The following is a 267,594-nucleotide window of genomic DNA, read 5'->3' as shown; positions in this document are numbered from 1 at the left end:
GAGCCTGCTTCTTCCTCTCCCATTCCCCCTGCTTGTGTTCCCTCTCTTGCTGGCTGTCTCTATCTCTGTCGAATAAATAAATAAAATCTTTAAAAAAAAACAAAAACAAAAAAATAAAAACAAAACAAAGCACTGTCTTCTCATGACTCTTATGGAATTGCCTTACCTTTTTTTGTCTATCTACCCAGCAGGGTCTATTCAGTTGCCCCTGGCAGCTCCTCGTCTACTCAGTTCCAAGGTTTGCAGGGTGCTCTTCTAGATACTGCTTCTACTTACCCCTCGCATTCTCACATGGTAACCTTACCCACTCCTGCTCCCACGGCAAAACACTGTCAGGGGCAACCCAAGCCATCTTAGGAAGGGAAATTATCAGCTCACATGCCTGGGGATTTCAAAGGATGAAAACTTAGCTCTGTCCAGGAGGGTGACTAGTGAAGTAAGAAGCTGTCCTGTTTTCACTGTTCTTTAGCAGTACTTTCCACAATGATGTCTTCATTCTCAGTCAGTCTTTCTCGCTTAACATCCAAGAGAGTCACTGGCAGCTCCAGACTTACATGGCCCAGGATTCCAGAAGGGAAGAGACCAACATTCTTCTTGTATCTATTCCCACTCTTCCCAAGAGAGTTCCAATAAACTCACCTCGGTACACGCTCACACTGAACCAAGCACTGTGGCCAGAGGGATGGGGTACTTAGTCAGTCAGTCTAGATCCCACCCCTGTGGTAGGAGTAGGGCAGAGTGAGTCCGAGCCACGACCTGAGTGTCCTCACAGGTGTCCTCGGAGGAAGGGAAAGAGATAGTAGTCAAGAAAAAAAAATATACATCCATGGCCTTGTTTATCAATTTTTGTCAGTTATTTTCCTGCCTCTATTTCTAGCTTAATTATGGGTCTTGAATTCGAGAACTTCATATTCAACAACTTCCCAGCCCTACCTTTTTCCTTTTTTTTGAAACTATATAGGCAAATGAAACAGTTCAAGGAAAAAACTCATTCTTTTCTTCCCTAAAATTTGCTTCTGCCCCTTGATCCTCTCATTCAGCAAATGGTACCTCCAGCCACCCAGTTGTTCATCCAGATCCCTAGTAGTCATCCTGGATGCTTCCTACTCCCCAGCTAGATATCCACATTTAACTGATTTTCAGGTGCTGTGACTTTGAAATAGTTATCTGTCAAAATTATATTAAAACTTTTCTGACTACGATGGTATAAAATTTAGAAATCAATTGATAACTCACCTGCCCATTTAAAAAAAAAGATTTATTTATTTGAGAGAGCATGCGCATGCGAGAGAGAGCACAAGCAGGGGAGAGGCAGAGGGAGAGGAAGAAGCAGGCTCTGGCTGAGCAGGGAGCCTGACAAGGGACCTGATCCCAGGACTCTAGGATCATGACCTGAACTGAAGATAGATGCTTAACCAACTAAACCATCCAGGCACCCCTCATCTGTCCATTTCTGAAATGTCCTCTAGCATGATCTTAATTTAAACCTACATCACTTTTGCACAGACTTTTAAAAGCATTTTCTTACTAATATGTAACTTTTGGCCCCTATTTATTCTCTTTTCCCATCTATTTTTAATTTTAAAAAATGTTGAAGTGATACATGTACAGAAAGTGACAAAAGGTTTCACAAAGTTTGTTAAAAGGCCAAGACCCATCCCCTATTCACCCTTCCGTCATTTCCCTAAAGGCAGCTACCACCACCAATTTTAACTGATTATTTAGGTATTTATCTCCTAAATAATATGGTGTATTGCTACTCTTTGATATTTTTCAGCTTTAGGCATTTCCTATTGACTTCCCACTGGAAGAGATGAGGACTTAATTTTCTTTCCTTTCCCCACTCCCTACTTATATATATACACCTGTGCTATCCCCTTCTGCCCCAAGACAGTTGTATCATAATTTGGGCTTGATATTTTTGGATTGATATTCAGTGTTGTACGTTATTAAAATTACATAAAAGTTATTTACCGCTGAAGATATTAATGATAGGGTTTTTTCTTCCTATTTAATGTATGTGTCTCTTAGGTGACTTCTGTTTTTCTTTTTTCTTTTCTTTTTTCTTTTGTCCATATCTTTCATATCAGATTTGTTAACATTTGCTTGTCTGTGTGTGTTGGTGAGAGAGGGATGATTAGAAGCTCTGGGTCCATGTGTGGGGCTTATGAATGATGAGCTTCACTGTCATGTGATCTGACTGGGACATTTAATGATGGACCCTACAGTGATGGTATTTTTAGGACTTTTCCTGGAACCAGGAAGTTTTTCTGAAGGAGGCCATTGCACCTCCTGCATTATGAACAAAGGCCTGGCTTTCAGCACTCTAGGAGTGGAGAATAAAATAACCAGGTCTCGGTATCCAGTGTGCTTATATCTTCTAATTGGCCTGGTTTTAGGGCCAATTCAGTAAACAGGAGGACCAGTTTACAAATACTACTTGTGATTAGCAGGGGGGAGGGCTAAGGGAGTGGGAGAGAGACAAGCAGACTCTCTGCTGAGTGCGGAGCCAGACGTGGGGCTCCATCACCCCTTCTTCTTAGCTGTGCCTGGGTGTCTCCAGTCCAGAAACCTTATCTCCAGGGACCAAGCCTCCAATCTTTCTCCAGGATAGGTGAGAGACAGCTGCCTAGCCACATGGAATGGAGGAGAAGATCTGACTTTTCTTAAACAGATGGTGGACTGGTCCTCCAGTTTACTGAATGAACAAACACTACTTGTGATTTGGAAAAATACAGCAAAGGGCTAGCCTGAACTGGGAGGGGTAACTGAGGGGAGCCTACAAATAAGTCAAGACATAATTATGAAACCAACATGTAAAGGTGTGCCAAGATTTTGAGTCCGAAGAGATGAAACTGACTGAGAAACACAGGGACAAAGCTACAGAACGAACAGCAATTTAGTTATATGGAAGCAGAGACTGTAATAAGACTCAAGATGCAGAATGGATTAAGTATTTGCATTCTGCTGCAAGGAAGGTCATTTATCTACTTTGTAGGGATGCTGTGATAGTTATAGATTGTATATGTAGCCTGTTTTACATTTTAGGTTCTTAATAAATGGTAGTATTATATCATTTTTAGTTAAGATGCTACGCCCTTCACATTTTTTTTTTTTTGAAATGGGCATATTTTAGATTACGACCAAGAGGAACCATCTGGAAAGTATTTATGAAGGGAGATATATGCTTCTGTAAACAGATACCAATAAAACATCTTAGCAGGAACTCATGGTCATCTGTATCTGAGGTAACTCATTGTGCTTTCTTTCCTACCTGTTGTATCTCCATCACAGATTCAAATACCAACCGCGGAGAATGTAGTTAACTTGGATCTTGGTACCCAACTTAAAAGGGTAGTTCCTCAAATGATAATAAAAATAAAATGTGATAATAATAGACAACTCAGTGTTTCATACATAGATTCACACCTAAAGAAGGTAACAACCATAAAATGTACCCAAAATTTTACAACTGTGTTTTTTTTTTCTTAAAAAATTTCAAGTAATTCTTTTAATTACTAGAAAATGTGAGTCATCTCAAGTCAGTATTTTAATGCTTTGTTTACATGTCACATTCTAGGTCATAGTTCTCAAGGGACTGAAGAGAATGTGCCCCAAATGCCTTTGTGAAATTCACTCTCCTTTCCTGACATTACACATGACGTGACATAGAATCAGGACACCCTAAATTGTTTTGTAAGTAACCCATCACCCCCATCTCTAGAAGTTTCTGTCACAGTGCAGGAAAATTCTTGACTGAGGACCTTAGGTCACTCCAAATTTGGGGCAATGTATCTTTGGAATCATAGCAATAAAGCATAGGTTTTATTTTTTTTTTTTGTACGTTACTCTATTTCTCATGACCATCCAATGCCTCGTTATATTTCAGTATATAACACTTTATTGAAATAATTATCTCATTTCACTTACAGGAGTTAAAAAAAAAACTGTTAATGAATAATTAGAGAAATTTGCTAATTTTGTAAGTGTCCAAAAATCAGTTATAATATTTATGTTATCATTTCAGGCAAACAAAAAAGATGGAAAAGAAATCAGATTACATACTTAAGAAAAAAAAATGAATTAATAGCAGCTCATGGTGATGTTGAGGGCTAGTATATTACCTCCTTTCTTGATTTAGCTATTGCTATTATCTATATTGAAGTTCTACCAATTTAAAAATTACATCAATTTTATTAATAAAAATAATTGTGTTCTACTGAATTCTATGAGTGCTTAATGTATTTATTACACATTTCTGGTTTTCACACAAACACCATTGGACATTTTATATCATGCTGGTCTGCCAGTTTTTTCCAGAACATTCCATCTTATCAAAAAAAATACAGGGGTGCCTGGGTGGCACAGCGGTTGGGCGTCTGCCTTCGGCTCAGGGCGTGATCCCGGCGTTGTGGGATCGAGCCCCACATCAGGCTCCTCTGCTGTGAGTCTGCTTCTTCCACTCCCACTTCCCCTGCTTGTGTTCCCTCTCTCGCTGGCTGTCTATATCCTGTCGAATAAATAAATAAAATATTTTAAAAAAAAATAGAGGGGCGCCTGGGTGGCTCAGTCATTAAGCGTCTGCTTTCGGCCCAGGCCGTGATCCCAGGGTCCTGGGATCGAGCCCCACATCGGGCTCCCTGCTCCGCTGTGGGCCTGCTTCTTCCTCTCCCACTCCCCCTGCTTGTGTTCCCTCTCTTGCTGGCTGTCTCTCTCTCTGTCAAATAAATAAATAAAATCCTTTTAAAAAATAATAAAATAAAATAAAATAAAAAGAACAACATGGTTTAAAATGAAAAATTTCTTCATGTATATAAATGACAAGAAACAAACAAAAATAAATGATAAAATTTTGTTCTTTGTAGAATGCGATAATATAAGTGATAGTAAAATACTATACCAGAAATTTCAGAGGAAGAAATTGATGCTTTTATTCTGTTTTGTTTGTTTTTAGTTTGTTAATGTGGTGATGTTGAGTTTTGAATGATAAACCAAACTTGCATTTCAGGGATGAACCCAACTTGGGTCATGGTGGCCTTTTTAAATATTGCTGGATTCTTTTTGCAAGTATTCTGTAATGTTCCTGAGTCTATGTTCATGAGGGATATTAAAATGTGGTCTTCTTTTTTGTAATGTCTTTGTCTAATTTTAGTATCAGGATAATGATGGTATCATAAAATGAGTTAGGAAGCATTCCCCCCTTTTTTAATTTCTGGAAGTGTTTGAATATAATCGAGATTATTTATATCTTAAATGCCTGATGAAATTTAAAAAAGAAACTTCTGAACCTGGAGTTTTCTTTATGGGGACATCGTCAACTATGAATTTTATTCCTTCAACAACTATATGGCTTTTCGTGTAATCTATGTTTTCTTGAGTAAGTTTTGTTTGCATGTGTCTTTCAAGGAACAAATTTCTTCATCTTAGTTATCAAACTTATTGGCATTATATTTTCCATAATATTTCTTTACTGCCTTTTTAATATCTGTAGCACATGTAATGGTATCTCTCATTCTGAATATTGGCAATTTATGTTGTCTCTCCTTTATTTTCCTAAATAATGCATCTAGAAGTTTATCAATTCTATTGATCTTTTTAAAAATAATGGTTTCATTGATTTTCTGCATTGTCTTCATTTTTGTTTTATTGATTTCTGCTTTTATCTGTATTATTTCTTTACTTCTTATTTTAGGTTTAATTTGCTCTTCTCTTTCTAGTTTCTTAAGGTGGAGTTTAAATCATTTATTTGAGATCTTTCTTTTCTTCCGCTGTAAACATATAATATTCTGACTTTTCTTCTAAGCACTACTTCTGCTACATTCATAAATTTTGGTATTGATTTTAATTTTTACCCTGTTCAAGAAATTTTCTCATTATCCTTGTGATTTCTTTTTGTTTCGTGGGTTATTAGAATTTTAGAAATGTGTTTTAAATTCTACTGATGTCTTTTAGTTATTGATTTCCAGTTTAATATCTTTGATTTTAGACACCATAATTTATGCAACTTCAATCTTTTAAAATTTATTGAAACTTGTGGGGTACCTGGGTGTCTCAGGAGGTTAAGCATCTACCTTTAGCTCAGGTCATGATCTCAGAGTCCTGGGATCGAGCCCCACATCCGGCTCCCTGCTCAGTGGGGAGTCTGCTTCTCCTTTGCCCCTCCCCTCCACTCATGCTCTCTCTCTCTGTCTCCCTCCCTCCCTCCCTCCCTCCCTCTCAAATAAATAAATCTTAAAAAAAGAGAAACTTGTTATATGGCCCAGAATGTGATCTATATTGGTGACTGTCCCACTTGCCCTTGAAAAGAATGTGTATTCTATTTGTTGGGTGTAGTTGGCTGATAGCATTGTCAAGTATTTTATATCCTTATGACCATCTGTCTATGTACCCTCAATTATGGAGAAAGAAGTATAGTTGTGGTTTTGTCTATTTTTTCTTTGAGGTTATTCAATTTTCTTTTTGTGTATTTTGAAATTCTGTGTTTAAATGAATATATCAAAAATTTTTATGTGTAAAGGTATTCAAATTGAAAAGAAGAAGTCGAACTCTCTCTCTTTGCAGATGACATATACTTTATGTGGAAAACCCAAAAGACTCCACCCCCAAATTACTAGAACTCATATAGCAATTCAGTAATGTGGCAGGATACAAAATCAATGCACAGAAATCAGTTGTTTTCCTATACACTAACAGTGTAACTGTAGAAAGAGAAATTAGGGAATCAATTCTATTTACAATAGCACCAAAAACCATAGATACCTTGGAATAAACCTAACCAAAGAGGTAAAGTATCTATACTCTAGAAACTACAGAACACTTATGAAAGAAATTGAGGAAGGCACAAAAAGATGGAAAAACATTCCATGCTCATGGATTGGAAGAATAAACATTGTTAAAATGTCTATGCTGCCTAGAGCAATCTATACTTTCAACGCCATCCCAATCAAAATACCAATGACATTTTTCAAAGTGCTGGAAGAAACAATCCTAAAATTTGTATGGAACCAGAAAAGACCCTGAATCACCAAGAAAATGTTGAAAAAGAAAAACAAAGCTTGGAGCATCACGTTGCCTGATTTCAAGCTATATACTACAAAGCTGTGATCACCAAGACAGCATGGTTTTGGCACAAAAACAGACACATAGAGCAATGGAACAGAATAGAGACTCCAGAAATGGACCTTCAACTCTATGGTCAACTAATCTTTGACAAAGCAGGAAAAAGTATCCAATGGAAAAAAGACAGTCTCTTCAATAAATGGTGCTGGGAAAATTGGACAGCTATATACAGAAGAATGAAACTCGACCTTTCTCTTACACCATGCACAAAGATAAACTCTAAGTGGATGAAAGACCTCAATGTGAGACAGGAATCCATCAAAATCATAGAGGAGAGCATAGGCAGTAACCTCTTTGACATCAGCCTCAACAACTTCTTTCAAGACACGTCTCCAAAGGCAAGGGAAACAAAAGTGAAAATGAACTTATGGGACTTCATCAAGATGAAAACCTTATGCACAACAAAGGAAACTGTCAATAAAACAAAGAGGCAACCCATGGAATGAGAGAAGATATTTGCAAATGACACTACAGATAAAAGACTGGTATCCAAGATCTACAAAGAACTTCTCAAACTCAACACCAAAAACCCCAAATAATTAAGTAAAAAAATGGGCCGAAGACATGAACAGATACTTTTCCAAAGAAGACATTCAAATGGCTAACAGACACATGAAAAAATGTTCAACATCATTAGCCATCAGGGAAATTCAAATCAAAACTACATTGAGATACCACCTTACACCAGTTAGAATGGCAAAAATTGACAAGGCAGGAAACAACAAATGTTGGAGAGGTTGTGGAGAAAAGGGAACACTCTTACACAGTTGGTGGGAATGCAAGTTGGTACAGCCACTTTGGAAAACAGTGTGGAGGTTTCTCAAGGAGTTAAAAATAGAGACCCTATGACCTAGCAATTGCACTACTGGGTATTTACCCCAAAGATACAGATGTAGTGAACAGAAGGGCCACATGTATCCCAAAGTTCATAGCAGCAATTCCACAATATCCAAACTGTGGAAGGAGCCAAGATGCCCTTCAACAGACTGATAGATAAAGAAGATGTGGTCCATATATACAATGGAATATTACTCAGCTGTCAGAAAGGATGATTACCCAACATCTGCATCAACATGGATGGAACTGGAGGAGATTATGCTAAGTGAAATAAGTCAAGCAGAGAAAGACAATTATATGGTTTCACTTATTTGTGGAACATAAGGAATAGCATGGAGGACATTAGGAGAAGGAAAGGAAAAACGAAGGGGCAAAATCAGAGGGGGAGAAGAACCATGAGAGACTACGGACTCTGGGAAACAAACTGAGGGTTTTTAGAGGGAAGGGAGGTGGGGGGATGGGTTAGCTCAGTGACGGGTATTAAGGAGGGCACATATTGCATGGAGCACTGGGTGTTGTATGCAAACAATGAATCATGGAACACTACATCAAAAACTAATGATGTACTGTATGGTGACTAACATAACATAATAAAATTTTTTTTTAATTTTTATACGTTCTTCATGAGCATATAAATGTTTATCTTTATCATTAAGAAATGTCCATCTTTATCCTTGGTAATATTGCATGCTCTGAAATCTACCTAATAGAAAAATACCTCTTCTTTCCTGTATAATGTTAGCATGATATATTTCTCTTCATCATTTCACTTTCACCTGGTAGAATTGTCATTTGTGAGGCATCTGGGTGGCTCAGTCAGTTAAGTGGCTGCCTTCAGGTCAGGTCATGATCTCAGAGTCCTCGGATCGAGCCCTGTATCAGGCTTCCTCCTCAGCAGAGAATCTGCTTCTCCCTGTGCCCTCCCCCCAACTTGCGTGCTTGTGTGTGTTCTCTCTCTCTCAAATAAATAAAATCTTTAAAAAGAAAAAAAGAAGTGTCATTTGTCTTTATGTTAAAGCAAGTTTTTCTTGTATCCAGCAATGTAATTGTCCCCTGTTTTTTATTCAATCAAATAATCTCTGCTTTTTTAATGGAGTGTGAGGCCAGTTACATTTATAGAAATTATCAATACATTGGTTTAAATCCACCATTTGTCACTTGTTTTCTATTCATTTTATCTGATCTTTATTTCTTTTTACCTCTTTTCCTTATTGGATTAATTTAATAATTTTCAAGATTCCATTGATCTGTTAGCACTAACGTATTTTTAAGTATTTATTCTAGAGTTTACAATTTATTAAATTAGTCCCAGTATACCTTCAACTAACAATTTATTATAGTATACTTCCATCTTGCCTTTTTAGTCCTTGTTGGAAACTACAGTTACATACACTTCACTTCTACATGTATTATTAATATAAATAATGCTATTTTTTAAATTTAGACCATCAATTATTTTTTACATGGTGAAGTAATGGGGGAATGGGGAAATCTTTTATATTTACCCACACTTTTACAATTTCTGGTGCTCTTCATTCCTTTGTATAGATCCAAATTTCTATCCGGTATTATTCCCCTTCTACCTGAAGAACTTCCTTTAACATTTTTTTTGTGATGAAGTTCTGCAGGCAATAAATTCTCTTAGCTTTTGCTCATCTAAAAAAGACTTTACCTTTCCTTTATTTTTTAAAAAGACTTTATTTATTGAGAGAGAGAGAGATCAAGAGAGAGAGGGAGAATCAGGCTCCCCTCCGAACAGGGAGCCCAATGTGGGGCTCAATCCTGGGACCCTGGGAACATGACCTGAGAAGAAGGCAGATGCTTAATCAGCAGCCACCCAGGCGCTCCACCTTGCCTTTCTTTATTTTTTAAAGCTATTTTCACTGAGTAAAGAATTCTAAGATGACAGTATCATTTTCTTCTCCTGCTCTTTTAGGATGTCTCTCCATCATCTTCTGGTTTATATTGTTTTTAGGCAAGAAGTCTGCAAAAATTCTAATCATCATTCTTTTGTATGTAACATGCCTTTTTTCCTCTGGCTGCTTTTAAGATTTTCTTACTATCACTGGTTCTTAGCAGTTTGGTTATAATAGCACATGGTGTAATTTTCTTTGTTTTTTCTATTTGGAGTTTGTTGGATTTCTTAGATTTGTGGGTTTATAGTTTTCATCAAGTTTGGAAATTTTTGTTGACTGTTTTTGCTTCTCCTGCACTTTCTGAGACTCAAATTGCATATATTTTAAACTAATAGTTTTCTTCATGTCACTGTGCTCTGTTTATTATTTTCTGTCATTTATCTTTCTGTACTTCATTCTCCATGCCCTCCTCCCCACCCCAGAACTTCATTTTGGATAGATTCTATCACTAGGTCCTCCATTTCATTAATCTTTAATTTTTTCAAAATTAAATATGCTGTTCATTCCCTTCTTTGTATTTTCAATTCACAGATTGTGTTTTTCATCTCTAGGAATTTCATTGTTTTTTTACACTTTCGATTTCTTTCTTCATCATGATCCTACTTTTACACATTTGAGCATTTGTATCATATTTGCAATAATGCTTCAATATCATTGTCTGCAAATTCTGTCATCTCTGACATTTCTTTTCTATTTCTAGTGACTGACTTTCCCATGGTTATGGGTTACATTTTCCTTCTTCACATCTAAGTGAATTTTGAGAGAATGCTGAGTGTTATGAATTTTATATCATTGACTGCTGGATTTCTTGTACTTTCAAATAATATTTGATTAGTTTCTGGAAAGCAGTCAAATTTCCATTAGATGAGTTTATTCCTTGTGGGATTTTGTTTTTAAGCTCTTTAAGTTGGGTCTCCTTTATTCTAGGAACAATTTTGCTCTACTTATAAGGTGTGGTCCTTCTAGTCTCACGTTTTTAATGAGATCTATCCACTCAGTACGTCAACAATTTCTGACTCTATGTGGGCTCTGAGGACTGTTTGTCTTTCAGATTCTCAGTAATTGCTCTTTCCTTGAAAGCTATTTTTGTCTGTCCTTATGGAGCATTCCCCCTACATATGAGCACTTTGGTATTCAGATGAAGACTCAAGGGTTCTCTATTGTGGATTTCTAGAGATTTTTCTCTGTGAACCTTCTTTCTTTAGGGTAATCTGTCCCATGAATTCTATTTGATTCATCCTCTTAGACCAACAGCCTTGGTCTACCCAACTCAGAATGATTGTCAGATCTTATTAAGTTTCCCCTACCTATGCTATAGAGAATTACCTCTGGGCAGAAAGTACAGGTGTTGGTAGATTTTACATCAGTTTTTTTCACTTCGGAATTTACAGTCCTGTGTTGGCAGTTTTCCAACGTTTAAAAATAGTTTTCCCCTATAATTTTCAACTATTTAGATATTAATGGCTGGAAGTTAATTTGACTATATTACTCCCTCATGGAAGAAACAGAATTCCACATATTCATTATTCATGTTATTATTGTATTCCTTTGTATTGATAGAGGAGCTTATACAGAAAAAAATTTGCTGTTATAAATTACCAAGCTTTTAATATCTTTGTACACAATGCTTCCCCTTAGGGGCAGGGTATGAGTATAAGGTAGGAGATGAAGTCTGTTAGATAATTAGGCCTGTGATTTCCCAAGAGAAAGAATCACGTCTAGATTATCTTTCTATTCACAGAAAAATCATAATACTTTGCACATAATTGGCTCCCTAAACACTATTGGCCAACGAAGAAAGGAAGAAAGGAATGAATGGATGAAAATGGAAGAAAGCTATATAATCAGAGGTAGCATTCTTTTGTCAAATAATATAAATATATTTTTAAGATCTTGTTACATATTGCCCTTTTGCTCTTTGAAAAAATGGTACCCATTTATACTACCATCAGTCATAAAAGCATTTAGTCATTTCCTTGAAGCCCTGCCAACAATTTAACTAAATCATTTTTATGTCTCTAAGAATTGATGCATAGCAAACATCCAGAACCATTAATTTAGCACACTGGACTTTCAAACTTCTATGCCAATTTTCTTCCTAGAATTAGAATCTCTTAATGAAAAATTTTGCCTGAGAAGAATTCAAGTTATTTATACAATCATCCTTTCCTAATCATTTCTGTATTCACAGTTTTCTTTAGAAGAAATCAGTTGCAAAAATTCTAGAATACCATTTTGTTTATTAACCCAATGTCAGCATTTTAGTCTTTTAACATTAACTACTTATTGGTCATGTTGTATAATTTCATCCTGAACCAAAACCAAAAATATCTTCAGAATTAATATCAAAATATTTTGAGGAGTTTGAAAGATGTGAGCAAATTAATATATTTTAACATCATGTAAAAAAAAATAAGCTTCCTGAAAATTAGGGTAGTAAACATAAACTGACAATCTTTCCTATAAAATATAATAGAAGTGATAAAAGACAGCAAACATTTTGATACCCACAACTACATTCACAAGAAAGAGGAAAATCTCCAGAGGATAAAAATATGAAGGAAACTGACCGCAAAAAGAGTAAGTGTGAGTTGATACTTCAGCTTTTTTAGAGGGGTATCCACATACTCTTTATACTCTTGGTAAACTAGAGGCTTGGAAATTAATTGAGAATAAATCCATGCTGAAATAGCATGTAGGGAATTGGTACTACAGAAAGATAAGGAGTTAGAACTTATATACACATATGGGGAAGGACAGACTAAAAATTACTCATCCTTATCATAGGTAGGTGACAAGAAAAACTCAACTAAGACTCTAGTTGAAAAAAATGAACAATCCCTTGCAAATTTATACTCATGAACTTGATTATACAAGTTTGAGATGTGAATTACCACCATCTCTGTAGTCTGGTAACTACATACCAATAAATCAACATACATTTTAGTTCTAGACTAGTTATAATCCCAAGATACCTCAAATCAGGTCCCAAAGGATTACTATACATAACATCCTAGGAAGATAAGCTCACAATCTAAAATCATAAAACACACATGGAAACAATTTACCATGAAAGACATCAGCAGAGAAAAAGATATGATTGGACCCTACCCCAAGAATAGGATTATCAGGCATGTAGTATAAAATAGGTATGTTTAAATGATTAAGATATTATAAACTAAACAAACAGGGGCACCTGGGTGGCACAGCGGTTAAGCGTCTGCCTTCGGTTCAGGGCGTGATCCCAGCGTTATGGGATCGAGCCCCGCATCAGGCTCCTCTGCTATGAGCCTGCTTCTTCCTCTCCCACTCCCCCTGCTTGTGTTCCCTCTCTCGCTGGCTGTCTCTATCTCTGTCAAAATAAATAAATAAAATCTTTAAAAAAAATAAAATAAAATAAATAAACTAAACAAACAAGAACATGAGAAAACTATGTAAGTCACTATGAAAATTACCAAGCAAATTTTATAAAGAAAAAATGAGTTTGTAGAAAAGAAATAGTCACTGGAATTTAACAATGACTAAATGGGTTAAACATAAGATTTATGAATATAGAAAGAAATTTGGCAAACTGGTAGATTCTGCTGAGAAAACTATCCCAAAAGCAACACAGTTAAAAAAGAGATGATGTAAAAGAGCAGTGGATAGACAGACATAGAGGAGAGAATGAGAAAGTTTAACATATGTAGAGCTGGTATTCCATGAGAAGACACTATAGAGAATACAAGAGAGGCAAGTTTTAAAATAATATATATTAGGAAGTTTTCCAAATTTAATGTAGATAGGAATCCATGCTTTGTAAGTCATACAAGCAATCAGTAGGATAACAATACTACATACCTAGATAAACTACTCAAATGTCAGAAGATGTTAAGCACTGAGACACCAAAACCAGACTTATAAACAGCATCATTAGAAGCAAAAAGACAGTGGAAAAATATATTCAAAATGTTCAGAGAAAAATAACCGAGAAGCTGGATTTAATCTATTATTCAAATGTGAGGTCAAAATGAAGGGCTATTAAGATAAATAAAACTTGAGGGAATTTACTGTTAACAAAAGTTGCTGAATGAATTATTAAGGAACGTACTTCAGAAAGAACGGTAATTGCAAAAGGCAATGAGATGTGAGAAGGAAAAAAATCACTTTTTTACATTTTGGTAAATCTTAAAAGGGGATTGAGTATATAAAATGATAAATATGACAAATTTGTAACTGTAAAAACAAGGTGATATGAACATTCTGGAGAATAATAGCATGTAAGATAGGTGGTAGATCATTACAGTTAAATTACTCTTCAGGAAGAGAAAACAGAGAGTAATTTTTAAAAATATTTTTAATATTTATTTTTTATATACAAAATGTGAATTCACTCAATTTGCTGTATAGTTCTGAGCTTCGACAAATAGATGGGGTCATGGAGTCACACCACCATCAAGACACAGAACAGTTCCATTTCTCAAAATGTGCCCCTCCTTTGTAGAGGATCCCTCTCCCTACTCTTGAGGACTGACAGCCACTGATCTGGTCACCATCCCTGTAGTTTTGCATTTCCAGGCTGCCATATAAATGGGATCCTGCAGATCCTGCTCTGTTGAGTCTGGCTTATTTCACTTAACAAATGCAATTGAGATTCCTCTCATTGTTGCATACTTCACTATTGTCTCTTTTATTCCTGAGTAGTAGTCTTTGTCCTTTAATTCCAATATCTCATTGTGTCAGGGTTTGCATCTGATGATTATCTTTTACGTATCTTTTCCTTTATGTATCCTTTACATATGATCCTTTATGTATCTTTTCCTGGTACCTTCTATAAATTTGTATTGGATCATGAGTATTTTGAATATTATGCTGTGAGACTCTGGGTCCTCTTAAAATCCCCTGGGCAGCGTTGGCTGGACTTGGTCAATGTCAGATGGAAAGCTCTATTGCAATCTGTGGGCTGTGGCTCCACTGTCAGTTCAGTTTTCAAACATAAGTGAGGCTATGTGGTCTGCTCTGTGCACACACCACTCAGGGGCCAGCCTGGAAACTGGGCACTGTTTTGTATCGTAGTTCAGTTCTCCAAGTCCTTCTGGGCTTCTTCTTATCTGTTTTGTACATAGATCAGTAGGGAGCTTGGTTTGTGTCAAATTAGACACATAATTAGGGAGTCCCATTTCCCAGCTCTGTCATTTCAGGGATTCCCCTATATTCTCAGGCGCCTAAGGCCCCTTTTTCTCAGTTCTTCTGGCCAGAAAAAAATGGTCGTACTAAGTTTTTACTAAGATCATAGTGTTTGTTTTTCTTTTTATCCTTTGACCTACTAATGGGAGTAAACATCTTTTCTATTATTGATCTGTTTTTGCATTCATTCAATGAACTCCACTTGGTTATAATATTTTACACCATTAATGTTCTGTTAAATTCTATATATTAGTATTTTGTGTAGGATTTTTGCATTAACATTTGCTCTTTCTCCTCTCTCACCCCCCTCCATACACATTGCTATGGACTGAATTGTGTGCCCTCCCCCCAAGCCCCCAATATGATGGTATTTGGAGATGGAACTTTTGGGAAGTAATTGGGTTTAAATGAGGTCATGAGGGTGGGGTCCTCATGATAAGATTAGCGGCCTTACAGGAAGGGGCACCAAAGAGCTTACTCTCTCCATCATCACTCTCCATTGTATAAAAGCATAGCAAGAAGGTAGCTAACTGCGTCAGGAAGAGGGCTCTTACCAGAACCTGTCTATGCTGGTGCTCTGATCTCTGTTTTCCAGGCTCCAGTTGGTTAAATCAGCCAGTCTGTGGTGTCTACTTATGGCAGATTGAGCTAATACACACATCTTGTTGGTTCTATATTTCTGGAGAAACTTGAATAATGCTGAGGACTTCCTTCTTTCTCTGTGCCTGAGACAATTTAAACAACATTGAAATTCTTTGCATGCTGAAAGTTTGAAACATATTATCCACGAGACCATTTTTTGTCTGGAGTTTATCTGATAACTTTCTGAGCTTCTAATGTGGTTGTTCATCTGTTAGGTCTTCTATCTTTTCTGGGGTCAATGATTATTATTTTTTAATTTTTCTAGGAAATCATCTATTTCAAGTTTTCATATTTGTTTGCTTAGTTCTATAAACTATTATCCTATAATATTTTATGCTTCTTTTTCAACTGTGGTTATTCCTGTGATAACTTCTTCCTTCAAACTAAATGTATCAGAATGAGACTTCAAAACAATTTCAATTTGCATCTTTGTGCCTATTAGTTGTTAATATCTTTGGTTTGCTCTGGGTGACATTTTTCAAACATTAATGAATTATGTCACAGTCCATTTCTCCATATTGATGTACTTTTTGCTGTTGTTAGATAATTTTTGTCTTTCAAGTTAAATTTTGTACCTCTGCTCCTAGACTGTTATATTTCTTTAGACAGTCCTGATTTTTTTTAATTTATTTTTTTAATGTGCTTATTTCTTGGCACATTACAAAATTTATTTTGTAAAGGTGAATGGTTTATATTTTTTTAGTGGCCTACATATTAATTTAATGAAACATGGTAATAGAAACTATAAAGCTGACCTCAATTCTCTAATCATTTAACATATTTAACATATTCAGAATAGTTAACATTATTTTTTAGTTAATCAGCTAATATTATAGAATTTAAGTATGCAACATGTTTCTAAAATGAGAAGTATTTAAAACCAAGCAACAATTTTAATAATATCAGAATAAAGATCTTTGTGTAGTAGAGACTGCTAACGTTCTTTCTCTCTTCCGCCTTCCCTTTTAAGACAAACCCCAATCCAGTTAGAGGCTACATTTCCCATCCTACCTTGCAGAGAGTTAGGACCATGTGACCACATTCTAGTCAAGGGAATTGAGTGACAGTGCAACATCAACCTTATTTCTCTCCAAGGGAATTACTTATCCTTTACTTTCTTTCTTTTCTCTTTTATGTGAGCTAGAACCAATAAGAACACAGTGTATCTTTGTTCAAATTTTTTAAAAGTGACCATTCTGGGAAAATAAAGATGTCCTTGTTTTGCCATCGAACTGAATAAAAACACTCACCTTGCAGAGATGATTTACAAAAAGGTGCCCTTTTGGGTGGACTAATGAAAACCAGCTGCTGTTCAAACCTCCCACTTATCCCTAAGCCAGTGTGATAGCAAAGCATGGTCTTACTTTTGCTACTGAACCACCTTCTACATGGGGACAAGACCATGCCCTAAGGAATGGTCAAACAACAAGAAAGAAGGAACCTGAGTCCCGGAAGACTTCATGGAGCAGAGTCCACCCAATGTCTATAACACCAGAAAGAAATTGATTTATAGCTCTTTGGAGTCATTGTATTTTTGGGTTCCATTACTGTAGTTGCTAAGTCTATACCTTAGTTATACTTTGGTCCCTATTCTATAGGAGGCACTGATTTAATACTTGACATTGACTAAGTAAATTCATCTCTCAATTCAACTCCCAGACTCACTGAGCGCAGATAACCTTCTTCAACATAAGGTTAGTCTTTTAATTAGAACGTCACCAAAAATGGATCTTATTGCTGCATAACTAAGCACAATGAACTTCTCTTATATATTTGAATCATTTTATTTTTATTTTTCCATTTTACTAGAGTCTATGTATGGTGGATATCATGCAGCTTACAAGTATAATTACTTTTCTCATTTTCACAGTAAATTTCTGCATAGAATAATCTGCCTCTAAAAAGAAGAGGTTTTTTTTTTTTTTCTCTCTAGTGATTCATAGGGGAGGATTTCCAGTCATTCAACCCCAAACAAAATTCCTAGGGACTACAGAAATCCCGTTTTTGGAAAATGGTGACTTTACAGATGAGTAATGTGTCAATTATCGCTATTGCAAGTTTCCAAACAATGAAAGTAATGGTCTCCCTTCATGCCAACTAAATTTGATCAGACCTCATACCTGTCAGACCAAGTGAGGCTTTTAGTGCAGGATGTGATATTTATATATGCAGAACCACATTTTGACAAATGTTCGTTAAACACATAATATGTGCCATGCACTATGCTACACATAAAATGTAAAAATTATCCTTACCTTTGAGACACTTACCCATCAGCTGCCTGTGGAAGAGATAAATGAATAAAGAGATAATCTCAATATAAAGTAGTGATTTTGACAAAAGCACAGTGCCAGTCAGTTATTAATTTATTGCCTCTCAGCTCCCAATCCATCCTTCATTGCCTGCTTGTGACACTGAAACATTTGTCTCTTGGTATCTGGTAAGCTTTGTCAGTAGAGGGTGCTGGAGGGACACTGCAGGAGGTAGGGAGGTCCCTTCCTGGTGGTGGATTTCTGGAAGCGTGCCTTCCAGGGCTCTTGCTCTCATGTCGTTGGGCTGACATGCAGGACACTTAAGTAGAGCTCACATCTGGTGAGTTTCAGCAGCGTCTCCAATAAAAATCTTTGCAGTAAGTTCCCAATGTGCCTCAATAGGCTTTCCAGCCGTAAGTACAGCAGCACATAACCTCCCAGGCAGTTAGCAGGTGAATTCTGCAGTCGTTTGAGCAGGCTTGGGTGTGTGTGGGGGGGGCAGTTCAGGGGCATCTCCCCATCTCCAGGCAGCAGCTGCTGGATGAGTTCTGTAGTCACTCCAGCTAGCCTGAGATCAGTAAGTTCAGTGGCATACCCTCGCCCACGGATTCAGGTGGGTCGTGTGGGTGTCAGAGAGTTCTACCATACCTCTTCCAGGTGACTTTTCTGGTAAGTCCAGCTGGTATCTGTCTAGCTTTGCTCAACGGCAAAGTCTCATCAGGATCCCAGCGGGCAATGCTGGATTGCTAAACTAGCCTTAGCCCATTCGCACTGCTGCAGGAAGCTTCCAGCTTGGGAGTACCAGCCCCTACAGCTCATGCCTGCCAGCCGCAGCTTGCTGATTGTGGACAAGCTCTGGCCTGGGAAACCCCGCAAACTTCTCTACCATCCAGTGGGCAATAACTATCCCAAAGAGGGCTGGGTCCCAGGTTTGGGGAGGGCCTCCTTCCTTGCGCACTCCCTCAGCCTAGGAGTTGTTAGGGTGGAAAATGTTCCTCTGCCTACGGTCCTTCTAGCTGGACTTAGAATCAAATTGACATGAGACAGATTAACAGGAGAAAATCACATTTAATAGGTGTATGTATGGGGAATCCACACAGACACGAAATTCCAAAGACAGACAACAGGAAGCTTATATGAGCTAAAAGGGTGGGGGGGGCAGGTTTGAGGACACAAAGAGGAGAAAGCTCATTAGCAGGAAGGTGAAAGGAGGTATTTAGAAAAATAAGGTGTCCTATTAGGCAGATAAGTTTCTTAGGTAAAGGGGAGTTTCTGTCAATAGCTCTATTCCTGCTGGGACTCTCCTTTCCTATGTAAATGTAGGCAGTTATGGTGGAGGTGAGAGCTTTTCCTGCATCTGAAGGGTTTTGATTACTTTTTTTTTTTAAAGATTTTATTTATTTAGTTGAGAGAAAGAGAGAGAGAGCATGGGGGGGAAGGGTCAGAGGGAGAAGCAGACTCCCTGCTAAGCAGGGAGCCAATGTGAGACTCAAACCTGGAACTCCAGGATCATGACCTGAGCCGAACGCAGTCGCTTAACCAATTGAGCCACCCAGGTGCCCTGTTTTGTTTACTTTTAACTCCAAATAATCTTTATTCCAAAATGGCCCATCTTGGGGCAGCCTGCCCTGGGCTCCTACAGGGTATTCTTTAGAGTTCTCTTCACTCCCTTTTAGTTTTTTTTTTTTAATCAATAATAATTCTTTATATTAAGCTCTCTCTTTTCAAATTATTGAAGTTTCTGTCTCCTTACTAGACCTTGACATATACGATTATTATTATTATCGACATAAATAAAAACCAATAATATATTATTATATTATTATCTTAACCATTTAGCCTTTAATTAACAATGATACATAGAAAAGTATTTATAATGGAATGCAATAATATGCCAAGATACCTATATTTACATGTTTTTCCTCTTTGCTTAATAATAATACTTAATGACCTTAAGTAATCACAGATTTTTCTAATCTCTTTTCCCCTCTTAGGAAATCATTTTTAACTTATTTTTATGTGGAAAAGTACCTGAAAGATCCATTCTCATACGACCTAAAAATGAATGCTGAGGAAATAGTACAAAGTGTAGCATGCCAGAGAAATTTATTTTCCCAGTCAAGATCCCAACTGCATTATAAATTTAACCCAAAAGTTCAGGAATCCATTGGCCTTGGGGATTGAGTTTGTACAAAATGGGGCATTCATCAGCCAGTACTCAACTTCACCGCCTCATGGACCCTGAAGTTTCAGAGTAGGACTTCTGTGTGGAGACTCCTTGACCTGCAGGGTTTAGTAGCCAGGGGACTGAGACTATTCGTTCTTTTTAAAAATATTAATCATGGAATAGTATTTGATATCTTCTGGAAGCAAGTTCTTATGGACTTTAGGGGGGCATTCTCCCTATTACTTTTTAGGGTTTTTTTTTTTTATTTGAGAGAGAGAGCACTAGCGGGGGGCAGAGGCAGAAGGAGAAGGAGAAGCAGACTCTCTACTGAGCAGGGAGCTAGATGCGGGGCTCAATCCCAGGACCCCAAGATCATAACCTGAGCTAAAGGCAGATGCTTAACCAACTGAACCACGCAGGTGCCCCACTCCCTATTACTTTTGTAAGGAGTTATTAATACAGAAATTTGAGGCCATATATTCTAGAATTCAGCTCAAGTAACAGAGTAACAATCTGCTGGGATCCTACTATTTGAAACATACAATGGGACAAAGATGGACCCAATTCTTACCCTTAAGGAGTCTGTAATCTAGTAAAGAAGAGCCTCATCTATATGACAAATAGAATGTAGGACAAGATTGAATAGGGGATAAATGAGAAGCATGGCCGCATGGGAAAGTACCTGCTACCCTTCCATCTGCAGGGAGCATAGCTGACTACGGCCACAGCTCCTATGGCCCTGACAGTCACACAGCTGTTTTGCTGAAGCCACCTATCACACAGGCTTCTCCTAGGCAACCACTGATGGCAGCAGTGGTACTAAAGCTGCTCATTTCCGGGAGAAGCTGGAAGCTTCCAATGGAAGACTTTGGCTTGAGGATTCAACAACCTCACTGAATTTCCATCAAACGACACTGCATCCAGCTTCCTTCCTTCCTTCTCTCTCCTTCACTCAGACTCGATTCTAGTCTGATGGCTCCCAGCCTTGCCCAGCTCTCTCCCCATTTTGTTTTTTCAGACATTTTCCTTAATAAAGTTTTTGCACATTTAATCCCATTTTGGCTCGGCTTCTTGGGGAACCCAAACTTACACACAGAGGTACAAGCAACATGTACGGAAATATAGAAGGTTGAAATATTAATTCTGAAAACCCACTTCAGAGAAAGTATGTTTTAATCTGGACCTTAAATGAAGAGTTGGATTTGGGTAGAAGAAAATGCAGGACGAAGACAGGCCGCGCTATGGGATAGCAAATGACATGATTATAGCAAGTAGCCCGGCGCGGCTAAGATGTAAAACGCTAACAGAAAATAATGGGAAACAAATGTACAAACGCAAAGGAGCCAGGAGAACATTCTCAAATGCTGTGCTAAGAAACTTAGTTATTTCATAATCATTCTAGCATTTTGAATAAGAAATTGAAAAAAAAAAAAAAGAAAGCTCATCTCAGGCAGGAGGCTTTTGAATGTTTAAAGTGCCTTTAAACAGATTTCACGGGCTCACATTCCAAGAGGGGAGGTAGGAAGGCATTTAGGTAGGTGGATCAATTCAGTGATAGTCACCATGGACCTGGGTTTTCCATCTCTGCTTTTCGCTTATGTACAATGTTAGTTCTTTACAAGTATGATCTTTTCCAGGTGGAAAGATGGTTCCAGTAGCATTAGGGGCTGCATGTGTACCTGCTTAAAAATGAGACATATTGGTTTTCCATAATTCTCACTTATAAGAAAAGGAGAACCTTCCTGGTGCCTGTTGCAAACTTTCTTAGCCTCTTTATGAGTTAAAATTGGGTCACATACCAGCCCCTTAACCAATGAATGGTGAAGGTGTGGGAAACTAGACTAGTTAGACCAGTCAAGGTATTATTGGGCAAATGGACTATTTGATGGATGAATAAATAATCGTAATTGGGGATCTACTAGGAGAAACTTGGGAGGACTCACCAAGACACCCAACAAAGCTCACTGTAACGATGAAGGAATTTTAGGAAGAGAATCTAGGGGAAGTATGGAAAAAGAATTGGAGAGTAAGAGCTTAAAACAGAGTGACTGGTTGGAAAGCTTTTGAGAAGGAGATTCACTGCAAAATGATGAATAACAAAGAGAAAAAATGTAGGATGTTAATGAGGGAGATGGTATAAGGAGTCTTTGCTATGAAATGAAATGTGTGTGTCCATAGGACCCATGGTAAGGGCAGATGTGCCTCCACCTCTATTTCTATTTGGGATAGAGAAGCAGATGTTAAAGACCAATCTAGCCTAGTTATCTGTATTTATCAGGTCTGCACAAATAGGCCTATATCTTCCTTTCCAGCTATGAAATCTTTGACTTGATTAAAAAAATTATTTTTCCTTCTGGAATCACTTCTAGGAAATGTCCCTAAATTAACACCACCAATTTTGTAATTGATCAGTACAATTAGAAGGACTCCCTATGGTGCCTCAACTAATCTGAAAGCATGTGAAAACCAGTAATTGTGCAAATGTACACAATTGTATAGACGCAAACAGCCAGCATTGTCTCAGTCCTCAAAGAATTCACAGCTGGTGGTCGGTGAGGCATGATTTAGCTGAGGACAATGCAGGAAGTGTGGTTATAAAAGTATGCACTGGAGAGGCACAGGGGAGGGGAGCTAGGAAAAGTTCTGGACTCCAGAAGCACTCAGGAGACACCAAACTGGAGATTAGAAGGTGGTCAAAGGACGGAGGAAGGGGGAGTAGAGAGAGAGAATTTTCCTGCCTAAGGGATTGGATCAATGGGCCAAGGCAACACCTGGTAAGGATTTGAGAAACACCTGACTCTCAGCTCACGCATGTGTTCTGTATGGATTCTCACAGGCCCAGCTTTCTGCCCTGAGCGCCTCTTGGATTCACCCTCCACGGACTTGGCAGCAATGACTGGCTTGAAGTTTCTCAAAATGAAATAATTCTGTTATCTGCAAACCATGGAGAGTCAATGTCCCTGGTTTCAACAGTAGCAGAGAGAACATCCTCTGGGTTTGGCTCAGCTTGCCAAAGAGTTATCTTAGTGGACTGCAAAGAGACGAAAAAGGGACACACACAAAACAACAACATGAAAAGGAAAATCATATTTAAAAACTTATTTGCTTATATATTGGACACTTACACGACAAATGTTAAGTGTATTCCTATTTTCAAATACTTGGCCAGCCCAAAACACAAAGCTGAGAAGGTCAAGAGTTCATACCAAATTCAAGAACTTCAGCTTTCCTGTGCCATTTACAGATCAACCCACAACTCATTCTCTTGCAAGCATTTACGGAGTACTTGTCATTTACCAAGCCCTCATAAAGGATCTGGGTTTACAGTCCTGAATAAGCAACATTCCCTGGTATCTAAAGCTTGCCATCTGAAAGATTTAAACTTCAAAACGTAAGTTATTATGATAGAAATTAACATTTAAATCTCAAAAATTGCACACCTTATAAAATGTTTTTCTTAAGGTCATTGTCTTTAGGTGGATTTCATTGTGTAGCTATCAACTGACTCATGACACATTGCTTACTCAGACTTTCAAATATAGGCAATTTCATACCGAATCTTTGGCTGATAGTGATTTTCTAGGATGAAAATCCTTTCACTGCCTACACTACATACTTGACCCCAGAGACAACTTAATTGTGCTGAGAGAAAGACTAAACAGCACTGATAGCTTCCAAACACCTCTATCAACCCTATCAATCAATATTTGCTAATTGTAATGCAATGTCTTTTCTCCTTTTTTTTTTTTTTTTTTCCGGTTGGGATTGGGGGCTGGGAGAAGGTCATCTCCACGTTGAAGAAATCACCTCCCCTAAATCTCACCCTCCGCACACTTCTCCATTCTCCCTTTCTCAAATCAGGAAGCGAAGTGACCGGTTGAAAGGCCCTCGCCGCGCCGGGAGAGCCGAGCATGCTCAGTAGCCGGCCGCTTCCTGAGCTCCCCGCGAGCTCGGGCTTGCCCTGGGCTCCGGGAAGCGCCGGGGCTGTGCCGCAGCTGGTCCTCGTTCCTGGAAAGCTGCTCTCTGCCCAGTAACGTGCGCCTTTAGGATCGTCAGCTGCGGCCGCGCAGCCTCGGGCTTCCCGGGCTCCCCGGGCGGCGCTCCGCCTGGTCGGCGCGGGGCTCGTGCTCAGCACCCCGGGTGTGCACGCTTCAGCCGGGTGCTTCTCGCAGCTGCTGGATGATGGAGCAGATAGGACAGGCTTGTGGGTAAGCGTGAAGGGCGAGTGTGAGCCGCTGGTGTTCTGAGCCAGAGACAGGAGGTGTGTCACGAGAGAAAGGAGCCTGGGAAGATTCTTGCAGCAGCTCCAACCTCGGCTTCCTTCTTCACTTCTTGTCACTCCGGCGTTCCCGGCTCTTCGACTTGGGAAAGATGGTTACAGTAGTAACGAAGCTGGTGTACTGCTTTCACTTCAGGTAAGGAGGGCTCCTTTGCATGATCTCTTTCTCAGGGCTTTTGCTAGCTCTGAAACCCACAGCTAGGCAAGATTTTGTAACTGTTAGCCTTGTTTTCACATTGCAAGTTTGCTTTTAACGAAGACTGAGAAACAGGACTTCTCGTGTGATTTAAAAACCCTTGCAGGATGAAGTTGAAATAAGCATTCGTGTTCTTACCTGTTATTCTTAGCCCTGTCCCCGACCTGCTTGGTAAAATTTGGTCTCTCTTTACAAGACGAGGTTAAAAGCACTAGAAAATTCCTGGTGTATTCTAAGGAAACATACTTTATGCCCTATAGGCAAATGGATATCATAATTGGCAGCCTTTTCAAAATGATTTTAATTTTACTTCCAGCCAAGAGAGAATAATATTAAAATTCAACACCAACCTTGCTCAACATGGAACTTCAGCTGACTAGAAAGAAAACGTTCGTACTACAGGTATCTAGTTATTTGTAAAAACAAAACAAATGTTCAGGGTTTACTCCTGAGAGATCAATAGGAGTCCACAAATTTAAAGAAAAATAAAAAAAAAAACTAGCACCCCTCACATCCTTTGGGTCTTGAGCAGGATAGCTTCTCTACAGAAGCATCAGCTAAAAAGTAAAAAACCTGTAACTCGGCTTCGTGGTTGCAAATTAATATTTCTGATGAAAGCTGGCGTCAACGTCTTCAGATGGATCTTCACGTAAACAAGAGGCTTTCAGAACACAGAGCGTTCAGATAAATGCGAACTCTGCACTACTAAAGAAACTGTCCCAAATGTCATGTAGTAGTGGCTCCAGGTTCCATTACTGTTAATTCAGAGGGAGGTTTTGAGAGAAAGGATCACTTCTGCAAGTAAACCCCAACCTATTAAGAGGAGGTCTACACGTATGCCCTAACATTCAGCGCTTGTAATCAAATGGCGCAGAAAAATGTTGTCTTTCGAATTCGCTATTAATTTCCTCAATTTAAAGATAAACTTATTAATAACAACTCCTTTGAAAACAGTGTTATTTCTCTAAGACAGCAAAAGACCCAAACTGAAAAAGATACTGATCTTGTAGGGATAGAGGAAGAAAAACGATAAGGAAGTGCTTCGTGGAAATACTTAAGTGGAAAAAAGTTAGAATTTCTGGACAGATTATTACTTTTTAAGGCCTATTTGTTTGGGGAGGGTTGATGTTTAGTCACTAAGTTTTTACGTTCAAATAGGATTGACACACAGGGCTGTATTAGTTTCAGGTGTACAATATAGTGATTCAACAATTCTACACAGGACTCCGTGCTCATCACGATAAGTGTCTTAATCTCCTTCACCTATTTCACCCATTCCATTCCTCCCCTAAAGCCTTTTTTTTTAGCATAACAGGTGTTTGTGATGCCCTCCCTACGAATAAGTAAACAACCTCTAGAAAGAAAGGGTGAGGGATCAAGTTGGCCCAGACCTAAAAGTTCCTATTTCTAGTTTATTTTGTAGGGACTGGAACCAACTGCCTTGAGTTCAGCAGGCTTTGTTCTACAGAAGGGACAAAATTCTTTAAAGTCGCTTTGCTAGCCTGGGAACTGGGAGAAATCCATTCCTTCCTCCCTTTTCTGGTGTAAATATCCTGGCTCTATACATTCCGACACCCCAGAGTTCTGAACTCTCAGCTAACCTGTGGCAGGACAAAAGCTGCCCAGGGACGCTGAGGTTAATAGTCCGGCCTCTGGCTTTTACAGGTTCATACCAGCTGAGCACCAATCCAGGTGTCCCTCAGTGGAATTAACAGAAGAAGCACCCTTTTCAGAAGCTCCAAAAGACTCGGGATTTTACTGAGAAAAACTGTCATCAGAGGCCTGCCTTTGCTCATTCTTGGTCTCTTTCTGTGGAATGTTTTCTGAGAGGTGCTTTTTTTCCTCTCCTAATTAGCAGTGATCATTCTGGTTCTACTTAGACACAAAGTTTGTTCTAATACTGAGAACTATCAGCCATCACCTAGAAGGGTGTCTTAATGATCAGTTGGAAGGAGAAGAAAACAGGAAAAAAAAAAGTTATTCTACATTTGGATATTAGGTAGGCCGTTCGGTTCCTTCTCCTCTCTCCCCTGTCATCCAATCATGACACATGATGAGGATTCCAGGGCAACTCTTTGTTTCCCTTTAGAAGAGTTGGAAAGGTGATGGGGCCATCCCATCCTTTGTCTGTTACTAGCCTGTCTCAGTCTCACTACCTGCTGCTCATGTCTCTTCCATGTCAGAACACAGGTGGGATTTCACAAACTCCCTCAGTCTGTGAAGGGAACACTTGAAATAAAATGAAGTTCATTTTTCCTCTAAACAATCAAATAGTACTAGAACTTCTAATAGGTATGTTTTCCAGTCTTTTCCGTCATTAAGTATGAACTTCTGTCTGCTGCTCTGTTTCTGCTGCTGTTTTGGAGACAGGCCCACGTAGTGCTTCAGATTCGAACCCAGTTCAGCTGCAATGTGTTGATTCTCAAAACCTAGATCAGGATAAATCCCACATATTTTCAATAGAGGAGCCATGGGATCAGAAATGTGTGTTTTAATAATTCTATAGAACTTTCTCAGCTATCCCTTCCATCATATTTTTTTGTGGCGCTCTAAAAAGAGCTAATCAAGTATCTTTGTAGGGCATGAAAGGTGCCAGTCACTGACTGCTTTTGATTTAATAAATGAGTTTTCCATTATTTAGGACAACTCTTAGCTTTGGTTCTAGCAATTTAAAGAAAAGAACTGTACCTGCACAGAACTAGAAATTCTCAAGTACTAACTGGAGTCTAGGCAAGGAGCCAGACATCGAACTACTTCTAGATTTGATATATTTATGTCCAAAAATCCCAGGGATTCTGGGTCTTTTTCAAGGGCATAGTTCACTTTTAGCCTAGCCAGCAACTTTCAAATTGTCACTGATAGGAACTTAATTTGGGACTACAAAGGCATCCTAAGGTTTGAGGGTAAGCCTGGTTTTGGTTCTCTGTGACCTTGTTTTCTGCTGAATAGCTCAGCAATGGGAAGATAAGAGTACAAACCCAGTTAGAATCTGAATATCTGCATTTTTTTGAACATATGGGTATCTACATTCCACTCCCTCCTTTATTGTGAAGTTTCTTGCATTATCATGTTTGAATGTCTTGGTTATATCACATGTTTAAAAAAAAAAAAAGTAAGCCACTGCAGAATTAACCTGGTGAATCTCTTAGTGCAGTTCCAAGTAGCCCCCAGTAAAAGCATATGAAAGAACAAACATAACTAAATCCTCGTTTTCTGCTTCTACCTCAGTACATCACACAATCTAGCAATGGTGACGTCATGGTGTGCTGAGAAAGAAAACGTGCACTCTTAATCACTTTCTCAAACACCACAGAAAATAAACTTGAAGGCAATGTGCAGAAAAAATCTTGCCAGCTGGTAACCCCCACCCCTTACCAAAAGGTCATTGTGCAGCTATGTGACGAGCTCTGTGGTGATATTCAGGGCAGATGTTTGAACAAGATGAATAAGGTTCCTGTTCTCAAGAGACTTACAGTATGGTGGGAGAGGATGGTGGTTCAAATGGGGAGGCAGACCGTAAATAAAATGATATCAGGTCCTTGTAAGAGCTGTGAAGAGCAGACCAAGAAATAGTATGGAATGAGGGAAGCCCTCTCTGAAGAGACAATATTTGATTTGGGACCAGTATGGAGGTGAAGCCCACAGACCTGTTCCAGGTTGCTTGGTTTGTTCTAGAGACAGATGTAAAGCAGTGTGGCTGGGCGGAGAAAGGCATGGGGGCAGGGAGAGGGTTAGGGAAAGGTGTGGTGGTGGAGGGGGGTGGGGGTGGGTAGGAATTAGGCACAGGTGTGGGGGGAGGGGTCAATTAGGAGATAAGATCAGAGGGCTAGGCCAGGGCCAGGTGCATGGGTCTTGTAGAGAATGAATTCTTTAAGTGCCACGAAGGAGGACTCTACATTTTAGAGGAGAACTATGGCTCCTAACTGGAGAAGGCACGGTAGGGCCAGAGAGAAAGCTGGAAGATGTGTTGCAGACTGGAGATGTCAGTAACTTGAACTAAGGCGGTGTAGAGGTGGAAGCCGGCATGAATAGATTTTCTTTCCTCTGCAAAATTAGTTTATTTCTGACTACAGAAGTAATGTATTTCTGTTATAAAAAACCTAAAAAATACACAAGAATGTCCCCAAAGATATTAAATCATAATCCTACCACCCAAGCTTAATCCCGGTAATATTTTCGGTAGCTGTCCTATAGAAAACTTAGAAAATACAGGGACCTGTTCCCAAAAGAAATGAAATACTCCACAATTTTACCACTCAATTTTACATGTAATATTTTTGGTATCTATCGTGTGAATCTTTTTGGAAGCCAATATATTATTTTTAGAAAACTGGTTTATTCTGGATATTCTGATAAAATATCTTTAGGTTTAAATAAACTAGAAAATGTCTGCCCTAAGTCTGAATGAAACAGTTTATGTGCCACAGAGTCAGTCCCTTCTTTTTTCATTAAATATTTCACTGTACTCCAGATGCTGGTGCCCTATGATCTGTGGTGAATGCTGTCTTAATAAACCATCCCCTTCCAGGGTGCCTGGGTGGCTCAGTTGGTTAAGCATCTGATTCTTGGTTTCTGCTCAAATAGTGATCTCAGGGTTATGAGATTGAGCCCAGCGTTGGGCTCTGCACTCAGTGGAGAGTCTGCTGGAGAATCTCTTTCCCTCCCTTCCTCCCTCCCTCCCCCCCTTTCTACCCTTCCCCCATGTTCACCCTCTCTCAAATAAATAACTGTAAAAAACAAACCATCCCCTCCCATGTCCCAAATCAATACCAAGGCATACCTTGGGGTTTGGAAGGCTGAATTTGACCCTTTGACCTTAGATGTAAGTTGTGCTATTCATGTCCCTGCTTTTGAGAAGACGTGGATACTAGAACCCTTTGGCTGTTTCTGGAATCTTTTCACTAATGGTAGCCCAGTGAGTGGTAAGCCTGGCCTGCTATGACCTGGACCAAGGGTAATCTTGTGGCTAAGGGGACCAAACATTTATTTTTCTAAGTTTTTGTTGATAGGCCTTCGCTTTCCAGAGGACTTCCTGGTAAGGGGGCAGTCTGGCAGTAGTCTTCTATGGCTTCTTAAAAATGTGACCATTTCACCTCTTACTCTGGTTTCAACATGCTTTACATTTTACAGACCCATCATATATTGGTTACTGTTAAAAGTGTTAGTAGTTTGCACTTTGTTTTCAAGCTTTCAGAGTGGTTTCATATAAGTTACACTATTAAAAACTTGAGGCTACACTTTATCTTTCCCCAAATATCTGAAGTTCAGCATATCTGCAACAGAATAACGTCTATCTTTGTATTCTAAGCTTGCTTGCTTCTCCGGCTCTGTTTCCTGACTCCGGTAAGAGTCTCACCTATTCTAAAGTCTCCCAAATGGAAAAGGGGAGAAATCTTCCTTAGCTTTTTCTTCCCCATCTAATAGGAAAGAATATCTATGCAAATTCAGAAAAGCCTCTCAATATTTTTTTCCCCATCCATCCTACTGGTCACTGTTTTGGTAGTCAACTATTTCATTGGGTCCATTAAGCATGCTCCTGCCAGACTCCTCTATTTGGGCCTCTGTGCTACAGTGAGAGTGATTTATTGGGGTTTTTACTTTTACGTGTTTGATCATGACAGTTTCCAGATTATATGGTACAATGCCATATGTTTGGATAATCTCCGAACTTCTCAGACATAAGGCACATCTCAATTTGCGTTCATTTTCTTTTTTAAAAAAAATCTCATTCTTTTTCTCATCATTTTACCCGATGGTGCAGCTGTGTTGATTTTGTCTTTGTTTCCTGAATGTTTAATCTCAAGCTTTTTGCCTCTGCACCTGTCGTTTCCTCTACCTGGAATATGTTTCTCCTTGTTCTCCAAGTGGCGTAATGCCATTCATTCCTGGAGGTCCAGACCTAGTGCTGTTTCCTAGCTTCTTCGGGCTTGCCAGTCATCACTTCTATATTCCCAGAGCAATTTGATCAATTTTAAAGCATTTTTTTTTTAGTGGCCACTCAATAAGTGGCAATTTATTCATTTCATGTTATTATACAATTTTTATTGTGTGCTTTCCATGTGTTGGATACTGCGTTAGTTCTTGAAGATACAAGGAGGAATAGAATATGGACTTGCCCTCTATGAATGTACAGCCTAATGGCAAGACACCTACAAAGAGAGAGGCCATGATGGGAGAAAAGGGGGATGCTGTTTGGAGTCATTATTACTGTTATGACAGAATTTGGCCTGTCTTTGGACAAGGCTTCTTTCTTTAGCCCCGTGGGCTCATTATGCAATTAGTTCCCTTAATCCTGAAACCATGAGCGGGAGGTCCGTGAATTAATGGTCAGGTAGTGTGACTTAATGGAATAAAACTGTCATGATTGGCACAACAGTATAGAATCAGATGTCTCACTGGCATTATTTTTACATTCTATTATCCTTCTATTAATAGTCCTATCAGATCTCTTTTTCACTCTATGTATTGGGAATATTGTTTTTTTAATGGATTTTTTTTTTTTTTGGACACTTCTAAATTCGAAACAAAATTGAGAAGATCATTGTGGACATTTCTCATGTACTTCCTGCCCCCACCCAGGCATAGTCTCTCCCATTATCAACATCCCTCACCAGAGTAGGACATTTGTTACAATTGCTGAACCTACATTGACACATTGTCACCACCCAGGGTCCATAGTTTACTTTAGGGTTTACTCTTGGTTTCCTACATTCTATGGATTTGGACAAATCCTATAATGCATGTGTCTCCCAGTATAGTGTCTCACACAGTAGTTTCACTGACCTAAAAGTCCTCTATGCTCTGTGGATTCATCTACCCTTTCCCCTAATCCCTGGCAACACTGATCTGTTTACTGTCTCCATCATTTTGCCCTTTCCACAATGCCCTATAGTTAGAATCCCACAGTATGTAGTCTTTCCAGATTGGCTTCATTCATTTAGTAATATGCATTTGTTTTCCCATTGCCTTTTCATGACATAATAGCTCATTCTTTGGAGCACTGAATAATATTTCATTGTCTGGCTGTATCACATGGCATTGTTTCTAATTTTTATTTTTTCTTCTGTTGGACTTGGGTTTATGGGGATAGGGCTTTGATGTTTGTTTCCAGGCACATAGAATGCACCTAATTAGTATTTCTATGTGAATAAGTTATAAGTGAATAAATGAGACACACCACTTTTTCTTTCTCTCCTTTTCTTTGTAGTCTGTTCTCCTTCACCTGGAAGCAGCTTCCAGATTGGATAAGTTTGTGCTCATGGGAGAATGTGCACTCATGGGTAAGGGATGGTAACTTTCATTCCTCTCCACACCTCCCCTCCCCCAACTAGTCTGCCAATTTTTCTTAAACTCAGGGGTCAGCCAACTGTAACCTTTGGGCCAAATCTGGCCTGACAGCTGTTTTTGTAAATAAAGTTTTATTGGAACACAGCCACACCCATCTTTTATGCATTGTGAATGGCAGAGTTGAGTGGCTGTGACAGAGACCATATGGCCTGATGGGCTGAAAACATTTACTATCTGGGTCTTTATAGCAAAAGTTTGCTGACCTCTGTCGTAACCCAGGGAAGGAGCTGGAGGCTGAGCTCAAGGTGGCCAGAGTGATTGCTTATAGAAACGTGTCCAAGGTAGCAGCTGTTACGTCCTTTTAGGGAGAAATAAATTTCTGAGATTTATTTTGATTTGCGTGTTGAATAAGGAAACCATAAAAATCTGCTTGAAAGGTCTGTTTGCTTTGTTTTAGTAATTATAAGACAAATGAATTTGGCCTCAGTTTTGAATTAAACAGCTATTTTCAAACTCGAGCATGAATCAGAATCACCTGGAAGGCTTGTTAAACTGCAGCATGTGCCCCTCGTCCAATGAGGTTCTAATTCAGTAGGTTTGGGTGGTGATCCAGAAAGGGCCTTACAAACAAGTTCCCAAATGTTGCTGATGCTTCTGGTCCGGAGGCCACACTTTGAGAACCATTAGTTTAGAACAATGGTTCTGAGACTTAGCTCTTTGCGTCTCTGAATCACCTAGCGAATTTAAAAACATTTTATTTAAAAGAGCAAAACAAAACATGCATGGGTCTTGCCCTAGACTTACCAAGTCAGAATCCCCAGCATTGGTCTGTATCTTAAAAAGAATGATTCTGAAGAAAACTTAGTTGACATACTTTTGAAACTCTCATACGGCTTTGCTGAGTAAGGTGAGTAGAAGATGTTCTGACTAATAAGTTTAAAATAACCGTGAGATACAGACTTCATTATATTCCCCGTTTTAAGAAAAACTAAACTGGAATCTGGTTTCATGTACGTACATTACATTTATCAGTGGACTTCAAAAAAAAAAAGTCCAAAAAGTACACTGTGTTCAATTTGGCAGATAAGTTTTTCTTTTCCTTAGCAAACTTGATATGTTCCTTCGTAAATTTTCTTTCACTGAGTAAAACTAATTTTAAATCGGTACTTGATGATTCCCTTTTCCTCTTTGCTTGAATGTGAGGTTTTATTTTGAATAGGGGCCTGACCAGCTCCTATTCCATCACCTCTGGGTTCCCGACGGCAAGTGGAAATGTACAAGTGCCTGCTAGAGATGGCGCGAGAGGTCGTCTTTCCTGACTCTTCTCCCCTGTGTGCAGGGAGGAGACATTCTTTCACATCTGGGTAGGTGTTTTTGAAACAATACAGAGCCCTGTTGCTCTACAGGCGCCTTTTGCTCAGAGAACTTGTTTCCCCTCGACCACAATTTCAGCATGCTATAAAGCTGTGTTCCTTTTAATTTTGTTGATTGCTATTTGTAATGTTCTGAAGCCGAGTGTTATGTCAGAATGCAAATAAGGCAAAGCAACCGCGACATAGTAAATGTAGAAAAACCAAGTCTTTGGTACTTAGGCAGCTAACCTAGTAACCTCGACCATCATGAGCCATACAAAGAACCCTTAAGTGCTGTGTTTATAAAGAGACAAGCATTTTGGTCATGCTTTTGGTCTGTACTCTCTTCTCCCCTCTCTTTGGCCTTAAAAGGATAGGAATAAATACCAAGATTTGAGTTTTTAGATCCCCAAATCCATACAACATAACAGACGTCAACATCTTAAACTACATAATTCTGTACCATGAAATCATGATGGTTACTCACATGAAATGTCAGAATATGAGTTTGACAAATGGCTTAACAAGAATAATGTTCTAAAGTATGGAAGAGCTCATTTATTTAGTGCATTTGGATTAATTCAAGTTTCAAGCTGTCTTGAATGAAAATTTCTCACCTTTTTTTTTTTTTTTTTTTGCATTTCCTTAGAAGATTAGAAAGGATATTAGGAAGGTATTGTGAGCTAAGTAGAATTGAAGACTTGTTATTTTTTTCCTTTTCATGGATATCACTTGCTTATGCCTCTGTCCGCTCTACAAAGAGGGGCTTTTATTCCTATGTGTTAATTTTTATAGCTTCTAGAAAGTGGTAGCACCCAGGAAAACCCCAAAGTAATGGAGAATGGTAATTCATTATTCTGTGGTTATTTTAAGCTCCCTCATTGGAAGTGTTAGGACTAGTTATTCAACTAGAAGAATTGATTGAAATGGAGACTCTTTCGTAATGATAAGTGTCTTTTGGTTATCTCATCAATTTTGCCTGTTTGAATGTCATTTCTCAGGTGGGAATGTTCTAGATTCCTCCCTTACAGGCAAGGCCCGTGTCATAAGCATAGCTGAGAGCTCTGGTTTTGAGAGCCAAATGAAGTACTTCCTGTTGTTTTCTGCATTGCTGTTTGGAATGCCCCATAGGTCCATGGGTTCCCAGTATGAATATGCTTTGCCCACATTCAGATGGGACCTATGCCTGGTTTAATGCTCTGCTGTCACTGTCCTGAAATGCCTAATACTTTTTGAACAAGGGGCTCTGCATTGTTATTTTGTCCTGGACCCCACAGTAGTGCAGTTGGCCCTGCCCACGGGAACTGTATCTTATTCACCTTGATTTCCCCGAACACGCTTAGCACGGTGCCTGATGCACAAATGAGTGAGTGAATGAATGCGAGCTCCCCTTGTTCTGAGAGCAAAATGACTTGGTTATTGTTGCTTTTTGAGTTGCTCATAGGAGTGCGGTTTAGGTCCATCAGTGGGTTCCCAAGATGAATATTCTTCAGATACAGTGAGGGGATGCTTGAGTGGTTAGGTGGAAGTGGGGGTAGAGAATAAACTTTGAAAGAGTACAGATTCTCCGGCTCCACTTCTGTTTTCCTGAATCAACATTTTCTGTGAAGATTGATGAGGAATCTGTGATTGAAAAAGCTTCTTAGGTCCTCTAGTGTCTGTGCACAGGGTATGTATGGTCTTCTCCCATAGAGCTCTGGAAGGTCTGTAGGTCTGCTCTGCCGTGGACATGGGCTTCTGGCTTATCTAGGTTGCCAAAATAAAAAAGGGCTTGATTCAAGTGACGTTAAATGCAATTTAGGAGATAACAGGACATGGCCAGGCTAAGAGAGTATAACACACCCAGGTCCCCGATGATACGTCTGTGATAACCAACAAGGCTACCATTTGTCTGATTGTTTATGCCTCCATTGGAAGGGATCTGATGCTTTGTGCAGCTTATGCTTCCTAACTCCCAAAGCATGAGTGAAGGTTGGCCTTACAAACCATGCTAGAGCATAAAGCACCTGCAGCCCGCTGCAGTCACTGCCCTCTCCTTAGGCTTGGCAACATGGGATCTACTTCCAGGTGGAAGTAACTAGAGGGTAATGGAGCCTGGAAAGGCCCAGTGGTCAGCCTGGTGCCTTCATGTGCGGCTTGGGTGTGGGCCTTGCCAGAACCACTACAGATTTGAGGGGGCCGGGGGCGGAGCAGAGTGTCTACAGGTAGCTGTGGGTTGGATGTAGGCTTGTCTATGGGATGTAGGCCTGTCAGAAAGCAATGACCCAGTGCAGGAGGACACCTTATCCAAGTCACGGGTCAGAATGGTGGCGATGATGTGCGTCCCTTAATGAAAGATGAAGCTTCTAAGATGCATGTCTCCTCACACGTACAGAACCTTGTCACTCTAGACACGCTGGAGATGCAAAGTTCTCGCTGCTGAATGAGAGCATCTAGTCTGTGAGCAACGCCTGAGAACGAAGTCTCACGAGGAGAGGGGGAAGCATCCTGAAGTGTCTCTCACCAGAAGGCAAGTTGTGTCCTTCGAGCGTAGGCATCCCCAGAGCTCAGGAGCAGGCTGTTGCCGACAGCTCAGCACTAAACAATGCCTGGCTGTCCTTGGCTACGAAGGGTGTTCAGACGAAGGTCTAGTTGTTAACCAAGGCAAGAGGAAATTGCTTAGAATGGGTGGAACCATAGAAAGGACAACAACTAATAGCAAGGGATAAAAAAAAATTAGAAACAGAAGGTCATTGTTTAACCACTTGCTTGCTTTCATTCATTACTCAGTAACTGTGTTTTGAGCATCTTTAATGGGCCGGGCACTATGGAGGCACTAGGACACAGGAGTGAGAAGACAGGATGATTCCTGATGTCAGGGAACCTGAATTTTGGTGGGAAAGAGACACCATGAATCAACATGTCAGAGTTATGAGTGCTGTGAAGAGCATGCAAATAGTATTATGGGAAAGACCGTGGAGCTCACAGTGGTGGTCAGGGACGGGGGGTTGGGGGGGAGCCCTCTTCCTTCCTTCTACACCAAATATAGTTACTACAGTAACCTGTTACTTTGTCATGGGCTCAGTTCCCTTTTCTTTTGACCCATTATCTATTTCACATGCTTGGCCAGGTCATTGAATACTCTTGGCTGTATGGGATAATTTATGGGGGGCTTAGACTGAGTTTAGTGACGTCTATTATGTCAGTATTATACTAGCAAGTAGCCCCATTCTAATTATTGAGTATGTATTAATTGAGTGTTAAAGAATGTAATGTTTCAGGGCGCAGGGCTGGCTCAGTTAGTAGAACACGTGACTCTTGATCTTGGGGCTGTGAGTTGAAGCTGCACATTGGGCGTAGAGCTTACTTAAAAAAAGTGTTACAAATAAATGAAGAATGTAAGGTTTCACGAATACATATTTTCTTTCTTTTTATCATAAATGTTTGGCTGACTTGAAAATAAAAACAAAATGCCAACAGGTAATGTTTTCTTCTAATATTCAGGTTGACTTGTGGCAGATTTCCCCATTGTTTTGTGTTTACCCAAATAAATTGAGACTGGCCAATGATTAAAGAGGTGACATTTTTACCATTAAACATTTACTATAAAACAAGAGTATAAGTGAAATAAGTCAAGCAGAGAAAGACCATTATATGGTTTCACTCATTTATGGAACATAAGAAATAGCAGGACGATCGGGAGGAGAAGGAAAGGAAGAATGAAGGGAGGGGTAAAGAGAAGGGGGAATGAACCACGAGAGACTATAGACCCTGGGAAACAAACTGAGGGCTTCAGAGGGAAGGGGGGTGGGGGATTGGGATAGGCCGGTGATGGGTAGTAAGGAGGGCACATATTGCATGGTGCACTGGGTGTTATACGCAAATAATGAATCATGGAACACTACATCAAAAACTAAGGATATGCTGTATGGTGACTAACCTAACATAACATAAAAAATTATTAAAAAATTAAAACAAGAGTATATGTGAAATCAACAATTTTTATCATATTTTATATCTTTCATGTAGATTTAATTCATTGTAATTTTAACAAGTCAGACCATGTGGGATAATTGGTGTTTTTAAATTCTGGGCTTATAGAAATTTTGGGTGTTATTAAAATGACTAAATATAGAGTTAATATGCTATATGCATAAGAACAGATATGCTTTCTGAATTCTGAATTAGATAAAATCAAATTTAAACTTTTGCTGAACCGATATCAATAACTGATAACTTTTAGAACACCAATTAGAGAATGCAACAGAAAAATCATAAGTAGATGTATTTTCAAATTTTAAATAAATTTCTAGATTCACCAGCCAGATGTATGAAGTAAAAATATGTTCTTTAAATTTTGGTGTTTCCAGTATTTTGGACCACCTGATCTAATCCCTGTCATCTTGTATGTGAGGAAAATGGAGACTTAGAGAAGCGAAACAATTTGTTTTAGGATCTGGGGATTATTTCACTTTGAAGTATTTACAGAAACCAGTTTCAACCATTTCTAAGTAGAAAGGCTGTTTTACATAGTAGTTATAAATATTCCCCATTCTGGATTGGGATTCTGGTTGGGTTTTTTTGTTTTGTTTGTTTTCCATACACACCAGCTCTATAAACTTGGGTAAGTTACGAAATTTCTCTAGAGGCTTTAGTTCCTCATCAGTATAGTCTGGAAAATGGTCATGTCCTTCCTCCTGGAAGCATTGTACTGGGGATTGAGGGACACAATTACCACAAGCATTTGGTGTAATATATTGCATAGAGAAAGAAATTGGGGATAATAATTATTATTTAAAACAAAGCCTTCAAAAACAGCCAAAAAAAAAAAAAAACCCAACCCAGAAATCCTTCTATCAAATAGATCTTTCAAGAAGATGACCCTTTTAAACAACATATGTTGGGAGCACCTAAAATATAGAAGTGTTCCTGGTTATTTCAGATGAAGGAAATCAGCCTCTGTATTAATCTTTTTCTTGAAAATTAAGTTTAGTTAAATATCCGTTCTATAACAGTGTTATTAGCACCCTACCAAGTAAATGACTTATTTTATTTTGCTTTAAAGTATAGCTCATACTTAACAGAAATAATATAGCACTTGCTGTATGCCAGGGGCATATAGCAATACATTCAGTCCTCACAAACCAATGCGACAGGAGTCATCATCATCCCTATATGACAGATGTTGAAACGTTAGCACAAAGAGGTCAGGTGGAAAGCCTGAAGTCACTTGGCTGATAGGTGAAGGTGGGGTCTCTACCTGCCTGAGCACTAGACCCACTACTCTCGCATATTACACTGTATCGGGTGTACTGCGGGAGGAGGCGTGCTAGGAGAAAGGACCCTCTCGTTACTGTGTAGATCCAGATTTGATTTGCCAGGATGGGTGCTGATTCAACCCAATATTGGCTTCTGAGAACCCCATTTTATAGGGATACTTCTACAATATTAAAAATGGCTGCCAGTTGGGGGCACCTGGGTGGCTCAATTAATTGTCTGACTCTTGATTTCAGCTCAGGTCATGATCTCAGGGTGGGTGGGATGGAGCCCTCACCAGGCTCTCTGCTTAGCACAGTCTGCTTGTCCCTCTCCCTCTGCTCCTCTTTCTCTCTCTCTCTCAAATAAATACAGTCTTTAAAAAATGGCTGCCACTAATTGACTATTTCCACGAATCATAAACTCTACTAGGGACTTCAACTATTTTTCTTTGTCCATAATAACCCCCTGAGATATGATGACGATGATGATAGATAGATACAATGATGTACATTTTACAGATGATGGAACTGAGTCTGAGTGAAGTGTATAACCTTCCCCAAATCAGAGTTTTTTTTGTCTCCAAAGCCAATGTAATACTTAAGTTTCTATTCTGAATATTGTGTATTTCTCAGGTCTGTGCCACTAAAACTGTTAATATGATTATGAACAGTAAAGTCAGTCAACAGGGTATTATGGAGAATGTCCCCCACTCTTCTAGAATAAAATTGAATTTATATATATAAATATAGAATGTTTATATATATATATAAATATAGAATGTTTATATATATATAAATATAGAATGTTTATATATATATATAAATATAGAATGTATATATATATATATATATAAAACCTGGCATTTATATAGATATAAATATAAATATAATCAGAAATTATGTGTTTCATCTCCATAAAGTAGTGAATGCCTCATACAGAAAATGAGAGCTGGGCTTTGGACTAGATGGTCTCTTTCTACGCTAGGGCTTTCATCTTCTCAGCAAGGATGAAAATTAAGCTGAATCTTCCCTTACAGAACACTAGATGGCGCACAAGAACAAAAGAGATAGAAGACATTTACAGGACACATTCTAATTGCGGTAGTATTTATTTTCTGAAGTGAATCATTGCGGATTTCAGACTACCGATAACTAACAGAAGGAACACCTGACCCGATATCTTGACAGCATAAAACTCTGCCTTATCTCCAATTTGGAGTAGAATTTTGATAATCTAATAGAAAGCCAGGTCTTTATTTTTAGCAGAACATTAACCAAACCGATCTGGCATTATTTCGATTAAGTAACTCTAGCTCTACTGTGGCAAAATTAAATTAAACTGAATATCTGAAAAAGTCGGTATGTCGAGGACTACTCCTGTGAGCTCTATAAAATGAGTTTCTATGCTATTTTGGACATTACAATATGTTACCAGGAACACAGGCTTGTGACATTATGCAGAGCACAAAGAAAATGAACAGGAAGGGTACACATTTATATCTAGATGTCTTTTGTGGGGTCATGAAACTTCTAGACTTTGGCCTCTATTAATTCAATTTATATTTTTAACTATTAATTATTAGCCTGAATATTAATATCACCAATTTTTTTGTTTGTTTCTCTTGATCATCTGTGCTTTCTTTGAGGAGTTGCAGAGCCTGGTGAGGCAGAAGGAAGCACAAGGTAGGAAACAAAGGAGAGAAATTACAAGGGTAAAGACAAAGAATGAACTATTCAGGTTAGATGCTCTAATGTGACCCAGGTCGATATCATTTCACCACATTTTCTGAATGTCTCCGAAGAAATGAAAAATAATCGTGGACAGAAGGATGAGTTTCAGGCTTGTACCTTCAAATAAAACATTGGGAAGGGATACACTAGCCTATGTTAATTTTAAAAACAGCTTCCCTGGAGGGGCGCCCAGGTGGCTCGGTCGGTTAAGCAACCGACTCTTTCTTTTGGCTCGGCTCATGATCTCAGGGTCATGGGATTAAGCCCCGTGTTGGGCTCTGTGCTCAGTGCAGTCTGCTTGTCCTTCCCAACCCCCATCCCCACCCTGCTTGCTTGTTCCCTCTCTCTCTTAAATCTGGCATTAAAATTTTTTTTTTTCCAGTTAATCCACAACATGACATAAGTCTGGCACTCAAATGGCACACTTATCTCAAGACCATACTGATATTCAAAGTTGGACATTAAGAATCAGACCTCGTTCCTCCAATTCAGTAGCCATGTGACCCTGGGCTTGATACTCTACCCCCAAGCCTCAGTTTTCTTATCTGTAAAGTGGGGATAATAACTAAATCCCCCTCACAGAACTGTGTGGAGAATTAAATGAGCTAATACAAATAGTAGCAAATGTTAGGCACATAATAAGTGCTCCATAAGTAACTCTCAAACATGCTTCAAAATAGCTGGACCATCCTTACCCCAAGTGCTCAGCCCTTAATGGTTTACGCAGTTGTGAAGAGCAAAGACACTCATGAGGCACACCTTTAATGCTACTATTTTTCTTCTCTCCAGGAAAGTGGAATTTTTTTTTTAAGATTTTATTTATTTATATGAGAGAGAAAGAGAGTGGGGATGGGGGCAAACAGAGGGAGAGGAAGACGGAAGGGATCCCAAGCAGACTCTGCCCTGAGCGGAGCCGGATGTGGGGCTCAAGCTCAGACCCTGAGATTATGACCTGAGCTGAAACCAAGGGTCGGTTGCTTGACTGACTGAGCCACCCAGGTGCCCCATTAATTGGAATATTCTTTCAGTGTTGCCCTGTTTCTTTTTCAGTTATGCTCCAGTGTCCTTACCTCCCACCCTAGGGTCCCACTCCTTCTCAGAGAACCTTGGACACTATAGGTCGCTTTAAGAAAACAAAACCAAAACCAAAGGTACTTTCCCAGTTATTGTGACCCCTAACAGGTAACCTAATGCTTGAACCCAGTTGTTCTGTTACTAGCCAGATAAAGAGACTTTTTGATGTTTGGAAGCTGCTTTCTTGGACTTAAACACAACTTACCTCCAACTCCAGAACTGGATACAACTCATCACATGGGGATGCTTGACCTCATGTTAATTACCCTCATTTTGAGAAGATTAGACAAATACCAAATATTTCAGGAAGGAAAATAGGTTTTGTTTAGGCTCCCAGACCATTCCCACCTACATGCTGGCCTTGTCTCTAAGGAAGTTAATTTTTTTAGTAACTTAGGTGAATGGGTAAAAGATTATTAAGAAGCATGTTATTTTGGCACAAGCTCGAGTGAGGCCTTGGAGAACAGGATGTGGTTTATTGTATGCTAAGTCTGCTTCATGGCTAGCAAGGTGGAATCCGGCACGTCCCTTAACTCTTGTCGTCTTAGAACCTCATCTATAAATGTGAAGCGGGGCCTGGTGGGTGTTAACATGGGTCCAAGCTCTAACCTTCTAAGATTTTTTTTTTTTTTTGTAAGCTTCACACCTGAAGAGAGTAACCAAATGTAGGGCACGTAATTTTTAATCACAGCCCCAAATTATTTCAGGACAGTGTTGTCATAATTAATATTCAAAAGTTCTTAGAGATACTTAGATGAAAGCTCAAAAGGAAAGCTGATCATAGCTTAGAAGATTCAACGAGTAATTAATTGCAAATGACTAAGGCTCTTCCTCCTGCTTCAGGAGCACAGGAATAGGAAAAGTAATAAAAGCGACTCACATTCTTCCTGGCATGCCTCAGAGCCCAAGGAAATTTCTGATGTGATTTAGCATGCTGCGTTTTCTACCCTCGTTAATTATTGCGAAATAGAATCTGTTTAATATCAAATAGTACTGCTAACCTCATTTGTGATTCTGAATAGTCTAATAACATCCTGTGTCAACAGTATCAACTAACCACAGATTCCACGGCACACAGAAGCATCTCTCCTCCTTCGTCAGTTCTATATTTCTTCGTTGCACCTGTATGATCTCCCTTACGTGCGAATCCTAAAAAAAAAAAAAAAAAAAAGGACTTCAGAAAGACAGAATGGATAGGTGATTGCTGGGGGTGGAGGAAATGGGTGGAGGTGGTCAAATGTACAAACATCCAGGTATAAGTTAGTTTTGCGATGTCACGTACAGCACGGTGACTACAGTTCACAGTACTGTGTGGTCTACTAGGAAGTTGCTAAGAGTACATCTTAAAAGTTCTCATCACACCAAAAAATGCACTGTGAGGTGATGTTAACTAAATTTGTGGTAATGATTTCACAATATATACATCTATCAGATCATTATATGGTGCACCTTAGACTAATATAATACTGTATATCGATTACATCAGTAAAACTGGGGGGAGAAAGGGACGCCTGGGTGGCACAGCGGTTAAGCGTCTGCCTTCGGCTCAGGCCGTGATCCCGGTGATCCAGGATCGAGCCCCACATCAGGCTCTTCCGCTATGAGCCTGCTTCTTCCTCTCCCACTCCCCCTGCTTGTGTTCCCTCTCTCACTGGCTGTCTCTATCTCTGTCGAATAAATAAATAAAATCTTAAAAAAAAAAAAAAAACTGGGGGGAGAAAAAGTAGAGCCAATGTCTGGGCATGCCTGTAACAGAGTGGTTTTTTTTTTTTTTTCTTCTAGTGAGGATGCTGGACAATGATAACAGAAATTCATACTTAGTCGAAATAAAAGTGTCAAGTGGGAAAAGGAAACTTTAAAGTGGGCAAGTATTGTTATAGGTTGGATCAGTGGGCTTCAAAGCAGAAACTAGAATTGGAGGGGATTAGACTGGAAGAGGTTTTAGAAGTTCTTTGTTCATCTTTCCCTTTTTACATGTAAGGAAAGTAAGGAGAGAAACTGAGGCACGTGCCCATGGTCATATGACAGGTTAATATTAGAGCCGGGACTAGAATCCAGGACTCCTGGCACCCAAGTTCAGAACTCCTCCTCCCCATCACATCGCCTGTCTTTGCAGTCATTTGATATGGGGAGGAAAAATGGAAAGCACAGAATCTGCAAACTGTGTAATCCTGCTGAATTCGTTGATTTTTGTGTTTGACTTCTACTTTTGACACCGAGACAGAAAGTTCTGGTTTCATGCATTACAAAGTGCACGGCATCTGAATAATCTCATTACTTCTGGGAGAAAAGTATGTGGAATTAACCGTATTTTCTTCCCAGGGAGAAATAATTATTTTTTGACGGGCTTAGAGTACATACTCTTAACATTAATATTCAATATAGCAGTAACTTCTAATAATACATTTGCGTGGTATGTGTTTGTGTGTAAGTGAAAGTAAAACCAAATGAATTATTAAGACAGGATGAGGCGAGCCATGCCTGATCAGTGTCTGTCAAGACTCTTGCATAAGCCAAGACAGCCGCGCTGAGACGCGCTCCAATTTCTTAATGCAAGAGCTTCCGTTATAGCCTGGTATGAACGAAAACACCCTATCAGGAAGGTTTCTTCTCAGTCGTGATCCTTTTAACTCCGAGTGCGTGGATGTGTTTTTGCTGTGGACTTGGAAAATTGGTGTCAGTCTGGCATAGCTCAAGAATACTCCATTTTTATTTCTCAAATCCTCTTGGGGAAATTTAGAGACAAACAGCTCTAGATCACAGCCAAGGTGCCGGAACGCCTGCAAAGCAAACCTGATCTTACAGAATCTGCTAAGATTTTGATAGACTGAGCTATTAGTGAAAATAGAGGATTGGAGGATTCATCTCCCTATCTTGGACCCACTGTACCTGCTCTCATCTAGAATCCAGGGGACTCCAGATATGTCCAAATTCTGGTTTGCCCACTTATATCTGTATAGAAACACAAGTTTGATAGTTTCCCGAGAGCCTGAATTCCCCCTATATATGAGTTAACCTTAGGTATAGAACTGGAAGCATACCATATATGTAAATGATAACTGCTCGTTTACCTGCCTAATCAATAGAGAAGAGAAAATACTGTGAGGAAGGTGGCTTTTTTTTTTTTTCTTTAAGCAGCACTGAAGTCTAAGAATGGAGATTTATTGGAAAAGGGAAAATGTTAGAAAAAAGTATTCAAGAATACATGAATTGGGGCGCCTGGGTGGCTCAGTCGTTAAGCGTCTGCCTTCGGCTCAGGGCGTGATCTCAGAGTCCTGGGATCAAGCCCCACACTGGGCTCCTCCGCTGGGAGCCTGCTTCTTCCTCTCCCACTCCCCCTGCCTGTGTTCCCTCTCTCGCTGGCTGTCTCTCTCTCTGTCAAATAAATAAATAAAATCTTAAAAAAATAATAATAATACATGAATGGTCACTTCCCAAGAACTCCAAAGAATTGCTGGAACATAACACAGTAAGAAGAGCTGGATTCTTCTCTCTGGTCCCAGAGTTTTCTTGTCAAATTATTAGTTTGCATTATAATGTGGTTTTAATTTTTTAAATTCATGTAATTAGCATGTTGTATTAGCTTCAAGTGTACAATATAGTGATTCAACAATTCTATACATTTCTCCGTGCTCATCAAGATAAGTGCACCCTTAGTCCCCTTTATCTGTTTCCTCCTTAGCTCTCCCACTTCCCCTCTGGCAACCACCACTTCTCTGTATTTAAAGAAACTGGGTTTTTGTCTTTTTTTTTTTTCTCCTATGTTCGTCTGTTTTGTTTCTTAAATTTCACATGAGTGAAATCATATGGTATTTGTCTTTCTCTACAAAGTTATAATTTTTCTTTCAGAATTTGTTCCCTACTACATTTTTTAAGTGAATTTAAAAAAAAATTAAGATTTGCCAAGGTTGGGCGCCTGGGTGGCTTAGTTGGTTAAGCTACTGCCTTCTGCTCGGGTCATGATCCTGGGGTCCTGGGATCGAGCCCTGCCTTGGGCTCCTTGCTCAATGGGGAGCCTGCTTCACCCTCTTCCTCCACCTTCCCCACCCCTCCATGCTGTCTCTCATGCATTCTCTCAAATAAATAAAATCTTAAAAAAATTTAAAAAAACTTTTTTCTCTTATATACATGGGAATTCATCATTGGAATTTAATGTCCCTTAACCCTCGCATTTAACACCTTCCTATCTGCTATCTATTGGGATGCCAGAGGCAAATGCATTGCTCTTACAAATAGTCTTATGGTCTCTTCTCTTTTTGTGATAATAGTAAAAAAAAAAAAAAAAATCCAAAATGAAAAACAGCCTCATTTTTCTTGTGATTATGTAAAGTGCTCATAAAATATTTAAACATAAAGAAATGTTTGAAAGCTAAAATTGTTCCAAGATAACTACTATTAATAGTTTAAGGACCATCCTTTCGTGATTCTTTTTATACATGATGTTATTTATTGTGTAATTTTTTTCTCATAGTCTTTTTTCTCTCCCCTCGCTGCCATGACTGCTTTCAAAACACTACAAAAACAGGAAATCCCTATTTACAACCTGGTGTGTAATCATATAGAAACATACGGGCGTAATGTATTTTGAGGTGTGTTTTATAAAAATAAGAATCTTATACTGCTAGAGCTTAAAACCTCTTCTGAATATAGAATTCTAGATTTCTATCCATTTCCCTCTCATTTTTTTTTCAATACCTGTCTCACTCTCACCTAATCCAACAGCATTTGTCTTGGCATCCTGCCTTTGTAGAGGATTTCCAAGGCATTCAGCTTGGTTTTCATAGAAACCATTCTTTCTGAACTTCTAATTCATCAATTTGAATAATATATCATTAAATTCCTTAATTAAAAAAACAGGTGAAGCTGGTCTGAATAGCTTACAAACTCTTGGTCACCCTATGTAACTCAAATGATAAGAGGAGAGCGTCACCAACCTAGACAGAAGCCTGCAGATTTCCAGCATTCTGCTTCTGCCAGCGGGCTGCACATGGGGTTGGGAGAAGTGTTGTATATGCGTTTGGCATCTATTAAACTGGTGGAGACTATATATGCCATGTTGTGACATCTCCACCATCACCCCAGAGATTCTTTTAAATTTGTAATTATAGGAAGAAAACAAAACACTTTGTTGACAATGACCAAATTTGCACCCTATTTACTAATTTTGTATCCTTTAAATAATACAGTGTTCTGAGACCAATTCCCAGTTTGTCTTTACTGATATTTTGATGATCAACCTTATTCAGTATGTCAAATATTAGAGTCCTATCGAATCTCCTGCATGTTTCACATTTTGCTAAAAGGGTGTAGTCTTCCCCTTGGTATTTGTCACTTCCGGAATCGGAGTCCTTATTAGGAAGCCTGCATCTTTGCTTTCTTCTTCTCCTACCTGCCAAAGTAGCTTGGAGCATTACTGCAAAATAACAGCAGGCTCATTATTTTGTGGGTTATCTAGTCTAGAAGTTACAATGAGAGTGGCAGGCTGGACATGCCAGAGTCTGGAATTGGGTCCGCTAGAAGGTAGGCTGGTTCGTATTAGGAGTCTGGCATGTCAGGAGTCAAAGTTTGAGGGAAGCTGACCAAGCTGGGAGGGATGGGCCAGGACCACAGTCCAGGCAGGCAAACTGTCAACTCCAAGAAATTAACAAAGAGATGAGTCAAAAACTCAAGTTTAGAATCCTACGGAGAGAAGGTCATGGCACCAGGCAGAGAAATGTGCAGGGAGGAGGGTGGAGGATGTATTTAAGGACTCCATGTGTCAGCATCTAAACACTGGGCCTTAGGAGCAGATCACGTAGCAGCAATATAAGGGCACTTGATACGGGAGTCATTTGAGGAAAGTTATGTCTCAATAATGAGGGAAAGAGCACAGAAGGTCATGCAGAATTGATAAATACTCCTCTCATTATTTATTTAGGTACCTGCAAAGTTCACCTCTTCGGTATAGCTTTTAAAGGGGTCAGAAGCAAGAAGCAGAAATGGGAGGTGGTGAGGATGACGTTCAGTTCGTGTTTGTGCAGCTCAACTGTTTGTTAATTGCTCGGTGCCGCAAAGAGGAAGAAGCTGGTGGCCACTTGGCTATACTTACTCATTCTAGATGAACTGGTTTCTTCTACTTTATGAACCTGGGTTATCAGTCTACAAAAAGGAAGGGAAAGGGAAATCCATTAACTCAGTGTAGCCTATAGCAGATCATGGGGGTAATGACCAACAGTACGTAAATTCTTTACCTTAGTTTCAATAAAAATAAGGTGACAGAATATACTGAACTTATTGTCTCTTGTGAAATCATGAAAGTAAATGGATCACACCTTTTTCTTGGACTTTTCCCATTTAAGAAAAAGGATAGCTACAAAATATGAACAGAGAATTTTAGAATTGTTTGTGTTTTGTAAAGTTGTTATTAATGCTATTTGCCTGCTATGCTTTAACTGTTTGTAGGAAAGTGTCTAGTGGTGTTGGCCCATTTTATGTGATTAATTGTATTTCTGCATTGATGACTTTTCATCATTGTTACATGTTACCTTACTTATAAGGGAAACCTGGAAAATCTTAGTTAAGCCAATTTAAAAAGTGCTTTATTTTTAGGGATAGCAAAAGTAAAAAGTACCAGAGGGTGTCTGATCTGTGTATTTATAAGCCATGTGAATAATGGATTAAAGTTTAAATATAGTTGATTTTTCTGCATAAATACTGGAGCTTTAGATTAAGGTTCTAGAATAAAGAAGCAGCTTGCCTATAAAGTTACTACAGATTATTCTAAAACAAACCAGAAGTGTTGTCCCCTTTGAAGGAAATTTATGAGAAAATGCCTTGGGGACCTGTTATTACAAGCGTGTCATGGATCAAAGTACTCCCGCAACCCCTCTCCTGGAATATCTTTTGGAATAGGCTTAAGAGCCACATAAAAGTCTCTCGCATAGACAGTTCTTTTGCGGTATTAGAATGTGTTTTATTGTAAAGCCAGTTGACTTACTTTATAGTCACTTGTGAGCTGTAGGCTGTCCCTGGCAATTTAAGGGGAACTAATGGGGTTGTGTGTGTAGAAGTGCTGCTTTGCTTTCTCTAGTTAGCGGGATCTTTGTGTTTTAATTACATAATAAAAACTTGTATCTTCCCTGGTATAACTTTTTCACTTCTGGTTTTGTTTGTAGTTACCCTCAGTTTTTGTTTTCAATTTCAGCTCAGCGCATCTTCAAATTGCTGGTCTATCCAAAGAAAATGGTTGGGTTTTTTTGTTTTTGTTTTGTTTTTAAATGTAGTTATGGTGTTCCTCTCCCAACACTCAGGGAAAAAAAAAAAACCTTATAAATACATCATGTTTCTATTTGCTTTTTAAAAATTGTGGCACGTTATATAGAATATAAAGTTGATTGCTTTTTTTAAACCATTTTTAAGCATACAATTTAGTGGCATTGAGAGCATTTGCGTTCCCACTGGATAACAGATGGAGGTATCTGGAGCCATTCAGAAGTCTACTTTTGGTAGGAATTCTGCCTCCACAAATCCATTGATGAAAGAAGAATACGGGTACCTTCATCTAACCATTATTTCATTTTGATTCCCCTTTGTGAAAAGAGCTGGTGTCAATTTACTATTCAATTATCATTCGTTTAACTAATACATGTGAAGAACCGCTTATATGCCAGTCTCCCTTAATAAAAGACAAAAAGGTGAGGGTCCCACCATCGAGGGATCTCACTGAGACTTACAGGGAGTCACAAGGAGACAGCCAGTTATAATCTCCTGTGGAAAGGTCTGTGATGATGCAAATGGCACTGAAGATGGAAGTCTCCAGGAAGGTTTGGCCCTGCCCTCCTAGGCAGGCAGAGAGCTGAGCAGCGTGAAGGATGAATAGAAATTTACCAGCTAGGGAGGCTGAAGGAGAGTAGTGTGGAAACGATGCGTACGGAGGCGGGGCTTTTGCGGAACACCAGGGTGTGCAGGGAGTGGCAGTGGCCTTACCGTGGTGATAGGCTGGTGTATCTGGAAGAACATAGAGGTGAGGGTGGAAGGCCGACGGGCATCATCATGATGAGCAGATAATGCTGGTGTTTCCAAGGCGTGGCCTTACTCTGAGGGGTTCTTAGTTGTTACTTGTGTTGAGAAGTGGGGAAAAGTGGCGTAGGTAGCCAAAGAAGTTTGGGAAATATTTAGTAAAAAGGAAGGTTTTGTTTCCCGTTGTAGGACTTCTGAGAGGTTCACTCTACTGTGCACATTTTCCTAGGGTAAGAAATGTCATAGTCTGTTTCCTATTTTTTACTTATTTTTTAAAAATTTAGTTTTTGGGGAGGAGAAAGGCAGAAGGAGAGAGAGAATCAGAAGCAGGCTCCACACCCAGCACAGAGCCTGAGGTAGGGCTCGATCTCACAACCCCGAGATCATGACCTGAGCCAAAATCAAGAGTTGGACCCTTAACTGACTGAGCCAGCCAGGTGGCTGTAGCCTGTTTGCTAAATACACTGACTGCAGAATGCCTGACCTCTGTTCCACCTCTGATGGGGAAATGCTGCTGCTGCAGGCTGTGGGAACCCGTGGAAACACTTGATTCCTCAGACCAACTCTGTGTTCACCCCCATTTTCTCTATAAAGTTGGGTATGAACCCTTTACATATTGAAAATTTCCAAAACCAGTGGCTAAAATCAAGGATCTTCAAAGCCAAAAAAGTTGAATCCAACTTAGTGTATTTTTTAATGTGATTGAAATTTATTTTGTAAATGTGCACAGATCCTTATTCCCTTTATTTATTATGAAAAGCTACACATAAAGCCTGTCCCAGTTAAGTTTTTTTTGTTGTTTGTTTCTTTAATGAGAGAAGAATTGATTAGAGTGGAATATTTTCAATGTTAAAGGGATCCTGGAATTTATGGTTAGAAACTCCTTGTTATCTTGCACGTAGCCCATAGTAGAACAAATAATTTAGCCATTATAAAAAGAAACTAATCTCTGCGGTGGGATTATGGATAATTAATTTTCTTTATGCTTATTTGTAATTTTTCTATTTTCTGCAATGAGCATTTACTACTTGCATATTAAAATGTACTAATATAAAGACATTAAGCTGTAATAAAAATAGGAAATCAACAAGGACTGCTTCTTAAAGGTTGTCATTCAAGTTAGAGTATTAGCTGTATGTTTTACTCTGGTCAAAGAAATTTAAAATCACAATATACCATTCATTTTTGTCTTTATCACACAGTTTTGTTTACTGGCCTGTCTTTAGTGCATAGACTAGTGCCTATTAGATTTTCTTATAAATGCTGCAGATATTTTTTCCTTTAACTTTTGAGGTGTGATTTACCAATGGCAAAATGGAAGTGTATTAAGTATGCAGCTTGATGAGATCGTACAGATGTGTGCACCTGTGTAACCATCAGTCCAGATCAGGATAAAGTTAAACCCATCATCCCAAAATGTGCCCTGTGCTCTTTTTAGTCAAAAACTGCCCCGACTCTCCCACTATTCTGATTTCGATCACAATGGATTATTTTTGTCTATGAATGAACTTTGTTTAAAATGAAATACATATATGCTTTTGTGTCTGGCTATTTTTGGGGGGTATCTGGCTTTTTTCTAAATATAATGCTTTTGAAATTCACCTGTATTGTTTCACGTATCAAAAAAATAATTTAAAAAATGTTGATGGTATGAAAATAGCACAGTTTGTCCATTTTTCTGTAAATGGGCATTTGGATGGTTTCTGGGTTTTGGATACTATAAATAAAATCAGGATCTCCTCTAGATTTAAGAAATTCAAGAAAGAAATAGGGCCATAAAAAAGGAACTATCAGAGGCAGGGTTTTTTTGTTTTTCCCATTTACTCAATTGGTGTCTAAAGATGAAAAAAGTTTTAGAAGGTAAGGCTTTTTGGATACAAAGTATACAAACATTTATTGAACACCTATTCATACTGCATTAAATACAAAATAAGCAAAGCTTTATAGAAATTTATCATTTATGAATGTAGATAAGACTAGTACACCAACATCCATAGGGCCAAACATAATATGATAAATGCAATAATAGAAATGTGTTGCTATAAGGATTGAGGAAGGAAAACCATCCTATTTCTTTAAAAAGATTATATAATTTACTAAAATAGTGAAGTTATGGGAAAAGATGCTTGAGGGATGGGAGAGGATTATGCATTTGTTTTTATTATAAACTGAAGAATGAGAAATAGCAAGAGCGAGGGAGAGGGGGAGAAAATATAAGAATGAGAATTGCATAAACAGGAGTTAGTGACCTAGAGGTGAGAACACCATTAAGGCACCTTCTGAAAGGTCCACCTTTGATCTGACAGCTTGAAGCAGAGGTTCTTATTATATGATCCAGACACATGAACCTCTGAATAGACAGAATTCAGTGTACCTGTGAATTTGGAGAAAAAAATTACAAATTTATTTTCACTAATGTCTTACTGAACTTGAACATTTCCTTTCAATAAGAATGTAGGCGGTAGACCACTGTAGTATTAACAGAACCTTACTTTGTCACTGATATCACAGATACTTCACATCACGTAACAGTTGTTGCAGATATCTTGAAGAGCTATTTGTGCTTATCATTAGTTTGAGATTTTGGAGGTGGTAAAAACCACCATGAGATCTTGTTATTGAAAGCACCAGTAAAGAAATAATTGTGTTACAATATCACAATTATTTTTTTAACATTTAAAAATTATTGTTGGAGTGTAATTGACATAGAATGTATTAGTTTCAGTTGTACAAGATAGTAATTGGACAATTCTGTGTATTGTGTGATGTTCACCACCATAGGCTTAGTTACCATGCCACATTATTACAATATTACTGACTTTTTCCCCTATACTGTACTTTTCATCTCTGTGACTTATTTTATAACTGAAAGTTTATACCTCTTAATCTCTTTCATTTATTTTGCCCATTCCCACCCCCAATTCCCAGCAGCCACCAGCTTGTTCTCTGAATTTATGAATCCATTTCTGTTTTGTGTTTTCGATTTCACATATAAGTGAAATCATACCGTATTTGTCTTTCTCTGTCTTCTTTCACTTAGCACAACAGCCCCTAGGTCCATCCATGCTGTTGCAAAGGGCAAGATCTCATTCTCTTTTTTTTTTTTCTTTTTTTTTTACAGCTGAGTAATATTCCTCTGTGTGTGTGTGTGTGTGTGTGTTTGTGTGTGTGTGTATGTACGTACACACCATTTATCTCCCAAGGGACACTTAGGTTCTTCTATATTCTGGATATTTTAAATAATGCTGTGATAAACATAGGGATGCAAATGTCTATTTGAATTAGTTTTTTGCTTTCTTTGGGTAAATATCCAGTAATGGAATTGCTGGTTGGTATGATATTTCTATTTTTAACTTTTTGGGGACACTCCAAACTGTTTTCCACAGTGGTTGCACCAGTTTGCATTCCCACCAACAGTGCACACGGCTTCACTTTTCTCCATATTCTCACCAACACTTGTTATTTCCTGTCTTTTTGACACTCGCCATTCTGACTAGTATGAGGTAATATTGTGGTTTTGATTTGCATTTCTCTGATGATGAGTGATGTTGAGCATCTTTTCATGTGTCTGCCATCAGTATGTCTTCTTTGGAAAAATGTTCAGGCCCTCTGGTCATTTTTCAATTAGATTATTTGTTTTGAGTTTTGTTTTTCGGTGGTGCGTTGTGTAAGTTCTTTATATTAACCCCTGATTGGATATACCATTTGCAAATGTCTTCTCCTATTCAGTAGGTTGTCTTTTCATTTTGTTGATTGTTTTCTTTGCTGTGCGAAAGTCTTTTATTTTGGTATAGTCCCAATAGTTTATTTTTGCTTTTGTTTCCTTTGCCTCAGAGGACAGATCCATAAAAATGTTGCTAAGACCAATGTCTAAGAGATTACTGCCTATGTTTTCACCTTGGAGTTTTATGGTTTCAGGTGTCACATTTAGATCTTTAATCCATTTTGAGGTAATTTTTGCGTATTGTGTAAGAAAGTGATCCAGCTTCATTTTTTGCATGTAGCTGTCCAGGTTTCCCAACACCATTTCTTGAGGAGACTTTTTCCCATTATATATTCCGCCTCTTTTGTCAGACACTAATTGACCATATAAGCATGGGTTTATTTCTGGTCTACCTACTCTGTTTCATTGATCAATCTATTTTTGTACTAGTTATACAGTATTTTGGTTACTATAGCTTTGTAGGATATCATAAAAGCTGAGATTGTGATACCTCCAGTTTTGTTCTTCTTTCTCAAGAGTGCTTTGGCTATTTGGAGTCTTCTGTGGTTCTATACACATTTTAGGATTATTTCTTCTAGTTCTGTGAATAATACTATTGGTATTTAATAGGAATTGTGTTGAATCTGTAGATTGTTTTAGGTAGTATGGATATTTTAACAATGTTAATTCTTCCAATTCATGACCATGGAATATCTTTCCATTTGTTTGTGTTGTCTTCAATTTACTTCATCAGTGTTTTATAGTTTTCAGAGCATAGATCTTTCACCTTTTTGGTTAAGTTTATTTCTAGGTATATTCTTTTGGGTGTAATTGTAAATCGGATTGTTTCTTAATTCTCTTTCTGGTACTTTGCTATTAGTGTATAGAAACACAACAGATTTCTTTCTTTAAAATTTTTTTTTTTTGCTATGTATTCATTTATTTTTAAATTCCCAGTATAATTGGCATACAGTGTTATATTAGTTTCAGGTGTACAATATAGTGATTCAGCAGTTCTTTTTTTTTTTTTTTTTTAAGATTTTATTTATTTATTTGACAGAGAGGCAGCCAGCGAGAGAGGGAACACAAGCCGGGGGAGTGGGAGAGGAGGAAGCAGGCTCCCAGCGGAGAAGCCTGATGTGGGACTCGATCCCAGGACTCTGGGATCACGCCCTGGGCCGAAGGCTGACGCTTAACGACCAAGCCACCCGGGCGCCCCAATGATTCAGCAGTTCTATACAGTACTCTGTGCTCACCACAATAAGTGTGCTCTTAATCCCCTTCACCTATCTCACCCCTTCTCCCATTCACCTACCCTCTCGTAATCACCTGTTTGTTTTCTATGTTTAAGAGTCTGGGGTTTTTTGGACTCTTTTTTTTTCTTTGTTTTGTTTCTTAAATTCCAAATATGAGTGAAATCATGGTATTTGTCTTTCTCTGACTTATTTAACTAAATATTATATCCTCTAGATCCATCCATGTTGTTGCAAATGACAAGTTTTCATTCTTTTTTGTGGCTAAATAATATTCCATTGTGCACACACCACATCTTCTTTATCCAATCATCTATCAGTGGATGCTTGGGTTGTTTCCATACTTTGGCTATCGTAAATAAGGCTGCAATAAACATAGGGGTGCATAGATCTTTTTGAATTAGTGCTTTCATATTCTTTAGGCAAATACCCATTAGTAGAATTACTGGATCATAGGGTAGTTCTATTTTTAATTTTTTGAGGTACTTCGATACTGTTTTCCATAGTGACTGCACCAGTTTGCATTCCTACCAACAGTGCATGAGGGTTCCTTTTTCTCCACATCCTTGCCAACATTGGTTGTTTCTTGTGTTTTTGATTTTAACCATTCTGACAGGTGTGAGGTGATAATCTCATTGTGGTTTTGATTTGCATTTCCCTGATGATTAATGCTGTTGAGCGTGTTTTCATGTGTCTGCTGGCCATCTGTACATCTTTGGATAAATGTCTGTTCATGTCTTCTGCTCACTTTTAGTTGGGTTATTTGTTTTGGTGTTGAGTTTTAGAAGTTCTTTATATATTTTGGACACTAAACCTTTATCAAATATATCTCTTAAATATCTTCTCCCATTCAGTAGGTTGTCTTTTTAAAATTGTTTCCTTTGCTGTGCAGAAGCTTATAATTTTGTTGTAGTTCCAACAGTTTATTTTTGCTTTTGTTTCCCTTGCCTCAGGAGAACTATGTACAACAATGTTGCTACAGCCAATGTCAGAGAAATTACTTCCTATGCTCTTTCCTAGGATTTTTATGGTTTCAGATCTCACAGGTCCTTAATCCATTTTGAGCTTATTTTTGTGTATGGTGTAAGAAAGTCGTCCAATTTCATTCTTTTGCATGTAGCTGTCTAGTTTTCCCAGCACCATTTGTTGAAGAGACTTTTTCCCATTGCACATTCTTGTCTCCTTTGTTGAAGATTAATTGGCCATATAAGCATGGGTTTATTTCCAGACTTCTGTTCCATTGATCAATGTATATATTACTTTGCCAGTTCCATGCTGTTTTGATTACTATAGCTTTGTAATATAACTTGAAGTCCAGAATTGTGATACCTCCAGTTCTGTGGGTTGTTTTTTTTTTTTTTTTTTTTTAATTTTGTTTTGGCTATTTGGGGTCTCCTATGGTTTCATACAAATTTTAGGATAATATGTTCTAGTTCTGTGAAAAATGCAGTTGGCATTTTGATAGGGATTGCTTTAATATGTAGATTGCTTTGGGTAGTATAGACATTTTAACAATATTTGTTCTCTCAATCTATGAGCATGCATTATCTTTCCATTAGTTCGTATCATCTTCAGCTTCTTTCTTCAGTGTTTTATGATTTTCAGAGTACAGGTCATTCACCTCCTTGGTTAAATTTATTCCTAAGTATTTAATTATTTTTGGTGCAATTGTAAATGAAATTTTTTCCTTAATTTCTCTGTTATTTCATTATTAGTGTATAGGAATGCAACTGATTTCTGTATATTCATTTTGGATCCTGTGACCTTACTGAATTCCTTTATCAGTTCTAGTAGTTTTTTTTGGTGGAGTCTTTAGTTTTTCCTATATGTTGTACCATGTCATCTATAAATGGTGAAAGTTTAGTTCCTTTCTTACCAATTTGAATGCCTTTTTTTTCTTTTTCTTGTCTGATTGCTGTGACTACGATATCCAATACTGTGTTAAATAAAAATGAGAGTGGACATCCTTGTCTTGTTTCTGATCTTAGTGGAAAAGCTCTCACTTCTTCACCATTGGGTATGACGTTAGTTGTGGATGTTTCATAGACAGCCTTTATTACGTTGAGGTATGTTTCCTCTAAACCATTTTGGTTGAGGGTTATTATTATGAATAGTTGTACTTTGTCAAATGTTTTTGTTCTTGTTTTTTTGCATCTATTGAAATGATCATATGATGTGTATCCTTTCTCTTATTGATGTGATATATCACATTGATTGGTAAATATTGAACCAAACTTGCATCCCAAGAATAAATTCCACTTGATTGTTACATTTTTTTAAATGTATCATTGGATTTGGTTTGCTATTATTTTGAGGATTTTTGCATCTATGTTCATCAGAGATATTGACCTGTAGTTTTCTATTTTGTAGTATCTTTATCTGGTTTTGGTATCCTGGTAAAGCTGGCCTCATAGAATGAATTTGGAAGCTCTCCTTCCTCTTCTGTTTTTTGAAATAGTTTGAGAATAATAAGTATTAACCCTTTAAATGTTTGGCAGAATTCACCTATGGAGCCATCTGGTCTTGGACTTTTGTTTGTTGGGAGTTTTTTGATTATTTATTCAATTTCATTGCTGCTAATTAGTCTGTGCAAATTTTATTTCTTCCTGTTTCAGTTTTGGGAGATTATATGTTTCTGGGGATTTAACCATTTTTTTTAGGTTGTCCAATTTTTTGCTGTATAATTTTTCATAATATTCTCTTTCAATTCTTTGTATTTCTGTGGTGTCAGTTGTTATTTCCCCTCTTTCATTTCTGGTATTTGAGTTCTCTCTCTCTCTCTCTCATTAATGATTCTGACTGAAGGATTATCAATTTTGTTAATCTCTTCAAATAACCAGCTCCTGGTTTCACTGATCTATTTTACTGTTTTTTGTTTCTATTTCCAGTATTTCTGTTCTAATCTTTATTATTTCCTTCCATTTACTGGCTTTAGGTTTTCTTTATTCTTCTTTTTCTAGCCTCCTTTATGTACAAGTTTAGGTTTATTTGAGGTTTTTTTTTTTTTTTTTTTTTTTGCTTCTTGTAGACCTATTTTGCTATAAGCTTCCCTCTTAGAACTGCTTTTGTTGCATCTCAAATATTTTGGACCATTGGGTTTTCATTTTCACTTGTATCCATGTATTTTTTGACTTCCTGTTTGATTTCTTGATTAACCCGTTCACTGTTTAGTAACATGTTAATTAACCTTTATGTATTTGTGGTCTTTTTAGATTTTTACGTATTGATAAGTTCATGGCATTATGGCTGGAAAAGATGCATGGAATGATTTCAATCTTGAATTTGTTGAGACTTGTTTTGTGGCCTAACTTGATGTATTCTAGAGAAAGTTCCATGTGTTCTTGAAAAGAATATATATTCCATGCATACTTGAAAAAAGATGGGATGTTTTGAATATATGTGTTAGATCCATCTGGTCCACCATGTTATTCAAAGGCACTGTTTCCTCATTGATTTTCTGTGTGTATGATCTATTCATTGATGTAAGTGGAGTGTTAAAATTCCCTACTATCATTGTATTACAATTGAATGCTTCTTTTATGTTTGTTATTAGCTGCTTTATGTATTTGGGTGCTCCCATGTTGGGTGCATAAATATTTACAGTTGTTATATCTTCTCATCGTATTGTTTTCTTTATAAATATGTGTGTTCTCTTTTGTCCCTTGCTACAGTCTTTATTTTAAAGTCTTTTTAATCTGATGTAGGTATTGCTACCTATTGCTACCATTATCAGTCATATGATAAATGCTTTTCCATGTCTTTACTTTTCAATCATCTGCTTGTGTCTTTAGGTCTGAAATGAGTCCTTTGTAGGCAGCATATAGGTAGGACTTGCTTTTTTAAAAAAATATTGTTTAAGTAATCTCTACACCCAGCCTGGGGCTCCAGCTATGACCCCAAGAATAAGAGTCACATGCTCTACCGACTGAGCCAGCTAAGCACCCCAGGTCTTGCTTTTTTTTTTTTTAAATCCATTTCATCACCCTATATATATATATATTTTTAAAGATTTTATTTATTTATTCAACAGAGAGACAGCCAGTGAGAGAGGGAACACAAGCAGGGGGAGTGGGAGAGGAAGAAGCAGGCTCATAGCAGAGGAGCCCAATGTGGGGCTCGATCCCACAATGCCAGGATCACGCCCTGAGCCGAAGGCAGACGCTTAACCACTGTGCCACCCAGGCACCCCCACCCTATATTTTTTGATTGAAGTGTTTAGTCCATATACATTCAAAGTGATTATTGGTAGGTATGTGCTTACTGCCATTTTGTTTTATGGTTGTTTATGTAGTTCTCTGTCCTTTTCTTCCCCCCTCTCTCAGTTTGCTGGTTTTCTTGAGTGATACTTGTGGATTCCTTCTTCCTTATTTTTTGCATATCTATTACTGGTTTTTGAATTGTGGTTACCATTAGGTTTATATGTAACATCTTATGCATATAGCAGTCTATATTAAGTTGATGGTCACCTAAGTTTGAACTCGGTCTTTTTTTTTTTTTTTTAAAGATTTTATTTATTTATCTGACAGAGATAGAGACAGCCAGCAAGAGAGGGAACACAAGCAGGGGGAGTGGGAGAGGAAGAAGCAGGCTCATAGCAGAGGAGCCTGATGTGGGGCTCGATCCCATAACGCCGGGATCATGCCCTGAGCCAAAGGCAGATGCTTAACGACTGTGCCACCCAGGCACCCCTGAACTCATTCTAAAGAATTAAATTTTTACTCCTCTCACCTCTCCCCCACAGCTTTGGGGTGTGTGTGTGTGTGTGTGTGTGTGTGTATGTATGTATGTATGTACGTGTATCCCTTGATTGATTTTTATAGATATACTTAATTTTACTGCTTTTGTGCTTCCTATTTTTCTGCTGCTTGTGGTCTTTCCTTTCCACTGAAAGAGTCCCCTTTAACGCTTCTTATAAGATTCATTTAGTGGTGATGAATTCCTTTAACTTTTGTTTGCCTGGGAAACTCTCTCTCTCCTATTCTGAATGATAACCTTGCTGTATAGAGTATTCTTAGTTGCAGGTTTTTTCTTTCAGCACTTTGAATATATCCTGCCACTCACTCCTGGCCTGCAAAGTTTCTGGTGAAAAATCTGCTGATAGCCTTATGGGATTTCTCTTGTATGTAACTGTTTTCTCATTCTGCTTTTAAAATTCTTTATCAGTACTTTTTGCCATTTTAATTACTATGTATCTTGGTGTGGACCTCTTTGTGTTGACTGTGTTGGGAGTTCTCTGTGCATCCTATATCTGAATTGCTGTTTCCTTACCCAGATTTGGGATGTTTTCAGCTATTATTTCTTTAAATATATTTTGTGCCCCCTTTTCTCTCTTCTCCTGAGATCTCTATAATGTGAATGTTATTACGCTTGATGTTGTTTCTGAGTTCTGTTAATCTGTTTTCATTTTGTATTTTTTTTTCTTTTTCCTGTTTAGCCTGATTGCTTTCCATTATTTTCTCTTCCATGTCTCTCCTCCATTCTTCTGCTTCCTCTAGTCTGCATTTATTCTAACTTATGTACTTTTAATTTCAGTTATTGAGTTCTTCATCTCTGATTGGTTGTTTTTTGTTTTTTGTCTCTGCTGAGGATCTCACTGATGTCCTCCACTCTTTTCTCAAGTCCATTGAGTATCTTTGTGAACATTACTTTAAATTCTCTATCAGGCATATTACTTATCTTCATGTCATTTAGCTTTCTTGCTGTGATTTTTGTCCTGTTCTATCATTGGGACATATTCCTCTGTCTCCTCATTTTGTCTCTCTGTGTCTGTTTCCATATGTTAGGAAAGTCAGCTACATCTCCTACTCTTGAAAGTAGTGGCCTGAGGAAGGAGAGGTCCTATATTGTCCTGCAGTGCAATGTCCCCTCTTCACCAGAACCTGGAGCTTCATGCATATCTCCTGCATGTGTGGTGTGCGCCCTACTGTTGAAGCGTTGCCATATTTGCCTTCACTCTAGTTGTCTGTGATGGCTTTCATTACCTGTTGTGGGCAGGGTTTGGTGTCTGTGTTGTGAGTGGGCCAGTCTGAGGCCACCTTGGGCTTGAGTTGGGTCAGACCAGGTGTTTGCCAGAGATGTAGTAACACTCAACTGCAGGGCACTCTCCCTGTGTTGGCACCTGAGAAGTTATTATTGGTGGGCAGGCCTTGTAGTCAGAGCAGATGTCTGCCCCAGCCCACTGCTGGGACTGCAGTCTAACAGGTGTATGTGGTTATCTTTCTCTGTTCCTGAGGCAAGAGTCATTTTGGGGTGGTGCTGACCCCTGTCAGGGCTACTTCCACCCTGCCATGCTTGTGGTACCACCTTGGATGGACTCTTGCCAAGTCCACAGGAAAATGTGGGTGTGGGGTGTGCAGTGTTAGCAAGATTTGTGCCTGTCTTCTGTGGGAGGAGGCCGATTGGGAGGAAGTTGTTCACAGGAGAGTGTGGGATGGGGCACATGGTGTTAACAAGTTTTGCACAGGTCTGCTATGGGAGGGGACTTGGAGGTAAAGCTGGTTTGGAGGGGGCAGATCTGCTGAATTACTTGGGGGTTAGCAAGGGTTAGCATGCTGTTAGCAAGGTACATGAGAGTGTTCACACTGTGCTGGTTCCCACAGGTGTCTGTATATCTATGCTGGGACATGGGAGGGAAATGGCACCCACTAGTTCCTTTGTTCTTGAAGTCTTCCAAAGGTCCTGCCCCTCCAGCACAGGCACTGGAATTAGCAGACAAATCTTCCTCTTGTACACCCTAGGCATCTTTCAAACTGCTGATTCTGTACTCTATCCCAGTGGTGCTGTTTGTTGTGCTATCTCTTCAAGGGTGGGAAGTCAGTTTCCCATTGCCCTCTGAATCCCCCATAGCCAAGCTCATTGATTTTTAAAATTCCAGATGTTGGGGCACCTGGGTTGGCTCAGTTAGTTAAGCATCTGCCTTTGGCTCAAGTCATGATCTCTATGTCCTGGGATCAAGCCCCAGGTCAGGCTTCCTGCTCAGTGGGGAGTCTGCTTCTCTCTCTTTCCCTCTGCCACTCCCCACCACTTGTTTTCTCTCTCTCAAATAAATAAATAAATCTTTAAGCCCCATGAATTGTAGGAACTTGAGAAATTAAGCCCCTCTGATTTTCATAGCCAAATGTTATGAGGATTCATCTTCCCAATGTGGGTCCCCCATGCCTGGGGGGCCTAGTGATCTGTTCCTCTCCCCTCTTGGTGTTACGGCATCCCTCCCTCCTGTGGACAGTCCTGCAGTAAATTTGGTTCCCAATTGCATGTCTGCCCTTCCTACCCACTTTAATGTGGCCTCTTCTTTACATTTAGCTGTGGAGAATCTGTTCTGCCAGTCTTTGGGCCATTTTCTGTGTTATTTACATTGGTGTGGGTATCATTTAGGTGTATCAGTGGAATGAGGTAAGCCCAGGATCCTCCTCTTCCACCATCTTCCCTGGAAGTCCAGATTTCTGAATACTAATTATGTATCCCAAAAATTTATTGAATTCATTTATTCAAAATTTTTTCAGAGAGTCTTGAGGGTTTTCCATACATATTCAGTATGTCATCTGAAAGCAGTGACAATTTTACTTCTTCCTTACCAATATTTTTTTTTAAAGATTTTACTTAGAGAACGAGAGAGAGTGAAGGGAGGAACAGCGAGCAGACTCTGAACTGAGAGTGAGCCTGATGCAGGGCTTGATCCCACAACCCTGAGATCATGACCTGAGCTGAAATCAGGACTTGGATGCTTAACCAACTGAGCCACACAGGCACTCTTCCTCCTTACCATTTTGAATGCCTCTTATGTCTTGTCTGATTGTTATGGGTGGGAATTCCAGTACTGTGTTGAATAAAAGTGGTGAGACATCCTTGTCTTGTTCCAGATCTTAGAGGAAAAGTTCTGTTTTTCACCATTGAGTATGATGTTTGATTTGGGTTTTTCATAGGTGGCCTTTTATTATGTTGAAGTATGTTCCCTTTAAATCTACTTTGTTGCGCTTTTTTATTGTGAATGGATGTAGAATTTTGTCATGTGTTTTCTGCATCTATTGAGATGATCATATGGTTCTCATCATTTATTTTGTTAATGTGATGTATCATGTTTATTGATTTGTGTGTATTGGTTTGATGATCCTTGCATTCCTGAAATAAATTCCACTTGATCATGGCGAATGATCCTTTCAATGTATTTTTGAATTCCATTTGTTAATTTTTTTGTTGAGAATTTTTACTTCTCTTTCATTAGGAATATTGGCCTGGTGTGTGTGTGTGTGTTTGGTAGTGTCTTTATTTGATTTTAGTATCGTGGTAACGATGGCCTTGTAGAATGAATTTGGAAGTTTTCCTTCCTTTTCTATGTTTTGGAATGATTTGAGAAGAATAGGTACTACCTCTTTAAATGTTTGGTAAAATTTACCTGTGATGCTACCTGGTCCTGTACTACTATTTGTTGGTAGTTTTTTGATTACTGATTCAGTTTTATTGCTGGTTATCAGTCTGCTTAAATTTTCTATTTCTTCCTGTTTTCGTTTTGGTAGATGATATGTTTCTACAAATTTATCCACTTCCTCTAAGTTGTCCATTTTATTGGCATATAATTTTTTGTTGTAGTATCTTAGAGTTCTTTATTTTTCTGTGGTGTTGGTAATTCTTCTCTTTCATTTCTGGTTTTATTTATTTATTTATTTATTTATTTTAAAGATTTATTTATTTATTTATTTGACAGAGATAGAGACAGCCAGTGAAAGAGGGAACACAAGCAGGGGGAGTGAGACAGGAAGAAGCAGGCTCACAGCAGAGGAGCCTGATGTGGGGCTCGATCCCAGAACGCCGGGATCACGCCCTGAGCCGAAGGCAGACGCTTAACCGCTGTGCCACCCAGGCGCCCCAGCATTTCTGGTTTTATTTATTTGAGTGCTCGCTCTTTTTTTTGTTGATGAGTCAGTCTAGAAAGTTTATGAATTTTATCTTCATAGAACCAGTTATTGGTTTCATTGGTCTTTTTTATTGTTTTTCTTTTCTTTTTCTCTTTCTTTTTTCTTTTTTTTTTTTTGCCTCTCTTTCTTCTCTGATCTTTATTATTTCCTTCCTCTACTAACTTTGTCCCCACCCACCAACCACCCCTTTTTTTTCCTAGTTCCTTTAGTTGTAAGGTTATATTTTTGGTAACTTCTTCTTAAGATAGATCTATACTGTTGTAAACTTTCCTCTTAGAATTGCTTTGCTACATCCTCCAAATTTATTTTTTAACATTTAGCCAACTACATTTTAAAGTAGTTCATTTGTTATCCTATTTATTTAATGCATTGAAAAACATTATTCTGAGACAATGCCTACACATTTCACTAGACTGACAATGGGACCCAGGGCACAATATTTGAGAACCCCTGACTCTTGTGGGTTCTTGGGCCATTTAAGAGCCTGATTAACTCTATCCGAATAGCACTCATGGAAGGATGAAGTAAAGATCAGAATGCCAGTTCATTAATTTGCAATAAGAAATAACTGCCACATAAAATTTACAGAACTACAATAAGAAATGTACAAATCCACAACCACATAGGGGATTTTAACATCTCTCTCTGTATAAGTAGTAGAATAAGCAGGAAGATTAAAACACACACACAACAGTAAATATGTAGAAAATGTGAACAGTATGATTAGCAAACCTGACTTATAAGAATATATGGATCCCAACAACTGTGGCATAGACTGTCTTTCCAGTATATGCAAAACATTAAAATTGACTGTATGCTGAATAAAGGACGATTCCCTAAAATTTCAGCGGATTAAAATGTTAGTATGTTCTCTGATCACAATATAAACAAGCTGGAAATCAATAACAACAACAAATACTAGAAAAATCTCTTATGTTTGGAAATACACTAATTCTTGGACCTAATCTAAAATTAGATAGTATTATATTTTTTATTATTGTTCATTGTAAAATATTATGTATTGTTTATTTGTGAGATACAGGTGAACCTAAGTCCTATTTAGAAGGAAATGTATAGCTTGATATGTATATGCTAGAATGGAAGAAATTCTGAAAATCAGTGAGCTAGGCATCTAATGTTAGAAACTAGAAAAAGACTAGCAAATTTAGCCTAAAAACATAGAAGAAAGAAATGTGATAAATTAATGACACAAAAAATAAAGTACAATAAAGAACAATTACATATCCTAAAGTAAATTCTTTGAAAGGACAAATGAAATGTAGTAATTTCTTTGCAATACTAAGATTAAGAAAAGAGCACAAAAACCAGTATCAAGAAAAAAACATGACATAACCGTAAATTGTAAGGACATTAAATAAAAGGATATCATAAACAACTTCACATAAATGTATTTGAAAACTTAGTTGAAATAAATTTCTGGGTAATATAACCTAAGAAAACTAGCCTAAGAAGAAATAGAACATTGGAGTCTCCATATAACTTCTAGGTAGGTTGAATTTGTGATTAAAAGCTTTAGACAAGGAGTGCCTGTGAACAGTACATGGAACATGTGACTCTTGATCTTGGGGTTGTGAGTTTGAGCCCTGTGTTGGGTGTAAAGCTTACTTAAACAAAACAAACAAAACCTTCACACAGAGATAGCCCAGATAGCTTCAGCGATGAATTTTACAGAACACTTAGGAAAAAAAGAGTATTTTTCAAACTCTTTAGATAGGAAAAGAGGGAATGTTCAACATTTTGTTTGAGATCACAAGAACCTTGATATCAAACATTGAGAAGGTTATTACAAGAAACTAGTATGATAACATGATTATTTGCTTTTCTTTGTGGAATTCCACCTAAGCTCATGTAATAGTTTTCTATTGCAGCTGTAACAAATTACAATAAACTTAGTGGCTTAAAACAAACGAACTTATAGTCTTTAGATTAGAAATCTAATACTGTGCTCACTGGGCTAAAATTGTATTAGTAAGACTGCATTTCTTTTTAGAAGTTCTGGGGAACATCTCTCATTTTCTAGCTTCTAGAGGTCTGCCAGCATTCTTTGGCTCGTAACCCCCTCCCCCATCTTTAGAGCCAAAAATAGCAGTTGAATTCTTATCATATTGCATCATTCCGACCTCCTGTTACATCTCCTTCCACTTTTAAGGACCTTTATAATTCCAGTGGGCCCACCGAGATAATTGAGGATATACTCCTTATTTTAAGGTCACTGATTAGCAACCTTAATTCCACTTGTAGCCTTAATTTTCCTTTGCTGTGTAATGTGACATATTCACAAATTCCAAGGACTAGACTTTGGACATCTTTGGGAGGAGGGCATTATTCTGTCTGCCACAGTGTATATTCCTAGTTTATTTGTGACACTAAATGCAGAAGTCCTTAACAAAATGCTAGCATGCCACAATTGGCAATATATGAAAAGGATAATATGTAAAAATAAAGTTGGGCCTACTCACGAATGGTAACGTTGGTTTAACATTAAAAAACTCAATCATTATAACTTACCACGTTAACAGAAAAAAGGAGAAAACTGTTTGGTAAAATTCAACTCTTTTTTATGATTACAAAAGCTTTACCACCCAACAAATTGACTAAAGTGCAAAAGGCAACACCAAGAGTTGACAATGGTGTGAACAGTAGAAACTCTCCTGTACTGCTGAGCCGATGTATGCGTGTGCACCCTTTGGAGAACTGTTTGGTATGACCTGCTGAAGTTAAAGATAATGCATACCTATCACTTAGCAGTTCTACTCTTAGGTAAATACTTCAATAGTAATGTGTTCACCTATGTACCAAGAGACATACAAGTATTTTCATAGTGTGTTATTTGTATGGATAAAAACTTGAAGCAGCCTTCTATTCACAGTAGAGCAGATGAAGTTTGATCTATCCATGCAATGGAGTACTATGCAGAAATGAAAAAGCTACAGTTATTTGAACAATGTGAATGAATCCGATGAGCATTTATTATTTTTTTTAATTATTTGAGAGAGAGAATGAGCTGGGGGAAAGGGGCAGAGGGAGAGGGAGAAGCAGACTTCCTGCTNTTTATCTCAGGACCCTGAGATCATGACCCATGCTGAAGGCAGATGCTTAACTGACTGAGCCACCCAGGTGCCCCTGATGAGCATAAATTATGAACAGAAAAAGCCAGGCAGTAAAGAATAGATATTGTATCTTTAAATTCATATGAAGTTCAAAAAGAAAACTGAATCATGGTTTTAGGATATATGCTTAGGTGGCAATTGAACAAAAAAAAAAGGGGGGGGGGAGAAGGGGCATGGAAGGAAGGAGCACAAGGTTTCTGGGAGCTGTCAGTGTCCTATTTCTTAACTGGGGTAGTGGTTACTTGAGTGTTTGCATTGTGACATATCAATGCAACAAGTTGCAAAGATACATATTTGTTTATTTTTCTTCATGTATATTATATTTGCCTCACAAGGATGATGTATTTAAACATGGCCAATTCATACTCTGTAAGTCAGGTCAGTTAGAAACCATGTTACTGACATGTTATTAGGGATTAGTAGTGACACAGAAATGGGAAATTCTTAAGAATTTGATTAGCACAGTACCTTCTAGGCAGACCACGTGAAGCCATGCCATTAAAAAAAAAAAAAAAAGATTTTGTCACTAAAAACAAGAGGTGTTCGATGCATTAGACTTGAGAGGTTTCTCTCAACAAGGTCTAGCTAGCTTCAACATCCAGTCGGTAAGGCTCTTGGCCTCCCGGATGCCATTTGGATAGGTACCGCCATTTCCTGCAGTTTACTGCCATTTCCTGCAGTTTACTTCCATTTCCTGCAGTTTACCGCCATTTCCATACATCTGTCTGCTCTACCTGCTTGGCCCAAATCTCTCCTCCCCCACCCCTTTGTTCACTCAGTAAGATTATAAATTGGCACGATCCTGCTTTCCTGAAAGTCGATTGGTCTTTCACATTACTTTGGATCAGTAGACCCAGGACTGTTTGTTGCAGTCATTTTTTTTTTCTTAAAGATTTATTTATTAGAGAGCATGAGTAGGAAGGACAGACAGAGGGGGAGACAGAATCTCAAGCAGACTCTGTGCTGTGTGGAGCCCTACACGGGGCTCGATCTCAACAACCTGAGATCATGACCTGAGCCAAAATCAAGAGTCTGACACTAACTGTGCCACCTAGGTGCCCCTCATTGCAGCCATTTTTAAAGTTCTTTGGGGGAGGAGCACCTGGCTGGCTCAGTCTGTAGAGCTTGAGACTCTCAATCTCAGGGTCGTGCATTCAGGCCCCGCCTTGGGCATGGAGCCAATTCTTTGGAAGCTTTTGTCTACTCTCCATAGACCAACAACATGGGCATATAGAGTTCAGATATTGAAGGGATGCCCAATAAGAGATATCTAGCAGGTAGCAGAATGCAAGACTGGCATATTAAAATGGAGAGACTGAGAATAGAAATCAAGACTGCGAGTCATCTATGTAGAAATCATTTTTAGAGAAGAATGGCTGTATAATATGGATTTTCTATCAGTCTCAATTGTTTATCATAACCTTAGTTTGACAGGAAAATAAATTTGTCACCTAAAAACTTTTGAGAACGGATTGTTCTGATAAACAACATGAAGGTTTTTTGTTGATTATGGATGTTTTAAAACGTTTTTCATTAGCACTACCAAGTTATATATCTAAACTATTTGAAATTATGGAAATATTTTAGTATTTAGGGGATTCAGAATTTGGGTTTTTTGAAAGACACTGCCTTGGGGGGGTGCCTGGGTGACTCAGTGAGTTGAATATCCAACTCTTGGCTCAAATTATGATCTCGGGGTTGTCAGATCAAGTCTGTGTAGGGCTCCATGCTCAGCAGGAAGTCAGCTCAAGATTCTCCCTCTCCCTCCCTCTCTGCTCCTCCTTCCCCTCTCTCTTTCCCTCTCTCACTCTCTCTCTCTCTCTCTAAAACTAAATAAATCTTAAAGAAAAGAAAGACACTGCCTTGGGACACCTGGCTGGCTCAGTCTGTGGAGTATGCAACTGTTAATGTTGGGGTTGAGAGTTCAAGCCCCATGTTGGGTGTGAAGATTACTTATAAAGTTTAAAAAAAAAAAAAGACACTTCCTTGGTTTGAATAGAGTGGGGGAAAAAATAACACTTAAAAGATACACAGAATATAATTTTAGAATTTTATAATAGTTGAATTCCAGGTCTGTTTTCGGTTCTACTTTACCATTGTTAGGGAATAAATCAAAATATTGTATTCCTAAGGTATGGATATATTCAACATTGAATAAGTTTAAAATCTGTATTTACATTTACATATTCTCTTATTCTGAGATTCTCTTTTTTATTCCTGAATAGTACCAGAAACACTCATATATTCTAGACAGTTAGTCATCCCATTCATTCTGGTTCTGCCATTCAGACAAACACAAAATTCATTCTCTGTTCAATACATTTTCCAATATTTGGAGTTTCAGAATTTGAGCTATAGGAGTTTTTAGCAATCATCCCAACTCTCGTAGATGAGAGAACAGTCATGTATTGAGGTGATAATTTACCTGAAGTCGTCTTTCCCAGCTGATGGCAGCAATGGTACCAGCACCACATCCTCTACAAGAGAGGCTGGGGCATTGTCTCTTAAATTGTAGTCATTATAGCAGATTAAACTAGACATTAGGTTTTCATGTAAGGCAGACCTACAGAGAGGTTTTACCTTCCCTATCCATAACCTTGTAACCTTGGGTGAATATTTCTAATCCTCAGTTTCTTTGTAAAATAATATCTAGTATGGTAGCTGTAAGAAATAAATGAGATAATGCATGTAAACTATTTAGCATGATGCCTGGTCTATAATACACATTCAGTAAAAAAAAAGGTTTGCTATTATTATTTCTGAATATTTTTTTTCCTTTTGAGGACTAGCATCCCCACTTCCTTTTTTCTCATACATTTTGGGATTTTGATACCATCCCAATCATCATCTCTAGGTACACATTTTTCTTGAAATGTGGCATTAGTGCTTAATACAAATACAGTTTATTTAGCTCAGGGACAGAGCATGATGTATTTACCTTCAAGCTATTGGCAATGATTACAAAGATTTTTAGAACAATGAAAATTATAACTCACTTGTAAAATTCTCTATGGAATCACCTACACTTACCAGAGTACATTGTTCTTTTCTCCACTTGCATTTTTCATTTCCCCCCTCCCATAGCCCTCATAAAGGAAAACAACCACATCATTCTATGGCAGTGCGGGGGGGGGGGGGGGGGGGGAGGGGGTGGAAGAAAACATGGAGCCATAGAAGCAATAATGCCCTGAGAAACTGAATAAAAAGAATCAAAGAAGAGGGGTGCCTGGCTGACTTAGTAGAGCATGTGACTCTTGATCTCGGGGTCATGAGTTCAAGCCCCATGTTGGGCATGGAGCCTACTTAAGGAAAAAAAAAAGATACATTTATCAAATTCCTTTAGGTCTGTGTGTCCGTGATCATCAGCCATGACTTTGTCTTCTAATTTGGTACAGATTACTTTCCAGATTTGTCTGTGTATCTCATTATACACACCCTGCTTTCAGTGTCAGTATTTTGGTTGGTGGTAAATACTAGTTATAACTGTATTTTCCAATTAGAGCAGTATTAGATGAATGTGAGAAACGGTTATTAAATAATGTTATTCCTTCCAAAACTTCTAAGTAAAATTTCATCCGAGAATGACTTTGTGTAGGCGTTACTTCTGGAGTGATGTTTGGAGTAGATTGTAATTCTCCTATTTTTCAATTGACTCCAGAATGTAAATTTGCCCCCAAAGCTGGTGATCATTCTAATGTGATAAACCATGTAAGTGGGAGTTCACGTGCTTCCTCAAAGCATAGGGTCTATCTGAGATGTCTAGTTAATCATTTCTCCCCACAGAATTTACTTTGGGTCAGGCCCTTTTGGGCTTCCAAGATAGAGGAGGAATTAGTTCACAGCCTAGTGGGAAGTCACTCATGGCCTCCAAGCAGCCTCACTTGGACTAGGCCCACTCCATAGTCTTCACTGCTACCAGTTCTGTTCCCAAAACCTGACCTCGAACTACCCTAGGCGATGTGGATGAATCTTCTCCATGCTCGTTGTGTCCTTACTCCTGTTTCCAGGAGAACGTGATGGTAGTAGTTGAGAACTGGACCGATGGTTGGAGAGCAGGATCTGCTTCTGACTTCTTTACGACATCTGATAAGTCACCTGAATTTTATGTTCCTGTTCTTGAAACCAGGACCATCCTACTTCTCTTAGAGGTTGCATAGCCTCATCTTTATAAACCACGGAGCAAAGTGCCTGAGTTTGAACACTGTTCTGTTATTTAAGAGATCTGTGTGATTTTAGACCAATTGACCCCTTGCCTCAGTAAAAAAGAGGTTAGAGATACCAGTTATATACCAGTTAAAGATACCAGCATACTGTTATATGAAGATGAAGTTGGCTAATATATGTCAAGTTAGAGCAGTGCCTAGAACCAGCACTCAAACACTAGCCATTGTTATTTTCAAAGATAATGCCTAGTGCCTCTCGGAGAGGAATGAGACTGTAGATGAAAAAGGGGGTCGAGAAGGGGGCTCAGAGTACAGAAGCTCTCTTTCTATTGGTGTTTGGTCAACTGGATCATGAGCTCCTTGAGGCCAGGAGCTAGGCTGCCTATGTGTCCCATGGGCACCCAGTACAGGTGGTCCTGAGGAGACGGATGTGCAGGTGGCTGCTTCCTAAATGGATGAATGAAAATAACCTAACCCTCCTTTTTTCAATTTTTTTCTCTGAAGGATTGAATCTTTGAAATTATTTCCAATTCATTATTTTGTGGGCGCCTAGCTGGCTCAGTTGGTAGAGCATATGACTCTTGATCTCTGGGTTGTGAGTTCAAGCCCCACATTGGGGGTAGAGATTACATGAAAATAAAATCTTAAAAAAAAATAAAATTCTTTTTTTTTTTCTGGTTCCCCGAAATTGCTTTTATCGATGGCTCTCACAGTACAGTCATTCCCCCTTACTTTGACTAATCATTTTTGGGTCTCCCTTGCCAAATTTACAAAATGTTTATCTGGCTTGTCTCTTCTCAACTTGTGAAATAGCATGAAGGTTTTGTGACTCTAGGCAGTGAGTTGTAGCTCTGTTTCTAAGCCACAACTCATCAGAATTTTCTTTATAGTATGGGATTACTTGGATGTACCTCCGTAAAGGAGAATCACAGCATAATGGAAAGATCATGGGTTGATGAAGAAAAGCTGATGTCCAGCGAGACCTGGTTTTGAATTCATGACCATTCTTTGGTTGTGCAATCTGAAGTCCGTTGTTTTCTTTAAAAGAGTGGCATTGATACTTAGATCAGCCACATCTTTGGGGGCTGATTAAATGTAATAATATATCTCTAGCGTCTCACGCACAGTGGAAGCCCTAAATATTAGTATCCCTTTAGAAAACAACCTCATGTCACCCAGACTTGCGTTGCTGATGATAGAGAATTTGTTTGCTTACATTTGTTCTCAGTTACCAAGCTGGTTTTGCTGTAGGAAGATTTTGTCTTTTAGCCAGCAGGTGGCAACCAAATTAAAGCTAAAAGTTCACCTCATTATGATAACTGGTAAAAATATTGGCTTTTCATATTAATGCATGATGGAAATGACAGGTGAATGAAAAACATTTCGCTCTGAAGCGGAGTCACTCCTGGCTAAGGTATTGTTAACACTAAGCCCCAGATTCAGATTAGTTTCCTTAAGGCTGCTTTTGACTTCAATACCAGAGTATCACAGCGTTACATCTTTTTAGAAGTTTGTCAGAGGAATTATCCAGATTTCTGCAACATTGTGTTTAAAATAATGAATCCATTCACTTGATTTGGCAGTTTAAAAAGCAGAGTAAGAAGTAAAGCCATCCATTGATAAAACAGAGTGCTTATAAAAATACTATTTCATTTTCTTTTCAGTCTGGTTGTATGTGATTTTGTTTGGTTCGCCCTCTGTGAATTTGTGTGTCATTCTTAAACAAGTCCACCTTTTAACTAAAAAGACTTTAAAAGGTATAAGCAAGACAGAACCGTTTGTAAACTCTGTCTTTGAGTCTTAGTTTTGTTTTTTTTTTAACCTATGAAGAGAGGACAATATCATGTACTGTTGTGAAAAACAAAGTAGGTGCTATGTGAAGAGCACTTACTGTGATGCGTGGCACACAGTAAGCCAACATAACAAAGGGCGCTCTTTAGAGGATTTATATTATCGCAGAATCACGGAAGGTGGGAGGGGTCTAACTAACGCCTTCCTCATACCAGATCCCCCGAAGCCACTGTTCTTCTTAACACTGATACCCCTGGATTAATCACTCGCTCTGGCTGGAGGTGGGCGATAGAGAACACGCCTGCTGAGGACTGGCTACCCCTTTTCCAGGGACTGTGGGCAGCAGAGTGGGAATGGCAGGTGCTGTGATAGCTGCATTTACAAGAGATGTCCTGAGCAAACCACAGTCACATGATACACGCTGCTGCTGTGCTTTGAGAGAAGTTAACTCCACATAGTAAGATGAACCCCTGATACTAGTGGTTTTTTTTTTTTTCAAAGCAAGTCCCTGCTGTGCCGCCTTTCTCTCAACAGGGAGACCATCTAACATTGTACTTGATATATGCATCCTGTTCAGCATCCTGTGATTGTCAGGAATGGCTAATAACACCATCACCACCCCCGTTCTAGAAAAATGACTTAGCGGCACTCACTTTGTTAAAGCGGCTACCCTGCAGCTCCATTTAATGATCTGCATTTCCCTACAAAGTCCTTTCAAGGAGTAGGAGGCCAGAGGAGCAAACGTCTCCCCCAGCCCCAATGTAGCGCGCTGCTTGTCACTCGTGCCATCCAGTAGCTGTAGAGGTCAGGGAGTGTTGGACACTATGCCTTGAATCAGTTGATAAGGCACCATCACTTCTGCATAATCTGCCGGTGTGGGAGTGCGGTCCATCACACTGTAAGGGAAATTCATGCACCGATAAACCACAGACCTAGCAGCTTGGGGCTCTAAGGAGAGCAGAGGTCCCCGTGTGCTGTGCAACCCTTCATTTTACAAGTTGGAAAACTCAGCAGGACCTCATTAGGCTGTCCTATCCCGAATACCTGCAATGGTTTCTCCTTCCTCTCTTAGCCCAATACTTCTACCTGGCAAAGATACTACTTTGGTGTCTCAATTCTAATTAGAAATGTTCAAACGCAACCAAAGTATAAGCAGTAGTGGTACAGAGCTAGGAGCAAGGGGCTTACGTACTCCCTTCAGCTCAGGTCATGATGCAGGGGTCCTAGGATCGAGTCCCTGCTCAGCGAGGAGCCTGCTTCCCCCTCTGCCTGCTGCTCCCCCTGCTTGTGCTCTCTCTCTGACAAATAAATAAATTTAAAAAAAAAGAAAAAAAATCTAAAATCCAAAGGGATGTTTCAGGTCTAAGTGGAAGAGAGATCTGGGTGGTGCTCCGCTCACACCAAATGGTCCCTGCCTCTGACCCCTAGAAGCCCAAGGAAAGGATGCCGATTACAGGACTGGTTCTAGGCCAGATACGTGAGGCAAGAGTGCATGAAGGGTTTCTGGCCCTGGAATCATTTCAAGTAGCTAAGTTAATAATGTCTCTAATGTCTAGGATTTATAAAACAAAGGTCTTCTAAAATTAGATACGTGTAATTTATAATTAGGCTTAATTATGGTTGTTGATTGGTGATGCTGGTGGTGGTTTAGTGCTGTGCTGTGGGGAATTATGGACTTTGCTCTCTCCGTGCATTTTTTTTTTTAATCACATATCCTGAAGTTCAGTAAGATAAAGACCAGTTGAGACTATTGACAAATTAGTCAATTCTGGTATAATAGTGATTCTGGTTTCTTTAGGAAAGGGAAGGTGAAAGGATTCAGCGAAATGATGATTTTTTTTTCCTTCCCATTTCACAATGCCTATGGCTTCACAGGTGATATAAGGTTGTATTAACAATGACTGATTCAATAGAAGAGCCTATTCTTACCACAGACTTCCAGCATTTATCTTAGCAGCCAAGAGACTATTCCAGCAGGGATCGAAATCTACAGCACGTCGCTAGTATCCCATTCTCGGCCTTCACACTGATGCCTCCACCCCCTCTGTGGGGAAGCCAGACTCCTGAGGCTTTTACTCGTGTCTTTGGCCAGTTCAGTGGCTTTAACTGGAGTACTTCAGCATTCCAGTCAGTAACTACTAATGAGTGACTATGTCCAAAATTTGAGAGTACCGTATATTGAGAGTACCTCAAGAATCTATGATTGTATAGGATCTGTGTGTGTGTGTGTGTGTGTGTGTGTGTGTGTGTAGGGGAGGAAGTTGTCAGGAAAATAAATAACTTCAGTTTAACAGGATGAGTGGCAGGCTACAGGGCCAGACATCTTTTTGGAAGAATGTTCTAGATGAAATTACCCTATTCTGCAGTGCTGGTCCTACTTATTCAGCCTTTCTGCCGACCGTCCAAAGGAGATCTAAGTTAATACCTAGCTCTTCCCTGTGAGAAATAAAAGCTTTTGCTTTTTTAAATGCCAAGCTGTGTATATGTCCTACAGTACACATTTAACTAAAATGTCTGTAAGAACAGCCTCCAATCCCTCTTAGAGTTGGATAGGGTACAGAGAGAAAAGGAAAGTACGCAAGTAGCCAGTGTTTTGCTACAGAGCTGACTCTAATCCAAGGGGGTTTAGTTACTGGAAAACCAACTATTATCTGTGTCAGAGTAAGTCACCTTTGGAACAGTCCTTTGTTATGAACCAGGATTCATTGTTACAAGGTTCCAAGGACTACAATATAATTTTACACAAATACAAAGTCTGAGAAATATTAATAGCTTCACTTTCCCTGGAAAGGTTAAGACTAGCTCACTACAGAGAATGTGTAGAGCACTTGTGTGATTAAAATGTGGACCCATGGTATTTCTTTTGTCAAATGAAAATAAATATGAGAGCTGAAAGACGTCATAGTGTTCAGAGTACTGCAGCTCTCGTACTGGGTTCCGCTGCTAGTAATTTCTGTTCTCAGTTTCCATTAATGACGCAGCAATGCTCAAACCAACAAAATGCAAATCTGCTTGAGATTGGCACTTCTAACAGCACCCAAATATTCCTTTTGCCAGATGCCATGAGCAACATGACTTAGTAAAAAGACCATAAGATTGATTTGAAGTCAGGAGACCTGGGCTCAGATGTGAACCCCACTCTCTCTCTCATAAATTGCTTAATCTTTCTGACTAATCTGTTTTCTTATTTGTCAAATACAAGCAAAGAACTGAGGCTATGTGAGATCATACAAATGAAATAGCACAGAGTAACATATAATTGGCATTTAATAAATGCATTTTTTTTTCCATTGGGGGATCTAAGAATTTGGGCCCATTAGCTTTTTGCAAGTTCATTATTATCTCATTCTTCAGTTTATTACCATCAACAATTACAGTGCCTGGCAGTAGTAGGTGCAGGCCAAAAGTATTTGCTGAATGAATAAACCGATGAGTGGCCAAGGAACACATCCTTATAGAACAATAAACAAACGAACTGATGATATTTATGCCATGAGTGATAGTCTAGGGCCAGTCTGGAGACCCTCACATTAATCCAGGAAGTGGAGAATTAAGAGAATTTCACAACTATCAACAGGTATTTAGGAATATTCCTCTTGTATTAATAAATTTAAAGTTTACTGTTTCAATTAATGGGGCAGATAAGTGGCTTTGGTGTTGAAAAATGAATGTTTATATCTGAAATCTTCCGGGCTACAGTAAGCTCATGCTTTGGCATAAACCAGAGATCTGAAAGGAAGTAAGCCATGTCCTTGCCAAGTGATCCCAAGGCACATCAGATGGTTTCTAGGACTTCCCTGGGAGGCTCATGTGCACTCCTAGAGAACCAGAATCTCATCCAGTAGGATTGGCTCAGCAAAAATGCTGAAGTGGAAGTCAGCCAAAGGACAGTCCCAGAGTCTTTCCAGGAGCCCACAACCAAGCCAGGGAATGTAATGGGTATAGGTGGGGATATGTGAAGTCTGGAAGAATCCAGACCTGGGCAGGTTCCAGTTAAACCATGCCCCATTGCAAGGACTTCTGTGTCACTCTGGAAGGCCATGAGCCTTTTTAAAGATGAAGAAAGATAAACAGACGACCAAATAAATCCAGAATGGGGCTTTCATATTAAAGGTGGGAACTTTGCCTCTGAAGCCAGCTATTTTCAGAGATGAGAAGGTAACTACTTGCAAGTAACTTAGCCTTCGTGTTCTCCATGGAAAGACTGAGGACTTGCTTCCTCCCTGTAAGAGCTGACTACTCGCATGTTCTGTGTTCCTGCCAACCCTTGCAGTCTCGCACTCCCATACCCTGAGCACGCACTCGATTGCTGTTGTAGGCAGCATGGCTATTCTCTGATAACATGCTTAGCAACTTGATTGTTATTTTTTGGTAATATGTCTTTGAGGGTTGAGACAGTGCTAAGCACATAGTAGTTAAATAAATGTACAAATTAAAGACTAAATGACTATATCAGAATCGTTTATTAAAAATATGAAATACCCGATAGATCTTCAAAGAACCAAATTTATGACCCTTTGGTGAAATTAAAAAATTGGTTCTACTTGATTCTTCTATTTCATTGATTCTAAGATGTATATTTCTTTCATTAACATTTAAACATCTCTGAAATTGGGATGCAACTTAGAGTTGGTGGTGTTTATAATATTTCTGGTAGCATTTGTTTTAGCCAGTGGTTTGCAAACTAATGGTGAGTCAAAAAGGGATAGGTTTCTTAGATATGATAAACCATAATATATATGTGTGTGGTGTGTATATGTGTGTGTATATATATGTATGTATCTCACCTTCATAATGCATGCGCTGCTTTACGCAGGATAGCATAATGGGAAAAGCATGGCTTTAAATCAGAGGAATTTTATTGCGAATCCTGGCTCTGCATTTTTTTTTTTTTTTAATCTGAGCAAAGAGCTTGCCCTGACATTAATCTTTAGGTTGCAGTGTTCTCGTTTGTATGATGGGAATAAAGCATTCATCTTAAGGTTTTGCACTAAAGACATTCAACGAAGAAATTTAGTTGAATGCCTTTCCTTTTTTCTCTCTACCTTTTCCATCAGCCTACTTGTACCTCAGGATAGCTCTGTCAGGTAAGAATATGTAATTTCCATTTTACAGGTTTAGAAACAGAGGCTTAGCAGCATGAGTGAGTTAAGAGAAAGACCTCCCTGGAACCTTTGATTTTCCATTATTCCCCTAGTGCTATCAGGCTTCTCACAGGTAACCATTGACGTAGGTGAGAGCTTAGCTACTTTCTTGTTGATAAATTTCTGGAGGCAGCGCGTGTAACAATTTTACACAGTACCTTAATAACAATGTCCCACAACTACATCCTCTTTGGAAAGGAATTTACCTCTTGCCCTCATCCTGTAAACAAGGATGGGCTTCTATTTAAAGAAGAGGAAAAGGAAGAGAGTAAAGGATATTATATCACCTGGCCTAGCATTTTTGGGAGCAGATGTTTTCCTCGTCTCATTGTTCACAGAAAATTGGTTCAAGATGGTATAAACCAAATGTTGAAAAATACTGTGATCCATAAATCAATTCATACTATTCTTTTGTTTGGCTAGAACGAAATGATGCATTAAAATTAAAGATCAATCCTAAAACCTCAGGGCTTGGTGCAAAACCAAAAGCAAGTTATCATTTCTGTACTGTGATAGACCAACCGACAGTGGATATTAGACCTCCAGGCCTAATCCAGGCTGGGATCACAGAGGAGCTGTGGAAATTGCTTTTATACTTTCTCAGTTTTGCCTGAAATTTTTCAATTACGGGATCTTCTTTTCTTCGCCTGGGCATTTCTCTTTCCTGTTTGGCAATTGCATTTTTAATTAGTTGCAAATGGATCAAATAACAAGCAAATAGTCTTATTTTGGGAATAAAATATCAAATGAAGAGGAGATGAGCGGGTGCCTGTTGTTTGAAATTGTAGTTGGGTTTCTGAGGGAGCCTGGTCTGCTTGCAGACTGTGTCCAGGCTGGCTGGCTCGCTGGCTGGCAGTGGTGGGCTGTGCATTGATGCATCTTAAAAACTTGGGGTCCCTGTATGGAAAACAGGATTGAGAGAGAGAAGCAAATTTAAAGAGTTGAGCCAGTGTCTAAAACTTGATCGGTGCTCAATAAATTCACCTTTCACATCTTTCTTCCTCCTTTCCTTTTTAATCCGTTATCCTGATTAAAAATATTTATTGTCTGAAACAGTTTTGAAGCTTACAGGTTCTAAATGGACTCCCAGGGCGGGAGTTGAGTGTCCCTGAGAAATGCACTCATCAAGGACGCAGGCACAGGAAGAAACTCCTGTGGCTACTAGGCTACTAGTTGTCTTGGGGAGGGCTGGCTAGGGACCCAAACTAAGTATGGAAACAAAGTTTCCGTCATTTTTTTCTTAACCTACCTGCTATCTCCAGGTGCTTCATGGGCAAATATTGCTCGAGGCTTTCCCATTGTGGGAACACATCAGAGACTGTCCTTGAGTTGTTTTGTTTTAGGTTTTATTTATTTTAAGAGAGCGCGCGCGCATGTGCGAACCCGTGCATAGGCACAAGTGTGGGGAGGGAGAGGGACAAGCCAACTCTGCACTGAGCTCAGAGACTGGTGCTGGGCTATCTCATGACCCTGAGATCATGATCTGGCCAAACCAAGAGTGGGAGGCTCAACCCACAGAGCCACCCAGGGGCTCCTAGTTGTTTTTAACCATTTGTTAGACCTCTTCATTCACCTTCATTCACCTGGGTTAGAGATGGCAGGGTCACTTTGGACTCCCCCCTTCTCTGTTCCCACCTCCGCACATCTACCAGGTTCTTAAAGATTCTATTGTCCAGTGGCTGTGTGTGTTGCCCCTGCTGCGTGCAGCATGGGCTGCGAGTGTAGAAGGACATGCAGGGCTGCCACCGCTGTAATTCTATAGGAATATTACAGCACCTCCTCACTGATAAGGTCTGAGCACAGAGCTCTTTTCATCTTTTCCCAGCCTTCCATGCTATTTACAGCCACTGGAGTGTTCTTTCTCCTAGTAGAGCTGATTATGTTACTATCTTGCTCAGTAGTCTGATTATTCCTTGCTGTTTGTGGAATATAGACTAAATACTTGCAAGGCACTAGAAGTCCTTAAACATCTGGCACAGATTTCTATTTTTTTTAGGTTAGTTCTCCCTCTCCTGTCTCCCCTTCCCTGATTTGCATTCCTCATAGCACTTGGGCTGTGCACGCGCCTTGACTTGGTGGAAACAGTCCGCTGGAATCTACCTTAGCTGCTTTTGTTCTCCCTTCCCATGGAAAGACCTGCTCTACCCGCCCTGATTCCAGACCTAATGGGTGGTTATTACTTGATGTCTACTTACTGGCAATTTCTCTAATTGTAAAATAATAAATGTTTAATAGAGAAAGCTTGGGAAAATCACACATACACGTTACTTCAGTCGTGCCCTCTTGTTTGAAATCTTAATAGATCTTGGAATTTGATACCTCCTTTTAGGTGTTCTAGCTGTTCCCTTAGCGTGTGTGTGTGTGTGTGTGTGTGTATTTACTTTTGGATTTATTATGTAATGCTTCCTATTATGAATACATACATATTTGTCCCTCCTAACTCAAAAAAACCTCCTGGGGTTGGGTTGTTTCTGACTCACCTCTACCTCCCTCAGGTTATCTGTTTGAAGCGAGCCAGTGGCCATGCAATATAAGCCCACATGTGACTTCAGTGGTGAAACCATAGGCTTTTGGGGCATTTTGCTCTTTTAGAGGCAGGCCTACTAGTGTCCATGGTATGTGCCCTTGGGACATTCGAGGAATCTCCAGAGGGCTCCTTTTGTGCGTGTGGATCACATCAACATGGCAGAATGTTTGCTCTGGACTGAAATCTTTGCAAGTACTTTTGTTGTGTTTGATTGGCAACTCTATCAAGCTTCTTTCTGTTTCCCTCCAGTATGTGAACGCTCCGGCTGCAGGCAACACCGCGAAGTTGGCCCCTCTTGAAAGAAATCAGTTCCTAGAGGGCTCTGCCCATTTCACTTTGTTTCTTCTAAGTGATTTATTCATTCGTTCACCACAGCTTTATTTTGATGGTCTTTGCAGGACAGACAAGTATTTCTTCTCACAGGGGCAGACTCACAGTAAGGAATATGCTGATGTAGGTCTCATTTTCATGACCAAAAATGTGGGTCTGCTGCCTTGATTCGAATCCTTGATAATTTATAGTGATATAAATTTCCAGAACATCAAAGTGACTTAAACTCAAAAACTCGGAAAGTTATATTCACCTTCTGGAAACATTTTTAAAAACTAATTTATTTAAGAGGAAGAGGCAATGTGATAGACTGTGTGTGTGTGTGTGTGTGTGTGTGTGTGTGTGTGTTTAAACTCTGAAAGAATAATCTACCTTTGTCACACTGAGGCACTTCTCTTTCTGCTTTTCTTCTCGCTCATGCCAATTTGTGATAAAAGCTGTTCCTTGCAAATATTTCCAGCCTGCAGAGTTTGTGGTTCTTTGATGTGGAAGAACGATGACTGAAAGAACTTTTATTATGTGCATTGTTACTTATCCTTACCTGTAAGAATGTGACATCTAATATTAAACATATAATTTTATTATTGGGGAAGGAAAATCGGTATCTTACATATTTTTAAAGAAAAATTAAAAAACAAAATCTAGTTAGTGGGAAGACAGGTTGATGGAAAAGAATCTATTTTCTACCCTAAGCAGTGGAATTCAAATGTTTTCACTAAAATTGAATGGTAGAGAATGTTATGGGGTTTTTTGGGCAGTGGGCGGGTAAGATAGAAATTTTGGAGATATTATTTAGGAGTGATTCATAAGAGCTAGAGACCAGTTCTTACGAAACACACTTTGAGCCAGTGACTGTGTGTTGAGGCTGTCTCTGAACTTGAGCAATTGGAACTGCAAGGAAGTATCCTGGTGCCAGGATATGGTGTTTTCCGCAAATCCTTGAGACCTGGCTCTGTTACCATCTGCCTGACCAGCTTTTGTGTAACCTTTCTTTCCTTAGAGCAGCTGCTTCTATAAAAGAAGTCATTTGGAAAAGATACAGATAACCTTTAGACAACATCAACCCTATAATTTGGGGTTTTAAAATTTCAGGAGACCACAGTTCTCATGAGTATTGCTATGTCCTTTGGGCTTGTGTAACAAACCACCTAGCCAAATTATCAAATAGAATGAAGACGAATGGACTCCCAGAAACTCTCAGAAAATATTTCAGGAACACAAACAGTTTGGAGCTAGGATCTAATGTGAGAAGATCTTTCTCAGAGCGAGGTATGGGGCATTGGGTGAGCATTGCTCTACATTTTTTGTCGACGCAAACATTTTGTTCCTTGGAAATATTAAACAGACTCTAGCTCAAAAAAATCAGTGTAAACAGTTATATTCAAAATTTTGGATATAATTTACTTCTTTCACTAGAAATTTATTCTTTCACAGAGAAATTTCCGATGAAATAAGTAAATTGTAACCAATGAAGCAAATATATTATACCCAATGAAGTATATTATAGAATAATTTTGCAGAGACTGAATATTTTCATGATACTAGATTGCCATTTATTGCAAAACAAGTCAAGTTAATAGAGTTTTGGGAAATAAAAGTGTTGCCACCATGTGAAATAGTCTAGTTGATTGCAAAAATGTTGAAGTCTGTGTCTTAGAATTGAGGGAATATGGTATAATTTTTTTAAAAACCAGGAACCTTGACTCACTTATTTGAAAAAAATATTAATATTTCCGAGGAACAAAATGGTCAAACAAGAAACTAAGTTCTTCCCAACATAATTTTAATGAAAGGCTCTTTCTCTACAAAGTAATATGCATATTTTCTTTTATAACTTATATATATATATATATTTATATATATTTAAGTTATATATAGTTTATTTTATATAATTTATTTTTATTTCATTTTGAAATTCCCGAAAATGCCAATTTCCAGAGGTATGTAGTAGTAGTAGCAGAGAAAGTTAGAATTCCTATAACTTGTTAGACACCAGCCTATGTTAAGGCAGGCCTATCTAGAATCTTCTAAGGCCCTGAGTTGAAGTCATGTTAGGAAGTCAAGGACTGTTACTCTCCCATTCATCTGAGTACAGGCAAAAGTGAAGAAGCGTTCTGCTGAGATTTTTGCACGTAGCAAAATTGAGAAGTAGGAGAGCCTCTCTACAGCAGCATTCATTTATGGCATTCAAAAGTTCGTCCAGTATTTCAATTTCTGATCTCTGCTAGCATGACGGCTGTTTGTCTAAAACAACTCTGCTTATTCTGCATCATTAAAAATGAGAAGATTTACTCATTCAACTGGCCAGCCATCATTATCATTAAATGAGCCAAACTCCCTGATTAAATGCCTCTTTGAAATTATTTTGAGGGTTGTTCTTTTCTCTTAAAAACTAAAACTTCTCCAGAAAATAGAATTAGACATATGTCAACGTCCTCTGGAGAACTAGGGAAGCTCTGTGTAATCAAAAGCATACTGACGTGTTTCTATTACTGCTTCACACCCCTTTCTGAAAAGATCGTGCTGAAGGCCCAAGCTCTTACCACAAGGAGGACCTGCATGCTTCTAGAGTAGCTGCTGTTGCCATCAGGTGCTCGCTAGCAGACAGCATGTAAATCTAATTCGATCATGACCTTTGAATCTAATTTCTTCACCAGAGAAGCCAAACCCAGGGGTGTTGCTGAACATTTTAGGTACTCCATCTGTAAGTAGGGTACCAGGTTTTTTGTTCGTTTTTTCCCCCCAGTAAAATTATGCTTCATCATTCTTGAAGTCCTTTCTAGCCGTAGCAATTTCCCAAGGGGCTCATAAAATAGAAATTCTTCTTTGAGGATATATCTCTGTGCAGTTTTATCAAGTATTTTGGTCGAGGAGGAAAATAGAGTTGTTCCTGGAGTGGTGGTAGTAAAACAGTAGGAGGCCCACCTTCATTATGGAGTGGATCGCTGCCATTTTTCCCCCCAGTAGAGCCACAGGTTCTATTTCCTCATTTCTCTCCAAGCCACATATCAACTGAGCTCTTTCCTTAGATAGTCGGCTTCGTCAAGTCTTCCCCAGTCACACTGGCTTCTTTTACTTTATGAGAAAAATAAGTGTTCTTCATAATCTATTTCAGGAAGGCTTTTGAGGATGCCTGGGTGGCTCAGTCATTAAGCGTCTGCCTTTGGCTCAGGTCATGATCCAGGGGTCCTGGGATAGAGCCCTGCGTCTGGCTCCCTGCTCAGTGGAGAGCCTGCTTCTCCCTCTCCCACTTCCCTTGCTTGTGTTCCCTCTCTCACTGTCTCTCTGTCAAATAAATAACTAAAATCTTTAAAAGAAAAAAAAAAGGAAGGCTTTTGTATTAAGGCAAGTCTGGGTATTGATACAACCCTAGATGTTTCAAACTGAGTCTTCGTTTATAATCAAAATGCTACCTTTCCAGACCATACCTCCCTCCAGAGATTACACAGTCAGTCTTCCTGACTTCATACTTTCAGTTGGAAGTGTATGCAGCATGGGTCTTACCGTATTCAGCAATGAAGAGGAAAAACCAAAGGAGAAGCTAGATTCATTGCACCTTCTTTTCTTGGCTAATTTCCAGGTTGGGCTAGTTTTGATAAGAGGTGGATTTATTATGAAGCGAAATGAAGTTAAACTCTTAGCGTCCTGTTCCTGCAAGTCCCCTCCACAACACTGTATCTAACAAATTCTGTTAAGCTTCAGGTCTATAAACCTAAATCTGTCTTTGCCTAATATTAAAAAAAACAAAAAGATATTTGTAATCATAATGACCTGAGTACTTTTCTTTAGTTTCTATCAGTAATAAACAATTTTAGGTAAGGTGGTATAGATGATCTCCTACAGTAATATGCATACTCAAGTCATGCTCCCCCAGTAATTTGACTTAAAAAAGAAGGTTTAGAGTGCCAGAAAAGAAACTACTGTTTGTGCCTGTTCGAGTGTAAATTTCCATAGCATTGCATTTACATCACTATTCTATTTGGTTAAACAGTTTAGATTTGCTGTAGCTTATTTTACCTCATTAATTATTCATGCAGGTTTTTTCATAAACAGAAGAGAGTCAGTTCCAGGACAGCTGTAACCTTTTCAGTGTTTAAGAGCTCAGGCTCAATGGTTAAATACACCCTGGTGTACATGTCCTTGTTCTGCTGCCCACTAGCTGCGAGACCGCACATGCCTTCTCTCTAAAATGGGCATAATTATAATCTATCAGTTTTTGAGATGATTAGATTGAGACTGTGTATACCACATCTAGCAAAGGATAAGCACTCAAACATTAGCTATTATTTTTTTTTAAAGATTCTATTTATTTATGTGACAGAGAGACAGCTAGCGAGAGAGGGAACACAGCAGGGGAGTGGGAGAGGAAGAAGCAGGCTCCCAGCGGAGGAGCCCGATGTGGGACTTGATCCTGGAACGTCGGGATCACGCCCTGAGCCGAAGGCAGATGCTTAAAGACTGCGCTACTCAGGAGACCCAAACATTAGCTATTATTATTTATTGGTCATAAACTCTTTAACTGTGAGGGAGATCTTCTCTAGATGTTTGCCAAGAAGCCTAAATTAGCCTCTGGCAATAGCAGTTACAAATTATCCCAGGCATGGCTAGTATTTTCTCCCTGGAGGAGCAGTTAAGAAAATAACTTTGAGAATGGAGAAAGTTTTAGAGCTGTCTGGAGAAAGGCATAAGGTTTCCCCCACCCCCTTATCGTTCCAGAGGCAGAATTAGTAAAAATGAATGCAATTTCCAAGGAAGTGGGTGTAGACTCTGTATATGCAATAATTTTCAGGAACAATTCCCCGGTACAGAATTGGTTTGCTTGCAAGTTCACAAGAACTATTCCTTCAAAGTCTTTTTTTTTAAAGATTTTATTTATTTGACAGAGAGACAGCCAGCGAGAGAGGGAACACAAGCAGGGGGAGTGGGAGAGGGAGAAGCAGGCTCCCAGCGGAGGAGCCCGATGTGGGGCTCGATCTCAGGTTCCAGGACCACACCCTGAGGTGAAGGCAGGCGCTCAAGGACTGAGCCACCTAGGCACCCCTCCTTCAAAGTCTTGATAAAACGTCAGGCAGGGGAGATTGGAACCCTCTCTTAATTAGTCCGTGCTACTGTGTAAATCTAGTTTTTATCACTTATATAAAACTTTAACTTCACGGTTGATTAATGTATTCAAGTTCTTATTATATTATTGTAAATTGAGTTTTACTTTGCCAATTGAAAGGTCAGTTTTCACACGGCCTTGTATCTGTTTATAGCTTTCAATAATCTGACAGGATATGAGTGTACCCATCCTCCTTAGTTAATTCCATTAAAAGCAATAGAAACGGATTGAGAAAAATTTGATAAATATGTTGATTCTAATTCAGTTTTAATTCCATACTACTAAAAATGCGCCTAAATCAAAATATGAAACCAGTTGGTAAACTCTTTGACATTACAAGCACCGAATATAATAATTTTGTCATTATTTTTGAACATGATTGTTAAATTCACAGAGGCTTCAGTACTCTCTCCACACTATTTTTAACAACCTGTTTGGGTACAAAAATCACAGCTTCCTTTTTCCTCCCTATGTCATCTAGTATGTCCCATTTAAAGAGAATGAATGAAATGAGTGTTTAAACTGTCTTGATGTTATTAATTACTTGGTAAGATGTTTCATAACAGGAAAGTGTTTGGCATGCAATCAATAGCCTGGAATATTAACATCTTCAAGGACATTAGGTTCTCAGTGTTTGTTTTAAGTGATTACGGAAGGGAGTAAAATAGTATTTTTTTTTTCTTCATAAAATGAGCTTCTAGCAGGAAGGCTGTTGGGATCTAAGGGAGGACCCCAGTTAAAACTTGGTAGGGTTTAAGGTGTGAAATAAGAACAACATTTTCAAGGGAGCATATTGGTAGTGAGATTTGCTTCTGTGATGGTCAGAAGGAAATTCTGAAAATCATTTTTTATCTACTTGAGCCTGTATTTGAGGCTGTGTGCCCCAGGGTGTGGTGTGTGTGCACAGTCCTACTACTATCTGCCTGTGACAAGCAACATCCTCAGACCAGTAACGACAGGGCTTACTGGGTTGAAGAAAAGAGCCAAGAGCATTTCCCTATACCTGGCAGTTCAATTAATAGGATTCGATCCTCTGTACTAAACTATGTAAATCGACTTGTGACACATTTTCTGCCTTACAAAAATTTTAAAAAGCCATGGGCCATGGTTATTATGAACCCAAATATTATCCTGAGCTTATAAAATATGTTAATGTGCATAAGTTAATATGTTAATGATGTGTAATTAAACAAGTGAAGAGCGTGTAATTAGGCAAAGATACAACTTAAGCATCATTTTGGTTAAAACTGGTTGAAGATTCTATCATGAATTGTTTCGTGAGAGATGGCAGTGCTCATGCTGTCACTGGGTATGTGTGACACTGACAGCTTGATGATATAGCAAAGAAGAAGGAAAACATAGAAAAATGAAGGAAGAAGATAAAAGGGAGACCCAGGAATTAAGGGCAAAGAAGGAGTGGGATGGCAAGGGAAGCAGACAAGAAAAGCATTTCCAAAAGGTAGACCACGTGGCCTACCGCCAATAACTGTAGAAGGTGGTGATTCTTCTGTTTTTGCATTTGAGAGCAGATACTTAAAAAAAGAAGGGTGACTGTGGGGGGCATTATTAATTTTTATATATTATATTTTACATTCTATTTTAGATACATAAGGGCCTTGACTTTGCTTTCACCTCTCTTCCTGCAGTTTTCATTTTGCCTGAACTCTTGAATATTTCATCATGGGTTCGCACTCTTTAGTATTACCAATCAACCGTTTAATATTACCATTTTTTTGACTAGGCTCCACACTCAGCATGGAGCCCAACGTGGGGTTTGAACTCATGACCCTGAGATCAAGACCTGAGCTGAGATCAAGAGTTGGAGGCTTAACTAACTGAAGCACCCAAGTGCCCCAGTATTACCAATTTTGACTAAAAATTTAGTAATTTTTCTTTTTTTCTTTTTTTTTAATATTAGGGAGAATGAGAGCAAGTGAGTATCGGGGGAGGGCAGAGGGAGAGGGAGAGAGAGATAGAATTCCAAACAGACTCCCCACTAAGTGTGGAGCCCCATGCGGGGCTTAATCCCACAACCCTGAGACCATGATCTGAGCTGAAACCAAGAGTCAGACGCTCAACCGGCTGAGCCACCCAGGTACCCCAGGAATCTTAAGGACACATGAAATTCAGTTTTTTATTTAGTCAACATTCATTAAAGGCCCACTATGTGGAAGGATTCAGTTAGGTGTGGAAGGAAGAGGAAGGAATGGCAGTGGGACCAGAGGGAATGGTGTCTGGCAGATGAGATGGGAGGGCGTGTGTGTGAATAAGGTAGCAGGAATGTTCAGTGGTCCACTCAAAAATTTGGAACTGGATCTGTAGGCCATGGGAGCCAGTGAACGTTTTTAAGCAAGAAGAAAGAGACACCATCAGGGCTGTGCTTGGATGTGATAATACAGTTGAGCCCTGAACAACTTGGGGGGGTAGGTGGCAGTGAGGGGCACTGATCCCATACCCTCACCTTTGCAGTCAGAAATTCTTGTATAACTTTGACTCCTCTAAAACTTTACTATTACCAGCCTACTGTTGACTGGAAGCCTTACTAATAACATAGTCGATTAACACATATTTTATGTTCTATGTATTATATACTATATTCTTACAATACAGTAAGCCAGGGAAAATAAAATTAAGAAAATCATAAGGAAGGGGCACCTGGGTGGCTCAGTTGGTTAAGCATCTGACTCTTGGTTTCAGCTCAGGTCATGATCTCAGGGTCAAGAGATTGAGCCCCGCATTGGGCTCTATGCTGTGTGAAGTCTGCTTAAGATTGTCCATTTCCTTCTCGTTCTGCCCCCCACCCACGCTTTTGCTCGCTCTCACTCTTGCTCGCTTGCTCTCTCTCTCAAAAAAAAAAAAATTAAAAAATTAAAATCATAAGGAAGAGCCAACTACACTTGAATAAAAAAGACTAAAAAAATCATAAGAGAAGATACATTTACTGTACCGTATTGAAAAAAATCCACTTATAGGTAGGCCTTTGCAGTTCAAATCCATGTTGTTCAAGGGCCAACTGTAATGTGCAAGATAATTTAGAAGAGAAGGCAAAGAAGGAGCTAAAAAGACTCTTGTAATGTTTCAACTAAGACTTAACTATAAGGGAAGGGACTCAGGCAATGGAGATAGAAAGAGGACAGCAGGTAGAGCCTATGGAGATGGAAATACAAAGGTTGGGGAGGGGCGCGCCTGGGTGGCTCAGTCGTTAATCCTCTGCCTTCAGCTCTGGGCAAGATTCTGGCCTTCTGGGCTCCAGCCCCTTATCAGGCTCCTCTGGTGAAAGCCTGCTTCTTCCTCTCCCACTCCCCCTGCTTGTGTTCCCTCTCTCGCTGGCTGTCTCTATCTCTCTATCTCTGTCAAATAAATAAATAAAATCTTCAAAAAAAAAAAAAAGTTGGGGAGGAAGAGGGATGAAGAGATGAAGATATACTTTCTCTCTCTCTTTTTTTTTTTTTTGGTAAGACTTCTGTAAGTGAGAGTTCACTGTAGACAGGGAAGAGAGGGTTTAAATTTTTTTTTTTTAAATACTTTAAAAGTGGGGTGCCTGGGTGGCTCAGTTGGTTAAGCGACTGCCTTTGGCTCAGGTCATGATCCTGGGGTCCCTGGATGAGTCCCGCATTAGGCTCCCCGCTCAGCAGGGAGTCTGCTTCTCCCTCTGACCCTCCTGCCTCTCATGCTCTCTCTCTCTCTCAAATAAATAAAATCTTAAAAAAAAAATAAGAGTGTATAAGCATGAATAAAGTACTTATTTCTCATGATGATTTTAAATAATGAAAAAAGTGTAAACAATGTTTATGGAATGATGAAGTCGAGAACTTGCTTATGAGGAATTTTAGATACATTGACTAATTATCGAGATCAACAACAACAACAAACCCATTCAGACTACTGGGTATGTAGAAGGGTGGAGACATTATTTGAGGGGGAGAAAGAACAGAAACATCTCTTGTATGTTTCATAACTTTTGAGCTAGTTTCCTAATATACAAGATAAAGAACAGCACCCTGGTTACAAAGAAGGGAATTTAGAGTTCTGTTCAAATGCAGCTTCTGGCACAGAACAAATGTGCTCTTTTAGCCAAGAGAACTTACTTAGCCTGACCCTTCAGCTTTACTTTTCTTAGGTGATAATGATGCCTGTCTTGTAAGGGTGTCTGTGTGTGCGTGCGTGCGTGTGTGTGTGTGTGTGTGTGAGAGAGAGAGAGAGAGAGAGAGAGAGATAATTGAAATGAATTGAAGGGATAATACACATGAGTCACTGTCAGAGGGCCTGGCATATGGTAGGTGCTCAACAAATGGTGAGCACTGCTGGTATTCTCAGCAATAACATTTAACAGAGGATCGGTAGATGTGTCTTTCTAGTACTGAAGGGTGTATTGACAAAAGCAAGAGGTAAATTTGGCATTGCCTTTTACGTGAAAGAAGATGACGTTCCAGGATACACAGTCATTCTATGAGGACATTTTAAACCAGACACAGAGGTAAAGCTTTCCTTGTTCCCTGTATTGCACACTTTTGCTTAGGTTCATTGGTTTTTGCTTTGGTTAATTTTAACACTGAAACGTGAAGGGGTTAAGAAACGCCCTTACTCATGTTACATGAAGTAGCAGAAATTATCAGATAGAAACAGGAATTGGGAAGGGGGGGGAAAGCTCTGTAGTAACTCATTGTTTTCTGAGCATAACCTACAGCTTGTACTTCCACTGAAGAGCAGAGTCCACAACCGGGCAATTTAATCAGAGTAATTCAGGGAGGGGGGCAATTCAATAGCCCCCACCCCCACCCTTCCTTAACTCAAGCCGCTCAGACTGGAATTGCCCCGGGTGGAAACAATACTCTGAGTCACAGCTCTTCTCATTGGAGCGCCAGCCAGCCCTTGACGGGCGAGGCCCCGCCCCTCCCGTGTGAATCACCGGCCTCGGGAGGCGGAGCCGGCCAATGCTAATGAGCCGAGCTGCCCAGAGGAACTTCATTCCCCTTCTCGTTGTCAGGATCGCAGAAATTATGCCCCTTCTGTCACCATGAACTGGCTTTCCAGTTCCCAGGGAGTTGTCCTCACTGCCTACCACCCCAGCGGCAAGGACCAGGCCGTGGGGGGGAACCATGGCGAGGAAGCCACCTCAAGGTAAGCCCTGGCGTTCGAAAGCCCGAGAGCAAAACAAAACCTCTTACCTGCTCCAGGAAAAAAGTGACAGGGAAGTTGGTGCGGGGAGAACGGAACGGCATCCCCGTCGAGCCTAACGTCCTGCAGCCGCCAGAGTGTTTGGCGGGGGTTTCATGTACTTTGCGTCTCCTCTAGTCGGTGCCTGAAATAGCCGCTCCGATTCCTGGTGAAGATGGATGGGAAGGAACTGGGGCCGTGGCTCTCAGGCTTGTTGCTTAGCAGGTGCATTTTGCAAATGTTGAAAGATCAAATGACTGTGTTTGAAACACTTCCTATGAGATGGAATTCTTGAATGGGCTCAAGGCACAGCCGCTGGAACTGCTAGTTGGGGAAGTGTGCCAACAAGTAAGGAGGCTGTTCATTGTACAATCTGTTGTTAGAGTGTGGGTTTCCCCCCCCCCCTCTCCTCGCTGAAAGCAAACTTCTTAGGCAAAAAGCCCAAAACACTGGCCTGTGGCAGTGTGTTTCACATTCTTTTGTGTATGTGTGGGCATGGGGTAGACCTTTCAAAAAGGAGTTTTTTTTTAGCAGGAGGTAGTATGCTGGGGCCAGAGTGAAATGTGGTTAATGTTAAATCACTTTATAGGCAGAGAGGGCAAGCGTTCTATAGACCACTGAGGCGCAAAGAGTACCGTTCTCTCAGTGTACTTTGTTCTGATTTTTCAAGGGCTTCCCCCCCCCCCTTCATTCCCTTAATGACCTTCTTTCTAGCTGAACATTTTTACCTCCAGTCTTAGATATAAATTGTAAATATTGGCCCAGAAGCTTGCAAAAAGCAAATGCTTAACCTAGTCGTGTAGCATAACCTAAATCAGTTATCGGTAAGCGTATTTCCTCCTTGATGTTTAATGTGATAATAAAACCTTTGTTCTTATATGACTTATGCTTATGCCTAAAGCTGAAATAATGCTTTCTTTCATTTGTTTTAAAATCCTCAAATGTGGGGGAGGGGAATACAAATCAAAGGAATGGCTGTAGTAGTACTGGATTCGATTCTCAGGCTGACCAGAACTTTTCCTCACATAGCTGCCACAGTATGTGTTCCGTCGAATGAATTCATTTCCAGAGATAGAAGGGCATTGGTACTTGTGCTTAGATGTGTTACCATTTTATTTTCTGTCACTTAAGGTATTTTGCGTGAGATCATTCGGCGTTTTCATTTTTTCTGTAGTTCATCAATATATTGGTAACCTTTTAGCAGTAAGCAGCCTGTAACACCCAGCCTTATGTCGTCCCTAACTTGGAGTCCACATCAGAGTCAAAATTGCCAGAATGGGGCAAACCTAGTACCTTCTCCAGTGGCTTTACTCTGGAGTGGCCTGGGGATCTGAGCCAAATTTTGGATCTTGATTGTGAGAGTGGAAAGAACCTTAGGGACATACAGTCCAAACCTCTCATTTTCCCCTCGAGTCCTCAAATCCCAGGAATTATTAGGGTGTTGCAAGGCCTGTGGTTCTAGGCCTGTGCCAAGGGGCTGCATATTCCGTTCTGGAAGCTTTATTCTGTATTTGCAGTCTTGCAGCCTGCTGTTGGTGGCCTGTATTTGAGTGGGTTGAGAGAACGAAAGAGAGGACTGATTACTCCCAATCTATGCTAAAGCAGAATCAAGAGGTGGTAAGGCAGCAGCTGACCATGCTGTGAGCGCTCCCCCTGGGGCCACAGCATCAGCTCTGTTCCCACTTGCTTCCCCTCCTGGCTGCCATATTGCTTGTCCATTCTGGCCCCAAATTCTCACCACTGAATTAGAGTCATAGGGACTTTTTTTTTTTTTTCTTCTTTTTTAGTAGGCCCATGCCCAGTGTGGGGCTTGAACTCAAGACCCTGAAATCAAGAGCCCTATGCTCTACTGAATGAGCCATCCAGGCACCCTGGGACTGTTCTTTATATTGGCTGGAGAAGATGGGAGCCCTGGTTTGAGGGCTGGGAGGAAAGGCAGGAAGGAGGGTGAAGGGACAGTCTTTAATGGCTTTTATCATTAAGTATGGAATAATTTAGCTTAGTGTTATTTTGGGAGGCATCCTCTTTAGCCCGGAAGGGTTGAGATACTACAAGTGGAGTGGGAGTGGGTTGGATGGAGGCGGGAGGGATTTGAGCATGGGATGGGGTCAGGAGTGACCCCCTAAAGATGGGGGAGTCGGGCACACAGGGCTTCCACTCTGATTGGATTGGTCACCTGGTGCTTTAAGCACTGGAAAACTGCTCTGAGGTGCAGGGTTGATGGTTGATGCCTGTTTTAAAAAGCTCTTAGACGCAAACCAAACCAAACCAAACCAAACCAAACTCAAAAAGAGGCAAAGTTAGACTCTGTTCTCCCCCACCCATTTAACAGTCAGTGGAGGGAGCAAAGGAGTCTAACTCTGCTTATTGCAAGTTTATGTCTTTTCCAAATGATATGTACTTTGAACTATTTAATCAAATGTTTAGTTCAATAAAATGAACTCATTTATGTCATTTGAAAAGTATAAAGGGCTATGTATATGATTTAGGGCATTTATAGAATGTGTTTGATTTTTAGCTTTGCCTAACCAAGTCCTTTTTTACTTTTATTTTGGTCTTTGGAGAAGCTGGGGTAGTAGGGAATTAATATTTTTGTAAGTAATCTGTTAGTCTAAAATTCCTCCCATTCCATTCCATTCCATTCCATTATCCCTCTTTATCAGGACACATTCACTGGATGACTGATTAAGGAATTCCTCCTCCTCCTGGTTAGAGTCTCTCAAATATTTACAGAATCCTGTTTTCAGTTTTTTGTCCTATTTCTTCCTTAAAACATTAGGATTTGAAGAACTATGCTAACATAAGTGGTTCTGACTGACTTATACACAGATATTTCCAAAGGAAACCACTTTTTATGACTAGCTATATTTGAGTATTTACTTGTTAATTTTCAAGCAGGCTTCTTACTGTTTGCTTTAGCAAAGCAGTTTTTCAAAGCATACTGCATTTTGTCTATTTTTACTATTCTCCTTTGACTTTCTTTTTTTTTTTTTTTAAGATTTTATTTATTTATTTGGCAGAGAGAGTGAGAGCACAAGCTGGGAGACAGAGGGAGAGGGAGAAGCAGGTGAGCAGGGAGCCTGATGCGGACCTCGATCCCAGGACCCCGGGATCATGACCTGAGCTGAAGGCAGACACTTAACCGACTGAGCCACTTAGGCGCCCCCTCCTTTGACTTTTTAAGAAGAACTTCCTTGCTTTATATGCGTTTTTGTCAATATTTAATAAATATTAATGTCAAATGATATTTTCTTATTGAAACTATGAACTCTAGTTGACATTTGAGGTATTTTTATGTCTTCCATAAACATATGTATGGCATTCATCATGTAAGGTCTTGTTTTTTTGACCCCATTTGCAGACCATTGGAATTGGGCAAGCAGAACCAAGGGACAGTGTGTCATGGTGACATAGGCTCTGAAATCCTGGGCCAACCTGCCTGGATTCACATCCCAACTCTCACGCTTATTAGCATTGTGGCCCCCGAGGGGTTCTTTCACTCTCTACTTGTAAACTGAACTTAATAGTACTCGCTTCATTGGGAGGACCAAGTGGGCTCTTCCCTGTGAAGCCCACAGAACAGTGTCTGCTTTATAGCTAGCTGTTCCTCTCTTTGACCTTAGCTAAAGTAACTATGGAGCTTTGCAGCATATAAACTCTTCTTCCTCATTTCAGGAGCATTTTCATAAATATCATTTTGTCATGTGTTCAGAAACATGGGCATGATTTATGTGCTTAACTAAAATTGGCATAACTGAAAATGAACCATAATGTACAAGTTCAGGGCTCTGGCATTTGAAAGACCTTGGAAATGTCCTTTTGATCTGTAGCAACATTGAGAATTTGAACTAGTGAGGGCTGCTTTTAGTGAGCCTGCCTTGGGGCATTGATGGGCCACATGGAGGTCTGTAAACACTGACTTTTATGGCAAGATGGAATGTGGGTGGGTCTCCTTTAGGCAACTGGACTCCTTGTCCCAAACTTCCTTCCTCCTCCTCTAAGAACTACTGCCCCATATGCCAAATGGAAGAAGGTGGCCATTTTCATATGCTTTGTTTAATTCTAGACTTTTTCAAATCCTACCCAGTTCTTGGTTCTATAAAATTATGTCGTAAGCATAACCTTTCAGTCACTCAGTCATTCTGCATATAATTATTAAGCTCTCACTATGTGTCAGGCTGTTGTCCGACGGCTGAGGCTGTAGTGGGGGAAAAAACAGACAAACACCTGCATGTGGGGGTAGAGGGGAGGACACAGAGTAGAAAGCAAAGGCCTGAGTAGGTGAGACTCGCAGATGTCTGGGGACAAGCGTTAGGGGAAGAGCTTTCAAGGTAGAGCCAGGTAGGGTGTATGGGCCATGAGCCTGGAGTTAGCCCTAGAGCAATGCCCCCGGAGGAGCAAAGAGCCGGGCTTGGCTGGAGTGGTTGGGAGTAAGTGGCTTTGAGGAGCAGAAAACTAACTGGGGCAGGTAGATAGATCTGATGGTTTTGTAGCCCACTTGAGGAATTTAATTTTTGCACAAAGTGAGATGCGAAGCCAGTGATTGGGGAGGATAGTGAACACTGAAAGAACAGCGTGTTTTGGTTTCAAAGAGTGTCTCTGGGTTTCCCACCTTAGCTTTTAAGGCATTCCAAATGCATTTTTAACCTGTCCATATGGATAATTGCTTCTAGATGAATCTAGTCGTCCGTTTCATGACATAAGAGGATTTTCTGAAAACTTCTTTACTGTGTAGTTTAGAAGCCTTATCCAGAATTTTCTCTTGAATCGTTAAAAGACACACCCAGTACTCCAAGTGGGCAGGTCTCACCTTTATTTAGAGTTACGTGATATTTGCCTTTTAACAGCCCTCATCTGTGAAGTTTGTAAATTCAGTGGGCCTGTTTAAAGTGATCTTCATGGAACTTATATTAGGTTTATGCCTTTCAAATATAAGGATTTATAAATCTCAAGAACCGCTCCCTCATCTACTCGCAAAACAAAAAACAAAACAAAAAACCCAAACCCTGCCAAAACCCTTTTGTTTTCCATGGTCCACTTAACTGCGCTGTCTACTCTTGTCTCTCTAAGTGGAACTTGTGCTTATTTAAAATTTTATGTTCTTGGGGTGCCTGGGTGGCTCAGTTGGTTAAGCGACTGACTCTTGATTTCAGCTCAGGCCATGATCTCAGAGGTCCTGCCCATTGAGTCAATCTCTGCACTCAGTGGTGAGTCTGCTTGTCCCTCTCCCTTTGCTCCTCCCTTGTTCTCTCTCAAATAAAATAAATAAAATCTTTTAAAAAATCAAGGTTCATGTTCTTTTTTATGTTTTAAGTTTTTGGTATTTGTCATGCTTTCAGGAGTGTTGACCCAAAATGAACTCAAATTGATGCATTTAATGATGGACTTGTTGCTACCAGATTGTGTGCCCCTTAGGCTTTAGTTGTTTTTAATAATTGGACCTCCAAAATGAATTATTTTTTTTCTCTTCTTTTTAAATTCCTTGTCAGCTGTACATATGAGTAACATTCCCTCATTAGCAAAAAGACCCGCATCCTAGAGGTTGAGCCTGCCCTTGTCCAAAGTGGAGGGCTCCCTGTGCTCCATGGTCATGGATTTGTACGCCTCATTTCCTTTGGCTGCCTTCTCTCTCTCCTGTCCTGCCTTTTCTTCATTCAGCTCTGCCTAAGGGTCCTCAGAAGCCTTTCTTTCTACTTGTCACCCTAGCGGTGTCACTGGGAGAGAGCTTAGAACAGCATAACTGGAGAGCTTGAGGCCTCCAGGCTGTTGTCTGATGGTGATGGTGGGGAGGCAGGGGTGGGGTCCGGGGAGGTCAACAGAGGATTTTCCAGGCTTGGTTTGGGAAAGAAGGTGTGCTAGATTAGGTGTGATGCAATCCTCTCCTGAATTCTCCCTTCTAGATGATTTCTGTCCTGACCTAAATCTGAGAAGAAATTGCTGTAATGTTTTAGTGTGTATTGATATTTAAGGACTTCTTTGCTCTTTTGATAAGAGATAAAGACTAAATCTCTTTACTTGAGGGGAGTGGGGATAGATAAAGGTGTCAGGAGTGAATTAGGGTAGACGGAGCAGAAGGGCAGATGTCCGGATAATTCGGAATACACATTCTTTGGACTGCTGCGTCTGTTGCGGCGAGCCGGCCAAGTTTATCCCATTTTTGCAAGAAGTAAACAGAAACCATGGAGACTGGTGTGGCCAGTTACTACATCTGGAGTCTCTTCCAAACTCAAGTGCGCTACGTATCTGAATTTCTTTGCTGAAAGAGAGTGTGAAACGTCATCTCCTTTACGCATGCTGTTTGGTGGTTGCTTTGGCAGAGAACCCTTGAGTGTCTTTAGGGAAAATGAGGTTTACTGCAGGCAGCTGGGGCCTGGGCAGAGGAAGCATTGCCTGTCTTTCTCCCTCACTGACGGGTCACGTGGCATGTCTGCTCACTCTCTGTTGATACTCTTTTATTCTTTTCTGTCTGCGGGCTTTATAATCTCATCATTTTAAACCTGAGCTCGGCTCTTAATGGATGCCCCAGCCTTGTTGCCCTCTATGAACTTGTATCTCCTAGCAAACTGACCCATCTCTCTGTTTCCTAATTTCAAAGTTTTGAAAGTGGATCGAATTGCCCAGTTAATCTTCTTGAGCTGCCCCAGGAAGCCTATGATTCTTATGATTTGACGACTCGGGGTCTTTTAAGTGAAGCAGGTTTTGTGGGTAGAGCAGATCCTCAGAAGGGATGTGGCTGGCATCTTTGCTAAGCTGTTGAGCACATCTACCTTTATCTGTTTCCTCATCTATGAAATGGGTGTAATAATGCTCTGTCTGCTTTACAAGGTTAATTATAAAGACCAAATATGTGGCTTTTGAGTTTAAAAAAAAAATAGATGAGTATTACTATAAGTTCGAGTCACTTAATTTGAATTGCCATACTGAACTTTTTGGTTTAATTTGCACTTCTGTGGACTAAAATGTAAGTTCCTTGAGGTTGGAGACCTTGCCTTTTTGTTTTGTTTTTTTTGTTTTTTTGGTCTCTTTACACCTAGGCCTTAGCAAAGTGCCTCAGGCAGGTAATAAAAGTTTTAATGAATGAATGTGAGAGGGAATAAGGTGTAGTGATTACACACACAGCCTTTGGAACTACGAGGTTTGGGTCCGAATCCTGGCTCTGTCATTTAATAGCTGTGAGACCTTGGGCAAGTTGTTAAATGTCATGGGCCTTAGTTTTTTCTTTTCTTTTTGCAAACGGGAGAGAAAAATACCTAATGCAGGAGTTGTTAGGTGGATCGAATGAGTTAATATATGTAATGTACTTAGAAGAGTGCTTGACTAAAATCATAACAATTTTTCTATGATGTAAGGGAGTCAAATTACCTGTTGGTGAATTAATTTGGAAATACTCTTAGCATTTTTGAGATTGGTTTGTAAATGACTTGGGGAAAAGAATGTTTGATAGGCGGTATAACTTCTTGATTTTAAAAATAATTGTGGAAAAAAATAATAATTGTGGAATAAGCTATAAAAATATCTCAGATTATGTTTATTTTAATAACTACTGGGAATACAAAAAATATCTTAAGGGTTTAAAGGTATTGAACCCTTGTTGGGCTCAGGTGACTGTTTTGAGTAGTTTTTTATAGTTTGGGCAGATGTACGTTTCTAAATCATTTGTTACTCTTCATACGTGACATCATCTCACATAGAGCAAGGAAGACTTATTTGCTGATGTTCCTCAAAGAGTAAACTGACTCTATATTATTTGAATACTTACAGGTAAATGTACTGGTATGTTACTATTAACTAAAGCAAAATCTTTGAGGAAAGAATACTTTTTGCTTTTTTCCCCTTACGATATATGTGTGTGCTTTATGAACAACTGTTGATTTCATAACCAAGAAGTGATGGGGGCACCTGGGTGGCACAGTTAGTTAAGCATCTGACTCTTGGTGTCATCTCCGGTCATGATTTCAGGGTCATGAGATCCAACCCCATGTCAGACTCCACGCTCAGCACGGAGTCTGCTTGAGTTTCTTTCTCCATCTCCCTCTGCCTCCTCTACCACGTGCTCTCTCTCTCTCTCTCTCTCAAATCTTAAAAAAAAAAAAAAAAAAAAAAAAAAAAAGAAGTGATGTTCCATGGACCAGATCTCTTGAGGGTATGATATCCATGGCACAGATCTGGAGGGGGGTATGTCCCCACCCCCCAATTCCCCCTGAGCCCCATCCCCTTTCCCATTTAGCACACAAATCTGAAAACTGTACTGCTGGTTTTTCTCTTCATCTGTGTCATACATAATAAATTTACTCTAAATGCCTAGTGGGCCCTGGGCCCTAGGCCAGAAACTCTGTCCTCTTCGGCAGTTCTCAAATCCATCCGTGCACCTGCATTTCAAATTGCTGAAAAACTCCGCAGCTCCTGCTTACAAAAGGCTCACAAGAGCAGATGGTTTTGCTTCCCGCTCTAAGAGACTGGGGACTTTTTGGTGGAAGTAGAGGTACTAGAGGAAGAAATGAGGGGGTGGCCTGGTAGGAGGGGAGAGATGGATACCCATTAGAAAGGCAAAAGCTATTTTCCATGGGAAAACGATAGTATAAATGATGTTTAAATTCCATAGGGCTGCAAATCCTCCAATTGTGCCATTTTAGAGTTGAGATTTCTTTTCACTAGCCACCCAGCTCAACGTGCTATTTATCTGTAGCATTGTTGCTATGGGGAAAATGTGTTCTGAGCTCCCAACAACAGGTTTCCAAATACATTTTTCAAACTCAAATAAAATCTTCAACTAAGTTGGAGGTTATTACTCAGTGTTTCTTTGGTGCCTCTTAGGACCTTCATGAATTGAGAAGTGAGAGTTGCTATTTTTTTTTTCTGCCTGTAGTTTTGCCTTACTCTAGTACCGTGTGCCTCCTGAGGCACAGGGGAGATCTGCTTCTCCCCCCAATGAAGACTTTCCATGTCTCCTACACATGTGCCTGTCTTCCATTAGGGCTTATGCACTTGTTTCCATTTGTCCTTTGTTTTGGAAGAGTTAGGAAGGTGGAAATTGATAGATGTTCTTGTGATCCTAGTTGAATCAGGTGAGAAGAATATGTGATTCAGTGGGAAATGGTTTAATATCGGGCTGCTATGAAACTGGAATCACGTGGGAGGATATTGGATTCTCATTAATGAGGATTTTGGTTTGGGTGGTTCTACTGTAGAGATCTGGTTTATCTCTGAATGCTACTGTCTATCAGATATCATCTGTATTTTGAGGAAAATCATAGGAATGATATTGATAAGCATACAATTGAAATCTTACCTAGAAAAATTCAGGTAACTTAGAAAGGTATTAGGTTATGTTAATATGGAATATCTATCTTAAATTTTAAATTAAAATTAAATTTTATTAATTTAAAATTAAAATTAAATTTAAATAAATTAAATTAAAACATTTTAATAGGTATTTTAAGTAAGCTGTGAAGGTCTTTTTTGACCGTAAATGATAAGCCCAGAATAAAATAAATGTAAGAATTCCTGCTCTGAGGGAGGAGCTTGCAATATAATTCAAATTGATTCTAAAATAATTTTTTTTCAGTATCCTATTTAGGAAGTCCTGGCATGAGGCATAAAACTTTAAAATAATTTATTGTTGAATAATTGAGATTTGGTTTTAAGAAAAGGTGAGTTGGCAACTGAAAGTTGAAAGGAACTTTGGCTATTTATAGGTGGTCTAGAAACATGTAACTCAATCAACTTATTCTATAATTAATGTTTTTACTAGAGTTACTAAGTGTGTGTCTGTTATTTCTCTCTGATCCAAATAATACGGTCCATCATCTGATAGAAGTTATTTGGGTCAAGGTAGAAGTAAATTTATATAGTGTTCTATGTTTTGAAACCAATCACTGTTATTATTGAAAATGGGTATATATATATGTTTTAGTATTTGCAGACTAAAATTCTTTCAAATTATAGTCATTCTGTGATTATAGTATAATCACACAGTGTTACCACACTGGATGTGTTTAGGTGATTTTGTAAGTGTGTTAATCCTTTGCTTTGCATGCTTTAGATAAAGGTTTATATACTTAAGAATCAATAGAGGGGGGCTCCTGGGTGGCTCAGTTGGTTAAACATCTGACTCTTGATTTTGACTCAGCTCATGATCTCAGGATTGTGGGAGCAAGCCCCACATTGGGCTCCATGCTTAGCTCAGAGTCTGCTTGTCCCTCCCTCTCTGCACCCCCCCCCAGATAAATAAATAAATGAAATCTTAAAAAAAATCAATAGAGGGCTGGCAGGTTGCATAATAAGTGAATGAAGTGGATGACTGGAAAGTGCAGGCCTCAGAAAAATGTGAGTTTGGGTAGAAAATTTAACTGGAATTAAAAAAATACTGAGCCCCCCAAAATCCTGCCTGTAAGTTGGATCTGACACAGGCACCTCTGGTTGGTGACCTCTCTCCTAAAGGTCAAGGTGGAGGTTTCAGATACCTGTTGCTCTGTAATAGACCACCCCAAAATTTAGTAGCTTATAGTAGTAATTTTTCTCTCGTGATTCTGGAACATCACAGTCAAGTTCTTTCTTGGGGTCTGTGAAGCAGGGTGGGCTGAGGGTGGAGGTCACCAGAGGCTTCTTCACGTACTGGTTTGGTACCTGGCTGGTGGGTCATTGCTTGGCGTGCATCTTCTCCACACGACGAGCCTGGGCTTCCTCTCAGGCAGTACAGCAGCGGGATTGTCTGACTTCCTACACTCTTGCTTGCTTACCCAGAGTGAGCGTTCCAAGAAGTGAAGGGGAAGCCTGCCGGGCTTCTTAGGGCCTAGTCTCAGAAATTACTCAGGGCCACATGAGCATATTCTTTTGGCCAATTAATCTAGGCCAGCTCTGATTCAAGAGCATGGAGGAATAAGCTTGACCTCTTACAGGGGAATGGTTGCACCAGGGAGGCCATCTTTGCCAGCTCTGATTCAAGAGAATGGAGGAATAAGCTTGACCTCTTACAGGGGAATGGTTGCACCAGGGAGGCCATCTTTGGCCTAAACCACTCCGTTATCATTCCAGTCGTGTCTGGCCCTCCCTGCCTTTTCGGTCTTATTGCCTACCACTCTTACACAGAAATCTCTGTTCCCTGGAGCTTGACTTTAAAATTCTCCGCGAGTCTAGACATGTTCTATGTGTACTTATTCCTCTGCCTTGCTTTATCAGGTAAGTTTATTTTAGAGAATTTTTTGTATTCATGGACTGTGAATGCCTTAAGTGGGGACTTAATTTTTCTTACATTAAGCGTAGATGGATTCAGTGCCCTGTATGTGATAGGAATTCAACTATATTAGTGAATTGATTGATATTTGATATATTGGAAGGGTTAGATTTTATTGTGTGCAAGGCGACTTATTATACAGCCTTCTCTTCTTTCCACCAAAAAAAAAAAAAATGCTTGATTCTCAAAAATTGATTTTCAGAAAAGGATCTAAATTTGAATTTGATTTTAGGCACAAGTGAATGTGAAGTTGAGAAGAATATAGTGCGGAGAAATGAGCTACTTCTCGTAAAGAACGTATTTTCTCTCTTCCATGGCGCCAGAGTTGCCAAAGGCCCTTTGTTTGTTTACATCCAACGGTATTTTCTCCAAGGGACTGTTGGGGCTCCGATGTAGTGTTTTGGAGTACATAATATTTTTGAGATCACATCGTACATATGGAAAAGCTCCCAGAGGCTCTATAGAAATTAATTGCTAGTGTTGGAGCCACTTGTTTTTTCTACTCCCAGGATGTTAGTTACATTTGGCTGTCCAGTAACTCCTAACGTTGAGCCTTAACATAGCCAAACAGCATCACTGTAGGATTTCCTTTCCTGTTTAGAAACTTTTGCTTTACTAATGTATTACTAAACTCTCTTGGCCTCTTGCCACACTTTTTTCAAAGCAAGGAGGAAGATAAGTGGCTAGGACACCCTATGAACTCAGGGAGTGGAGTGTGTTTCTCTTAAGGAAAAAAAAATTTTAAACAGTACTTTAAGATTAGATGATGTTTCTATTTTAAAAATACTTTGTATCTCCAACGTAGGGCTGCTACTGTTTTTGCAAGAACGCATTACATACATTCAAATGATTTGTCTATAGAAATGCTGGTAGTGGTTTATTTGTCAGATCACTGAATTCCTAAGATTTTAAAATGGGTGATTTGGAGAAATACATTTTCACCAGTTTTCTCATTCCTATATGATGGATTGAAATTGTATCGTCTCCATTTTTCAGGCAAAAGAAAGAGACTAATCCCTTTTCAGCTTGAAACTTGAAAGCAGAGTCCATGTTAGGTGTCCTTAAATCGCAAAGCCCTTTCTAATAGCTTTTTACACATTTCAGTAGAGACTAATACTTTGTTAATCTGCTTAAAGCAAATTTCTTCAATAAATAAGCCAAAGTGTTAGATCTCTGTTTCTGAAATTGTGTATGGAATACTGACACTGGGTGTTCCATTTAGGAAGGGTTTGTGGGGGGGTGCCTGGGTGGCTCAGTCCGTTGAACATCCGGCTCTTGATTTCAGCTCAGGTCCTGATCTCAGGGTTGTGGGATTGAGCCTACAGTCAGGCTCCATGCTCAGTGAGGAATCTGCTTGGGATTCTCTCCCTCTCCCTCCTTCCTTCCCCCCCTCCACTCATGTTCTTTTTCTAAATAAATGAATAAATAAATAAAATCTTAAAAAATGGGTTTGTGGTGGTAATATTTTGACATAAGCCGTTTGCTATGGGTTATGTTGTAGCATATAATACCTTAGCATGTATTATGAATTCCTAAAAAAATTTTAACAAGAAGCATATTCCATATTTATTTGGCCTAGAAGCTCTTCCTTTTTTGCACAACACTGATTACCAGTGTTCCAGGGAACACAATTTGTGAAATTTCAACATATTGCTATTCTTTGTATGTGGAAAAATTTTAAAAATTGTATATATTGGAATTAGTAATATAAGAACATTTTTTTGTTTTTTAAAGTAGGCTCCACACCCAGCATGGAGCCCAATGCAGGGCTTGAACTCAGGACCTTGAGATCAAGAGTCTGATGCTTAACCAACTGAGCCACCCAGGCACCCAGGCAACCAGTCATATATTTTGGGCTTTTTTTTGTAGGAGGGGCAGAAGAAGGGAAGGGGAGAGGAGGAGGAGGAGTTTCTTTAAATCACCCTCTTTTTTTTTTTTTTTAAGGTTTTATTTATTTATTCGACAGAGATAGAGACAGCCAGCGAGAGAGGGAACACAAGCAGGGGGAGTGGGAGAGAAAGAAGCAGGCTCACAGCAGAAGAGCCTGACGTGGGGATCGATCCCATAATGCCGGGATCACGCCCTGAGCCGAAGGCAGACGCTTAACCGCTGTGCCACCCAGGTGCCCCTTAAATCACCCTCTGCTGGCCGCAATTCATTTTACCAACACAGTCATACTTGGTAGAGTCTCTCCTTTGTGAACATGTTTCCACAGTAAGAAGGTTTCTTATTTTTTAATACCCAAGCTTCACAGAACACAAGCTTTTTAATACAACATTTTTTTGTTTTTGTGTTGATAGGGAAAATTTATATGCATGCCTCCAAACCTAATATGGCATTTTAAACACATATGTTGGGGAAATATCTCAAGTTACATACCCAGTGTCACTAAAAAGGGTATGTGCCATGTCACTGCCTAGAAATAGCATTTAATCTTACTAATCATTTGATCTTCATTGAACAGCCTTTGAAGCATTTTCCATTTAACATGGTTTGTTAATTATGTACTAGAGTTTTACTGTGTTACCTTTTAGAAAACCGATTGAGGGTCTTGGATAGACCCTCATATGTTGCTTTTTCCATTCAAAATAATTGGACAATCTCAGTGTTTTCTTGCAGAACATTGGTTTTCAGGTAAAGATTACTACCAGTGAGTTAGAGAGGCCATCTTAATTCATTTACTCCTCATAACAACCCCAGCAGTAGGCGGTATGAGCCCCAGTTTACACATGATAAAGGCACAGAGTGGTAAAGTAACTTACTTGAGGTCCTATAGCTGGTAAGTGGCAGGGTTGGGGTTTGGACCTGGGCATTCGTCCATCAGGGTCTTCACCACTCGGCCATTCATAGAAATTACTTGTCTCCCAACTTCTGTAACTGAATGTAGTTTCTAGAAGTATATACAGAGGAAGTTAAATTCCAGTAGAACACTTGATTAGTAGTTTGTGTGCGTGTTTGTAGTAAAAACTCTTTTCTTTTTGGTATTGAGATAAGGTTATGCCAGTCTGATTCAAAGCAATTCACTGGTAATAAAATAGGCACTTTGGGAGATCATTCTAACTACTTTCAGGCCCTAAGATACCCTTTACTGCAATGAAGGAGAAATAGTTTTACTAAATTCTTCCATTTAGTAAATAATTTTGTGTGGCCTTGAGGTGTCTCCTGGTATTTTGTGGTCAGCTATTCATGTAACTGGGGCAAATTAAATCACAGAGGAAAAGAAAAACAAATATTTATTGAGTACTCTATGTGCAAAGCCCTTTAAAATGGAATTTGTTTAATCCTCATAAGGTGAGAATTATTATCCTTTTTTTTTAAAAAAAAGGCAGCTCATGTATGTGGAATAACTAGTCTCAGATCACACAGTTTGTGTACAGACCACTTCCAGTGTGAAGCCTGGTCATTGTCTTTCTACTGAGAGGCTCAGAGTAAGTGCAGTTCTCATTTTTCTCCCTTAAGGCACATGTGTCTGGAGGACCGTGAGGCCTCCGTTCTCAGGAAGGATGTCTTCTGTGGCAGGCCTTGATCTGGGTCTTTCCAAGCAGCAGTCTGGGCATGCCAGGGATGTGGTAGGGGCTCATGGGGAAGGGAAGTTTCCTGTAGATAGGATAGAGGAGAAAGCCCCAGGTGGGGGAGGGGCGGTTCTTTTCTCTCTCCATCAGCAGGCGTTTATGAACTTGAAACTGTCTTCAGATGCATTGAGAATCTCCCGGAACCAGTATGACACAGTAACAAGATACGCCTTTAAAACCTCACTACCACCACCACCACTGTCTTTGCCATTAGGTGGCTGTATTTTTTTTTTTTAAAGACTATTTATTTATTTATTTGAGAGACAGCAAGAGAACATCCACAGAAGGAGAGGGAAAAGCAGGCTCAGCAAGGAGCCTGACGCAGGGCTCGATCCCAGGACCTGGAGATCATGACCCGAGCCAAAGGCAGACGCTTAACTGAATGAGCCTCCCAACTGTGGTTATATTTTTCTATAAAGCTGAATAATCAGTTTTTCCTTAGCCTTGGAAATAGGACAGTAAGACAGCTGTGAGTCCATGTTGTCTGTAGGTCTTCCCCAACCATCTGGATGGTCTTATTGCCCTTTCGGTTGCATGAGAAATTTCCACTGAAATCCAAATGAGCATTCCCTTGAGCTGTGAAAGTGTGGAATTCTCACAGTTGCTAAGAAACAATTCAAGACATTCAAATACTTCAGGGGGCTGCAAGGACATTAAAGCCTTGACCTACCACAGACTCAAATGCTACAAAATGAGATGTCCTATTTGGTGTTTCAAAAGCACTTTTGATTCGATTACTGAAATACTTAAGAAGGTGGTGAGTGAGGGCTGGCTGGCTTGGGAAGCATGTACTTGTAACTATCTTTTAGCCATGGATGTTTTTCATAGCAAATAGGTTCTCTTAGTTTATTATTAACCAAATGATCACCTCCCCACAGCCCTCTCCGGAGCTCTCATTTGTAGGCAAAGTCATTTGAAACTTGTCAGAAAGCTGAAGGTTTGGGACTGCCTTATTCTTGGTCCTAAACCTAGACCTGTTTTATAAATAGCTGATTTCCAGGCCAAGGTGTCCCTGCATGACATGTTCCCATAAATGTCCCGCTGCCACAAATTGCTAATCTTAGCAAAAACAGAATTCTGTGTCCACTCAAAGTGCTCTCGCTTTCCTAGGATGCCATTCTCGTGTCACTTTACCAGGGAGAGTTCTTTGGGGGATGTCTGCCTGCTTTCCTATTTGTCTACTGGCGTTCTGTGCCTTTTTAAGCTCCTTGACATCATATCTTTTTTCTGCAGCCAGGCAAATGGTTTGCAGGGAACGGTCTTACCTAACTGCCCCGTGTATAGAGCGAGTGCAGGAAGGACAGAGAGGGGAGGGAAGATGTGAATCGTGTGTTGCTGAGGAGCCTAAGCATGCTGGAGTAGTCTTGAGAAGGGGGGGCCTACTGAGACAAGCTTAGCCCCCTGGAGAACCTGCCTCCCTGGGAGAAGGAAGTAAGAAGGCATGCATTTCTTAAAGAGGAAAACATTTCATGGTATAAAAACAAAATTGACAAAAAGGCCTAGGCAGCCCAGCCCTCCTGTGAGGCCAGTGGGCCCAGCGGTCTCAGTCTAGGGAAGAGGGGTGGGCCCCAGGCTTCAGGGTCAAAAACAAAAAAGTAGGCAGAGCGTGGAAGAGGAGAGCAGTCATGGACCTGAGGGACAGTGGCTCCTGTCACCTTACAGAGTGTCAGGTAGCATCAGCCCTGAGGCTGTACCTGGGGCCCCCAAGGCAATGGAGGTAGGCTGCAGGAGCAGCCAAGGACCCAGGAAGGCCACTGTGGGCTGACCAGCAGTGGGAACATCAGGCTGGTGCGCATAGAAGTTACCAGAGCTCTTGGCTACAGGGAGGCATGTATGTAGCCGCTTGGCAGCCTTTTGGGGACCTGAAAACAGACTTGGGGCTGGGGAGATTATATGGATGAGCTATTTGCCAGAGACCATTTGTTTCCTTCTCTTGTGAGGGGGTAGTTCAAATCCCCTCAACTACGCTTCCTGGGTATGAGGCCAGGGAGGCACCTGTTTGGGTGTACCTTCTTTTATTTTTAATTGATAGCACTGAAATGAAAAATGTCTCTTATTAGGTTTTGTTCTGGGAACCCTTGGCCAGTGAGTTTGAAGGCTTGGAGAAAGCCAGTCTTCACATTTCCACCTGATATCCCAATAACCCAAGCATCTTGAAGGAATTACTGAAGGGATGAATTTCATTAGGAAAAGCTAGCTTACTGAGCAAATTGTGAAAGTTCACAGAATTCATTGTAAGATGGAGGGAGATCATCTCACGGTGATGGCTGAAGCAAAGGGTCTGATTCATTCAAGGTCTCCCTGCCCCCATCGCTATCCGCTGGCTCTTTAAGTGGAATCCCCAGGGTTCCTAGGGCTTCAGCTGATAAGGGCTGGGGCCAAAGTCTGGGCAGTCCTTTATCAACTGGGGTTACTTGGGTTGCAGGTGACCCTTCCTGGGTCATTCCCTGCCTCGCCTCCCACTCACATACTCCCTGCTTCTTCCCCCACCTCATTTTTTCTTAGTGAACTGAAGTCATGATTGAACAGCCTGTTAAATTGTGAGGATTTTGTGCAGTAATAGAACGTGCTTTACATTACTCATCAAAGAACAGCTTAAACAGAGGCCAGTATACAGATGATGGAAGTGCAAAGCGATTGTTACACTGTGTTTGTTTGTATACCACTGGCAGCTTTTTTCCATAACTCAAAAGTAGTTTATATTGAATAAATGATGACAGCACTGAAGTGAATTTGGGTTTTGGAGATTTTAAGAAAACTTCCAAATGTTGTGAAAGCATATAAGATTGATTTGATCCCTAATGAATCATCTAAATAGTGACATGTATGAAATCATAGTAGGAAATGTTTTCCTTCTTTTTGAGACGACTAGTAAATGCTACAAATCTACCTCATTCAGAACTGTAGACATGTATCCTCTTCCCCATGCGTCAGTATTTTCAAAGTGAATTTACCCTATTTAATATTTTATTTGCATTACATCTCAGATAAAAAGTGAGGACAGTATTAATTATTTGTTTGAAAATGAACCTTATCTACAGTTTCTAAAATTATACTTGAGAATAGTGTAAACAATCAGCTGTTTCTTTACTATCTGATTTGTCATCATGTTTTATTGTATTTGAAACATGAATCATTTTCTGTTTGGGGAATTTATATGTTGTACGTAGGGGTAGATAACATGAGACTAAGGTCATAAGCCACATTGGATATTTAAGACTTTTCTATATTATGTATCCCCTTTGTAGGAATATATCTGATAAGCATAAATTCAGCAGTGGTTTCATTCATTTTAATGACATTGTGCCACTTTAGACACTGCACATAGGTGAGGGTGATATTTGTACTTTATAAATAAGTCATTTGGTTTATTTTCACTTAAAATTGCCATGCAAATCATTTTGTATACACATGTACATATGGATTTACACGGGCAGGAAATTTGTATTGATTTCATGATGAATAAAATGTTACAAATGGACTGTTTAGCCAAAGCAATCATGTTTTCTGGTTATTAGCATTACATTCATAATTTAAATTTAGGTTGGTTTGTTGGTTTGAAGTAAGCTCTAGGCCCAATGTGGGGCTTGAACTCAGGACCCCGAGCTCAAGAGTCCCATGCTCTACTGACTGAGCCAGACAGGTGCCCCAATTTATGCAATCATTTTAAAAACAGAAATTAACTAGTCCCCTTTTAAACTTAAATGACAAGTTGACTTACATAGTCAAACCTCTGCTCGTTCCAGAATTCAGAATGGAGATTTGAAGATTGGGATGCTGGGGGCGAGGGAGGTATGACAGGAATTATTGTTCCAGGGATTCTGTTTTCTCAAGTCCCCAGGAGAAGCAAATGGAAAAAATGAGTGATTTTTTCCTGAGGGATGAAAGAGAGGACCAGAGAGATGTGTCTTATGTCTGTGCTTTGCCTTCATACTTGCAGTGATTTCTGAAACTCTGCCAAAAGGCCATCTCCTGCAAAATAATGTGCAGGTGGACCTTCTTTCCTGCATTTTTTCCTCCAAGTCATGTGAGTCCGGTGATGTTTTTCAAATGCAAAAACATTATCTGCCCATTTCTGCTTCCTGGGGGCAGCTCCCGTCTTTATTGGAGAAGAGAATCCTTGCCTTGTAGCTGTCAGCTTTCTCCTTGTCTCTCAGGCTAGAGATGGATGAGTTCGTCCCCAAGCTGCTGAAGAGGCCTCAGAGACCTGGCGGTGAAGTGGTCAGCAGTGGGAAACTTAGCATTCAACCCCTTGAATTCTGCTTGTTTAGTAAATTCCAGACAAAGAAGAAGAACAGGGCATGCATTTTTGGATGTTAAAGAAGTACTTAGAATCCACCTCTTTTTGGTCTTGTTACATGGAGATCCTCAAGGAGGTAGAAAGAAATGAGAGTTTTTTTGTTTTTTTAATTGGACAGTATTGAGATGCAGTGCACTTAGAATCCGTCTACTGAATCTCCCAAAGGTGGACTCCTCACCCGTGGTCGTGGCTACATTTGTTTTCATTACCCAGTGCAGCAGTTGTGCAGGAGGGCGCATCTTTAAAAAACAAGCAAACAAACAAACGGCGCTGTCCTAACTCCTTGAAGTTTGTGAAACAGGTGCTCCGTGTCCTGTCTTATGCTACATACACAAGCTCTTCAGATGGAAAACCCCGCAAGGAGTTTTCAAATTTCTTTCTTTCTAATATTTAGAATAGAATTTATTGCCTTTTTTTTTTTTAATGTTCAGTCAGCCACTGTCTAGTAGATGATTCGTTTTTGATGTGGTGTTCAGTGATTCATTAGTTGCGCGGAACACCCCATGACAGCCTGCCGTATCACAGATCTATGATACAGGACAGGAAGTTTCAATCACTATAATAGAGGTAAAACAAAAACCAATCCTGTTTTGGGTATTTTCTGAGGAAGGACATCTTACATTCAACTAAGAGGATCAGAGCAAGTTTTAAGTTTCATCTTGTTAGAGTGGTTTAGGTAGGATTTGGTTTGAGGGGGAAGAGCGTTCTGAGATGAGGGAGGTTCATGTGGGGGCCAAGGGCAGGTAGCCCCAAGATGGGACACTTTGGCATAAAGACGACTTTGAGTTAAAAGTAAATCTGACCCTGCAGAGGCTGGAAAAGCATCTTACATTGGGAAGAAGAGTCTGTACCAGGCACAGAGCTATAAACAGACTCCCTTTTACCTAAGGAACTCATCTGCATAATAGGGCATCCTTGTTTTTCTAAACATTTCCTTTCACCTTCCTGCTAATGAGCTTTCTCCCTTTGTGTCCTCAGTCCCCTGATCCTCTCCTCAGCTCCTATAAGCTTCCTGTTGCCTCTTTGTCTTCAGACTTTCAGGCCTGTGTGGATTCCCGGCACATATGCCTATTGAATTTGATTTTCTCCTGTTAATCTGTCTCCTGTCAATTTGATTCTAAGTCCGGCTAGAAAGACCGTAGGGTAGAGGAAGGTTTTCCTCCCCAATATTCATACTGGACTGTATGAGTAGTTCTATGAGGATTATAATTTGGCTAGAGAACAGGATGCTAGAGAGAGGTGGAAGGGAAGGCTGGAAGGGGAGGTTGAAGCCAATTTGTGGCAAGCCTTAGAGCTCAATCTTGACTGAAGAATTGGGATTTCTTTCCATCAGTGTTAGCATGTGACCTTCCCACTTTTCAGAATACCCACCTGCTCCGTCATGGCTCCTTGGATCCGCTGAACTGAGACAGGTCTAATGTAACGGCACTGTGGTGAAAAGCGGGAGATCTGGATTGTGAGACAACATGGTTTCATATCTCGAATCCATCATTTTCTCGTTATATGGCCTAGGACAAGTTGCTGACCTCGATGCCTCAGTGGTGGTATGAAGATTAAATTAGGTAAAGCACACAAACTCCATGCAACAAAAGAAATATGTTTGGTCCCTGCTGAACTTGTTAGGCTATCTGAGAGAGTCTCCTCCATCTGTCCTAGTATTATTGTAGCTCACGATATATCCAGAGCTACACAACACGTGATGAGGAGATAGGGAGATGGTCAACGCAGGTGAAGATGTAGGTTAGAAGGAAGGGGGGCTTTTCATATGAATGTAAGTAGCTGCCTGTAAATTCATTTCCTGTAGTGGAGTCTGCGTTCCTAGAACAAGGATGCTTGTCTACCTCCTTCCCATGCTTAGAAAAGAGAATGAAAGAAGTTTTCTCAGGCCAGGCCGACTTTGGTGGGCTTTGAGCCTGTGCTTGGGGTGTCCTGAGGAATACTACTTGATGCTCGAGACAGGCCAGAAACACCTTCTTAACACTCTGGCAGTGAGGTTTCAGCCACAAGCTCTGTCAGTAAACCCTCAGACCCTTGTGTATCCAGAGTTAACATTTGTAGTTTCTACCATTCGCAGTAATATGGAAGGTGGGAAACTGGTAGTTTACAATTTCTCTGAGACCCGTGAACTAGAGTTGCAAGTCCCGAGGGTTTGGTATATAAAGCAAGCAAAGCGAGCATGATCCCTCCTTAGCACTTGCAGCCAGTTGACATCTTGAAGTGATGAAACTGTGTGCTTATAAAGAAAGGTTTTTTGGGGCATCTGGGGGACTTAGTTAAGCGGCTGCCTTTGGCTCAGGTCATGATCCCAGGACCCCGGGATCCTCATGTTAGGCTCCCTGCTCAACAGGGAGTCTGTTTCTCCCTCCCCTTCTGCCCCTCCATCCCCCCCTTCCCCCCCACCACATGTGCAAGCCCGCTCTCTCTCTCTGTCTCTCTCTCCCTCGTGAGTGCTCTCTCTCTCAAGTAAATAAAATCTTTTAAAATGTTTATTTTTATTTTATTATTATTTTTAAAGATTTTATTTATTTATTTGACAGAGAGAGAGAGACAGCCAGTGGGAGAGGGAACACAAGGAGGGGGCGTGGGAGAGGAAGAAGCAGGCTTCCTGAAGAGGAGCCTGATGCGGGGCTCGATCCCAGAACTCCAGGATCATGCCCTGAGCCGAAGGCAGACGCTTAACGAATGACTGAGCCACCCAGGCGCCCCTATTTTATTTTATTTTATTTTATTTTATTTTATTTTATTTTATTTTATTTTATTTTATTTTAAGGGAGATAATTCACTTCTGAAAGAAATGTGAATCAGGAGAAAGACAGAAGTTTGTACAAATACTTCCAGGCTGAAAAATCTGAGGATTCTGAAAGTTCTCAGCCCATTTTTTGCTGGTATATCCAAGTGGTTGGCTTTCTTAGTATCCCAGGGAAAAAGGCTGAGCTTGGAAGAAGTTCCCTGTGAGGAGACAAGGGAATTCTGGGTACGCCTCTGACATTTGTCAGCTTACCCAATGGGGAAACTTTGGTTTGACTTCTTACTGGTGGTGTGCTACACTAGAAGCTACTGTCATTGCCCAGACTGGGGGGTGGGGTGAGCTTTCTAGGGCTGCCTAATAATAAAAAGTAAAATTCTCAGAGAGCTTGCGTGAGTGGCTGGGAAAAGACAAGCTCACTAGGAGATGAGCAGCCCAGCTTCAGAGGGCAAGAGCCAATGACAGCATGGCTGAGGAAGACAGCAACCTACTGCTGTGGGTCAGGGGATGGAGGGTTGGCTCTCAAAGAAGTTTGTATTTCACTTTGTGCTGGCACTCAGTACACAAATGGATGGCCCTGCTGGGAAAAGATTTTTTATCCAGAGAGGTGTCTTGAGGAAATAATCAGAGTTTGGGTTCCTAGAGACTGGTTGCACAGCAGGAGATCTAGTTATTAGAGCCTTTTGTAAAATATATATTTATTTAATTTTCCTTTAGTACAGACGTTTTGCTTTTACAGTGAGTCAACTTGCTTTTGATTTTAGAACTTGTCAACACACTGGGTTTTTGAGTAAAGAATTTTCCTTGGTGTCTTAGGGGAGGGTTTGAGCAGGGAGGAGCATGATACAGTTGGGGGGAAAAATCATCTAGGCCTCTTACTCTTGGGATGCCATTATTTTTGCAGAACTCCAGTATCAGCTGTGTTCATCTCTGCATATAGGTCAGGAGGGAAAATAAGAGGAAGTGGGAAGGAAAAAAAGCAACTTTGTATTTTTGAATATGGCAAAACTGTATCAGATGATTATGAACATGATTTGCACAGTCTTTGGTTGCATCTGAGTATAACTTCTGCGAAGGCTGAGACTTTTTCAGCATCTCGCTTTAGGATGAAAATAGTACTAGTTAACCTCGCTATACAGTGTCCCGTCGTTCCCTAGTACTACACTGTGTGCATCACAATGTCTTGTATATGAATATTGACTTCTGTAAATTTCACAATATCATGAAGGTTAGGTATCATCATTGTCTCTGTTTACAGTTGGGGAAACCGAGGCACAGAGGTTAAGAAACTTGCTCAAAGACAACACACTAGGAAAGTTGCAGAGGGGGGCTCAGAACCCTGGCAGTCTGTTTTCCAGAGTCTGTTGTCTTAATGATTGCTGCATGGCCACAGTCCACGGGTGGAGTTTGAGGGAGGAGTGATCACCATTGTCTGTTTTAGTGACCCTGCATACTGGATTTGCCCAATTTACTTTGGAAGTATCCATTCTTTATTACCATCAGGTGCCTTATTTAGTACTAGGAAATCTTAAGTACTGAGATCTTCTGTAATTCTAGAAGGATTTTTTACAGACCTCAATGGAAAATTTTTTGTGACATTGGTCCTTGGCAGTGTCAGGCTTTAGGTTAAATAATGTAACATAGTGGGCTGAAATTTCTTGGCTTTCATGATTCACGTGGCCAAAGTATGGTCCATCTGCACACTTCTGATATATGTAGTGGATGTGAAAGTCAGCAGATGGCAGACTGTGACGATCCACATTAACATCTGTGGATGTGTTCGTGCTCTTTCGAAGTGCTCCCAGTGTGCTAAAAGTTCTATGAGAGCTAAAGTAGGTGGACGCGTCGTGTGTGTGTGTGTGTGTGTGTGTGTGTGTGTGTGTGTGTATGTATGTGTATGTGGGCCCATGAAACTTACAAATGAACACACAGCATTCTATCATATTTAGTTATGAAATTCCACAAATTCTACCAACAAAGTAGCATTCCTATTAGAGAAAATTTGGAAAAATAAAAGCGCAAAGAAGGAAATTAAAGGCCCCTTATACCACTGCTCCAGGGGTAGGCACTATTGAACTTAACTTTCTCTCGGTGTTTTCTTGTTTTTTTTTTTTTGTTGTTGTTGTTGTTTTCCTCCAGGCACATTCCTAGACATCTATGCTAAAGCAACAGTTTGTAGAAAGCAACAGTTTGTGTCAATTAATACGTTGCTATTCTCCCAGTTAAATTTTAACCAAGGTGTGGAATGCAGACTGTTTCACACATGCCTTCTTGCTAGAGAGACTACAGACATGTAGCTATTTATAGTGGCTCTTAGCTATCCTATGCATCATTTCCTCTCTTACTTCCTCTGTGCCACTGGCAGTCCTGTTGCTGGCCTGCCTTTTCTCCACTCGTGACGTCTGAGTCATCACTGACATCTCTCCGCCCAGGCCTGCTGAAGGAGCCCCTTACTGAGCTTTGTTATTCCTCCCCCCTCCCTCGCCCCCGCCAATTTCTCAGTTCTGCACTTCATTTTTCAGCTGCTCTAACCCTAATCTCTACTTCAACCATCTCATGCTGTCAGTGCCTGTTTCTTGGCCTCTAGCTTCTGCACTTTTCAAGCTACACTTTAAGAAGTCATTTTCTCACGAGTGTTTTCTCAGCATTGTATTCTGAGCAAAACCCCTCCCACAGTAACACCTCTGTATTACTTCCCAGTTCTCCCAGCATCATTTTTAAGATTCTTGATGGTGTCCTCCTCCCCCTCAGCCACTCCATGCAGACAGAGATACACCTTGATTCTTTGCATCACATTGTTAAAGGTAAACTGGGCTCGCCCTAGTGAAAATTGGAAAGTGGGGACAGTCTTTGCCATCTTCAGCCTCTCTTCTTCATTACATCTTTGATCCCTTAGAGTTTTTCTCTTCTCCAGTTTATTATTTGGTACCTTTCTTGCTCTATAATTTATACTTCTTTTCATTTTTTATTATTTTTTAAAGATTTATGTGTTTGTTTATTTGAGGGGAGGGGAGGGGCTGAAGGAGAGAGAGTCCTAAGCAGACTCTGTGCTGAGAGCAGAGCCCCATGCAGGGCTTGATCCCATGACCCTGAGATCACGACTTGAGCTGAAACCAAGATGCTTAACCGACTGTGCCACCCAGGCGCCCCTATAACTCACACTACTAATCAAATACGAAAGGTTCTGATATTGGTGGCTTATACTTAATGAAATGCGATCACATTCTTTTCTGTGATCAAGTGTCTTTGTTGAAATGAAGCTAGTGCAAATAGATACCTAGTTTTTCATTTTAAAAAATGCTGTTCTTTGGCAAATAAGATGTTTGCAACTCTGTATTGATTCCCTCCACCCCGAAGTAATTTTTTTTTTTTCTGGAGTATTAAGTCTGGGAAAAACACTTTAAACCATAGGAGTAAGGAAAAAAGGAAAGCAAACGCAGAGGCAGGAGAGAGAGAAATAGAACAGCCAATAGGAGATAGTGATATTATCAAGCTATGTCCTTTGATAAAAATGTGTCGTTATGAGTATACTTTTCTTTGATAAAATGCTTTATGTGAGCGAGTTTTTCAGGAACACCACATTTTCTTTTGTGTTTTATTGTGTAGTCCCTTGTTTGTTCTCAGCTACATGTATACATTTCTAGTAGCTGTCTAGAATATTAACCATGAAAGCATTGGACATGGTGTTTTCTTTATCCCCGGATCTCTACATCTCGTTAATGGGTGGCATGCTCTGTACAATCAATACATGATTGCTGGTTATATGACTGTGTTTGGGGGCCTAATCATCTTTCTTTGTATCCCTAGGGTGTCAGCTTAATGTGTTACCCAAATATGAAAGAATGTGACTCTCTTACCCCAGTGTCAGCAATCCGTTTTTCCACAGATGACACCCAATTGTCCAGGAGATCTCATTTGTATCCTGTGTTGGTGGCAGATCTGGTTTGACTCCTTTTGTGCTGCTGTTTCATTCTAAGACCTCATCTGTTGCTTTGGGGACTGGGCCAGAAAAGGAAGTAGCCCAAGGCCACATAGAAATGAGACAAGTGTGCTTCAGTGGTGATAGCCGTATTCTGGCTTGGCAAAGACAAACTGCATACGTTGTTTTATATTCCAAAGCTGGGGTTCTCTCATTAGTGGCCCTGGCCATTGGTGGCCCTGGCATGCCTTCACACTGACACCAATATTGTCCTTGCCTTGTTTCAACCAAAAACTGGGGATGAAAGGGGAGGGACAGAAAGACTTTTGTCCAGAAAGTGTGATATGGATTGATGCCATGTCTGCTTTCATATGATCTCCAGTGACCCCGCCTTTTAAAAATTCCGTGGTTCTGTAATTGCAGTGTGTTGTACTGGCACAATTGTTGCGTTTTTAAATTTACGAAGTTACAGTGAGTTCTATGAGAGAATGTCGGTTTTTCACTGCAGCGGAGGGCTACTGCATGATGAGACAGTGGAGGAGACACGATACATGTTAGGTAGCTGCCTGTCACATCTGCTATCTGAGGCAAGCCGATAAATGGTAATCCATGATCATGTATAGGTTATGTAACCCACGAGATTGTTCACCACACATACTCTTAGAAAACAAGAAGGTGAAGTTCAGATTTTTTTTTATGTGTTTGTACTGTCCCGTAATGCTTGCCCTACATGAGATAACCCTTGAGTAATATGTGGATTTTAGTTTATTATTCAGTTTGCGTTTGCTTTCTTGTTGCTGTATTTTAAGTCAATGCAACAATGAAATGTTTTATTTATTCTGTTTATGAAAGCACAAAATGTTAATAGCTTAAATAAAATGGAAATGTATTTGTAATGGTGTCATAGCATATGAGGTGGTATCTTTATTCCTGCTTGAGAGGCTAAGTTTTGAATTTATATACTGGTGCAGGTCTGGACTGGGAAGAAAGTGGGTGGAGCTTGTATACAGGCTATTATTGATTCATGTTAAATATTTTACATCAGAATGCTTTCATTTTTAGGGTTCAACCTTATGGATTAACAATATTAAATACTTGTAAGAATTTTAGCTAAGGATCACAGGCTTAGTGGATTCTAGAATAGCAGGATTTCTCCAGATCTAAGTGACCAGATAATGAGGCAGGGCAGGATTAAGATGGTCTCTTTATTGTTCTAGTCAAATGGTTTGGTCAGGAAAGCAAAGATTTGGCCTAGCCTCCAGTATTGTGATTGCTAAAGTACAAAAGGCATAAAGGCTCCTCACTGATTTGACTAGAAATCTTTTTTTTTTTTTTTGGACTGGAAATTTGGAGGTTTCTATCACTCTTCTTGTCCATATGATTTCGGCCATAGACTTTTTTTTTTCTTTTTAAAGTAATCTCTACCCCCAGCATGGGGTTCGAACTCACGACCCCCCGAGATCAAGAGTCCCATGCTTTACCGACTGAGCCAGCTGGGCACCCCTGACCTTAGACTTCTTAAGCATCTGTAGCCAAGACTTCTGTAGTTATAGAAAAGTGACTGTAACTAGAATGTCCCAGCATGAATGCCCATGTCACTTTTCTTATTCTAGAGACTGGAAAAGTTCTGGCTGCCAAGTTCCCCCAGAACTATGGTCCTAAAGACGCCAAAGAACTGCCCCTGTGTTGGGCTACCTTGATGAACATTTTTGGGCTCTTTCTCCCCATACTTCATACAGCAGAGAAACAAGCCAGAGTCCTGAAATGAGTAAGTGAAACTTACAGGGGCTGTTTTGCAAAGATATCTGATGTTATGACTAAGGAGGCAGAAGAGAGAAAAATAGTAAATATTACTTTTAGTTTGTACCATCCTTTCCCATCTCATTTAACTAAATTCTCACCATAAATACATGGATGTAGCAGAGGAGCAAACAGCCTCGCATTTCGGGACCTATATAGAAGCAGGTGAACTCTTCAGATGTATTTGGAGCAGAACACTGTAAATGCTCTTGTTTAGGCAAGCGGGCTTTTCTCCCCCTTGTCCTTTTTCTCTGTCTTTCTAAGTGGGTATGGTAATCTGATAACGGCTGCTAAAGATTTAAGGTCCTAATTCTCAGAATCTGTGAATGTCACCTTATTTGGAAAAAGGATTTTTGCAGATGCAATTAATTTAAGGATTTTGAGATGGAAGAATACCCTGGATTATCCAGTTGGGCCCCAAATGCAATCACCATCATTCTTAGAAAAGACGGAGGGGGACTTCACAGACACACCCAGAAGGCATGTGAAAATGCAGGTTGAAATTGAAGTCATGCGGTATGAGCCAAGAGCCAGGGAATGCTGCTACCGACAGACTCTGGAAGAGGCAAGGAGTGGGTCTGGAGGGAGTATAACTTCACTGTCACCTTGGTGCCGCCGATCCTGAGTTTGAATGTCTAGCTTCTAGAATTATGAGAGAATAAATTTTAAGCCACCAGGTCTATAGTAATTTGCAGCCACATGGAACTAATACAATGGGGAGGAGAAAAGTGAAATGGAAAGCAACTGGGTCAGGAGGACTATACCATTAAATTTAGTTTTCAGAAAGAATCTCCTTTTATTGTGTACATTGTACTCTTTTAATGCAAGCCTAGTCTAGTTTAATTCTGATCATCATATTAACTCTTCAGAAGCAGCACTCTAATTGGGTCATGTATGCTCATTTGTATTCTCAACATGACTATACCTTTGGGATCCTGTTTGGCTTGTTCATAATGGTCTCTACATTGCTTGGTGCATAGTAGGTTCTTAGTAAGTACTTCACAAATGAGTACGTGCTTCAGTATGGCTCTCTCTCTAATCGGGGCTCCAATCTGCTTTTCCAGCTCTATTTCTCACTATTCCTTTTTATGTTCTTGCCAGGGGGAAAAATCAAGTTGGTAAGATATAAATAATGAATTATAACTACAGTTTTCCTTATGAATAATAACTGTCCAGATGACAGATGGCACTAGAATGGACTGATTCTATAATATTAATTGGAACATTTTTTACATCTTTAGGAGAAAGAGGCAAATTAGGACAAATCAAATGTGTAGTAAAGATTTATTTAAATATGTACTTTAAAGTGTGTTTTTAGGATTGGTATAGATAAAATCCCAATGTATTCTATGCCTGCAGCATTCTCCAGAGGCAGTTGATACTCAGAATAATGTCAGTGAGGCACTGTTCTTTCAAAGACAGGATGGTTTTGAACTCAAACTTTTAAAAACATTTTAAAACAAGCACTGAAACAAAAGGAGTTTATAGTAAAATGATTGTAGTAAGCTCAAATGAAGAATTCACTTGGTGAATTCTGGAACAGTTCCTGGCCTCTGAAAGTAGTTTTCTGCTTGGGAATTGGTGAATTTAGTACACAGGACAATATCCTCACTAAGACAATCTAGTGAACAAGATGATTGAGATTCCGTTTCCCCAACTTTTTTTGTGAAAAATGTAAGCCCTTAAAAACGTTTTAAAGTGGTCAATGAATACACACAAATCTTACACCTAGATTCAGAGATTTAATTTAAAGAAGTTTAAAATTCCAAAACTCAAGCCGTATTCCAGACTCATTAAATTGCAATTCTTGGGTAGGTCGGTAGCATCAGGATTGGATTGATTGATTGATTGATTGATTGACTGATTGAAGCTCCCAGCACATTTCAGTGTGCAGAGAAGTTTGGAAACCATTGCAGTATACCACTGTCACACCAAAGATAATTATGGTCTAAGACACAATCCATATTCAAGTTTCCAGTGTTTCCCTAGGTCCCTTTTATAGCTGTTTTGTTTTCTAAACTACAGTGTATTTGATACACAAGGACAGGGATTTTTGTCTGTTCTGTTCACTGCTGTATCCCCAGTGCCTAGAAGAGGGACCAGTGCAGAGCAGTGATCAAGAAACATTTGTAGGTTGCAGGAGCTTAATCAGTGACTCCTGCATTTTGCTGGGCATCTGTTGAGCACGTTGTATGTGTGTGAGCAACATCTTCACCTACACAATTTTTCTTGAGCACAAATGTGTCACCCTGGATTTAGAAAAAAGATTAATGAAGAACTGCACCCTTTTAACCAATGATACATTTAGGTTCACATACATGCCCAGAGAAGTAAGGTGGGATTTTATTTCGTGCTTTGTGTAAACATTGCTTGGAGAGATGGGAAAGGGCCCACCTCTGTGAATCCCTGGGGTTCAGTGGGGCACAGTTCGAATATGCCCTCCCCCACCCTTGGGAATGCTGTCCCTCCCCCAGGGGGAGCCTAGTGTTCTTGGGAGCACAAACTGCCTTTTCATTTTCTTACATCCATAGGCTTGATTCCACTTTGTGGAAGTGTGAAGCATAATTGGTAACCAAAACTTGGGCAGTACTCATACACAAGTTTTTGTTTTGTTTTTATTTATTTTAGAGAGCGTGCAAGCATGAGTTGGGGGGGAGGGGCGGAGGCAGAAACAGACTCCCCGCTGAGCAGAGTGCCTGATGTGGGGCTCAATCCCAGGGACATGAGATCATGACCCAAGCCGAAGGCAGATGTTTAACTACTGAGGCGCTCAAGCGCCCCTCATACAAAAGTTTTATGTTTTACTTTTAAGTTACTGCTCTCTTGTATTCCCTTTTCCCTTCAAACGTTAGAATTACTCCTAGCTTTGATAGAGTTTTGGGGTTTGGGAGCACAGGTTTTTGCAAGGACAAGGAAAACACCGTCATAGGAAGAGCAACTCCTAAATTGCATTGGGAAGAGACAAGATGATGGGGAATGTGTGTCCAGGGAAAGAGCCGGGGAGCCTTTCTCTCTTATTGGTGACAAGATTCTGAACAGCGTTTTCACCTTTGCTGTTTTTTGTCTGTCAATGAATATTCTCCAAGCATTCAACATTCAATTTTAGGATGGCTCTAGGAGTTTGATTAATAGCACACGTACATCTAATCGAACGAAGAGGTAGGCTCTAAATGCTTTAAAACAGTGCCTTATTTCTTTTAGAGCCAGAATTTTTAAGTTGTTGGTGCTTAGTGAAAGTAAGAGTTCACCAACCTGGCTAAAACTAGCTAGTCATAATTACAAGTATGATTTTTATGAACCAAAAAATGTGGTGAATATACCAGCTAACGAAAGTAGCTATTTAAATCTGACCTTTGGCACTAGGACCCTGGCAATCTCTTAATTTACAGTTTGCGATCTGGCCTAGTGATTTACTTATCTATGGTATTATTGCCCCTGAATATTCCATTTTCCTTTTTTTTTTTTTTTTAAGTAGGCTCCATGCTCAGCGTAGAGCCCAACACGGGACCCAAACTCAAGACCCTGAGATCAAGACCTGAGCTGAACTCAAGAGTTAGACGCTCAATGGACTGAGCCACCCAGGAGCCCTCACCCTGCTTTTTAATTAAAAAATGTACAAGGAGTTCTTCATCTGTTTTCAGATAAATCACTTTCTTAAATAATTTTCAGGGATAATACTTTTACGTTGTAATCCCGAGGACTTCAAATATCATTTGGCTTAAGTCTTTTATACATGAGCAGACAGAGGTTGGGAGAGCTAAAATGGCTGTTGGAGGTAACCCACAGCCAGCTGGTAATGGAACCAAGAACAGAACCTACCATCGCCGATGAATGCTCAATGGCTGGTCAAGGTTACTCACACATAGCTGGTGATGGAAGGAACAGAACCTGGAATCCCTGATCAGTCTTGTTAAGTGAAGTACCTTCTGCATGCCGCTTATTTTCCAAGCATTTTAAAGGGTATTAGTGCGGTGCACCTAGGTGGCTCAGCTATTAAGTGTCTGCCTCAGCTCAGGTCATGATCCCAGGGTCCTGGGATGGAGCCGCGCATCGGGCTCCCTGCTCGGCAGGAAGCCTTCTTCTCCCTCTCACACTCCCCTTGCTTGTGTTCCTTCTCTCGCTGTCTCTGTCAAATAAATAAATAAAATCTTAAAAAAAAAAAAAAAAAGAGTATTAGTGCAACAGGGGCACCTGGGTGGCTCAGTCGGTTAAATGTCTGCCTTCAGCTCAGGTCATGATCTCAGGGTCCTGGGATCGAGCCCCATGTTGGGCTCCCCACTCAGCAGAGAGTCTGCTTGTCCCTCTGCCCTTGCCCCTGCTTCTTCTGTCTCTGTCTCTCTCTCTTAAATAAGTAAATAAAATCCTTAAAAAAGAAGTATGACTACAACAATCTAATATGAAATTCCACAAAGTGTAGTGCTTATGTTGAACTCCACAGATGAGTCGAGTGTTTTTATTCCATCTTCGTAACAGATTGTAAAGGAATGTTTTTAGCATGAGCTCTGACTTGGGAGGTGCTCAGGGTGTGAGAGCTCAGAAGCTACCTGTAGGGCTGATGAGTGGGTTCATGGCATGCACACCTTTTTTTTTTTTTTTTTTTAAGAGAGTCACTGGTTGTTTGAGATAGTTTGATGGTTTCACCCACTTGTGAACAGTCCAGGAGTACCTTAAGCTGTATTTAATGGACGACCCCCTGATGTAGGTTCTAGTGGTGGTATTTGACCTGTTGGCCCCTCTGCATCTCATGGCAGTGGGAGGTCATTTAACCCTTATGGGTGGTCAGAGAGCAAAATTAACAGTACTTACCACTTTCATATGTAAGAAAACATTGACGACACTTGCCACAGCTGTATTACTTTCCCATCTGCCAAGGGACACTGACCGGCTGTGTCCGATGTGAGGAAGCTTGGCCTCATCTGCTCTCCCCATTCTCTTCCACGTTTCTCACCATTCAACAACCCCCTCTGGAGTGTAGCTAGGAGAGAATCAGAGCCTCACACTTGATATACCACATCAACTGCCTGACCTCAGTGATACCAACCAGGGTTTTTTGGGTGGATCTGTTTTATACTTGTAGCAGAAATGAGAGCATCCATGTAAAATGGTCTCTGGCGGCGCACCAGGATGGCTCCGTCGGTTAAGCATCGACTACTCTTGATTTCGGCTCAGGTCATGATCTCAGGGTTACGAGATCAATCCCCATGTTGGGCTCCATGCTAGGTGTGGAGCCTGCTTAAGATTCTTTCTCCCTCTGCCTTTCCCCTACCCCACTTGTTCATGAGCTCACTCGCACTCGCTCTTGCTCGCTCTCTCTCTTAAAAAGTGATCTCTGGCCACTTACTGGTCAGTCCTTAGATGGAATCGATTGCTTCTTCAATGGTGGGCAAGCACAAGCAGAGTGGGGTGGGATAGGGTGGTGTGGGTAGCAGTTGGTTGAACTTGGAGTGAAAGCTGGTCTGGCCAATTGAGAACTGTTTGATTGGCAGTATAGGTAGTCCTTGGGACATAGGGAGCGGGATTGATTACAGGTATCATACGAGGAGCAAGAACTGGAAAAAACAAGTCTCTGTTTCTCATTCCTTCTGAAATACTGTCTCCTATCTCTTAGGGCTGGGAACCAACGGTGCTTCCTTGGGTAGACAGCCATTTATACAAAGTCAGGCAAAGAGCAGCAGGTGGCTGTGCTGTAAGAGATGCTCCGGAGAGAAATGCCAGTCTTTTTAGATGTCTGTGGTAAATACTTACATGGCTTTTTCCAGATTACAGCACTAGGTCGTGGAATGCTAAAGCTGCTCCAACATCCACTCTCATTGTAGATGTGGAAAATGAGTTCCAGGGAAAGGCAGCCAGTGAGTGTCCGACTGAACCAACCTTCATATTGCCCCTCAGTCTCTTTCATTCAAGGTTGTGAGGTGAAGGGGTTCGCCACCTGAGTGAGCTGAAGGTGCATTGCCAGGTCTGGATCTCCTACTTAGGGTAGAACCTGTCGAGTTTCTTCACCACTTTGTCCCTCTGTTTCTCAGCTGGCGAATCAGAAGAGTAAGGTGGTTGTGAGGAGGAAATGCAAAAACACCGAACCGAGTTCTGGGCTGATGGCGAGAGCTCAGGAAGGGAAAGCTACCGGCATCGTTGTGACTGTTACTCCCTCTTGGCTCTTTTGCTGTTTGTACTAGCAATTTTGTCAATATTAAAAAAAAGAAAAGTAAAAGTGGCACCTTATGAAAATAAAACTTAGGAATTATTTCTAGATTCAACTGGCCACATTTAATATGAGATGATGTGCTGATGTTATAAATAAGAGAGTCCTCGTTTAGCTCTCATGAGGCCAGCTGTGTGTGTGTGCGCGCGCACGCACGTGCTTGTGTATTTAAGAAAAATACATTTTCTTCATCTAGGCATGTAACAGAAAAATGTTGATTTTTTGGGGGGTAATTTCCTAGACCCATAGAGTTTTGAAACTTAAATAAATATTACGTTCACATTCGCTACTCCCTTGATTTATAAGGAAGGAAGTAGGCCAGAGAGGTAAGTGACATGAGATTACACGGTTAATAATAGAGCTAGGCAGGCAGCTCGTGGCCTCACTCTTTTGTTCATAGACATGTATTGCAGATTTTCATGAGTATCACCTGCTTAGCTAGCATCTGACACTCGTTTGCTTCGATATCGGATGGTTGTAATGAGAATTTCACTGAACGCTTCTCATGTGGATAAAAATAGCTAATTGAGATTTTTAGACAGTTTATAAAATACTTCAATAAGGCGTATTTCCTTAATGATGGAGAGAGGAAAAGCTTGAAGCAGAGTTGGGAAGAAGCTAAAAACAGATCAGTGATAAAAAACCTCCTTCAGAGAGAGGAGTGAATGTGTGTGTGTGAATTACTCTGGGTCAGGAGATTAAGAAAATGAAATTTGAGCCAGTATCTTTGAAGCCTTTTCCTATTTTGTCATTCAGTTGAACGGCTTTGGGAGACTATCACTTTCCCTTTCCACATTTTGATTGTGTTTAAAATAGAGCATAAAATAACTTTGAAGGATAGAGTTTTTCGAAGGATCGAAACGTCAGATTTTTAAGGCTGACGAAGTGCACTCAGTGCAGTAATATTTACCTGCACGTCTGAAATGGGTTGCTATTCTGGGTTTGGGCGGTGGTTTTCTTCTGATACCAGTAAAACAAATCCACGGATGGCACATTAATTTTAAAGAGGCAAATAGCGAAAAGAAGTTTTCAAAAAGAGTGGAAACAATCTAGTCGTTCAAGGCATTTATCGTCCAAATGACTGAGGGCTGAGAAATTGCAAGGACACAGCCATCCTGAGCTGAGAGTGTGTGAATCCTTGCTGACTAATTAACGGTGGTTAAGGCGCACAAGCCACAATACAGAATTTTAAGAAATGATTTCAGGTGAAATATTGTGATTTTCTGTACTTCGTCCTTCCTACATAGCTATAAAATAAAGAGGAAAAGCAAATGTAAAATAAACTTGGTTTGAAACCAAAACTTAAAAAAAAAAAAAAAAGCTTCATTTGGGATGTTCATTTGGTTGCTCTATTGTAGATTGTTTGGCATGGCTGAATTATCCTTGAAAGCCAACTGGAGGTGGTTTTTGACTTAAAAAAAAAACAACACACAAATGAACAAGGGAAATAGGAACAGGATATTTGCATTCAATTTCCATGTAGTATGAAAATATGTAACAAATAAAAACCTTTCTATTTTAAGTACTGAATGAACGACAATACGAAGCAAAGTAGAATTATCTTAAATTTATCCAAAGTCATGTTTTTAAACAAAAAAATTTGGGGGGGGGGCAGGGGAGGCATGCCAATGTTACTCATTGAAGTATTTGAAAGAAAAGTGGGCAGGAAGGCAGAAAATGGAGCTGCAGCCTGTCTGAAAACCGCCAGTTCTATGACCGGAGACTGTTTTCCTCCCCTCCGTGGGTCCCGGTTCCTACATCTGAAAAATAAAATGATTTGACTAGGTCATCTAAAGATGCCTTTCATCTCTGCAAATCCGTCAGTATTAATAATTGGAGAATTCAGAGATCAATATGGCCTGAGAGCTTGAAAGCTTCCTTGAGGATATTAACAGGAACCAGATTTTGAAGGAAATCTTAAACTTCTTTTTCAGCAAGAGGGCATTTGTCTTGGACATAGCACATGAACAGAGACATTGGCAGGGGGCATCCTCGTAACTTATTGCCTGATTATTAGACAAGCAGTAGTCATTAACTCTGTAGGGGGATTAAATCAGGGATTACCTCAGCAGATTTGGGACAGCCATTGAAAGAAATTTTCAAGCCCTCAGAAGGAAAGCACTACTTTGAATAGAGGTATATTGAAGTTGGTGAATATGAAGGATCACGGGTCTGCTTAGGTGCGAACTTTAACGTACTTCCCATTTTTATGAAGGCAGGACTAAGGAAAAAGCTAGCAGAGGGGCATTAAAGTAAGACTGAAGACATATCTGCTGGTCTGGGCAGAAGGAGCCTTGTGGAATGAGTTCTCCTCGGTGCTGAGAGGGAGGCGGGGGAGGAGAGGGACTGACACAGTGAGCTGGCTGAGAACTAGAAGGTCCCAAAGACTGTCAGGAGGTTGGCTCTGCTTCAAGATGGGGAACACGGAATTAGAGATCTTTGTGATTTGAGTTAATAAGGCTCAGGCTGCTGGGGCGCCTGGGTGGCTCGGTCGTTAAGCGTCTGCCTTCGGCTCAGGGCATGATCCCGGTGTTATGGGATCGAACCCCACATCAGGCTCCTCCGCTGGGAGCCTGCTTCTTCCTCTCCCACTCCCCCTGCTTGTGTTCCTTCTCTCTCTGGCTGTCTCTCTCTCTGTCAAATAAATAAATAAAAATCTAAAAAAAAAAAAAATAAGGCTCAGGCTGTGACCACATGAATGAGATGTGCTGTGCAATGGGGACAAGTCAGCATACCCAGTTTGGGGGAGAATGCATGAGGTGCGGGGGCTGAGTGACACAGTCGTTTAAATTCTGCGGCTGAGGATTGCAGAGTGCAGGGGTGAAAAATCTGAGCCAGGAGCAGGAGAAAGAGGGGAGGGGAAGAAGTACGTGTCTGTTGATTGTGAGACTTGTTTCTGAAACCAGCTGTGTCATTGTGAGTTACCTGCAGTGAGTGTAATCACTTAACCTCACAGGGCCTCTGTTCTCAGAGGCAAAATGAGGGTGAAAAGAGTTGAACTGTACTGCTCGGTGGGGGCAGTATTGCCCTCTAAAGGGCATTTTGGTGGGGCTCTTTGATGCCATCTCATTGTTCGCAGGGCGGGCTGCTGTTGTGTGAGATACCCTGCAGTTTCAGGACAGTCCTGCCAAACAGAATTGTCGGGTGGCCTTCATGCCTTTAGAATGACCCAGTTGGCATTCCTGAAGACTGTGCTGTAGAAATGTTTCATTTCTGCTTATCTTTTTTTTTTTTTAAGATTTTATGTATGCATTTGAGAGAGAGTGTGCGTGTGTGAGAAGGGGGAGGAGCAGAGGGAGAGGGACAAACAGACTCCCGCACTGATCTCGGAGCCCCAGGCAGGGCTCAATCTCACGACCCTGAGATCATGACCTGAGCCCAAATCAAGATTCGGATCCTTAACCTACTGAGCCACCCGGGCGCCCCTCGTATCTGCTTATCTGAACTCAGGTGTTTAATTCCATGTGCCACTGGTCCCTTTGATCTCTTATTTTCTGTTTTTTTAAGAGGAATTTTTTCTGATCTTGTTTTTTCCCCAAATCCAGACTCACTCGTTATAAGTAGATAGAAGCAATTGACTACTTCCTTACGTCTTTTAGTATCCAGACATCCACTTACTGAAATATATGATGTTTTCTTTATTTTTCCTTAATATTTATGATAAAAGGGCATATGCACATATGCATGTATCTTATTAAAATTATATAGAGATAAATGATCAGGATTTCACTTTAGTACGGTAAAGGCAGGGATGATAAAATATGTATTCTCTTAAGAGCAAGTCTGTTAAGGTTGAGAACCACTTAACTAGAGAGGTTTCAAGGTTTCTAACTCCTGACGTCTCTAAAATCCTGTGGCTCTGTGAATGTTATGGTTTGAAGAGGTAGGTTTTCTGTACTGGGAGATGTTGAAAACTGACAGCATCAGGATGGGAGTTGAGTGGAAAGCAGCCACTCCTTGTGAATCCAGGAAGGCCTGAAGAGGTTGAGATCTATCTGGAGGGGAAGCACGTGATGGGTCCTTGGGGAGAGAGTGTTTCCTGCTGATGTAGGCAGATGGGATGAGGGGGAGAAGAGTGTGTTGGTTTGGCAGCCCACGGAGCAGGAGAGCAGAGGGAGGAGGGCATTAAAAAATAGGAGTTATGACTTTACACTCATTTTTTTTTTTAGCTTCATCTGGATGATTCTCCTTTTGATATGAAGTAGGTGGTGTAAGAAATTTTTCAAATAATTTAGCTACCTTCCAGTGTGTATCCCCTTCTTCTGGAAGTTTACTTTTTTGCATTATGGCAGGGTACCATCACTCATCATTATCGTGAAGGTCCTCTACCGGAATGAGGGAGAATGTTACCCATGATATGCAGTCTTCCTTTCTATTTCAGTAGGCCCACTATTGCCACTTCAGTTTCAAATGGGAGAATTTCTCTCTCTTCTGCTTGTAAGCTTGACTCCTATATTAAAGAATACCTTAAAGAGTAGAGCTACAAGTGACTGTAGGTACCTGCCATAAGAAAAAGTATAAGTGTCAGAATAATGAGACCTCCTTTAAAATGCAGTGTGGGATTTCTTAGGTTCATTTCCTTTTCTTCAAAATTTATTTATTTATTTAAAGATTTAAGAAGGAGAGTGTGAGCAGGGGGAGGGGCAGAGTGAGAGGGAGAAGGAAAATCTCAAGCAGACTGCACTGAGCACAGAGCCTGATGTGGGGCTCGATCCCGTGACCCTGAGATCATGACCTGAGCCGAAATCAACAGTTGGACACTTAACTGACTGAGTCACTCAGGTGCCCCTTTAATTTATATTTTTAATTTTAATTCCAGTGTCGGTAACATACAATGTTATATTATTTTCAGGTGTACAGCATAGTGATTCAGGAACTCCATGTATTACTCAGTGCTTATGAAGATAAGTGTACTCTTAAGCCCTATCACCCCATCCCCGCACCCCACCTCCTCTCAGTTTGTTCTGTATAGTTAAGAATCTGGGTTTTTGGTTTTGGTTTTTGGTTTTTTTTCTTGGTTTGTCTCTCTCCCCCACCTTTGTTCATTTGTTTCTTAAATTCCAGATATGATTGAAATCGTAAGGTATTTGTCTTTCTCTGACTTATTTTCCTTAGCATTTATACTACCCCGAGCTATCCATGTTGTTGCAAATGGCAGGATTTTATTTTTTTTTATGGCTGAATAATACTCCATTGTGTATATATACCACATCTTCTTTATTCATCCATATCTCAGCGGATACTTGGGCTGCTTCCGTAGTTCAGCTGTTGGAGATAGCGCTGCTATAAACACAGCAGTGCATATATCCTTTGGGATTACTGTTTCCTTCTTCTTTGGGAAGATACCCAATAGTGAGATCACTAGATTTTAGGGTAGTTCTATTTTTAAATTTTTGAGGTACCTCCATACAATATTTCACAGTGGCAGCACCAGTTTGCATTCCCACCAACAGTGCACAAGTGTTCAGGTGTACGACGTAGTGATTCAGCACCTCCCTACGACACCCAGTGCTCATCACAGCAAGTGCCCTCCTTCGTCGTCCCTATCGCTTATTTCACCCATCCCCCCACCCTTCTCCTCTCTGGTAACCATCAGCTTGTTCTCTAGAGTTAGGAGGCTGTTTTTTGGTTTGTCCCTTTTTTTTTCTGTTCTGTTTCTTTAATCTCACACATGAGTGAAATCATGGCATTTGTCTTTTCTCTGACTTACTTCACTTAGCATTATACTCTCTAGATCCATCCGTGTTGTTGGAAATGGCAAGATTTTATTACTTTTTATGGCCGAGTAGTATTCTGTTGTGTATATCTACACCACATCTTTTTTACCCATTCATCTGCTGAGGGACAATGGGCTTTTTTTTTTTTTTTTCCCTTTTAGCTTGGTTTTAAACCAGAGAACGTTTGAACTTGATACCCAATGCTCACTCTGATCACAAGTGAAATTCTGAGGGGATATTTTGGAGTCAAATTTTTTTAAAGATTTTATTTATTTGAGAGAGAGAGAAAAATAGCATGAGCAGAGAGGGGGCAGAGGGAGAGGAAGACACAGGCTCCCCGCTAAGCAGTAGCCCCACACAGGGCTGGATGCCAGGACTCCTAGATCATGACCTGAGCTGAAGACAGACACTCAACCGACTGAGCCACCCAGGCGCCCCTGGAGTCAAATTTAAGGAGACTTTAATAACAACTGTTTCAGTCCAGCTGTTTTATGTAAGCATAAGTGCTTGACGAGAAAAATTAGATGAAGTTTGAAAGGATCGACAGATAGATTTAAAATCAAGTGAAAATGGAAACAATTGTTGATATAACTTCTGTTTGCAATATGTAATGGGGTTTGGGCTCCAAACTTATGGTGAGATGTTGAATATACTGAACATAGCTTCTGTAATATTGCTCACTCGAGAAAATTGAGTTAATATTGGAAAGCACAAATTAAAAAAATACATAAATAAATTGCCTGTAACACCAGCGCCTGAAGATGGTTGTGTTAATGTTTTGGTGCATATTATTTTAGTCATTTTTATTCTGTTGCTTTTTTTAAAATGCCATTAAATGGGAAGCACAGTGGGGGTGCCTGGGTGGCTCAGTTGCTTAAGCATCTGACTCTTGGTTTAGGCCTCAGGTCGTGATCCAGGGTCCTGGGATCGAGCCCTGCATCCAGTTCCCTGGTCAGCGGGGAGCCTGCTTCTGCCTCTCCTGCTCCCTGCTGCTTGTGTTCTCTCTCTCTCTCTCTCTCTCTTTGTCAAGTAAATAAATTTAAAAAATGTGAAGCCCAGTGGGTGGCACCCTAAGTTCACGGAGGAGAGAAAGACACCCTTCCCCAAGGACCGACAGCTTGTACCACAGCCACTCTTGCGATGGCTTTATTTCTTTGCACTTGAAGCACTCACAGTGTTTCCTTTTTGAATCATGACCTTGGTTTAATAAGTATCTTTTTTTTTAAGATTTATTTATTTATTTTATATAGAGAGAGCAAGCACGACTGGGAGAGTCTGAGGGAGAGGGAGACAGAATCTCAAGGGCAGAGCCCAACGTGGGGCTTCGTCTCAGGACCCTGAGATCATGACCTGAGCCTAAACCGAGAGTTGGGTGCTTAGCTGACTGCACCACCCAGGTGCCCCTTGGGTCTCTATTGTGTAGTATTTGGCCCTTTGCATGTATTATTTACATCTTCGTAAGCCAGGCAAGGTAGGTATCAGTATTTAATTTTACAAATAAGGAAAGGGATGTTCCAAGAGGTTAGACAATTTGCCCAAGGCTGTTTGTGCAGTAAGTGATAGGGTTGTTGGACTCAAGCCTGCACTTGGCCCTGTAGCACTGGACTCTTTCAGGACAGGACTCCCATGAGAATCAGATTGTGTCATACACTCACGGTGGACGTCAGGGAAAGTAGGGAGAGTGTGAGACAGGATGGGGAATGTGCAGACAAGGCATCCCAGGAAGGAAAGGTGCCTGAGTCAGATGGGCTTGGCAAGTGCTGTTGGACAGAGTAGTGTCTTTGAAGGGAGAAGTAGGTTGAGTCCAGAGTGGGGGACGAGGCTGGGGCAGAGCTCCCAGGGTCTCAGCTCCCAGCTCCTGAAAGGCAGACCGAAGGGTCTGGAGACTGAAGGGTCTGGAGACCGAATGAGCCAGACTGCTCCTGTACTGACTGATCTTAGGGTTTACAAAGAGCATTAGAAGATAATTTGGAAATGATGAAACTTGTTGACTCTGTAAAATGTTTTTCCATAGTTTTGGATGAATATTTGGATAAACCGATGGTTTGAGGATGAATGGTTGAGGACGCTACATTGGTACTGCACACGTGCTCTATCATGCAGTGATGAATTTGTTCAATAAAGAAAAGGTTCTCAAATGATGGCGAAAAGCAGTGGGTTGCTATCATGTCTTGGCCTAAAAAGCATGATTCCGTCTACCTCTAGAAAAGGACTACTTGAATGAGGAAAAATGAATATAACAATACCAAGTAAACTTGTATGATAATTCCAAAAGGATAGTAGGGAGTGACTAGGGGAGTTTAAATGTGTGTGTGGTGTCTGCAGGTTACAGCTGTGCTCAAATTTCCGGGGTGGGGGGGGGCATTTGAAAGCCAGCAGAAGGAGAGAGATGGGAACTTCTCTTCACCTCTTTCCTCATTCTCTGTTTGTACTTCTTTTTGATAGACGTGCATGTCCCTTTTCCTCTGGAAGAAAGGATACCAATGATGCTTCCTCCTCTTGCTTTTCTAGTTTTCCATTGTCTTTCCACCCCCTTCTCCCTTCTTGTTTTTCGATTGTTTTGCACACACATATTTCAGGATGCCTGATGACCTTCCTCCCTTTGGCCAGGAGCCCGGGCAGACACTAACAGCCTCCAGTCTTTGGCCAGGAGCCTGCTGGGAACCACTGGGGTTCTTGTCAGTTTCTCTTTGCCCTTCACATATATATTGCCTTCTGCTTGGCAGCCCTTAACCTGAGGATAGTAGCGCATACTGTGCAAGCCACTCTGGAGCTCAATAAATGTTTCCTGAATGAGTTTGTTACTCACTGGGAGAAGAGAACCCTTTCATGGGAAGACTTCCTCCTTAGGTATCTGTGGATCTAAATATGTATTTCTTTTTCTGTAGACCTGGTTGATGCCTGACTCAGTTATTTTAAATTTATAAGTGCTCTGTGTAGAAAGCCTTTATTAAAGACATAGGGAACATCTGGCTTATGGACAAAATAGGGGTTGTAGTTTAATTTTATTTACCCCTGTAAACTATTGCGATGTCAGAGTTCTGAAGACGTCACCATGATTTTTGAAAACATTAAACAATAGTGCCCACAAGATGGGGATGTTATTCCATGGGAAGAAAAAAAAAAGAAAAAACTGCTCTTTCTTTTCTTGATAAAACTGGGGCAGTGTGGGATTCCCCACTTTTCAGAGTGGGAAGATAGTGGTTTTTTAAGATCTGAAAATAAGGAGTAAAAATGATTTTATAAAATTATTACATTTTGTGTTTCAATATTTTGTGAAATTTATTGACTAATTTCTCCATTCTATATGGGACTTTGAATCTATATTTCTTTTTTTTTTTCCTTTTCTTTTTTCAAGATTTTATTTGTCAGTGAGAGAGAGAATGCACAAGCACAAACAAGGGGAGTGGCAGGCAGAGGGAAAAGCAGGCTCCTCGTTGAGCAAGGAGCCCTATGCAGGACTGGATCCCAGGAACCTGGGATCATGACCTGAGCCCAAGGCGGATACTTAACCAACTGAGCCACCCAGGCGTCCCTTGAATCTATTTTTCTTAACAAAGGAATATTTGTGTATAAATTAGATATTTGATCCTCAGTATAAAAACTATGCTTCATCTCAGATTTAAGGGAGGAGGTATTCAGCATGGCAAAGAACAGGAAATAGACTCTAGCAGGTACAGGAGAAAGGGATGGTGTTCCCTGTCAACAAGGAGTTATAACCTCATTTGTGCATTGAGATATACACACCCGAAATGACTAGTGCACCAGCTAGTGTTATTTATAACCACATGTGCATTTGTTTTTAATCTCTACCCTGTGTATTCCCAAAAGGATTTGTGTCTGTTTGTATATGAGTATTTATAGTCCAGGTGTAAATCAGTTTATAATGAGGTACCTTGTAAGAGAATTAGCTGGGGAAGAGAGGAAGCAGGTACTGAAGTCGGGTTGGAAGGCTTCCCAGAGCAGTGAGCCTCCAGGATGGGGATGTATGGGGAGTGCTGGGGGCTTTCTTGGTGAGGGAAGGGGTGTGAACAAACTAGTGGGTGCTCCAGAGGGGTTCAGTGAGAATGTAATAGTGGTGTGGTTGACCACCTGGCATTCCTTTGGCTGCTCAATATGCGAGCATCCGTTCTGATTTGGGGAACTCCTCCTGAGCTTTGCTGGGAGGCAGGGCTCTCCTTTCCCTGAAAACTAGGACAGTGTCTAGTGTAGTGGGTATTGGCACAGTGAGCTGCATCACCCACTGTTCCACACTGTGCTTGGACCGATCCATGGCCTGATTTGGGGGCATTATTCCTGGATGCTGGACATTCTGGGAGCCTCCTGGTGGGTTTTTCATTAAAATTCTCTTCTACTTAATCAGAACTGATGTCTATAACTTATAGTTTAAAAGCTCGGTTAGAAATAGATACACATTACTGAGCCCTGTTCTTTAAGCCAAGAAAGTTCCATGTGTTTTGTGGACATAAGCTCATTTAAGTCTCACTCCAACTCTGAAAGGAGGTATTGATGTTGGGCCCCAATCTGCAGGTGAAAAAAATTGAGATTCAGGGAGGCTAATTTGACCAAGGTCAGGGAGCAAACAGAGAGCTGGGATGTGATCCAGGCTTTTCTGACAAGGAGACTGTGATCTTAACCTCTACACTCTGCCACCAGCCCTCCAAGGAGAGCAGATCATAAATATTCACTACCTGTATGTATTTGGGAATATACTTTATTATGAAAGGATTTTTCTCAAAACACAGTTGAGGAACAATTTGGCTGTCTTACTTGCCTATCAAAAAATAGGATCTGATAGGCATAGATTGTCATTGGTTAAACATGGAATTAGAAGTGAGGCTTTCTCACCCTTGGCCAGCTTTGCTTTCATATGAATGGTGATGATACAAAGACAGCAGATCCTGAAGACTGTGCCCCTTTAGAAGGGAAGTGATGGAGAAGAAAGGAGCTTATCACTGTTCTGTCAAGAGTTCTGCTTGTCACATCATTAAATTTTAGTAACCCCTGGGTGTTTTGTCTGGAACAGTGTATCCCCAAATATCTACATGGCTAAACCTCCCCTACCCCCCAACTCCATTCAGGTCTCTGCTCAAGTGTCTCATCAGAGTAGTCTTCTCTTTCCATCTCTAACAATCCAATCTCCCCTCCCCCACACTCGTAACCTACTTAATTTATTTGTATAGCATTTCCCACCCCCTGATAGGCTATAAATATTTTTGTTTTTTTTCTGTCTCGTTAACTCGCGAATGTAAGCTTTGTGAGAATGGACACTCGATTTTGTTCACTGTGGAGTTCCCAGCCTTTAGAAGTTACCTAATACATAGTTGATGCTCAATAAATCATTTTAAGTAAATGAATGAATGGGAGGAAACTGAAGCTCTCAGAGGTTTAGATAATTTGCCTAAGATCTCATGGAAAATGATGGAACCACGTATCAAACTCTAGGCTATGTGGCTCTTAAAATCTCTCATGATCCCCTTTTATTAATGTCCCTCTGGGAAAATTCATGTATTTGTACAAGATCAGAGTCAGAGACCTCTCACAGGATTTTTTTAGAGGGGGGATAATCTCAAGTAGCCATTCCAACTTTCTAATTCTACAAATGAGGAAATAACCATGATCCATTAGGGTTAGGTGACTTGATCAAAGTAATACTGCACTTTACTGATGGAGGAAGGACCAGACCATCCCCAATCTCCAGTTCATCTCCCCCTCACCCTGCTGCGTTAGCTTTCTTCTTGATAGAATGAGCCCCTATTTTGATGCAGAATTCATATATCCATCATCAGTGATGGCTTTGAAATAATGCGGTCACGTTATTTCAGTGCCTTAATATTAATGCAGTGAAGTGGAGACTGCGAACCAGATACCCACGGGGACCAGCCGATAGCCTAACATTCAGGTAGCACAGGTGGGAACTCCGGCAAACTGGAAGTATATCCCTTGATCAAAGGGGCCAGCCCCGCAGCACCTGCTGCCTGCCCAGAGAAACATGTTACAAGAGAAAGATGTGGCAAATGAATCTAAAAATGTTCAAGACACCCTGCTGACCAAACCAAATGCTTCTGCTAGCCAGATCTAGCCTGCAGGCTCCCAGTTTGTGACTGCTGAAGTTTTAGTCTGAACAGCTTTTCTTCTTTCCAGAGGAGTACGATTCAGTAAGTGGGAAGCTGTAGGAGAATACGCAAAGTACTGTCACCGTAGTTCGTTGTTCTTTAGACCAGCCAAAGGATCAGTGGGTTGGGCTGTCAAAGTTCACAGAGGGAAAATAAGTATCAATAAAAGAGTATTTATTGCCTATCTTTATTGCCCTGGTGATAAAGTTGAAGAGTAATGTGTTTTCTCTGTCATAATACCATCTGTCCTAATGGAAGGTACTTGGTTATTCTATTTACTGACCGAGAATCAGGAAACCTTCTTAGAGTTTTGGCACAGCTATTAACTACCTATATGTCACTGGACACATCGCCCAGTTTTTCTGCTCTGCCATATTCATGAGTGAATCCTTAAGGGCTGGACCTATGAGGCCTAGGAAACAAAGGATGCCAGGATTTCATGCAGGACTTGAACTTGGTTCTCTGTCTTTGTCTCTTAAAAAAGCCTGTGTTGGACAGGGAATGGATTGTTTCTATGTATCATATGGGTCTGTAAGCAGATTGATAATTATAGTGGATTTGCTGCTGTCCCTCTCCTGTGTGGTCTGTGAAGCTCAGATGGTGTGAGAGTGATTTGACCTGGTGATTGCTAGGGTCCTTCCAGCTCCAGATTCCACTACAATTTGAATTTCCCTTTCTCAGGACAGGTTTCAAAGGTTTTTATCATGTAGAAACTAAAGAGCCTAAGAGGTTGGGTGGCTCCTAGGGCCCTAAGGCGTGGGTTGCAACCTGGCTTTCTTGGTCCTGTTGATTGATTTCCCTAAGCTTCAGTTTCCCCAGTGGTAAGCTGGGGAGAATAATAGTGACCGCCTCATCGTCTTATTGTTGAGATCATTGGTCCCGGCAAAACATGAGATGCTCCTTTTTTGGTTCTCCTGGAGCCGCTGTGGGACATTTAATATTTATATTTGAAATACAGCTGAGAATTTTCCCTTTTTCCCCAGCAGATTTGGGCCCTTTAAGTCTCTTTGTAGGAACTGAGATGTGTTGCAATTAAAAGTCGGCAGGGTTAGCGTCTCACTGGGGATTGGAATAACACGGATGGATGAAGGCTGGAGGTGGAGACAAGTGCATCTTATATCAACGCGGATGGCAGTTGTAGGAGTCCTAATGATAACCAAAGAGCTACCTTTGGGATCTGTGGCTGGGTGGGTGTGCCCGTGAGCCCCTGCACAGTGAAACCAAAGGCTTTACGTGTGGATTTGGTGTTAGCCGAAGGACACCACCTGAGGCCACTAGGCTGCGGAGAGAAGAGCTTACTATGCGATAAGGTGCCTTTCCTGTACTGGTGGGAAGGGCATTTGCACTGGACGAACAAAACACCTCTTCAGATCCATACCAGAGCATAATTTAAGACTAGAGCATGACAATAGACAAATTGTGCCCACTTCAAAAGAAGAGTTCAGGTTTACACTGAGTGTGTGTTCCGAGTGGCCGAGAAGCAGGCGTCACGCCCTCGCGGGCCCTTCAGACGGGCCTGCTGTGGCTCCTTGAAAGAGCGGGCTGTCCGCGTCTGCTGCACTTTCATCTGCTACCATATGTGTGTTCACGGGCTCTGTCTCCCTCATAAAAGCACATCTTGCTCTTCCCGGCTTGGCTTCTGTGACCCGCAGGAAAGCCAAATTAAAAATATATATATTTTAAGGCTTTTACATGGGATGGAAATTACACACAGTGGTTTTTAATCACTTGGCTGGAGCAAGAAGCATTCAGAGGGTCTGAGGCCTCAGGGAGCAGCGACCTGCACAGGCCTTGGGAGGGGCCTTAGCATTCTGGGTGTGTGTGTGTGGGGGGGGGCAACACAGCAGGCAGCGATGTGAGTGTCACCTGGGAAACAGAAGACGCAGAAGAACGCTGGGTGAACTTGAAATCAGCTCTGCACAGCTGTTGGAGTCTGGACAAAACTTCAGGAAGTTGTTCGCCGGGTGAGATGGTGGGATGAGGTTGCCAGGATGGGCTGAGAAGTTGGGGAATAGAAGATTCTTCAGGCTCTTGTTAGGGAGTGTTGGAGGCAGTAAGTCAGTCTCACCTTCCTCCCAATTTATGTAATAGGCAGTCGCAGCTGGAAATCTCCAGGAGGAGAAGGTCTTGTTCTCAAGCCCCCTCATTACCCAGTTGAGGCGACAGGCATCTGGGGGTGAGATGCCCTGCCTGGTGTGGTGGGAGCTGGGGGAGCTAGCCTGGAATCCCGGCCTCTGATTCTGTCACTCACACTGGTCACCTCTGTCCCAGCAAGCGGTGGTCCCAACTTTCCATTGAGTTCTGCCTCCACTCGCATCAGATTTGTTTTTCAACAAACACATTTGTTCAGTATTTTTGAATATTAAGGAACATAATATGATTTTTTCTTCATCGTAAATAGAAGTTCTTTGTAGCTTTAATGGGGATTCACCACTGTGGTTCTTTCATTATTTTGAAAGGTTTTGTTTCCTTTTTCTCTTCTTCCTCTTCTTCATGAAAGTTCAGTTTTTATTAAAAGGACTGAACAGGAGAGCCCCATTGTTTGCCTTCATGATGATTATTTAATTCCAAACATGTGGCCTCCTTCTCAGCACACAGCTTCTTCTATCCTATTTAAATTTCTGTGTTTTCTGTATGCTCTCTTTCACCCCTGTTGTTTCAACTCCTGTATGTGCTGCTGACTTCGAAAATCGTCCTCCCTTCGGTCAGTGGTCAGTACCTCTTTCGCGAGCTGCTGATCTCAATTTTCAGGTATTCCAGCAGTTCTTCTCTAACTTGATGTGCATGGAAATCACCTGGGAATTTTGGTAAAAATGCAGATTGGGATTCAGCCGGTCTAGAGTAGGGTCTGAGATTCTGCCTTCCTGACAAGCTTGATGCTGATGCTGCCTGATCTGGGAACACACTTGGTACCCAGATGACCACGAGTAAAGTACAGAGGTGAAGGCAAATGAATCTCCTAGAAGATGGGTGTGAGCCATGGGCATCCAGGGGGCTCTAACATTTCAAATCCAGCACATCCAAACTGAACGCATATTCTCTGCCAAGCCCGCCCTTTGCTCTGGCGTCCCTCTCCCAGGGAGTGACAGCCGTCCACTTGCCTATCAGAGAACAAACTATGTGGTCATCTTGATGTCTTCTATTTCCTTCATCCACTTTATATAACTTTGAATGTACTTGGCAAAAGCTGCTTGACTTTGTCCTTTCACTGCTGTTTCTACCCATGCCCTGTGGATTCAAATCCTTACCATCTCCCAGGGACCCCCTGACTCCAGAGCATTGTAACATCAGGCTGTCTCTGTGTATTTTACTTCTTAAACTTCGTTTCCTAAGCATGAATTCGGTAGTGACGTTTGCTTGTTTAAAAACCACCTGCTACCGCATTCCAAGTGTCTTGAGAGGATAAGCAACAGCCAGCACAATTTGGCTGTAGCCTTTTTGCCCCCCAATGCCTAACACACACCCCCCAACCCTTCCACGTGGTTACACCTCCCTGTACATCAGTGCAGTCCGTCTGCTTCGGTCTATTCAGTTTCCCAGGCTCACCGATAGGCTTCTCCTGCTTTGTTCATGTGGTTGGCGCTGCCTTGAATGCCTTTCTTGTCATGTCCTACCTAGCAAAGTCCCATTTAGCCTTCAAGATCCAGCTCCTATCGCTCTTATGTGAAGCCTTTACCAAGTCACCAACCTAGCGCTTGTGACTTCGGCCACCTGTGCTTCCGTAGCAGTTATCACTTGCAAGGGTTTCGGAGTTCCCATTGCACGGGACTTTGTTGCCTGCTAAATGCTAGATCCACTGTGTCTACAGTACATCTGAATTCTGTAGTTTATCATAGTGTGGAATAAAGTAGTTTTTCAACCAGTATTCTCTGAGCCCATGAAAAAAACGAATATTCTGGAGACAAACAGGCATTAACTTTCGCGTGTGGGAAGGAGGGGGAATTACATCATTTGTATATATTGGGCTCTACAAAGAGAACCTGCCTCCTGCCTCATTTCTTCTGCAGCTGCCCTGTCAAGGAGCTCACTACCAGCCACCTGGGACTATTGACCACTTGAACTACGGCTGCTTCAAATTGTATGCAAACAGAAGTTACAGGATTTTGAAGACTTAGAATGAAAAAAGAGTAAAAGATCTCATTAATAAATTTAATATTGATTACATGTTGTAGTGATAGTATTTAGGGGATATTTGGTTAAATCAAGTAGACTATTACAATTACCTGATTATTTTTACTTTTGTTTTTAAAGATTTTATTTAGAGAGAGAGAGAGAGACTACAAGCAGGAGGAGAAGCGGAGGGAGAGAGACAAGCAGATTACGTGCTGAGTGCAGAACCTGATGTGGGGCTCGATCCCATGACCCTGAGACCATGACCTGAGCTGAAATTGAGTCGGATGCTTAACCAACTGAGCCCCTCTAATTTTTAATGTGGCCACTAGAAAATTTTTAAATTTTGTGGCTTGCCTTTATTTCAGTTGGATAGCAATGTTATACAATAATTTGAATAATACAGGAAGGTTTCCTACCACCCTCCAATTGTGCTTTCTAAGATTCAGTCAAGTATTTAATGTTTAGGGTCAAAATTTCAATCATTATAAGTTATTTAGTTAAAATCACTTATGGGTACCTTGCTGGCTCACTTGGTAGAATATGTGACTCTTGATCTCGGGGGTTGTGAGTTCAAGCTCTATGTTGGGCATAGAGTTTACTTAAAAAACAAAAAAATCATTTACTCAGAGATACTACCACTGAGTTCAGTTTTCAATTTGTAGTGTCTTTTGAGAGTGTTCTCTTGATTCTTTATTGAACTGCCAAACTAAATCTTAGGGACTTTACCATATTTCATCTATATATTAATGTCACCTATCCAAAAAAACTCAGTGTTTATTTTTTTTTTTTACCATTGTCTATGGAGTAATAAATGGAAAGTGATAAATTTTATTATAAAATTGGCAATCCAGGGGTGCCTGGGTGGCTCAGCCTTTCAACGTCTGCCTTCGGCTCAGGTCATGATCCCAGGGTCCTTGGATCGAGCCCTGCATCCTGCTCCGTGCTCAGTGGGAAGCCTGCTTCTCCCTCTCACACTCCCCTTGCTTGTGTTCCCTCTCTCGCTGTCTCTGTCAAATAAATAAATAAAATCTTAAAAAAAAAAAAGCAATCCATGTCCTCACCTCTACTGCCTGCATAGTTTCTCACTACTTGTGCTGGATCAAAATCACATATATTGCATACCATCCTTAAAACCTTCTGCCTAATTAATTTTTCAGTGTTTAAAGCTTAAGGATTCTATAAAAGTTTTTTTTAAACGTGAGATGCCTAAGGCAGTTGTTTTTCTGATTTTCTGTAGTCATAAAGTACTTCTTCCAGTGCATTCTTAAATGGATCTCAAATCAAAGTGAAGTTACTGTGGTTGAAGGGTAAGTGGGGGACCCAGAGAGGCCCTTCCCTACCACCTCAGTTCGCCCTGCTTCGGAAAATGAAACATGAAGGCAAAGTGGCAGGTTCAACTAAGGCTTTATATGTGAAAAATCAGTGTGAACAGATTAGAGTTATATAATTTTTAAAATTGGAAGAGATTTGAGGTATTATTCTTCATGTTGTAGAGTGAATTATCTGTCATGCTCACACAAAGAACAGCAGAGTTGGAGATAAGCCAACTTCTGTCTGCCAGTAGAATCTTCTTTCCTAAACTATCCTGTTATAATAGCCTAAGAAATATTCTTTCTTGGGACATTAATATGGCCTAGGAGTGATGACAGCTCTTCAGAAGGGAGTAAGAACCTACTGGGCATAAGGTGAAGGTGTGCGTGTACACACACACACACACGCATATGCATGCATGTGCACATATGTGTGCACACGTGCGCGCGCACACACACAACGATTCACGGAGCAGTATCCCAAAGTGCGGGTGGGGTGAGTGCTTAGGAGGTAGCCAATGAATGTGTTTCTCTTTCCTACTCTCTTCATAGCTCATTGCAAGTCACTGATTAGGGTTTAAAATGGCACAATGAATTATGCAAAAGCTGTTTCTGCAGGAGGGGCTGTCTTGCAGCCTAATGCAGTGCAGATGGAAAGATCTTCTTTTAATCATTGTTCTCACGATACTTGGAAGCTTTTTGAGGAATAAGCAGTCAGAAGTGGAAGTGAATGGCCTTCAACAGTAAATGAATTCCTTCTGCAGAGAGGAACTGAAATGTACTTATGATGCAGATGGTGCCCTGTGTTTGAATGCTCATCCTTGTCATCAGATATTCATGCTTAGAAGCAGAGTGTATCCTGAAATACTTGGGCTTTCGATGGTTCCACTGGAGAAATTACTTCTGCTCAGGCTGGCCCAACATGTATTATTATTTCTCTTCAAAAATGGTTATGAGTATTTAAATGCCATTTCGCTCCAATCATGAAAATATGCAAATTACCTTCCTCTCTCTCTCTCTCTCTGATCCTTAGTTATTACTAAAGAGACTGAATTAGTTAGCATTCCCTTACTTTTATTAGCATAATATTAATGCAAATGATCAGCAAAGGCTTTTTTAAAAAAGAAAGCAGAACCACAGAAAGCAATTAATAACAGTGCTCACTTGCCTCAGTGAGGAAGAGAAAACATTTATGATTAGGTTTCTAACTTCGGTATCTGTGCCAAGGACCACCCACATGGGCCTAAAAAGGTTCTCGTTTCTAAAATCATCATGAGCTTGGAGGTTTCAGTTGCAGGGCAAAAGCCAATCTGAAAAAGGCCCAAAGGGAAATTTTAGGATGATCTGCGGTTACCTGTAGATAGTTCTTCACTATTCAGATGCTCTTAAGCATGTGTGCAATAGGGTGTATTTCTAAGACATTGACGCTTAAACTGTAGGCGGAGAAAGTATAGGGACTTCAATGCATACAGTAAGGACTGAAAACTATTCCCAACAAAGGGGTTAATGTAAAGAGGACACTGATTAATTCTTTATTTGCTCAGAGGAAATGGGCTTAAATTAGAGGGAAGTAAATTTGAATCAAATAACAGGAAGACATGGTTGGCTCTGGGGAGAGCATTATAAAATTAGAATGAGGTATAGCAAGAGACTGGAATCTCCCTGCTTACCTACTCTCACTGTGCTGCAAAGATTCCGTACACTTTCTGGCATTTGTGTCTGCCTTTGTTTCACTGGAAGTGGGCACTGCGACGCAAGCTACTGGCTGCGCCACTCACAGCAGGAGGCCACCGTTGCCTGGTATTGTTATTTTTTCTACAGGCTTTATCTCCACTATTAGAATGTGTATCCTGTCAAGGATCAGCGGTGAAGTCCTGTGTTTCTTTGGACATCAGCATGTATAGTGCCTTGCAGTGAATGAGGAGTCAAGATGTGTTGGGTGAGTGTGTGAATTACAGTGTTGCGACCTGTCTCTAGAGCATTGTTCCACCAAAACACTGCAGTATTGACTTCATTCCAGTCGCACTGTTCTTTCGAGTATCTACTTTACTACTTGCAATGGAAAATATAGTTCATTATGTAGATTAATTTCATCATTAAATCACTATCACAGTGATTTTTAAAACTAAAACTTAAATACAGAATTCTGACTGATATCCACAATGAAGGAAGACCAGTGAATAAATGTAAGCATTGTTGTTCAGTGAAACTTTTTGTTCGTAAAGCTGTTGGATAAAGAAATTAACATTCTTGTACTAGTGTGGTTGGCATATGCTTAGAGCTTCACAAGTATTTCTTATAAAAAGCTACGCATTTGACTTTATAGAACCTGCTTCAGCAAATAACTGAAGTCTTTTATCAAGAGGGAACCTTTTATATATCCTCTCTCCTGCTCGTGCACATGCTCTTTCTCTCTCCAAAAGTAAATAAATAAATCGTGTCTATAAATATATATATAAATATATTTATAAATATATTTATATTTATATATATAGACACGATTTATTTATTTACTTTTGGAGAGAGAAAGAGCATGTGCACGAGCAGGAGAGAGGGAGAGAGAATCTCAAGCAGACTCCGCACTGAGTGCCGAGCTCAATGTGGGGCCCGATCTCACGACCCTGAGATCATGACCTGAGCCAAAACCAAGAGTCAGATGCTTAACTGACTGTGCTGCCCAGGGGCCCCAAGGTGGGAACCCTTAATAGTTGACCCTCAAACACCTGAGTGAAAATAAAAGAAGGAAAAGGAAACAAAGACCAGAAAACGGTTCTTAGTCTTGGATCGTTTCTATAAATTATCTGATAACTTAAGTCTTCCTGAAGACTCACCCTGGCAGTTCGTAAAGGAAGGTCCTCTTCGATGCCATCATTCGTCCTGACTACTTGGTGTACGCTGCACAAATGCTGCCTTCGGCTCTGTGGGAACTACACCCTCTGAATCCTTTCGTAGTCTCCTTTTAGAACTTACTCAGACTCTGTTCTGGTGTCAAGAGGCTCTATTCTCTGTTCAGTAGCTCATTGGCTAATCTCTCCCTCCTGAGACAATAGTTCTTTCTTCTACCTCTCTTTTCTGGCAACAAGCGTCATTGGTACAAGACCTGGCTGGGACGGGAGGTCTGGGGAGCCTGGGCCCGTGCAGAATGCAGGGCTCCCAAAGCTGATCCAGCAGGTGACCTTTGGGGAAAAAAGTAGAAATCAATCAACCTGGATTGTTACTTTGTAGGGACTGCGCAGAAAGGAGAATCCAGGTCTAGAGCAATGGGGAAAGTAGAGGAGAGCAAGAGGGATGACAGTGGAAGACTAGAAGTGGGGATCCTCGAGCTGAACATTCATTTAGTATCAGTTTTCTACAGAGGGTCCAGGGAGGGAACTCTCAAGGGCATTAACTTCTTGTGGATTTCTTGGCCTGTTTCAAATTCCCACATGAGATGGCGTTTTGGAACCAGATGCCATATTGCAACAAGTAAACAGTAGGCTAGCCTAAGCCTGGTGCTGAGCAGGACACTCAGAGGATTCCTTTTACGACAGCAATTAAACAAGGCTAGGTTCATATACTTCCAGTTTGGAGGATTTAATCCTCTGAGAATTTGATGTGCCTGTGGGTGGCATTTACCAGAGCTCCGTGTGCCCATAATTTGCTGGATGATGTGGTAATGCTAAGACATAGCTTCAGTTATGTTTTCATATTAAATTATTTTTTTCTTACCTTCTGCATTGCCCGCTCACCCCCTGAATGTTCCCTGAATTTCTTCCTATAAAACCCTTACACATCCCTCATGGTCACATTAGGTCTCACTGCCCCCCGAGCCCTGTTCCTGAACTGTAAACAAAGCTCAGAGGCTTTTACTGAAAACACTTATGTTGGGGGGATTTTTGTTTTGTTATCCTTCAAATGTTAGGCTTTAAGTCCCCCTCCGCAAGCAGTATTTTATAATTAGAAATGACCTTTAGTTCCCTGTGTTATTATTTTTCATGTATCTTTCAGGTTACGTGCATTCACATGTCTTGTGTTGGGTCAGCTGAGATTCTAAAACATACTAGGAAAATAGGGGTCTTGGATAATCTCATTTAAAGAGGAAAAAATTGCCCGTTAATATTCACATATTCTACTTTGTAACTGATTGCGGAAGACATGTAGTGAAAACATTATGGATGAATTGTTTCTAAGCTTGGCTAAATTATTTGATTAGCTGGAAATTATTTCTCCACCCCCTCCATCTCCTCAGCAGAGCTGACTTTTAGCACCTGGCTTATAAAAATACTTCCTGGCCTTCAGTACTTATCTGCGGAACATTATGGTATTTGAAGGTCATTCTGAGCTATCCATAAAATTACACTTTGTAGCCTACGTGAAGCAGATTTCTTTTTTCTTATCCAAGTATTTGCCATGCTGTTGCTGCTGTTTTCAATTGTTTCATTACTATTCATTAATGTTCTTTTGAAATAATGTATAAATATCCTCTTCCTATTTATTGTAGGTAGAATAAACACGTAGAGTGTGTATATAAACACAAAGAAATCCTTTCCCTTTTAACATTTTCTTCCAGTGTCTGTGGCCTTTCTTCTGGCTGGTGAGGGTTGGTTTTATACTTCTATGGCCCCACTGAGATAGGAGATGATTTCTCTATCTTATTTCAATAAATAGTCACAAAGAGGGGCGCCTGGATGGCTCAGTTGGTGAAGCATCCAACTCTTAATTTCTGCTCAGGTCGTGATCTCAGGGTCATGAGATTGAGTCCTGTGTAGGGCTCCATCTGGGCGTGGAGCCTGCTTAAGTAAGATTCTCTCTACTCTCCCTCTCCCTCTGCACCCCACTCCAGCTCCTGTGTGTGTGCGCGCGCATATGCGCGCTCTCTTAAATTAAATAAATAAATAAATAAATAAATAAATAAATAAAATCAGAAAGAAGCAAGAAGAGTTTAATAATGATGCCCACATTTCTTCTAGAGTATGCCCATGTATTTGTCTTTAGTTATTATCAAAGGGTTTTTTTTAAACTCCAGCTATGCCTTGTCAAACAGGTTCTTTTTTTTTCTAAATCCAACTATGCCTTGTGCTCATGTTTTTATTAGCATAGGAAAGTTAATGTTAATATGTATATAAAAGCCTTATGAAAGGCGAAAGGTTTGCCCTTAGGCAGTAAGTAAAACCAATATTATATTCACTACTATTCCAACATTAAATTAAAAAATATTAATGTTTGTAGTTTGGTGTTATATCAACAAATATTTTGTTAGTCCCTATAAGATGATAGGCATCTTATGTATCCATAGCAGGCTACTCTGTGAAGTAGATGGGGATATTGGAAGATTGTCATTTGTCAACTGGCCAATGGTTAAACATCTCTCCTGGATTCCGGATTCTGAAGTATATTGTTAAGTGTTGTATGTGACAGTTGCACATTGGTGTAAATTTATCCGTTCGTATTGACGTATGTTTAAGGCACATTGGTGAACCGTTATGATGAGATTCTAGTCTAATGGCTTGATAGGGAGCTTTTGAATGACAAGTTCAAGACTATGAGGGAAGATGGGAGGACTTCTGGTCTTCGTCAGTGAATCCTCTTCTTCATTTCACATCTGGAAATGTGTTGAGAACTTGATGGATTCCTCAAGAAGAGAAGCACAGCTTTGAGACAGAAAAGGCGAAAACATTGATTTGTTAAGAGCAATAAAAATAAATGGAAAGAAGATTGACAAAAACTTGGGATGCTGATAACTACCTTCAAAATCAGTGACTGTTGTAAAGTAAGAACCAGGTGTTAGACAAGAGTGGTGAGGAAGCCGGACTCCACCTTAGGAATGGAGAACTTTACAAATAGGCTGGCGAGTGGGTTTCAGGCAAAGCCCTGAGGACTGTGAGAAACAGAGCAGGAGAGGGGGATCCCAGAATGGGCTATGGAGGTGACCTCAAATTATTGGTTTCTACAGAAATGTTTGGGGAGTGGTGGGAGACATGAGGTGGAGGTAAGCTGATAGCAGTAATAGGAAGTGAACTTCTTTCTGAGGAAGGAATGGTGAACCACACAGGGCCTGAAGCATGTCAGGGACAGTGCTAAAGCAGAGGTCATGACCCAGAGGCTCATGCTGGAGAGTTGTCTGGGCCACAAGTTTAGTGAGGAACTGGAAAATTCCACCCTTACCTGGTGTTGGTGTCATTTATAATCTATCTCATGATAAATGTTTGAGTAGCTTGCTTGAACAGACATCTCTGATAAGGTGCCTGACATACAGTTAGCATTCAACAAATATTTTAAAACTTGTTTGAGAGATTGAGTTGACAGGATGGAAGCAGGGCATGTGAGCTTAATAAAATGTAAGCCAGTGCTTATTTATGATTTAGTATTAGGTACAGTCTAATATGAAATCAGCTCTTTGTTTTGTAACCTCTATTCTCTCACAAGGAAACCTCCTTTCAAACAAAACACTCAAGAATTACAGAGGCATAGAATAATTACTTATTAATTGCCTTTTAGGGTTTCCTGATGACTAATTTCTTCACCATCTACTTTTCACGTTCCTGTCTTACTCCTTTGTAGTTTTGTGCAATTAAATAAAAACCACCTTGGAAATTAAAAGGAGGTGGGTTTTTTTTTAGAGGCAGCAATAATTGAACAATTAATAATTACACAATTTACAAGCATCTGCTATGGCAAGCAGTTTGCAGAATTTAGGGATACCCAGGTGAACAAAACAAAACACGGATTATTGCCCTAAGGAACACACAGTGTAGGGGTAGACAGACAAGGCATGAGCATCACAGTGCAGGATGTGGTAAGGGCTGTGGGGGGACTGAAGAAGCAGGGAAATGCTTTTATTCCAACCCCCACAGAGAAAGGTACCAAGATATGACATTGAGTAACAACAGGTGGAAAACAGATCCAACTGGAGAGCCAATGACCAGAGCGCAAAGTAGCTGCTGGTGACGAATTTCCAGGTGGCTCTCTAGCTAACGAGAAAAGGAAAGAGTCCTGGAGTAGAAACGTGGTGGGTAGATGTAAACCATGGGGATGGATAATTGAATGAAGTGTAGATGGAGAACTCAATTTGCTCTGCTTTGCACCATTGTTCCAAGATCTTGACATTTTATGTCAAAGCCCCACTGCAAATCCCTCTCCCCTTGTCTTGGAAAATGATTTTCGCATTGAGATCCTGAGGCTCCCATTTGGTTACGTTGAGTTGTTCCTCCAAGTGAGGAGGGAGACGTGCCTCCTGAGAGATGTTTGGGGGAGCCCAGGAGCCAAGAGGATCTCACTTCTACACAGAACCAGAGTCTAAAAGAGGAAAGGCCTATGTCTGTAACCATGGCCCATAATTCCCCTTTGGGTACCCTGCCTGTGTCTGTACATAGAAATGGAGCTTTTCCAACATGCCTTGGCTGCCCCCTGACTTTCCCACATGCCTTTTGGTCCTGTGCCTTCCCTCCTTTCTACCACACCTGCTGGTGGCAGCCACCTGTATCCCTGTTCCTTTAGCGTTGTTCGCCCATGAGTTGGTTTTGCCCTAGTTTTCTGTAAGAGTGATAAAGCCAGATTCTGAAAACTAGCTCTTCACAGGTCACTGAAGGAGCTACTCTCCTCAGCTCTTCTTACGCGATGTTATGTAAATAGAGGGTAATCCTGTTTCTTTGCTCCTTGTTCTGCTGTGTGTTGATATGTGGAGGACTCTCTGTGAAGACTTAAATGTGCTGTACACATACTCCTATTTTTAAAGAAAAAGAATGCTGAAAGAAATAATGACAAATTTTAATTTTCCCCCCAAAGGAAAGGGGTAATGTATACAAAGGGGCAAAAGTGAATTTACTTGAAATGTGAAATTTGACTTAACAGATTTTTAAACTTCCCCATTGGGTTGGATAGAAGAGAGAAGGGATCCCTTTTCCTGGGTTCTGAAGGCTGCCTGGGTGTGGGGAGAGGCCGTGGGGTATTGCTTTCTCATCCACTTCTTTCTGCCTTCGGGGGGCATCGTCAGTGTTCCTTCTTCCTGGATGTCAGCACCATTTCTAATAATTACTGCTTTCAGCTAAACAATAGTAGGCATTCACTTCCAAGGGAAAAAAATGACTTGGGTCATTCATGGGCTTCGGCTCTTCATAGTCATTCAAATTCGGTGTATTCTGATGGACGGAGCCATTACAGAGTATTAATAGCTTCGCCATCTCCTGATGGCAGTGATTACTTCTTGAATGCCACTGTCCTCCTGAAAGAAAACCCACACAGCAGAAACACCATTTTTTTTCGATTTCTGTTTTTTTTTCTTTTTTAATGCAGAGATAATATAAATGGAGAAGCAGAGTGAGTTAAACATTTTTGAAAATTTCCAACTTCTTCAAAACAAAGTGTTTTAAAAACAGGTGTATTTGAAGTCACGTCCCAGAGTGACACAAGGCGTATTTTAGAAAATGCCTTGGAAAAGACGTCTCATGCATTTTAAAGAGATATGGTTTGATTGTTAAGTGTATTTTTCTCTAGATAAGTACACTGGTCATTTAAAACCGTTAATTATAGACTGTGTCAACATGATCACTTTTGATTTTGCTGTGTGCAGTACAAACTGAGAAAGATTGGAGCATCTGATGCAAAAAAAAGTAAATTCTACTCTTTCTAGTCTATTTGGTATAATAAAATGAGTACTGAAGAAGAAGCGAGGACACTAATCTTGGTTCTACCATCACTTTACTGGGTGACTTTGGGGAAAATTTAACCCTAGGGCCTCATTACCTCATCTAGAAAATGATGGGATAGATTTAAATCCCTAGGGTCCAATACCATTCTAAAGTTTATGCTTCAATAAATACGGCTTTATCTAAATTATACTTGGTCATTATGGTTGATGGTAAGTTATGGCATAAGAACTTGTTGTTGTTGTTGTTGTTTTTTGGTGCATTAAAAACAGAACAAGAACCAAACAAAAATAAACCTATTCTTCTGTTTTGTGTCTCCCAACCCAGTCACATCTTTCTGTGCATTGGAAATGAATGTTGGGATAAGGAGCACGAAAGAAAGTGTAGCTGTTTTAGAGAGGATCTTGTAAGAAAATAAAACAAACACAACTGAATCCCAGCATCAAAGGACTTGAAGACAGCAGACTTTGGGCCATAAAAGTGTCTCTAGAAGGCTCAGAACAGGGGACAAACTAATGAGTGTCACAACAGGACTCTTGTTGGGGTGGGGTACAGAAAGTAGAGATTGGAGCACATAGTTAAATATAAGTTCAAAGAAACATCCTAGTTCCAAATAAAATTGGCCTTGAAATGGTTGAGGAAGAGGTATGGATGACAAAGGAGTGCTAAGGAAAATGCATTTGAAAAAATGCACTGGCCCAAAGGGAAGCTTAGAGAGAATTTCTGCCCCTTATACATGATAAATAAAAGCAAATGATGAAAGACGTTGGCAAGGCAGGGGTTTTTAAATGATGTTCTATTCTTTGTCATTGAAGTATAAATTAAATATGGTTATATCATTGGAATAAGTCCCAGTTTTGATGAAAGGCTGTAAAACTAAACTAAAATAAACAAAGAAGTAGGTCAAGAGTCACCAGGAAAGCATGGCTGTTTCTTTCAGTACGGCTTTCTGGAGCATTGCCCATAGAATTGAAAAGTGCTTTTTGAGATCCATTAGGTGTTGTTCTTGAGAAATCCTAGATCGGTGGTTTTCAAAGTATGGTCCTGGAACACCTGGGAGTCTCAAGACCCTTTCAGGGGTCTAGGAGATCACAGCTGTTTTCATAATAACACAAAGACGTTATTGGCCTTTTTCGATCTCATTCTCTCATGAGAACACAGTGGAGTTTCCCAGACACTACATGATGTGCAGTATCACAAAAGACTGAATGCAGAAGCAGATGTGAGAACCCAGATGTTTTCTATTAAGCCAGACATTAAAGACAATTTCAAAAAATGTAAGACAATGCTACTCATCTCACTACTTTTATCTTTTTGTATGGAAAATAGGTGTCCCCCAGAGTTATTTATGTTAAGATGTTGATTATTCTTATTAAATGAATTAGTATTTTATGTGTTCTTTCCAATTTTAATAGCTAATAGTGTACATCTCAATAAATACAACCTATAAAAGCAAAAGCTTTTTGGGGGGTCCTTAAACATTTTTAAGTATATAAAGGAGTCCTGAGACCAGAATGTTCAAGAATGGCTGTCCTAGAGGTTAAGTAATTTTTCTGAACCTTAGAAGAGGGCAAAGGTGACCTTATTAAACTATGGGAGGGGCAGTTATTTGTTGTTAGCAGTTTTACATGTTAACAGTGAGACTAAGTTGTGCGCCCTCTTCATGGTTACCCAGCAGGCATTTCAGGGTGAATTCTTGCTTGGTAACTCACAACACACCAAGCAGTCAAGGCTATCGGTATTCTTCCCATTCTACAGGTTGGAAAAGTCAGGGTTAGAGAAGTCAAATGATTTTCCAAAATCATAGAGATAGTTAAGTAGAACGTGAATCATTTGGTACTTAGGACTCCCAGTCCCATCTATCTGCATGTCATTTCTCTGCATTGGCTGTAGGATGAATCATCAATCAGCTTACTTTCTTCTAGCAGACCACAGTCTAATGCATGGCACTGTCCACTTCCCTGCGAAGAACAAATTGCATCAGACCAATTAAACATTCTCTATGACAAAATAAATAAGAGGCCTGAGTGATAACACTGTGTGTGAAATTCACTGACCAGGGGAAAAAATATCACAGAAAAATAGGATAAAATATACCTGGGGGAAAATAAAACAAACCCCCGCTTTTTATAAACACAGCGTAAGAACATGCTAGCAAGAGGAAAAAGAAGGGACATTCCATGAAGGCCCATAAGGGTCTGTTAAGTACTATTTGCTGATAATGTTAGTGCGAAAAAAAAGGCATGGTGATAATTCTGTGCCATGGAGGAATGCTAGCAGCATAGGACCTGAGTTTGCAGCCAGCTGGAAGCCACCCCTTTCAGAGGACAGTGTCTAGTTCTGTGGTTAGAGCTGTAAAAGGTGAGACATGTGAAAGTTTCTGAAGAGTGGCCCTGGGATGGTTGGCACATGGGATTCTGGAGGGCAAGTCAGGAAGAAAAACAGAACAATTGTCTGCCAGTAAGTCAGGAGGGGGTAATTGGTAGTTGCCTGCGGTACAAACTGTGCGTTTCTTTGATTTCAGCACCATGTGTTGGCTTGGGTCTTTTGGAAATGTAAAATATTTGTGCTCTGCACTTCATTATGTCTGGCAGATGTTACTTTATGGTCTGGAACCCAATTTGCAGAATGAATGTGGTATCAGATAACGTACTCCTAGAAACAGAAGAAAGGAACTGGTTAACTAGCTTCTTACCAGGGCAGTTTTAAGAAGGGCCGCACTTTAAGCCATTGGCTGTCTGGAGTTCACAAGTAGAGTTTATTCTAAGAAAAGAGGTGACACAATGCCTTTATTGATGTAAACTGTAATTTAAAAATGTTCAGCTACGTTTTTAGAGAAAATGTAACATCCATGGCATGCTAAGAAGGGTAGTCTACCACAGAATGCTTGCCTCCTCCCTCCTCTCCATGCTTTAATGTTTAAAAAAGAAAACGTTTTCTTCCAACATTTACCAATGATCCAAAAAAGAAAAAAAAAAAAAAAAGCCTCCATTCTATGACTCTGTATCATCAGGTTATTGTAAAAAAACCTATTCAGCTTTGAATCTTATTAAAGTGAAAATATTGAGTCTATTCATTAGCACTAGGCGATTAGATTTTTGCTTTATGCCTGTTTTGAAAGCAGGGCTTGTTATAGAAGGTGTATTTACGTAACAATACTGTTGCTCAATGCCCTTGCGTTTTTCTGCATATGCTATCTTAATGGAAATTTACTGGAAAATTCTTGCCAGAATAAACACATTCCTTCAGAAGTGAAAAGCTGAACATAACTTTTAGTTCAGCTGCACCTCTTTTCTGTGAGCAGATAAACCAAATTATTTGGCATTAGTCATTACACTTCACACATTCCACAGTACTTATTGTGGTCTCCCATGGAACTAAGGGCTACAGGAGATAGGAATAAGGTTGACAGTCTTATATTATAATGAGAGAGAAAACAAAAACAAAGATGCAGTGTCTGTGTATTTGACATGAAATAAACCAAAAATGAATCTGGTAGACATGCTGTCAATTAGCTCTAACTACCCTGGTAAAGCAGGATTAAGGAATAGAACATTTGGATAGGTTGAGCTGCTGATCACAGGAAATGAAATATAATTTATGTTTTTGTTTCTAAGAGAGAGATAGCTTTTACATTCACATCTTAATTTAAGAACCAGGAGTGTAAACTCTAAAATGACAACACTGAAGGTGTGGCCAGTGGGGAAAGGGCAAGGGACCAGGATGGGATACAGGGATGTAAACAGGACGGTTGGGGCAGGGAGGGAGGAAGTGCCCCTTGAATTAAGGGATGGGGGAGGCAAACAATGGACAATGGAGACTGGAGGAAAGAGAAGCACACAAATATGTCTAGACTTCCTCCTGCTGGCCCTACTTCTAACGCCCACCCATTGCCCCCCAGACTTGCTACTGGGGAGATATTATAGCGATTGTTCATTCATGCAATAGGCATTATTAAAGTACATAATCAGGGTAGAGAGAACCATCTTCAAAGGAATAAAATTGGCCTGTTAGCATATTACAGTTAAGTATTCAGTTCTATTGTATTTATTTGTAGCAATAGGCAATTAAGTCTTTTGACTTGTTCTAAGAAACCAGTTGGAATTAAACTGCTAGGTAGAATTGACCAGAGTTTAGTGACCCTCTTCCTTATGTAGTATTAAATCCTACTGTTTTAAATAATTATGGGAAAAGCCGGTTTAAATGTGAAAATGTTCACACACTATTATAAAGAATGTTGTTTTATGGTATTTTTATTATTTTCATATGGGTAGTAAGAAAACCAATGTAGCAAAGTATTACTTCCTAACATCCTCCTGGGAGATAAAAGAGCAATTTGAAATTAGAATAACAAAACACTAGTTCCCCAGTTATTGTACCCACTCAAATTATATATATATATATATTTAATATTTATTTGAGAGAGAGCATGAGCAGGGAGGGCAGAGAGCAGGAGAAGCCTACTCCCCTGCTGAGCAGGGAGCCCAACATGGCGCTCAATCCCAGGATCCTGGGATTATGACCTGAGCCAAAGGCAGATGCTTAACTGACTGAGCCACCCAGGCACCCCTCAAATTATTAGGAAAAAAAAAAAAAGAATATAAAGAAGAAGTGCCATAACTAAAATTTTCCTTTTTTAAATAATTGGGCTCCCCATCTATCTCAATATAAAAAAAACAGTAAAACAAAAATTTAATATTTCTATTATATCTGGAAGATATATAATATATATATTATATATATGTACTTATTTATTATGAGGTCTTTTATTTCAACTTTAGTAGTAGGTGGGATGTGACTTAAAAGAGTATAATAACTTGAAGTCATAAAAATACCTTCATTTATTCAATTTATCCTTTTCTTCATAGATAATATTTGAGATAAATGTTTAAGAGGTAATTCCTAGCTACTTATTCAGAATTGCCAATAAATGTTTTTTTCCCCAATAAATGAAGTTTTACCATATTTTAAAATACATACCAGTAATGGGTACAATTTTAAATAAAGGTTAAAAGTTGCTTTCTATAGTAGAATGTCACAGCAAACTTAATATGTCATCCTTCTATTTATGTTTTGGTTCCAAAAATAAAAAGGAAATTCAAATAGTATCTCATTTATTGATTGCAGATATTTGCTATATAAGGGCTGACTGAGTTTTAACTAATGGCCTCTAATCAAGATTTAACTTGTTGCTTTCGAAGAACAGCTTTAGGTTTAAAGAAGTCTTAAAATAATTTACATAAAATGGAAAGGAAAAATGGTTTATCACATTGCTGTTTGGTTTTTTGCCAGTGAAACTTTTTGTTCATTCTATAGGCATATTGTAATTACTGGTATCTCAAGGTAAATAGCTTCAAATATATATATCTCTTTGGTTTTATTAAGGGGAACTTATGGAGTTTCCAAATTGTTCAGTCAGTACTCTGATGTCTTAGAAATTGTACTACTTCCTCATGTATTAAAATGAACCATGTTTTCTTTTGAATTTATAGCCGCAAATATGGCCAGTACACTATGAACCAGGAAATCACCAAAGTTCCCGAAAAGCCTCCATTTGACCGATCAAGTTCTCAGGATTCTTTGGATGAACTATCTATGGAAACCTATTGGACGGAAATAGAAAATATCGAGAAATCTAGCGAGAACAGACAAGATCAAGAGGTGGTGGTTGTCAAAGAGCCTGATGGTAATAACTAAAGAAATACATTTCTGTTTGTTCGTATATGTATTTCTGGGAGATGACTACATGGGAAGGAAGAGGGCAGCAGCAGCAACAAAAATTAAAGATAGGACAACCAAAATAAGATAATGCTGGTTGGCCTTCCAGCTTGAAAGTTACTTGCTTGTGGCAGGTTGATGGCTGCAGCTGCCACAGTTACGTAGCATGAGTAAATTCACTTCGTCTTAGAGGTGGCTAGACTCTTGTTGGCTAGGCTTCCTGTATTCTAGACCCCTAGGATTCGACTTGGTCTTTGAAATGATCTAACCTTCCTTCTGCGGTATTCTAGCCACACGGTCGTTTGTTCTCTAGTGAGTATAGATGCTGCTGGAAAGCTCACTGCTTTGCAGTGATGCTGTTTTCCATTGGTCAGTCAGCTTGAGTTGTCTTGACGTTCTTTCCTTTGTTGATTGACAATCTGCCCTCCTCTACCTTGGACATACTTTTTGCCATTTGGAAGATCAAAACAAGCCTCTTCTATTTTTACGGGATAACCTTTCAAATGTTTGAAGAAGCTTATCTTGTTCCTCACCACGTCCTTCTAGAAGGAAAAAAAAAAGATTTACATACTAGTCCTTCTGGTGGTTTTTGGACCTGTCTCAGTCCTGGTCATCCTCTCTGTCCAAATGTAGTATGCCTGATTGGATATAATGCTGCAGGTTTCGCCAGCTAGCCTGAGGGTATAGATTTGAACAGTGTATGGCATTAGTGTTTTCAGCCTCCATATTTGCTTCTTTCTTCTATTTGGTCCATAATTTGTCTCCAGTTTCTTTCCAGCTATATTTCCTGCAATCTCTACTACTATATTTGATATTATGGAAGAAACATAGAAAACATTTTTTCCCCTTAAAATTCATACTGTTTTTTTTCAATCTCGTAAATTCAAGCAGTCACCAAGTTTTTGATGACCAATTCTGGCATCTATTATATTAGCTTTTTTTCCTTTCTTTCTTTTTTATTAAAAAAAATTTTAAGTATGCTCCATACCCAACGTGGGGCTTGAACTCACGGCCCTGAGATCAAGAGTCACATGCTCTGCTGATCGAGCCAGCCAGACACCCCATTTTAACGTTCTCTGCCTTGTGCCACCCATAAATTTGTAAGTGTATTTTTGGGGGTGTCAATTGATCAGGATGACAAAAAAATAAGAGACAGTCAATGCCTCCTGACCCACTAATAATGATCTCCTTTTCAACAGAGAACTTCTTAAGTAAATGACTTAGCACCGAGCTGCTACACAACAGAATCTACATACACACGTTTTCCCCCCTGCTGTGACGTTTTTAAAAAAAAAATCGACCAATTATACTTTAAAAAGAAAAATCTCCAATTTTTCTTAATTTAACATTTCTTATATTTGTACCGTTATAATCAACTCTTTCTTTTGTTTGGGTTCTCCTTTACTTTCCCCTCATTCTTTCTCACTTTACCAGTAAAACTGAGCTTACTTACGATGATCGGTGCACGGCTCAGACGTTCTGTCTCGGTGTTTCAGGATGGAAGCAGCATACCAGTGGTCTGCTGAATAAGGTGAAAATATTCCACAGAAAATAGCATTCAAGCCTGATACACAGCCGTGTGTCATTACCTGTTTCATAATTGTCCAAGACTAAAATGAATTAATCGATTGTTGTTCATAATGTGACTGTCAAGAAGAATTGGGAATGTTCCTACGTGCCCATGCCTTTGCTTTGACTTTATGTTTTGAGTTTTACCTCTACTTTTAATGGATCAAGTGACTCTGTATTCAGATCTTGCTTACTTTACCTATCACGTCTATATCTGCTTTTTTTCTTTCCCCTGGCAAATTGGTTTCATATATGTATACTGAGTTCTGCCTTAACAGCATTCACAATAATGGCTGACTTTTTTATGTCCGTAAGCAGTTTTTATTGCCCGGCTTGCAGAATGCCTGGCACTACGTTATGTTTCTTAAAACTGAGGATATTTTAATACTAGATTTCTGCCCTCAAGGAGTTTATACAGTGTGGAAGGATACACAGGCTGTAACAGAGCTCTGCAAAGCTCTCCCCATGTAATGTTCTCTCATTTGCTTAGGAGGCAGCCAGGACAGCTATGCTTTAGGTTATAGACGAGAGAACAGAGTAGGCTTGAGGCTGGGTGACTTGTCCAAAGTCACATGGCTATCAAGGTGGAGAAATGTAGATGAAGGTCTTTTGGGTCTCAAGGCATCGGTCTTTGATTTTCCTCTAGAAACTTAGTGCTTGGAGGGAATCTATTCTCATCTTTCTGTTTTTCTGTAATTTTCATAAATCTTACACAGTATTTGCTTTATTGTTTACTTTCTACTTTCAGTATTCTGAATTGATTATTATGTACTTAGTTTCCCATAATCTATATGTATTTTTTTTTTTTTTGCTTAAAATAGTGTGCTTTTCTTTTTTAATTTGTAAAAAACATGAATCTGATGTGCTTACTACGGGGATTAAAAACTTAATTTGAAATTGATTAGTTCCTGATGTCTGGATGCTCTTTACTTCTTTGCCATACTCCGTGTCAGCTACGGTGAGCAGAGAAAACAAGCCTTTCCATCAATTAGTGTTGGACTCTGGGGCAGTGCTGAATTTAAGCCAAGAAACAGGGCTTTAATGGATATCTCCAGCATTGACTTTCCTTCTGTAACTTGATGGAAGTAAGTTATCTTTTCATTGCTTGCTCATCTCTAGAAAGGGAGCAGTACTATCTTGCCCTAGTTAATCTGCAGGGAAGTTATCGAGGTTAATCACATGTGAAGTCATTTAAAATTTTTAATTGAGTATATATGAAATGGATCTCAAATTTGATATCTTTGTGGCCGGAATTGATGGCAGTTGTCCAAGTTTCAGATAATGATTCTTAGCACTGTGGTTTGATTTCGATAGAAGAATGTCAGTAAGCGTGTTTGAAAAGCTTAAAAAATGTGAAAATTTTCATGTTTTGTGATTTTTAAACCTCATTTTTCTCTACTGTCTTAGAGGGAGAACTGGAAGAAGAGTGGCTTAAGGAGGCTGGTTTGTCCAATCTCTTTGGCGAGTCTGCTGGAGATCCCCAAGAAAGCATGGTGTTTTTGTCAACATTGACCCGGACCCAGGCAGCCGCTGTTCAGAAACGGGTAGAGACAGTCTCCCAGACCTTGAGGAAAAAAAACAAACAGTACCAGATTCCTGACGTCAGAGACATATTTGCTCAACAGAGAGAGTCAAAAGAAAAAGTAGGTGTTCTTTTTTGATGTTAAAGCAAAGGAATAATTGCTTTGAACTGACTGGACCAATCCAGTTTAATTCAGATCATTAAAAACTTAATGAGCACTTGTAGGCCAGGCACTAAAGCTCTTTGCTCACAGGGATCAAGAAATCCTTCTAGAGGTTATACTACTGGGGCAGAAAATGAAACAAGTTAAAATTCAGTGTGATAATCCTTGTGTTAGTTGTGCTTGCGGTGTTAGGAGTGGCCCTAACCCCTCACACATGGGACTACCAATTGTTACTTACAGACAAGTAGGAGGTAAGGGATTCTTCCTTATTTATTAACTCCTGCAGGAATATTTGCTTTTCCTTAGACTCATTTGGGGATGAATTGAGTGCGTGTGTGGGGGTGGGGGTGGGGCAGGAGGGGGGTTGGTGAGGGAGCTAACTGCAGTATAATTAGAAAGCAGGAACCCTGAAACATGAAATAACTTCCCCTTTGTGTCTAGTGCTTAACACAGTGCCTAGCACCTAGAAGATTTGAGTAAATATTTGTCAAGATTAATTTATTATGGAAGCTGTTGAAATCAGGGAGAGACTGTGGGACTGATGGATGAAGAGATATCAGGGTAGGCATGGGGAAAGCGAGAGACTTCTGTGGCCTAGAACACTCCTTTGGTGGGCTGTTTGTTACTCATCCATGAGGACCTAAGGAGCTTGCACAAAACATAAATTAATATCACCTCTTCCTTTATCAGGAAAATCTTCTTAAAAAAAAAAAAGTCAGCTGAACTCAATGGTATTCGTAGGGTGAAAGTGGATTTATGGTCTGGATTATTCTCAGGTGCACTGAATAGTCCTGGCCTGGAAGACCAAGAGGGTTGTTGGAATGAGAACAAACAAAAGGAATCTTGAGCAGTGACGATAGTAGTAATAATTACTGCCGCCACTGCTGAACACTTACTGTGCTAACTACTTCTCTGGCCTTGCATTTATTCCTTACAGTTGTCCTGTGAGTGAGGTATTACCATTTCCATTCTATGGCTGAGGCTCATAGACTTTAAGTAACTTGCTCAATGTCCCATAGACAGTAAACCCAAATTCGTGTGACTTCGAAGTATGTGCGTTTCACCACTATGTATCCTTTTATATCTGGGTTTCCATATATGATTCTGATATTCAGTAATCTGAACATGACATTCTATTTATACTACAAGTGAAGGGTAACAAAAATCATATGATTCTAAAAAAAGAAAGGTATCTTGTATTTAAGGTATCTTTCTGTCACGCAGAGGTTTTGGGTTGTGTTTTTTTGTTTGTTTGTTTGTTTTTGTAGACATTCTATTCTTCCGAGAAATCCTTAATTGCTTCAGATTGCTACTCTATTTGCATGGGCAATTGTGTATCAAATCCAGTCTATTTGATAGGAGTTTTGGGGTCACTGGATTGCTCCAGGCCGGTCTCTTGCTGCTGCGAGGCAGTTAAACACTTGCTTACCACCCAGTGGTTATTTGGGACAGCCACTGGGGTTGAAGGACTGGACTAGGTTTCCAGATGTAGGAATATGAATAGTAAGGAAATACAGTATTATGATATTTCCTTCCCAATTAAAGAACCCTCCCTAAGGGAGTTAAGAGGAAGTAAAAAAGGGGGAGGGGGAGAGAACTAAGTCCAAGCAAAATATCTACTGTGGGATTTCTGCCAGTCTCCAAGAGGATGTTGCTACTCAGTGCTAGAAGCAGCATTTTCCAGCAAATTCCTGGTAATATCTGAGCCACATGGTTTGATTCCAAGGTAATGGGTGGATTGTATCATCTGATGGCCCCATTAAACAGAGAAATCGCACTAGTAAATTAAAATCACGTTAACTTGCTTACACTGCATGCCTTTAATTGGAACGCTGCCACCCATTGGAAATATGTCCCCCATTCCTCAAGGAAACAGGGGCCAGTCATCTTCACTTGAAGGTCTTCTGTTCTCAAATAAGTACAAATTCAGCTCTTCCATTTTAAATGCTTCCTCATGAAGCCCTTGCTGACACTAGGAAATATAATACAGAAATGAATACCATCTGCACTGTTATCTTCACTTGCTAAGGAAAACAGTTCTGACCACATGCTCCAAAATATGTGTTCGTATGGAAGATTAGCATTGCTCACTGTGTTCGTGGGGCTGTGGAGGGCTGGCCTTCCGCAGGCTTGTGGGCGAGGAAAGGAGGATGGTATGTGCTCTGTCCTGAGGGGGGTTGAGGTAGTGTCGTGACCCTCATACCACTTCTGGGACTGAGTAGTCGCTATTCACTGTCCTGAGTACCTCTACCTCTAAGAGGTGCACGGGTGGCCTCTATGTATCTGCCCTGGTGTTTTTCTAGACTCTTCTTAGACTGCAGGTGAAGGGGAGAGCCCTTCCAGGCCAACAGCATGAGGTGAGATGTAGGCTCTGTCGTGCTTTCAAACACCTTATTTGAATAGAGACGAAAATCCGATAGAGTGACTATTTAAAAAATAATTCTTTCAGACAGACCTCTGTGTATGATTGATCTAGAATCCCGTTCCTGAGTCCTGAATTCCTTCTGAAGACTTCCTTGGAAGGAGGAAGTATTGCCCAGCCACACTTAACTGATGAGGGGAGCCAGCCATGTTCTACTGCGCCTATAAACCCTTGGAGGACTGCAATTTTCAGTTGTCACTGCCCCAACCCCTTCGAAAAAGAGTTTCTTTGAATATCTGAGTTCATATTACCTGCTTGGTAATTTAGTTTTAATTTATCTCACATTTATTACTGGCTTTTTTTTGAATTTGAAGAATTTTGATTTTATTACCTACATGTCAACTTGTAATTTTGTTTTATTAACAGCGTTATCAAAATATAATTCACATGCCGTCTAATTCACCCATTTAAAGTCTACAATTCAGCGATTTTTTAGTATATTCACAGATTTATAACCATCACTTCAGTTTTAGCACATTTTCATTATTCTCCAAAGAAAGCCCATTAGCGGTCATTCCTGTATTCCCCTCCTCACCCCTAAGCAACCACTAATGTACTTTGTATCTCTCTATGACTTGCTTATTCTGGGCATTTCGTAGATAAGGAATCCTATCTTGTGACTGGTTCCTTTTATTTAGTATAATGTTTTCAAGGTTCATCCACCTTGTAGCTTGTATCACTACTTAAGTTCTTTTTATTGCTGAATAATATTTCAGTGTGTGGATAGACCACATTTTGTTTACTGTAAACTTTTAAGTTTGTCTTCACCCCTCAACTAAGTAGTGGTGTGCTCGATGGCAAAGATACTTTTTAAAAAAGATTTATTTATTAGAGTGTGGGGAGAAGGGCAGAGGGAGAGTGAGAATCCTTAAGCAGACCCCCCGCTGAGCGTGGAGCCTGATACCCTGATGTGGGGCTCAATGCCAGGACCCTGAGACAGGACCTGAGCCAAAATCAAGAGTCAGCCACTTAACTGACTAAGCCACTCAGGCACCCCAATGGCAAGGACACTCTTAATGTTTTTTCATTTTCCTTACAGGGCTTAGTATTGTGTCTTACAAGTTGGGGGCAATCTGATATTTGTTGGGTGATTGCTTGTCGATAATAAATACAGTACTTTTTTTCCTGTGGTTGTTACAATTCTGAGTGTGTTTCTTGTTAGTAATGGAATTATTTACAATACCATTTCTCTGGTTGTGAGTTGGGAGATGACTCAATGGCCCACTTTCTATCTTTAGGCTCCAGATGGCAACGACTCACAGTCAGTCAGAACAAATGAAAACAAATATCAAGGAAAAGATGGTATGTTGGACCTGTTCTCTTGTATTTTCCTGTTTATTAGCATAACAAACAGATACAACCTTTTAAAACATTCACCTTCAATTCTAGTAAGCAAATTTTATTAAAATGCTAATATAAAGTGCCCAAGTAGATAATTACATATGGCTGGGAATATAGTGGGCCTTTGATTTTTTTTTTTTTTTAAATGTTTCTGTATCTCTGTTCTAACATCTCTATGCAGAATTTTCCCAACTCTTTTACCATGGGCCAGGTACTTGTGAAGATGTTTACCTAATTTAATTTACTCAAGAACTCTACATAGTAGGTACTGTGTTGAACCCATTTTACAGATGAGACTATAGAAGTTTAGAGATGTGAAGTCCCTTTCCCAAGGCCATATAGCTAGTGAGTGGAGCCAAGGAATTTGGAGCTTCATTCTGAAATCATAAGTTCTTAATTCATAAATGGATTCCTTTTCAGAAAGTTTATAAAGACTTAAAAAATATTTTTTTTGTGCAGTTCACTATAATTCTTCTCATACTTTTTCTCTTCTATGCCTGTTATTTCAGAAATGGATTAGAAATTCATGGCATGGGTGAAAATAAGTATTAAGACTTCATTAGCACTTAATCAAGAAAGAATTTATAGCTTTTCTCCTTATTTGCGAAAAGAAAAAAAATATTCCAAATGAAACTTAAAAATTGAATCCGTACTGTGTTATTTAAAAACTGTAACAGTGGTGGTCTGTGGCTGCCAGATTGCAGCTCAGGGACTTGTCCTGTTGTTTTATGATCTTCAGACCCAGCACCTGGAGTGCTCACGCCAGTAATAGTGTTGTACTGGGTAGGGGAGGAGTCTCAGGCCGACTGTGGAGGACTGGGAAGTGTATCCCACCTTCTCATCACAATCGACTTAGTCCAAGACTACACGGGACGTCTTGGAGTCTTAAAACATCAGCATCTCTCTCGTTCCTTCCATACTTTTCTCAGAACTTCTCTCCTGCACCCTTGCCTTTAAAAATAAGTAAGTGTGTGCATGTGTGGGTATGGACACAGACATGTCTATATGTTTCTATCAATAAAAGCACTTGCTATTACATGGAGGTTTCTTTAGTTGTATGTATATTTTTATATCAGAATGAAATTACTGGGTGTTTCCCCAAGTCTGCAGACTGGCAAACGCTGGAGTGGCAAGCCAGCTAGAAGAGCCAGTGCTGGCCTGCTGGAGAGAGCTCGGTCATCGAGAGAGACAGATGAACCTTTTGTGCCAATGTCTGTATGCTTTGGGGAAGGGTGTCTGGCAATTGCTAAATAAATACTGAGGAAAACATTGTCCTTTCTTGATGCTTTCCTCCCTTGCCAGAGGTGATGATGTAGGCTATATAAACAGAAATTCTGGAAGACAAGTTCATTATATGAGTACTTTCTAGGCTGGCTTGCAGCTGCCGAGTAAAACATGACAAACTTGCCTGATTTACATCTGCTTTTGCTGGAAGGCTATGAGGCGGGCATAGAGCCTCCGGTCAGAATAATAAGAGAGAATGTGTAACACCATCCGAGTCACTGAGTTTTTACCACCGCACCTGTTGTAGGCAAGGCCATAGTCTTCTGATAGTCAGTGAATTCGCCAGTGCCATGTAAACACTGAAAGATTCAGAATGAAGGGCACAGAAAAACATGGTCTGGAGTTCAAAAGTGGAGCTCTTTCTGTTTGAAATCCGAAAGTGTGGGTGACCTCGTCTCTTTTAAATGTTTTCCTATACTTGGGTTTCTATATATGTCCAGTGAAAGATATTTATTCTAAATGAAAAAGTCACAGAAGTCTTAATGTTGCAAGGGTTGTCAGATTTCAAATTAATTAATCTATTATTCTTTTCTTCAAATTATAAAACTCTGTGTGAATGGCCCATTGTTTTTATACATACACTTACAAACATTAGTAATGCCCAAATAATTTTTAAAACTTTCATGTTAGTATGTATATTTACTTATTTTCTCTTGATTTCTTTGGAGGAGGAATAATTCTTTTTAAAAATAAAGGCACTTTGGAATATTTTGAACAGTTGAAATACTTTAAGGAGTTGTGTAAAGTATTTATAACGCAGGGCTATTGTTCATCTCAAAACCAAAGGAGAATAAAGAAATTATACTATTTACGCTTTAGGACTTTAAGAGTCAAAAGGTTTATGTCAGAATTCTCTGTTAACTTTTCTCTATGAGAGTAGATCATTGATTCATAGATATTTTTATTAGCCAATTCATCCATTTCTTGAATCACCCCTGAAACTGTTTTTCCTACTATGTTCCTTAGCTTGATCTACTATTTGAGCTCTTAAGCTGTTATACTCCAGGTTTGTTTGTTGTTTGTTTTTGCCACAGGTTGAAGGAAATCTGTATATTTTAAATATATTGTAACTTAATTGTAATTTCTCTACTCAGCTTTGTAATCAGTACAGGACATTTTTTTTAGGGGTACAGGTCTGTGGTTCATCAGTTTTATGTAGTACTGAGTGCTCATTACCATACATACCCTCCTCAATGTCCATCACCCAGTTACCCCATCCCTCCACCCCCCCTCCCCTCCAGCAACCAACACAGGACCTTTTGTGTGGAGGAGTGGTGATAGGGGGGTGTTGAGGAAAAAAAAATAGTTTTAAAATTCTTGTCCATAAACACTCTGCTTCTGGAAAGGTAGCTTCTAATTTAAGAAAATGGCTAATCATTTTTTTTCCCCCTCTCAGAATGGTTTCCTAGGAAACCCAACATACATATTCACAGTAACACACATAACAGTGGAAACCAGTGGGGAAGGAAAACTAAAATTGTGCTTTGACATTTAAGTTAATACTTTATAAAAATTAATTGTAAAGCGGTCTAGTTATTCTAATTAAAAAAATTGTCACAGGCTCTTGGAATAGCTGCATAAATAATATATAAATGTGCCATAGATGGCAACAGATAATTACCGTCAAGGAGCTTCAAATTTATTCTTATTTTTGGAATTGGCATCGGTCAGTGTTTACTTACTATTTTAACTGGGAGATGCTACCCGGCCACCGATGTAGTTTGCAGGGCCCAGTGCAAACTGAAAATGTGTGACTTCTTGCTCAGACTCCAAGCAGAGTGTTCAACACAGGAGGGGGTCCTTCTGAACACAGAGGCCCGTGACCGCACAGGTCATGTGCCCAGAAGCCCGCCCTGCTTATCAGACAAAAGTAATGAGGCTAGATATGTTTATTCCTAATATGTTTATTCCTAATTTTCTTTTTTTTTTTTTTTTTAAGATTTTATTTATTTGACAGAGATAGAGACAGCCAGCGAGAGAGGGAACACAAGCAGGGGGAGTGGGAGAGGAAGAAGCAGGCTCATACCAGAGGAGCCTGATGTGGGGCTCGATCCCATAACGCCGGGATCATGCCCTGAGCCGAAGGCAGACGCTTAACAACTATGCCACCCAGGCGCCCCACTTTATTCCTAATTTTCTATTGGGTGAAACAAAAACGTATTTTTTTAAATTTAAATGACTAGAAACATATTTTTCTGAAGGCTTAGCAGTGTTAATAACACATGTATATATATGGCATGCCTTTATTAAAATTTTAAATTAGCTTTACCCTCTGTCACCTTGTTGCATTAGTATAGAAGCATATAAATGCACTATGTAAGTTTATTTTGTAATTCAGAGCTACTCACCATGAATTAAAAGTCTGCATTGAGGGAAAAAAAAAACAACCAGTCATCTTGTCATTGGTTCCAAGGTTTTTCTAATGTGAGTTGTTTTTAAACCAAAAACTTACCAAATTGTGTCAATTAGAACTGTTTTCTCCAAAGCTTTAAAGCTAGTGTTTTCAGCAAAGAGGCTTTCCAATGTTAATTCTTTCCTAGAAGATTAACACGAGACAAAAAAATGTTAAACTTACTATATACCCTTGAAATGTTGATGTAAATATCCAGAATTTATTTGACTAGGTTTATAGTAGTGAGAACCTTAATAGTCTTCGATGTAAGTGGTTACAGAACCTATTGGTTCCTGTACCAGGTACTTCCAGACCTGACTCCCACTGTGGCAAGTTTTTGGCACTCACTCTTATCTCGGAATTCTTCCTCTGATAGGTAGATAACATTCCAGAAAGGAAATGCAGGGTGTGGAAGAGGTCTAGTCCAGTAATCTATTGCACTGTGAGAAAATGAAATGGTGTATCACTAGTTCCGAGAGAGTAAAACTAACCTCTTTCAACTCCCCTCCCCCCACTTTTTTTTTTTTTTTGCTTTTCTTTTGCTTTTAATCTCCCATTGTAAAATAAAACAACAATTAAGTCTACTACATTTTTGTGAAGCTTCTCATTCAGAGTTTGAGATCATCTATCAATGTTGGACTTCGACCCAGTCTAAGAATTGTGACCCCACAGAAGGATTCCACACTTGAACTATGGATTCTAGTCTCCACCTTCCCACCTATACCCTTCAGCCACCATTGGTAGAATTCTTGGAGTAAACTTTTTGCCTTTAAAATAGCCATTAATTATTGACTATAGTAAATAGTTTTTCCCCCCAAAGGTTTTTATGTAGTTGATGTAAAGAAGTGAAAAAGTAAAAAAAAAAATAAAGAAAATATATTAACTGAACCTTGTGGTTTTTCCCCAGACCAGGCATCTAGCCTAGCTGTTGGTGAAAAAGAGCTGATTCCACTGGTTCCTGAGGAGGCCCCTGCTTCTGAAACAGATATCAACCTGGTGGTATCGTTTGCAGAGCAAGCCGCAAATCAGAAAGAGAGCTCCAAGGAGAAGGCCCAGAAGAGCAAAGACGGTGATGCTGTATGTAGTACACTATTCAGATTTTACTAAAATAGAAGAGTATATTTTTCATCAGCTTTTTATTTTGGAAATTTCAGATCCATAGAGAAGCTGGAAGAAGAGTATAGCAAACACCCCTACAGGATTCATGTAGACCCATTTAACAGTTAACATTTTATAACCGTTGCTTTTCCTCTTTCTACATCTGTCTGTTTATATGTTGTGCTGTCAGCTATGCACTCGCTTTTTTTTTTTTTAAAGATTGATTTATTTCTTAGAGTGTGGGGAAGGGGGCAAAGGGAGAGGGAGAGAGAGAATCTCAAACAGACTCCCTGCTGAGCACAGAGCCAGCCCGCGGGGCTCCATCTCCCAACCCCGAGATCGTGACCTAAGCTGAAACCAAAAGTTGAATGCTCAACCAACTGAGCCACCCAGGCACTCCTCCCTTTTTTTTTTTTTTTTTTTTTAAGTAAGCCCTATGCCCAACATGGGATTTGAACTCACGACCCTGCGATCAAGACTCCCATGGGCTACCCACTGAGCCAGCGTGGTGCCCCCTTCCCAACTTTTTTTTTTTTTTTAGCTTAACAAAGACATACAAACACAGCTATAATACTTAAGAAATTGAACACTAAAGCAATAATTATATTTAACATTTGGTCACATTAAAATGTTCCCGATTATCACAATATTGTCATTTATAGCTTCCACCTTTTCCACCCCTCTGGAATTCTGGGGTCCGGTGTTGCATTTGATGTCATATCTTTTTGCTTTCCTTGAATTTAGATCATGTCCCTTGCTTTTTCTTTAATATTTTTGAAGAGTTGAAATCGCATCTGACTTTGTTCCTCATGACTGGATTCCATGGCCAAACTCCCACATAGATGAGGTCGATGCCTCTGATTACATCATCAGAAGAGGGGCATGGCGTCACATGGTTCCTTTACTGGTGATGGAAGTTTGACCCTTTGGTTAAGGAGATGTTCACCAGGTCTCCCTGTTACGAAGATACCTTTTCCTATATGCAGTTAATAGTAATTTGTGATTCCGGGTGAATATCCTATATGTCAGTAACAACCATTGCCCACCAGTATCACTGTACACTTGTGATCCTTGCCTGAAACAATAATTAAACTAGTGTTTGAGAAATGGTGATTTTCTCATTTTTTTAATTCTATTATGATTGGTTGGCAATTTTCTGTAAAACTTGCTTGCCTTCCCTTTTCTCTTTTTGTTTTTGAATATCACTATGGATGGAGGGCTTCCTTTTTTCAGTGTTTTATAAATCATTATTATTTGTCTTTCAAATTTGCCTAAATTTGACCCATGGGAGCCCTTCAGGCTGGTTCCTGTGTCATTTTAACATGCCCTCGTTCTTTTACTTCTTTGCTTTCTCGTATGAAATGGTCCAGGTGCACTTTGTACTTTTCTCTCTGACTTAAAAGAATCCATTTCTTTAAGGAGCCCTGGTTTCTCTTAGTAGCAAATAGTATTTAGAAACCAAGCTCCATGTACTGAGTGTTCTTGTTACTACTGAATGTGTCTTACGTATTTAAAAAAAATCACGTATTTATTTATTTTGAAGAAATTCACACCCTGTAAAAGCTAATAAGAATTGTGTCATGAACTTTCCAGTACTTTGCCATTCAACCCAACATTCATTAACCCATGGCTAGTTCCCATACCCCTGACCAGTGCTCCATTCTGTGTTATTTTTGTTGTTGTTGTTTTTTGTGTTTTGTTTGTTTGTTTTTAAGATTTTATTTATTTATTTGACAGGGAGACAGCCAGCGAGAGAGGGAACACAAGCAGGGGGAGTGGGAGAGGAAGAAGCAGGCTCCCAGCAGGCAGCCTGATGTGGGGCTCGATCCCAGGACTTTGGGATCACGCCCTGAGCCCAAGGCAGACGCTTAATGACTGAGCCACCCAGGCGCCCCATTCTGTCTGTGTTATTTTGAAACACAGCTCTGAATTATATATTTTTATCTATAAATATTTCAGGATGTAGTTCTAAAAGAGGGGTTTTGAAAACATCCTCAGACTCCCCTTACTATACCTAAAAAATGTTAACAATTCTTAATTTCCAATAACTAGTCAGTGTTGGAATTTCATTTTGTAGCACAAATTTCATTTTTTTTTCAGGTTTGTTTGAATCTGGATCCAAATAAGGTTGATGCATTGCAATTGGTCCATATGTCTTTTAAGACTTTTACTCTCTCCCTCCCTTCCTCTCTCTTCATCAGTTATTCTCTCTCTTTGTCCCTCAAAATTTATTTCTTGAAGAAACCTGGTTATTAAGTTGTAGAGAATTTCCCCTTCTCATTCCTCATGTTCTTCGTTTCTTATAGATTGCTTGACTACAGTTTTATCAGATTCAGGGTTTTTTTTTTTAAATCAATATTACTTCATGTGTGATCATGTATCAAGAGACACAGAACAGCTGATTGTCTTTCTCTTTTTGTGAAATTAGCAGCTGCTCCTAATTAATGCTCGATTCATTTGTTTATTGTTGACAAGATGATGTTTTCTTTTCTTCTTTTATTCATTTATTAACTTGAATACTTCTTTTAAGAAAAAGTTTCTCAAAATAGTTTTTATTTTCCAGTGTTCATTGTTTTGGTTCCTTAGTGTCTTTCACTACTGATCAATTAGTGTTGTATTTTAATTTTCTTATAAAAATAGAATTTAGCTCATAGATGTAGAAGTATCTGATGTGACCCTAGACACAATTTCCCGTTATATATGTGGTTATCTGCTATAGTTTCTGTTCTAGATCTATAATTACGTTTTTGCAAGAAACCATGGTTCCATTTAGCAGAAGTGTACTTCTGTAACTATCATCAGGACACTCGGACTGTTCCTTTCTGTGGGCTGGTCATTCCTTAAAGCCTTTTCAGAGGCAGAGGCCAGAAGTACACCTGTATCTTCTTCCTTTCATGCCGAGAATAGTCATTCTCAGGATACCCCGGGTGATATAATTAGAACACATATCATTACTTGTTTGTTGTATCCTCAGTTAATGCCCAGCATTCTCAGACTAACATTACTACCACTGCTATCAACAATACGATTGCTAGAAAAACAGTTTAAACTTGTTTTTCTTTTCATCAGTTGTGGCCTTAAAATATATCCCCAAAGGACTGTAATAATAAAATTACTGTGCTTTAGACTGTTATTGTCCGTATGGTTAAGCTACCAACTGAATACCTGGTTGGGTTAATGGTTTCATTTTATTTTCAATTTTTAGGGATTGCTTTTTTGAAATTTAATTTTGTTTGTAAGCATGTAAAATATTTACATGGTCCAGAAGTCAGGTTGAAAACCAAGATGTATTAAAAATCTGGCTTCTATCTTTGAGCTATCCTTCTGTTCTCTCCCTCCCCTCACAGGTTAATTTACCTTTTGGGTAAACTCCTTTTCATTTTAACTTTATGGTTTGTCCTTCCATTCTTAGATAAATGGTAGCCAACTCTACACACTTTTCTCAACCTAGAATTTTTTTTTTGACTTAGTATGTTCTGGAGATCACTCCATAGTTATATACAGAAATAATTCTCATTCTTTTTTATAGATACATCGTACTCCATTGTGAAGCTGCATCGTAATTCATTCAACCATTTCTCTAATGGGGCACATCTAAGTTGTTTCCGGGTTTTACCATATATTTTTAAGAATCTGTTTTTTTACCTAATGAAATGACCTACACTCCCAGACTCTCAAGATGGTGATAGTCTATATGTCAACAGATGGAAGGGGTTTTAAGTGAAGGACAGTAGAATCTAATTAAAAAAAAAAAATGAAGACGTTGACTTTTAAGTTGTTAATTCAAAAGTGGAATAAAATATAAGTTCATATCTATTTCAGAGACTTCAGACTTCCTCTCTTATTTCATTCTCTACTTAACATCTGTGCTCACCTCCCTTCTTGACTTTATTCATGTTGCGCCCCAAGCTTGAAATGACCTTCCCATTTCTACCTCTGTTGTTCCCTGTTTACCAAGGAAGTCTTACCCCATTCTTTGGGGGTCTAGTTTAGTATCTAACTGTATTATTAAGTCTTCCCGGGTTGTGAAGTTACATTAGATACAATATATAAAACAATACTAGAAGCTATTAAGATGGCATGCTTTTGATAATTATTGTCAGTATATTCTTGTATTTATTTATGCATATATGCGTCTGTTCAGCTATACAACCATTTATCCGTATGTGTTCTGGAAGGCATGGGTGTGTAAGCTTTTCACGAGTCCTCAGCATGGTTGATGGAATGAATATTTATATTCATCACTCTGAGGCAGGGGTCTAAGCAGATAAACCTTAAATTCCATTTCTCCTCTATGCTTCCCTGCTTCTGTAAATAAGCGGTAAGCTTTATGTAATACATTGTTCTCTGTTGACTTCATTTTTTTATTCATGTCCTTCTTCTTATAGCATTGGGTAATTCTTTATGATCTCTCACAACAGATTCAAATTTCTCCTCTTAAATGTGGAGATCAGGTTTCATAACCTTTAACGGGCTTCAGTTTGAAAATGTAGCTACTACTTATTGTGTTTTGTGTACCCACTTATCTCAGAAAATATGCTCTGTAATTATTTATCAGATGATCTCTGTGAAGTAGATATTTCGATTCCTATTTCTCATGGAAGGAAACAGGTTAGATTATATGTGACATGCTAAGGCTTGGCTTCCGTGACTCAACTTTTGGCGCTGGAGTTCTTCCTGGAAGACCATGTTGACTCCATTTAATGCCCTGAAGGTATAAATGCATTTAATTTAAGTGTGAGTTTAAGTGGCTCTGTATTGGTGCTGCTGACAACTTGTTTAGGATAGCTTGAGATATTATATACATAAGATTTTGGCTTGTTGGGTCCACCATATACAATAGAAATTTAGTATTACTCCTTCATCCTACTTTGGAGACAAAACATTAAGGGTTTATGCAGAAATTTTTAAGATCATCATTTTAAAATTATAACTGGCAAAGCCTATTATCCTAGACGCATGCCTATATTTAGTTCTTAAGTCTTTATTTAGTGCCTTTTGGGTTCTTATTGAATTATGTTTAATTCAAGTAAATTCTTGTTCTATAATGACTTTGGTTATCTGGTAACACAGTTCTGTGGATACTAAAGGCTGAAAACTAGGCATGGAGGCCCATGTTGGCAGTTTGCTAGAGAAAAGAATACCTCTGGAGGAAGCCGAAGGACAGTGGAAGAGGTGTTGTTTCAGGATTGATTGAGGATACTGAAAATCTATAGCAGACACACACTGGTACACAATACAAAAACTGGTGTTTAGGGTTATTGTCCTGAATTGTCAAGAAAAGGTTAAATTATTGCTCTTTGCTCTCCCTTAAAAAAAAATGCAAGAAATATAAAAAAACTAAATTCAAAAGTTCATTTGTCTAGAAAAGTATTCATCCTCTGGAAATGACAATGAATGAAATACTGTAATATACAAAATCACATTTTACATGTGGAAAAATCTTAGCTAAGAAATACATTTCCTAGCAGACCAGAAAAAAAAAAAGTCATCTGTGGAAATTGACCAGGTGAGGATAGATTCTCTTACTTTCCAAGTTGAGGCTAGAAGTGACTTTATTAAAGTCAAGTCCATCAGAGTCCATCATTACTGAAGTGCCTAAGGGGCCCTTTGTATTGTGAGGCCTGCAAAAGAGGGGTGCGGTTTGAGAGAGCTACCTGATTAATTTACAGTAACATGTGGGAACCGATAACCTTATAATTTTTGAAAAATTTTATTTCACTTCATTCTTAAAGCACATTTTTCAAAAGGCAAAGAGCCTTTCTTTTGCTGAAATTGCATTGCCTTCTCTTAGCCAACGAACTGAACCATCCAGTCTATTAACTAAACAAAAATGACAGGAAACTTCATAAATATTTAAAGCTGCAGCTATGAATTAAACATTGGGATAAAGAACTAACTCCTTTCATTAAAGCACAATGTTAAATAAATAAATAAATACAGCTCACAACATAGATTGCTAGGTAAATCAAATGTTTGAACTAATAATATTTCAGGTTTCTCTAAACATTTACCTTGGCTAATGCTTTAAATAATTATATTACATATGTTTGGCTTATGAGATCAATAGCAACTGATTGTAATGAAACATTTAGAACTAAAAAAAAAAAAAAGTTGGTAAATAGGATTGGTTCAGCCCTTGGGAAAACAATGCAATGAACAGAACTCTGGGGCCAGGCCTGGAAGAAAATGTGAAAAGTTATGTGTGACTTTGAACGTGAGGCTCGGTGCGAATCACAGGACAGTGGAGAAGCATCCAGCCAGTGGCTCCGTACCTCACTGAGCTTGATTCTGTGCTTCTCTTCCTGTAGGATGTGTGTCTTCATTCACTGAATAGCCTGGGACAGAACCCCTGCAGTGTGCCAGGCCTGTGGTCCAGTAGGGATAGGGAAGTGATTAAGACAATGGCTCTTCTCCTTGAGGGGCTCACAGTCCTCTATCAGTACTGATCAACCCAGATTCCTCCCTGCGTGCTGTGGTGGACAGAGAAAATGGAGCAGAACAGAATGGTTATTGCTGAATTTAGGATCTAGAAGGTCTGAATTTGCATCCTTATTTTGTCACTGGCTGTGTGGCCATATTTAGTCTCTCAGTAAGCCTCAATTCCCCACTGAGAATGTGCTGTAGTAATTCTTATCTATGGGGACTTTGGCAGGATAGGATAAAAGACCATTTATCAAATAAGAGTATTAGCCTTATCATTAATCCTTGCCTTACAGTAATAGAAGAAGAAAAGCATGAAATCTTGAAATTTTTGAAAAAGCTCTGTGAAAGAAAGGTAGTGATAACACTTTCTGAGTGGGTTCTGTCATTATTCCCATTTTACAGATGGAGTGATGTATTTTGCCAAAGAGGTGATGTAATTTGCCAAAGGTCGCATAGCTAGTAAATGATGGAGACAGGATGGACCACCTGCGGTCCGGCTGCACGTTTTCGAACCCCTTGCATGCACTGCCCATTAACACTTACGCTGGAAATTCATTTAGACTGCATGTTTAATGATGTCTATTGCTGTTTATTTCATGTTCTCATTGGGAAAAAATGTATTGCGAAAAGTTAAGAAAGACCTGTTTTCTCCTATCGTGGACTCTCTTTGAAATCATAGCAGATTCTATAGAAGAGGTTTCTGTAAAGAACAATGTAAAGAGGTTCTCTTTTAGAGTTGAGTTTGTTGGAAAGGATTTAGCTGCTCAGTTACCAAAAGTTGTAGGTTTTAGAAAATGCTCTAAAACAATGATATTTAAACAGTTTGGTCTCAAAACCAATTAAGGCTCTTAAAAAGCATGGAGGACTTCAAAAAGCTTTTGTTTCACCAGTCAGGAAGGATGTTGGTATTGAGGACAGTATCTACCACGGCTTCCAGCACTTTGACGAAACCCCAGATATGCAGCTTTCTGGCCAAGAATCCGTGATTTCCTAGTGTCGGGGCCTCTGTTGTCTCCCTGGACTTCCAGCTCTGTGGAAGTATGTTGTAGCTTAAGAAAGAAGGTATACTCAGAGTTCTACAGAAATCAGGGTTTCGTGAAAGATTTTGAGGAGATGAACAAGACTGCTATATGTGATTTTGGAATGTGAAGGATTTCATTGGATTGAGTTCCATGGAAGTTTGTCACTGGCCTGTGTTCTTGAACTATGAAACCTGAATATGCAGACTAAAGAATCATTACTCGTGATAAGTAAACAGCAAAGACTGGGAGTAGAGGTTTTGTTTACGTCAGTTATACCTATGGATATTTACCATAGTCGCAATTAAAAATTGAGAAATTTAAAAATGATTAATCCACTTTAAGTACAGTATTACAGTTAGCATAAATAACATTTTTTAATGAAAAAGAGTCCTATTTTTAAAACAAATTATTAAGAAGCGTGCCATGGTTTTATACGTCAGCAACGCCAGTGTCTCACTTTAGGAGAAGTCAGTTGGAGTCTCACACCTACGTCTGTATTCAGTCTGTTGCAAAAGCACCTATCTTATACCTTTGGAAAACTCCAGTGTACAGTCATGAGTGGATGGGAATGAAAAAGGCAAATAATATCTTAGGATTAATTATTAATAGTTTTGACCTCATAGGCTCCTTGAAAAAGGGTGTTAGGTCACCTTGTCTTGGTTCCCTGGACTTGACTTTGAGAACTGCTGCTTTAAGACATGTTTTTTGCACTAGATTTTAGACCAGAAGTGTTAATCTTATGGTGAAAAAATGAGCAAAGCAAAGGGAATAAAAGGGAACCAGTTGAACATCCTTGGCCATTAAATGAGGAAGTCAAGGGTAAACCCCAAAGATAGAAACTTTATAACCTTTTTTAATCAAACCAGTAGAGCACGATCACAGTTTTAGTAATCAGTAAATACCGTGGGACTATAATTTGTATTCAGTGTATTAGAGAAATTCATGTTTTTACTTTGTGGTTTGTTTTCTTATATTTAACATATTTAAAATTAAAAGTGGCTGAATAGGTAGTGGATAATATTTGAGAAAGGCAGAAAACAACTAAATACCACTTACCTGCCTGTGATAGTAGTCTCTCTAAGTCTCTCTATTCAGCAGCAAAAATAATAATAATAGCAACCATAATACAGGTGCTGGGGGAGTGCCCCTCCTTCTCTTGTCCTCCCCCCTCCCTTTCTGACATTTTACGGAAAGAGTAGTCTATCAATTGCCAGATTATTAGTAGCTGGTCAGTAGCTAGATGACTGGTAGGCATTCTGGCTTTTAAAGTCCATGCTGTTACTATCCCTTCCACTCTCCCTGTCGCCCCAATGCTATATAGACCTTCTGTACCTACCTTATTTGGGGTTTTACGACAACATTATAATATTTGTTACATTGTAAATATTCAATATTTCACATCATATTCTACATATAATATTCATGACAGCGTAGGTAAAGGGTACCTTGTATGTTCTAAGTACTCACTCATGGCTACGATTCCTCTTTCTCTTCCTCTTCTTCCTCTTCATGGTATCTCTTGACTCCTAATCTTCCTTTGTTGTTGAGGGTCAGTAACGAGAGCTCTTTGACTCCTTCAGTTTTACTGTCTCTGTTGTGCTCTTAGCCACTGGGATTAGTACCCCTGGTCCTTAGTCTGGTCACCTTGTCTGTTGGACTTCACATACTGACTCCCCCCAGCTTTGAGGACCATCATCAGGACAAGATGGCTCTTCTTTCTGACTGGAGCAATTTTGCCGTGGCTTTCATGGTCACTACTCTGAGTACAGCCTCTGTCTATAGTTACAGTATTGTCGTCTTTCACTAAAAATGGGGTTAGACCCTATAAACCCTTACTCTATTAATGGTACTTATTTTAGAATTTCAGATTGCCAAAAGACAAAACAGGCACCACCAGGATTGGTGACCTAGCACCGCAGGACATGAAGAAAGTCTGCAATTTAGCCTTCATTGAGCTCACTGCCCTCTGTGATATTTGGGGCATTGAATTGAAGCAACAAAAAGCTGTGAAAATCAAAACAAAAGGTAATTTTGGAATGAAAAACAGTTCGATTTACTTCAAAAGAAGCAAAGATGAACTTGGCTTCTTAGCAGTTGTCCGGGAGGGGGAAACACCTACAAAATAAACCACCACTTGAATACATCTAAAATTCAGATTCTAAAACATTGCCTTCAAAAATTTTGTAACTTGGTAAGCAGGCACTATTCTCCTAGACTGTAGAAAATAAAGAGATAATCGGATATTTAATTACCTTGGAAGGAAATTCTGAATTAAAGAATTTTTTTTTGAATTGAGGAATCTTAAATGCACTCTCCTTTGAAAACTATGTGTAAAAGATACATTTGGTGCATAAACTTCTTTATTTCCAAAATCAGATCTTGAAAAATGACTTTAAGGTAGTTGATCCTGGTCAATTACTTTTGCATATTTATTTGATGGGAAATACATACGGTAGTTAGTAGCCCGTCCCTTTGCTCATTTACATTCTACCTGAAACTCTTTCACAAAAACATTCTTCACTCCATTAAGAAAAATAATGCCATTGTGGCGCCTAATACCACTGAATTGTACTCATTGTGTATATATGTAGTTTTTCTTTTGTAAGCAACTTGCTTTACCCATTACATAAACAGACTTTATATTTTATAACATGATAGAGAACAGACATCTCCTCAGTTTTTATCCAAGATTTTATTGGTCTAGAAATCCAGATAATTGTCTATTAATTTAACAAAGTTTAACTGTTTAGAAATCTCTGACCTCTTACTTAACTTTTAAGTTCTCTCCTAAAGAGATACCAAGAATGAGGATTATTGAGTTGCTATGGTAACGTTAATAAAGACACATATTCACCTGATTTAAGTTTTAGAGGCAATTTCTCTGTAGGACTGAAGTATACCTTCCCTCAAGGTCCTCTCTTCCATGCTGGGCCTCAGAAGACCTCATTCTGTGCTCAGCTCCTCTGAGTATTATAGCTTAAGGCTTGGGATGGTGAATTTCTGAGTTAAATGGTGCTTCTGATTTTCTGCAAGGCCACTATGGATAATGAAAGACTTTAGATGTTTTTTCAGAAGCTCGTCACAAAGCCTTTTCCAAATATAAAATAGAAATATAATTTAAATAGCTGTGACTCAGTGCTCAGGACTTTTAAAATGGCTTAGAAAGGCTTTTTTATGTTTTAGAATTGCTTCCTAGCAGAGAGAGAACTATTAAGCCATTCTCATTAAGAGTATAACTACTAAAAGAGTAGATTTTCTTTCCATTTCTTAAATATTTTTGTAGCTCATCTAATATATTCATCTTATAAACTAGACTCTTGACATTTTTGAAGATTACATTTTTTTTCATAATTCTTAAGCTACAAATTATTAGGATACTGGTATTCTCTTGAACGGCATCTCTCTCTAGTGCCAGTTTTCAGTGTCCTCATTCCACAATATAATTCCCCCTTTCCTTGTTCACAGATGATTTATATCTCCCCTGATGCTGTGTGTTACACTTCTGTACTGTTCATTCAGTGTTGGGGGGGAGGTGGGAGGTGCTAAGCAGAAGCTATGCTCGCACCCAAACTGAAGGCATATGATTTTTAATTTAGAAAAATTATAAATTATTACCTTCCAGTTCTTCTGGAGTTATTCCCAATTATATGAAACTACAAGTCTCAATCCAAGATTACCAAGTGTCTATATTTTCTAAAGAAAAACATTTGTAGAACAAGATCATGATGTTGACTGATGTCTCAAAAAGCAAACATTTATGTTTTGCTGTATTGTAGAATGTTAAATGTCAGTTAAGCATGGAAGAGATGAGTTATAGTTACTTTAGCCAAAACTTTTAATTGGATTACCTTTAGTAAATTATTTGCATATTTCACATACTCCCATGGCACTATTTCTCTTATAGGACAGTATAAGTTTTCTATTTATTTTGGTGATCATTTGCGATCGTTTGCTTAGCTAGGTTGCTAGGTTGCTCTATAAGACAGGGTCAAGATTTTCCTATGGAATGTATGGACCTAATGGCTAGACAGTGTCATTCACTTAGTCGGTGCTCAATAAAGAGTTGCTTATTTGAATGACAATATCAGAAATCTGATGCCTTAATATTTTTGCATTAATATTTTATAGATGGATGGAAGTTAAGAAATTTTATTTTTTGTTGCAGATTCTGGCCTTTTTTGTATTCCATTGACAGTGTTGTTAGAACAAGATCAGAGGAAAGTACCAGGAACTCGAATACCCTTGATATTTCAAAAAGTAAGTAGACCTAAGTGGGTCAGCATAGAGAGAACATACTTGAACTAATAGAAGTTTTTTTCTTTTTTGGCATTCATAATATTATAATATAGTTTTCCAATTGATGTGCTTTTTTATTTTGTACTTTGATTTTCTATTCAGGAAGCAAATTTGTTTCAAGGGCTCATAATTTTTATTTCATGGTGATGTTTTCTGTGTTATTACTATAACTGTGATTACCTGGCATCATTTTCCTGTCTTATATTAGCTAGCTTTGTATAATTGAGATTTCAATTCTGTAATACACAGGAGTGGGAACTGCTTATAAATTTCTAGGGAATTGAATCCTCATGAATATTTCATGCCTGTGTGTATTTTCCAAGCTTTCCTATTTACCGTGAGGATGTCCAATTTAATTTACCAATGCCTACTTCCAAAGTAGGCAAAGAAACCATAAAGTAGAATTAGAAAGTGATTGCTAAACTATCAAGTCACTGGTGTCATCAACACTCAATTATTCATAAGGGGATTATCTACAGCAATATAAAAATGTCGGTCTAATTTCTGAGCCATCCTTGTTCAGAAACACAGATTACACGTGATAAAAGCCAGGAATGCGTAGTGAGGAAGGTACATCAGGTCAGTTACGGACTACCCAAGCTGTGGATTTTTTGCAGCAGCCCCAGCACATCACAATTTCTGAAAGTTCTAGGGATGGCAAGGATGGCAATGGGAACTTTCACAGTTGACTGGCTCAACAAACTCATTCGGTACTAAAGCTCAGTCTACTTGGCACTGATTCTTCTGCTGTTCCAAATGGTCATTAGCTGTCTCATCTGCTCACCTCTGATTCCATTATTTCTCATGCTCACCATCACATCCAAACATGTATCTCATTGTTTCTCCTGATGGACTTTGTTCTGCTGAGTTAGTTCTACTCACCAGCCTCTGCCAGCCACTGCCGATAGAACTTGTGTCTGTATGGATACTTGTCAACAGTGCCTGTGATGAGCGGGAGGTGCTGACAAATGGGGGTCATATATTCATATTAATTTAAGTAAAAGGTGCACGTTACCACCACAGATGACGGTGCAAGGCAAGGATCTCAGCAGCATCCTTTCCAAATAGATATGGGTTCTCCAAAGAAACAGAATCAGTAAGGGGTGTGTGTGTGCATGTGTGTGCGTGCGCGCTCATGGCAGCGTGTTTGTAGAGAGATTTATTCTAAAGAATTGGCTTATGCAATTGTGGGGGCTGCAACAGAGCAGTCCAGAGGCTGGAAATTTGGGCAAGAGTTGATGTTGCAGTGTTGAGTCCAAAATCTGTAGGTTGGAAACTCCTATAGGCTTTCCGGGTTGCAGTCTTGAGGCAGAATTGATGCTGCTTTGGGAAACCTCAGTCTTTGCTGTTGAGGCGCCAACCCACTGGATGAAGCCTACCCACAGTATGTAATTTGCTTTACTCAAAAAGTACTGATTGATTTTAATTTTATTCGTTTGCCAGAGAGAGCACGCGCACAAGTGGGGGGGGGGTGGCAGGCAGAGGGAGAAGCAGACTCCCTGCCAAGCCAAGCAGGGAACCCATTGCTGGACTCGATCCCAGGAACCTGGGATTATGACCTGAGCTGAAGGCAGACGCTTAACCAACTGAGCCAACCAGGCATCCCAAAATGTATTGATTTAAATGTTAATTGCATCTAAAAAAAAAAAAAAAACCAACCAAACAAAACAAAAACAAAACAACAACAACAAAAACCTTCACAGCAACATCTAAGCTGGTGTTTGGCCAAAAAAACCAATGGTGTGTCGCGTTCGACTGTACCAGATTCACCATCACATCAGTGAAAAGCAAGTTTTGATCTCCACAAATATTCAGTGATGTCTCCTGATCAGGCAGGCTGAGGGTTGCATGCAATCCTGTGTCATTTTCTCTTGAAATTGTTTTATTTATGTAGTTATTTTACCTTTCTGGTCTCTTCAATATTTTGAAGACTTGGGCTTCCAACCAGTTTGAAGTTGTTAGATAATAGCCTTAAAGACTTTTTCGTTCACACAAAAAATAGAGGAGAGTATGAAGAGTTTACTATTAGATAACACTCATCTATTTACATCCCCTCTGAATTATAAGCAAAAAAAATCACAGTGATCTAGCATTGAAAAATATTTTTTCTATCAACTGTCACCTCAATTAGGTATTTCCTCAATTTTGTACAAAGGAAAGAATTGGGAATCACTGATTTACCAAAGGCTTATTACCTGTTTTTAGAGGGTTATACTTACTCATTTATTAAGAATGATATCCAAAAAAGGGCTTTAGCAAAGCTTATCTAATTTCTGTGAATTGTATCTGTTGTTTTCTTGTTTGTTTTGTTTTTGCTCATAGGCACATCGTTTAAACTATATTCTTAGAAAGAGGGAAATAATTTTTATCTATAGAAAAATTCTGACAAATTAGTAAATTCTATTCTCACTGTCAGACTAATCAGCCAAATTAAAGATACTTTGTGTCAAAAACTTCTGACTTCATTTTCAATTCATAAATTCATGTAAATATGTGGTCTCTCTTAGGAAATGCTATGAACATTACTGACAAATTATGCAATGTCTCTTGTAAGATAAATTACTAAAAAGGAGCGTGATTAAAATATATAGAACAATATAGTTATTTTCCATTTTTAAGTCTTGAAAATAAAGGGAGAGCTATAAAGCATTTATATTTTAGTAATACAATATAATGTGACTAAAAATGTTATTTTAAAAGTGAGAAATATGAAAAACCGCATGGCATTCTTTCAGGCATTATATATACATATCTCTATTAAATGCTAGCATTCCACATTAGAGAGTAATAAATATAAAAATTCAGATCCTACTCTCAGTCAGTTGTTTAGAAATCATCCATTTTTCCTGTGTATTTGATGAAAATGAAAGGCATGTAGTCTTGCTAAAAACTAATTTGCTCCAGCAGCTAGCATAGAATTATATTTTTTTGCTAATAGAACGTTTTAAACATTTAATAAGATGAAATAAAAATGAAAATTGCTCCAACATTGAATAAATTTTACAAGGTATTATTTGATAAGTTTGGTTTTAAATCCTTTATTGAGTAATGCCCATCTAATCTAAAATAATTCTTGTAAGGTTTTTTGCCGTGGGTTTGTTATCTAGTGTAACTTGAAAAATGTGGTCTTGGCAAACATTCCAGTTGAATTTTTAAAAATCATGCACTGCTTTGACTGGACAAAGATGGCTCTTTCCTTAGCTAATAATAAATCCTTAAGAGAATTTTGAGACTACACTTTGCTTTATTCTTACCTGACTCCCTGAAGATCGGTGCATTCTTTGGCTATAATCCGGGGATAGGAGAGATGAGGTCATTAAAGAAAAATTGCCTATCTTCCAGTGTCTACACACTACAGTATATCTGATTTCCGAACATCTAGACAAAGGTCAAAAGACCTCATTTTATGATACCTTGCTCTGCTCCTAATAGACACTTTTATAAGCAAGGGAGAAACGGTAAGCTTTCTGTAGTTTATAGAGCCTTGGTAAATCATTAAAGGTTTCCCTGAAAAAAACAAAATAAAATTTTACATCCTTTGGTACTCTGGAAGATTTTATGCCTTAGGGTGTGCAGAGGGATTATAGTAAGTTTGGGGATGAGTGAAGAGTAGGTCTGTCTTTTGTAAAGTAGAAGGCCGTGGTGAATGCGGGTAGGTAGTAAGTAGGAAAACCTATGAGATGCTAGTAATTGCGTTATATTTAACCTGAGGACAAGGAAATTGATTTCCTAAAAATAGCAGAGTACCCCCTGTAAAGCCTTTGTGCACTGCCCAGGGAATACATATTTCAATTGGAAGATCACTCTGCCAAGAAACTAACCACTTTTTTTATCATCTTCCTAGCTTCCGACAGTATGTCATTGTATTTTCTCCATTTGCCTCGTTCTTGTGCGTTTCTGCATTATTAAAAAAAAAAAATCTTTGTTATTTTAATGGGGTTCTGGAGATAGATCTGTGTATATTCTTTGGGTATAAGGTGTGATTTAGAAGCCCTATACAAGAACTGTTTTTTATCTTGGTTTGCCACTAAAAGCTGAAAGCTTAAAAATGAATATTTGCAAACAGGTTTTTTTTCCCTTCATACCATAAACAAGTCTCTCAAACTAAAAATGAGATGTAAATGTGCAAATACTGGAATTTCATAAGATTTATTTGATTGCAGAATGTATGTTTCTGGAAAAGCAGAAGACACGATGGTCTTAGTTGCTTTTACACAGTGAACATCTCCAGTCCCTGTTTGTTTGGAGTACTGCAGCTGTTGTGTGAAGTGATTCCACTGCTGTAACAAAGGAGAGTAAAACCCAACTTTTTCTAAATGGGAAGTCAAGTCATGAGACTTCCTGCTTGAAAGGATAGTGCTAGGGCAGGAGCATTCAAAACGCTGTGAAAGCCAGTTTACACATCATTGTAATCAGTTTGCATTTATTTATATGTGAAGCAGATGTTAAATTTGGAATGGTACCTTTTACAAATACCCAAGTCAGACTGTTCTTCTGTTTACACACAGCTGATTTCTCGAATTGAAGAGGGAGGTTTGGAAACGGAAGGCCTTTTAAGAATACCTGGAGCTGCTATTAGAATCAAGGTAATCTCTGGGTTCGAATCCTGTTAACACTGTATTGTTTAATTATGCTTTTGCATTTTAAAAGCTAACTTGTCCTCCCCACCGCTTCTTCCCATTGTTAGTAAAGTAGATACAATATAATGATAAAACCTCTGAACATAGTGTATATTCAGTTTTTCTAGAGTCTCTGCTGATTTTTCTAAGTTTTGATTCTTCTTCAAAATCACTGTATTAGCTGTAGCTGTAGCATTAAGATAGAGAAGCAAATGATTTTAATCTCTTTGCTGTGCAAACGTAAAATAGGAACAAAAGTAAACCAGCAAAAGCCAAGAGTTGTTCCATCCTTGTGATGGAAAGAGAACACGATGAGTCAAAACATTAGTAGGAGACTGGTGATAGATTGAGTCAGCATGGGTAATAGCAATTGAATTAAAAAAAAAAAAGAATGATAAACTCCATCAGGTGAGCAGAATAGGAGATGTGACCGTAGTCCCCATACACCAGTCTATGGGAGCTGGCAAAATGACACTGCCTCAACTCCTTTCCTGACTTTCGCAGTTCCTGTCTCACCCGACGCAGGGTAGACCGAGTCTGGCTTGTGAAAGAGGCAAGGTGATTCCCAGACTTCCCTTTCTCCCTCCCGCCTGCCCCCTTTCCTGGCAAGCTGGCATTTTGTTCCCACTATCTTGGGACGCTGTGTACCTTCCTCCTTTCTCCCTGTTGCCCAGCCCCTGCTCTGGGGAATAAAGCATCCAGCAAACGCATGGCAAAGGTAGAATTACCCTACAGATGATGCGTAATACATAAGCCTCCCAGCGGATTTGCGTTTTACACGGGCCTCGTGCTTGGAATTGTAGCTCTATCTGGAAAACGTATCTAGGAAAAGTTCTCGGTCAGCAGCCATTAACAGCCTCCGGAGCCTCTCAATTCAGCGTTAGCTTTCAACCGAGGTGGCACAAATCATTGCCCACATCCAGTCTATTGTCTTCCTGACTTTGCAAAGCCAGGCGAAAATAGGATAGGGCGAAGAGATCTTTTCTGTCCATTTCCTTAAGACTTATTCTATATGACATTTTTAGAGCTGGATCAGGGAGAAGTGACTGTTGGTGGGTGCACACGCTCCTTGCCTGGGACTGGCTGTGGGGCTGCCAGGATGGCAATTACTAGTGAGACATCACACGGTTTACATCACCTGCTTATTTGGTAAGGTTCCTCGATGTGGGATGCTAGTTTCGGCCTACTTGGCTCTTACTGCATAGGGCGATCTCAGTTTAATCGGATTCGAGTAACCTGATATACCCTGCGGACAAATTTCATTCAGCTTGTGTCCCCTGGGTTTGGTGTCCGGTTCACAGAGGTCCCTGAAACCATTTTGGGGCCCATGTAAGTTTGATAAGCGGCCATTGTCTCACTCCATTTGCTAACATTTAGGGCAATTTTACCCACAGTCAAACATGGGCATTGTGTGTGATTCTGAGATAAGTTCTGTTGAGAGGCAAATTCTCTTACAGAGACTGAATCCCTCAGAAACAGGTCACGTGACTTCATATTCCCCGCATGGGCAAGAATACCCCTTCTCAGTCCACTGGTCACAGCACTAATTAGCAGACTGTGAGGGCCAACTCCTAAGAGTCATAAACACATTTACTTTAGTACGCAGTGGCGAACAGAATGTGTATTTTACATTTTGACTGGATAGCTGGCAGAAGCATGAGTTCAACTAAATGTAATTTCTAAGAAGGTCAATTAAGTGAATTCTTTTGGCTCAACTCTTCAACCTGGCCTGTTGTCACAGCCCATATTATGCAGCAGCTGGTCCATTATAAATAATTTAAAGATAATATGCAAAATTTTTGGTTGTCTTTCTCCCCTGCCCCACCAAATTCTTTGTACTCTTCTCTTTCCTTTCCCCCTTCCTCCCCCTTCTTTTTTTCTCCCTTCCTCCTTCTTTCCCCCCTCCCTCCCTCTCTCCCTTTTTCCTTCTCCCTCTCCTTGTTCTCCGTCTTCCTCTCCCTTTACCTCTCTCTCCCTTACCCCCCATTTCTAGGCTCACCTTTATGTATTTTACCAATTACATAAATAACTGGAGGAGTGGATGAAGTTGTGTGGGGGAAGAGAAAGTGTAATAAATTCACCTCACGAGAAAAACGAAGAACATTCTTTGGGAGAACAGTTTAAAATAATGGAGGAACTGACAGAAACTTGGAAGGATTTCTAACCTGATAAGATTTATGCCACAATGAAAAGGCCTGTGGAAAATAGTAATTATGAAACTAAATTGATTACTAATAATTTGTCTGGCAAATCTTGTAGAGTCCTCAAGGTAAACAAACTGGGTGTTTGTAATTCTGCCTGGACTCACCCTGTTCTCTGCAGCTGGTGGCAGGACGGCTGTGCCACTTATGGCTCATGCACCTGAGACAGGGGTATTGATGTATTTTCAGGCCTCATTTGCTGTGGAATTTGGTTTTCCCTTTCCCAGAGGTGACTAATCAGAGGTAGCCTCCTGCTTTAGGCCTAGAGATGGATTATGTATTGTGTTATGTAATGTACTTCTAAATAATTTCAAACATACTTTTTAAAAGATGATTTTTAAAATTGAATGAAAAATCATAGCATCTGAAGTAAAACCCCTACATGGAATGTCGATTTTAACTCATCTTTTCACGATTAAACCTTTACTGCTTAAGGTCTGCTGCGGATTCAGGAAAATATGTATACCAGTTTTTGAAGTCTGTGGCCTTGGCTATAATTTGTCACTGGCGGAGTACCTGTGGCCAAGTAGTATTTTTCTGAGTGACAGAGAAGAGTTGCCTTTAGTACTTTCAGATTCTTTTCTAAAGAGTAGACTCTCTTGGAAAGTGGGAAGTGTATCACACTCTCAGCAGGAAAAAAAAAAAGTGCACTTGTAGCTTTTTTTTTTTTTTTTCTTCCCTCTTCTTCTGCCTTTTAGAATCTTTGCCAAGAACTGGAAGCGAAGTTTTATGAAGGGACTTTCAATTGGGAAAGCGTCAAACAGCACGATGCGGCCAGCCTGCTGAAGCTGTTCATCCGGGAGCTGCCCCAGCCGCTGCTCAGTGTGGAGTATCTCAGAGCCTTTCAAGCCGTCCAGCGTAAGTGCCATCTCTCGTTGAGGCAGCCCTGGTGCTGTGCCATCCATATTAATTGTTTTAATGACACTTTGCCTCGCAAAGAATATAACCGGATATATTCGGAGAGACGTATTGACTCTCTGTCAACGACAGTTCACATGACCTACATTGTTGTCCTTTTCCTTTATAAATACACGTCTCTGAGTAAATGGATGACAGAATGTTCTCGTCAGGTACAGATTAATTGTATGCCCATTAAGCCGTACAATATATTTTCTTGTTAAAACCTGGAACTTCACATTTCTTTCATAATAGAATGAGTCACGTAAGATCTGATACATTTTTCTTGCCAAGCGTTAAAAGCAACACTTACTGGGGAAGCTGTGGATTAACAGTTATCATAAACGCACAAGGAGATGGGGCAGAGTCTGTGATTATTTCCCGAGACATTAGGTTCTGAAATTGCCACGCAGAAACATGGAACAAATTATTTGGCTGTCTCCTTGGAGGAGGGCTACAGACTTCTTCTACTTTGCCATTTTGTGGTCTTGGGCAAGCTCCAAATTAAGGTCTCGAATAGTTCTTGATTCTTTTCCAGTGAGCACAGAGATCTTACAAGGGTTATGTACTGCTGTAATTATTCCTTTTAGTCTAGAGGCCATCAAAAAAGGAAACATGGCATCACCGTATGGTAAAGACTGTATCTTTAACTTCCCAACTGGGGCACTTTGAGAGGGAAGGGGTGCCACTATTGGTGATTATGGTGAGCTACAATGGCCACCAGGACTGTTCCGGGCTATTCTAATTTTTTTTTTTTAATTGAGATATAATTGACCTTCAACATTAAGTGCAGCAGAATGGTTCAATATTTGTACCTATTGTGAAGTGATCATCTCAATGAGTCTGGTTAACACCCATCACCACACATAGTCACAGAATTTTTTTTTCTTGCGATGAGAACTTTTTAGATTACTCTCTTAGCAACTTCCAAATATGCAACATATTGGTATTCTCTGTAGTTGTCATGCTGTACGTTACGTCCCGATGACTTAACTATTTTATAACTGGAAGTTTGTACCTTTTGACGCCCTTCACCTATTTTGCCCACTCCCCTCCCCCCCAGCTTCTACCAATTGCTCTGTATCTATGAACTTATTTTTTGTTTTGTTTTGTTGTTTGTTTTCTGAGATCCCACATATAAGTGAAATTATATGGTATTTGTCTTTGTCTTATTTTACTTGGTATAATGCCCTTAAGTTTCATTCACGTTGTTGTAAATGGAAAGATTTCTTTTTTTATGAATAATATTCCATCATGTCCAGCCTATTCTGAGTAATATTCCATTGTTTTCCAGGCTATTCTTAAAGCATGTAATATTGAGATGATTCCCATGTGTCATCTCATATCATTTCTTCAGAATTTCTAAGGGAGACATGACTGAAATGATCTTGAGTTTAAAATATTTATAATAGTTAAGTCATGCTGTTTTGCATACATTATTTGGATACGGATGCAAGGACAAATCGATTCCTAAAGAACAAAATGCCAGAATGACTCCAAATATCCATGAGTATTACTTCCATGTGTCAAGGGTCACTAAAAATCATAACTATCAATGATAATCATGTGCCTCTTCGACTCAGCCGTTGCTGGTTGGTGTTCTGATTCATTCCACAGACATTTATAGAACACTTCCTGTGTTCCAGGCTCCGTTTTACGTCTTCCCATTGGAATTGATGGACTCTCACCACGTGATTTGTCCACTCACCAGTGAAGAAACAACCTTCACTGTTGCAGACGCTCCCTGACACCGTACCGTGGAAGGGCCAACTTTCTGTGTCTCTTCACTGGGGAATAATTATCACACAGAAGTTAAAATTATTTCCAAAGCACAGTTGTGTGTCTGCAAACATAAGGCCGCTCATCATATGATCACAGTTGGAAGTGAGCATTCCGAGAGAAAGCTCTAGCTCGGCAGCTGCTTCTCCTGATCTCTCTCAAACACACTCTCAAGAATGCTCGCTGCTCAGTTGTTGTGTCTTAAATTTCACAGTGATGTTTATGCCAAATAACTTTTTTCTTACAAAATGATAAAAAAGAAGTTAAAAAAATGTGTGGTAAAGAAAAGGAGTTCAGATTTATTTAATCTGTCTGCAGATCTTCCAACCAGGAAGCAACAACTCCAGGCTTTGAACCTTCTTGTCATCCTGCTGCCTGATGCAAACAGAGACATGCTTAAGGTCAGCGGATTCATTTACATTAAATATCCCTCCGAACTCAGCAGAGCCATTGCTTGTTGTTGGTCGCAAAACACTGTGATGTTTTCATGGAAATGTTCCTTAGTTAAGTCTATGAAGAGAAGACTGACTTTTAAAGATAGATGGTGGAAGTTTTTAACTCTTTGTTAGTGTATTTACAAGGCTGGTCACGTTGATAGTATTATCAGGTGTTTGATTTTTGCTGCAATGCTTCTACCAAAACCAGGGAGTGAGGCTCTTTTTTTTTTTTTTTCATAGAAACAGGGGTACTTTTGGTTTTTCCTTTTTATTTTTCTACATTTTGCAATTTTTTTTAAAAAGCATGTAGTAAGTTGAAAAATGGATGTTTAAAAAGAAAGTTGTAAGGCTCATCCAATAAAACCTACTGTTGCCTAAAGATACATTTGTAGTTGTAAGCAGTAGAGTTTGAAAGAAGTCATGATGATGATTTTGAGATGTTTGGTTAGCCAAAAGATAGACCAACTCCAACAAATTCTAGTTATTTCTCCAAGGGCTCACCCTGAGTTCTTGGTTTACATCATCATTTCCAAGTGATTTGGTCTATGATTTAATACCATTTATTATAAGCATTGTCAGAGGCTTTTATAATAATCAGTGGATTGTTCCACATTGATTTATTTTCTTAACAGCAAAAGTTTTTAGAGTAGTTGTAAAGGTTTAGCTATGAACTTAGGAAAGAAAAAGGAAACTTCTAAAATAGAATTTAGGAAGAGTATTTACCTTAAGTTTTGCCATTGCCCTGAAAAATTGTTTTTATAAAGTTAATGGTAGAGAACCCTTGCCCCTTTACCCCCTACATTTCTTTCTATTTAAAATGAAAAATCATGCCAAGAAATTTCGTGTCAAGAAAACAAAACCAGTTGGTAAATCTTGAAAGTTTTTCCTGTACCTCATTAAGACTCCTTGAACTGAAACTAGGTGATATTTTTTCATGCCTATGGAATGAATGTTAATACTCAACTTTTCTGGATGAAAGAGTTTATGAGGATTACTGGAGTAAAATCCCTGCATCTCTACAGGAGAACTTCCAAAGAGTTATTCCCTTTACTAAGTCAGGAAGAAAAAAAAAACAAAAAACAAAAAAAAACGTCTTTTGCTTCACTGATTGTTACAGGCTGAGAAGGCAGCCTTAGGTGTTGTGTTGTTTTGGAGACAGAGGCCAGCTCCAGAAAGGGTTACATTTAAACATTGTATGACCAGGGTTGCTGTGTAAGGGTAGATTGTGGCTGAAATAGGACAGCGTGGGGACTGATTTCCAGTCGGTTTGTCAGCTGTGCCCTGACACACAGTCCTAAAAGAGAAATTTAATCCATCTTTTTCTTATTCACATGGAGGTACCTGTCTGTGATGGCTCTGTGAATGACCAGTATAAGGCAGGCGTTGAAAGACACACGGTTTACTTCAAACATGTCTGCATGCAAATGAGTTCAAATAATTGTGAGAGGAAACACTTATTCCAGTATGGTTTCTATTGGGCAAGGCTGGTCTACAACTCAATTTTGGAATTTGCCTTCAGAGTCCCAGGCACGGTCTTTTGAAAATTCTGTTTGAAGAGATATATTTTTTTAAATTTTAGAATAGCTTTAATTTTTGCATATAAGGTTACTGGGAGTACAATTTTATAAATCAAGTAGGAAATACTTTCTTGGGATAAAAAATTGGAAAACGCAAAAAAATGTAAATGTCATAAGTAAGTCAGCTTTATTTAAGAGCTTAATCAGCTAGCCTTGACGAATGTTTCAGACGGGAATTCTAATAATAGAAACATTGAAACCGGAATACCATATGTACAAGAAAATAAACCATTTACATTTAGTTCAGAGTGAAGGAAAACTCTTATTACAAGGTAATTTCAGGAAGCTTAATGCAAACTTCTCCAATTTTTACGAGCGTGGTATCACTCTTTCAGTTGCTGTTTGGAGGAATGGGATCATGTGCATGACCTTTGTAGACTCCTACTACAGCACATCGAAGGGTTAGGAGCCACTGCGTGAAGCACCATGTCCTACTTTAAGCCTAAAGAGACAGATGTCTGGGCAAACTGCTTGACTGGGATTTTTTTTTTTCTTGACCTTGGATTATTGTATATTTGGATCATGATCATAACTACTTTTGACTTGGAGGATTAATGAAGACCGGTATCAAGATAGCAGTTGGGAGATCCGCATTAATATAATTATTGGTGTTTATTTATCTATTTTTATTTATTTTTAGGAAGTTAGCTATATACATTGTCTTGCTCAGTCCTGGCAGGCTGGGAGATTAGTATTCCTGTTTTACGAGTAATAACACTTTAAAGGGCAGAGATGTCAAAGGTTACCCTAAGATCTCACCTAGCAAATAAGTAACTGTGCTGGGATTCAAACTGGCTTTCAGGGAGTGGGTCCAGTGAGACTTATGTAATACCAGACTAGTGGTAGATACTTTTTTTTTTTTTTTTTTTTAGGGGTGGGGGTAGGGGCACAGGGAGAGAGGGAGAGAAAGAATCTTAAGCAGGCTCCATGCCCCTCGTGGAGCTCAGCGTTGGGGCTCAATCTCATGACTGTGAGCTGAAATCAAGAGTGGGACACTTAACCGACTGAGCCACCGAGGAGTCCTGATACTTTTTAAAAAGGTCAGTTCTTCTATTTTGGGTAAAGAGAAAATATATCTGAAGATGAAGTGCTTTCAGGAAAGGCAAGGCTAACATTTTATTAATTTCATATCTACATACACAGAAACACACACATTCTAATATTATGATAGTAATGGTTTGAATAATCTTATTGCATATGTGCACCCAATTAAAGTGGTTTATTACCTAATCTCTGTAATTTATGCTTTGTAAAGAAAGAGATACATTGGTCCCTGAATAATTATTCTGGTCTCTGGAACAAAATTAAAAATTTTTCCCCAAACTTCACCAATTAATCTTTGTCCTCATTTGAGAAGGTATTCTTACTATATAACCTATGCTTGGATTGCAATTTAACTTTCTGAGAGCTGTACCAGAAATTAGATACATAAATCTTACTGTTAGATACTGAGGCTGTGCCTTTAGTTTGTTTCAAATTTTTGAAGTCTATATAGCAGCTAACCTTGATTTAAGATCCACCTGTTAACCCAGGAATTTTCTCCCCCTAAATCTTGTGAGAGATGAACAGTTTCTTTTTGTTTTTTTCTTTTTCTACTTCAGTATAGTTTCTTTGACCCCTTTCAGGTTGGGATTTTAAGCTAAATATGAAAACATCATTCTTTTTGTAGTTAAGAGTTCAGAAACAAAAGCCAATAGACCTTCTCCACCATTTGCTAGCTCTATGATCTCTGGTACGTTACTTAAGTTCTCTTACACCTTGTTTCCTCATCTATACAATGGGAATGACTACAGCCTCTCTCTCCAGTAAGGATTAAGTGAGATAATGTCTAGGATGTGCTTAAAACAATGCCTCACTCACAGAGAACGTCGAATACTTGTTGTTACTGTTCTAGACCAAAATTAATTCAAGGAAGAAGGCAAAAGAAGAACTTAAAGCCTTAAGTCCTGTCAGGAGGAGGGCGATCGAAGTTGCCTGTGGCTGTTACAGAGGGCAGGCTCAGAGCACACAGGAGCGTTGGCAGTAGAGGTGGGAGGTGGGTGGTATCAAAATGAGCATAAGCTAGCTTGTTCTGGTGAAAAGTTTCTTTTTATTTACACATTCAGTTTTGTTGTTTCTTTTTTTTTTTAGGTTCTTCAGCTTTATTTTATTTTATTTTATTTTATTTTATTTTATTTGACAGAGAAACAGCCAGTGAGAGAGGGAACACAAGCAGGGGGAGTGGGAGAGGAAGAAGCAGGCTCCCAGCAGAGGAGCCTGATGTGGGGCTCGATCCCAGGACTCTGGGATCACGCCCTGAGCCGAAGGCAGATGCTTAACGACTGAGCCACCCAGGCTCCCCTACACAGTTTTGTTTTGTTTTTTTTTAAATCCAATTTTTTTTTTAAGATTTTATTTATCCGACAGAGAGAGAGACAGCCAGCGAGAGAGGGAACACAAGCAGGGGGAGTGGGAGAGGAAGAAGCAGGCTCATAGCAGAGGAGCCTGATGTGGGGCTCGATCCCACAACGCCGGGATCACGCCCTGAGCCGAAGGCAGACACTTAACTGCTGTGCCACCCAGGCGCCCCTACACATTCAGTTTTTAAAAACTCTTCTCTTGGTCTCTCTTCCTCCCCTCATTCCTCCACATGACAGTCTCCATTCTTTTTAGATCTCATGTCCGCTCGCTATTGAGTACCTTAAAGCACATGTAACTGAGGTTAAATGAGCCTTTCTAAGGGGAATTTTTTAAAATTTTAATTCTTAAAGATAGAAGTGAAGCACTTCCTGAAGCAAGTGAATATTTGTAGGCTATTTGAAACTGCTTTTCAGTGCCCCATAGCTCCTGTAGGCTCTATGTCTGACGCTTCTCCGTTCCTCTCCCCACTGCCGAGTTCAGTTGTGTGTGCTGTCTGCCTCATTCCCCTGTGCCATAGCCCTTCACAGAACAAAGCACCACCTCAGGGTGCTAACCAAATGGAGAAGCTTTGATGGCAAGGCCCACTGAATGTAGCTAGCCGACTGTGGTTATTATGCATAACTTGCTTGTTTTTAACTAAGTAAAACTCCCATATGCGACAGTGCTTTAATCTCTTATCTTCATGAAAACACAAATCTCCAAGAGTCATTTCTGTTCCAGGCCCTGCTTGAATTTCTCCAAAGAGTAATAGACAATAGAGAGAAAAATAAGATGACAACCATGAATGTAGCAATGGTCATGGCCCCGAATCTCTTCATGTGTCACACGTTGGGTTTGAAGTCCAGCGAACAGCGAGAATTTGTAATGGCGGCTGGGACAGCTAGTATCATGCACTTAATGATTAAGCATCAACAACTTCTGTGGACAGTAAGTGTATATTTTTAAGCTCTGTTAATGAGTGGTGATACTTAATTTCTAAAGTCTTTTTAGGGTTAGATTTTCTATAAAAAGGGGACCAATAGAGGTAATTTTCAGTGCAATTTGAAAAAATGAATGTCCATACACCTGAAACTAATATAACACTGTAAGTTAACTACACTGGAATTAAAATAAAAAAAATTAATGTCCACTTATTAAATCTCAATTTTTTAAATACCAGCATTATTTCGGTGTTTCAATTGGGTAACTCCTAAAATATTTTATTTTTGCTAATGTAATTTCTGAGGATCAGTTTTTCCTAGATTATTGCTAGATACCTGTCAGCTCTTACCGGTGAATTTTTCTTTCTCTTTTGAGGTGAGGCTGGTTTTTAGAAGGGACTGCAGGTTAACGAAAGGCTAGGTTGTGGACAGGTGGCTGCTAAAGGGACCAACCATCAGGGTGGTGGCCTCTAATGCCAGTCACCTCAAGCAGTCTCTAATCTTGGCGTATAAGGCATAGAAGATGGCCACTATGTCCTTGAACTTCACCAGGCCTCTTTTTGAACCTCGCTTACACAATGGGAGGTAAATTACTTCGTGTGTGTGCTCTGTACTCATGGTGAATGAATAATACGATGCATTTTTTTGCATATTTAATGAATAGTGCATGTAAAATAGCATAGTCTTATGAAATGGACAAAACCTTTACTTCTCTCCACATTTAAAACATAAAGATAATTATTTCCATAGTTCAAAAATGGTGCCACTTCTTTTTCCTCCCCAAACTTAATTTTATTTCTCCATAGATTCCCAAGTTTATTGTCAACCAAGTGAGGAAGCAAAATACTGAAAATCATAAAAAAGATAAAAAAGCCATGAAGAAATTGCTGAAGAAAATGGCTTATGACCGAGAAAAATACGAAAAGCAAGATAAGAGTACAAGTGATGTAAGAAAAACTTGAAGATATGTATTTATGCAGATTCAGTGCTGTTTTTACTATCACACACACGAGAAAGAGTTTCATATGTTTCTGTAGTGGTAGGACTTTCTACACACTTACTGGGCCTTGGTACTACTTATAAGTTGAAAGCCTCAATAAGGGTAACTGTGCTTCTACTAATGATCAGTATTAACGGTTGCTCAGGTGTTGGTGACTCAGCATATGAGCTGTTAAAGGGGAACAAAGGAAAAGAAAAGACCAGAACCTCTCAACACACACACACCCCCCCCCCCCCCCACACAAAGGACTCTGTGGAGACTGCAGTTGCCCACTGAATGTGTAATCTCTTCGGAGTAGAGTCCCTGTGTGAACCACTCATCTGTTTTCTTCAATTTTCTCATCTGTAAAATGGGGAAAAAGAACTAACTCAGAAAAACATATAGGTCAATGGTTGGGTTACGCCTAGGATCCTTCCCGGGTTTCAGGAGGTACGGAAATGGTTCTTCATTGGATCACCAGAAGAATTTGGTGAGATTTATGTTGGAATGAAGAAAATTAAAATGTTTCAAAAAAGAAATATCTACATATCAGCATTTATGAACTGCTGTAAGAGTATATTAAGAATTAGGTTTAAAATAATATACGTAAAAACACATCTATGAAGTGAGTTACCAAAGCTCTAACTTGAAATCCTGAAATGAAAGGGTTTCTATTGTTCTGTTTACAGTGGAGACACCCCCCCCCCACCAGCACCACCATTGAAGTTATTCAGTTACATGCTGACATCTTGTGGAATAATATGGAAATACAATTATCAGCTTGTGATTTTTTTTTTTTTTTTTGGCTTTGGCTTTGGCCTACTTAGGGATCTAGTTGTTGTAAAAAGTATATAAATATATTCTATATTATGGCTTTCACAATTACAAAATAACGTTTTTTGGAATGAAATATTTTTGGTCCATTTTTAAGTATCTTTAAGAACGTAAAATTTAATAAAGGGGAATTGTAGCTAGTGTTATATTTTTTTGAGAAAGGGCTTGATAATGTCATACATTAGAAAGGATCTTTGACATGCCATTTTTGCTTAACTTAGAACATTTTATTTCCTCTAAACCATTACAAATATGTGAATATCATCATGTTTCGTAGCTCTGCTTGTTCATATTAACTTAGTTGACTTTATAGCCCCGTCTTTTTTATACCGTGATTCTCTGAGGTACGTTATCTATCTGAGGACACATTTACCCTGTACCTTTTAAATAACAAAACCTCAGGCAAAAAAATTTAAAAGTTGTGTTTTGGAGATGAAATGTTGACTTGATTTTGTTATTTACAGAGAATTTGTGTTAACTTGGATTTCTTAGTTGGCCTGCGAATTATCCCTGTACTAGTTCGACGCCATATTGTCATTTGAAAGCTTGGGATTGAAACCTGGATTTAAATCTCTATTTTATCATGGATTAGCTGTTACTCAGTCTCTCTAAGTTCTGTGTTTCTCTTCTGAGAAATTCAGCGTTTCTTTTCATGAGATGCTACTACCTGCCTCCTTGGCACGGAGCCCCCACCCCTGTCAGGTGTTCACAGACAGAGAAGGCTGGTGCTCACCCACAGGGAGCTGGGAGAGTGGCCCAGAGGCTTGAGCTCACAGCCACCACCGGTGTGACGGAAGCCTGAGCGGGGTGCCCTGGGCTACAAATCAGGAAGTGGGCATCAGAGAGGCTTCTCTGGGAAGTAGAGCTGAGATGTGAAGAACACGTAGGTGTTATTTAGGCAGAAAATTGCATAGAGAGGTATCAATAGTAGAGGAAGCTTCCTGGCAGAGTGGTAACCCCTAGGTAATCATGACCCATGATGTCCTTTTGTTTGAAAAATTTCAGTCACTTGCCAGAATTTTGTTGAAGGTACTTTAATTTTAATAGGGAGAATAACAACACACAGAAAACAATTACAGAGCAACAACAGTGATGTTATTGGATAGAACATGGGCCATCTGCTTTGTGATTAGCCTCCCAGTCCCATTTGGTCTTGTTAGTTTATGTTTCTTTACTTCTCCCCCCTCCCCAAATCATTTGAATGTGTAGCATGAGATTATGGAGCATAAAATCGCCTAGGTTATTTTATTTATTTGCTACGCAACTATTTAATGTATGGCTATCATGTGCCAGGCACTGTTCTAGGCACCTGAAATACATTATTAAACAAAATAGATGAAGATTGCTGTTCTTGTGCAGCTGAAATTCTATAACTAAAAATTAATAAGTAAATTACATAGTATGTGGTAAGTGCTCTAAAAATAATAAAAATAGCCCACCAAAAGGGAATTGAGAGAGGGAGCCCCTTGCAATATTCAGTTGGGTGGTCTAGGTATTATTCATTTGTATGAAGATGGGAAGGGGGGACAGGGAGCCAAGCTGGATGTATTTCTCAGGAAGCACAGAAAGAATAGTCTGTCAAAAGCCTTTTGGCAGAAACTTGCTTGAGGTATTTGAGGACCAGCAAGGAGTGCTTTGTGACCCGACTGGAGCTGGCAAGGGAGACGGCAGTATGAGATTGAAATCGCAGGGACCATTGGACCAATAGATTACATAGGCTATCTTTAAGAATTTGAGTTTATCGTGAGTGAAGTGGAGCCATTGCAGGATTTGAGCAAAAGCTTGAAAATCTATGTTTTAAAATGTTCCCTTGGACTATTGGGTTGAGAATAGACTCTAGGAGAGCCAGCATAGATGGGGAGACCATGTAAGAGGGTGAGGTTCATGTCTTAATCCAAGTGAGAGACCAGGATATTAGCAGTGGAGGTGATATGGTCAGATTCTCTGTCTCTTGAAGTTAGAGCCATTAGAATTCCTTCGAGTCGAAATGATATGAGTTGTAAGAGAAAGAAGTAAACAGTGACTCCAAGGTGTTTGGCCCAAGAAATTGAAAGGATGGAATTACCCCTTCAACAGGGAAGGGGCAGGAAGATTGAGTGTGAGATTTGTGTTAGAAAAGTAAGTAGAGATGTTTGAGGGTGTTTGGTGGGAAAATTAGATTGGAGGGGCCATTGAGGTGCATGGAGGAGCAGGGGCAGAAGGAAGGCCAGAATGGGTTCTGGCGGGAGCCAGGCTTCTGTTCTGAGGAAAGTCTTGACTCCAGGAGTTACAGGATTATTTTTGCCTTTTTTTAAAGGTTTTATTTATTTGTCAGAGAGAGAGAGAGAGAGAGAGAGCGCGCATGTGCACACAAGCAGGGGGAGCAGCAGGCAGAGGGAGAAGCAGACTCCCTGCTGGGGATGGAGCTTGACTCAGGACTTGATCCCAGGACCTTGGGATCATGACGTGAGCTGAAGGCAGATGCTTAACCCACTGAGCCACCCAGGCGTCCCTATATTTGCATTTTAAAGTCATTGCTATGATGTCAGGCGAAGGAAAGTTTGGAGCAGTGAAAAATAGGAGGTTAGGTGGGAGATGCCAGCAAATTTCATCGCTGATGGGAGTACATAAATTGGTAGAATCCCTCTGGAGAGCAGTTGGCATGTGGCAAAGACCCGAAAACCATGCTCCTCATAGAATTCAGAAATTCCTTCAAAGGGAGTAATAAGATGAATATGTAAAGAGTTATGCTTAAGTTCATTGCCATATTCTTGATACTGGCGAGAATTAGAAGTAGCCCAAAAGGATACAATTGGTTACATTTGTTATAATATATTTATGTAGTGAAATATCATGGGAATACAAGTGTATATATTGACATTGGAAGATACTCTTAGTTTGTTAAAGAAAAGTTACAAATTAGTGAATATTGCCATATTTGTAAGGGGTAATAATTATCATGAGGTCAGGCATAGTGCTAAACATTTGCAAACATCATCTCATTTAATAGATAGAGGAGTTTAATTGAAGTATACGGTTTTATTGTCTCATTTTTTTTTTTTATAGATGAGGAAAGTGAGCATCAGCAATCTTAAATAACTTACTGAAAGTTATCTAGATAGGAAGTGGGCAGCTGGAATTTGAAACCCAATCTGGATGACCTTAAATCTGGGTCTCTTTAGTCTTATTCTCTATTTTCTTATAGGGCACCAAAAAACTCTGAGAAGGATATGTACCCCAGTGCTGGGCTAATGTGTAGTAATACAGTGAACGTGCATTACCGCCATTACTAACATGGGTTTAATAGATAGCTTTTAACACAGTCCTGGGCAATGCCAAGACCCAGCAATGGGAATGGAAGGAGGGTTAGATGCAAGCCAGGAGGACCCACAAGATGTGGAAACTAATGGGATATGAAGAATGTAGAATGAGGAGAAATCTAGAATGACTTGCTGATTTGACTCTCAATGATTTTCTCATTGAGAAAATGAGGTAGGAACAGCCTTTGATGAGGTAGTCAGTTTTTGACATTTGTAGTTGACTTGTCTGTGTGAACGTGCTTTGACTACAAGGGCCTGAAGCTCAGAAAGAGGCCAAAGCTGGAGGTGTGGTTTTGGGACTAGCAGAGAGATTGCCCTTGAAGCCAAAGACAGCAATAGTTTAGTGGTGGGCCATGGGAGAGGGGCTGGTAAAAGAGGCCAAGAAATAATAGGAAGTCAGAGGAAGTGGAAGATTATAGAGTCTCAGAAGCCCAGGGAGGGAGACTAGGTAAGTAAATGAACTTGGTTAGTAGTACCCCATGCTAGAGAGAGGTTGAGTAAGGTTAACATTGGACAGAGGTCCAGTGCATTTTGCATTTGAAAGGTCACTTCTGACTTTCTCCAAAGCATTGTCAGTATCTATTGATGGAAGAAGCCAGATTGTCAGGCATTGAAGAGGGAAATGACAAGAGACTGTAGATCATAAAAATTCATCAAGGTAATATTTTTTAAAGCATTCTGTATGCTATTAATGCTAACTATATATTATCAGGATTCATGCGATTGAGACATGCTTGACTAGATAAATTAATTGTTTGAACCAGGTTTTAAGGGACACAATCTACTTAATAAGACAAATGTTTTTAATGACTACAGCATATTAATTTTTTGATACAAATGTGAATTTCTCGCGTCCTAAAGACACATCAATTGCAGCAGGAGGAAACACTTGGTGAAAACAACAAAATTGTAGACCTTTAAAAATAACCATTTTGTGATAGCCTTCAACTTGCAGTTGGGATTGATATTACACACACACACACACAAGTGCACACACACCACATCACATACCAGAAGTCATGTGGCTTGAGGCTATAGTTCTAGCTCTGCCATCAACGAGACATTAATGCCAAATCATTTTATCTCTCTGGGCCTCACTTTCCTCTGTAAGATGAGGGTAAGACCAGATTAATGCTGTCTCATCCAAAGTGTGCAATACGGTTATCTGTAGTAGTATTTTTTATAAAACATGACTGGGCCACCCCCTGGACCCAGAGTCAGAATCTCTCAGAGCAGGACCTTGCCATGTGTCTTGTATAAAAACTGTAAGTATGATTCCCCCCCCCCATTTGGTATGTATGTGTTTGTAAACATATATTTAATTGTATTATGGAATTTTTCTTACCTCTACATGAAAACAGAGTAGTATATGAACCCCATAAACCCGTGACCAATAATCAGACTGTTTTTCTAACCTCATTCCATCCTGTCTCCCACACTTTGTTTCCTTTTAGTATTTTTTTGGAAATCACAGACATGTCATCATTTCGCCCATAATTACCTCAAATCGCAGCTCTGCCTAGTAAGGGTCTAGGGCAGCTTTGATGAGCATCTGGTTATGAGTTGTGGAATCATGCAGGTTTCCAGTCCATTGTGGACTTTGATCTGTATGATTTTTCTACTGTCATTCAGGCTCACCTTTCAAAGTAAAGGGAAGCTGTACATTTCTTTTTTTAAGATTCATTTATTTATTAGAGAGGGAGAATGCACATGAGCAGGAGAGAGAGAGGGAGAGGGAGAGAGAATCCCAAACAGATTCTGCGCCCAGCACAGAGAAGGATGCAGGGCTCGATCTCACCACCACGAGATTAAGATCACGACCTGAGCCAAAACCAAGGGTTGGACATTCAACTGACTGTACCACCCAGGTGCCCTGGGAAGCTGTACCTTTATGAGAAAGCGATTTTGCGAAATAAGCCGAGCTCCTCACATCTTCCTCATTCGTAGCGGGAATGTTCCCTCTGTGGTTAACTTTGGTTCTTAGGATGATCTCGTGTCACACCCTTAATTTACAGTTGAGGAACTCAATTTTTAGAGAGCTTATGTGACTTGCTAAAAGATCCAAGATGATCTCTTAACAGTTTAACATTTAGGGCTTCGGGCATGGAAAAGAAATCTGTTGCTGCCACTTTCTGCCATTCTTCTCCAGAAGAATCCCAGAGTTGGCAGCAGTGCGGTGCAGATTCGGGGTTGTTTATAGCCAGGGCTGCATGTCTATGGTCATAACTCTGTTTAGAATTCCATCTCTGGTTTCATTTAACAGCCTGACCCAGAGCATCATTACAGGTATTGTCTTAAGCATCTGCTCTAGGTCTGGAAACAGTTTGTGGATCTACTTGGGGACTCACATGGAAAATCAAATTATAGTATCAAGCACAAAAATCTTGTTTCTTTTTAAGACGTTTTGTGATTTTTTTATAGTGCATAAAAATACCATATTAAAAGAGAAAAATATCAGAACTTAATTTCGTTGTAAATTAAATGCATATTACTATAGAAGTTATTTCAGGTTCTTTAAAAGTCTTTGAATCTGAGTTGGATGAAAGTTTAAACATTTAGATAATAAAGTGCCAATTATAATCAGGACTTAGGCAGTTCAAGATAGCAAAGAATGCCTTTGATATTTCTACCTCCAATCAGACCAAGGTGATGAATATGCCATTGTAGTTTAAGATACCTTGCTAAAATGTCCTTGTTTAATTTCCTAAAATATGTGTTATATTTTTTCTCTTAAGAAAGTTGTATTTTCCAGTTTGCTCTTTTTTTTTTTTTTAAAGATTTTATTTATTTATTTGACAGAGACAGAGACAGCCAGCGAGAGAGGGAACACAAGCAGGGGGAGTGGGAGAGGAAGAAGCAGGTTCATAGTGGAAGAGCCTGATGTGGGGCTCGATCCCAGAACACTGAGATCACGCCCTGAGCCAAAGGCAGACACTCAACCGCTGTGCCACCCAGGCGCCCCATCCAGTTTGCTCTTTTGAAGATAAAAGATTCTTCTGTAGCATTAAAAATCTCAGCTTTACATTTAACTTAGCTTTTAATGAAAAAAAAGAGAAATTAATATCTCTTTTAAAGGTCTGACGTTGAATTTCTAATCTAGAATGCAAAAATATGAGCAATGCAGTGTTTACGTGTTACAAAGAAATACTAAAATCACTTTCTATTTGATCAAATAATAAAAAGAAATAGAATCTTGTTTTTAAAAATATACTTTAGTTCAAAATATGAAACATGTGAGAACCATATGAGATTATTTTCTCCATTATAACAGTTTTCGTATGCATAAGAGATTATTATTTTGTAAGTTGTAAAATCCTTTGTGACTCAATTTTAATGGTGTGTTAGTGAAATCCTGCTCTTCTCCAGTCTTGCTGTGTATCACGTAACTTCAGCTCACCAGCACAGCAAAAATAAATACATAAAAAAATAAGAGAGTCACAGCTGTTAAGACAAAAAAAAAAAAAAAAAAAAAAAACCTGTGAAATAGGAAGGTTACGAAGATTATACTATTCATAGACTCAGTTATTACTATGGCTCAAGTTAAGAACAGACTGGCTTAATGATCAGGCGTGTTGTGTCTATTCAAAGCTTGGCAGCTCAATGTAATTAGTATACTAATAGCTTGAATACTTGATACAGCATGATTCTGGAGCTTAATAGTACTTGTCATACACTATTTAAACCAGAGTTTTGGCATCATTTATTGTTTCTTGTCTTTAGCAAATATCATTTAGCCACCCTTGTCAAGATAAGAAAAAAAGTTTCCAGAAACAACTTCTAAACTCTCCATCTTTCACCATTATATGTCTTTCACTGTTATATCTACCAGTTAGATGCATTTCTTCTCCAACAGTGAAAGGCATGGCAGATTCAAAGTAAGTCAGACTCTTCTATGTATGTATTGTTGCGAGAATTTGGATGGGATGTATTACTAGAGAAAATAACACTTAAGAATTGTTCCTGTCATATACACCCATGCAGGCACACATACAGACACGTATACGCACATACACCTTCCCTCCTAGAACAGTCTCCTTAGTCGTCAGGGAATGTGGCCGGTCAACCTAGGAGGGTGCCATGTGCCATTGCTAGCCCAGAGAACAGGGTTCTGCAGGCACTGATACACTAGTGCTATGCGAAAGGAGTCAGAATAGTATAGTTAGTAGTTCGGGAAGGGGTAACGCTGATCCAGAACTGGCCTAGCTTCACCCCCTGCTCACAGAGGAGAAGGGGTGAGAAAGTGTAGTTTCACAGCCAGAGGGAATCTGTCCCCATGCCACTCCCCGTCTTCTGGCAAGAGCCATAATATGACGATTACCTGACATTTCACATACACAGGAGAGCTCTCGAGTGTCCTCAGAAGCTAGTCCCTGAACCTCTTCCTTCCAAACTCTGTCAGACTCTGGATTCCTGTGTCACACGGGCTGTTCTTGGGCGTAACCCCCAACATTCCACTGACGTCAGTGCGGTGTTGTATAAAGAAGCATGGTAGTTCTGTGTAAAGCACGCACTCTGAGCTCACGTAGAAGGTGTAGGCCGTGGCCACAGTGAAATGAGAGGCCTTCCGTTGTTCGTGAGGGGTCTTTCCTCAGTAGTAGAGGAAATACCGTACTATAGATGGGGGCAACTTGTTTCTTTTAGAAAATGTTCCTCAGGCAGTCTTTTTGCTACTTGGGAAATACACGTTGGTCTATGTTATTTTGTTCTAGAGAAATAACTACAGTGTTAGCATAGCATTCTTAGAAATGTTTTCGAGTGATTCATCTAATCAATAAATATTTGCTAGCTGGCTCCAGCTGACTCGATATGTGGTATGTAATGAGAATGCATGTGTCATATATTAGAGTCTCATCATAAAAGAGTTTCAGTGGGAGGAAGAAATTCTTTTTGACTCTGTGGATCATGGAAGGTTCTATGGAGTTTGATGTATTTAAGTGGGGCTTGAAAAATTGATAGCAGAAGATATTACAGAAGAGGAGTGGGACATACATAAAGATAGGAAAGCCTGGGTGTTTGTAGCAAATTTTGGTTGGCCTTTTTAATCCAAACAATAGAATGTACCACCGGAATAGTGGGGAAAAAGGCAGGGAGCAGAGAAAGATGGCCATGTCCCTGAGCTCTGTGGCAGTGTATTATTTTTCTGGAACATTTTGCTTTTGTCACTCATTTCTTGTGGACCTTCTATATGTAAAAACTTAATTATTATCACCTTACTTCACTTCCAACGTCAGCATAGATTTGCCTGCCTTTTTGATATTTTAGGGTTGGATAAGATGTAATTATGGGGGCAGTTTTTGTCACTATTATTTTTGCCAAAGAAAGCCTGTATGTAAGGATATCTGGCACTATGACTTGAGCAGATTTCCTAACTTTCTTAAATGAGCATAAAGTATTTGGGTGTCTGCAAACCCTAGCCCGCCATTCAGGGCCCTCCAAATATAATTGTAATAGACTAACCGAATCCAAAATACCAATAATTGTTTCTTAATTGAGTGGACAAGGTAGATTAAGGTTTTAGGGACACAGACTCTGTGCTTCATTGTTGCTCTTACAATTTTACTCCCAACATTCATGTTGTCTGGGAGCATATGTTTGCAACCTCCTCTGAGGAAACAGGTGAAGTCTGGCCAGGAGGTAGAATGACCACAGTGGGATATAGGCTAGTGATGAAACCCAAGGGAACAGGGAATGTAGCATGATCGCTGAGTTAGAAGATACACCATTTGGATTTAATATCCGCTGGGGGGGGAAGGGCACACTGCCACATAAAATGTCCCATCCATTGTAAGAAGCAGCTCACTTTCCAGGGTTACAAATGAAAATGTCACAGAATCAAGGAAAAATGTAACTTAGATTTAAATCTGAGGGGAGAGGCAGAGGTGAGAGACTAGACTAAGTTATCGGACCAAAATACATGCCCCAGAAATTGAAAGTCAACAAACCAAGCCAAGGGGCCAGGCTGGTTGGAAAGGAAGCAAACATTGAGGGTTCTGGGAATGGGTTGGGATTGGGTCCTTCAGGGATGGGGTTGAGCACATTTCCCCCAGGAAGAGAAGTTAAAGGACACTAGGAACGCAGTCCCTCTTCCAGCAGGATGGCGAGTGGGCAGCCCTGGAACGCACTGTCTGTCTTTGGCTGGAGGGAGGGCTCCCGTGGCCCTTTGCTGAGTGGTCAGGTGAGGGCAGCAGAGTCTCACACGTTGGCGTGAGGCCCTCTGCCATGTCTCCACAGATGTAACGGGGGCTTGCAGCCCTCTGGGGAGCAAAGCCATGGTCTTACCCAATCCCATGCTTCCTTGTATGGTCTTACATGAATATCGCTTCTTTTCTTTGTTATTCTCACACTACGTTTCACAGGTTACCGAGAAGCAAATGGAAATTTTTTGGAGGCATTTACATTTTGATGTAGCCTAATTCTAAAGCCATGTTATTTTTGTTGAACTTTGAAAGTTATCACATTAATTCCACTCATGGTCTATCTGTGCTTTATGTTGAGGTGGGGGATAATAGCAATTCAAGACCATGTACATTACCAAAAAAAAAAAAATGATACTGTGAGCACAAAAAATACTGCGTACTAAGAGACTTGTGTCTTACCTCGTAGGTAAGTAGACCTAGCACAGTGCTTGGTACTCAGTCAATGCTTAGTGAATTTCAGTTTAATGAAACAGGGTTTTGTAGCATTTAAAGCATTATCTTTAAACATAATTTGTGCATGCCATTTGTCCTAAGGTCTGTTCATGACATATAACTGTAAATAATTACTTTTTATTGTAGTGGAATGATTAGGAATTAATTAAGCTTACTATTTCAAATGTCATAGCTGGTATTTTGATATTATAGTCCTCAAAACCTTTCACCGACATCTTACCAAATACATAAACAGTTCTTAACATCTATAGGCAGAGGATTTAGAACTGGTCCTCTGAAGTTCAAAGTATGTGGTCACAGTGGAAGCTTAACAGGCAAGTGAGAAGCAGACGCAATCCAGATGGATAGAAAAGTATGTTTCATTTTCTTTCCAAAGACGCCGAGGAACAAAAATTTCTGTGAAATCTGGTCAGTGCACAGGAAGATGTTTAAAATGCATACATTGCAATAGCACACAAAGTAACTTCTTTCTGATTCAATTTCATAAATTGCTCCATGAAGAAGCACTCTCTAGTAGATAATACTCAGAAATCAGCACTTAATATGGCAGTAATGGTTATTGCTGTCATTCTTTACATCTTTAAAAATAATTAAGCATTACTGCATAGGCATTATAAAGTTCCCCTATCACCATTAAGAGGATATTTGAGGTTTGATGTAATTTAGCAAATTACATTATACAGTAGTTAAGGTTTTTATGTAGTGAAGTGAAATGCGTCGTAGTTAAGCACACTTACCATATAATGCATTGTACAGAGTTACATGTTCCAGCTGCTGCCAGCTTTGTTCCAGTGTCATTATTGCTTTGCAGGCTGACGTTCCTCAGGGAGTGATTCGAGTGCAAGCTCCCCATCTTTCGAAAGTTTCCATGGCAATACAGCTAACTGAAGAACTAAAAGCCAGTGATGTACTTGCCAGGTTTCTCAGCCAAGAAAGGTAGAGGCCTGTTTTGTTTTCATCATTCCATGGTATAACTCACCCCCGCACATGCGCGCTCTCCCTCCATCACGAGGGGTGATGTGAAGTGCTTCTGAATTTTGTCTTCCCAGCAGAAAAGAAGAACAGACTTAATAATTAGACGGTTGGAATGAGCTGGGTTCATTTGAGGTAGTTTATGTGCAGGTGAGCCTGCTGCGAGCAAGATGTCGAGCCTGCCTTCACTCCGCCTGCAGTGGGCCTGGCACAGGAGACCACTCGATATTCTTTCCAGAATATGTGGATTGGAGGTTAATTACTGCATGGGGGCTGTTAGGAAAATCACTAAATAAGATGCGGTGGGAATAAAACAAAGAAACAAAAAATACAATTCTTTCTATGAAATATAATGAATAAAAAGAAATGCTTAAATTGAAAAGCAAGGTCTAAAGAATCAAGAGAGGATAACCAGTCCCTGGAGCTTTGAAGTCCCCCAGACACAGAGCACACTGTCCCGGTCAGGGACAACCAAGCCTTCTCCTCTGTTCTGGTGCTGATGGGGTAGGAGGAGTCCTCTGAAAGCCTTTGGGATCCCTCTGATGATATTAGAGCATACGCTTTCTGAAACATCTTACACTATCTTTTCTTAAATTTTAGAGATTTAGCAAGTGTATTGGGTTTGCAGCTTTTATCCTTCTAATTCTTATTTGTTAGCTAAAGTTTTATTCTAATGATTTCCCCCCCTCATTGAAAATTAATCTAAATTTTTTAAAAAGGGAAATCCAGGGCACTGGTATCTTAGCTTATGAATTCGCTGTTTCAGTCTTCCATAGAATGTCACGTCTGCATTGTAACGTTCAAGGGCATCAGTGAAGTTTTCTGCCAGAACCTCTCTAGTGTTAATACAGTACCACAAGTATTTAATATGCCTCTGCTCTGTTTAAGGCCCTCTGCTAGATGTCAGAAGGGGTATAAAGATATATTTTAAAGTATCTTCCCTCAGCGTTTATAAATCGGGAGAAGAGCTGAGCCTGAGCAGGAGCAGATGGTGGGGAAATAGAAGAGAGCCTTCCTGGTCGTATCTGGGCTTTCAGTAAGCCAGCACCAACCCCACTCTCAACAGTACTGTGAAGTAAGCACTAATATTACTTCTGTTTTACTGATAAGAAAACCGAGACTTTTCAAGGTCACACATTTCATAGGTGGTGGTGCTAAATTCCAAATGCATGGTTTCCATCTCCAAAGGCTTCCCTTTAAACACCCTCCTTGTAAGCCCGGATCTAGCAACCATCACGGATCTGGGGCCATTGGTGCAGAGTCAAGGAGGAGATGGAATTGTAGGGGAGTAAGCCCTGGAGCAGTTAGGTGTCTTTGCTCCCTAAAGGTGTCTCTGCTTCATGAAATCAATCCACTTCCTCTCTACTCCCTGCTGTGACCTAGTGGATATCAACTCTTGCCATTCTGCTCCCCAGGGATGACTGCCCATCTTCCCCCAGAGTGCGTACCTGGAGATCATTTGGCCAGACTTCAGATGTATAAGTAGCTCTTTCAGCCTAGATACAGTTAATTTACAGAGCTTTTACTCTAAGGACCCAAGTGTTCAGTTGAGTCTACTTTTGTTGCTGTCCTTGCAGATGGCAGAAGAGGTGATTATGAAGTCAACTGTGACTTTAATATTTAGGGGATAACATGATTGTTATAGAAAGCACCAGATTTGTGACAACTGTCCTCTGCATATTTGGATTTTCTGCTTGGGGTGCTTTTATTAAATAAGCATTTGCTGCCCCCTGGAGTGGGGTCCGTTTCTCTACCTCCTCCTTTCTCCCCATCCTGCTCCACCCAGAGGGAAGTCTGGTAAACGTCTCCATCCATTGCTAAGCACCCCCCGCCCCAGCTGCTCCTGTTTCATTTTAAGCTAGATTTATAATCCCTTTGAATCCAAAGTTTTTCATGTGTAAGAGTAGACCATAATAGGACCTGCGTTATAGTCTTGTGATAATGAACTAGGAAAATGACCACGAAGCACATAACACTATCTGTTTGGGCCGCATAAGTGAAATTCTCAGCAAGTGTTTATATATATGTTCTCTTCCAGCACATTCTCCTCTTCTCCCACTTGCGTTCTGCCAGCATAGGGGCAGTTGGAAACCCTACCCCCCCATCTTTTTCCTCCCCAACTTTCTCCACCAAAGATAAGAACACATGAATGACATAAAGTGAATATGCAATAAGTTTCACATTTACTCACCAGTCTTGATAAAGGCTGTTGCCTTTTCTTTAATTATGGATTTGTTGATTAGCATTATGCAAAGCTTGTATTTACCAGGAAATCCAGTCGAGATTTCTTTAAAGTAGAACAAGAACACGGATACTGGAGAAACAATCTGAGAACAATATCTAACTAGGTTCTTTTGTTTTTCCCTGATCAAGTCTCCCCAAACATTCAGCTTCGTTTTCATAGAAATAATGGCTCTTTTTATACTCCTAGTTCATTGCATTATATACTATATTATAAATAAAAACAATTATTTAATTTTAAAAACAAGCATACACTGGTTTGGACTAAAGTGAGCTGTCTCTCGGTGAGGATACAACTCAGCAGGTGGGTCTTAAGTGTGGGGGCGTGTAAAGCCTCGAGTGTCTATCATGTTCCAGACAGAGAGTAGTCAGAGTCGGATAACCTCAATGAGTCATTGGACAGTTGGTTAGGAAAGCGTCTACTGTGCCATATTTTTCATGATGGTTTGAATAAAAGTCAGATCTGCTTTTCCCTTTACAGTTCCAGGGAGTGTGTCTTCGGGGCCTCACAGGAGTGGTTCACAAACCCTTCCGTGCATCACAGTCCACCAGAGAGCATTTGAAAAACAGATTCTTTGGCTTGACCTAGACGTACAAAATCAGTTTTAGAGCTCTGGGTCTGAATTTTTAGCAGGCTTCTCAGGTAATTTGTATACAGAGTTTTGAAAAACCACTGAATTTTACTAGTTTTTATTATTTAAACTTAATGTTCTGGAAGAGTTTGTTCTTTGAAGAGCATAACTCTGTAAATGTGTCTCCTTCTTGTGAGGGCTTCATAATGACTATTTGCTTCTACTTTGAGTGCATGTAACTCCTGTATTTGAATGGCCAACACAGGAAGGGTGGTGAACCACGTCCTATTCTTTACATCTTGCGTACGATGAGGGTTGTCAGCACGGCAAACACATGATAGATACTTACAGAATAAATGCAGTGTGAAAACGAAGGTGGAAATATTTCTTTTTGTAGTTTTAGGAGAACCTTTCTGGCCCCTATGCAAAGTAGTTGATCATATTAATAATTTTATTGGCAGCTAAAATGTTGTTACTTTTCTTTTTAATTTTACAAATTTAGATGCTGATTTATTATTTTGCCTTCAGATGTATGAGTCCATTTGTTTATTTTAATTTACAGGTGTGACATTTTTATTACCTATTTGGCACACTTAACAGATGGGAAAATACAAATGTTAGATAATTACAGTGTGTCTAAGTTATGAATTTCCCATACAAGCCAGAATTCCCCAAGCACATTAAAGTGATTTAGTTGCAAGCTGTTTGATGATACAACTAATCAGTTTGTTTTGTCCCTAATAGTGGGATTGCCCAGACTCTTAAGAAAGGGGAAGTTTTTTTGTATGAAATTGGAGGAAATATTGGTAAGCACATTTTGTTTCTCTCTGTGTTACATATGCTGATTTGACATTGCCAATGGTTATTATTTATATCTTTGAGGGCAAAACTCAGAAGTTAAATATAGCATGCTGTAGATAGTTGATGAATTTTGTGGATTTGTTCAGTGGTCTGACTTTTCAGGCTCTATTTGAGCTCCTCCGTACGCCCATCTGTGTTAAACCTCAGCAAGGGCAAATTCTCTTAAAATAGTAGCAATTTCTAGAATGGTAATGAACTTTTTCAAAACGTCTTTCTTTTTTATATGCTTACATCACATCTTAATAAAGGAAGTGGCTGAGCTTATTTAAGGCCAGGATTACATTTTTATTATGGCTCAGTACTAGATATTTTTAGTGAAAGCAGGAGTTATTTTTGCAATTGTTGATTGCCTTCTAAGTAATGCACACACACACACACAACGACAAACACAGATATACACACATACGAATATAAGCACATTAGTAACTTAGGAAATAAAAATAGATCGACTGGATTAATTTTGACCATGCCTTATATTTTATATGCCCATTTTCAGTTATCAGTGGGTTGTACTCATCTCTATTAAAATTTGAAGTCAACTTTTTCTCTTTATTTTGACCCTTGAAAATGGTACAGGTGAAATTGTTAACAAATAAATGAAATAGTGTTTAATTCAAAATAATAATTGAAAATATTTTAAGATTTTAAGTTTTGTGGAATTTTTTCCTGAGACACAAAGGTGTTAGTAAATACTGAAACTTAAACATGGAAATATGAAGGCTTACTCTTAAAATTTAAATACACTGCAACTCTGTTAGAAGCTTGGAATTGTTAACTCAAATAAGAAAGATTTATTTAAATATTTATATGTATTTGAACTTGCATTTCTATCCTTGGATATTGAGAATGAAGTATTGTTTCTTACTTAGGTAGACCCAAAACTGTTGCCACCCCTTAAAAAGGTGAATAAGCTTTTAATGAGCCATTGCAGAGCCCTTCACACAAAGTATTTTCAACTTCCTTAATTAACTTGACACCCATTCCTTTAGAGAAAGCCTACTAAATTGACCTTCTCAATATTTTGGCCACGTCTTATAATGTTATGGGAGATGGGAAAGGATGAGAGAGATTTTGAAGTCTAAGATTTCAGAGTTAAACCGTGAGGAATAAGTTTAAAATTGCATCCCAGTCCCTGCACTGTGTTCACCTGATCTGGTGTCTCTTTGATAGGAGAACGCTGCCTTGATGATGACACTTACATGATGGATTTGTATCAGCTCAACCCCAACGCCGAGTGGGTCATAAAGTCAAAGCCGTCATAGGCTGAAGCTGCAGAGAACCACGAGGACCTCCTGAGACTATTGCTGGGGCAAGAGTGCAAATAAAAGAAACGGCAGGACCCTTGTATTGTTCCAATGTACCCAACTCTTGAATAGTGACACTCTGAAGCCTTAAAAAGTTACAGATTTGTGCTGCTGCCAGAATTACGTTTATTAATAAGACAATGAGCAAACAAATATCTCTGGAGTGAGAGGAAAAAGGGTTAATTAGCGTGGCGGCGATTATACTCTGTGAAAAGTGCCCGGATGTGACCGTTTATTTTATGTGAAAACACACTCTCTTCCCTCTCACTTTTTTCTCCTAAAATCATATACATGGTAATATGTGCTTCCTCTCCTTTTTCTCCTCCTCATGTCTGCCTCCCCCCCAACTAGGTTTGCTTTTTAACCGAAAAGATCACAAATACCAGGTATTTGGCAAATCGTGAAGACAATGCATCTTAAAGTAGACTGAATCCAACAGTATTCCTGTCACTATCGAAAGTTAATATTCCTCCCTTTTAATCATTTGTTCAAACAATAACATCCCACTTCTTCCTGCTCTATCGCATGAAGTGATTTGCATTGTTTTCAGTTCATCTGACATATGTGCACAGAACCGTATCCACTATTAAGCAACACAACTGTCAGAAACTGCCAATTATTACTGAACTATTAAATACTTATATACTAAGAATAAATAAAATATATCCATGTGGAATAACTGGATTATGGATAACAAGAGAGTGAAAACCAAATCACTTCATGTATGCTTTATTCTCCTAAGTGAAATTTATGAAGTCTTAGCTGGCTTTACCTATTGTCGTATTAGTACAAATATGCATGATAGTAAAATCCAGTAATGGTTAAGAATGTTATTCTACTGAAAGAGGGATTTTTTTTTTTTTTTAACTCCTAAAGAAGGCTGCAGGAAGCATTTTCTTTTTCTGGGTATGACACAGTCATATGAACAAGTTTTTGTTTGTGTACTTTAAATAATCAGAGTAAATTTATTAAAATGCCGTGGAAAGTACTATTCCCAGGGAGTTTAATGCACAAACCATATTGTGACAAGAGATGAGCCTCTGAACTGTAAATAAAAGAAATGAAGTGAGAAATGTTCAATATTTTATGAGTTTAGAGTGTAGTAAATAAAAGGTGATGTAAATGAATGTTGCACACACTGTGTTTATGAAACTTTTAGTAGTATTTTAGGGAAAATCATACACATTCTCAGAAGCTCTTGATGTCACTCCAGTTAGGAGGGAAAATGCTGTTAATGAGAACAGCCATAAATTTTTAGTGTGTAATTATAAGAGCAGCCTGTGGATATGATCACTTAAATAACATTGTGGTGATTTGTGCCATTGCTTTTTTATTTAAAAATTTTTTATAATTAAATGCATTTTTCTAAATTATCTTCTCTTGGAATTATTACTTTTAATCCTATATGTTTATGAATGTACTATATTTTTGCTTGTATTTGTGTTTTTGTTAAAAGCCAGTTCTTTTATTGTTCCTGTTGCTCCTGTGTAATATTTAAATTGGGAAGACATGTGGAAGATAAAAAACTGTTTCCATCTGTAGTGTTTTCCTTATGCAAACTTTTGTTCTTTAGGATTTTTCAAAAACATGTTGTATTCTGTTTCTGATTTTGACAAGATATATTAATTTCCCAAAATGTTTTATTAATAGCTTAAGTTAATGAAAGCAATTAATGATATAAACTCGATTAAGTGCTTAATACATTTTAGGGGTGCACAATTTCAAAAAAAAGACAGGAGTGAATATAATGATTTAGATAGATGGCTTGCTAAAGCATATGTCAACTAGCTTTTTACCACATTTACTAGTCCCCTGCTATGTGTGTTGGTGGGGGGAACACAAGAGGCTTTTGATAATGAAAAGAATTCCAGATCTTGGTAAATAAATACAAAGGTGCGACTGCATTTCGAGTCCTTAGAACTCATGAACCTTATTCCTTGATATTGAATAATATTGCTTTTATATAATCAAGAAAGATGTCTCTCTACACTTCTAAAGAGGAGAAACTTAGTAGTGCAGAGCCTCAAATATAAACGGCCTGGAATTAACCCATATGTTTTTTCTATAATTTTTTTTTTCCTTAGTGAACTTTAAATCTTGTGGTAGATTAGTTTTTGCTTGTTTGTGAGGGACAATAAAAACAACAAACATATTTGTTATGAGTCTCAAACATCTTAATTCTTAAGACAGTTGCTGTTGAAAAGTTGAAGAGCTGGTTTTTATAGAAGACTTGTTGCCCCGTTAATGTTTCAGAGATGTTTCTTTTTTTCTGAAGAGGGTTTTGTAATTATTTGCAATCTTTGCTGTATAATTCAATGTAAACTCCTTGCTAGCGCTCTTTGGGAAAAGCAGTTTATTTTACTGACTTCATGAAAGTTTTCATGAATTGTCTTTTCCTAATTTTTGTTTAACTGGATTTCATTTTCTCCCTCATTGTACTGATTTCTCATCCTCTTGATCAGTAGGTGGCAGTATTGGTCAGGGATTCCTTTGCATCTGAACTGTGGGAAGTTTTAAAAGTGAACCTGAGTTCATAGGTAAGTGATTGAGACTCAGTGCCAGGCATTTACAAGGCAGTTAGGTAAGAATACCACGGATCTCTCACTTTAATCACTGTTTTTGGAAAATTGTAAATAATAATAATTTCAGAGTTTCTGTGTTCCATTTATCAGTCTGCTTTTATTCTTCACCTGTGAGTGGGGAGGGAGAGACGCCAGGTGGGGTTTTTTTTTTTTTAACCAAAAACCCGAGGGTTTTTTTGTTTTGTTTTGTTTTGTTTTTTGACAATGTCTATCTCAAGCAGAAGGATCAGGACAAGAGGAAAGACAGTGAACCAGGAAAGTAAAAAGAAGGATGTCTAAAGAGGCATGATGACATCTGTCTTTAGTGTGTATGTAGTTGTTTCTTCATTTCAATCAACAAACATTTACTGGACATTTACGTATATGTGCCAGACATGTTCTACCCTTGAGATAAATCAGTGAACAAAATAATAAGTAAAAATGAATTAGTAAGTAGAATGACCTAATATGTTGGAAGGATATAAGTGCAGTAGACACAGAAAAGAGATGAACAAGGTTAGTAGGATGAAGGGTGGAGGAATAGGTTCACTGTAGTAGTAAACAGTCTCTCATTGAACATCTAATAACAAAGACTAGAAGGAAGTGAGAAAATTGCCATATGTCTAAAGCATTCCAGACAGAGGGAATAATTAGAACAAAGACCCCAAAACAGTAGTGTGCTTGACTTAACCAACGGTTAGCAAGGGTACAAGCAGGGCTGGCGTAGAGTGAAGCAGCTACGACTAATGGATGAGATCAGAGAAGTAACACTGGGATAGGGATGGGGGATGAGTTCATGGCCTTGTACTAGGACAACTGTAATTCATGGTTTGAGACATTTTTGAGAGCAAAACAGGGCACCGTTGGTAAAGGCAGTAGCTGTGGAGTGATAGGAAGAGGTCGGTTCTGGATATAGTTTTAAAGGTCGAGTCTATAGGGTTTCTGGTATGAGAGAAAGAAAATGCACTTTTAATCAAGACAAGTCACAAGATTTTTTACTTGAGCAGTTGGAAGTATGGAGCTTCCAACAACAGAAATAGGGAAGGTGAAGGTATATCGGGTATTCTGAGGGAGTAAGGATTTAGGAGCTCAGTTGTGGGTGTGTTGAATTTGAGATGTCTATTGGGCATCCAAGTGGCAATGTCGAATAGGCAGTGATTTGTGCAGATGGTGGGAGAGAGGTCTGGGCTGGGGTCAGCAGCATGTACGTGAACTTTTACCTTTAACCACAAGCTTGCCTGGGATCACCAAGGGACTGAATGTGGATATAGTAGAGAAAATCACGAAGAGGTGAGCCTTGGAAACGCCCACTGTTAGAGGTTAGGAAAAGGAGAAGGAACTGGCAAAGACATTGAAAAGAAATGACCTTCGAGCTAATGAAGAGATTGTGACGTACTGGAAACCAAGTGAAGAAAGGCAATCAAAGAGAAGAGAGTAATTGTCAAGTCAGATCCTACTTATAGCGCACATGAGCTAAAGGCCAGGAATTGACCCCTGGATTTACTATGTAGAGGTCATTGCTGACTTGATGAGCAGTTTAGGTAAAGTGAGAGGCTGAAAGATTATAGCCAGGTTGACAGCGAGAAATCCAAGTGTGAGTATGGACAGCTCTTAAAATTCTGCGATGCAAGGGAGCAAATAAATGAGATATTAGCTAGCAGAAGAAGTAGGAGGTGTACTGAGGGCCTTGAATGCTGGGTTAAATACTTTTTGGAATTTATTCAATTATATAATACGTTAAGAGGTAACATGCGTCCTGGAGCCCAACTGCCTGGGTTAGCTAATGGGACCTAAGACAAGTCACTTAGGTCTCATTTTATACTTTGTATAATGAGAATAATAATATTTACTTCTTGGCAGCTTACAGAATCAATTTATATAAAGGGCTCAGCAGGCTTAGCAGCATATCTGCCTGATAGTATTCAATAAACTTGATTAGTTTCATTAGGAGTATAGTGATCAGTATTATTAGATACAATATTATTGCTATCTCATTCAGGATTATTGGTTTTAATGCCATATTACTTTTCCACCTACTGTCTACTTTCCACCTAGAAATCACTGGCAGGAACTCTTCCTCAGGGTATCTGTGATACTGTAAAGGGCACAGAAATAATTCCATAACAAGTTTTCTCTACTTCAAGGTCATGCAATTTTAAATAGGACTTGTTTTGTTTAAAGTAAACTGGGTAGGGGACAGAAATTTCTCTGCATTTCAGACCAGGAGGTCTAGGAGGAAAACAGACTGGTCTGAGATGCAGAGAGAATTCTGTCCTGTACGCCAGGTCCCAGAAGAAAACAAACTCTTACCCAGTTTCTTTTCTTACCTGATACCTTGTTTGCTCAAAGGAGAATCCTGGGCCTCTTCAGTTGGTGTTAGCTGCTCCTACTCCATTGTCTTGGATTTTCTGGGTTTGTGATTTCTCAAATTTAAATTTAATAAATATAGCAATGGTAATTTTCCTTCCATTTCGCTTGGCCTCACGTCTTAGAATCTGGACGTGGCATCCAGCTTTTTCATTTCTAACCTTAAGTATTACATGGGGTAACTTGCCTCTGATAGAAAGGGTATTATATGAAACATTAAAATCCCCCTCCATATAACTCTTTCTTAAACTCCTTAAGATTTCTTTGAAGGGTTTCATGAGCTATTTTCACACATAGCTGCATACAGTAATAAGAGAAAGAGATTGGTTGCCAGGAAAGCTGCTTCTATGGTATTTCCAACTAAAGCCAATATGCACTGACTTTGTCAAAAGCGAGCTTTTTATCTTGAGATTTCAAGTCTTGATTTCTCAACCCAAGGAACTCAGAGAAGCTTCAGAGAAAACAGTCTACTCTCCACTGTCTTTATTCTTTGTTTGATGTTCACCCCTTGTTGCACCTGAGCAGCTCGGTTCTTGTTGCATCTCCTATAACTTTTACAAAATGGCGGCTTTCATGTACTCTCTGCCTTAAATCCCATTCCCCTTCAGCCAGGGCCAAAGTGAACAAAGAACTTAACCCTGGACTGAAGGTCATAAGGACAGTCACAGAGAGTGGCTCAGTTCTGAATAGTAGATCAGTTAAATTTTTCTGTCTTTCACCTGACAGTATTTACAAAAAGGAAGTGATTTCATCATTACATGTGTCTTTAAAACTCTCATTTCAATGTGAGAACTCTTAGGGCATCTTTGCTTTGGTTGCTTGTATCGCCCAGTTTGTATTAAGCAAGAGAAAATTCTGAGAACAGGAAGAATTAACTGTTGAGAGATTATGCATCACCTTTTGTCCAAGAATCTGGAAACACATTCTTGGACATGCCTCTTTCATCTTCAAGCTTTTCTTCATGTTAAAAATGGGGAAGGGATTAACGTTCTTTATTCTGAAGAAATTATTAGGCATTATTAGATAATGCCTTAGAGAGTGAGTTCCTTAGAAAATGTTGTTATAAGGAATACTTTAAAGGTTCAGGAAAAAACATGGTTCTCCATTTGTTCCCCATTTCCTCCCTTTCTTTCCAAACATTTTAGTATTTGCTATGTGCTGCACTGGTTTATATTTTGGAGATGTAAAAATCAATCATCTGATGCATTCCCACAGAACACTAGATTTAGATTTGTGGATACCATCAATATGGGCTAGTGATAGGGAATGTATTCTCAGCAAATGGACTCTGATTGGAGGGAGGCGGAAATGGGTGCAGCTAATGATTAAAATTTAGTGGGAGTATTGAGAAAAGATGCTGTTGATTGGGAAATTGTTAAAGGAGGCTGTGGCATTTCAGCTGGAAATCCAGTTAGGATGCCACAAACTAGACCAGGCCAGAAACAATGAGACTCAGAATAAAAATGAGTGAGAGTGGGTTATATTGATGTTCCAGAATTGAGGTCAAAAAGACTTGATGAGTCTATGGGATGGAGATGACAGAGAGGTCGGTGTTAAAGATTCCTGGGAGGACTGCTCAGTTAAGTGTCTGACTTCAGCTCAGGTCCTGATTTCAGGGTCCTGGGGTTGAGCTCTGTGTCAGGCTCCCTGCTCAGCAGGGGGTCTGCTTTTCCCTCTTTTTCAGCCCCTTCTCCTGCTTGTGCTCACATGGTCTCTCTCTCTTTGTCTCTCTCTTTCTCTCTCAAATAAATAACATCTTAAAAAAAAAAAAAGACTCCTGGGAGAAGATGAAAGTGTTTTGCATTGTACCCAGGAATGGGAAGTACTGGTTTGTAACAAAGGGATTGGGGTAGGAGAAAAGGGGGTATTATGAATTTGGTAGGGAGAGACAATGAGAATATGTTGAACTTGAGATGTATGAAAAACTTAAACAGAAATGCAATCTCTTTTAAGAAAGGTTTCTCTGAAAGATGTATATTTAAAACATATTTGCTTAGAGGTGATGGTTAAAGCCATGGGAGCAAAAGGAATCATCCCCTGTGGGGCGCCTGGGTGGCACAGCGGTTAAGCGTCTGCCTTCGGCTCAGGGCGTGATCCCGGCGTTATGGGATCGAGCCCCACATCAGGCTCTTCTGCTGTGAGCCTGCTTCTTTCTCTCCCACTCCCCTGCTTGTGTTCCCTCTCTCGCTGGCTGTCTCTATCTCTGTCGAATGAATAAATAAAATCTTAAAAAAAAAAAAAAAAAAGGAATCATCCCCTAAACATGTGGAGCCCAGAGAGGGCTAAGAACAACTTTGAAGTACCCCACCACCTCAGAGATGCAAAAAAGAAAGAGATGCCTTAGAAGGAGCAGTTCAGTCCAGAAGAGTAAAAATCGCAGATATCAGGGAAAACAGATTTAGCAAGTAAGAAATGGTCAACTGTGTCAAATAACTGAGGAAAGTGAAGCAGATGAAGGCTGAGTAGAAACTATTGAAGCTGAAGTTTACACATTCAGGGCTGGCTGACCTAGAGAGCAAGTGGTTTTGGAGTGATGGGAACAGAAGCCTATCGTGATTGTGCAAGATGTACATAGGAACTAGAAGCTATGGATTTAGTTGGGATTGTTGGCAAGGGGCAAAAACAATAAGGTTTATTGTGGGGTTTTTTTTCCTTTGACATTTTGCAAAGGGGGGGGGAACCTTGATCATAAAATAGTTTTTACACATAATTCCTAATACCTGATATTACCTGTATTTCTTTCTTCAGTTAATTCAAGAACATCTTGGCTCCCGTTATCTAAAATAATCCTCAAAATAATTGAGTAACTTGAAGAAAACTGACCATGATAAAGGTAAAATAATCCCTAGGAATGTTGTTTGTCCTTAAGAGACATCATTAATTTTGTTTTTGTGATTTTTAAATTTAAGACTCTTTCCTAACTTGAAAGCAAAGGATTTTTTTTTAACTTTATTTCATTTTTTTGGTATAGTTGATACATGTTACATTTGTTTCAGGTGTACAACGTAGAGATTCCGCATCTCTGTACCTTATGCTATGCTTACCATAGCTGTAGCTAACATCTGTCACCATAGAATGTTGTTATAATATCATCGACTATATTTTCTATGCTGTATTTTTTATTCCAATGAGTTATTCATTTCAACACTGGAAGCCTGTGTCTCGCACTCCCCTTCCCGCATTGTGTCCCTCTTCCACCCCTCCCAGCTCTCCCCCCCACCCAGCGGGTTTGTTCTCTGTATCTATAGTCTGATTCTGTAAAGCAGATGATTATAAAATAAGCTTGTTTGGAAGCAGGTGTCTAAGAGGTTGATGATTTGATATATTAAGTTTGTCCCATGTTAGCAGCTCTTTGAAAATACCCTTGGTTGGGAGAGATCATTCTCTCTCTCACTGCTTTTCTGCATTGCTGCATGTGATAAGAGTTATTGTTCTGCCCTCTATAATTTAGATAGCAAAACCTGGGAAATACATGTTAGATAAATTGGAAAATATGATGCTCTATGAAACAAGATGAAGACACGTGTTCATTTCCAAATCTTAATTTTTGAGAGATGAGCAGAATATGTTGAAGTGCTATATAATTCTGTTTAAGTTTTTTACCCTCTAAAACGATTTTTACAAAGCACTGCATATTTTTACATAGAAATCTAAAATTGTTATCATAAGCTTAAATAACTACAAAGGAATTCTAATACTTCAACATGTTTCAGGTGAAATTTAATGCCATAGTGATTTGATACTGTTATCTGTTTTTAAAAAAATACATGAAAGCTCTTCATTTACAGCAAGAAATTTCACATCATTTTTTTCCTATTTCCATTTTACTTCCTCCTTAGAAATGTATCCTAATGTAATATATTCAGTGGCACAGATTAATTACATTTCTCTGCAGCACAATAAATATATATTGAAGTAATAGTTGATAAAACAACAAAAATATATTGCAAATCTTGATAAAGTTAATAAATACAAAATTTCCATTTTATTAAAAACGGGGTTACTTAGCGAGATAGGGTTTTTAGTTTTTTCTCAACTGTCAATGGATAGATATAACTTATTCCTAATTATTTAACCTCCATTCTTCTCTTTTTCAATTTTATTTATGTATATATATATGACATATATAAATATGTAGGCATTGAGAAAGTTGTTACCATACACATGTAAATCGGAAGTTTAAAACTTAATTATAGCAGTGATACAGTTTTTTAAACTCCTTTAAAGTTCATTACATGCCAAAAATCACTGTGATCTTTTACTAAAATTATTTGCGATGTACTAGCTAATTGGTCCTTCTTCATAACTGTTGAAAGCAAATAATTTGGAACAATTTGACACATATACAGATTTGTTAACGCAGTTGTTATAGTAAGTTATTTTGTCGGTTTCTTAGAAGTATGGCAGAAAATGATAACTGAGTCAAAGAGTATAAAAATATTTGAGGTTCTTATTGCATATGTTGTCAAATAGCATTTTAGGAAAGTTATACTTATTTATACTTCTATCATTGGCAGTCAAGTGATAATCTCAATGTCTTCTCACTATCACTATTTTCTTTAACATTCATTAATTTCGTGGTTGAAGAAATTATATTTCACTGCCTTAATTTGCACTTTGTGGGTAATTATGCTAATTATGTTTCATATGTTGTGAATTAGCAAAATCAGGAAAGGTAGCTCTTTAGTCTCTGTTTCTCTATTACAGAAATATTTATGCATATTTGATATTTAACCTATTTACTTAGGATACTTAGATTTATCATATTTTTGTATTAAGTGGGAATAAAGGTATAGTAAATATTATATAAATGTTCTAGAAGGGCGCCTGACCCATAGGAAGTGATACAAATGTCATTTGGCATCGGCATCCTCATTATCATGTTGCTTTCCTTAGTTGGGCTTTAAATAATTTGATTTTTTTAATAATTTTTTTAAAGATTTTATTTATTTATTTGACAGAGACAACCAGCGAGAGAGGGAACACAAGCAGGGGAAGTGGGAGAGGAAGAAGCAGGCTCCCAGCGGAAGAACCTGATGCGGGGCTCGATCCCAGAACGCTGGGACCACGCCCTGAGCCGAAGGCAGACGCTTAACGACTGCACCACCCAGGCGCCCCTAAATAATTTGATTTTTTTAAAACATAAAACTTCCTTTTTTCACATTATTTTTTCTAGGTGTTGTTGAGTTCTTTTGAACTGGGAGGCCATTATTTAATAAGGAATGCTTCCTTAGAAATGTAGACTATCTATCCTTGGGAAGATAGTGTTTAAAATGGTGTTGATTCTCACCATCTCCTTTAACTTGTTGATTTGAGTGTAGGAATTGCTAGAGAAGAGGAACTCCCTTTCAGCCATTTTTCATTCAACTTGAGGTTTCCTGACTATCGGTCGTTTTCTACAAAGTTACACAATATAAAACTGGGGCATCCTATATCAAAAATATATACAAATAAACTTGTGGGCACAGGAGTGATTCTCAAATTGTAATCACTGGTGTGGCATGGGCACTGGCCCAGCAGAATGAACATGGTATTTCGCCGCAGACCTGGTTTTGCACTGGACTGGTATGTATCACCTGAAAATTATGCTAAACGAGGGTTAAGAGGCATTTGAGTATTTGGAAACTGGTATATATATATTTGAGATGTAAAAGTGGTTTCGCAAACTTTTATACCAACATGTGTTTATGTACAAGGTATATCTGAGTGCAATTTTAATGGAACTGTCAGTCACTTGGTTAGGGAACGTATGGAGGTAATAATAAAGAGTAAGGAAAATGAACTTCTCTAGGTAGAGAAATACAGTGACTAGGATTCCAGAGATATATGGTTGGTAAATAAAAAATAGTAAACCAACAAACAAAAAACACCAAAAAAACCTTTCGGCCTCAGGACAACATATGCTCATTCTGGAATGAGGATCATTTGGCATCCGACCTCAAACTGTAAGAAGAACTTGCAAATCTCTGAATGGGTGCAGAGGTAGCAGATGACCTCCAACGATGGCAAGTACAAAGACAAAGATTTAGGAGAAACATTCATTCACATTTAAAATATACAGTGTATTACTCCGGGTCTGAACCTAAAGTAGAAACTTGGCAGACATTATGTAGATTGTTCCATGAAGACAAAAAGGCCCAGGGACCCGTTGTAGCCAAAAAGCAAACTGAGCAAATGGTAGGCTTATCAAATACAAAAAAACCCAGCGGAGACTATACTCCATAGAGCTATGGCAAACCAACCCCTATGTGAAGTCTGAGTACAGCAAATGTGAGCATTTATGTGAATGCACTTTGTAAATTGTACACGTTATCTAGTGAATATTAGCTATGATGATGGCAGTGGTGATGATGTTGTTTTAATGTAACCAGAGCAAGTCTACACTAGAGTTTGTAGTGACAGCATCCTCCATGGAAATACCATGATTCTCCAGCTCGAGAATATGAAGCTGTATGAATCGTGGACTGGCGAATGTGAGGTGAGCGCTACGCCAAGTGTTAAAGTGGGTAACGCATCCAGGAATGAGATTGTCAGCACATTAGTGCAGGGGCTGCTTTTGCTCATCTGGTGTCTGCAGTGTTTAATGCAGTAATTGGCAAATTGTAGGTGATCAGTGAATGTTTGGGGCTCATAAACACCTCGAGCTTACACACGTATAATGTAGGTAGGATTCTAAAAAGGATTCAAAGAAAACAGGCAGGTTTAACCATAACAGAGGCATAATTAGCTTAAAGAAGCTGGTATCTTTGTCCTGTTTGAAGTTGTCATCAGGGAAGATGTCCATGTCACCGCATTAGGCATTAGGCAGGATTCTAGGTCAGGTGATGGGAGGCATTGTCCTCAAGTAGCCATTTTTCTATTTAATTCATTTATTGTTTTTGTCCTTAGGTATAGGCAATGTACTCAAATACCAGTAAGATACAGACTGTTCCCACAAGAAATAGTAACGATGTTATTAGCATTTATTGGGTACTTTGTACCAGGCCATGTATCATGTCTTTTATATACATCGCTGTTTAACTTTCACACTACATCTAAGAGGGCGATATTTTTATACCCTGTTTTATCAGTGAGGAACCTTCTCCAACAAGGTCAGTGAACCGGCTGCATCAGGATTCAAGCTGACAACAAAGCACATACCACTCACAATAGGCCATAATGTTTACAAACCAATCCAGGAGGTAAAACCAAAGTGCTCAAGTATTACGTCACTTCAGAGGAGAAAGAAGAGACGCCCTCATGAGCTGGTGCATGGCAGGCCAAGACTGTCATGCTCGGTACCTCCAAGGGCTTGTAGCTCTGCAGATGAGAGATTGTTCACAGCCAGCTATCATTCTGTGACTCTATTTATGAGTTGCTATGTCAACTGGGACTAATTTAACAATATAGCACTGGAGATCTTTTGAAGGTAATAATGTTATGATTTCAAAATGCCTGGCTGGGATTTAAAGAGACTCAAACTATCCAAGTACCAGGCTTCCATGGCACATATGCCAATATCTACATATGTTTCCTGGTAGGGAACCAGCGTATACCAGAGAAGCCCCACTCTGAACATCCCCAGCTGTTGGGGATGTCATCTTGTAACCTTGACTAAGATCCATGTCCTTTTTGTTTACCATAGTAAAATATAATTTAAGATCTATGAGTCTGAGCATGTATTCTGAACAATTCCCAAATCGAGTTCTTGAGAGCTGTGTCTGATTTCTTTTTCCAACAGGTAAATCTTGGAAAAAGGGCATTCCACCCTGAGGAAATTGTGAGGAAGCCCAGAGAAAGGAAGCGGAAGGAATAGCAAATGGTGTGATGTGGCCACGTGTAGGAACAGGAAAGTAAGAGAGGGAACAGGTAAGCTGGGCACACTTTAGGATCCCTACTGAGTCTCCAGTTTCCCTTCCTTGAGGCATGTTTGTGGTGTGAAACTTGCCAGTCTAATTGGACCAAGAGTGGACACTTGATTTGAGATGGACGGTTTTTTCCTGGGAATTTAGAATTTAGACCAAGCATCCTCTTATCAGTCCCCGTACCTAACTGGGATTGTGTTTGGGACGCTTAGGGTTTCCTTATCCCATCGTGGGGACTGAGGGGAGAAAGAGAAGGTTTTTCAAAATCAGGGTAGGCAATGGGGAGCTAAAATCTTTTTTGTATGAGGGGGACATGTAATCAATCATATCTAGTCTGCCAAAGACATCTAATCCTTCTTAGTTCTGAAAATTGCTAAATTCATCTTATGACAGCCATTCCAAGTGCCTGCTCTAATGTACTTTGCTGAGATGAAACCAAAGTATTTCTTTTCCATAGGATTAAATGCACTCGGCTCAGCCCGAGTTTATGGGGCATCAAAAATAAAGAATGTCAGCTTAAGTGATTCCTCAGTTCCCTTCCTTTCTGATGAGGTTTGGTCATGTAGACATCTTTCTTTTTCTTCTCCTTGACTTACACTTAACCCTTGGCTTTTGGAGAATTAGATTATCTTTTAAATTTTCTTCTAATCACATGCAACTTAAAAGCTGTGGCAGTCCAAATCTGTTGGAAAGCTCCAAAACATGGGCTCTCTGGGTCTTGATAATATCTAATGAGATGGTCTGCAGAATTTCATTTGTTGACAATGGCGGTCTTGTTATTTTTAAGTGGTTCTTTTTCATGCTCCAACAATGGCCTCTGGAGAAGGCTGCAAACAGCTTCTTCCCACGTTTCATTTAAGGAGGGTGAATGTGCCTATGTTTTCAGAGAGAGGGCAGCTGCAACCCCGAGAGTATGGCCAGTGTTCCCTTTTATCGTCTTCCTCGTGTGCTGTCAGATTCCTGGTGACAGTGAGCCAGACATTCTAGGAGATGAGCTGCTCTCAGCGCATCAATACTGTCATTCTCCCCTTGGCTCCTGCCTTCATCTTTCCCTGCCTGCTCCTCGTCTGCTCTTTGCTAACATGCGTTGACTGCAGCACAATTCCTCCATCCTTGCCTGAGTCACAGGCAAGTATGTTCTGTCTTTGATAAAGATGAGTTGGTATTGACCTTAACATTCCTTGTGCTGCTTCCTTGCTGGCCTCTCTTCTGCCTCCCTTACCTTTCAGGTATCAAACTGATAAACGTATAAGAAAAAAGGGACAACAGTGAATAACATTAATAATAACAGTAACCATTTGGGTACTTCCTCTGATTTATTCACCGTGTTAGCACTCTGTAAGCATTTTCTCCTTAAATTCTGATGAAGAACCATGGTGAGGTATTGCTAGAATTATCTCAATTTTCAGAAAGGGTAGCTGAGACTCAGAGTTCACATGACTTTCCCATTGGCAAACCTAGTAAGTGACAGAGATAGGACCTGAAGCCACACGTCCTGTCCACGTCAATGTTTCTGTACACAGTACTGTTATAACTCATTGCTCGGGGACATGAAGAAAAACACTTTTGAGAACCCTCTACATTGTTCATTTTCGTAATATTTGGTCTTTGGCAGCCAAGAGTCCCAGTGGCAATTTTGTTTCTCCTTGTTTCACTGTTACTGAAATCCGGGATCTGGCATTCATCCTCTCTGAGTTCATAATCATCTCTTATCTCCTTTAAGAAGAGGTATTTAACAGACATGTCTTCTGGACCTAATAAGAGTGCAGAGGCTAGCTACTATCCCGTCGTGCTTACATCAATATTTTATTGTTTTTTAAATACCTTGCATTAGATATAATCAATACCTTTTTTCCTTTTAGCAGTATCTTCACAATTTTGTGATAGGAATGGATGGCTAAAGTCTGATTCAGTGTTACAAGCCAGGAGCCAGCACAGTTTATATGTCCGACTCACTGCTTTATGTGTTTTCTCAGTGGATCATTGCAATAGGCAGGTGAGGTTGATTGTAATATGATCTTCATTTTCAGAGAAGAAACTACAGCTCAGTATAATAGCAAGCCACCGTCACCTAGATTATTGCAAATTCTCCCAACTGGTCTTTTCACATGTCCTCATGCTTTCACTTTCTTTTTCCACATTATTACAAGAATGGTATGCTTTAAAATGTAAATCTGATCAGGCCACTTCCCTGTGTAGGTCCCCTGAGTGGTTTCTAATTTCCCTCGGAACCAGGTCCAGAATCCTTAACGTGGCTTAGGAGAGTTCCATGTCTCACCACTGACCAAGTTCTCAGCCTCATGTATTTACCTCTTTACTCAAAACTTCTCTAACCCTCTTCTGCTTGTTTTCTTTCCCATCTCTGGTATATGCCTATTCAAGTAGAAATTGTATTTTCTGGCTTTCAAGTTATCTGAAAAAGAGCCCGAGCTCCTGCTTGGCTATTCCTTATTGTGCCTGACACACTGGCAAATATAGTAGTTTTATCACATCTCTTCAGCTGTTGTCTGGTTATGCCATGCTTCACATACCAACCCAGAAAACCATTTTCCACATGTGGTAAGCTGAAGTATTGCCTCTCAAAGATGTCCACATCCCAGTCCTTAGGACTTGTGAATATTACTTCATATAGCAAATAAAAAAAAAAAAGACTTTGCTGAAGTGACTGAATTAAGGATCTTCAGATGGGGAGATTATCCTGGATTATCTGGGTTGGCCTGATGTATCACAAGAGTCTTTATAAGAGGAGGCAGGAGATGGAAGCAAGTGGTAGAAGATGTGACAACAGAAGCGAGAGGTTGGAGTTACAAGGAAGGGGCTAAAAGCCAAAGAATATAGGCAACCTCTAGAAGCCAGAAAAAAAGACAACAAAACTGCTTCTCCCTGAGCCTTCCAGAAGGAACAGAGCCATGCTGGCAACTTGATTTTAGATTTTTGACTAAGAGAATAAATTTGTGTTGTCTTGTGCTACTAAGTTTAGGTAATTTGTTAGAGTAGCAGTAGGAAACTAACACACCGCACATTCAACTTTCAAGAGTCTTCATAACTGAGAAACAGAAGTCATTCATTCAACAAATATCTGTTGAGTACCGAGCACTCTACTTAGGATATTGCCCTTAATGGTCTTTATATTCTAATAGAGGGAGACAGAAAAGAAACAATAACTATCATGTTGGAATTATAAGTGCTATGTATTTAGAGAAAGGAAAAATAGGAACAGGAGGAGAATTGTAATTTTACATAAGGTGGTCAATGTGAGACTCAGTGAAAAAATGAGTAATTTGAAGGAGTTAGACATATGGACATATGAAAGGGCATTCTCCAGGCAGACAGACAAACCAGTACAAGGACCATGAAAAGGAATATACCTGCCATGTTTGTGGAATGGTAAGAAGCCAGTGTGGCTGAGGCAAAGTGGGCCAGAGTGGAGTAAGTAGTAGGATAATGAGGTCAGAGAGATAATAGTGGAGCCAATCATATAAGGTATTTCTTTGGATAAAGTGGGTTAGTCTTGAAGGGTTTTGAACAGAGCCGTAAGATGCACTAAAGGGGCGCCTGGGTGGTTCAGTTGGTTGGGTGACTGACTCTTGATTTCAGTTCAGGATCTCAGCTCAGGTCTTGATCTCGGAGTTGTGAGTTCAAGCCCTGCATTAAGCTCCACACTAGATGTGGAGACTACTTTAAAAAAAAATGCACTAGAGCAGGTTTTTGGAAGAATCTCTCTGTTGCTGTTTTGAAAATAAATCCAGAGTTGGGGAGGGGATGGGGATAATACGGATGAAAGTAGACACAAGTGAGAGGGCTGTTGTAACAACCTAAGGAAGAGATATTGTTGGTTCAAATCAAAATGGTCCCTGTGGGATCAGTGAGCAGTGGTAAGATTCTGGACATGCTTTAAAGGGTGGGGTCAACCAGATTTCCTGTGGGAATGCATATGGAAGTGCAACTCCAATATATTTTGTGTAATCAAAGAGGGAATAGAGTAGTCTTTAGCAAGGATGGGGAAAACTGAGTAAGTAGGACTGAGGGCAAAGATCAGGGGCATGCTAAGTTTGAGTCCAGTTAGACATCCAGTGGCAGTGATGCGTGGCAGGTGGATAAAAAGTCTGTCCATCAAGAGAGATCTGGACTGGAGTTGACAGCACGTACATGGCATTTAAATGATCGAGCAAATGAGGCATAGGGGATGGAAGCAGGCTAAGGGGATATGCAGAGGCCACCCCATGCAGATTAGAGTACAAGAAATGAGGGGTGATTGAGAACTCTAAATTAGAAATGATTGCAACATTTGTAGGAAAAAATAATATAGTTTACCTTAGAAAATTAGTTGTGTAGGGGCTCCTTGGTGGCACAGTTGGTTAAACATCTGACACCTGTTTTTTGCTCAGGTTGTGATCTCAAGGTCATGAGATCGAGCCCCCCCATGGGGCTCTGCACTCAGTGGAGTCTGCTTCAGATTCTCTCCCTCTCTCTTTGACCCTCTCCCCTCTAAAATTAAATAAATAAATCTTGAAAAAAAAAAGAAAATTAGTTATCTATTTTTACATAGAGGAAGATATTAATTTTCTGTAAAAAACCCACATTTTTATATGAAATCTTCTGGGATTTTTTTTTCTAGTTAACTCTAACAAAATGCAATATAATGAGTCCACTTAAGTATCAGTATTTGTGTTTATTTTTCTTATACTCATAGCAGTAGTACCATTTTCCAGAGCGTTGTAAATCTCCACACATTATCGTTGAAGATATGTCTTCCTTAAGAAGTGAAAAATCAGGGGCACCTGGCTGGGTCAGTCAGTAGAGCATGTGGCTTTCGATCCTGTCTTGAACTCATTGGGTGTAGAGCTTACTTAAAAAAAGGAAGGAAGGAAGGAAGGGAGGAAGGGAGGAAGGGAGGAAGGGAGGAAGAAAGAAAAAAAGAAAGAAAAGCAAGAAGAAAAATCAGTATGGTGACTAGAAACAGGAATAATTTTGCTGTTTGGGAAATGGGGCTCCCAAGCAAATGTGTTATGGTCTCCTCCCTCATCTGACAGGTTCTACTCTGCTCTTGTGCTGGAATTGGATGATAGCACTTACCAGGTGTTTGCCACTTCATAGTTTTTGAAATCCTTTCATATACGATCTCATTTATTCCTCACAATAGTCTTAGGAAGCAGACAATGTTATTCTCATTTATAGATAAGGGAACTTAGGCTCAAAGAGGCAAAGTAATTTATCCATGGTCACTCGCAAATTTTGGACTTGACACTAACTTAGAACAACCAGTTTTTTTCCTACTTTATGAAGATGCATGAGAATCTTTAAATTATTAAGTTTTTTAGGAAATATCAGTTCAGGGTAAAAAAGAAGGTCAAGGACACTTTCTGGGCTTATTAGAAATGGTCCACTAGCTATTAAAAAGCGGTCTAAGGTTGTATAAAATCTAAAGAAAATCAAGGTATTATAAATTTCTTCTAAGAAATCACACTTTCTTAGTTCTGGTGTGCTTCTCTCTTGCAAAGATTACTTGACCTATAGGGCATAACTGTTCCTTGATTGTTCCAAAGCTGCCTCGAGATTGGTCACAATCAGAAAGCACCATGTAATGGCTACGGAAGACTAGTTGTGCGCCCTGGCTCACGAAAGTGGGGCTCGCTGATCGTGCCCGTTACCCCATTTCGTCTGAAATTTGCTGTCGCTCTTCTCTCTTATGGTTCCTAAAATCTGTACCACGTGACTATGAATTAAAAAGCAGTATTTTAGGAATTCTTGGGTAAATTGTATGAGTACTATGAGGAGAAATAATAGTACTGGAAGTGGGTGATACCATTGTTATAAACAAGTTGGCACAGAGGTAGGTTTTTAATTTGAGTATTTGTTGCCGTTGATGAAGTTTGGCTTTATGAGGATGAAGAGTGAGGCTGCCTTAGAGTATTGAAAGAAAGGGGAGGTTTTGGGGAGCAAAAGGGACAGGACAGATAAAGCTAGGCCTGGTGGCTGGGAACCCAGTATGTGGAAAGCATCAAAAGGAAGTGGGGATATGGAAATGAAGCTTATCAATAAGATACATATGTAAATAACATACTCCACGTGACAGCCTCTGGGTATATTTAGTTAGATGCTTCCATGTGAAAGAAACAAGAAGTCAGAGTTTGGTGATGGTGCGACTCAGGAATAATCATTAAAGAGAACAATTTGGTAGAAGTGAGCTAGTGGATGGGGGGTGGGCATTTGGAAGGTAAGAGAGAGTTAAGATAGTTATCTGATTCCTGTTCTAACTCCCACTCCCCAAATATATAGAGTTATATACAGGGTATATATGGTTTCAGAGAATACCATTGCTTTAGTATAGTCAATATGCCGAACCTAAATAAAGTAGGATATTCCTGAAAGCATTAAATGGGCACTTTATGACACTTACAGTCACCAAGGAGCCTATACCTGTTTTATTGTTTTCTAGGTTCATCTATGACAAAAATAATAGAAAACTGATATTTATTTAGGTTAAACTGGAAGGTAGTGGAAGAACATAATAGTAGACAATTTAAATTTCTATTAAAAGTTTATTCTGTTATAAGGAACAGGAAACCAAAATTTTAGGAAGCTTTAAATCTAATACTTGGGAGAACACTGATTTAGGAATCAGAAGACAGCTTACTATTGATCATTAGTTCAATGATATTGAGCAAGTCATTGGATCTTATTTTTTTCATCTGTAAAATGAGGATAAGTGTATGTCAATGAGTCCCGCCCCCTCCACAGACATTTCCTGGACAATCACTGTGCTCCAGGCCCTGTGCTAGCCTTTGGGGGTACAAAGTGGTCTCTGCCCACAAGGACTTCAGGGTTGACTGAAAGATAGGGTTGTTGTAAAGAGTGAATAGGTTTATGAGATGCATATAACAGCACTGCACATGATAAAGGCACTATATAAATGTAAGATAGTATTATTTGTGTCAATGAACATTCATTAAACACTGAGTGTGATAGACCCTGTACAGAACACAGTATTAAATCACTGTATAAGATCTGTAGTCTTACTTTGCTTCTAATTTTCCTTTAAGTGTTTGTGTTTCTAAGCATAACTTCTTTGAAAACAAAGACATTCTAAGAAGCAATTAGAATTTCACACCCACACCATGCCCTTTTATTCATTAGCTTTCTTCCTTTTTCTATTATTTTGAAAATAATGGAGCTGAAGGAGAGAAACTGACAGGAGGAAGTGCCAGGCAAGTGTTACAGCTGCCACATACAGAATGGCAGAAATTCACAAGCAAAATGCAACTGTGGGTATATTTTGAAGGTAGAACAAATAGGATTTTCTGATGGGCTGAATACGAAGTGTGAGAGAAATAAAAGGTTTAAGAATGGTTCCAAAGATTTTGGTTTGGGAATCTGGGGAGGATATGTTTGCCATCATTTAACACAAGGAAGCCTTCAGGGAGAGAAGGTAGGAGAATAGAGTGGTAGAAGTCATACGTTCGAGTTTGGAATATGTTATATTTGAGACTTCTGTTATCTTCCAACTGGAGATGTTAGTCAGTTAAGACATGTGAATCTGAAATTCAGGAGAGAGGTCTGGGTTGAAAGCGTAAATTTGAGTCATCAGCATCTTTATAGCCAGGAGACTGAGTGTGATCACCAAAAGAATGAGTATGGATTGAAAAGAGAAAAGAGCCAAAAATAGACCCAGAGCACTCCAGCTTTTAAGAAGTCAAGGAAAAATGAAACAGATAGGAAGGAAATCCAGGGAGAGGCACCCTAAAGCCATATGAAAAAGTGTAACAACTATGTTACCCTATCAGACGTAACCTATCAAATGTTAACAGGACTGACAATTGATCATTGAACTTATCAACATGGAGATTATTGGTGATCTTGACAAGAGGGGATTTAATAGAATGGCCGGGAGAAAAGCTGGGTTGAAGGGGGCCTAAGAGAGATGAAGAGGAGAAGAATTGGAGGAGATATGTGAAAATACTGTCAGAGAGTTTTGTTTTTAAAGAAGATAAGAGACATGGGGTGATAGCTGGCAAGAGAAGTGGGGCCAAAGGAAAGTGTTTTTTTCTTTTGGGTTTTGAACATGGGAGAAATAACAGAAAGGAAATGACCCAATAAAGGAGAAATTGATGTTGCAAGTAGGGGGAGAATTGTTGGAGACATATTCTCCAGCAGTGAATTGAGAAGTATTACAGTAATCAGACGAGGAGACCATAAGCCCAAGGCGAGTCTACTACTTTGGTAGCCTATGTAAGCAAGCCAAAACCTAAGCCAGAGTCAGTGTCTGTAAATGCCTGAGGGTGAAGAAGAACAACCACACACAGGCAGCTAACTAGGCTTTCCCAAATAATGCAGTAGCTTAAGCTCAAGCCAATCAAATAATTTCCTTGCTTTGCTTGTGTTCTTTATAAAGTCCTTACCCCCGGCTCTGCTCGGGAGTGCTGCTCCATTTCCAGTGTGACACTGTTCACCTGGAATCGATGTTTGCTCAAAAACTCCTAAAATTTTTAATATGCCTTAGTTTATCTTCTAACAGAAGGAATGGGATATAGTTTGCAAAATGGCTAGATGAGAAGGAATGGGATGTAGTTCATAGAATGAGGGGCTGGCTGTGGAGAGGCACATGGATATGTACCTGGATGGAGGAACGAGTGTTCCTTGGTGGTACTAGGCGGGAAGGCAATGGATTGAGTGCAGTTGCTGGACAGTAGGTTGGTGGTGGTGGTAGGAATCTGGGAAGTTCTTTTCTTAGTGAAGCAGTGGGAATCCAGATCATCAATTGAAAGCAAACAGAGAGAGGAAGTGTTAGAGGTTTAGGCAGTGTGAGTGTATAGGTATGAAATAGTCATTCAGCGGAACAGGAGAGTAAATGGATGAGAGAAGTACTGTGTGATCACAAGGTATGAAAAGAGCCCCTTTCTGGTTGGATAACCCAGTGTTCCAGTTTGCCCAGGTCTCAGGGGATTTCTGGGATGTGAGCTTTCAGCACTAAAATTGGATAGTCCTGGGCAAACCATGACAGTTATTCATAATGAATTGAGAGAAATTGATGGGGTTATTTTCCTGCAGTCATGAATAGCTGCATGAGTGCAGAGTTAAGTTAGGAAGTGAAGGAAGATTGAGATTTCATCATAATCATAGTTTTGCCAAAGAATAATACAAACACTATGAACCACCAACGCCACTTGGAGGTATATACCCAAAGAATGAAAAACAGAGTCGTGAAGAGAGATTTGCACTCCCATGTTCACAGTGGCAGTATTCGCAATAGCCAGAAGGTGGAAGCAGCCCACGTGTGCATGGACAGATGAGTGGATGAACAAAATGTGGTACGTTTATGAAATGGAATATTACTCGGCCTTAAAAACAAAGGAGATTCTGACACATGGTGCAACATGGATGAGCCTGAAGACACTGAGGTAAGGAAATAAGACAGCCACAGAAATATGAGCACTCACTGACTCCACCTGTATGAGGTGGCATCTAAAATAGTCAAGAGCCCTAGACTAGTCAAATGTATGGAGACAAAGCAGAATGGTGGTTGCCAGGGACTGGGGAGAAGGGGAAATGGGAAGTTACTATTTAAGGGATACAGATGTTGTCACTTGGACCAGAGAACCGGCAAGCTGTTCTATGGACAGCAGATTTTTGAGAAGACAGGAAGAAGAAACACCTACAGGAACAAGTGCCCCTTTCCTCAGGGGCTGTCATTTTTGTGAGTTGCTGCCCCAGTTCACACGGCTTTCTGTTCTCCATTCTGGTAGAAGTGGCTTCTGCTGGGAGGACGACAGAGTGGCTGCTTCCCAGTACGTCTCTCTGGAAGGGGAGGGGATTAAATTAGCTAACTGAACACCCCTGTTGAATGGGACTTGTAGAAATGAAATCTTGGGTATACGGAGATAGACGGTTCATTGGAGGAGGAACCTGTCCCCATCCATGGAAATATGAGTTGGAATGGGATTATTCAGAGGGGCTCAAGTAGGGGAATAACCAGTTTGAAGTTTGTAAAGTGAAGTACATGAGGAACCAGGGCAGAACCTCATCTCTTGTTGCATTTTTCAGCAACAGCAGATTTTTTCTATGTGTTCCTCCATGTTAGACAACAGCAGCTCTTCCCTCCCAGGTTTTTAGCCTAAAATCTGAATAATTTCCAGATTGTCCTTCTTTGCTTTCAGTTACCATCATCCCCTCTGTGGGAACTGTTTTAGTCCCTCTGCCATTCCAGGGGCACTCAAGTGTGTCTTCTATAAATGGTGCTCTTCGAAATTGTGTCAGGTGGGCTGCTTCCCAATGGGTCCTCGAGCAGGGAGAGAAACATGAAGAGCCTGACGTACCTGAGGTGAAATGAATTGGGGATCAACAAGAACAAAATGGATATAAAAATGAAACTTGTATTTCTAAGCACTGCCAAGCCCAAACCTCAGTACAATATCAGGAACCAGATTTTGTGCCATACTTTTAAATGAATTTCAAATATAAAAACACAGCTCTGCTCTGCCCCTTTTGTGGCATGATTGTGAAACAGAATCTGGTCATTCATTTCTGCTGTTGGACAAAAGTTCTTTGTTTACTTCATATTTTATGTTTAGATTATAATTTTTCAGATGAATTACTTTTTTCAGCTGAGATTAAAGTGACCTGACACAAATATGAAGAGATATATGTACCCCCATGTTTATTGCAGCATTATTTACAATAGCCAAGATATGGGAGTAACCTAAGCATACATCAGTGGATGAATGGATAAAGATGTGGTATAGTGTATACAATGGAATAGTACTCAGCCATAAAATGAATGAAATCTTGGTATTTGTGACAACATAAATGGACCTAGAGTGTATTATGCTAAGCGAAATAAGTGAGAGAAAGACAGATACTGTATTATTTCACTTAAATGTGAAATCTAAGAAAAAAAATGAAAAGACAAAGCAGAAATAGACTCATAGACACAGGCAACAAGCTATTGGTTGCCCAAGTAGAGAGAGGTTGGGAGGCAGGCAAAATGGGTAAAGGAGATGAAGAGGTACGAACCTCCAATTATAAAATAAATAAGTCATGGAGATAGAATGTATAGCATGGGGAATATAGTCAATAACACTGTAATAACTTTGTATTGTGACGGATGGTAACTGGACTTATTGTGGGAATCATTTTGTAATGTATAAAAATATCAAATCACTGTGATGTACACCTGAAGCTTAAACAAAAAAAAAAGTTACCGCAACTATAGGAATAATTAGAGCATATTTTTATTTGAGCCAGGAAGATGAAGGCCACTAGGGGAATCAGACCAAAGAACTAAGTGTAGTATTTTTTCAGAACCTCTAACTGTAATGTCTTACTTATCTCTAGACTATTAAGACTAGAGTCTTTCAGTGCATTTCTGTTATTTATAGTCATCATGGGAAGTCAATCTGTCACTACTCTGGTCATGCAGTGGAAAATTACATAATGAACACTGACTTTCTGTGTGCTAGGGTGGAGATGGATTATAGTGTCAAAATCAGGCTACTGTGGTTGTGATACTGTCCAGTGCAATTCAGAAATTCTTGACTGACCTTCGCATTATGAACAGATTTCTGCTGTTTCTCAGCATGATTTTCCAGGACTTTCACTAACTTGGCAATTTGCAGTATTGATCAAATCAGAGTTCTATTCAAGTATCTGCTACAAAATATCAAGTTGTGAATTTTTTTAAAGGTCAGTGTACAGGTTTTACCTTAGTACATTTCATGTAGAAATTAAAGTGATTCTTCTTACCCACTTTAGATGCGTCGAAGATGGGCAGAGATGCAGGAAAACTTGGAGTGAGGGAGGTAGGAGTCTTTAGGGGGCCAGCATTAAATGGGTTTAAGCCAGTTATCACCATTTGCTGAGAGCAGCCAATGGGAGGAGCAAGGGTATTGTTAGGAAGATGGGCACTGGGGCAGAAATGCCAGGGGCGAAGCAGCTCTTCTTTCTGTGAAGCACTGAGAACCCCTCTCTTCCCTCCCACTGAAAGATTGTATCAGTCAATGTCCAGCAGGAAACAGAAAACACAAAAAAAATTGAATAGAGAAAATTCAACATAAAGAACTAACAGGGGATTTCCGTAATGGGGGATTGGCGAATCCGAGCCAAGAGAATGCCAACAAATACAGGAATAGCAGATAATGGGAGTAGCCATCACCCCAGCATTGAGATGGAGCACCCCAGGACAATGCCATGTTCCCCAGGGTGGAGATGCAGACATTCCAGGAGAGGGCGCAGTCGTGGCTCTCTGTGTCTGTGAAGTTCACTAGGCATACTCCCTCTGGAGTGCTGGGAGAAGCCGTCCTCAGGGCGGTGCTGTGCCTCGGAGCTCTGCAGATTGCAGTGCTCTGGGAAGCTTTTTTAGGGGAGAAGCCGTGGCCATCAGCCCTCTTCTGTGACGTCTACCCAGGGGTATATGCGGGGAAACTGTTCATGGAGAGGTGCTAAGCAGTGGCTCTCCCCTAGGAAACTGCCCAGGGGGAGGGGAGGTGCTGAGAATCCAGCCTCAGTGAGACAGACTATCATGGACACGTCTGAGGGGGAGTGCCAGTAAAGGGGTCACTTGCTGCTGGCCTGCAGGCATTGCTGAGAAAATCACACATTCTGCAGGAGCCCTACAAACTCAGTACTGCAGACCAGGCAAAGAAGCCTCTCCCTCATCCAGCATCCCTCTCTTGATGGTCAAAGGCTGGGCCAGCTGGCAATGGAGAGAGATTTGTAGAATTCCGCTCTGTTATTGCAGAGCATGGAAGGAAACGTGGATTTGGAGCTGAGAGGTAATATATTGATAGCTCACACTGTGCTCTAGATGTCTCCCTACCACCTCTCATTCTCCGAATGAGGGTGACCCTATGCTCCTTGCTTTCTGGAGAAAATTCTATTTAAAACATTTGGTGCAAGGTGCCCTCTTTTGTGCTTAGAGCCAACTATGAGATTCAAAGTCTCTTAATGAAGAAAAAGACCTAGTGCACAGCATAACATGCCCTGCACATAAAACAATTACAGCTCTGTGCCAGGTGTCATTACTTTGGACAAGCCCTCACAACAATACCTAGAGATTGATCTGAGGCTCTGGTAGAGAACAGCAAGAAAGCAATTTAGAAAAGCAATAATAAAATGGATGGTGGCGGCCAAAGTCTATTCACAGGGAATTACCTTAAATATATTTGCCATTTTAGCTTTCTGTAGTGTTTCCTTTGTAATTACACAAGGCCTCTAAGGGACTCTAGTTTCTTTATCAGCTCCTTCAAATTACATCTGTAGAAGATGAGGCAAATAGTTATTTAGGTCAGCACAGTTTTCGTATTTATTTCTCTTCTGCGTATATTTCTTAAAAAACACGAAAGAAAAAGGCACTTAGTCTTAACACAAGAAAACGGAAATCTAGTCTTTTTAATAGGACTCTAGTCAATTGAAATCAAATCAGAACCTATACTTCTTCATCTACTTGGGGAAGAGACCGCTTCTTTAGCAGACGTGGTAGATTTGCTGGTTTGTCATTTTCTGAGCTGAAGATCCCCCCTCTGTGCACCTGCTCCAATATATTCACGTGCCCACTGACAGTGCAGCTACAGTAGTTACCACCCTGATAAGAAACCTGCATGTGCAGATGTTTGCTGCAGCAGGAGGTCCCACGGCTCAGGCCCTCTGTCCCCGCTGTGCAACACAGCACCCTGGGAGGGATAAGAAGGAGGCCATCAGAACTAGAGCTGCTAGTTCTATATGATTTGGTATCCTCTGGTTTGCACACAATGATTGACTTGTTCAGCCTCTTTGCTTTCACTACTCCTGAAGAGGATGAAGAAGATAACCCACAATGAAGGCAGAAGAAGTAATTTCCTTTTTGCTTAGAAGAGAATTTGACGAGCATCTTTCAGACATGAACTAGGACCCATATGGGAGTTGTTCAAAATAATCAGCACATAGCAACGGACAAATGGTGGTCTTTAGCACCTAAAAGCATGGTCAACTGTAAGTTATACATAGATTTTATGAAAAAAAAAGTGATCAAAATGAAGAAAACTAAAAAAGAAATGATAACCTTATTGCCAGTTAATAATAATGTTGTTTTCTGATGTTTGTGGTTTTGTGAGCATTTTTTAAACCTGTAGTGATTTCTTTCCTCATTCTGAAAGTCCACTTTATTAAGAGAAAATATGGAATAAATACCACCAGAAAACTAACAAACAGATTTTTTATATGAGTAAATGAATATGAAATGAAAAGAAAATAAAAGGAAAGTTTTGAGTAAGGAAGGTTTTGGAGACATGGAAGGGACATCCACAGGAGTAAAGACAACAAAAAGAGAACTCTAGTATTTTTTATTTAGGGCAATTATAGAAAGGGAAATACGACTAATTCTAGAGTTTAAATACACAGGAGACCTTAAAGTTTTGAGAAAAAGTCATTAATAAAAAAAAGAAGTCTTTAGCACCTGTTAAACCCATCTCTGGGAGATAATTCATTTAGTAGAAACTGTGGTCTCAGATCTCCAACAAAATAACACTAATCCTTTAAGAGCTTTGAGTGATGAGTAATCTGATACTGTGTGCCTTATCACATTTTATTTTTCTAGAAATTAGAGTGTGCTGAATTTTAAAAAGCTTACTGTATGCAAGACTTGAAGTTATTATTACTATTATTATTTAGCATAGAATGACAGAATGGGTTCAGGGACTAATAATCAACTGAATTACTTTTAAGATTGCCTGGTACATGTATTCCCAGGCTGGTAGTGACCAAAGTCCATTACTATTGGACAGTTGTACAATAGACCATTGTATTTATGTTTCCCTAGACTCAAGCCTGAAACAGGAAGAATTTTCTGCCTTAGGAACTCTCTCTGATCCTTAACTTTTCCATAATCGTTTGCTTTCCCTAGCTACCTCTAATATTTGTTGTTTGCTCAGGTCCTGCTGTGATATCATTACATGTTCCATGAAACTTGATCCCTTAGCAGAGTTGGTTATAGCACACCCTATATCAGGAGAGGACGCAGAATCAGAAATGCATTGAATCAGCTTCTCCTACTGCATAAGCTGCTCCCCCAAAGGGAGGTAGCCTCACTGGGAGCCTGTAATAATCCACGCCACTAGGGCACCACTTCGTAAATTACTATTTCTTCATGGTAAGCCTTTCTCTTCATTGCAATTTTCTTGGCTACTAGTGATGACTACTTTTAATATCCAAAAAAGAGAGAAAGTGGGGCAATGACAGGGAAATAATAGAAGCAGGATCCAGAGCTTGAAATAATTTTAGGACAGCATTGCTGACTGTAAAACATGGTCTACTGAGTGGAGTAATGTTAGATGTTTTATCCATCCATCCATCTGTTCACCAGATGGCAGAATGAATATTCTAAAAAAAAAAAAAACAACCCATGGATATTATGTAGAGAAAGTTCTAAGATTAAATGTAAAAAGAATACATATAAACCCAAAATTTAGGTATGGAAGATGACTCATCCACGTCCAGTATGGAGGAGCCCTACCTTGAGCCCTGTGTACGTGTGTAAAACACAATAGGTGATTAAAATGTTAACATCAGCCAAATGGCTGCTGAAAATCTTTGCAATCATGTAAACAGAATTAGAATGTCTATCTCTGGGGTTTAAGAGTCATGTTTTCCTTGATTATGTTTGCCTTACATCAGGCCATTTGGTTCTGCACACCACATTTAAGAGGAGTGCTGAACATTGGAACTCTCAGGCTGAAAGTGGTCAGGATGCTGTTGGAATGTGATCATAGGAGTTGCTGATGGCCATCTTTCCAGGTACTTTTCTGCAATATGTAGATGAAAGTCAACAAATACAGAGATGGATATGGTTTGTCAGTATTTGAAGTACCTTCATCAAGAATCCATACTGTTACAGGTGGGTGCTTAACATTTCAAATATCAGATTCTTACCAGAAGGGTTATTAGTTTAAGCAATGTTAGAAACAATTTCTTAATTGGCAAAATGAGTCATGTTCAAGATCAATGTGTTCAGTTAGGAACATTGTGAAGGTACAAAGTATAAAACTCCAGGTAGCTTAGAGGACTTCTACAATTATTGTAGTGCTTGAGATCTACAGTCCATCAGTCTAAGTTCTTCCAGTTCATGGCGATCCAGTCATCTCATGTGACTGTAAGTCTAGGTAGTTCTGCCATGAAAATATTGTTTCTGTACTGAAGCAAGCTTTTCATGCAAGGTGCTGTAAGGCAAAGACCACAAGCATGTAACTGTTTTTGTACCTGCTTGCTAATAAATGTTTACCTTCTTTTTTGTTTGGGGGCGGTGGGGGCTGGTGAGCAGAGTTTGGTTCAAGACTCGCTTTCTTTGTGATATACCATCTGTTATTGAGGTTATATACATGTGGTGTATGTGTGTTTGTGGTCATGTGTGGCATCAGCTGCTACCTACCTCAATCCACAGGAAGATAGCAGCATTTACCCCCCCGCCCCAGCTTGCTATTTGCTGAAATGATCAAATTGTGCCACATCCATTTGCAAAAAGGGGAGGGGCTTTCAGTACCAGTGCAGAGTTGGTGTTGAGGCTTCAGGCCCCATACATGGTAGAGTGAGCTCTGAGCTCTATTCACAAAGGTGAGCAGAACTGCCTCATGGGGATGCCTCCGTAAGCCAGGGCACGTAAGACTCTCATGATAGGCGCACTGTTAAAAACTACAAAACACATAAGATACTCTACCATCCTGAGGTGGTTAAGTGGCACAAAAGTTGGGAACATTCCCACTCAAGAAATTATAGATAATAGAGCAACTTAGAATAAATTAAAATATAAATATCTTTAAATGCCTAGAAATACAAAAGAAGAAAGTGAATGCATAAGATGGCCATAGGATATTATTTTTTAAAAATTAGGGGAATGGGCAGTTAAGCGTCTGACTCATGGTTTTGGCTCAGGTTATGATCTTGAGGTCCTGAGATCAAGACCCATGTTGGGCTCCTTGAGCTCAGTTTGGAGTCTGTTTGGGATTCTCTTTCTCCCTCTCCCCCTGCCCCTGCTCTCATGCTTTCTCTTCTCTTCTCTTCCCTCTCTCTCAAATAAATAAATAAATAAATAAATAAAATCTTAAAAAAATAAAAATTAGGGGAAGGTGTAAAAATAACAAAATAGAAATTTTAGAATTGGAAACATTATCATTGAAATGAAAAACTGAAGAGATGGGATAAATGGTACCTTAACTCCAATGAAAAGAAAACTGATGAAATTCAAAAGAGAAGTGAAGAAATCAGAATATGGTGGAAGAAATAAAGAAATGGGAAACAGGGATGCCTGGTGGGTCAGTCGGTTAAGCATCTGCCTTTGGCTCAGGTCATGATCCCAGGGTCTTGGGATTGAGTCCCGCATCAGGCTCCCTGCTCAGTGGGGAGCATGCTTCTGCCTCTGCCTGCTGCTCCCCCTGCTTGTGTGCTTGCCCTCTCTCTCTCTGAAAAATAAATAAAAATCTTTAAAAAAAAAGAAATGGGAACTATATAGACTCTAATTTACCAGATTTGTCATGAAATAATGATACTGCAGACCCTTTCCTTGTATGGGAGAAATATGCCTCTTCTTAGCAATGTGTTTGTATTGTTACAGGTTTCTATAAAATTTGCAAAAGTGGGATTTTAAACTACAATTGGTTAAGACTGCTTTCCATTCCTCTTGGTCCCTGTCACATATTCCTCATGTTGGGTAGCACTGGAATGGCTATGTATAAAGTTGGGAAAGTTGACTTGGGGATATGCCACAGAAAGGCAAAGCCACAGGTTGTTTCGTGGTAGGAAAATGTCCTATAGCCCCTGTCGCTGAGACAGTAAAACAAGGTCTTCTGTTTGTATGTTCTTATTCAAGCGTAATTAACATGCCATGTTTTATTAGTTTCAGGTGTATAGTATAATTATGTACTAATTCTATACATTATTCGTGCTCATCATCAAAAGTATATTTTTAACCCCATTCACCTACTTCACCCATCCGCCCACCTACCTCCCCTCTGACAACCATTTCTCTGTATTTAAGAGTCTGGGGTTTTTGTTGTTGTTGTAGTTTTTCTCTTTTTTCTTTGTTAGTTTGTTTCTTAAATATCACAAGAGTGAAATTATATGGTATTTGTCTTTCTCTGACTTTTGATTACCGAAGCTTTGTAATAAGGTCTGGAATTGTGATACCTCCAGTTTTATGTTTCTTTTTCAAGATTGCCTTTGGCTATTCAGGGCATTTTGTGGTTTCATACAAATTTTAGAATTGTTGGTTCTAGTTCCATGAAAAATGCTGTTGGTATTTTGATTGGGATTGCATTAAGTCTGTAGATTGCTTTGGGTACTGTAGACATTTTAAAAATATTTGTTTTCCCAATCCATGAGCATGGAACATATTTCCATTTCTTGTGTCATCTTCAACTTCTTTCCTCAATGTTTTATAGTTTTTGGAGTACAGGTCTTTCACCTCCTTGGGTTAAATTTATTCCCAGGTATCTTACTATTTTTGGTGCAATTGTAAGTAGGCTTGTGTTCTTACTTTCTCTTTTGGCTATTTCATGATTAGTGTATAGAAATGCAATGGATTTCTGTATATTGATTTTGTATCCTGCAACCTTTATCTGGTAGTTTTTTGTTGGTCTTTAGGATTTTCTTTCTTTCTTTCTTTCTTTCTTTCTTTCTTTCTTTCTTTCGGATTTTCTATATGAAGTATCATGTCATCTGCATATAGTAAAAGTTTTACTTCTTCCTTATAAACTTGGATGTCTTTTATTCCTCTTTATTGCCTGATTTTTGTGGCTAAGACTTCCAGTAGTATGTTGAATAGAAGTGGTGAGAGTGGACATCCTTGTCTTCTTCCTGACCTTAGTGGAAAAGTTCTCAGTTTTTCACCATTGAGTATGTTATTAGGTGTGGGTTTTTCCATATATGGCCTTTGTTACGTTGATGTATGTTCCCTCTAAACCTATTTTGTTGAGAATTTTTTTAAAGATTTTATTTATTTATTTGACAGAGATAGAGACAGCCAGCGAGAGAGGGAACACAAGCAGGGGGAGTGGGAGAGGAAGAAGCAGGCTCCCAGCGGAGGAGCCTGATGAGGGGCTTGATCCCAGAACACCGGGGTCACACCCTGAGCCGAAGGCAGATGCTTAACGACTGAGCCACCCAGGAGCCCTTTGGTTGAGAATTTTTATCATAAATGAAATTGTACTTCAACAAATAATTTTTCTGCATCTGTTGAAGTGATCATATGGTTTTTATCCTTTTTCTTCAATGTGATGTATCATGTTGATTGACTTGTGTATATCGAACCACCCTAGGTCCTGGGAATAAATCCCTCCTGATTGTGGTGGATGATTTTTTTTAATGTATTGTTGGTTTTGGTTTACTAATATTTTGTTTAGGATTTTTGTATCTGTGTTCATCAGAGATATAATTCTCTTTTTTGTGTTGTTTTTATCTGGTTTTGGTAACAGGGCAAAGCTGGCCTCATAGAATGAGTTTAGAAGTTTTCCTTCTTCTTCTATTTTTTTGGAATATTTTGAGAAGAAGAGATATTAACTCTAAATGTTTGGTAGAATTCACCTGTGAAGCCATCTGGTCCTAAACCTTTGTTTTCTTGGGTTTTTTTTTTTTTTTTTTTTTTTTTTTTTATTACTGATTGCTGGTAATAAGCCTTTAAATTTTTATTTTTTCCTGCTTCAGTTTTGGTAGGCTGTATGTTTCTAGGACTTCACCCATTTCTTCTAGGTTGTCCAATTTGTTGTCATGTAATTTTTCATAATATTCTCTTATAATCCTGTATATTTCTGTGGTGTCAGTGAGTCTGACTAGAGGTTTATCAATTTTGTTGATCTTTTCAAAGAACCAGCTCTTGGTTTCACTGATATGTTCTATGGTTTTTTTGTTTCTATATCATTTATTTCTGCTCTAATCTTTATTATTTTCTTCCTTCTACTAGCTTTGGGTTTTGTTTATTCTTTTTCTACCTACTTTAGGTGTAAGGTTAGGATTTCTTTGAGATTTTTCTCATTTCTTGAAGTAGGCCTGATTGCTATAAACTTCTCTCTTAAAACTGCTTTTGCTGCATCCAAAGATTTTGGACCATTGTGTTTTCATTTTCATTTGTCTCCATGTATTTTTTGATTTCTTGTTTGATTTCTTGGTTGACCCATTCATTGGTTAGTAGCATGTTATTTAACCTCCATGTATTTGTGCTCTTTTCAGATTTTTTTCTCGTGATTGATTTCTAGTTTAACATCATTGTGGTTGGAAAATGTGCATGCCATAATTTCAGTCTGTTTGAATTTGTTGAGACTTGTTTTGAGGCCTACCATGTGATCTATTTTGGAGAATGTTCCATCTGTAATTGAAAAGAATGTGTATTCTAATTTATTGGGATGGAATGTCCTGAATATATTTGTTAGATCCATCTGGTCCAATGTGTCATTCAAAGTCACTGTTTCCTTGTTGAGTTTCAATCTAGATGACCTCCATTGATGTAAGTGGGTTGTTAAAGTCCTCTAGTATTATCGTATTACTACTGATTTCTTCCTTTATGTCTCTTAATAGTTGCTTTATGTATTTGGGTGTTTATACGTTGGGTGCATAAATATTTATAATCGCTATATTTTCTTGTTGGATTGTTCCCTTTATGATTGTGTAGTTTACTTCTTGTTACAAGCTTTGTTTTAGAATTTATTTTTTTCTTATCTAAGTATTACTATCCCAGTTTTCTTTTCATTTCTATTTACATGATAAATGTTTCTTCATCCCTTCACTTTCACTCTGCAGGCATCTTTAGGTCTGAAATGAGTCTCTTCTAGGCAGCGTATAAATAGGTCTTGGGGTGCATGTGTGGCTCAGTCAGTTAAGCATCTGCCTTTGGCTCAGGTCATGATCCCAGGGTCCTGGGGATCCTTTGGACTTCCTACTCAGCAGTGAGTCTGATCCTGCTTCTCACTTTGCCCCTCCCCCAGCTTTTGCTCGCTCTCTCTCTCTCAAATAAATAAATAAAATCTTTAAAAAAAATACATGAGTCTTGCTTTTTAGCCATTCTGTCACCCTATGTCTTTTGATTGGAAAATTTAGTCCATTTATATTCAAAGTCATTATTGATAGGTGTATAGTTAAGTGCCATTTTGTTACTTATTTTTGTTTTTTCCTTTTTTTTTTTTTTTTTTTAGTTCTTGTCTGTTTCTTTTTTCTCTTGCTCTCTTCCCTTGTGGTTTAATGGGTTTCTTTAGCCATGTGCTTGGATTCATTTCTCTTTATTGTTTGTGTATCTATAAGAGCTTTTGGATGTGTGGTTACCATTAGGCTTATATGTGACATGCTATGCATATAGCAGTCTGTACTAGGATGATGGGTGCTGAAGTTCGAACCCATTCCAGAAGCACTAAATATTTGCTCCTCCCTCCATACTGTATACATATGTCATACTTTATATCCATTTTGTTTTGTGAATTCCTTGATGATTTTATAATTAATTTTACTGCTTTTGTCCTTTAACCACCATACCAAGTTTTGTTTTTTGTTTTTGTTTTTAGAGAGGAAGCCCAAGATCATGTGGGGAGGGGCAGAGGCAAAGGGAGAGAGAATCTTAAGCAGGCTCCACACCCAGCAGGGAGCCCAACACAGGGCTCAATCTCATAACCCTGAGATTGTGACCTGAGCCCAAATCAAGAGTCAGATGCTTAACTGACTGAATCACCCAGGTGCCCCTCCATACCAGTTTTATAAGTGATTAATCTACTACTTTTATTATGTTTGTACCTGTGAATTTTTTTCCTTTCCTGATTTTTTTTTACTCTTGATTATGGCCTTTTATTTTCACCCAAAGAGTTCCTTTAATGTTACTTGTAAGGCTGGTTTAGTAGTGATAAATTTAACTTATGTCTGTCTAGAAAACTACTTATCTCTCATTCTATTATGAATGATAGTCTTGCTGGATAGAGCAATCTTGATAGCAGGTTTTTTCCTTTCAGCACTTTGAATATATCATGCCACTCTCTCCTGGCCTGCAAAGTTTCTGCTGTAAATCGGCTGATAGCCTCAGGGGCTTCTGTTGTAACTGTGTTCTCCTGCTGCTTTTTAAAATTCTCTCTTTGTCACTACTTTTTGCCATTTAAATTACTGTGTGTCTTGGTGTGGATCTCCTTGGGTTAATTTTGTTAGGCACTCTCTGTGCTTCCTGGGTTTGGGTATTTGCTTTTTTTCCTCCAGATAAGGAAGTTTTCAGCTATTATTTCTTCAGAGAAATTTTCTGTCCCCTCCTCTCTCACTTCCCTTTCTGGAATCCCTGTAATGCGAATGTTGTTATGCTTGATGAAGTCTCTGAGTTCCCATAACCTATTCTTATTTTTTATTATTCTTTTTTCTGTTCATCTTGGTTGCTTTCCATTACTCTGTCTTCCCAGATAGCTGGTCCATTCTTCTTCTTCCTCTAGTCTACTATATATTCCCTCTACTGTATTTTTAATTTCCTTTATTGAATTCTTCATTGATTGGTTCTTTTTAATATTTTCTATCTCTTTGTTGAAGGTTTCACTGAGATCCTCCAGTCTTTTCTCAAGCCCAGTAAGTATCTTTATGACCATGACTTTGAATTCTCTATCAGACATATTGCTTATCTCCACTTCACCTAGCTCTATTATGATTTTGTCTTGTTCATTCAATCAGGACTAATTCCTCTGTCTCCTTATTTTGTCTAACTAACTGTGTTCATTTCTATGTACTGGGAAAGTCAGCTACATTTCCTGGTCTTGAAAGTAGTGGCTTTGTGAAGAAGAGCTCCTATAGTGTAATGTTCCCTGTTCACCAGAACCTGGAGCTTGAGGGGTGTCTCCTTCATGTGTTGCATATGCCCTATTGTTGTGTTTGACCTGTGTTTGCTTTAGACCAGTCAGCTGCAATGGCCCTCTTTGCCTGCTGTGGGCAAAGTTTGGTCTCTGTGCTATTAAGGGGCCATTCTGGGGCCACCTTGGCTTGTAGTTGGGTCAGATCAGATGCCTGCCCTCAGTCTGTTTGTTAGAAATGCAGTTACACTGAACTGTAGGGCACTCTTGCTGTGTTGTTCCCTGAGAGGCTTTCATTGGTGGGTGGGACCTGCAATTAGACCAGATATCTATCCCCAGTCTGTCTGTTGGAGTTGCAGTGACTCCAAACTACAGGGCTCTTCATTCTGCTCCTGTGAGGTTTTTGTTGGTAGGTGGGTCTAGCAGTCAAATCAGATGTGTGCCCCCAGTCCACTGTTAGGGCTGTAGTTGAGCCAGTGTGTGTGATTATCTTCCTCTCTCCCCAGGCTAACAGTCATTTTTGAAGTGGTGCTGGTGACTACTGGGGCTGCTTACAGAATGAGATGCATCAGGCACTGCTTTGGAGGAACTCCTGAAGAGTGGGTCAAGTTGGATGGAGCGTGTCCACAGGACAGTGTTTGAGCAGGACATGTGGTATTAGTAAGCTAGGTGGCAAGTGTTTACTGGTTTCTGTCGGTGTCCTGGTATCTAGGCTAGGGATGTGGAAAGGGGTGGGGGGGAGGGAAGAGAAATGGTGCCTATCAGCTCTGTTGTTCTTGGAAAAGTCTCCTAAAGATCATTGCCCCTTCAATGAACATTCTGAGATTAGTAAATAAATCTTCCGCTACAAACCAGGCACTTCTCAAACTGCTCTATCTCAGTGAGTTTTTTTGTTATAGAAGGACTTTAATGGCAAGGACTCAGTTTCCTGTCACCCTCCAGCTCTCCCAGAGCCCATCCCAATTATTTTTAAAGTACCCAGAGTTAAGCTCCACTGATTGTAAAAACTCACAACCTTAAGCCCCCCACTATTTTTCAAAGCCAATGTTATGAGGACTTGTCTTCCCAGTGCAGGTTCCCAGTGTGTAGGGTGCCTGGTATGGGGTCTGTTTCTCTTCCTTCTCCATGTTGTGGTGTTCCTCCCATTTGTGGTTAATCTTACAGGGAGTTTGGTTCCTGAGTCTCTGCCTCACCTATCATTTTCCATGTGGCCTCCTCTCTAGGGGTTAACTGTGGAGAGTCTCTCCTGCCAGGTTTTGGTTGTTTTCTGGGTTAGTTGCACTGCTGTGGCAGTCATCTAGGTGTGTCCATGAGACGAGGTGTGCTTAGGGTCCTCCTATTCCGGCGTCTCCCCAGGCCCCAAGCCAAGAAACAAGGTTTTATACATCTGTGGTCAGAAGATGCTCTTGCAGTTTATATATGAAAGTAACTTCCTAGAAGTTGTCCCCATATTTGATAATAATCCTAAACACAGATATTACCAATGATGAGTTGTGGCACTAAAGGACACCTTTTTAAAGACAAATTATCAATAATGAAACTCAAACTAGAGAACAAACTATAGGAACAAATTCTTCTCTTCTAGGTTCTTTGGCCAGTCTAATAATTAAATTGACATAAAGACAGAGTAACAGGAGAAAAGCAAATTTAATTTCATACATATGGGAGCCCATAAAAATATGAGATTTGCCCAAATGACCAAACCAGACAGTTTTCATACTTTTTAGACAAGGAAACAATACATTTGTGAAAAATTGACAAAATAATGGGGTTTAGGCTTAGGGTAGCAAACTAGTGAAGTAATAGCTTGTTTATAGAGCTTTCTCAGTCCTGTATTCCCTACCTCTGGTGGTAAGAATGCCTTCTACCCTGGTGGCATAGGGAGAGTACCCTCACATGGGAGATTTATTTCCTGCTTTCAGGGAGACAAAGGAGAGACGTAGTGTCCTTCTTATACTGGTTGTTTCTTAAATAAACTTTAATTCAAAATAATTAATATGACAAAGTGGCATATTTTGGGGTGGAATATATTGCTCTCCTTCAAGCCTAAAATATCTATTTCATCAACTGAAAAAGATATGACATAATTACTGTCATAGAGAAATATGCACCCAAAAATGAAGGAGAAAAAAGGTATTATGGAAGTACTCCAGCAGTTAATATACAAATTATATATTTTTAGAGTATATTATATTTGTAGCATTTATTTCAGTATACTTGTTTCAATTTATAATTTGTGATTTCTCATTCTAAAGAAATATTCATTTCATGTCTAATTTTCTATTCGTATTTTGTATTCTCCCTTTATTATTTTTAAAAAGATTTATTTATTTTAGAAAGAAAGCACAAGTAGGTGGGGGTGGGGGTGTGGGGTGGGGAGGGCAGAGGCAGAGAATCTTCAAGCAGACTCCCTGCTGAATGCAAAGCCCAATGTGGAGCTTGATCCCACAACCCTGAGATCATGGCCTGAGCCAAAACCAAGAGTCAGATGTTTAATTGACCAAGTCACCCAGGCATCCCTGTAGTCTTCTTTAAAAACTCCCAGATTGTGTAAGTGGTAGGTTCTCAAAAGCCTAGATATGTCCATAGAAGTATGAAAGACAGATTGAGCTATGGAAAATAAAATGAGAGATTACAGTTAATAAGTAAAATTCAAATGGAGAAAATAGGAGAATTTGGAAGAGGCAATAAAGATATATGTTAGAGAATTTCCCCAAATAGAAAACTTGCCCTATACCTTAAAAGTACATTGAGTTCGGAACAGCACAAAGAAAACCAAACCTTCACTAAATACATTGTAGTGAAACTATAGATTATCACAAACAACCAATTTTAAAAACTACCAGAGAAAAAAGAAAATTTACAAGGATGCCAATCAGAATAAAAGTAGACTTGGAGTCAGTGACAATTGATACAGAAGGATGGTGAAACTGTATCTTCAAAATGCTGAGGAAAAAATGTTAAGTTAGACTCCTAGCATTCAGTATTAAGGGGGAAGTAAACACATTTCCAGACATTTAAAAACAAAAGGTTGACTTTCACTAAATGAGCTATTCAATAATATTGCTCAGCCAGAAAAACCAAAGAAATCAGAAGGAAGAGGTAGAATTCAGGAAGAAATGGTAAGCAAAGTTTTTAAACTGAAGTATTTTATTTTTTATTTATTTTTTTAATAATATTTATTTTGTTATATTAGTCACCATACAGTACGTCCCCAGTTCTTGATGCAATGTTCCATGATTCCTTACTTGCGTATAACACCCAGTGCACCATGCAATATGTGCCCTCCTTAATACCCATCACCAGCCTATCCCAATCCCTCAACCCTCTCCCCTATGAAGCCCTCATTTTATTTCCCAGAGTCCACAGTCTCTCATGGTTCATTCCCCCTTCTGTTTACCCCCTCTTCTTTCTTCCCTTCTTCTCCTACCGATCTTCCTATTTCTTATGTTCCATCTCAATTGCTGTTAAAGGCACATAGGGAAAATGGGAGAGAGGGAATTTGTCCACATTACGGGCTCATCCTGGACTTACAGACTGGTGCCATTAATTTGGATTTTTTTTACATGAATCTAACTGGTTTAATAATTTGTTTCAGTAATATGATAAATTATCAGACAGCTATGACTGAAAGAAATGGGCTAGATAAAATTCATAAATAAAAGAAAAAGACAAGACAGACAAGTTAATTCAATATGATCCACAAGAATTTCTTGTCATTACAGGGAAAAAAAAGTAATGCATTTGCAGTTATGATGTTACTGAAAACAGCAAAAATTCAGGCAGAATCTGTTGAGAAGGGTTTTCTCAAAATGAATATTCCTTTGTCTTCTTCACTTCTCATGTTGCCTATTGCTGAGAAGTATCTGATGAGCGATCCATTAATTAATAAATCAAGATCCAGAGCTTCACTGCAGCCATAGCCATAGTTGACAGTCAGGTGATTCAGGGGACCTGGAACTCAAGCTTTTGATTCTAAGTATTCCAGATAAAGAAGAGCTTAATTTTCAAGTATATGGCATCACCCTTATGTCAGTGATAAAAGAAAAAATATATCCAGCATCTTAAATTTATCACAAGAGAAATGGTCTTCAGTTTTGAGTATGTAAAAGGCTGTTTTAAGGCAATTTCGAGCAATGTAAAACTCTTTCAGGCTGGACTGAAAAAGATTTGGGAAAGTATTGTATTGCAATTAGGTATAATACTTCCTCCCCAAAAAGGACAGAATCAATTTGCATCCACTTATTTGAATGATATTAGAATGTTTTATTAGCATTAATCTATCGCCTACTATCTACCTATCTGCTGGATGTTTTTTCCTGCTTTGTCAAAGATTAGTTGCCCAAAGAGCCGAGGGTCCATTTCTGGGTTCTCTATTCTGTTCCATTGGTCTATGTGTCTGTTTTTGTGCCAGTACCATGCTGTCTTTGTGATCACAGCTTTGTAGTATAGCTTGAAGTCCGGCATTGTGATGCCCCCAGCTTTGTTTTTCCTTTTCAACAATTCCTTGGAGATTGAAGTAAGTATTTTAAAAACAAAACAAAACAAACAAACGAACAATCCAGGCATGCCTGGGTGTTTCAGTTGGTTGACAGTTGGACTCTTGGTTTCAGCTCAGGTTGTGATCTCCCCTATGGGAGGATTGAGCCCCTGGTTGGGCTTTGCACTCGGTGTGGATTCTGCTTGGGATTCCTTCTGTCCCTCCCCCAACTCATGTGCACGTGTGTGTGTTCTCTCCTCTCTTAAATAAATCTTAAAAAAAGAAAAAAGATTAAAAAAATCCCCCAAAACAACAACAACAACAAACAAAAACCAATTTTGGTGAGTTTGGAAGCAAAGCAGAACTAAAACACTGTAAAAAAATAACATATGAAATGGAAAAGATAGGGGTGCCTGGGTGGCTCAGTGGTTAAGTGTCTCTCAGGTCATGATCCCAGGGTCCTGGGATCCAGTCCCGCATTGCATCAGCTCCCTGCTCTGTGGGGAGCCTGTTTCTCCTTCTCCCACTCCCCCTGCTTGTGCATGCTCTCTCGGTCAAATAAACAAATACAATCTTTAAAAGAAGAAAAAAGATGGAAAGGATAAAGATGAGGCATTCTAAGTTCATTTAGATTTTTTTTTTTATCAAATCAAATATAGACTTTAGACTGAATATCTTTAAGGTTAAAGAATTAATTTTACTCAGGATGGTGAGATCAAGCCCCTCATTGGGCTCTGCACTGGGTGTGGAACCTCCTTAAGATTCCCTCTCTTCTTCTCCTTCTGCCCCTCCCCCACCCTGCTCACATGGGCATTCTCTCTCTTAAAAAAAAAAGATTTTTTAAAAAAGATCTTAAATTAAAAAAAGAGAATAAAATAAGAAGTATAACTGCAGAACCACTAGGGAAAAGAGGGAAAAGTTATTTGTTCAATATAATATAGGAAAAAAGGAGGGAAAGGGTGAAAAATCGAAACCTCTGGGTCAAGCACAGAAGAGGGGTATTATTATTATTTACAAATGAGGCAAATGAGGCTCAAAGAGTTTAAATGATTTACCTAAAATCAGACATCTAAGTAGTAGAAAGCAAACTCTGGTCTTCAGCCTTTTAGGTAGGTTACTTTCCATCTCACTAAGCTGTAATGTTTCTTTCACTTCTAAAAGAAACTCCGAAATATCTCTGACATATGGTTATATTTGAATAATTCCAACTGACCTCAGTTACTGGAGCTGTCCCTCTCCGAGAACCAGTGCCTCTTACGAAGTGGTATAAGCTTGTTCAGTGTGCCAGCATCTTTTATCAGAATTGTGTTGACAGACATATGTTCACATAATTTAGTGTTCTTATTTCATTTGACTCCTTTGGCGAGTGGGACAAATATATATGCAAGACATTGGGCTGACACAAAATAATCCCTTTACAAAATAGGAAAAATATAAATGACTAGAATTCTCTCTTTAATTTCTTGTTTTCCATTCACTGTTCAAACCTATTCTTCCTCCACCAATCTACAGAAGCATCACTTGTCAATGTCACCATGTCGTCTACTCAGTTTATCTTTGAAAAACATATCAACATTACCTGTATCTTGAAACACTCTCCTCTCTTGTCTTTCCTGACATCACATTTTCCTGAAAATCTCATTTTCTGTTCCTTCTCATTCTCCTTTGTTGACATCAGCTCCTTTATATCCAACCTCTAAATGTGGTGATTCTTTAAACCTGGTCGTGGGACCCCCCCCCCCAGATCTTACTAATTTCCATGGATTCTTGAGTCCTTGCCTCCTGGATTCATATCACGACCAGATCTTTCCTTTCATTGTCAGAATCACACACCCAACTGTCTACTTAACATATTCATGTGATGCTTCCCATCTCACATTCAGTATCTTTGAAAAGGAACAGGAGTTCTTTCCCTCATCCATTGTAGACACTATTAGCCACCTGTGCAACCCTGCTCATATTTGTTGCTGGCAAAACTCCGATTTTATTTTATTTCACTAGACGATTTTTCAAGTAATTTTACGTTTAGAGAAAGACTAAGCAGGAAGTACAGAGAGTTCCCATACAGTTCCCCTCTAGTGCCCCACTTACCCACAGTCTTCCCTACTATTAACATCTTGTGTTAGTGTGGTGCTTTTATAACAATTGTAAGTTTTATTAACTGAAGTCCATAGTTTGCATTAATGTTTACATTTGTGTTGTACATGGTTGGCTTTAACCAATGGATAATGTCATGTATACACCATTATGGTGTCAGACGAATAGTTTTACTGCACTAAAAATCCCTAGCATTCCACCTATTCATCTCTCCCTCCCTGACCCCCTGGAAACCACTGATTTTTTTTTTAAGGTTTTTATTTAAATTCCAGTTAGTTAACATACAGTGTAATATTAGTTTCAGGTGAATGATATAGTGATTCAACACTTCCGTACAACACCCAGTGCACATCACAGGGTGTTTTGTCCCTTAATCCCCATCCCCTATTTAACCCATCCCCCCACCCAGCTCCTCTCTGGTAACCACCAGTTTGTTCTCTATAGTTAAGAGTCTTTCGTAGTTTGTCTCTCTCTCTTTTTTCCCTTTGATCATTTGTTTTGTTTCTTAAATTCCACATATGAGTGACTTCGTATGGTATTTGTCTTTCTCTGACTGACTTATTTCACTTAGCTCCATCCATGTCATTGCAAATGGCAAGATTTCATTCTATTTTATGGCTTAGTAGTATTCCATTGTGTGTGTGTGTGTGTGTGTGTGTGTGTGTGTGTATCTGGCTTTTTGACAAAGCAAGAAAGAATATCCAATGGGAAATAGACAGTCTCTTTGATAAATGGTGTTGGGAAAACTGGGCAGCAACATGAAAAAAAAAAAAGAAAGAGAAAGAAAAAGAAAGAAAGAAACTGGACCACTTTCTTACACCATACACAAAAAGAAATTCAAAATGGATTAAAGACTTAAATGGGAGACCTGAAGCCATAAAAATACTAAAAGAGAACACAGGCAGTAACCTTTTTGAAATTGGCCATAGCAATCTCTTTCTCCTTTGGCAAGGGAAACAAAAGCAAAAATAAACTATTGAGACTTCATCAAAATAAAAATTTTCTGCATAGTGAAGGAATCAATCAACAAAACTAAAAGGCAACCTACGAATGGGAAAAGATATGTGCAAATTAAATATCCAATAAAGCGTCAGTATCCAAAATATATAAAGAACTTATAAAACTCAATACCTGAACAAAAAATAATCCAGTTAAAAAGTGGGCAGAAGACGCAAATAGACATTTTTCCAAAGAAGGCATACTGATGGCCAACAGACACATGAGAAGATGCTCAACATCACTGATCATCAGGGAAATACAAATCAAAACCACAATGACATATCACCTCACACCTGACAGAATGGCAAAAATCAACACAAGAAACAACAGGTGTTGGGGAGGATGTGGGGAAAAGGGAACCCTCTTATGCTGTTGGTGGGAATGCAAGCTGGTGCAACCACTGTGGAAGACAGTATGGAGGTTTCTCAAAAAGTTAAAAATAGAGCCACTGATCTATTTAATGTCTATGTAGTTTTACCTGTTCCAGAATGTCACATAGTTAGAATCATATACTCAGATTGGCTTCTTTCACTAAGAAATATTAAGCATTTAAGGTTCCTCCATGTCTTTTCATAGCTTGAGATCCCATTTCCTTTATTGATGAATAATATTTCATTGTATGACTATGCCACAGTTTTTTGATTCATCAAAAGATATTTTGATTGTTTTTTTAAAATTTAATTATTTTTTGATATTTATTTTTATTATGTTAGTCACCATACAGTATATCCCTGGTTTTTGATGTAAAGTTCGATGATTCATTAGTTGCATATAACACCCAGTGCACCATGCAATATGTGCCCTCCTTACTACCCGTCATCAGCCTATCCCATTCCCCCACCCCCCTCTAATTTTTGACAATTACAAATAAAGCTGGTATAAACATTCTTATGTAGGTTTTGGGTGAACATACATTTTCAACACGTTTAGGTAAATTACTAGGTTCTGATTTTATTTTGTTATTTACACCTTCTTACTTAATTTGGAGACAGGATTCTATCTTCAGTCTCAGGGAAATATCCTGATTAATACAAAACAATATGGAGATCACTTTCTCCTTGCATGTAGCTGGGTTTGGGTGGTCATATTCTGCTGATAACACCAGAGTAGGGACTTCTGCTAGACATCTAGAAAAATCTTTCTTCACTCCTAGGAAGCAGACAAAGATTGGGATGGCCATTCCCACCTCTAGACATGCTGATGCCTTAAACTGCTACAGCTGTTGTGATTGAGGATAGAACCTATGTAAGGAACAGGAAAGAGCTAAGAGGACTGCAGAGAAATAAACTTAGAGCTCTAAAAGACAGCACTTGGATCTGGTCCTGCTAACTTCTTGGTTATATCAGGTAACACATTTTCATAAGATTTAAAGCCAGTTAACTGGGTTTTCTGTTAGCCAACAGCAATCTAATTGTTACCCACCCTAGTCTTCCTTATTCTAGTAAATGACATCATGGTTGTCTACCTGGTCATTCAAATCAGAAACCTAAAAGCTGTCTTTAGATACTCCCTCCCTGCTTACTCCCTCAGGCAGCTCCCATGCACCCAGTCCATCTGTAAGTCTAACTGCTTCTTCAAAACTTTCTGCAATTTATCCTCTTCTCTGTTTCTCTAAACATACCCTGGTCTAAGCCACCATTGTCTTTTTGCCAGAAGTACTGCAAGGTCCTCTTTCATCCACTCCCGGGCCCCTCCAATTGTGTCTCCAGAGAGCAGCAACAGAAATAGAACCAGACCCTATGTTTAACATCCTCAGTAACTTTTCATCGTTCCTAAACCAGTATCCAAATTTACCCCCATGGCCTATAACACCCTGCTCCCGGCTCTGTCACTGTCCAAACTCAGTTCACGCTACCATTCTATTGGCTTGCTATCCTCTCGCCATACTATTTTGCTTCCCATCCCTAGAAGACATCTGACCTACCTTAGGGTCTTTGCAATCTCTGGTCCTTCTGCTTAGACTGCCTTCCAACATGATGCCCTGCCTCTTTCACACACATGCACATACAGTTCACATCATTGTTTCCTCACATTTTTAGGTATCAGCGTAAGGGTCACCTGCTCAAAAGAGCCTTCCCTGAATATCTAAAATTGCTTCCCATTGTTTCTCTCTGGTTTAGACTCTTTGTTTCCTTTTAAGCACTTATTGCAAGGTTTGATTATTTGTTTATTTCTTTTACTGCTCTACTTATCTCCCTCTCCCACAAGAGTGGAAGAGACAAAGGATTCCCCTTGTCTTGCTCAACATGATGTCTCCAGCACCTAGCCAATGCATTACATATAAGATGCAATATTTGGTGCTGGATGAAAGAGGAGTAATGAACTTTTATATAATTCCAGTATAATTAACATACTATGTTACATTAGTTTCAGGTGTACAACATAGTGATTCAACAGTTCTATACATTACTCAGTGCTCATCACTAAAAGTGTACTCTTAATCCCCTTCACCTATTTTACCCATTCCCTCCACCTCCCAACTGGTAACCATCAGTTTGTTCTTTATGAATCTAGTTTTTATCTATTTTGTTGTTGTTTATTTGTTTCTTTTCCATATTTTTAATAGCCATTTCAAATGTCTATTGATCTTAATCTGGCATTTATTAAGCTTTGACTCTTTTTTTAAAGAGAGTGACCGTGGAAAGGCAGAGAAGAGGGGAAAAAACAGTTAAAAGACAGAAGAGGCATTTTATAATTTAACATGCTATGAATATTAGTATCTCATTTTAGAATTTGAAAATTCTCACTTCTGAGACTTTTGATTTAGAGAGCATAAATAAAGGTCATTATATAAGTTTTATAATTTTTATTCCATTCATGTGGGAAAACAATCTAGTTTAGTTCAGTAGAGATGACTGTGAATCTGGTGACCATATTCCACTTGTGTGAGTTTATAAAGGGCTTGCACATAATGAGAAAGAGGTCACTGGGATTACTCTTCACTCTTGAGAAACATTTTTATTTAATGTCTGTCTTATTGCCATGAGGAAAAGTAGCTTTATTAATCTTTCAGAAATACATTAGATGAGTCAATTATAGCCCTTTCATTAAGAAAATTAGATTTTTTTTCATATTTGCACTATGTGGACTGCAATAAACACAGAAACCAAACATTTTGAGTAGACACTAGGCCTTTAAGTTATGGAGCAATTTAGATTGATTTATCAAGCAGATGAGGTTGTTTAGAAGCAGGGGAAGAAAGAAGAAGGATTTTAAAAACTCATTATCGTTTAATCAATGACTAAATATTTTTTAGTTGTGGTGATAAAACTTTCATTTCAAAACCAGTACCTAGTTTAGAAATTCATTTATCAGCTGTCTTTTTGGAAGGATTCTAAGAGACACCACATAATTCTTAAAAATCTCTTTGGGAATATCAGCAAAGCTCTAGTTTCAACATGTCAGTTCATTCTTTTTCAATGTATATTTCTGTTGATAAATATTTTATTAAAATATGATATAGGTTTCAGGTTTTCCTATTAGTATTACCTTTCCTCCTTCTTCCTAAATCGCTTATGGCCAAGTTCAAATCTGTGATACTGTGATTTATAAGAAGAAATATATATTTGGTGTTCCTCTGATTTCTGGCACTGAACTCCTGAAACCATTGGAATTTCCTAAGTGATAAGAGCAGGAAAGGTGTCTTTTATTATGTTAACGAGGTGACTTTTGGAGACCGTCTTGGTAACCTTATGATGGAGGTTGTTTACTAGGAGACCCAATCGTGCTTAGAAGATTGGAACTTTCAGTGCCCCATCTTCACCGCGGTACTTCCAGGAAGGAGTGAGGGGCTGGAGGTTGAATTAGTTACCAATGACTGATGATTTAATCAATCATGCCTATGTACTGTCATGTCATGTTCAGAGAGCTTCCGGGTTGGTGATCACTCGGAGATTGGGGGAGAGTGGCCCACTTAGAGAAGATGTAAAAGCTCCTGAACCTTTCCCCATACCTTGCCCCATGTATCTCTTTCATATGGATATTCCTGAGTTATATCTTTGTATAATAAACCGGTAATAATCTGAGTTCTCTGAGTAACTCTAGCAAGTTTACCAAACCTAAGGAGAGGGTCACTGGAACCTTTGATCTACAGCCAGTTGGTGGGAAACACAGGTGACACCCTGGACTTAGGATAGGCACCTGAAGTTGGAGTGGTGGGTTGTTGTCTAAGGACTGAGTGCTTAGCCTGTGGGATCTGATGCTATCCCCAGATAGACAAAGTCAAAATTGCATGAAATCTTAGGAGAGCCAGCTGGTGTCTGAGAATTGCTAGCTGGTGTGGATAAAACCCTCACACACTGAAATTGGGTGCAGAATCATAGTTGGTGATCAGAAATGGGATGAGAGTCGGAATCTTAAAAGTCCTGCCAGGGACTCAAAGCCTCTCCTGATGGCCCTACGGAGCCCCATCTCTCCTGAACTTCTATGCACCCTAAATTGAGCACTGACTTTTTCTAGTTTTGTCTTGCTTCTATGCTATAGTGGAATCGATTTTTTGGGTTTCTAATGTAATCCTACTCTCCAGAATTGCTCCCACCTCTGGGCCACCAGGGAGTGTTGTTACTATACAGGTATGCTTGTACTACCTGATCTTTCCCATAACCATACTGATTTGATCACAAGAGGTCAACACCTGATTCCTGCCCAGCCAATCATGCTTTCTTTTTTGGAATTTCACATTTGGATGGAGAACAGCTAGTCCTTCTCTGCGGGTTCCTTGAAAATAACTCTGTAAACAGAAGTTGTCTGTTTACATGCAGTCATAGCAGGGGATCCCGTCTGGAGAGAGAAGACTGGAGCAGTAACATGGGAAACAGATGAAGGTGGAATAGCTGGGGGAGAACCTGATGGTTTTCAGTCCTTGATCACATGTCCTTATGAGGCCAGGATTTTGTTCTTTCCTTGGGTTCCATAAAAAACCCTGATATTGCAATAATACACCCTTGTGTTGCTTTGGCTGGCTTGATAGTCTTAACACACTAAAGTTGGAAAGGTATATGTTTCTCATCTCAACAGTGACTGTATAGTCTAGGATTTAAAAATATTTGTGGGAAGAAAGGTCAGGAATGATAGCTTTACCTCTCCTCTCAATGAGAATAGCACTGGGCTCACAGTAACTACTTCTTAAACTTAATCTTCAAATTCTGTTTTTCAAAGTAATCTAAGTGTAAGAAAAATAATAATCTAGGAATTTCCTTTCAGAAAGTATTGAATCTTATGTAATGTTTTCAATTTAAAATTCATGGTTCCAGACTTCCTGGCTGGGTGACTTTGGGCAAGTCACTTAAGTGTTTAAAGCCTCTGTTTTTTCATATCTAAAATGGGGATGATAACAGTGCTGCCAGAAAAGCTATTGAGAGGATTAACTTGGAGAATGTGTATATAGGGTAGCATATAGTCAGCATATCTGTCAGTAAGAATCGAATGTTCCAAGTGAGAGAAAAACTCGAATATTGGCTTTAGCAATAAAAAAAATTATCCTAGTGCATATAACTGAATAGGCCAGAGCTGTGACAGCCTTCAGCTGAAATTAACTCACTGAACACATGATTTCTCTACTCTGCCTTTTGCAATATCAGCTTCATCCTTGGGTTCCATCCTGAGGTCCCTTGGCAGATGTGGGTGCTCCCCACTTAGTAGCAAATTGGATGCACCCATCCCAGCTGTCACATCCTTATGCACACTATGCATTAGCTTGGAAGAGGGGTATATCTTTTCACACAGGCCTCACAGAAAACTCATTGGTTCTAATTGGATCCCTTAGTATGCCAGTCACTGTAGGTCCGAGGATGGGCTGGGATTTACTGATTGAATTGTCAGCACCCGTTTCTGATGTAGGAGTAGTGGAAGGGATAGGTCCCCAAAGGAAATGTAGGGAATTCTTTTCAGAAGCAAGGGGAGTAAATTTGGAATACCTGTCTTTTACAGCTCAATAAGTTCAGTAACTGTACCTTTCTTTTACCTTTGGGAGGATTTTAAAAACCTACACAAAATAGAATATATTATTTTCCCCAGTATTTTATTATGTATGGGCTCTTACAACTGTTGCATAAACTTTCATTAATTGGTCTCACTGTGTGAAATGGATGCTAAGAAATAATTTATTCTTTTTAAAAATTTTTCTTATTTAAAAAGTTTTTTTTTTTTAGATTTTTACTTATTTGACAGAGAGAGAGAGAGAGAGTACAAGCAGGGGGAGCAGCAGAGGGAGAGGGAGAAGCAGAATCCCCGCTGAGCAGGGAGCCTGATGTGGGGCTTGGTCCCAGGACCCCAGGATCATGACCTGAGCCGAAGACAGATGCTTAACTGACTGAGCCACCCAGGTGCCCCTAACATTTCTTTTTTATAAAAGTATAGTTAACACATAATGTTACATTAGTTTCAGGTGTGCCACATAGTGATTGGAGACCTCTGTGTGTTATGCTTACCACAATTGTAGCTGCCATCTGTCACCATACAATGCCCTTACAATACCATTGACTATATTCTCTGTTTTGCCTGTTATCCCTGGGACTTAGTCATTCCATAACTGGAAACCTGTATCTCTCACTCTCTTCCACCCTCCCTCCCCTCTGACAACCATCAGTTTGTTCTCTGTATTTATGGATCTGTTTCTGCTTTTTGTTTATCCATTTTTTTTTAGGTTCCACATATAAGTGAAATCGTATAGTATTTGTCTTTCTCTGACTTATTTCACTTAACATAATACCCTCTAGGTCCATCCATGTTGTCACAGATGGCAAGATCTCATCATTTTTAATGGCCGAGTAATATCCCATCGTGTGTGTGTATGTGTGTATATACACATACTCACACCACACCACACCTTCTTTATCCATTCCTCTATCAATAGCCACTTGGGCTGTTTCCATATCTTGGCTATTGTAAATAATGCTGCAGTAAACATAGAGGTGCATATATATTTTCTAATTAGTGTTTTCTTTTTCTTTGGGTAAATACCCCCAGTAGTGAAATTACTGGATCATATGATAGTTCTATTTTTAATTTCTTGAGGGACCTCCATACTATTTTCCTGAGTGGCTGCACCAATTTATATTTCCAGCAACAGTGTACAAGAGTTCTTTTTTCTCCACATTCTCACCAACACTTGTTATTTCTTGCCTTTTTGATTATAACCATTCCGATGGGTATAAGGTGATACCTCATTGTGATTTTGATTTATATTTCCCTGGTCATTAGTGATGTTGAGAATCTTTCCATATGTCTGCTGGCCATCAGTATGTCTCTTTTGGAAGAGTGTCTATTCAGGTCCTCTGCCATTTTTAATTGGGTTATTTGGGTTTTTATTGGGTGTCGAGTTGTAGAAGTTCTTTATGTATTTTGGGTAGTAACCCTTTACTGGATATATCATTTGCATATATTTTCTCTGATTCAGTAGGTTGCCATTTTTTTCTTGATGTTTTCCTTCACTGTGCGAAAGCTTTTAATTTTGGTGTAGTCCAACAGATTTTTTCTTTTGTTTCCCTTGCCTGAAGAAACATAACTAGAAAAATGTTGATGTCAAGGAAATTACTACCTATGTTTTCTTCTAGGAGTTTTATGGTTTCAGGTCTCACCTTTAGGTATTTATTCAATTTTCAGTTTTATTTTTGTGTATGGTATAAGTGGTCCAGTTTCATTCTTTCGCATGTAGCTGTCCAGTTTTCCCAGCACCACTTATTAAGAGATTGTCTTTTCCCCATAATATATTCTTGCCTCCTTTGTCATAGATTAATTGACCACATAAGAGTGGTTTTATTTCTGGGTTTTCTATTCTGCTCCGTTGATCTATGTGTCTATTTCTGTGCTGGTACCACACTGTTTTGATTACTACAGCTTTGTAGTAGATCTTGAAATCTGAGAATCTCCAGCTTTGTTCTTTCTCAAGATAATTTTGGCTGTTTGGGTTTTTTGTGGTTCCATACAGTAAATTTTAGGATTGTTTGTTCTATTTTTGTGAAAAATTCTGTTGGTAACTTCATAGGGATTGCTTTAAATCTGTAGGTTGCTTTGGATAGAATAGACATTTTAATAATATTATTCTAATCTATGAGCATGGAAATAATTTCTTTTTTTTTTTTTTTAAGATTTTATTTATTTATTTGACAGAGAGAGAGACAGCCAGAGAGAGAGGGAACACAAGCAGGGGGAGTGGGAGAGGGAGAAGCAGGCTCCCAGCGGAGGAGCCTGATGCGGGGCTCAATCCCAGACCCTGGGATCACGCCCTGAGCCGAAGGCAGATGCGTAATGACTGAGCCACCCAGGTGCCCTGGAAATAATTTATTCTTAATTGAAAGGTTGATTTAGACAAATAGTTCTTTGTCTTTTTATTTATGTATTTTTTCTTTTTTATAGGAGTTCTACTCTTCATAGTCTTGTAAAGAAAAGGGATTTTGGCAATGTTTTAATTTAAAGAGATTCTTTGATTTTAATATCTGGATCCTGATTTCTTCAGTTCCTGTTGTATTTCTGTTCAATTATTCCTTCAAGAACTTTGTTCTCCCATGACACTCTTTATTATTACTGTACCTTTTCAGAGATGAGCTTCTGGACACACTTGAACCCAACTGGTACCTGGTAGAGTCAGAACAACCACATTTGGGAAACTATTTATTAATCTATACATTTAAATATAATATTCTAGCATGGTTTAGGAATTCAGTTTAATTATATACATTACATTGTTTAAACCAATATTATTTGGATTATTACATAATTTTTTATAAATTTGTTATTTTAATCTCTCTGAAACAATTCCTTATTAGTCCCTTTCTTTTTTCCCCACATTATTATTTCTGATGATCCTTACTTCAAGTTTTCAGTTATTCAGTAGGTTTACTACCCAAAAGAGAGATGCTGGGGACCTTGATGTTGTGACTATAATGAAGTTAATTTCTGCAAATTTTCCTCATCAGATTCCTAATTTATGTCATCTGATAAAAAATTACATATGATGCATCATAATTATCTCTAATACATTAGAAGCTAATTTATAAGAGAAAATAAATTGTTAAATTATATCTAGTTAACTATTTATTTACTGGCACTAAATGATTTCTTAGTAACAATATGTCATTTTGGAGAAGTGCCTGCATGTAGTAGTGGAAACTTTCTTCTTTTAACTGTAATTGAGAAATAAAAAATGAAAAATGTTAAAATGAACCAATTGATGTTTTATAATACAAAAATATAAAAATTGCAAACATTATATAGTTTTGATCCATTTTTGATGCTACAACACATTGCTAAAATTTTAATCAAATATTAATATGAATTCTGTATATTAAGATCAAACAAAAGGAATTTATCAATAAATTTATTTTTACTATATATTTAAAGTGGGCCTTGCCTTTAAAATGAGAAAAGTCTCAGTTTTCTCGTTTTCTCTTTTTCTCTCCCTCTCTTCTTCCATCTCCATCTGTTTATATAGAAAGAGGTTGGCTGGCTTTATTCAGAACCTCTTAGAAGATTCATGAACCATCATTTATTTAATTAAATAAATCCTGACCGTTTTAACCCTGGAAAATACTCTGTAGAGTTTCCAACACAAAATACATCTCAATGAAACATTGTCACCTAAAATTTGTAGCATCTGTTTGGTGAGTTTTGATTTGGGGCTCATCCTTGATATTATGTGTTTTTCCTGTTCATCATGTCTTAGTATGTGTGTCATGTCTTTCTCCTTTGGCAGTCAGCAGTTTTTAATGTTGATATCTCAGTTTTTTAAAAAAAGATTTATTTATTTGAGGGACACCTGGGTGGCTCAGTCAGTTAAGCATCTGCTTTCGGCTCAGGTCATGATCCTGGGGTCCTGGGATGGAACCCCACATCGGGATCCCTGCTCAGCACAGATTCTGTTTCTCCCTCTCCTGCTCTCCCTGCTTGTGCTCTCGCTCTCTCTGTCAAATAAATAAATAAAATCTTTAAAAAGAGATTTATTTATTTGAGAAAGAGAGCGAGAACATGCAAATGGGGGGAGGAGCAGAGGTAGAGGGAGAGAATCTCAAGCAGAATGCCCCACTGAGCCAGGAACCCAACACAGGGCCTGATCCCAGGACCCTGAGATCATGACCTGAGTTGAAATCTAGAGTCGGGCGCTCAACCAACTGAGCCACCCAGGCCCCCCTGATATTTCAGTTTCAGGGTTGATTGCACATTTCTCTGAAGTGCCCATTAGGGTATCTCTGATGAATTTTGTGGATGGTGCATAGCTTTCATTTTAAGTCAGCTAATCCAAAACATACTCTCCAAATTTGGTCAATCTATTCAGATATTTCTTTTGTGATTTTCAATAGTCAATTTGATTTCTATTATAGGTAAGATAATGGGATTTATTAGAAAATATCATATATTATATAAAATGATTTTAATGTACTGATCTAATTTAAGTGTTTGATTTATCTTATTTAATTCAAAAATAACAAAATGATTAAAAGATTCTATGCATGTTTTTATGATTAGGTGTTATATACAAGAGTTGACGTGTCAAAGTTTACGCCACACTTCTATAAAGGAATTTAAAAGTCAGTAGTGTATCTGGCCACAAATAAACTGTTCCTGGCTCCAACATTATTAAATAGCTAAGACTGGGTGTGTGTGTGTGTGTGTGTGTGTGTGTGTGTGTAAAAGCAGAGGCGGAACTAGCAGGAGAGAGAAATTATCAATAAAAAGTGAAATAAAAAGCTGTTAATTCTTTTCTTTTTTGAAGCTATCTATCTATCTATCTATCTATCTATCTATCTATCTATCTATCTAAGAGATAGATCCAGAGAGCACAAGTGGGGGAATGAAGAAGGAGAAGCAGAAGCAGGCCGAGCCCAATGTGGGGCTCAATCCCTGGACCCTGGGATCTGAGCTGAAGGCAGATGCTTAACCAACTGAGCCACTCAGGTGCCCCTGTAATTCTTAAACTTTTTTTCTCTCTTAACATTAAGTTTCTAAAGTAATATTTACTTCACAGGAAATGCAACAATGAAAACATAGGGTTAGGGAATTGAGAAAACTCACCTGTAAATGAACAAATTGTGTGACTTGATTTTTGGTTTGGACTGAAGCTGAACGGATCAGCTGGTTCCCCCTCCTCCCCTTCTGCCTTGCTGAAGTGTAGTTTTCAAAAGGTTAAATATTTATGACTCTCAGGCAAATATAATGTGAACACATGTCAAAGATTTTATTTAACTCAACTAGTAAGGGAAGAAATAAGATGATAAACTTGTCTAAAGAGCATTTGAGAACCTATATACGCACATACACATAAAGGGATATTAGGATAAGATTTCTCAATTAGAAAAAAATTGTTACCTTCAACCAGACAATTTATTTACATTTCTATGAGACAAAAACCTATAAGGTGCCTTTGACCCTACAGAGTTGTGAAATAGTCCAATCAGTAGAAAGTCAAGCCCAGGACTGCACTGAAAGAATAGTACCTTCTTTTTCCTATTTTAAAGTTCTGAGTAATTTTTATGATACTCTTAATTTTGGTGCCATAGTCCTCTATCTATCTCACTCCCTTGCTGATCTCATTCAGTTATGTGGCTATACATAACATCAGTATTCTGATGACTCCCATGTTTATATCTACAGCTCAGACCAGTTTTCTGAACTCCAGACTCATTATCCAACTGCCTATGGTACAGTGTCCTTAGATACCTAGTGGAAAGTTTAAAATTAATATATCTAAAACTAATCACCTGGTTTTCCTTTCTGTAAAAAAGCCCACTTCAACTACAACCCCCATCTCTCAATAATGGCTCCTCTATTCTTTCAGATGATCAGAAGTTATCAGTACCTTATTTTCTCATACTCCATAGGCAATGCTGCAGGAAACACTAATCCGTCTTCAAAATATATCAGAATCTAATTACTTCTCACCACCTCCACTGCTACCACCTTTTATATTATTAGCTATGTCCCTGCAGCAGGCTGAACTCGAGAGAGACAACTTTCCCAAATAAAGCAGGGCTTTGATTTGTCCAAGGGTAGATTAGTAGTTCTCTAAACCTGAATATACAAACCAGAAAAGCTCTCCAGAGAATCCATTCTGCTGAAAAGTTCAATAAGTGGTGTTATTGAGAAGAACATTATTTCATTGATTTATAATTATGATGTAGCTATTCCTAATATCCCCAGGCACATATAAAAACAACTTCCTCTATTTAAGTATGTTGTGAATATTCTTTTAGTCTCAATTTTTTTCTATTCATTTACGTAAGGGATAATGGTCATAGTTCAAAATAATTGGTTTCTCTGATGTACATGTCATTCTGAAGGAACCTGAAATGTGCTGATGCTGTAGGTAGGTAGGTAGGTAGGTAGGTAGGTAGGTATGTTGTATGTATATATTGATGCAGAAAGGCCCAGCATTAGTTTGCTGGGATTACCATAGCAAAGTACCACAAAATGGGTAGCTTCAACAATGGAAATTTGTTTTCTCACAATTCTGGAGGCTAGATATCTGAGTTCAAGATGTTGGCAGGGTTGGTTTCTTCGAGAGACCTCTATTCTGGGCTTAGCCATCTTCTCTGTGTGTCTTCACATGATCTTTTCCCTATGATCTGTTTCCCATGATCTGTTCTCTTCTTAG

The 267,594-nt window shown here is 39.4% G+C and overlaps 1 protein-coding gene across 6 annotated transcripts; it reads left to right on the top strand.

Moving 5' to 3' along the window:
* The first annotated feature begins 24,323 nt into the window (after positions 1-24,323).
* Positions 24,324-214,573, top strand: ARHGAP18 (Rho GTPase activating protein 18). Of its 6 annotated transcripts, XM_040627790.1 has the most exons (16): positions 90,298-90,429; positions 143,312-143,429; positions 155,607-155,800; positions 158,809-159,044; positions 162,747-162,810; positions 167,433-167,602; positions 176,931-177,096; positions 179,237-179,328; positions 183,876-183,953; positions 186,886-187,045; positions 189,182-189,264; positions 193,998-194,204; positions 195,004-195,144; positions 206,771-206,895; positions 210,489-210,550; positions 211,776-214,573. In XM_040627790.1, the coding sequence occupies exons 3-16, from the start codon at positions 155,629-155,631 to the stop codon at positions 211,865-211,867; spliced, it is 1,848 nt and encodes a 615-aa protein (XP_040483724.1). In that variant the 5' UTR covers positions 90,298-90,429; positions 143,312-143,429; positions 155,607-155,628; the 3' UTR covers positions 211,868-214,573. The 6 variants fall into 6 exon arrangements, 5 of the variants coding, with proteins under 5 accessions (XP_040483723.1, XP_008689340.1, XP_040483725.1 ...); XM_040627789.1 differs by lacking the exons at positions 90,298-90,429; positions 143,312-143,429 and adding an exon at positions 24,324-24,514; XR_568770.2 differs by lacking the exons at positions 143,312-143,429; positions 211,776-214,573 and adding an exon at positions 209,654-209,815 and having other exon boundaries at positions 89,968-90,429; positions 210,489-210,541.
* The last annotated feature ends 53,021 nt before the right edge of the window (positions 214,574-267,594 follow it).

Source organism: Ursus maritimus, unplaced genomic scaffold (genome assembly GCF_017311325.1).
Source record: "Ursus maritimus isolate PB19 unplaced genomic scaffold, ASM1731132v1 scaffold_13, whole genome shotgun sequence".
Lineage (NCBI taxonomy): Eukaryota > Metazoa > Chordata > Mammalia > Carnivora > Ursidae > Ursus > Ursus maritimus.
The sequence above is the reverse complement of the archived record's forward strand: the minus strand, read 5'-3'. Positions and strand labels throughout refer to the sequence as shown.

What these genes read in the sequence shown, in the direction of transcription:
- ARHGAP18 (XM_008691117.2), top strand. Translation starts at nt 90,326, where the DNA reads ATGAACTGGCTTTCCAGTTCCCAGGGAGTTGTCCTCACTGCCTACCAC. An exon ending in TGTGAAAATCAAAACAAAAG is followed by an intron (nt 177,097 to 179,236) that starts GTAATTTTGGAA and finishes TTTTTGTTGCAG; the next exon opens with ATTCTGGCCTTTTTTGTATT. An exon ending in CAAACAGAGACATGCTTAAG is followed by an intron (nt 189,265 to 193,997) that starts GTCAGCGGATTC and finishes TTTCTGTTCCAG; the next exon opens with GCCCTGCTTGAATTTCTCCA.